At 36.9% G+C, this 288,358-nt stretch overlaps 1 pseudogene; it reads left to right on the top strand.

The window, feature by feature from the left end:
• Positions 1-51,911: 51,911 nt before the first annotated feature.
• LOC132416053 (eukaryotic translation initiation factor 4 gamma 2 pseudogene) lies at positions 51,912-248,148 on the top strand (annotated as a pseudogene).
• The last annotated feature ends 40,210 nt before the right edge of the window (positions 248,149-288,358 follow it).

Raw genomic sequence — 288,358 nt, 5'->3', positions numbered from 1 at the left:
GTATGCACATAAACACACCACAAACTCTTTACTTCCTCTAAGCAAATATCACTAGCAAGTCTAATAGTTTTCGACTCATCTGTCATAAGTAGGGGAGATTAAGAAACTAAAGTATGAAAGTTGCTTTCCTGAGCTTTTAGAAAGGGCAGCCAGAGGAGAGGGGATAGAGACAGAGCCTCTCTAAGGATCAGCCACCATATTTTAAACCTGAGTGAGGAGGCTCCAAAATGAACAAGTGTCTAGTAATAAAGTGGTGGTAGGCATTGGAGCTTGAAATTATGGGTCACTTTTGATTAAACATTGCTCACAGAAAATAAGCCCTGGCTTTCAGTCATACAGTCCCTGCTATCATATGCAAGAATTTAAATGCCAATGCTTATTAAAACTAGCCTGAGCAATAGCCGAGAACCACCTTGGGGATGATCCATTAAAAAAGAAAGACTTACAATTCTCCTCAAAAATAATTAAAGCTCCATCAATGGATGAGATAGTTGATGGAATTTATTTTAGTATTTTTCTGTGTTTGGGAGGGGCAATACAGTTTAGTGGAAAGATCATCAAATTTAGAATTCAAATATGATCTAAACACATTCATATATTAATTGTGATTTGGCACGAGTGAAACAACATCTCTGGGTCTCCACTTCCTCACTAAATTATGGGCATTAAAACTCAGAGCTCCAAGGATTGCTGTGAGTATTAAATATGGTAATTTATGTAAAAGAATAAGTCTCCTGCTTGCAATGCTATTGATGCTAAGTATAACTTGTTCTTTGTAGTAATCTGAGCTTCCAATATGCAAAGAGTACTCAATAAATGGTAGCTACTAAGGTTACTTTTTTAGTTATTTATGATTATACTTGATTTGTTAATTTTTTCAATATTTCTCTTCTACTTCTTTATTCAGGAAGAGGCAATGGGTTGAGGACTCTTTTATAAATATTATAAAGCCCCAAGAAGGAATTGCTTTTACTCTTGATTCATATTGCTTTTTACATATTTTTATTGATTTTTATATTGAAATTATCCTTTCAATATGTTTTAACCATAATATTTATGGGACCGATGATCCCAGCATCTGGTAATAAATTGCTTATTAAAAGATGACATGGAACTGACCTTCAAGATGGCTGAGGAGTAAGATGTGGAGATCACCTTCTTCCCCACAAATATCAAACATACATCTACATGTGGAACAGCTCCTACAGAACACCTACTGAATGCTGGCAGACCTCAGACCTCCCAAAAGGCAGGAAACTCCCCACGTAGGGCAAAAGAAAAAAGAAAAAACAGAGACAAAAGAATAGGACACGACCTGCACCTCTGGGAGGGAGCGGTGAAGGAGGAAAAGTTTCCACACACTAGGAAGCCCCTTCACTGGCAGAGACTGGGGGTGGGAGGGTGGGAAGCTTAAGAGCCACAGGGGAGAGTGCAGCAAAAGGGCTGCAGAGGGCAAAGCAGAGAGATTCCCACACAGAGGATTGGTGCCGACCAGCACTCACCAGCCTGAGAGGCTTGTCTGCTCACCCGCCATGGCAGGTGGGGGCTGGGAGCTGAGGCTTGGGCTTCAGAGGTCAGATCCCAGGGAGAGGACTGGGGTTGGCTGCGTGAACACAGCCTGAAGGGGGCTAGTGCACCATACCTAGCCGGGGGGGGAGTCTGGGAAAAAGTCTGGACCTCCCTAAGAGACAAGAGACCATTGTTTTGGGGTGCACGAGGAGAGGGGATTCCTTCCCTGTCTTCCCACAGAAGGCAGAACACCACCTAAAGGAGCTCCAGAGATGGGCATGAGCCGCGGCTATCAGCTCGGACCCCAGGGGTGAGCATGAGACACTAACGCTGCTGCTGCAGCCACCAAGAATCCTGTGTGCAAGCACAAGTCACTATCCACACCCCCTGCCCTGCCCCAGAAGCCTGTGCAGCCAGCCACTGCCAGGGCCCCATGATCCAGAGACAAATTCCCTGGAAGAACACACGGCACGCCTCAGGCTGTTGTAACTTCACACCAGCCTCTCCTACCCAGGCTCTCCCTGCATTCCAATTATAACTACCATACCCCACCCTCCCCCCTGGCAAGAGTGAGCCAGAGCACACTAATCAGCCGCTGATTTAACCCCATGCTGTCTGGGCAGGAACAGATGCCTGAGGGTGAACTACATGCAGAGGTGTGGCTAAAACCAAAGCTGAACCAAAGGAGCTATGTGAACAAAGAAGAAAAAGGGAAATTTCTCCCAGCAGCCTCAGGAGCAGCAGATTAAATCCCCACAATCAACCTTATGGACGCGCATCTGTGGAATACCTGCATAGACAACAAGTCAACCCAAAACTGAGGTGGTGGACTTTGGGAGCAAATATAGACTTGAGGTTTGCTGTCTGAGACTGACTTTTTTCTGATTTTTATGTTTATCTTAGTATAGTTTTTAGCACTTGTTATTGTTGGTGGATTTGTTTAGTGGTTTAGTTGCTCTCTTCTTTTAATTATTATTTTAATAATTGTTTTATTTAAATAATTTTATTCTATTTATTCATTTATTTTTATTATTTTTTTAAATCTTTTCTTTTTCCATTTTCTTCTGAGCCACGTGTCTGGCAAGGTCTTGGTGCTCTGGCCAGGTGTCAGGCCAGAGACTCTGAGATGAGAGAACCAAGTCCACCACACTGGACCAACAGAGACCGCGTGGCCCCACATAACATCAATTGGCGAGAGCTCTCCAAGAGATCTCCGTCTCAACACAAAGACCCAGCTGCACCCAACGGCCAGCAAGCTGAAGTGCTAGACACCCAATGCCAAACAACTCGGAAGACAGGAACACAAACCCACGCATTAGCAGAGAGGCTGCCGAAAATCATACTAAGTTCACAGACACCCCAAAACACACCACCAGATGCAGTCCTGCCCACCAGAAAGACAAGATCCAGACTCACCCACCAGAACACAGGCACCAGTCTCCTCCACCAGGAAGCCTACACAAGCCACAGAACCAACCTTAACCACTGGGGGCAGACACCAAAAACAACGGGAACTACGAACCTGCAGCTTGCGAAAAGGAGACCCCAAACACAGTAAGTTAAGCAAAATGAGAAGACAGAGAAATATGCAGCAGATGAAGGAGCAAGGTAAAAACCCACCAGACCAAACAAATGAAGAGGAAATAGGCAGTCTACCTCAAAAAGAATTCAGAGTAATGATAGTAAAGATGGTCCAAAATCTTGGAAATAGAATTAAGAAAATACAGGAAACATTTAACAAGGACCTAGAAGAACTAAAGGCAAACAAACAATGATGAACAACACAATAAATGAAATTAAAAATTCTCTAGAAGGAATCAATAGCAGAATAACTGACGCAGAAGAACAGATAAGTGACCTGAAAGATAAAATAGTGGAAATAACTACCACAGAGCAGAATAAAGAAAAAAGAATGAAAAGAATTGAGAAAAGTCTCAGAGAGCTGGGGCAACATTAAATGCAACAACATTCAAATTATAGGGGTCCTAGAAGAAGAAGAGAAAAAGAAAGGGACTGAGAAAATATTTGAAGAGATTATAGTTGAAAACTTCCCTAACATGGGAAAATAAATAATCAAGTCCAGGAAGCACAAAGAGTCCCATATAGGATAAATACAAGGAGAAACATGCCAAGACACATATTAATCAAACAATCAAAAATTAAATACAAAGAAAAAAATATTAAAAGCAGCAAGGGAAAAGCAACAAATGACACACAAGGGAATCCCCATAAGGTTAACAGCTGATCTATCAGCAGAAACTCTGCAAGCCAGAAGGGAATGGCAGGACATATTTAAAGTGATGAAAGGGAAAAACCTACAACCAAGATTTCTCTACCCAGCAAGGATCCCATTCAAATTCGATGGAGAAATTAAAAGCTTTACTGACAAACAAAAGCTAAGAGAATTCAGCACCACCAAACGAGCTTTACAACAAATGCTAAAGGAACTTCTCTAGGCAGGAAACACAAGAGAAGGAAAAGACCTACAAAAGTAAACCCAAAACAATTACGAAAATGGTAATAGGAACATACATATTGATAATTACCTTAAATGAAAATGGATTAAATGCTCCAACCAAAAGACAAAGACTGGCTGAATGGATACAAAAACAAGACCCGTATATTTGGTGCCTACAAGAGACCCACTTCAGAACTAGGGACACACACAGACTAAAAGTGAGGGGATGGAAAAAGATATTCCATGCAAATAGAACTCAAAAGAAAGCTGGAGTAGGAATTCTCATATCACAGAAAATAGGCTTTAAAATAAAGACTATTACAACAGACAAAGAAGGGGATTGATCAAGGGATCAATTGAAGAAGATATAACAATTGTAAATATTGTAAATATTTATGCACCCAACATAGGAGTACCTCAATACATAAGGCAAATGCTAACAGCCATAAAAGGGGAAACTGACAGTAACACAGTCATAGTAGGGGGCTTTAACACCTCACTTTCACCAATGGAGAGATCATTCAAAATGAAAATAAATAAGGAAACACAAGCTTTAAATGACACATTAAACAAGATGGACTTAATTGTTATGTATAGGACATTCGATCCAAAAAGAAAAGAATACAATTTTTTCTCAAGTGCTCATAGAACATTCGACAGGATAGATCATATTCTGGGTCACAAATCAAGTCTTGGTAAATTTAAGAAAATTGAAATCGTATCAAGTATCTTTCCTGACCACAACGCTATGAGACTAGATATCAATTACAGGAAAAAATCTGTAAAAATGCAAACACATGAAGGCTAAACAATACACCACTAAATAACCAAGAGATAACTGAAGAAGTCAAAGAAGAAATCAATAAATACCTAGAGACAAATGACAATGAAAACTCGACGATCCAAAACCTATGGGATGCAGCAAAAGCAGTTCTAAGAGGGAAGTTTATAGCAATACAATCCTACCTTAAGAAACAAGAAACATCTCAAATAAATAACCTAACCTTACACCTAAAGCAATTAGAGAAAGAAGTACCAAAAAAACCCCAAAGTTAGAAGAAGGAAAGAAATAATAAAGATCAGATCAGAAATAAATGAAAATTAAATAAAGGAAACATAGCAAAGATCAATAAAACTAAAAGCTGGTTCTTTGAGAAGATAAACAGAATTGATAAACCACTAGCCAGACTCATCAAGAAAAAAAGGTAGAAGACTCAAATCAATAGAATTAGAAATGAAAAATGAGAAGTAACAACTGACACTGCAGAAATACAAAGGATCATGAGAGATTACTACAAGCAACTCTATGCCAATGAAATGGACAACCTGGAAGAAATGGACAAATTCTTAGAAAAGCACAACCTTCCGAGACTGAACCAGGAAGAAACAGAAAATATAAACAGACCAATCGCAAGCACTGAAATTGAAACTGTGAGTAAAAATCTTCTAACAAACAAAAGCCCAGGACCAGGTGGCTTCACAGGCAAATTCTACCAAACATTTAGAGAAGACATAAAACCTATCCTTCGCAAACACTTCCAAAATACAGCAGAGGGAGAAACACTCCCAAGCTCATTCTACGAGGCCACCATCACCCTGATACCCAAACCAGAAAAGATGTCACAAAACAAGAAAACTACAGGCCAATGTCACTGATGAACATAGATGCACAAATCCTCAACAAAAACCCAGCAAACAGAATCCAACAGCTCATTAAAAGGATCATACACCATGTTCAAGTGGGGTTTATCCCAGGAATGCAAGACTTCTTCAATATATGCAAACCAATCAACGTGAAACACCATATTAACAGACTGAAGAAAAAAAAAACACATGATAATCTCAATAGATGCAGAAAAAGCTCTCGACAAAATTCAACACTCATTTATGATTAAAAAACTCTCCAGAAAGTAGGCATAGAACGAACTTACCTCAACATAATAAAGGCCATATATGACAAAGCCACAGCCTACATCATTTTCAATGGTGAAAAACTGAAACCATTTCCACTAAAATCAGGAAGAAGACAAAGTTGCCCAATCTCACCACTATTATTCAACATAGTTTCGGAAGTTTTAGCCACAGCAATCAGAGAAGAAAAAGAAATAAAAGGAATCCAAATCAGAAAAGAAGAATTAAAGCTGTCGCTATTTGCAGATGACATGATATTATACACAGGGAATCCTAAAGATGCTACCAGAAAACTACTAGAGCTAATCAGTGAATTTGTTAAAGTAGCAGGATCCAAGATTAATGAACAGAAATCTCTTGCATTCCTATACACTAATGATGGAAAATTGGAAAGAGAAATTAAGGAAACACTCCTATTTACCACTGCAATAAAAAGAATAAAATACCTAGGAATAAACCTACCTAAGGAGACAAAAGACCTGTATGCAGAAAGACACTGATGAAAGAAATTAAAGATGATACAAACAGTTGGAGAGATATACCATGTTCTAGGATTTGAAGAATCAACATTGTGAAAACTACTATACTACCCAAAGCAATCAAGAGATTCAATGCAATCCCTATCAAACTACCAATGGCATTTTTCAAAGAACTGGAACAAAAAATTTCACAATTTGTATGGAAACACAAAAGGCTCTGAATAGCCAAAGCAATCTTGAGAAAGGAAAATGGAGCTGGAGGAATCAGGTTCCCTGACTCCAGACTATACTACACAGCTACAGTAATCAAGATAGTATGGTACAGGCACAAAAACAGAAATATAGATCAATGTAACAGGATAGAAAGCCCAGAGATAAACCCACACACATCTGTTTACCTTATCTTTGCTAAAGGAGGCAAGAATATACAATGGAGGAAAGACAGCCTCTTCAATAAGTGGTGCAGGGAAAACTGGACAGCTACATATAAAAGAATGAAATTAGAACACTTCCTAACATCATACACAAAAATAAACTCACAATGGATTAATGACCTAAATGTAAGGCCAGACACGATAAAACTCTCTGAGGAAAACATAGGCAGAACACTCTATGATATAAATCACAGCAAGATCCTTTTTGACCCACCTCCTAGAGAAATGGAAATAAAAATAAATGGGACCTAATGAAACTTAAAAGCTTTTGCACAGCAAAGGAAACCATAAACAAGACGAAAAGACAACCCTCAGAATGGGAGAAAATATTTGCAAACAAAACAACTGACAAAGGATTAACCTCCAAAATATACAAGCAGCTCATGCAGCTCAATATCAAAAAAAACAAGCAACCCAATCCAAAAATAGGCAGAAGATTAAATAGACATTTCTCCAAAGAAGATATACAGATTGCCAACAAAAACATGAAAGGATGCTCAACATCACTAATCATTAGAGACATGTATATCAAAACTACAATGAGATATCACCTCACACCGGTCAGAATGGCCATCATCAGTCTCTTCTTGCACTTTTGGTGGGAATGTAAATTGATACAGCCACTATGGAGAACAGTATGGAGGTTCCTTAGAAAACTAAAATTAGAACTACCATATGACCCAGCAATCCCACTACTGGGTATATACCCTGTGAAAACCATAAATGAAAAGACACATGCACCTCAATGTTCACTGCAGCACTATTTACAATAGCCAGGACAAGGAAGCAACCTAAGTGTCCATCGACAGATGAATGGATAAAGAAGATATGGCACATATATACAATAGAATATTACTCAGCCAGAAAAAAAAGAAATTGAATTATTTATAGTGAGGTGGATGGACCTAGAGTTTGTCACACAGAGTGAAATAAGTCAGAAAGAGAAAAACAAATACCATATGCTAACACATATATATGGAATCTAAAAAAAAAAAAAAAGGTTCTGATGAACCTAGGGAATAGAGATGCAGACATAGAGAATGGACTTAAGGACACTGGGCATGGGAAGGGTAAGATAGGACAAAGTGAGAGAGTGGCATTGACATATATACACTACCAAAGGTAAATTAGATAGCTAGTGGGAAGCAGCTGCATCACACAGGGAGATCACCTCAGTGTTTTGTGACCACCTAGAGGGGTGGGATAGGGAGGGTGTGAGGGAAACGCAAGAGGAAGGGGATATAGGGATATATGTATACATATAGCTGATTCAGTTTGTTATACAGCAGAAACTAACACAACATTGTAAAGCAATTATACTCCAATAAAGATGTTTAAAAAAAGTGAGATGATTTTTATTAGAAAATCAAAATCAATACATCATATTTTTGTCCTTAGCCGAGGTTAAATGAACTACATCTACAGAATCAGGATTTTATCTCATTATGAAGCTTATCTTTTCAGCAGTAAAATGGATTTCTTTTTGAGACTTCAAGTACATTTTAGAAAATTTTATTGATCTAAATCCAGAGCTGACAGGATGCCAAATCAGGATACAGGTAATAGTGACTAGTGCAGCATCTTCTGCAAAGAACTGGCGGCTGCTAGGCACAGGTAGATAGTCCTGCCATGAGATGTCAAATCCATGTTTTAGGGCAGGGCTTCAGACCCTGATATGGGATAGAGAACTGGAGCATCATTATTAGGTGGAGGGGGGCTGTGTTATATTCACCTCCTGTAACACTTGTTAGTTTAATCATTCAGAAAACCAAAAAGTCATTCATTCATAAAATATTTTTTGAGCGTCTGCTCTGTCTCAGACATTATCTTAGGTGTTGCAGATAGAGTTCTTTGGTGCCTTCCCTCATGGAGTTTATAGTTTGCAAGGGAGATATACACATATAAAGAAATTGAATTACAAACTGCAGTAAGACCATTGGAAGGAAAAAGAGAAGGGGCAGGCTCAGCAAGGTCACTGAGGAAGTAGTATGGCACACAGCAGTACAGCAGGTGCTTAATGCATGTCTGTTTTATTCAAGTTCCTGGGAAAATATTTTTTGTGGGTACCCTGTATATGTAAATAATTTGAACCACACATAATTTGGTGGCCCAATTTCATGTAATCCTGTGAAAGAGAAACTGCCCTGACCAGCAGAAGTTATCTGCTCACAGGCTGTCCTTTAGAACTTCAGGTGGTCATGGGGCTCCAAGCCAACTCCACAGATGTAAGTCCTAGATATCTTCTGAGAAACTGGTAAACTCCACTTGGAAGGAGTGGCTAGGGGTTGGTTGGGAAGGTTGGAAAGTGCCCTGAAGGGAAGAAATAAAGCCCACATATGCTACGTTCTTGGCTCAGGACATCCTACCCAGTGGGCACCACTGCTGCAACATCTCCCATAAAGAGTGTAAAAGACACATAGAAAATGTCAAGGAAGCTACTCCAAAGTGTGGGGCCCTGCATTTCACGGTCTGGGACAAGGGTTCAACTGGATCTAAGGGTGATGCTGATAGTAGGGATTGGCTTTGAATGTCCCAAGCTCAGTTCTTACACTGAGTGCATATGATAGGGCACATTTTCAAACAGAAACATTATACTTTTTTTTCAGTGGATCGTAGAATATTACTGATTTTCATGGCAGTAGTGGGAGCAGTAGTAGTAGCAACAGCAGCAGTAGTAGTTGTAGTTGTGTTAGTAATGATTGGATAATAGTTAAAGTGAAAATATTAACCACTTTGGGCACATAATACATGTGCTTTATCTGCATTTATTTAGTATTTTCAAACACTGTGAAGTATTTCGTTAGTGATAACCCAAGGCTCAGGGAGACAAATTAACTTCCCTAAAGCCACACATAATAAGCAGTAAACCTGGAATTCAAACCCAGGAACCAGGGTCTCTAGGAACAAATGCCATTAAACATTACCCTATATGGTACGTTTCAAAAGAAAAGAATCCACTGAAAAGGCCAGGACATCAAAAAACATCCAAATGGTAAAATCAGAGAACAAAAGTAGTAAAAATGTCCAGAAGCTGGCATCATGAATGAGGACACTCTGGGTGACTGCTGATATATGTTCCATAGTATATCCATTTCTCATCCCTCATACCTCCTTTCCTTTCTTTAAAGAAGAGTTTTGTCCTGATACTTTTATCCTCTGAATTCTTCTGTTTTAGAGACAACTACATCTGAAGCACATACCTGCCAGCACTCATATCATTTTCTCTACCTGCTTTAGTCTTGAAATAATATATAAGAATATGTGAGGAGTTTCTTTCCTTTGTTCTTACCAGTCAGATATTTAGAGGAACTGTGTGTTAAGACCCTTTCTTTTGGCTTTGACATTGTGGGAAGCCCACAACACATTATAAGTCTTCACTTCTATGTTGGTCAGGAAATATTAAAGGATGCCAAGCATTTTAACCAATATCCTCTGTTTAATCTCTCTTCATCACCTCAAGAGTAATCTGGATCTCAGGTAATTATGGCCTGATCCTTGGGAATACAAGGAATAAGACCTTATCTTCATCAGCCCTCCTGGGCTTCCACACCTTCCCTCCTACGCTTCCACACCTTCCCTCCTACGGACACCTCTACCGTCCAGGAGAATACACTCAATGAAAAATATCTATTAAGAAGGACTTCTACAGGATAAATTACTTACTTGGTTTTGCCAACTCTGTGTACCACAATCTTGACTATGAAGACAATTTCCAAAAAAGTCACTTTAGATATACATGCTACTCAGCCACATGCCCAATTCTCCTATTTCCAGCCACATGAGAAGATTATATGCCTCTAACGCAGACATGCCATGAGCATGCTCTTACCAATAGAATGTGAGTAGACATGACCTGGGTCTCCTCTAGGTAGAAGTATTTAAGATCTGCTCCAACTTGGAGGGGCGTCAAACAAAATACAGAGCTGAGCCCCCCACCCAGATGTGACAGCATGGATAAAAACTAAACGTTTCTGGCTTTAAGTCACTGATGTTCTAGTGTTTGATACCATTGCATGGCTTAGTCTAAACTGATTAAATACAGAGGCATTTCAAGAAGATCTTGAAGACTTGGGAGACATTAGAATATGTTTTCTCAGTGATGAAAACTTTTAAAAGGACCACCGTCATATGAATAAATCAGTGGCTAGAAATCTGGTTAAAGAAATAAGTGTTTTGTTCTGGCACTGCAGTCACTTTACCTCTCTGGACGTTCAATTTCACATTTGTAAAATGAAGTGATTTAACTTAATAATCTCTAGAGTCCCTCTTCACTCCATAAATCTACAAATTATCTGCATGCTTTGTATTCACAGCACCACACCTCATAACTACACACACTGAATGTATGAACAAGAGAAAAATATCTTTTTAAAAAAGTAAGTTCCTTCATTTAATGATGTAATATTTTAGCAATATGTTGCCCATATTCATATGTTAGCATGAAAAAACATGGATTTGACTATTCTCTGTAACACAAAATTTATGGAACTATTCTTATAGTTTTTACTACTTGTTCTGTGAAAGATAAAGCAATTATTGAGCGAACCCATTGCCTTCCATAAAAGGAAAACCTTTGTTTATCCTGGCATTAGTTAGCATGAAACCTGTTGAGTTCTAGCTCTTCTTGTTACCCTTCTCCCCGTCTCCCATCTACACACATCTAACCCGTAACTAAGTCCTGACAGTTCTACTATTCGAGAATTTCTGGCATCCATTAACCTTTCCCCATCCCTACTGGCAATGCCTTAATCCAAGAAAACTTGTTTGCTGCAACTCTCTCCTTACTGGTCTTCTTGATGGCACTTTTGCTCCTTTGATATATTTTCTTTCAAGCCTGAGTCTTCCCCCTTATACTTTATCATGTCAGGACCAATCTCCCTTCCCTCCTCTCATTCATTTTCAAATTTTGTATTTACTTTAGGAGATTTTTATCTCTGCATAGCACTCTTTGATTAAGGGCAGATCCCCTTGACATGAACTCTGGAATAATTTTATTTTCATTTTCATGACATTAGAACAGTGAACTACATTATGATTTCTTATAAGGATTACTGCAACTGGTGGTCTGACAATTATTTATACTTCTCCTATGTACTCTTCATACTTCTCATGATATCTTCATATAAGATGAAGTCCAACTAGAGTCTGACAAAAAAGACACGATGATCTTGCCCTTAGCAATTTCTTTCATTGCACCTCTTGCTAAACTACAAGCTCACCTTAGGTTTTAGACTCACTTGACTAAAGGAAATCTGTTTGAATAGAACATTTAGCTCTTGCTTTTTTTTTTTTTTTTTGCGGTATGCGGGCCTCTCACTGTTGTAGTCTCTCCCGTTGCGGAGCAAAGGCTTCGGATGCACAGGCCCAGCGGCCATGGCTCATGGGCCTAGCCGCTCTGCGGCATGTGGGATCTTCCTGGACCGCGGCACGAACCTGTGTCCCCTGCATTGGCAGGCGGACTCTCAACCACTGCGCCACCAGGGAAGTCCTATCTCTTGCTTTAAACACCTGAAGCATTGCTCCCTGAGACTTTAATATCCTTGATCCAAATGTTCCTCTGGCTAACTTCTAATGGTTTCTAAGATCCCAGTAAGCAGGGAATTATCACTATTAGGAAATATTCTCTGAATTCTGTAATAATGGGTTAGATGTTCTTTGTTTATTCTCCACAATACTTTTAGCATTTTATCAACCTTCATCAAACTGAATTTCTATTTTCAGTTTGCTTATCTGGGCTTTCCTCTGGACTTGAAGTTCCCTGAGGGTAAAGCTTATGTTTCATTTGGTTTTGTATGTCTAATGCAAGTCTTTCCCTCTCTAGAACTCTTTTTTCATCTGGGAGATAAACTTAATGCTCTTTGCTCCTGACAGCTTTGGGAGTTATGAAAACCAGTCTAAGACAATGAACATAAAATTGGTATATCAACAATTAAATACTGCACATATGGAGAGGAATATATTCCAATTTCTTGTATATGATAGGCTTTCAATAAATGGCCGTTGTTGATTATGCCAACTGGAACCTCAGCAATCTGTGTTACCTAAGAAAGTTAGTCTCTACTCAGTCATTAGGATTTTACCAAGACCTAGACATAGCAATACCATTAAAGACCATGAATATTCTACTGTACAAATCCATTAGGAATACATAAAGCATTTTTTCTGTTGGCTTATTGAGGCAACAATTATTCAAAATTCAGAAGTTTCTGCTTGGCTTGTTCCTAAACAGTTGAGTGAAGACTTTGGATCCCTAGATTCTTCTTTCTCTCTTTGTACTACACAGCTCACTGTTGCATGCATGCATTCATTTATTCACATTTTGCTGTATAGTAGACAGGAATCTGAGTCCTGAGGAAACACCTAGAGATCTGAAAATGCCCTTCCTATCAAGAGTCCCACTGATCAGTTGAGGAGCTAGGCTGAAAAACAAAATAACAACAAAACTAAAACAAACAAAGAACACATGTAAAAAGGGCTCCAAGGTACATATGCATTGGGTGGAATAGTGGAGACAAAATAGAGAATGGTTCAAAGAGCGTTGTAGCTGGAGGGTAAAAAGAAAGACCTCACAGAGGGAAAACACATTATTTGAGTTTTAAAAATGATTAGGAAGGCATAGGACGATTTTGTTTGAGGAGAGAGGCAGGGATTTCAGATGGACATTTTCCAGTATATGAAGGTAAAAGTAGCAAAAGAGATTGCATGAGGCATTTAGCATTTAGGAAAATATACGTGTTTAGTGAACTCAGGACTTAGCATCTGTAAGAGGTTGTTGTTAAGTGTCCAGACTAAGGAGAGCTTCTCTTGCCCCTGTATGGTGGTCACCTGCATCCTGTGAGCAACGGGGAGACCTAGCAGAGTTCTCAGCAGAAATATTTAAGTGAGCAATTAGATCATTACTTATTGAGAGTAGGGAGGGACAATTGTGGATCTAGAAGCAGATAAAGAGGCTAGTATACCTGGAAGCTTAAAGAACATAACAAGAATCAAGGCTCTGGAAGAACCTTATGTAATGATTTTAGTATAGTATTTTTGTTTGTTTTTAATACAAAATAATTTTCCCATGCATTTATTTTATGAAGGAAAAATTTTATAAGTGACATTATATGTTAGGATTTGTTTCATGCCAACTCTGATCATTTGGGGCTAGGTGTCTGCATCACTGTGTTAAGAAGGATTCTGAGGCTCTATCCAGGCTCCAGGAAAAAGAAAACTTGATTATATGGTGATGTATGTTATGGTCAAAATAAAGGGAATGGTGACTGGGTGAACCACATATTTAATCTCTCTATTTTTATTTATGCAGTTAACATAATGAAACAGAGTTGTTCGTGTGTTAGTCATGAGATGGGCAATCCAGAGTTCTAACAGGTTATTTCTTTGCTCTCTGTCCTACCTTCACCCTACCCAACATGTCCAATTACCTCCTATAACATTTAGATCTCTAAAAAATATACCTTGAAAAACCACTATTATAGTTAAAATGCCCTTATATAGATGGAGGAACTATTTTCTGATGGTTGAACCAAAACAACTATTTACATGAAGAATGTACTCAAAACTAGGGTTAATGGATTGTTTTTAACAGTTTATTTTGCAGTAACAAAGGATACAAGGTGAAGAATTCTCATTTCTGTGGTTTTAAGAACTACACAGCTTTTGACCAACAAAATAGCTTACAATTTCTAATTGGTTTAGATGTCCCAAGTCCATCTTAGGTGAATAATATCATTTAAATATTTTCAGTAATTTCACTTCCTTTAACAGGTTTTTAAACAATGTTTCTGCCTTGCTTCAGGATATCTTTTAATTGCTCTAAATTATCACTGATGTCTGTAGCATTTTCACAGAACATGGATTGATTTCAATTAACTTTCTCATGCTTTTGCATAAAAGCAGTCTTTTTCAATTTGCCAAATTGGATCACACAACCTCTTAGAACTGAGGAATGACAGTTATTAAAAGGTTGGGAAAAGAGGACATGGCCAAGGTTGTTTACTTCCTAATGTCTCCATTTGGAATTTTCAGTTGTGCTTGATCATATAAAACCATTGATGAAGAATGTGGGTTAGAGGGTTGAAATAGACTATCCCCCCAATGGAGTGCTTTGAATTCCCCAGGATTATATTTTAACTGCAAAGGAATAACCAAAGAGAATCTGTTTAAAGCCTGTTCAAACACCCCTACCACAATTAAAACTGTTGTTTTCTCCTTTTTTCATCTGCTTGTGCGTATGGTACAAGTGATGGACTCTCAATATCTGTGACCATGTACACTCTGGGTTGTGGGTAGAAATCTGCTGGCACTTTTACACAAAATGACTCCATCACTATTGTTGAGTATTATGAGATTTGAGGTAAGCAGTCAGTGGAGAGCAACTGTGAAAACACAGTCAGTACAAAAAAACAACAGACCTAGAACCTTGGAAGTCACAGGTATTGAGACAACAGAATTCAAGGTGGGACAAGGCAAATGGTGCAGAATCTAAAGAGTGAATGAAAAATAAATGAAAAAAGTGAGTGGAACAAGGGTGAAAGAAGCTAATTTTTACTGGCATATTTAATAAATCCAAAAGAATCAACTTAAAAATACTAACAAGTTAAGGAAATTAACTCAGATGACTAGTTAAAAAGTTAGTGTGGAAAATAATCAATTTCTTAATTTAGAGACAACATGATTCTATATATAGAAAAACCCTAAAAATTCCACCAAACTATTAGAACCAATAAATGAATTCAGTAATGTTGCAGGGTACAAAATTAATGTACAGAAATCTGTTTCATTTCTATACACTAATAATGGACTATCAGAAAGAGAAATCAAGAAAACAATCCCATTTACAATCAAGTTGAAAATAATAAAATACCTAGGAATAAATTTAACCAAAGAGGTGAAAGAACTGTACTCTGAAAACTACAATACACTGATGAAAGAAATTGAATACAAATAAATGGAAAGATATTCTGTCTTCATGGATTGGAAGAATTAATACAATTAAAATGTCCATACTACCCAAAGCAATCTACAGAGTCAATGCAATGCATGGCATTTTTCACAGAACTAGAACAAATAATCCAAATTTCCTCTTCTTAAAAGGACATCAGTCAGATTGGATTAGGGTCCACCCTAATGGCCTCATTTTAACTTAATTTTTTCTTTAAAGTCCCTGTCTACAAATACAGTAACATTCTGAGGTACTGAGAGTTAGGGCTTTAACATATGAATTTTGGGAGGGCACAATTCAGCCTATAACAGACTGTAAGCAACCTAAATAGCCATCAATAGGCTACTATTTACATAAATCATGGTGCATCTATACAATAAATACTATACGGCCACAACGACACACACACACACACACACACACACACACACACACACACTTATATTCTTAGCTTACCACAGGAAGGATAGATAAAGGACTGATGATGGTATTTACTTGTAGAGAGGACACACCTTGTGGCTTAGGCATGATGGGGAGACTATTTTGTAATGCTCATTATTTTTTAAGGTGTATGCATTTTTTTTTTTTTAAAGAGAGGGAAAAATATTTAAGAGAAGGAATGATTCTAGGACTTGTAGCCTGTGCAAAAATTGATAGTGATGCCCTTAACTAAGAAAATGAATACAGAAATAAAAAAATAAAATAAATGTGTGGAAGTCAGCAGCCATGACACTCAAGCTCTTCTTTTTAAAGACCTTTGCAATGATATTGTTATACTGTCATTCTTCTGGTATTTCAAGTAATTAAATCTTCTTCAGTAAGGTCATGCCCATGTAATACTGAATTCCATAGTAACGTCAGTTCTATTATATTGAGCTGCCAATGTGTTACTCCACTTGTGAGACCATATTCCGCTAGACTACACTACAGACACATTAAAATATGAGTGGAATATTAAATTGACCATCCCTCCATTACAGAATATGTCATCTTTCTCCATTATAATGCAATGTCGCTTTCTTTAGGGGCCTGGAAAACTTTTTGGTATTGTTAGTAAGTTTCTGCTGTCTCTTTGATGTCAGTAGATATTTAATTTAATTATCAGGGTTGAACGAATTTGGTGTAGCTCAGTGATAGCTAACAACTCTGTGGAACTGTAACAGTCCACAAACAAATTAGTTCTCCAGATGTGGAGACATAAATAACCACACCAGTGCTGTCTGTGGGTGTAAAGGGAAGACAGGCATTGTGAGTAATAATTGAATATTTTCTGAAATGGCGGAAAGGGCATTTGGATACAGAGAACAGTTTAATTTTAAGTTTTGCATTTAGAGGAATACTCCTCATTTTTTCCTGTTTTTAACCTAGTGTGTAATCAGTCATTAATTCAGTATTTTCACTTCATTCAATCTCTTAAATATGTCTTGTGCCCATTCTTCAACCCACTGCCAGTGTCCTTGTTCAAATAATTTCTTAACCATCTTCCCTTCTCCAGACTCATCCACTGAAATATTGCCACTAGATAAAAATTTATAATAAATACAATCAATAAGATCATCCCTTTGCTCAAAATTACTCTGTACTCAAAATTACTCTGAGGATTCCTGTTGGCTAAAGGAAGAAAAAAATCTCAACTCCTCTGACAGCTATACCAGCTGCTTCATAATCTAGTTCATATTTCCCCCTTCATTAGCACTCCCCTGCATTTTCTCCTTTATACTTATACTCCAGAAATTCTGACATATTCTCAGTGACTTTCATGTGCCACATATATTTCTAGTCTAGAAAAATCCTAAGGGAATTGTGTTTCAATCCAAGTATCTAACAAACTCCCTCCCATACAGGCTATGTGTTTATTCATTGATTTTTGTCTCTTAATGTTTTGCTGCTAAAATATTAAAATCCCCAACCATAAATAACTTAAATAAGAAAATATTTGTAACATTTTACTAAAAGTATACCTTTCATGGAAGGAATCCTATAAACAAAGCAGGGTAGATCTACTCCGGGTTAGCTTCATTAGCCTGTTTGCAACCTACCTAATGTTACCCTCTTATCATACTACATAGTTGCTGTTGAGGCTGGCACTCAGGCCTTAGAACACAGGAAAACAAAGCGAGGAGACTGATTAATTTGAAGCAGAGTGACTCTGGTAGTTTACTGGTTAGGATCTGATTAACCGTTTCCGCAGATACAGAAAGTTGTTTTGTTTGTTGGTTTTTAAACTGAAAATGGCATTGGCTTCCCATGTACTGACAATCCAAACATAGGATACCATAGTGATTCAGTTACCATCAAGCATGGGTGGAATGGAGGAGTTAACTGTTAGCTGGAGGCAGGAGGGATTTCCTGCATGCAATTAACTGGTTGTTGCCATTGGCTCCATTGTTTGGTATTTCAAGTGGCCATGGTCATGGGAATAAGCAAGAGGATAACATCACTAAAAGTTAAATATATAAAATGCATATATACAATGTTTATATATATATATATATATATATATACACACATACACATAATATTTCTGTTCTCTGAAGTTGCCTGAAGGAGTCCCAACTTCTATTTGGACTGAGAACAAGAGTTTTCCTGGTTACAAGGCTAGGGTATTCATGTCATGAAGACACTTAGAGTGACAGATGTCAAACACATTTGCACAGTCATTTGTGAGACAGAGATTTGAAACAGGACTTTACAGAATACCAGCTGGGCTTCTGAGCTCCTCACTTCTTGATTATCTGTACGTTATTTCACCTGTCTGGAATAGCCACTCCTGTTTGGATCCCTAGCACATTTCTAGTAATTCTTTGAACATCACTTGAATTAGGACTTTCTTTATAAAGCCTCCATTCATTCCCCCACAAAGACATTGTTTTATCCTATACTATGTTCTCACTGCATCAAAAGAGTGATCATCTTAATTGCTCATCTTTATATTTGAAGGGCCCAGCATAGTTTCCTGGCATGTAGTAGCTACTCAATGCATGCATTAAATGAATTCTAGAATTAATCATTAAATACACAAATATATTCATAAATGAATTGATAAAGATGAATGAAAACAATTTCTCCTATTTTAGTGCTTTGAGGAAGAGAAGAGAAGGTAATTAGCATAAATACAGATAAATATTTAGTAAGTGTGTAAGGGGTATTGGAGTAAAGGGATCTCTAATCAATTTTTAATTGTTCAGAAATAAAGACTTGAACACAAAACAAACAAAATAAACGGAAGAGATGCACAGAGAGACTAAACAATGCAATTTCTCACTGTTAGTCTCTGGGTAGTTCTGCACAAAACTTTTCTGAACTTAGCTCAGATTATGTTCTAGGTCATTGACTGGCTATGCACAAGGACAATACATGAGCAAATCACAGAGCACATAGGATTTTTGTGCTGGAGAGGCAGTTGTTAAAGTTTAGGTCTAAAAGGTAAAGGAGAAAAGAAATGAGGTGTGGAGTCAAGGTTCATTCATGTAGGTCTTTCTTGGATGCTGCCACCAGCCAGATAGAGCAGACCCTTGACTTGGAGCCATAAATGGGAGAGAGATGAACATAAACGTCAAGGAAGTGAGAGCTTGCGAAGAAAACTTAGGGCCGAACAATTTATTTCTGGCAGGTAGAGTTTTACTAACTTCTTATTTAACTTAAATTCTTAGTAAGTGCCTCCCTCCTTTCTCTGCAGGATATTCCATAGGAGTTTCTGGGTTTAAAAATAATGAATTTGTTAACCATTTTAGTTTCAAAAGAAAGCAGAGCAGATAGACTCAGTGGCAGAAGAGTTTTAATACTGACTATATCACTGACTGACCATCCTCCTTTGAGGAAGTTAAAACCCATTAACCTCTTCTGGAAAAACAGGGTATGTGTGACTGGATTAGATATAACAATGATTAATGATAGTAATACTACCTAGTATTTATTTGATATTTCCAACATGACAAGGACTGAACTAAGAGTTTTACATTCATTACTTAAAATAATTCTTAGCATAACCCTCTGAGTCAGGTGCTTTTTTAATATGCCCATTTTATAGATGCAGAAATTGAAGTGGTAGTATTGGAATTTTAGCTAAGGAATTTTAACTTTAGAGCCTACATCTTTCTTCAGCATCCATTCTGTGAACACTAACCATATATTCCTGCATTTTAAAAACAACCATGTTCAATTATTATGATTCATTAGGCACATAAATATCAGACTTTTCATTCTTTGTGTCTTGATTTTTAACTTGTTCTTGTTTTAACAACAGCACCTCTGTATGTACCTTTCTATGTGTGTATAAGTAGCTACTGACTTTTCAGAAGCACCACTGGAAAATGTCCATTTGAGAGGACTGATGACAAAGCTGTTACATTCTTTCTTGGTGTGTTCATAAATTTTGCTAACATCTATTTTTTAGTTAGAAAATGAAATTACTGGGCTTCCCTGGTGGCGCAGTGGTTAAGAGTCTGCCTGCCGATGCAGGGGACGCGGGTTCATGCCCCGGTCTGGGAAGATCCCACATGCCGCGGAGCAGCTAGGCCCGTAAGCCATGGCCGCTGAGCCTGTGCATCCAGAGCCTGTGCTCCGCAACGGGAGAGGCCACAAGAGTGAGAGGCCCGCATACCGCAAAAAAAAAAAAGAAAATGAAATTACTGATAAATATACTAATTATATAATCAAATAATAGAAGTAGAAACATTTTAACTCAAGTATATTTGCCAACAGAATGCAAAAATTTTTTCATGGTTTTAAACATTTTCAAGGATTTTACATTATGCAATAGAGAATGATTTGCCATCCTTGGAGGGCAGACAAGGTGTTTTAACACCGAGGCAAACAGGCAGCAGAAACTAGAGTCTTGATCAAAGGTCTTTCAATAGGATGATTCTTATCCAGGACTACTTCTGGTTCAGGAAATTCAAATATAGCTTTCCAGGAATTAATTAAAAAGAAAACCATTTTAATCAGATGAAACTGGTCCATTCTGGATGTCTGAACCAAACTTGGTTGGTATTCAGAGACACGGAACAAGATGGTGAGGGTTCTTAGAAACTAAGCCCTTTGAGGAACTGTCAGAGGAAGTATGCGTTTTTAATCTTCCAGGAGAAGACAGAAGTGTTGAAGTAGACTCTGGAAACCACCAGAGACAGAAAATATCATGGATATTTGTGCACTGAGTGATGATCAGAGCAGGGTGTTTCAAGCTTGGCATCACTGACATTTGGAGTGAGATAATTCTTTACTGTGGGGTGCTGTCCTGCATATTTTAGGATGTTTAGCAGCAACCTTACCTCTACCCACTAGAAGCCAATAGCACCCCCCTCAGTTGTGACAACTCATTGTCAAACTTCCCTAAAAATCTCTTAAAATGCCTGCCAACTTAGAGACTGAGTTTGTGATTCCTCTCTAATTCCAAAGCAGCATGTATCAATATGTCAAACTTGTTATGATGTGCAGGATTTATTTTAAACTAAGAATGGGCTTCCTCTACTATCCTCTCTTCTTTTATTTTTAAAAAATATTCCGTAATAAAAACTGGCATTCATTTTTAATCCATTTATAAAACTAAATCTTGACAACTGCAAAATTATCGACTCAATGTACCATGTGTAATCCTTAACAAAGTAACACTAATATAATTAGCAATAAAAAATAAGGGATGTGGGTAAAAAAAAAGTTTCAGAGTGCTAATTATCTTATTTGCATAAAAGGGATTCAATCCATACTACCTTAAACATGTAGGGAAAATAATGAGTCTAACTTCTTAATGATTTTAATAATGCATTTTAAAAAATTTCTTAGGGGTCTGTTAATAAATTATATACCCTAATATAAAAAAAACACCTTAAGTTTAGCAATTCAGTTAGATTTTCTTCAGGTTCTTTTTTCTCTTAAATTCAAGTAGAATAAATGAAGTGCATTTGCTTAAAATATCAGTAAGAGTAGAAATAGTCTGTTTACAAATGTCTATCTAGTCATCGTCCATCCATGCATCTAGTTTTCTATCTTCCTTTTTGTCCTTCCACTCATCCATCATTTATCTTTCTATCCATCCATCTAATCATCTTTCTATTTGTATGTATGGACAGATAGATGTCTGTTTAGTGACTAATTTATACTACCACCACTGCTATCATCTAATTTGAATACTAGTAACTTCTGGGTTGGTGCTATCCTTTGCTTTCCTCTTTCTGCTTTTTATGTTACTTGAAATGTTAAATGAATATAAATGATTTTAATAATATTAAAATGATAATGCTTTAAATGGGAAAACACATCAGAAAGAAGAAAGAAGAAAGTAGTAGTTGATATAGATTGAGAATCTGGATTGCAAGGATTATCTTTTGTCAAATTTGGGAAAATAATATTTCTTGAAATGAGAGCTACAGGTGTTGTTCCTAAGTAGAATAAAAATATCTAAGGAAAATAGGAATTTTGAGCATTTTGTGGATCTTTCACAATATTCAACACAGGCCTGGATTTTGCATAATGAAAAAATATAAATAAATTTTCTGTGCCCCTAAGTCTCATAGTTCATATCACATCAAAAGCCAGAAACACACCTGGATACCCAAGTCCTCCCTTACAGTTCCCCGTTCCTCATAGTCTTGGCTTTGCAACTTGACACACTCATCTCATTTTGCCCCATTTAGGTTTGGTTTTCTAGATCCACTTTTATTTCCTGTTTTTGAAGAAGTTTAGGGAGCTATAGGTAAAAAATAATCTTAAGACTATTTAAGTATCAGACCATGACATTCCCAGGTCTAGACTTTCAAAGATAACAGGCTGATCCCAGTCCCATGAGGGTGGTCATTTTGCACTATGGAGATACAAATCACTGAGTAAGAGAGTGTAGGAGTACATCAATGCATATATATACTTTATGCATTTGTTATGTGTGTTCTGCCTCACAGCCAAAGTGGTTTGAGGCAGCCTCTGTGTCCAGCTGATAGGCATGGGAGAAAGAAGCATTGATTTTACACACCCCTTCTTTAAGAGATCATCTTTTTTTGGCCGCGCCATGCAGCTTGTGGGATTTTAGTTCCCCAAACAGGGATTAAACCCCGGGCCCTCAGCAATGAGAGCACGGAGTCCTAAGCACTGGACCACCAGGGAATTCTCTAGAGATCATCTTTTCATCTAGCATTGGCTTGTATCAATTAAGCTCTGGATGGGTGGGTAATTATGGAACAGAGTCCTCTAAGAATTGCTTTATTCAATCACTTGGACAAAAGAGGATTTTTTTTTTTTGATAGGAGCTGACGCTGATACTTAACTTACATTCTTTTTTTAGATTGCTCTGTCATCTTAGGCATATTGACAGAGAAACCTCAAGGTGTGTGGCATCAGATAGCTTCATCTCAGTGTGGAACCAAGTTTATCTTTATTTCCACTTTCTTTGGATTTTTCAGTTGGCTTTATTGGGTGGAAGCAGTATATTTCAGCTCTCCTGCTTCCATCTTTTACAAAGCTCATTCAAACTGGGTGCCCATAGATAAATTAGATAAATAAACATGTGGTTTAAGTTTCATAGAAAAAGGAAAGTCAGATCAACATGATGTAAGCAAATCCTTCTTAAAAATGTGTGTCCTATTCAAAGGGAGGATTACTTTCGTCAAAACTTAATTTGTGGGGCTTCCCTGGTGGTGCAGTGGTTAAGAAATCCACCTGCCAATGCAGGGGACACGGGTTCGAGCCCTGGTCCGGGAAGATCCCACATGCCGCGGAGCAACTAAGCCTGTGCAACACCAACTACTGAGCCTGCACTCTAGAGCCCGCGAGCCACAACTATTGAGCCCGTGTGCCACAACTACTGAAGCCCGCGTGCCTAGAGCCCGTGCTCCACAACAAGAGAAGCCACTGCAATGAGAAGCCCGTGCACCGCAATGAAGAGTAGCCCCCGCTCGCCACAACTAGAGAAAGCTGCACACAGCAACAAAAAACCAGAGCAGCAAAAAATAAAATAAGTAATTTTTTAAAAAAAAATTGTATGTTATAGATAGGGAAACATGATATTAAAGTGGCAAATATAGCATTAACGGTCCTTTTTTTAAGGAAACTAACTTGTTAGTTGAAAATGGAGTACTTAGGACATAGGCTAAGGGAAAAAAAAACAGTAAAAAAACAAAAATAAAAGAACAAAAAATCCTGTTAGCGTAAGAAAATGGTGGGATTCAGTGCTTTCTACAGATATGACAGAGAGGAGGAGAGGAATTTGAGAAGAGAAGAAACAAATGACTATTGTAAGTCTGGAGCTAATAGGCAAATATGACGAGTGAAAATATTTCAAGGCAAGGTGGTGTCAAAATATTTGAAACAGATATGTCTAATATTTTGTTTTCTTACATTTTTAGTCTTGTAACCAGATTTTAATGTCCCCAACCTTCAAGAAAAGGTCCCTACACACAAAGAACCCAATGGAAGAAGTATTTGGGGTAATGAATAGAGTTGCTTTCCTGAGAGCCAATGCAATGTTTAAGATGGGATAGCAGGTACAGAAAAAAATGAGAAATTCTTTAATTCAGCTGAAGAAAGAAATTGGAGGCAGGAGTGTGAAGGGAAAATTCAATCAAATCCATAAATGGTTAGAGGGGGTCAGAGACTTGAATCTTCCTCTGCATGTGAGACGGCAACTCAGTCTTGTTTTGGTTGAATAGCAAAGGACTGTTTGACCTAAGTGATATATGAATTAGACATAGAGCATCATTACTGACATTTTCTAAATGTAAATGAAAGGAAAACTGGATCAACATACTGTACCAGCAACACTGAATGAGAGTTAGAAAATATGGATTTTAATGGTACAGATGAACTTACTGGCTAAGTAGAAATAGAGTCACAGATGTAGAGAACAAACTTATGGTTACCAAGGGGGAAGGGGGGATGCCAAATTGGGAGATTGGGATTGACATATATACACTACTATGTATAAAATAGATAACTAATGAGAACCTATTGTTTAACTCTACTCAGTGATCTGTGGTGACGCAAATGGGAAGGAAATCTATAAAAGGGTGGAGGTATGTATAACTGATTGATTTTGCTGCACAGCAGAAACTAACACAACATTGTAAAGCAACTATACTCCAATAAAAATTTAAAAAAATAAATAAAACTTTCAAAATTGTTGAATGCTAAAAAAAAAAAGAAAATATAGATTTTAATTGAGACTCTGGCATCAATTTTCTCAATGACTTTGACAAAGTTATTCATCTTCTGTGATCTCCAGCTATAAAAAGGGGGCATATGACTAGGTGTTCTTTCAAGTGTTTTGAATCTCTAAAGAAGTTCTGAAATGTGTCAACTATAGTTAACTCTTAATTTGACACAATCAACCTGTCATCCACAGATTTGTTCTCCCTCTCAACATTATCTTTGTAAAGATTTTAAAATTTTATTTGTAGCAGTAATATTCATGATAACAGAGCTGTTATGAAACATGCATTGTGAAGAAATACAATAAATCATTTTCTGTTTTTTTTTTCTCTTACAGTAGCAATGGGTCAGGCTACGAGACTGATCTCTAAATGAGTAAATTTGGCCGAAAATCATATAATTCTGTATGCTGCATTACTCCATAGCCATCATGTCTATGTGGAGGGTGAGTGAGTTTCTTGAACTATTGCCAGCCTCTGGGTCTGGGAGCTGAACAGCTTTCCTCTAGTTTAAAGACATCTTCTAACTAGGACACTTGTATGGATGCTACAATTTCCTCCTTTGCAGCTATAACTCTCTAATAACATGGAGTTTTCTCTAGGCTAGCTCAGCAAATTCTGCTCATTTAAAAAATGTCAATCTCCTGGCTGGATTTACCTTTCCTTCAAACATTATAATTTGTTTGTTTTCACTCTGTGAATTGATAGATGGAACATTCGGAAGGGTACTGGGGTTCTGAGTACAAGTGGAAGACCCTAATGGTCCTGTCTGTCTGAAATGAGAAAACTATTAATTAGCTTGCTCTCTTTTCTAACATGGTTTATTTCCCTAAATTGATGAGAAGCTTAAAAATGGTGAACAGATGCAACATCTGTAACTAGGCTAGGTCTGTAGGGTTCCATTGCTTGTTAGAAGGCAGTAGTAGGTGATGGTCAAGGCAAGGAACCAAGAATTTGGTATTAAATAAAAGTAGGTTATGTCTGGTTCTGCTACAAGCTGTATGACCTTGGACAAAACACTTTAAACCCAGTTTCTGGAGCAACAAATCACATACAACTATGGCACCTACTTCACAATGTAGTTTTGAAGATCACATTAGATATGATATGTACAGCATTCAAAAGCAGTGCCTGCCATAGGGTAACCCTCAATTAATACTATTTATCATTATTTTTTTCTGTCTTATGTGGATTGCACCATCCTATACAGGTGAATTATGGGAGGACATCAACACTTTGGGTGTTCAGACACCCTTCAATATCTGCTATTTTCCCTTAGCAACAGACATTTTATTTCCCGTTTCCTAGTCAGCTAGCTGCCCCAAGCTGAGTCAGGAATTTACTGCTTAGATTCAATTACATGGTTGACGTTAAATACCAGGTTGTTTGATTGTCCATCTTGCAGGTCTTACAGAAGCATTTATTCACATGCACAAATTCTAGTACATACCATTTAAATACAAAGTGTAGATCTTTCCAAATATATCTCCTCTGATCTACCCAAATTCAGCTAATATTCAGTGTGCCATTGTCCGAATGTCTGTCCTTAACTAAATAAAATCTTTCACATGCCTAAATACTGTTATTAAAACTGTTTAGTATATTTAAAAAGATACTCTCAGGTACTCTTAGTCCTCTCAGGTACTATCTCTCTATTACATGAATTATTATATTTTTTGTTAATTACATTTATTTCATTTTAAGGCACTATACCTTTCACAAAGTTGTCTAACTTTGATGTTCTTGAAGATCATGAACAATGCTCTACTATCCTGAATCACCACTATGCTAGTGTCTGGCTTACCATAGGTGCTAAATAAATGATAGCTTAATATATGAGAGATGAAATAAACCTAGCTATAAAAATTTTAACTCAAAACCCTCAAGTTTTAGGGTTTTAATCTAATCCACTACTTTCTTCTAGGCCTTTTATGTTTTTTACAGTGTGAATAAAGAAAAGACACTGCAAATATATTTTGTTTGAAGAGGTAATCAACATGACTACGTGTATAATCGGTCATGTCCAAAAAATTCCATGGGTGTGACTCATTGTGGCTGGTAAAGATACTCTTGCCGTAGGAAGTGAGATAAATTTATTGAACTATAGAATACTTGAGCAGAAAGTTACCTTAAACTTTACGTTTTCCAATATTTCTCATGCTAATAGCATCAAGATCAAGTACTACTGGGTCAGAATACATTTGTATGGACTCAAGGATTTGCATTTTTAAACTTTCCCCTACTGATTCCTATGCAAAATAAGTTAGAGAACTATCTATTTACTATGTTCAACATACTCATGAAAGACAAATAAAGACATGAATGAGACCCAGGGAAGAGAAGATGTTTAGGTAAGATTACCTTGCCTAGTCTCTTTATTCCCAGCACTATTTGAATAAAATCTGGCCAGTGGAAATCATGAAACCGTTCCACCTCCTCATGTCAATTGCTTAGTGTGAGCTGATCTTTCAGTTTACATGATCTGTACCCCAGATGTCAGGAAACACTCCTCAGTCATACTGCCCCAGGGTATTAAGCAAATAACAGAATTCAGGATTACAAAATTAACAGTCCCTGCCAAGCCTTAGAATCAATGTCTTTAAGGAAAAAATACACACACACACACACACACACACACACACACACACGCATGCACACTTTAAAGTTTGGGAATAAAACATAAAATTTTGTTGTTGGACTATGTCCTGTCTTTATAAGTCAGAACAATTTGCTCATAAATCTTTGGATAATTGACTCTGCTGTGTCCTAACTCCATGAAACCTGGCGCTCAGCGAAGATGCTTTATACAATGTGACCTCCCTGAGGATATTTCTCTGAGTTTTGCTCTTATATTTTTCTCTAAAACTTTTAGCCTAAAAATAATTATAAGACCTGAGGGCTAGTCAGAAAATGTAGACTTGAACTGTTCCTCATGACATCATTTTGAAAGGGACAGCTCTTTTGATTTTAAGATTTAAACAGCTAACCACAAACTAATGACTTCCAAATATACATTTCAGATTCAGACTCTTCTCAGACCTGTCTCCAGGAAATCTAAACCTGGGAACACAAAGACATTGTCTTCCCTCCAAGACTATTTTGTCAGTAGTCACTTTTCAAAAACAACATGTGTGATTTGCTGTCTTTTTTTCTTTTCCTCTTTCCTCCCTCCCTCCCTCTCTCCTTTCATTTCTTCCTCCCTATAGTCTTCTCTTTCTTCATTTTTCTTTATTCTTTCTTTCTTTCAGAGGTCCCTATAACCTTAAGAATGAAGTTTAAACTTCTCATTTCTATTGAGGGGAAATTCACAAACTATAAAATTAGCCATTTTAAAGCAAATAATTTAGTGGCATTTAGTACATTCTCAGTACTGTGCAAACACCACCTCTATCTAGTTTCAAAATATTTTCACCACCAGCCCCCCCAAAACCCCAAACCCATTAAGCAATTACTTCCCATTTCTCTCTTACCCCAGCCCCTAGCAAACACCAATCTGCTTCCTGATTCTATGGATTTATACTTTTATGGATCTTTAATATAAATAGAATCATACTGTATGTGACCTTTTGTGTCTGGCTTCTTTTACCTGGCATAATATTTTGGGGGTTTATCCATACTGTAGCATGTATCAGTATGTCATTCCTTTTTATGGCTGAATAATAATCCACTGCATGTACAAGCCACAATTAGTTTATCTATTCATCTGCTGATGGACATTTGAATTGTTCCCACCTTTTGGCTACTGTGAATAGCACTGCTATAAACATGTGTATACACCTATTTGTTTGAATACCTGCATTTAATTCTTTTGAGTATACACCTAGGATTGGAATTGCTGGGTTATATGGTCAGTTTATGTTTATATTTTTGAGGAACTACCAAACTGTTTTCCACAGCAGATGAACCATTTTATATTCCTATAAGAAATGTACAAGTATTCTATTGTCTCCACATCCTCTCCAATACTTCTACTTTCTGTATTTTTTTCCTATGATAACTATCCTAGTGTGTGTGAAGTGGTATCTGATTTCACTATTTTTTTTTTTTTTTTTTTTGGCCGTGCCATGTGTGCAGCATGTGGGATTTTAGTTCCCCCACCAGGGATCGAACCCATGCCCCCTGCAGTGGAAGCACAGAGTGCTAACCACTGGACCACCAGGGAAGACCCTCATTTCACTTTTAATTTGCATTTTCTAGATGACTAAAGATGTTGAACATCTTTTCATCAAACTTCTCATTTTTCATCACAAGGTCCTTAGGACCTCCCCCTGCCCGTTTCTCCAACACACCTCTCATCTCTCCCCCACACTCTGTATGTTTTCTATCCCCGTCTAGTTGCAGGTCCCTCAGTAAGCCTTGTTATCTTGCACCTCTCTGTATGTTATTTCCTCTGCGTGGAACATATGTGTCTCTTTTTCCTCCAACAGTTATTCATTCTTTAAGACTCATATCAGATATTAATGCATGTTACATGGCCTCCTTCAGGTTAGTATTGGTTTTCTTTCTATAATTCATGATACCACCATTTACTTAATTATATCATGCTGTTTATGCTGTTTTTGTTATACCTTTCTCTGCTTCTTCTTCTCTCCATTAGATTTCAAATATCTGAAGGGAAGAGTCATCATATTTCCTTTGTGTAACCACACTTTCCAAATTTGATGATGCCAGTCACTGTCATCTCTAACACTCCAAGTGTTTTACACAACCCTTACAGAATGTCCAAAATCTGAAATGGCTTCAAATGACCAGTGTTCTAGCCCCATTGCCTTACTCTTTCTCACGTCAACCCTATTCCTATTTATCTCCCTCCCTCCCTTCTTCCTTCCTTCTTCCCTCCCTTCCTTCCTTCCTCTTCTCTCATACCTTTCATTCTTCTCCTTTCCTCTCCTCTTCATCTCTTATATATCAGCTTCTTATCACTCACTCTTGTTATCTCACTCAATAGTTCTCTCTCTCTCTCTCTCTCTCCCCCCTGTTGCTCTCACTCACTCTCTAGCTCACTCTCCTCAGCACCTGCTCCACGTCTTTCAGTCCCTCCAGTGCCCCTTGCTCCTCTTATTTGTCCCTCACTGCTGTTTCTAAACTAAGCATGCCCTCCTCCCATCCCACCTCCTACACAGTTAACAGTTTAGCATCCTTCATGTTTCATCCTGTGCTACCTCAGGGATGCTTCTTCTAAAACCCTAGACTAAATTAATTCCCTTTTAATATTCTCTCTCATAGTTCTGCACCAATTCAATTTATTTTTAACATCCTCTCTTGAGAAAAATCTCTAAGTTAGGCTGAGCCAAAATGCAAAGAGCTACAGTTTCCTTCCCTGCAAGGCAAATGGGTTGTGGGATCTAGGGCACAACCCTTGACACACTGAAATGAAACAATAATCAAATTATATAAGGCTCCTTGAATGCACTGTGCAAAGATGAGGTGTAATAAAAATGCCAGGTATTACTAACATTATCTCCTAAATCTGTTCATCTGATTACTCTTTGCAAGTGCTTCTCCAATGGTAGTACTGGGGATATACCATTAATTCAATAATAAGGTTAAAATCCTAACTTCTATTCATTTGACCTCTGTTAAACCAATCTGTTTATGGAGGCTTCTACAGAGAAATATGAAGAAACATGTAGTTACTGAAGACAGAGTTAGAAGGTTTATTATATCAGTGATACCATTCAAATAATTTTTGAGAAACACTTAGTTTTGTCTAAGAAGTCATTCATTTAGCTTATGGGATCCTTATGATACACACAATAAGAAGCACTTACAAAAACTAGAAAGAAAACAATAAAAGAGAGCCTTGTACCAAGGGTCTGGGAAGTGATAATCTGAAAAGAGATAAAGAAGACCAAAGGGGAACATTCAGTTCCCCAACCAACCCTCCCTCCCTCTGCATGTGGCCCAAAGTCCACATCAGGATCAATAGGGAATAAAGTCAGAGTTGTGTTTCAAGCAGCTAAGTGCAGCAAGTTGTTCTTCCACAGACCTGGTAGGCTTTGAAAAATCATTTGCTCCTGTACTGGATATTTCTGCCCCAGCTGTCATATGGTACAATAGAAGGTGACAAAAAGCAAAATAAAGCATCATGTGCTTTTGCCCTTTTGGCAGTCGACTCCAGGTTTGCTTATTATTTTTTTAATGATAATCTATTTCCAGTCTATTGGTTTGCCCACAAAACAAATAGTGCTATCCTCTCAGTGACAGTGGCTGTAGAAAATTACAGGAACTCAGGGCCAAGCCCTTCTCCCAGATTATGCTAAGAATGCCTAAAGAAAGAAGCATTATGTATTATTTGCCTGCTGTATGCAGACATCACTCCTAGTGATGTCAATTACAATGTTCCATTCAAACCGCAGAGTAAGCCTGTATGGTAGATGTTACTCCCTCTATTTTCAAGAGTGGTTCAAGTGAAATTCAGAGAGGTACAATAGCACAAGGTTTACACAGCTTCTGTCTGACTCCCAACCCAAGCCTGCTATAATGGAGAGTCCAAATGAAGTCTTGATAAATTTCATTGGTTGAACAAACTCTAAGGTTACTATTCTGACAGGTACTGTGGTTACTTAAAGTGATAGAGGACTTTAAAAATAAAAAAGTGACATGAGTCTTTAGGTATAGATTTCTTTTCTGGTCCGTGCCATATACATCTTCGATATGAAGGAAATCACCAATACTGAGCCAACATATATTCTACTGAAAAAAGACAACTAAAATACACTAAAACCATGAAAGTCACTTTACTAACCAACAACATATTATTTAGGGAGTTCCTCTTAAGTATCTCTCTTTGGAGTAAATTCCAGACAATCTTCACTTTCCTATATCATTGGGAGGCACCTTTGAGAAGAGTGAATGGCTCTTGGATTTAATGTCTAGGAAAATGTTTCTAAAGTTTAATTTTATTTCAGAAAGATAACTTGCCAACAATTCACTAAAAGACTTGAGTCAGTTTCTTTTGTAAGTGGCTAATCAATGCTCATTTGGGGAAAAAAAAAACCCAAAACCAAAAAACTTCATGACAATGTATTTGGATCTGTTATAAAGCAAATAGATGGGAAACCAGGTGACTAAGAATACTTTTTTTTAATTGGATTGAAACAATGCAAACTGCACACTGTGTCTAAATGTTTAATATAAACATTTACACTGAATATATTTGCAGATCAACAGCTGCTCAAACAAAAGCAGCAAATCTAATGGATTTCATAGTCGAAGCCCCCAATCAGAATGGAGTTTACATTCACCACTCATGGCTTATTCAACTGTGCTTGTGTACTGGCCTTTGTTTCAAAATTATTACCTACTTTTAACCTTCTTCCAAGAAACAATCAAAGTTACTTAGTTCATGTTTCTAGACCAAATTAAGTGCAGGGCAATTAATTTTATTCCCCAAACAAAATCCAGTTAGTACTATTGATACGGAATAATGCTTTTCTATCATAATGCAATTATGCTATGTGTGCCCATTTCAACTGAACATATACAAAGACATTCCAAATGCATCTGAATTCTCTATCCCTGTTCGATGTACAATTCAAAGCACTTCAATTAGGGGCACTTGCAAACCCTTGGGGATCGTGGACTGAACACCTCCCTTTGTGAGCAATCAAGAACTCCATGAACTAAATTGATTTATAATTTTGCAGGAGTTTGAATCTTACCGGAGGAGGCTGATGTGTGGGAGTCAGTCACTTAGTATAGGTAGAGATAGCATTATGTATCCCAATTCAACTCTATTATACTTTACTGTTCATTGTGCACATAATAATCTTTGGGAAGTGAACAGAAATGGAGTTTCTTTGTAAAAAATGAGTGCCAACTGTTAATGTTAGTAATAAAATCCAGGAGAAAATAAAGACATCTTCATGAGTAATGGTACTCTAAAAAGAAATAGGAGCACTCCCCCCATACCACCACTACAAGAATTGTAAACTATTGTGGTATTAATTAAGTTGGTTATTCCTAAACATAGTATATTCCTCATAAATGATAAAGTCATAATAAATGTGATTAAATGAAGGTATAATTATTTAGTTTCATATAACATTTCATTTGGAGATGATTTTGGATCTGGCTATTCTTATGGCTTAAAGGAGGAGGAGATTAAGCTAGACTCTAGGAGAAGGTACAATGCATTAACTCTTTTATGTCCTCTGAGTACCTTTTAAGTAGTAAGACAATGTTACAAGTGATGAATCTTATTCACTTAGGTTTCACAAGTGAATACAGGCAATGCTATATTTAGTTATTTAACTGCTAAGTAATTTGTTATTTTATCTCCTTTTTCTTTCTTCATCTGATCTAAAAACAACATACTTTCTTTCTTGAAATAAATACTAATGAAAATATTTTTTCTTAGTGATAAACATATGCAGCTTTATGACACCTTTCTTCTTATCCTGAAAAGTAAGAAATTCCAAAGCCACCCTGATGCTGAAATTCTTTCCTTCATAGCTTTGTGTTGTTTTAACAAAGTATTCTTATAAATACTTCTTTTACTGCTGTATCTTCATGCCAGAGTCCCATGTTCACTTCCAATCTACCTTTTATAATGCTGACAAAATATATTTTCTAGAGTATCACTTTTTATTATGGAATTTCCCAGCTCACAAATTTTAATGGGCCCCTAATGCCAACTCTCAGGGATCCGAACAATTTGTTTTCGCTATTTGCTTTATTTTAAATAAGAATCACTACCTTTAAATTACTTAAACTCAAATGTTATCAAGTCTAAAATGAGGGGAGTGTTGGAAAATATATTATATACCTCCTTGCTCCTTGGAACTGTACAAGACACATCACAGAAATCACTTCACATAATTTTTTCAATAATCCTGGAATGCGGAGGAAGAAAATGAGACATGGGCAACTTACCTGTAGTAAGTGCCAAAATTTGTATTTGAACTAGCCCCTTAGACTCCAATAGTGATATGTGTGTATGAGAGCAACGGAAAAAAATGTTATGGGGATTCACAGATAAGGTGAAGGTTGCTGAGGGTCCAAGACCTGGATGTTTTATTCTCACATTGCTGTACAATGGCATCCTTGTGGATTGCTACTGTTTGAAGACAACTGGTGCAAGACCATGCCTACAGATGCACATGACTTTGAGTATCATTTTCATCCTAAATCAAGCCCAATTCTACCATCTCTTCAAGCATAGGTCTCAGATTGCTGGCTAACTCTCAATTGCTAATATCTAGAAGCTCTTCCCCCAGAGGCTTGGCCTCTGCCCCATAAGCACATGCTGTGAGAGCCGCTAATATTGCTCTAGGGGTCACTGCACATTGGCATTCTAAATAAATATCTGCTGCTGATTTTTCATAGTTTATATGTCTACTCCGATCCTTATCTAGACATGGCAACATGAAAGAAAGCAATGTCACAGTATATATTTATAGATATTCATGATTTCATTCTTTCACAGATACTTGAGTTGACACCACGTGGCAGGAATTTTTCTAGAGCTTGGAGCTCTAAAGGTGAGATACACTACCTGCACTCAAATAATCCATCACCACAATCAGAATCAGTGATTCTGAAGCTACTCTCCTTGGAGTATTAGAGGTTCAACAAAACACCTCAACCTGTACCCACTACTTTTTCATTTACAAATATTTAATAATTTAAATATACACCAAATGGAGATTTAAAAAGATAGATGGAGCCACATCTATGGGATGGAAGATTGTGTAATCATGAGTAATGCTCGCAAAATTTTGGTAACATTCAGATTTTTATGCATTAAGGTAGTATAAAATATAGAATTACATACATATATACATATATGTTATCATATATGGACATATGCATAAAATGAAATTATACATAAGATACATTATATTAAATTATTAAAAATGGTTTTCTTTGACAGATTGTGAATGAATTTTTCATAAAAAATTCATTTTTCATTTTGAATTTTTCTGAAATTTCAAATTCCAAAAATAATTGTATATTTTCTGAAAAAGACAAACACCAATTATAAAAATAAATTGTATTCTGCCATCCTGGTAGTGTATACCACCTCTCACTATTTTTAACAAGCCCCACCACAACACTACATATATTTTTGTCCAGTTTTATTGAGGTATATTGACAAATAAAATTCATATATTTAAGGTATACAACACGACAATTTGATATATGTATACAGTGTGAAATGATTACTGCACTCAAGTTAGGTAACACATCCATCACTTCACATAGTTAACGTTGTGTGTGTGTTGAGAACATTTAAGATCTTCTTTCTTTGCAGATTTCAGGTTTACAATACTGTAACATTAACTAAACTCATGATGCTGTGCATTCGATCCCCAGAACTTATTCATGTCATAAATAAAAGTTTGTACCCTTTGACCCACATCTCCCCATTGCTTCCACCCTCTAGCCCCTGGCAACTATGGCTCTATTCCATTTCCATGAGTTTAACTTTTTTAGATCGCAAATATAAGTGAGATCATACAGTATTTTTCTTTCTCTGTCTTATTTCACTTAGCATAATGCCCTCAAAGACCATCCATGTCATGCAAATTACAGATTTCCTTCTTTCTCATAGCTGAATATTTCATTGTTTACATGTATTTATATATATACCATAGCTTCTTTATCTGTTCATCTATCAGTGGACACTTACATTGTTTCCATGTGTTAGCTACTGTGAATAATGCTGCAATAAACATGGGCATGCAGACATCTCTTTAAGATCCTATTTTCATTTCCTTTGGATATATATCCAGAAGTGGGATGACCGTATCAATATCTAATTCTATTTTTTTTTTGATGAATCTCCCTACTCTTTTCCATATGGCTGTGCCGAATTATATTCCCACCAAAAATGCTCAAGGGTTCTCTTTCTCCTCATCCTCTTCAACACTTGTTATTTGTTGTCTTTTTGATAATAACTATTCTGACAGGCGTGAAGTGATATCTCACTGTGGTTTTGATTTGAATTTCTATGATGATTAGTGATGCTGAGCATCTTTTCATGTATCTGTTGGCCATTTGTATGTCTTCCTTGTGAAAAGGTTTATCCAGGTCCTAAGTCTACATTTAATTGGGTTATTTGTGGGGTTTTTTTGCTATTGAGATATTGGAGTTCCTATATATATATATATAATATTACCCCTTATCAGATATATGGTTTGAAAATATATTCTTTCATTCCATAGGTTACCTTTTCCTTTTGTTGATGGTTTCCTTTGCTGTATAGAAGCCTTTTACTTTGATGTAATTCTACTTGCTTATTTTTGCTTTTGTTGCCTGCACTTTTGGTGTCATATCCAAAAAATCTTTGTCAAGACAAATGTCAAGTTTTCTCCCTATGTTATTTCGAGGAGTTTTATGGTTTCAGGTCTTTCATTTGAGTCTTTAATCCATTTTGAGTTCATTTGAGTGATGTAAGATAAGGTCTGACTTTACTCTTTTGCATGTGAATATACAGTTTTCCTGACACCATTTATTGAAGAGACCATACTTTCCCCATTGTGCATTCTTGATGCCTTGTTGAAGTTTAGTTGACCATATATGAATGAGTTTATTTCTGAGCTCTTTATTCTGTTTCAACGGTTTATGTGCCTGTTTTATGCCAGTACCATATTGTTTCAATTACCTTAGCTTTGTAGTACAGTTTGAAATCAGGAAGTGTGATGCCTCCAAGTTTGTTCTTCTTTCTCAAGATTGCTTTGGCTATTTGGGGTCTTTTGTGGTTCCATACAAACTTTAGGATTTATTTTTCTAGTTTTGTGAGAATTGATATTGGAATTTTGATGGGGTAGCATTAAATCTGTGGATTCTTTTGGGTAGTGTGGGCATTTTCACAATATTAATTCTTCAAATCCATGAACATGAAATATCTTTCCATTTATTTGTTCCTTATTCAATTTCCTTCATAAATGTTTGATACTTTCAGTGTATAGATCTTTTACTTCTTTTGGTTAAATTTATTCCTAAGTATTTCATTGTGCTTGATGCTATTTTGAATGGAATTTTCTTCTTAATTTCTTTTTTAGATTGTTTGTTGTCAGTGTGTAGAAATAAAACTAATTTCTGTACATTGCTTTTCTATCCTGCAACTTTACTGAATTCATTTACTAGTGCTCACTGGCAGGGTGATGCCACTTGGTTGTACTCTGCAACTGAGCGGGTCCACAGTTGGGCTCCATAATTACCCCTGGTCAAGTGGGGCCCCAGGCTGTGCTTCCTGGAAGATGGGTGTTGCTGGCTTGACTCTGCCTTCAGGCACAGCTGCAGGCTGGTCTCTGTAATTGATTATGGCCACAAACTGCGCCCCACAGTTGAGCAGGATCACTGGCGAGGTTCTCTGCTCAGGCAGTGCTGCTGGCTGTGCTCTGCTGTAGGTTTGGGTTGTTACCAGGCTACCAGTTTGGGCAGACTGCAGGTTGTGCCTAGAAGCTGGACAGGGTTGCTGATTAATCTCCCTGGTTGAATGAGGTTGGTGTATGTACCCCAGATTTGGGCGGGGCTGGAGTTTGGGCTCCACAATTGGGTTGGGTCACTGTCTGGGCTCTCCGGTTCCATACAGCTGCCTCTCATTTCATTGGGATCATTGGCTTGGCTTCTTGCCCCCCTGTAGTGGGGCAGGGTCTCTGGTGTGGCTTCCTGCCTGGGTGAGGCCAATAGCTGTGCTCTCCCACTGGGCTGGATTGCTGGTCGGGAAGCCAAGCAGGCAGAACTGCCAACCATGCTCCCTGGCTGGACAGGGACACCAGGTCAGCTCCGTGAGTGAGTGGAGTGGCTGAATGGGCTCACTGGTCAGGTGATGCTACCAGCAGGGATGCAGTGCCACCACGAAAATCCATGTGCTGGTCACTGTGAGCCCTGTTTCTCTTCTTTGTTCCTAGCTGACTCCAGGTGATCTAACCCTGTCACTTCCCCCATGTTCTCCGTGAGACAGAATCTGGCCTCCCGGAAAGTGCCTTGGATTCTGGGGAAGCTGAATATCCACCTTGGACTCTCTTGCTCCACTTGAGAAATTGTAGGCCCAGAGAATCCCTCTCAGTGTGGTGCTGTGTCAGCATGGGGGAGGGCTGTCACAGTCAAAGTGACACAACTCTTCTTACTCTTCTAATGCAGCTTGTCTTTTTTGTCTAGTCCATGGGTGTCCTTTACTCTCACCCCTGGGTTCTGAGATTTTCAAAAAGGCATTTTTGTCTGTGGATAACTGCTAGTTGCTCCTTCTGTGAGGAAATATAGCCAGGGACCTCCTACTCTACAATCTTTCTGATGAACCCAGTCACTATGTATATTTTAATTGGACACATAACCAGGCAGACATTAGCATTATGACAGAAATACAGAAAACGATTTGTGGCCACAACATAGAAAGGGCAGCATTAGCAGTAATAGCATAGATAAGCATTTTTTTTTGTTTTGGAAAGGTTCAAAATTCATGATTTTCAAGCAACGAAGTACCCCTAGAGTAAGAGACAAGCAACATGTAGACCAGTTCTTTAAAAACATGACAGAAACAATGAAGGCATGGCTGAAGCTCATCAACCTGTTAAGAAAGATGGAGGAAGACACTTTCTTCCACTGTAAAGATGGCAGAGCCCATAAACTCAGGACACACTTGACAGCAAACTGAATATAACCAGAGCATGCCAGATTTGCAGAATGCCATTATTCATGCACTGGTTCTACAGCAGTTACTAACAGTAAGTTATTGAGAGTAGTAGGTCGTTCTCATCTTCTCATCATCCCCTAACAGTTTAACGGTGAAAGGAAACATGATTTTAAGGATTTCTTTAAGATGGAGAAAGAACTGACTTCTGTTAAATTATAAAGGAGATGATTAAGGACCAAATGGGAGAATATGCTGAAGCAGACTTAAAGACAACTTACCGTCCTGGCAAAACTGGAGTTCCTCTCCCTTGTAATTTGTAGACAGAGTTCCTGAGACTTGACCAAAGCACCAGCTGCCTTTCATTTCCTCAAGCTCTGCTCTCACTGTATAAACTCGGTGATGGAAAAGGCAGTTTTCCAATGGATCACGAATAGATAGCAGCCATTTGGAAATACTGCAAGGAAAAGAAAGGAGTGTTAGTGACAAAGTATTTATATTTATATTTCTTCAGAGTCTTCTAATTTTAAGACATTGCTTTAGGTAAACTATGCAAACTTATTATTTCCAATTCTTCTTTCCTAATAATTTTAGATGTGGCTGAATGGCCCTAGATTTGAAGAGATGGTCAGTTATAACGTGTACAGTAAATCTTTCTTCCTTCATGTCAAAGGTAAAAGTAATAACATTGATTGAAAACCTAATATGTGTCAGGGTTTTATATGAGTTTACTCTTTTTGGTCTCACTACTATTCTTAGGGTGCACATTATTTTAAAGAGAAATGGCAGCCAGGGAGATGATATGAGTAACAAAAACATGTCACTTGTAGGTCTTGCAGGAGAATTATGAAACCAGTTGTCTCTGACTCTAAGTTGAATAGGCTTTCAACTTTATCATTTAGCCAGAAAAAGGTTGAAATGTGTGCTACAGGAATAGTTAATTCACTTTAAAATAAACTCTCATGTATTAATTATAGGACTTTTCACAATTGAAGCATGCTTTTAAACTGGCATTTTAATATGAACCTTCCAAATTAATCAATTAGTGCCTTACAGACTCAAGCCCTGTAAACCAAACATTGAGCAAATCTTATCTCTCAAGATTAATTTATATGGTTTGTCCAAAGTATTATATACCACAAAATCATATTTAAGAGTGGGTATTCAAAGAAAAGAATGCTATTGCTTTATTTATAGGATAACCCAAATAAAGTAAACCTGATTAGAAGAAATGATTTAGGAGGTATTAGGTTATGATAGTAATGTTCTGAACTTAGAATCAGTAGCACAGGCTTGAAACTTAGCTTTACCATGAATGAGGTATCCTCAGAAAACTCAGTCAAAATTGTTGAACTTCAGTTTCCTCACCTGAAAATTGAAGGTAATAACGACCTACTTGCAACATTGTTATAGATGAAAAAACATATAGTAGAATAAATGTTTCATAGTAGGTACAGGACTGTGTTAATAAAATAATTAGGACAAAGTTCATTAGAAATCTATGAAAATCCTCCTTGATTATACCTTTCTAAGTTTTACTCATTTAACACATTTTTGCTGAGTGTCAACATTTATCAAGTGCATTAGTCTGTAGAGCTGCCATAACAAAATACCACAGACTGGATGGCTTAAACAACAAAAACTTATTTCTCAGAGTTCTGGAGGCTGGAAGTCCAAGATCAAGATGCTGGTTGGTTTGATTTCTCCTGAAGCCTCTTACTTTGGCCTACACGTGGCCCCCTTTCTGCTGTGTCCTCATATACATATAGCTTTTCCTCTGTGTACATATATCTCTGGTGTCTCTTCCTTTTCTTATAAGGACATCAGTTAGATTGAATTTAGGCCCACCCAAATGACTTCATTTAACCTTAATTACCACTTTAAAGTCCCTATCTCCAGATACAGTCACATTCTCAGATACTGAAGGTTAGGACTTTCACATATAAATTTTGTGAGGACATGATTCAGCCCATAACACCAAACATTTTAGGGTAGGGAATTGACTAAAACTACATGCAAAACAAACGTGTTACTTGACCTCAAGGAATCTTAGTCTGGTGGAGGTATAGATGAATTAAAAGGATATTATAACACCATGTGATAAATGACCTTAGGGAAATCATGGGGTGCATGAAAGCAGTGAGTGGAAACATTCTATTCAGATTTGGGGATCAAGGAAAGATAACCAAGGAATTTCTTCTAAATTGCCAACTGACATAGAAATAGAAGTCAGATTTGCAAAGATGAAAGAGGTAAAGGGTACCCCAGGCACAGGAGACAATCTGTGCAAAGTCACAGAACTGAGAATTTGTGTTTAGGGAACTTAAGTGAGCTGAAGTGTGGGAGGAAGAGAAAAGAAGAATATGCAGAGATTTACAAAGCATGGTGCAGTCATAATGCTCCTTTCTAGCTAAATCAGAACTTCTGACCTAATCCTAAGGGCACTGAGAACCTCATAAAATAGTGTTAGATAAGAGGGACACATTAGCAGTTTTGTATTTTAGAAAGATTTGTAATGTAGGAAATGAGCTGATGAGAGACAAAAACGAAATCAAGAGATGAAATTCCTCCAATGCACCAGTTATCATGGTCTGGGACATGGAAATATCAAAAGGGATGAAAAAGTAAATTTGTGAGCGACTTGTGGGGTAGAATTTATACTTAGATTGGTTGAGGAGGGATGAGAGAGAGTATGGAAGAGTCTAAGATGTCTGCCAAGCTTTTGACTTGAGTTCATGAGTGGGGGGGAGTAATATTGCTTGGAAGGAGGGTTAAAGTGAATGGGAGGCTTTAGAGTGGAAGGATACATTGTGTTTAGATGTACTGCTTTTCAGATGGATATCTTATTGGAGATGTCAAAGACAGCAGTTTCTATGGGGTCTGGTTGCTGCTAATTGCATTTTGGTAAACGATCTTCAACCAAATTCAGCTCTATTATTTCTAAGGTAAAATTCACTTATGTCAACTCTTTATTTTTGTAAGACAAAACTAATAACTACTAGTTTTCTTTTACCTACTTTGGAGAAATTATGGATTACAAGAGGTAACTGGATTGGTCTTTTTGACCATTATTTCATGAATCTTTAGACATTAGTTCAGCTTAAAATATGTCTGTGCATGTAGTAAAATATGTTTATCCCATGATGAAAGATGCAAGTAGACAGTCCAAGAAAATTTATGTAGGGAAGTCTCATTTGTTGTTGTTAAGAACAACTTGAATAAAGTCCAAAACCATGCATTTAAGAAAACTAAAACAGAAAAAAAAATTGATTTAAGAACACAAACACAAATTATTCAATAAAAAAGAAACAACCTGATATAAAAATGGGCAAAAAATCTGAATAGACATTTCTCTAAAGAAGAGACACAAATGGACATAATTACATAAAAACTGGCTCAACACCACTAATCATTAGAGAAATGCAAATTAAAACCACAATGAAATAATACTATACACCATTATGATGGTTATTATTAAACACATGCACACACACGCGCACACACACACACACACACACACAAACCCAGAAAATAGCAAGTGTTGACAAGGCCGTGGAGAAATTAAAACCCTTGTACATTGCTGGTAGGAATGCAACATGGGGCAGCAGCTTCAGAAAACAGTATGACAGTGCCTCAAAAAAATTAAACATTGAATTACCATACGTTCCAGCAATTTCATTTCTGGGTATATACCCAAAAGAATTGAAAGCAGGGACTTGAGCAGATGTTTGTACACCCATGTTCATAGCAGCATTGTTCACATTAGTCAAAAGAATGGAAAAAAACAAATATCCACCTATGGATGAATAGATAAACTGTGGAATATGCATAAAATATTTTATATTATTTATTTTTTATTTTGTATTTTATATTATTTAACCATAAAACAAATGCCATTCTGATACATGCTACAAAATACATGAACAGTGTGCAAACTGAAATAAGCCAGTCACAAAAGGACAATTACTGCATGATTCCATTACATTAGGTATCTGGAAGAGTCAAATTCATAAAGACAGAAAGTAGAATGGTGGTTGTCAGAGTCAGAGGAGAGAGGAATGAGGAGTTCTTTTTTAATGGGTACAGAGTTTCAGTTTTACAAGATGAAAAGTACTGGAGATGGACGGTGGTAATGGCTGCATAGCAATGTGAATGTGATTAAAGCCACTGAACTGTACACCTAAAAATCATTAGAATGATAAATTTTTCCAAAATTTCAAAAAACTTTAAAATAATTGTATAGTATTTCCTTTACTTATGGATTAAATTTAAAAGCAAAAATCTCAGTTTGTCATACAGCAAGTATATGGTATCAACACTCCATGATACAATCAGCAATAGTGAATGCTATCAATGCATCAGAAGGTCACATTACCCTGCAAGGTGTTTATGTGATATACATATGTTAAAAACAATATTATGAAATAAATGTTAACTTTTCAGCACAAATGGAGAGTTATAAACCCTGGGATCTTCTCTGTCCCCACTAACAGAAGCACAACAATTATCAACAGATGCTGAGATTAGAATTTACTAAGACTTGGGTGCAAAAAAATAATAATAATAAAATAAAAGTCAATTTATAAACAATATTATTATGTCTGCAATTTATATATTTCAGAGGATATTTAGAAAAAGCCCCATGGTAATGAGTTTCAATACATCAAAGCAGAAACAAACACATATTTTCACAGTGTCTTGGAGAATAATACAAATAAATTATTACAAAATGAGGAAAAAATTGATTGCACTGATACTCCTTGGAGCTGCTGTTTCTTTCTGGTTAATTCCATTTATTACATGAAGTTGCTTGAAACTTCTTAAAAGTCTGTTTAATATTAGCTTGTTAAATATTCATAAATATTTTAGAATTCGGTTATTGCTTTCTTCAGATCCATAACCTTGCTTTAATAGCCCACGTATATTCACATCCACTTTAGCAAATACATTACATTGTGTCATTAAGTTACACAGCGAGTATAATTGCTCTACTTCTACTGATTCTCTCCTAGGTGTAATTCATCAGCTAAGAATCTTCTCTCAGAGTCTCAGAGTCTGGAAAGCCTCCTGGTATCTGAAGGGATCAAGCCAGGTGAAAGTCACCATATCCCTCCCAACATCTTAACTATTTATTACCTTGCTCCAGCAGGAGGTCAGGGTTTTTTCTGAAGACACTGTCAATCTGACTTGAATCAGAAGAAACCTCAGAGCTCACTCTCAGTTAAAGGAGGCCAAATGCCCAATGGCTGAGGAGAGTTCCAAGGAGCTTCACAGACTCATTAGGGTATAAATGGGATTTCCTGATCCAAATTTGCACATAAAAAGTCAACTCACTTAAACAAACAAACAAAACATTTCTTGATTATGTGCTTCAAATCCTTTAGATTCACCTCTTTAGATTTCCTGCTTCTTCCTGCCATCTGACTATGCCATTTTCACAAATTCTTAGTATGTCCTCAAGAGACCAAAAAGAAAGGATAATATGAAACTCAAATGATTGTTTTGTACTTTAGCTGCAGTCAGAAATTAGTGTGAACGGAACTTGAAACTGTTGGCAAAATGATAATTTGGGAGCATCAGTGATTTCAGTTTCCTTGACACCCCCTCATATATACCTTACTATCCCCAAATGTTTTTCCCAAACAGCCAGTGGAATTGAAACACCTGCAGCCTGGTACTTCCTTGGTGGTCCAGTGGTAAAGAATCGGCCTTCCAATGCAGGGGACAGGGGCTCAATCCCTGGTAGAGGAACTAAAATCCCACATGCCACAGGGCAACTAAGCCTTCGCGCCACAACTACCGAGCGCCTCAACTAGAGAGCCTACGTGCTCTGGAACCCTCGTGCCACGACTAGAGAGAATCCCATGAACAGCAACAAAGAGCCCGTGTGCTGCACCGAAAGATTCTGCATACCTCAACAAAGATACTGAGTGCCACAACTAAGACCAGACGCAGCCATAAAAATAAAATAAATAATTAAATTAAATAAATATTAAAAAATAAAAACCTGCATTCACTATTTGTTACTTGTTAAAAGTGGTCTTCTCTTTGAGGTGTATATCCTGTGCATGAGAGACATGAAATGTCCACTTGGGAATCCAGGCAGGGGCTGTGTTAGGGAGATGAAATAAGAATATTAGTGAATCTCTTGGGTATTGTATCAAGTAAAGTAACTAGTTTGATTCTCAGGACGCCTGTGAAGGACTACGTGACTGCAGATAAGCCTTATAAACTCTATTTCATTTTCCTTAACAGTAACATTTAAATCTACAAGCATCCCCCAAATCTCTTCTTCCATTCAGTGCTGTACCCAATGTTTGAATGTGTAAGGCCAAGACAGAGCTATCATCCAGGTGACAGTCTAGACACACAGATCATCAAACTCTAATGTGTATGAATATCCCTGGGGAACTTGCTATATATGAATATTCCTGCAGAACACAGACAAATTCTGATCTAGAGATGTCAGAAATAGCTGATTTCTCCTTCTAAAAAAAACATTGAATTTTTTTATTATTTAAAAACCTTGTTTTGCTCCGTATGTCCTGATCAAGTATGTGCCTGTCAATGATTTTAGGTCATCTCTTTTCTGCATTGCCATGCTGTGACCAAGGCAGTAGAAAAATTTCCCTTAAGCATTCCGTACTGTACCTAAAAATGAAAGGCGCCTCATTTTGTCATAGCCACATGCCTACCATGTATGACAATGGTATATATTGGTGATCACTTTAATCAAAGAGGGTGCTTTTAATTTTTGTTCTTCTGAGGATACTGACTGAAGGTTATGTATATTTTTCACTCCAAATTCTAAATACGATCTTACCATGCCTCTTCTGAAAGTCCCTTAGTTACTACCCAATTATTATACCAATGTTTTTCAAATTTTGGCTAGGGAGGATCCTCAGGGAGTATCGGCCAGAAACGTAGTTGGAGACAGACCTTCAGTTGTGCCAGTCTCCCTTTCCCTCAAACCCCCACCCAACTACGTGCACATACACACACACACACACACAACTAGAAAACTGCAGTTTTAACCTGGTTTTGCTCACTGGATTTCCAAAGAAAATTTTGATTGGGTTTCAGAACTAATCAAAGACAGAATCAAAGCATCAGGTTTACTCTCTCTGACACGAAACACAAGTTCCATTATCAACCATCTCCATATGTCTTGTCAGGTTTGCCTGTCCCCACTTCTCCATGTATCCACCTACACAGAATTACTTGCAGTTCCCTGGATGTGACACACTTTTGAAAATCTGAGCCTGTTTCCTGTTTCTCATGTAGTTCCTTCCTGTGATATACTAGCTAGCTCACTGCTACTCGTCTCCCAGGACATAGAAACATTTTAAGGCTATATTTGGGACCCCTTTTCTGGGATTCCACAGATTTTTGTGAATAATTTTGCCATAACCCAAACTTCAGTATACTATAATCATAGGTTTACCTCTTGATATCTATATCATTCATGGAAAAGAGAGCCCTTTGAGGGCAGATACCATGTCTCCGTGTCTGTTATATGCATTTTAGTTTTAAATTTCCAGTACCTAACACCTTGCTGGATACATGATATGTGCTAGTGCTTGTTTACGAAATAGATAGAAATATAAAACAATTTCTTTTTCATTTACTCTCTTTTAATGTGTTATTAATGCTTCTAGCTTTCTTTTTTATTTCTTAAAGACAAGATACTAGCAAAACCAGTACATTCAGACAAACAAATTCAGAAGATTACTTGGATTTTGTTAGAGATAAAATAAAAGAATTTAGGTCAAATAACATGTAAATCTTTGAAAGGATCTGGCAATACTTTAGGCTTTGCTAAATTAAGGTTTTGTTGTTGTTGTTGTTCTGTTCTGTTTTTACAGCTATTTAGAAATCAGGTGGAGGATGTAGTTTTAGCTTAAGAATGTTCAGCAGTTCCCTACTCACCTCAAGATAAAATCAAACATTCTTCTGCCCTGAAAACTCAGCTCTTTGAAATTGAGATCTTTCCCCATTCAAATACCATGAGATTCTACATCTTTCTACAAACTTAAGATCCAGACATAATTGGTCCTAATTTGGTCAACACCTACTAATACCTCAAGACCCAGTTCAAATGGTTATTAATTATACAGCCTGTCTTGGTAAATATGTTCTGTTAAAGTACTCGCCTGACCTGGTAATTTTAGGTCTCCCCTCTTCCTCATTGACATGAAGCCATCAAGGCAGTTTGAAAATTTCCCTTAAACACATCCATGACTTACCTGAAAATAAAATATGCATCATTTTGTTGTAGTGACTAATACATGACTAATACACCCCACTATATGTGAGGATGTTAAACACTGGCTATCATTTGAACAAAATAGGATACTTCTCTCAGTAATTTTATTATTTAAATTATTGTTGAGTGAAACTGATTTATTTCTTTCATCATTCTATGAATTTTAGCACCTGTATAGAATCATGTATACTACAAATGGGACAAAGAACAGTTCCATCGTTTCCAAAAGACTACTTCAGGTTATCCCTTTACAGTCTCACCTTTCCCCCAACCCTAACCCTTGGCAACTGCTGACCTGTATTCTACCTCTACAGTTTTATTTTTTTGATTCCATATAAATGGAATCATAAAATATATAACCTTTTGAAACAGGTACTTTTTTCAATCAAAATAATCTCTTTGAGATTCATTCAAGTTGTTGCATACATTAATATCCCACTCCTTTTTATTTCATAATTGACGTCCATTGTAGATGTACCAGAGTTTGTTTATCCATTTATTCATTAAAGGATATTTGGATTGTTTCCAGTTTTGGGCAATTACAACTAGAGCTGCTATAAATTTTTATGTATGGGTTGTTGCATGAATATAAGTTTTCATTTTTATAGGATTAATACCCAGGAGTCGATTTCTGGGTCATATGGTAAGTGTATGTTAAAATTTATAAAAACTGTGTAAATGTTTTCCAGAGTGGTTGTACCATTTTGCATTCTCATCAGGAACTTATGAGAGTTCCACCTGCTCCTCACCCTTGTCTATAATTAACACTAGCAGAATTTTTTTAGCCTTTCTAATAGGTGTGCAATGGTATGTCATCATGCTTTTAATTTACATTCTCCTAATGACTAATTAAATTTAAAATCTTTATTATAGGGTTATTTGACATACATAATCCTCTTTAGTGAATTACCTATTCAGGTTGTTTGGTCATTTGTTGCTTTTTTCCTCGCCAATACTGCCTTTGAAAATTTTAAACAGCTTTATTGAGATATAATTGATATACCAAGGACTGCATATATTTAGTGTATATAATTTGATGAGTTTGGACACGTGTATACACCTGTGAAACAATCACGACAATCAAGGTAACAGACATAGCCATCACCTCCAAGGTTCCTTTGTGTCTTGTGATGGTTAATTTTATGTGTCAAATTCATTGCACTAAAGGATGCCCAGATATCTGGTGAAACGTTATTTCTGGGTGTGTCTGTGAGGGTGATTCTGGAAGGGATTAGCATTTTAATCAGTCAACTGAGTAAAGAAGATCCTCCCTTATCAATGTGGGCAGGCATCATTCAATCCATTGAGGGCCTGAATAATACAAAAAAGAAAAGGCAAATTCTTTTTCTCTCTTCTTGAGCTCGAATGCCCATCTTCTCCTGATCCTGGACTTTAGAGGTCCTGATCTTGGGCCTTCAGACAGGGAGTTACACCATAGGCTCTTGTGGTTTTCAGGCCTTTGGACTTAGACTGAATTATACCACTAGCTTTTCTGGTTCTCCAGCTTGCAGATGGCATATCCTGAGCCTCCATAATTTCATGAGCTAATTCCCATAATAAATCTCCTCTTCCATATCTTTATATATCCTATTGGTTCTGTTTCTGTAGAGAACCATGACTAATACAAGCCCCCTCTTTTAAATATTTCTGTGGTACAAATATAACATGAGATCTATCCTCTTAATATTGAAGTGCATAATACAGTGTTGTCAGCTATAGATACAATATTGTACAGCAGATCTCTAGAACTTACTCATTTTGCATAAATGAAACTTTGTACCCATTAAATAACTTCCATTTCCCTTCCCCCAGACCCTGACAATCACAATTCTATTCTCTACTTCTACGATTTTAACTATTTTAAATACCTAATATTGTATAAGTGGAATCATGCAGTATTTGTCCTGTGACTGCCTTATTTCACTTGCAATAATGTCCTTCAGGTTCATCCATGTTGCTGCAAATGACAGGATTTCCTTCTTTTTAAGGCTGAATACTCCTCCACCGTATGCAGAGTATATCACATCTTCTTTATTCATTCATCTGTCAATGAACACTTGGGTTGCTCTGATACCTTGGCTATTGTAAATAATGGTATGATGGCTATGGAAGTACAGATGTTTCCTTGAGACACTGATTCCAATTTTTTTTCATATATGTATCCAGAAATGGGATGGCTGGATCATATGATAGCTTTATTTTTAATTTCTTGAGGAACTTCCACACTGTTTTTCATAGTGGTTGCACCGTATTACATTCCTACCAACAGTGTATAAGAGTTCCAGTTCCTTCACATCCCTGACACACGTTTATCATTTTTCGTTTGTTTTTTATTAATAGCCATCCTAACTGGTGTGAAATGATATGTCATTATGTTTTGATTTGCATTTTCCTGATGATTTGTGACACTGCACACCTATTATTTAATGGTGGCCATTTGTGTGTCTTCGGAGGAATATCTTTTCAAATCTTTTGCCTATTTTTAAATTCGGGTTATTGTTATTATTTTTTATATTGAGTTGTAGGAGTTCCTTATACATTTTTAATATTAACCCCCAGCCCTAAAAAAGAATGAAATTCTGCCGTTTGCAACAACCTGGATGGACCTAGAGGGATTATGCTTAGTGAAATAAGTCAGAGAAAGACAAATACTGTATGTTATCACCTATGTGTGAAATCTAAAAAATCAAACAATCATGAATATAACAAAACAGAAACAGACTCACAGATATAGAGAACAAACTAGTGGTTACCAGTGGGGAGAGTGAAGGTGGGAGGGGCAATATAAGGGTAGGGGATTAAGAGTTTGAAACTACTATGTATAAAATAAATAAGTTACAAGGATATATTGTACAGCACAGGGAATATAGCAAATATTTTATAATAACTTTAAATGGAGTGTAATGTATAAAAATATTGAATCACTATGTTGTACACTTGAAACTAATATAACATTGCAAATCAACTACACTCCAATTTAAAAAATTGAATAAATAAAAATAAGCATAGATTCAGATATGACCAGAAAGCTTTAGAAACAACATGTCACAGTAAGAAGGTCCCTTCCTACTGAGAAATGGATGATCATAAATAAGCCCTTGTGGGTCAGGATATATGGAAAGACATTTGGTTTCACCTGCAAGAGTCTGAGGATGACTCACTGTTTTCAATATTCTGGCTCACAAGGTACCAAAACCTCCTGGCAATCAGGAAGCTGATGCCCTAGACCAGATATAAGCCCTAGCAACTGACCCTTCAGTAGAAACAGCAGATCGGATATGTAGAAAGAATGGCTACCACAGCACCCAGATGGGATGACATATTGCCAAGGATGCTAACTTGCCCTTTATATACAGTGAGTTGGTTAATGTAATTATAGCGTGTCCTTTGTGTTCTAAACAATGCCCAAGGCAACTGCGAATTGAATCTGGGGCCATCCGCCAGAACTCCCAACTTGTAAAGGATTGGCAAATTGATTATATTGGCCCATTCCCTCCAAATGAGGTTTTTAAGTATGTCTTGATTTTTGTGGACACCATGTTTGTCCTAACCCAAGCTTTCCCCTGTTGCCAAGCAAACTAGGCTACCCACATTAGGGCATTACAGAAGCTAAGTACCATGAGTACATTCTCATGGAATAGACAGTGATTAGGGGTCACATTGTAAGCGTCATGGCATGCAAGCCTGGGCAAAAGAACATGAAAGGAAATGGAGTTTCCATCTCTGCTATAACCCATAGGCAGCAGGGTTGATAGAATGGAAGAATGGAATATTAAAGCAGCAGATTAAATTAGTAAAAAGTAAAGCCACTTTGGCCTGCTGGACCAGCATAGGTACCAGGCTTTCGTACATCTGAATAACCAACCAGTAGAGCCTGTTACCTCATATATCAGACTGGGAACCCCTGCCAAGACATTCAACACTGTAAAGGTACAGAAATCATGGGAGACAGCCAGCGACCTGACTCATGTTATGGATCAACCTGTTCTACTGCTGAGAACACCGAGCCCCGTTACACCTGGGAAAGGCGTTTTCTACTGTAATTTGCAGTGGGATGTCTCACAGGGATGGTGCAGCCAGAGAGCCGCCAAACGAGCCGCTTTCATGCAAGTGAAACCCCTGGCTGACCACTCAGGGCACATTCTGGAAGAGGAGTGAAAGAGGAGCTCATATAACAGCTAATTCCGAGGAATAAAGTGTTGGAGAAGGTCATCCAGATGACGTGACCGTTGGCCGACCTGCGAGCTGGAGCTGGGAATTCGGTGTTCCTCACCCCTCCCCTGTCCTGGGAATGTACCTTCTGCCCACCATTCCCACAGCTGGAGCCGTTTCAGTGAAATAGCCTTGAGAGAGTAACTGAGAGGGTGTACGTGACTGAACTCTCTTAAGGCCTCTCTATTAACTGTCAAGATTCTGCGGGCAGGTGCAGATACCTACTTGTCTCGCAGTCTCCCAACACGAGTCTCTTGGGTAAGTTCCCTTGCTTATTTAAAGGGCCACCTACCAATTCGGAGTGGGCTGCCTCTTTCCTCAGTCACTCCTGAAGCTCCATGTCCAGGCTCCAGTTCGTGAACTAACAGGGAAGACAGACTGGACCAGGCCCAGGAGTGGCTGAGAGGCCTTGGCTGTGGTGTGCACTCCTTGGGCTGGCCGGCTAGTCGCGGGCTTGTGCGCGGCAGTGGAGGCCAGTGACAGGGGTCTGCTGTAGCTACAGGTGTAGCTGTGGGCACAGGCGACAGCCCTGGGTCTGGAGCCTGGGATCCGAGCCTCGTCAGCGTCCGCGAGCATCTCGTCAGGTTCTCTTCTGTGCCGCCAGCGCTCGGGCTAGCTGTGAGCATGCGCACAGCGGAGGAGGCGGGTGGCGGGAATCCCACCACATCCGGGAACCCTGCCACATCCGGGAACCTGAGCGGTCGTCGGAGGCTAAAGTGCCTCCTGAAGAGGCAAGATGGCTGCAAGTGCGGGCTCCCAGCGCCGGGCCGTCCATGGTGGCTCTGGCAGCCGGGGAGGAGGAGGACAGAAGCGGGTAGAGACTCAGTCACTGTCATCTGTAAACGCTAGAAAACCTGTGGAGTCCTCAGCGGCAGGAGTGGTCTGGGTCTGTGATGGCTGCTCTAGCCGCTATTTTCCTCAGTGAGGAAAACTGGTGTCTTCTGCAGAGCAGACCGCTGGGTCCACAGTGAGGTCCTCAGTAATGAAAGCTTCAGGGGTCCACTGGCATCTGCAGCAGCTGTTGAGGCCCTCGGAGGCAAAGGGTATTGGAGTCCGTGGCGGAGCAGGTGACCGGGAATTGTGGGCGCGCTGCCGGGGGCTGGTATCCGTGGCCTCTGCTTTCCTCCTTGTTTCGAGCTGTCTAGAGACAGCTCGGCTGTGCCAGTCGCTGGGTGGGATGAAACCAAAGGCCGTCCTCCTGCAGGGCCCTGGCAGGCTGGGAAGCTGGTTGCTCTTCCTGTTCTCCTTTTCCTGGTGAAGGGAATTCTCTGGGGTCTGAGAGTTCCCTGTCAGCGCCAAGCAGTCCCAGCCTGGGGGATGGGGTGATGCAGGCAAACTGAAACTATTCTTCCTTCCCTATTTGTGAGGTTATTATCGGGCTTTTTTGCTCAGCTGTGTTGCTGAAGCTTCTAAGTGGTCTCCTGAGCTCTCCCAGAGCTATGTAAATTTGTGGATAGCTGCTTAATTGCTGTTCTTTATGGAGGCTGCAGTCGGCTACTCCACCATCTTGGTGACATCGCTCTTACCACTCCCCAAAATTTTTTGAATGACCTTCGCTATATCTACAAAAATATACTGCTGTAATTTTGATTTGAATTAAATTAAATCTTTAAAAAAAATGCGAGGAATGACGTCTTTATGAGGTTGAGTCTTCCAATTCATGAACACAATATGTATCTGCATTTTTTTAAAGATCAAATTGGTTTTATTGAGCGGTTCATGAATTGGTTAAATAGAAAGATGCTCCCTATGCATCTCTGTTTTTTAAGATCTTCGATTCTTTCATCAGTGCATTTACGGTTTTCAGAATACGGTTTCTATATATGTTTTACATATTTATACAAGAGTATTTCCTTTTGGGGTTATTTTAAATATTTACATATTGTTTTTGAATTTCATTTTATAATTGTGTATTACATTACTAGACATAGGAATACAATAGATTTTTATGTGTTGACCTTGCATCCTACAGCCTTGATAAATTCATTTATTTAGTTGTGAGAGGTTTTATTCTGTTTTGTTTGTTTTTAGACTCTGGGATTTTCTCCTTAGATGATGAGGTCATCTGCAAGTAAGAACAGTTTTATTTCTTCATTTCAAATTTGTATGACGTTTATTTTATCATCTTGTTATATTTTCCTGGCTGCAGCCTCCTGTTGAATAGGAATGGTGTGTTTAATAGGATTGGTGTGAGTTGATACTCTTATTCGGTCTTTCACTATTAAGGGTGAGGTAGTTGTAGTTTTGTTTTGGTTTTGGTAGATGCTCTTTATCAGGTTGAGTGACTCCTATTTCTGATTTCTGAGAATTTTTATTAGCAGTGGATGTTGAATTTTGTCAGATACTTTCTGGGGCATGAACTTTTCTGATCATGTGGATTTTCTTTAGACTGTAACTATAGCGGGAGATGTTTGTTTTCAAATGTTAAACAAGCCTTGCATTCTCATGATAAATCATAGATGGTTTGGGTTTATTATTCTTTTATATTATGTTGGATCCTATTTGGTAATATTTTGTGGGGATTTTTGAAATTTTATGTATTTCGTGGAAAACCTGCTTTACATGAATGGAGTTTTAAAAACAAGAGTTCATACAAAGGCTCCAACAAGGTAAGTGGTTGGTGTTGGTTTCTAGTTTAATTTCACTGTGATCAAAGAACAAAATTTATATGATTTCTCTTATTTTTAATGTGTTAAGGTTTGTTTTATGATCCAGGATATGATGTATCTGGTGTATGTTCCATGCAGGCTTAAAGGCATATTCTGCTGTTGTTTAGTGGAGTGCTCTATAAATGTCGATTAGATCCAGTTGATTAATGGTGGTGTTCAGTTTTTCGATATCCTTGCTGATTTTGTGAGTATTAACTCATATTGATCCTGATTTTTACTCAGCAAAAGTGTTAAGTTTCTGATGTTTATTGTGGATTTATCTATTTCTCTTTTCATTTCTGTTGGTTTTGCAATGTGTATTCTGTAGCTGTGTAGTAAGGTGTATATATATATTTTCTTAGGGAATTGACCCTTTTATCATTTTGTAATGCCTCTCCTTATCCTTAGTAATTTTCTTTGACTGGAAATTTACTTGTCTGATGTTAGTATTTCCACCCCAGCTTTCTTTTGATTAGCATTCATGTGTTATGTCTTTTTGCTAGGCTTTTAATTTTAGTCTCCTTATATCATATTTGAAGTGAATTTCTTGTAGGCAACACATGTTTATAGATGTATTCCTCTAATCTCTGTCTTTTCATTGGCATATTTAGATACTTCACATTTAATGTAATTATTGGTATGTTTGTATTAAGTCTATAATTTTATTAATTGTTTTCTGTTTTGTCCCTTGGTTTATTTCTACTTTCCTATCTTTTGTGGCATATTTTAACATTTTTAGTACTAATATTTGACTTATCTATTATATAGTTGATTATAATTTTATGGTATTTTTGTGGATTACTCTAGAAATCACAATATAGACTCTTAATATTTCACAGTATAATAGTATCAGCATTTTATCATATCAATTGGGATGTAGAAACATTACCACCATATAGTCCCTTTAGCTTCTTTGCTTTATGTTACAGTTTCTTATCAATTGAAGCTACATATGTTGAAAACCCCATGATACAATATTATGAATTTTTGCTTTCAACGGTAAAACATTTTAAAGCTCTTAGAGAATAGTCTATTATATTTACCTAAGATATTGACCATTTCTGTTGTTTTTACTTTATTCCCAGTATTCCAAGTTTTCTTGTGATATTTCTTTCTGTTGGAAGAATTTCCTTTAGTGATTATTTTAGAGCAAATTGACTGGCAACAGATTCTACTAGTTTTTCTCTGCTCCTAAGGACTTTGCCTATTTTGAATTTACAATCTTAGTCCTAACTTCATCTGCATGCTCAGTGAGGAAGTACCCCACATCTAAACATGATTTTATGTTATGCTGGAAGGCCTCATCCTTAATTCAGGGCAGCTTTTCCTTTTGTGGCTTTTGAGGTTTATGTTTCTGCTGAGTGTTAGAATTTCAAAGGTGAGAGACTATTTATTTACATTATGGCCAACTTGTCTAAGGGAAGTCTGACAGTTGTAATAAGTCTGTTGAGCCTTCAGAGATTTAAAAAGAAAAAAAAAAAGAGACTCTCATTCTGACAGGTTAGCAGTGGGAAACCTGGCCTTGATTTCTGAACTTATTTGTTCTTTGAGTTTTTATGTACCATATGGAAAACCTCCTTTATATGAAAGAAGTTTTAAGAGCAAGAGTTAGTACGAAAGATCCAAGTTAGGCATGTGAAATCAGGAAACATAAGTGGAGTGAAATGTGGTTAAGTTGTTGGTAAAACATTTGCTCCTGTTTAATAGCTTAATGAATGGATCTCCACTCCTAATCCGTCTGACCTCTGGTGTGGGTTCTGAGTGTGAATTCCCTGCAGGGAAACAATATATATTACCTACAATGCAGTAAATTGGGAGGGAAATGGAATCTGATTTTTGTCTTTAACAGCCCTATTTCTTCCTTTTCTTGCACATTCAAGTTCCTGCGTCCCACCCTCTAAGGAGCAGGAAATTTTCCAGAGAGAGAGAAGTTAGAAAGAGAGGGGCCAATTTTCTGCTCATTTGTGTGTGAAGAATCTCTAAACAGAGATATCAATCTAGTGATAAGGTACTCAGAAAGAAGGGGGCCTATGTACTCAAGATCCTGATTTCAGTGCTTTCAGATAAATATCTGAAAGTGGGATTTCTGGATCATATGGTTGTTTTTAGTCTTTTGAGGACCCTCCATACTGTTTTCCATAGTGGCTGCATCATTTTACATTCCTGCCGACAGTGTACAGTGTTTCAATTTCTTCACATCCTCACCAGCCCTATTGTCTTTATTTTTTTTTAATATATAATAGCCATCCTAACAGTTGTGAGGTGATATCTCATTGTGGTTTGATTTGCATTTCCCTGATGATTAGTGATGTTGAGCCTTTTTCCTATACCTGTTGATCATTTATATATTGTCTTTGGATTCCCATGTTCTTTAAAGCATTATTCACAATAGCCAAGAAGTAGAAACAATGTACGTATCCATCTACACATGCCTGGGAAAATGTGGTATATACATACAATGGGATACTATTCAGCCTTAAAACAGAAGGAGCTACTACACATTGTGCAGCAGCATGGATGAATCTTGAGAACATTACGTTAAGTGAAATAAGATGATCACAGAAGGACAAGTACTGTATGATTCCACTTATATGATAATCTTATATGATGATCTGAAATAATCAAATTCATAAAGCAAGGAGTAGAATGGTAATTGCCAGGGGCTATGGGGAAGGGAGACATGGAGAGCTGTTCAGTTTTAGTTATGCAAGATGAATAACAATACTGTAATTTACGCTTAAAACTTTGTTAAGAGGGGAAATCTCATGTTAAATGTTCTTACTACAATAAAAAAAAAAAGGAGACCTAACAGAAAAGACAGCTCCATGCATGTCAGGGTGCACTATTTGAGCATCTTGCAAGTAGGAGTACCTGGAGTATTTTGGGTGTGTGATAGAATAAGAGAGAAGAGGAAATGCAGTTTCACCAAATAAACCTGTGAAATGTAAAGTAAATAAACTTTGATGTACTTTGAGATAATTAATGACATTTGAATCGAAAAACTTCTGATTGCGATTGACCCTTGAACAACTTACGGGTTAGGGACACCAACCCCTGTGCAGTTGAAAACCCTTATTTCACTTTTCAGTTGGCCTGCCATGTTCCATATTTGTGGTTCTACATCTGTGGATCCAGCCAACCTCAGATCATATAGTACTGTACTATGTATTTATTGAAAAAATTCCACGTATTAGTGCAGTTCAAACCTGTATTGTTCAAGGGTCAGCTGTATTTTATTATTTTTACCACAGTTGCATTAAACTGCTGTAGACTAGGACATGTAAATCTATCTGTATGGATTATATCCATTTGGTATCATACCCAAATATCTCCCCTCTGCTCCAGGAATAGACAAATTGATTTCACTCTCATTTCTGTAATTCTACCAATGTAGTTCCTACTAATTCCTTAGGACTTATATTATTATCACTTCCAAGAAGGCATTTTCTCCCTCCACCCCCTCAGGAATAATGTTAACTATTCTGTCTATTGGCATCCATTATTTACTTCTTAATCTTTATCAGATCATTTGTTGTACAATTCCATAATCAATGATTTCTTCTGTTTTGTTCTCTTTCTTGATCCTCAGAGTTTGCACAGGGCCTGGATGGATGAGAGTCCCCCCTCCCCTTGAAATATATTTTAAATGAATAGAGAAATAAATAAACTTACCTAGCTAAGATACTTAAGACAAGTGGTATGGAAGACTACTTATAGTTTAGTATTCATTTTTAAGGAGAAAAGTCTAATCTGGAGGAAATGATACCACTTTGAGAGTTAAAGCAGAAATGATAATGGTACAAGTGAGAAAGTTTTCTGTTCCAATTTCCCACTTACAGTTCCACCCAAACTGAAAAAAGTTCCAAGAGATGTTTGAGAACTGGTCCAGTGGGATAACGTTTAGAAACAAGTTCTGTATATAAGACGTCCTCAAGTATCTAAAGGGACATAAGTGGTAGAGTATCTGATAGGGGTCTGGCCCCTTTATAAGATATTCAAAGCAGAACTGACCATATTTTTTCATACAGTTTGGATGTGGCTTATATCCATCAAGATCTTTCCTTACATTCTTATATATCCTCATTCTTTCTCATGCTATGGATATGTATTTTGCCCTTTACACATTTTCCTTTCTAATCATTTGTCATAGGCATCTTTTTTCCTCTTCCTAATGATATATCCATTGTTAAATAATATATTTTATGTTTTATATTTTTCATTTTTACCTCATGTTTTACCTCAATTATTTCTCATATGCAGCACAAAAGTAACATTTACTATAATAGAACTTCACTGTTGGTTATATAATTCCCTACCCCATTACAATTGCCAATGCACTTAAATAAATTCTATGAAAACTTCCTTTTTTTTCACTGAATATTATTTTTATGGGTTTTTTTAGCATCTTTATTAGAGTATAATTGCTTTACAATGTAGTGTTAGTTTCTGCTGTATAACAAAGTGAATCAGCTATATGTATACATATATCCCCATATCCCCTCCCTCTTGCATCTCCCTCCCACCCTCCCTATCCCACCCCTCTAGGTGGTCACAAAGCACCAAGCTGCTTTTTTTTATTTTTAATTTTTTAAATATTTATTTATTTATTTTTGGCTGCATTGGGTCTTCGTTGCCGCGAGCTTCCTCTAGTTGTGGTGAGTGGGGGCTACTCTTCATTGCGGTGCGCGGGCTTGTCATTGCAGTGGCTTCTCTTATTGCGGAGCACAGGCTCTAGGCGTGTGGGCTTCAGTAGTTGTGGCATGTGGGCTCAGTAGTTGTGGCTCACGGGCTGTAGAGGGCAGGCTCAGTAGTTGTGGCTCACAGGCTTAGTTGCTCCGTGGCATGTGGGATCTTCGCAGACCAGGGTTCGAACCTGCGTCCCCTGCATTGGCAGGCGGATTCTTAACCACTGCGCCGCCAGGGAAGCGCCAAGCTGCTTTTTGACAGTATCAAATTTGACAAAAAATATTTTAAATTTCCTGATTTCAGATAAAATCATATTTTAAATGGTGAAGTATGAAAATAATAAGACCCTGTTTACTTCATAGTTTAAATACAATAGACTGTTTTCTCCTAAATAGAAGAAAAAGAAAGAGAAAAAGAAAGTATACATTCTTATTGGTTCCCACTGGCTGTATTTAGTTGATTTCATGAACTTAATATTTTTTGTCCTTGGTGTTCACTATAATTAGCTGAACAAGATACTTGAAATAATGCATTTTATTAACAATTATATACAAGTGCTTTTAAAAATCAATTGACAGCCTTATATATCAATTCTCAAACTGTGCTATTGGATATGTTATTAAAAACACCCTATGATTTTAAAATAGAAGTTTGGAAAATGCTGGATTACACAAAGTCAAATGGGTGTTCAATAGTGATACTTTTCAGAAAATATTAGTGTACAAGAATCCTAAATAAAGATATACTTGGTACCACTTTTGAAACTATTTTTACCATGTGCACGCTCGCTCTCTTTATTTTGTTTTTAATTTCTAGCATTATATATGTGTGTGTAACAGGTAGAAATTATTAGTTTTTTTTCAAGTTAATTGAAAAGTAAGATCTAATACAAAAGTTGTATGTTTGCATTAAGGGAAGACAAACTAACATCTTGGCATTCTGTAGGAATGAAGATTTCTCTGTGGTTTGAACATAGAAAAATGGCATAAACTTTGACTCATTACATGGTATGCATAGTGGAGTCATGCAGAATTCAAAGGAAACAAAATCTAAAACACTAGGTCACCTACTACACATGACCTCATATTTCACATTAAATTAATTACTTTTCTTTTATAATTCTGTTTGTTTTAAGCTATGATTCTGGCAGTTTAAAAGTTTTAAAGTGAGTATAAGGATATTATACCTACACTAATGTTTACATATATTTACATAAGTTTAGACTGTTTTAAATCAACTCATAGGATGTAGGATTTTTTCCTCTGTAAATAATAGTTTTATTATTCAAGGTTTAGAAACTTTGTCACATGATGGACATCATCTAAAGGTGCATTTGATCAGTAATGTTTAAATTTCATAACTATTGACTTAGAGCTAATAAATCACTTGTCTTATGGAAGCTCATGTAAGGAATAAAAATGAGTTAATAATTATAATCCCCAAATAAAGTATCTCCTCAAAAACTTGAACTCATCAAAAGAAAAACTTCATCTGCAAAATATCATAAAGTTTAGTAAGAATAGAAGTGTGATGTTACCACAAAAAGAGCAGAGATTTTAGTAGTTTCTGGTTGAATGTTACTGATGATTTAACCCATTCCTCTGTGAATTTCCAAATTATAATATCATATACTTAATATATTATTTTAAAATATTGTTACGGATGTTATGGACATATATTTTCAGAGACAAATAACCTGCATGAGAGTGGAAATACATACATTTTGAGAACAAATAGAGTAGAAATACCTGCTCTGCCACTTATTAGTTTTGTGATACTGGGTAGTCAAACACTAAAAATATGAATTTAAAAAAAGTCTTCAAAAGACCTCTGAGAATGCATAAATCTCATTTACTGAATTACTGAATGTTTATTTTTTTCCTCTCACTAAATACTCCCTATACAAACTTAATGGTTAATATAATAAAATAGGCCATTTTGTATAATTATTCTATGGACTTCAGTTTCAAATGTTCTTCATCTGAGAATATTTAATAATATGCCTCAGGGAAGAAATATACAAGTGCTAAGTCTTACTTAAGGTATCTTAAGAGGAAAATGTTTTTTTATGAGTATCTCCAAGTACTTTTATAGCATAAATGTAGTTTTCCTGTCTAAATATCTTTTTGATGAATTTGATATTCAAATAAATATTAACATAATCCACATACAATACCCATTTGAAAGGTTATGGGTGAAAATTCAAGAGAAAACTGTCTTTAAGAATAATGCTCAAGTGAGTTAGTTCATTGCCATAGAATATATTTTTCTTCTCATTTGAATCATAGTTTTTTTCAAAACTAAGAACAATTCTCACTTATGTTTTCTAAAGATTTCTTATTCTGTGGAACATAATGTCTGTAAAAGGTTCAAAGTAGGGATAAAAGTAGTGAGAATTAGCAGCTACATAACCTCATGCATTCTATGTATCTATACCTTTATCTTTTGGTTAGAATTAATTCATGCATTCATCCACTTTTCTCCCCAGTATTTTAGAGATGAAAGAACATTCTTTATAGACTCCTGTATGTACTCACTTCTTTGACAAGTTTGCTTGGCTATTTAAACAAATCAACATATCTTCAGTTGTTTATGATATCATTATCATCCCTGATGTCTTTCTTTTAAGTGAGGGAGGAACAAACAGCATTAAGATGTGCTCTTGGCTGTGTCATTTTATGCATAATATTATTCATCGTTAGGAGAACCCCAGGAGAAAGGTATCACCATGCTCATTTTACAGTTGAGATAACTGAAACTTAGAAAGGTTAAGGGGGAAATCACGAGTTATGCAATAATTAGGTGGGTGGCTCTAGATCTATTTGCTCCCCACAGCCTTGGTCCTTTTAAAAGTCAGGAAGCCGTCTAGTATGACCTTATCACATATGTCATTGCTCAGTTTCTTCTCTGTTTTGAAAATTGAAATTTAAAGCCTCTTTAACCCATTTTACTGAGTGAGATTCATCTTACTTTGTTAAAAAAATCTCTTTTAATTGATGTTAATTATAATCTTCCTTGTTTCTTCCTTTGACTTAGTTTAAAACCTTCCAGTTTCAGGCAAACCTCATAAAACACATGACCGTGTACTTGCTGGTTGATTCCTGTCTGTGGATGATATTCTCAATGATTCAAAAATTTGACCTAAATAAATGTACTCTGTTCAAACCTGCTCCCATAAGGACACTGGTTTCTTTCTGGAGAAAACTCTGGTTTCTGACCTCCTGAGGAGACTTTGACAGAAGTTGGGCTGCACAGGAAGGTAACCTGTAGTGGCACATCTGGAGGCAGAGAGAAAACAGAGACAAAAGCCAGGGGGAATGTAGGTGATGGTTGTAGCAAGGAGAATTTTCAGGCCCACACATAGAAACGTGCAAACTTGCGAGATTTGCCATTCTATTCAGCAAACATGCCTTGAACTTTCAACACATGCCAAGCAATATGTAAGAGAAAGGAAGATTAAAAATCAGGGAATGAAACTAACATTTCTTAAGATGTGACAAACATTGTGGTAGATAGAACCTAAGTTTTACATTCTACTGATGTATTTTTTCTAACGAATACCTATTGTGTTGGTTATTTTTTTTTGGATGGTTAATCTTATATGTCAACTTGGCTAGGTCATGGAGTGCCCAGACATTTGATCAAATATTATTCTCTGTTATCATGAGGGTATTTTTGTATGAGATTAACATTTGAATCAGTAGACTGAGTAAAGCAGATTGTTCTCTCTAATGTGGGTGAGCCTCATCCAATCAGTTGAAGGCCTGAATTGAACAAAAAGTTTCACCTTCCCCTCCTGCCTTACTGTCTTCAAGTTGGGACATTGTTTTGTTCCTGCTTTCAAGTCAAATTGGAAACATCAGCTCTTCCTGGGTCTGGAGCCTGCTGGTCTTTGAAGTGCCACCTAGACCATCAACTCTCCTGGGTCTCCAGCTTGCTGACTGCAGATCTTGGGACTTGTTAGATTTCATAACCACGTGGACCCATTTCAATAAAGGAAGAGAGAGAGAGAGAGAGAGAAGGAAAGAAGGAAGGGAGGAAGAAAGAAAGAAACTCCATTGGTTCTGGTTTTCTGGATAGTACTGAGCAATATACCTATGTTGGTGTGCTATGGACAGGAGATTTCAAGGAGTATGAGATAATCCATTTTCTAATTTATTCTTCCCTGATTTTCTCCATCAACATGGCCCCTGCAGTTTCTAACTGAGATAGAGACCTCAGAACAGGCATCTTTCTCAAGAAATCTGAGACCACATAGATTTTTAGCCCTTACCAATTCTCTCCCTGCTCCCAATCAGTAAGAAATTTATTTCTGGGAGATTGAGCCATTGCTATTGATCAGTTTTCCAAACTGCAGTCGTTTCTTGCTATGTCCATGGTTTTGTCACAACTGTCATCTGCAATATTGACTTGATATTTAAATATACTCACCATTTTTACTTAAGTGCATGTGCTAAAGAGGTTTGAATATACTGGTATTTTACATGGAAAACTAGTATCACTTGCGTTAAAGAGAAGGTAAAAATAAACCTAAGAAAACAAGAGAATACTCTTATATTGTAATACGACCTTATTGCTCACAAGGCTCTGAATTTGAGCCAACTTTCTCTTTGTTTCAAGTGGAAATTAGCAAGCACTAGAAAACTGAAACTTTCTCTTTGATGCAATCAGCATGGATTAAAGATAGTTCAAAAAGGAATTACTTCTTACTGCTTGAATCAGTGTTTAAAAGGTATACTCTTGGGAGTTCCCTGGTGGCCTAGTGCTTAGAATTCTGGGCTTTCACTGCCATGGCCCAGGTTCAATCCCTGGCTGGGGAACTGAGATCCCACAAGCCACATGGTGCGTCCAAAAAACAAGGTATACTTTTTACTACTCTAATTACCTCTGGTAATACTATGATATGTACACTGCATTTTGAGGAATGTTATTATTGAACATTTCCATCTTTAGTGGTAAATTATACCTTCTGACCATGCTATTCCTGGCCTCATGCTTCCCTTCCTCATGCTAAATTTTCTGCAGAAAGGTACTTCCTTGGGAAAACCTTGTTCTGTTGTAAATAACTGTCTTCCTCAGCTCCATAAAGGTAACTAAATTATTGATATATTAGAATCACCTGGAAAACTTTTGCAATGTCACTACTTGAAATTCCCCCCCAGTGGAATGAAGCCATCTCCATAGTTAGAAACTAGAAACCTGTCTTTTTAAAAGCAGCCTTCATCCTCATCAAGTCATGAACCAATCTGGACTGAGGCAAGCAACCTAAATCCAATAACCTAAGATCTGTTGCTCCCAGGGTCCATCAGTGATCAAAAGGTGTTGACCAAATGGAACCAATATTGAGGAGAGAAGTTCAATGAGATCATGAGAATGTGCCATTAAGGAACCACAAAAAGTGTTAAAAGCAGAATGGAAGTCTTGGCAGCTGCAATCAAGAATTTAAAGGGAGGTCAGCCTTCCACTTTGTACTTTCAGAGTGAGACATGATTCTCAGGCAAAGATGGAGGAACATTTCAATACACTGTAAAAAAGTATGGAGGAACATTTCAATAAAATATATAAGCAAATAAAATTTTTTACTCATTAGAGTGGCTCAATAATGTATTATCTCATTTTACCACTTATCAGTTTTCACTATTTCCCAAGGTAGGGAATTGGGATATAAAGTTTCCCTTGAGAAACTTTTAGTCAAGTAGGAATGACCTAATAGTGAACACTCATAGGGATACAACAGTGGCTGAATGACCCCATGATCTGGGGTGACTGAGCCTGCTGTATAGGTGAAAGGTAGGACCTGATGACATCTGGGGCTTCTTTTTCTCTAAAATCCCAAGTACTATTACTGACTTGTTGCAGAGGTATGCTATATAAATGGGGGTGAAGTATATTATACTCACACATCTATACATGTATGTATCCATTTTAAAGACATCACATGCATTCTTCAGATAGCTTTCTTCAAGGCCCATTTATTCCTCCTTTTCTAACAGAGAAAAATGCATTTGGACATGGAAATGGCAATGCTTTTTTCTCCCCCATTCAGTTTTGGTTCCTATTATAACTCTTGGTTACTTTATTTCTAGGAAAAGGAAGTAAGTTAGCTTTGTTTTGGCTCTGGTAATTCTTATTATTTGCTGTGAATGGAGTAATTTCCAGTTAGTGTGTTAGGGATCGATTGCAATTTCAGGGTCCTGTCTCTACCATTCATGTTACCTTAGGTTGAGCGTAAGACAGAATTGTGAAGAAGGTAAAAGTAGTTTTGGTGCCCTCTCCCCTTTTCTTCCTTGATCTCTATAGCCCCATTTCCTGCAGTCAGACACTTCCTCTCTGCTCCCTGGCACGTTTCCAAAGGACTGAGTTTCAATTGTGAAACCTTAATTGTCCCTTTTTAAATGCATATTTATGGATTGTGTATGACCAGCTATACGCTAACCACAGAACACAGAGAAGGGTAGCCTTTGCTCTCTAAAAGTTATTGTTACACAGTAATACACTGGGGAAAAAACAATTGCAAAAAGTTAGGGGGGAAACTACCCTAGGATGCCGAAAGAGGGAGGTGATCTCTAACTGATGGGGACATTTGATTTGGGTTTTGAAGTATTGCTTTGCAAAAGTGATCTCAGATGGAGAGAAAAGGCAAAGCAAAGATATGAACTGAACCGAGGGTGATGTATACAAAGGTTGTGGTTAATGGACCACCTGGTCTGGAATAAATGATGGGGAAAAAGGAACTTGTATTATAGATATGGATGGATACAGAGAAATCACTAGATGCTTCCAAGGTGATCTTTTCCCTTAATATGAAACAGTTAAATAAAAGTAAACCTTTTAAATAAGGATATGGGCATGCTAAGACATGTATAGGTAAATAGAGCATTTTGTGTGTGTGTTAAATACTGAATATCAATTGTCTGACTATAGAAGCAACATAAAATTGTTAATATGTTCTTTTTCTTTCTGTATGTTTATAGTTTCCTGGCTAGAGGTGGCTTCTTTTTTAAAGTGAGAATTCAGTTTGGCATGTTTGTAAGAAAGTAATGAAGATAAGACGAGTGACAATTAGAAACAAAATAAGGAAGGCCCTGAATTCTAAATAGGAACAGAGGACTGTTGGGTAGTCCATGAGGGGCTGGCTGCATCCCGCTGTCTTTATTTATTTTATTCAGTTATTTAAAAACCTTTATTATATTTTTATCATAAAGAAAAATATGGCAACTATAGAAAACTTGGAATCATAGAAAAATATATAAGACAACCTGAAAGTCATCCAAAATCCACTACTCAGAGATAGTAATTATATAATGCATGTTTCCTTCCAGCTAAACATGAATATATAATATATAACCCTCCACACACACACACACACACAATTTTGACATTGACAGAACTAGAATTATACTGCATGTATTTTTTTAACATTTTTATTGGAGTATAATTGCTTTACAATGGTGTGTTAGTTTCTGCTTTATAACAAAGTGAATCAATTATATATATATCCCCATATCTCTTCCCTCTTGCGTCTCGTCTCCCTCCCTACCACCCTCCCTATCCCACCCTTCTAGCAGATCACAAAGCGCCGAGCTGATCTCCCTGTGATATGTGGCTGTTTCCCACTAGGTATCTATTTTACGTTTGGTAGTGTATATATGTCCATATATACACTGCCACTCTCTCACTTTGTCCCAGCTTACCCTTCCCCCTCCCCGTTTCCTCAAGTCCATTCTCTAGTAGGTCTGTGTCTATATTCCCGTCTTGCCCCTAGGTTCTTCATAACCACTTTTTGTTTTTTCTTGGATTCCATATATATGTGTTAGCATACAGTATTTGTTTTTCTCTTTCTGACTTACTTCACTCTGTATGACAGACTCTAGGCCCATACACCTCATTACAAATAACTCAATTTCGTTTCTTTTTATGGCTGAGTAATATTCCATTGTATATATATATGCCACATCTTCTTTACTCATTCATATGTCGATGGACACTTAGGTTGCTACCAAGTCCTTGCTATTGTAAATACAGCTTCAGTGAATATTGTGGTACATGTCTCTTTTTGAATTATGGTTTTCTCAGGGTATATGCCCAGTAGTGGGATTGCTGGGTCATATGGTAGTTCTATTTGTAGTTTTTTAAAGAACCTCCATACTGTTCTCCATAGTGGCTGTATCAATTTACATTCCCACCAACAGTGCAAGAGGGTTCCCTTTACTCCATACTCGCTCCAGCATTTATTGTTTGTAGGTTTTTTGTTGATGGCCATTCTGACTGGTGTGAGATGATATCGTGTTGTAGTTTTGATTTGCATTTCTCTAATGACTGGTGATGTTGTGCATGGTTTCATGTGTTTGTTGGCAATCTGTATATCTTCTTTGGAGAAATGACTGTTTAGGTCTTCTGCCCATTTTTGGATTGGGTTGTTTGTTTTTTTGATGTTGAGCTGCATGAGCTGCTTGTAGATTTTGGAGATTAATCCTTTGTCAGTTGCTTCATTTGCAAATATTTTCTCCCATTCTGAGGGTTATCTTTTCGTCAAAGATAGACATTGATCAAACCTTTCCAGGTTTCCTTGGCTGTGCAAAAGCTTTTAAGTTTCATTAGGTCCGATTTATTTTTACTTCCATTTCTCTAGGAGGTGGGTCAAAAAGGATCTTGCTGTGATTTATGTCATAGAGTGTTCTGCCTATGTTTTCCTCTAAGAGTTTGATAGTGTCGGCCTTACATTTAGGTCTTCAATCCATTTTGAGCTTATTTTTGTGTATGGTGTTAGGGAGTCTTCTAATTTCATTCTTTTACATGTAGCTGTCCAGTTTTCCCAGCACCACTTCTGGAAGAGGCTGTCTTTTCTCCATTGTATGTTCTTGCCTCCATTATCACAGACATGGTAACCATATGTGTGTGTGTTTATCTCTGGGCTTTCTATCCTGTTCCATTGATCTATATTTCTGTTTTTGTGCCAGTTCCATACTGTCTTGATTACTGTAGATTTGTAGTATAGTCTGAAGTCAGGGAGCCTGATTCCTCCAGCTCCATTTTTCTTTCTCAACATTGCTTTGGCTATTTGGGGTCTTTTGTGTTTTCATACAAATTGTGAAATTTTTTGTTCTAGTTCTGTGAAAAATGCCAGTGGTAGTTTGATAGGGATTGCTTTGAATCTGTAGATTGCTTTGAGCAGCAGAGTCATTTTCACAATGTTGATTCTTCCAATCCAAGCACATGGTATATTTCTCCATCTGTTTGTATCATCTTTAATTTCTTTCATCACTGTCTTATAGTTTTCTGCATATAGGTCTTTTGTCTCCTTAGGTAGGTTTATTCCTAGGTATTTTATTCTTTTTGTTGCAATGGTAAATGGGAGTGTTTCCTTAATTTCTCTTTCTGATTTTTCATCATTAGTGTATAGGAATGCAAGAGATCTCTGTGCATTAATTTTGTATCCTGCTACTTTACCAAATTCATTGATTAGCTCTAGTAGTTTTCTGGTAGCATCTTTAGGATTCCCTATGTATAGTATCATGTCATCTGCAAACAGTGACAGCTTTACTTCTTCTTTTCCGATTTGGATTCCTTTTATTTCTTTTTCTTCTCAGATTGCTGTGGCTAAAACTTCCAAAACTATGTTGAATAATAGTGGTGAGTGTGTGAAACCTTCTCTTGTTCCTGAGCTAAGTGGAAATGGTTTCAGTTTTTCACCATTGAGGATGATGTTGGCTGGGCTTTGTCATATATGGCCTTTATTATGTTGAGGTAAGTTCCCTCCATGCCTACTTTCTGGAGGGTTTTTATCATAAATGGGTGTTGAATTTTGTCAAAAGCTTTCCCTGCACCTATTGAGATGATCATATGGTTTTCTCCTTTAATTTGTTAATATGGTGTATCACATTGATTGATTTGCATATATTGAAGAATCCTTGCATTCCTGGGATAAACCCCACTTGATCATGGTGTATGATCCTTTTAATGTGCTGTTAGATTCTGTTTGCTAGTGTTTTGTTGAGGATTTTTAGATCTATGTTCATCAGTGATATTGGCCTGTAGTTTTCTTTTTTTGTGACATCTTTGTCTGGTTTTGGTATCAGGGTGATGGTGACCTCGTAGAATGAGTTTGGGAGTGTTCCTCCCTCTGCTGTATTTTGGAAGTTTTAGAAGGATAGGTGTTAATTCTTCTCTAAATGTTTAATAGAATTTGCCTGTGAAGCCATCTGGTCCTTTGCTTTTGTTTGTTGGAAGATTTTTAATCACAGTTTCAATTTCAGTGCTTGTGATTGGTCTGTTTTTATTTTCTATTTCTTCCTTGTTCTGTCCTGGAAGGTTGTGCATTTCTATCAATTTGTCCATTTCTTCCAGGTTGTCCATTTTATTGGCATATAGTTGCTTGTCGTAATCTCTCATGATCCTTTGTATTTCTGCAGTGTCAGTTGTTACTTCCCATTTTTCATTTCTAATTCTGTTGATTTGAGTCTTCTCCCTTTTTTTCATGATGAGTCTGGTTAATGGTTTATCAATTTTGTTTATCTTCTCAAAGAACCAGCTTTTAGTTTTATTGATCTTTGCTATCGTTTCCTTCATTTCTTTTTCATTTATTTCTGATCTGATCTTTATGATTTCTTTCCTTCTTCGAACTTTGGGGTTTTTTTGTACTTCTTTCTCTAATTGCTTTAGGTGTAAGGTTAGGTTGTTTATTTGAGATGTTTCTTGTTTCTTAAGGTAGGATTGTATTGCTATAAACTTCCTTCTCGGAACTGCTTTTGCTGCATCCCATAGGTTTTGAGTTGTTTTTTTTCATTGTCATTTGTTTCTTGGTATTTTTTTATTTCCTCTTTGATGTCTTCAGTGATCTCTTGGTTATTAAGTAGTGTATTATTTAGCCTTGTTGTGTTTGTATTTTTTACAGATTTTTTCCTGTAATTGATATCTAGTCTCATAGCGTTGTGGTCAGGAAAGATACTTGATATGATTTCAATTTTCTTAAATTTATCAGGGCTTGATTTGTGACCCAGGATATGATCTATCCTGGAGAATGTTCCATAGCACTTGAGAAGAAAGTATATTCTGTTGTTTTTAGGTGGAATGTCTTATAAATGTCAATTAAGTCCATCTTGTTTAATGTATCATTTAAAACTTGTTTTTCCTTATTTATTTTCATTTTGGATGATCTGTCCATTGGTGAAAGTGGGGTGTTAAACTCCCCTACTATGATTGTGTTACTGTCAATTTCCCCTTTTATGTCTGTTAGTATTTGTCTTATGTATTGAGGTGCTCCTATGTTGGGTGCATATATATTCTCAATTCTTATATCTTTTTCTTGGATTGATCCCTTGATCATTATGTAGTGTCCTTCTTTGTCTCTTGCAGTAGTCTTTGTTTTAAAGTGTATTTTGTGTGCTATGAGAATTGCTACTCCAGCTTTCTTTTGATTTCCATTTGCATGGAATATCTTTTTCTGTCCCCTCACTTTCAGTCTGTATGTGTCTCTAGGTCTGAAATGGGTCTCTTATAGACAGCATATATACGGGTCTTGTTTTTGTATCCATTCAGCCAGTCTGTGTCTTTTGGTTGGAGCATTTAATCCTTTTACATTTAAGGTAATTATTGATATGTATGTTCCTATTACCATTTTAGTAATTGTTTTGGGCCTGTTATTGTAGGTATTTTCTTTGTCTTGTGTTTTCTGCCTAGAGAAGTTCCTTTAGCATTTGTTGTAAAGCTGCTTTGGTTGTAGTGAATTCTCTTAGCTTTTGCTTGTCTGTAAAGGTTTTAATTTCTCATTTGAATCTGAATGAGATCCTTGCTGGGTAGAGTAATCTTGGTTGTAGGTTTTTCCCTTTCATCACTTTAAATATGTCCTGCCACTCCCTTCTGGCTTGCAGAGTTTCTGCTGAAAGATCAGCTCTTAACCTTATGGGGATTCCCTTGTATGTTATTTGTTGTTTTTCCCTTGCTGCTTTTAATATTTTTTCTTTGTATTTAATTTTTGACAGTTTGATTAACATGTGCCTTGGCGTGTTTCTCCTTGGAAATTTCCTGTATGGGACTCTCTGTGCTTCCTGCACTGATTAACTATTTCCTTTCCCATATTAGGGAAGTTTTCAAGTATAATCTCTTCAAATATTTTCTCAATCCCTTTCTTTTTCTCTTCTTCTTCTGCGACCCCTATAATTCGAATGTTGGTGTGTTTTATATTGTCCCAGAGGTCTCTGAGACTGTCCTCAATCCTTTTCATTCTTTTCTTTTTATTCTGCTGTGCAGTAGTTATTTCCACTATTTTATCTTACAGGTCATTATCTGTTCTTCTGCCTCAGTTATTCTGCTATTGATCCCTTCTAGAGAATTTTAAGTTTCATTTATTGTGTTGTTCATCACTGTTTTTTTGCTCTTTAGTTCTCCTTGATCCTTGTTAAACGTTTCTTGTATTTTCTCCATTCTATTTCGAAGGTTTTGGATCATCTTTACTATCATTATTCTGAATTCTTTTTCAGGTAGACTGCCTGTTTCCTCTTCATTTGTTAGGTTTGGTGGGTTTTTACCTTGCTTCTTCATCTTCTGTGTTTTTCTTTGTCTTCTCATTTTGCTTAACTTACTGTGTTTGGGGTCTCCTTTTCGCAAGCTGCAGGTTCGTAGTTCCCGTTGTTTTTCGTGTCTGTGCCCAGTGGCTAAGGATGATTCAGTGGGTTGTGTAGCCTTCCTAGTGGACGGGACTAGTGCCTGTGTTCTGGTGGATGAGGCTGGATCTTGTCTTTCTGGTGGGCAGGTCCAAGTCTGGTGGTGTGTCTTGGGGTGTCTGTGACCTTATTATGATTTTAGGCAGCCTCTTTGCTAATGGGTGGGTTTGTGTTCCTATCTTGCTAGCTATTTGACATAGAGTGTACAGCACTGTAGGTCATTGGTTGTTGAGTGGAGCTGGGTCTTGGTGTTGAGGTGGAGATCTCTGGGAGATTTTCACCACTTGATAATATGTGGAGCTGGGAGGTCTCTGGTGGACCAATGTTCTGAACTTGGCTCTCCTACTTCAGAGGTGCAGCCTTGATGCCTGGCTGGAGCACCAAGAGCCTGCCATCCACACAGCTCAGAATAAAAGGGAGTAAAAGAAAGAAGGAAAGAAAGGAAGGAAGAAAGAAGGAAAGGAAGGAAGGAACGAACAAAGGAAGGAAGGAAGGAAAAATTTTTTTAAGTTATTAAAATAAAAAACAAAAAATAAATTATTAAAATAAAATTTGAAAAGTAATTTTTAAAAAAAGAAAGAAAGAAGAGAAAAACCAAACCCAAAAACAAATTCACCAATGATAACAAGTGCTGAAAACTATACTTAAAAAAAAAAACAAAAAAAGAGGACAGACAGAACCTGAGGATGAACGGTAAAAGGAAAGCTATACAGACAAAATCACACACAGAAGTATACGCATACACACTCACAAAAAGAGAAAAAGGGAAAAAACAAAATATATATATCGTTGCTCCCAAAGTCCACCTCCTCAGTTTGGGATTATTCGTTGTCTATTCAGGTATTCCACGGATGCAGGGTACATCAGGTTGACTGTGGAGATTTTATCCGCTGCTCCTGAGGCTGCTGGGAGAGATTTCCCTTTCTCTTCTTTGTTCGCACAGCTCCTGGGATTCAGGTTTGGATTTGGCCATGCCGCTGAGTGTAGGTAGCCTGAGGGCGTCTGTTCTTATCTCAGACAGGAAGGGGTTAAAGGAGCAGCTGCTTCTGGGCCTCTGGCTCACTCAGGGCGGTGGGGAGGGAGGGGTATGGAGTGCGGGGGTGCAGGGGGGGGGGAGCCTGTGGTGGCAGAGGCCGGTGTGACGTTGCACCAGCCTGAGGCGCGCCGTTTGTTCTCCTGGGGAAGTTGTCCCTGGATCTCGGGACCCTGGCAGTGGGGGACTGCATGTATTTTTGTGTACTTTTTTTTTTAACTGACTCATATCTTATTCTATTAACCAGCCTATAAAAACAGAACTTCCTGAACAATGTTAAATTACAAGGCTGATAGCATTTATTCTCTGGTGTTTGGATGATATACTTTTCCATTGTTCTATAATATGTTTCTAAAGAGATATAAAGACAGGCAGATAGATGGATAGATTTAATTTACTTTCATTTCACTTTGGTCTCCTGAATAAATAGTTGGAATTTGCCAGACATCTCATTATATGGAATGCTCATGGAGTTCCACATCTGGAAGTTTGTTGTTGTCAATAGCCATGAGCCCACTTTTCAGTACAGTCCCTCTTTAAATATACTGGAGATCTGTTAGACTGAAGAGAGATAGCCTTACCTCAAATGTCAGGTTTTCAGACAAGCTGGCGTGTGGAATAACTGATAACAGCGATCTCCTGCATGCATGCCTACCATGAGCCTCCTTGCCACCCTGCTATGGACAGCCTGCCCATGTAGCTGCTACTTACTAGCCAGCTGTTTTCTGGATGTTCTAGTCTAGGAGCAGAAGTAGCAATTGAGATTGTTATGTGGATGAAGAAGGAAGAACCCTCAGGCTGTCTCAGTTAAAATTCCCATGCACTGATAGAAGATGATTGCAGAGGTGAGAAACACATCATTTCTGAACAAGATAAGAAACAGCAGTAGTGAGATAAAGGGATTCAGGCACATACCTGACTGATGGATTTCTATGATTTGTTGCATAGCAAATGTGAGTTGCCAATTTCTCAGTCTCCTTCCAATTCTTGTCAGTTTCAGTCCTGAAATTTTCTGGCAATTAAGTAAACCTAGTGTTCAATATAGTTTTGAATTTTTTTTCTGCAAATTTGGATTAGTATCTATGATATATAACCAAGACCCTCTTTAATGGAGCCAATTTTTACATGTGGATATGTTAGGGATTCTTTCTGGTCTGAATCTTTCTATTTTTCTACTGCCCCCTCAACCCTGCCATGAAACATGTCCTGTATTTCAGGGGCCGGCTGAAGGCCGTTTTCTTTGTATCTGGGTTTTCTCTGTTTAAATCAGTTTGACATCGATGTTTTATGGGAGAATCCCTTTGGATTCATGACCTTACCTTCATCCATGCATGCTGTGAGGCCTTTTAGACCTAGGTTGTATCTGTATCTCCTCAGTTTCTAGAACCCTATATCAGAGTTCTTTGGTTGCCTGGGAGAGGAAAGTTGGGGATTTCTATGGGTTTCTAATTATTTCAGTGGGAAATTGAGAGAGGTTGAACCAGCAGCTCTTAGTTGCTCAGATGTCATTTAAACCTGGAAATAATTCCAATGAAGTTTTCTGAGGAGAGAAATGAATGATTGATACTATACTTAAAGATAATAAAAGTTTGGCTGCAATGTATAGAAAGCTTTAAAGGGGAACTGAATTTGAGAAAATCAGTAAAAACAAAACAAAACAAAACAGTGTAAAACCAGAGGTTTTAAGCCAGAGGTAGTGAAGGCCTGAAATAGGGTAGTGTTTGTTACAATAGAAGCACTGGTATTAGTTGGCTCTTGACTCAAAGCCAGACAAATAAAAAATTTAGAAAAAAATCGGTGTTCTTTAGATGACTTGAAAAACACAGTGGTGGGCAGCCTAGTTAAATATACTGAGCTGCAATTTGTGGTTTTCTTTTTCTTTTTTTTTTTAAAAGAAATGAAGATTGAAAAGAATATTACCTACATAAAGAAAATTGTGATATTAAATAATCTATTGGAAAGAATCTGGCACACAGTAGGTATGAGATAAATATTAGTCCTTTTTCTTGTCATTTTTAGAATTATTTATTTATACTCAACTGGTTCTGTTTAGCTATTTGTATGTTTATCTACCCACTGAGTTAAAACAAATCCTTCTGTTGTCTTAATTTTATTAAGCTGGATAAACTGTGTTGCTGTCTTGCTTTGTTACCTTGTCCCTGCATCAGAAATGAATGATGAACATCACTATCTCTGGGACCTTTGGTTATTATCTCTGGTTTTCAGAATTGTGCATTTTCCCCATGTATGTTTTCAAGCTGATATGTCACACCAAGATAACTCAATGTGAGCTGCAGAATTTGTATCATAGTATCACTGAGGCTTCCTATCATTTGCCATGGCTGAAACAACCTGACATGAAATATAACACTGTAACATGTCAGGTGGAAAATTTAAACATTGCTTTTTCCCAAGGAAGAATAGAATCTTTATATTATAAACCACACTGTTTCAACAGGGGGGGAAAAGTTATGATACTGTATTGATTCTTCTAGGGAGCTGAGTTAGCGAAAATCCCTTCTACTCAAGGATTGTTCATTTCCCTCTTTTGACACAAGAACAATTCTAAACAAGCTGTTTCGTAGCTAACTAAAATCCTTTAAAAAATATCCTAGGAAAGCATTTTGATAAGTACCAAACTAGTAAAACTGTTGTTTACGAGGGTCTTGTTAATTTCTTCTCTCATATTTTCTTGGTAAACTCTAAGTAATCAAGATGGATACAGACATACCTTATTTTATTGTGCTTTTTTTTAATAGCACTTCACAGATACTGCATTTTTTCCTTTACAAATTGAAGGTTTGTGGCAACCTTACATCGACCAAGTTTATTGGTGCCAATTTCCTGACAGCATTGGCTCACTTCTTGTCTGTGTGTCACATTTTTGGTAATCCTAGTAATATTTCAGACTTTTTCATTAGCATTATATTTGTTACGGTGATCTGTGATCAGTGATCTTTGATGTTGCAAAAGATCATTGCAAAAAGATTACAACTCACTGATGGCTCAAATGATGGTTAGCATTTTTTAGCAACAAGGTACTTTTTAATTAAGGTATGTATTTTTTTTAGACATAATCCTATTGCACACTTAATCGACTACAGATTAGAGGCAACATAACTTCTATATGCATTGAGAAACCCAAAAATTGTGTGATTGGTTTTATTGCTGTGGTCTGGAACCGAACCTGCAGTATCTCTGGGCTATGCCTGTACAGTCATTTACAATTTATAAGTCTCTCTCCTTCCTATTTGCACCAGAGAAAAGTAGAGTTAAAAGTAGAGTGTTACAAAGCAAATAAGAGCTAATTATGCAAGAAAGCTTAGTTGTAGATGGTGCATTAGTTTCCCTGAAGTGATCAGTCTCCAGTAATTAGCATGAGCTAAAGAGAAAGAGTGTCTAGTAGAAACTACCATCATTTCTCTGCCTTGCTTTCTACTTTTCTCTCTTTATTTTGCTCTCTGCCTCCTTTCACTCTCTTGTTTGCTAGACATTCTTCTTGGCTTAATCAGAAAACAGACTTTGGTTCCTTGTAATAAAAATAATTTATAAATGCACACTTGAGGTTTCTTTCTGCTGTCATTCTGATTTTATATTGATGATTTTTTCTTGATCATAGGAGTACTAGAGGTGAATAAAGTAGCAAATAATCATCATAAAATCATGATGAGGATAATGATGACATTGCTGATACAGATAGTTCACATATGAGTATTTTTTATTCACTGGAAATCATGTTAAATAGTTCCTAAGCCAGGAGTGCTCTGGTGGTGGGAAACATGGCAATTCTATGTGGTAGTTACATTTAACGTTTTCATTTCCTCACAAGGTGATTGAAATTAATACAAATCATATTATTCTTCTGAATTATTGTTTGTTAGTAACAGAACCAAAATACAGACCTTATTTATTCTGACTTGAAATCCTATGTGCCTACCCCTCATGCTGTGCTCTTTGGAAGATGGACTTGCACTGATAACATAGGATTTGGAGTATTAGCCAAATTCTACTTAGTGGGGACAGATCCAGGGTTAGGGTTAGGGTTAGGGTTAGGGTTAGGTTTAGTGGTGTCTAAACATAGACACCACTGCTGCTTAGTGATGCTGCTTTTATAGAGGCATATATGGACTTGTGGGCTCATCCCTATTCTTTGCATTCTTGGGTGTTTAGATTTTAAGGTAGTTATATTCCATAGGCAGAGCCAGCAAAAACAAAACAACATACTTAAGTGGCGTAGGTGGGTTAAAATGCAAACTACTTATACAAGATTATAATGGCATAACAGCAGAACAGATAAGGGTATGAATATTTCAGTTGGATAGTGGTGGATTTTAGAACACAGTTCACACTACATCCTTTGTGTGACTTCGGATTCATTCTGCCTTGGTTTCTCCATCATACACTTTTATACTATTGTTCTTACAGGCCTGTTGTGAGGTTTAAATAAAATAATGCATAGAAAGTGCTCTGCACTATACTTATAAAAAATAAGCATGCCACAAATGCTGTCTGTCTCCTTTCCCATATCTGTGGGGCACTGGTCTTTCCTTGGTCACTCTGGTCAATCCGACAGACATGGGACTATCAACAAGAAGAGGAAGCAGAACAGACACTATTGTTGCTGATAAATCATCCTGGATTTAGAGACTTCTCCCTTTGAAATTTAAGAATATCGAAGGCTTAGCCAAGGTGGCAGAGATTATTATTCTTTCTGTTATCCCTTAAGAGCTTGGAACAAGATCACATTTGAGGGGGCTTCTTGAGGACATGCTTTGCTTTGAAGACTGAAATTTTATGTATGCATGTAATGCCTTGTTTGGGATGGTTAGATTTTTACACCCTAGTGGGAAATTCCAGTAGCACCTTATGTGTTCTAATTATTGCTTTAAATTTGCTCAATCCACTGAAGTTGTAGAGTATAGTTTTGGGTGGTGCCCAACAGTAAGAATTTCTGGAAGAGAGATAGAATTTAAATACAGATTTGTGCTGGTGCTGTTCCTGTATCCTGAAGTGTCTTTTCCTCTTGGAGCACATTATATCCTCCTTCAAGACTCAGTTCAAATGTTATCACCTTCCCAGGTCATTCCCTAACCCCTCTTATCAGGTATAGAAATATGTATTACCTTATGCCTATAACTGGAAATAATACTGAATAAAAAAAGTATTTATTGAACACTCTATAAATCTGCCAGGCATAGTGCTACCTCTTTAATATACTTTATTCCATTAATCCTTATAAGAATCTTTTGCTGAAGACATTATTGCTATGCCTATCTTAATGATGAGGAAATGAAGGCTCAAAGATGTCGTGTAGTTTTCCCAAGGTTACCAAGCTAGTCTTGGGTTTTCCTCAGAGAAGATGGATGTGTTTTGCCCAGTTGATGCATAAACTAGGCTCATTCCAGAATATTAATGGAGTCAATTAATCTTTTTATTATAACCTCCCAAATTCTCTGGAAATATTTGTCAAATACAGAATATTAATAAAAAATTAAAATGCAATATACTGAATAATTAAACCCACAAAGGCCTGATTTATCTTTAATGCTTTTAATGATATTTTTAAAAAGGGAAAGTTTTGATAACATATGCTTGGGGCAGCATATGAAGAGATGAACAAGCTGTTCCTTCTTATTGTTTATTCTTAGAGGCTGTTGGTGGGGAAGCAAAATGCCAAGGGCAGTGATACTGTGGGTATGATTGCTGTGTGCATGCGTCTGGTAGTATATTATATTTTTCTTCCTTAAGTTTTATCTCTGTTCCATATTCAAAAGTCGTTTTCTCAGTTGTGCTTTTTTTTTAGAAAACATTTTTAATTTTGAGGATTTTTTTTTCCTTTTTTGTCTATCTGTTGAGAATTCACTAGATTAATACTTTCAAAGTCCTTCGTCACCAGGTTCAAGGGAATTGAAGTCATGGCACCCTTACCGTATAGCATGAATATCTCCCTAAAGAATTATCAAAGTAAAGAAATGAGCAATCAAGCCATGAAAAGACATGGAGGAAACTTAAAGCCTAAGTTACTAAGTGAAAGAAGTTAATCTGAAAAGTTCACATACTGTGTAACTCCAAATATGTGACATTTTGGAAAAGACAAAACTATGGAAACAGTAAAATGATTGGTGGTTTGGGGCAAGAAAGGATGACTAGGTGGAACATGGGATTTTTAGGGTGGTGAAACTATTCTGTATGATAAGGTAGATACATGTTCGTCAAACCCAAATAATGTACAACACAAGAGAGTGAACCATAATGTAAATTATGGACTTTGGTTGATAATGATGTGTCAATGTTGAGTTACTCATTGTAGCAAGTGTACTAAACTAGTATAGAATGTTGATAGTGGAGGAGGCTGTGTGTGTGTGTGTGTGTGTGTGTGTGTGTGTGTGTGTGTGTAAAGGGGCATACGTGGGAATTATATGTACTTTCCACTCAACTCTGCTGTGAACCTAAACCTGCTTTAAAAAATACAGTTTATTTTAATAAGGAGGGAAAGGAATAAAGCACAGTGGTTCCTTTACTTTTCATATTTATCCTGTCAGACAATCCCAATTTCTATGATCCTGTAGGAAAGTAGTGATAAGAAGTTTAAGGAAACATTTCCAGAAATGGAAAAAATTGCTAAAAATAGGAAAACTACAAGTTCACAATGCTTTCCCTCCTTCAATATCTAACTTTCCCATCTACTTCTCCCTTCTTTTCACAGATAGCACTTTCTTGTGTTACAGAGCACAGCTTAAACATTGCCAATTTAAGAAGCTTTTCCTGACCGTCCCATTGATCACAGACATATGGATGGTGCCTAGCATATTCACCTACTCTAGTTCTCCACATAACACTTACTACTGTTGTTCTTCATATTTATAAATCCCTTTACTTTATCGTATCTGTCTAGATCTCCTTGCCTTACAGTTAGCTTCCTTTGGGGCAGATTAGACATGGGTATCTTCATGTTCTGTCTAGGTCACTGTTTTCACTGTGGAGGACGGCAGTCATAAAAGATACTTTTATGACCCTTAAAAATATAAAAGACTCTCATAAAGGAAATAGGGCCCTTGGACTCTAGGAAATTTGGCTACTCCAGCTGGTCCTTCAGCATTGAGTCCTACATAGCAGTGATTTATGCTTGAGCAGCATTTGTTAAGCCCAGATGTTAAGCCCATTTATTTATTTAAATGAGATTTAATGCTAGGGAAAAAACACTTATTGTGTAGCATACCTACTATGAAACAAACCTTCTATTAGGCACTGGAATGCAAAGATGAATGAAACAGAATCCTGAGTCCTTCAGGTTCAGAAAGAAGCATTGAAGAGGGAGGCATGATTATACTGTTATAATACTACACAGTGGCAGTTATAATGAAGGCTGGTGTCAATATTTGAACAGTAATTCAGATATTTGATAAAGGTCAAGGGAAACTTCACCAAAGTCGTAAATTAGTAACAACATTCAAAATTCTGTAGGAGTTTGAAAGAGAAAGGAGGAGGAAAGAGTTTCACGAGCAGTTACCAAATGATCTAAGGCTGAGGTGTGTAATAGTGCATTGCTTCTGTGGGATGACAAGCCGTTCACAGTACCTACACCTGCACCTCTGGGAGGGAGCTGTGAAGGAGGAAAAGTTTCCACACACTAGGAAGCCCCTTCACTGGTGGAAACGGGGTGGGTGGGGGTGAAGCTTCAGAGCCACGGAGGAGAGGGCAGCAACAGGGGTGCAAAGTGGAGAGATGCCCGCACAGAGGATTGGTGCAGACCAGCACTCACCAGGCTTGTCTGCTCACCTGCCGGGGCGGGTGGAGACTGGGAGCTGTGGCTTGGGCTTCGGAGTTCAGATCCCGAGGAGAAGACTGTGGGTGAATGCTTGAACACAGCCTGAAGGGGGCTAGTGCACCACAGCTAGGTGGGAGAGAGTCTGGAAAAAGTCTGGACCTGCCAAGAGACCATTGTTTCGGAGTGTGTGACGAGGAAGGATTCTTGCTCCATGTGCCCACAGAAGGCAGAGCACCACCTAAGCGAGCTCCAGAGACGGGCGCGAGCCGCAGCTATCAGCTTGGACTCCAGAGATGGGCATGAAATGCTAATGCTGCTGGTGCAACCACCAAGAAGCCTCTGTGCAAGCACAGGTCACTATCCACACACACCCCCGCCCCCGGGAGCCTGTGCAGCATGCCACTGTCACTGTCCCGTGATCCAGAGACAAATAATTTTTTCTTCTTTTTTGCGGTACGTGGGCCTCTCACTGTTGTGGCCTCTCCCGTTGTGGAGCACAGGCTCCAGATGTGCAGGCTCAGCGGCCACAGCACATGGGCCCAGCCGCTCTGCGGCATGTGGGATCCTCCCGGACCGGGGCACGAACCCGCGTCCCCTGCTTCAGCAGGCAGACTCTCAACTACTGCGCCACCGGGGAAGCCCTCTTTTTTTTTTTTTTTTTTTTTCTTCCTTTTCTTCTGAGCTATGCAGCTGACAGGGTCTTGGTGCTCTGGCCTGGTGCCAGGCCTGAGTCTCTGAGGTGGAAGAGCTGAGTCAGGACATAGGACCACCAGAGACCTCCTTGCTCACGTAATATCAATTGGCAAGACCTCTCTCAGAGATCTACATCTCAGTGCTAAGGCCCAGGTCTACCCAATGGCCAGCAAGCTCTAGTGCTGGACGCCCCATGCCAAACAACTAGCAACACAGGAACACAACCCCACTGATTAGCAGAGAGGCTGCCTAAAATCATACTAGGTTCACAGATACCCCAAAATGCACCACCAGATGCAGCCCTGCCCATCAGAAAAACAAGATCCAGCCCCACCCACCAGAACACAGGCACCAGTCTCCTCCACCAGGAAGCCTACACAACCCACTGACCACCCTTACCCAATGGGGGCAGACACCAAAAACAACGGGAACTACGAACCTGCACCCTGCGAAAAGGAGACCCCAGACACAGTAAGTTAAGCAAAATGAGAAGACAGAGAAAAACACAGCAGATGAAGGAGCAAGGTAAAAACCCACCAGACCAAACAAATGAAGAGGAAATAGGCAGTCTACCTGAAAAAGAATTCAGAGTAATGATAGTAAAGATGATCTTGGAAATAGAATGGAGAAAATACAAGAAACGTTTGACAAGAACCTGGAGGAACTAAAGAGCAAACAAACAATGATGAACAACACAATGAAATTAAAAATTCTGTAGAAGGAATCAATAGCAGAATAACTGAGGCAGAAGATCGGATAATGACCTGTAAGATAAAATAGTGGAAATAACTACTGCAGAGAAGAATAAATAAAAAAGAATGAAAGTAATTGAGGACAGTCTCAGAGACTCTGGGACAACATTAAACGCACCAACATTTGAATTATAGGGGTCCCAGAAGAAGAAGAGAAAACAGAAAGGGTCTGAGAAAATATTTGAAGATATTATACTTGAAAACATCCCTAACACGGGAAAGGAAATCGTCAATCAAGTCCAGGAAGTGCAGAGAGTCCCATACAGAATAAATCCAAGGAAAAACATGCCAAGACACATATTAATCAAACTATTAAAAATTAAATACAAAGAAAAAATATTAAGAGCAGTAAGGGAAAAGCAACAAATAACATACAAGGGAATCCCCATAAGGTTAAGAGCTGATCTTCCACAGAAACTCTGCAAGCCAGAAGGGAGTGGCAGGACATATTTAAAGTGATGAAAGGGAAAAACTTAAAACCATGATTACTCTACCCAGCAAGGATCTCATTCAGATTTGAATGAGAAATTAAAACCTTTATAGATAAGCAAAAGTTAAGAGAATTCAGCACCACCAAACCAGTTTTACAACAAATGGTAAAGGAATTTCTCTAGTCAGGAAGCACAAGAGAAGGAAAAGACCTACAATAAAAAGCGCAAAACAATTAAGAAAATGGTAATAGGAACATACATATCAATAATTACCTTAAATGTAAATGGATTACATGCTCCAAGCAAAAGACATAGACTGGCTGAATGAATACAAATATAAGACCTGTATATATGCTGTCTACAAGAAACCCACTTCAGACCTAGAGACACATATAGTCTGAAAGTGAGGGGACAGAAAAAGATATTTCATGCAAACGGAAATCAAAAGAAAGCTGGAGTAGCAATTCTCATATCACACAAAATAGACTTTAAAATATAGACTATTACAAGAGACAAAGAAGGACACTACATAATGATCAAGGGATAAATCAAAGAAGAAGATATAAGAATTGTAAATATTTATGTACCTGACATAGGAGCACCTCAATACATAAGGCAAATGCTAACAGCCATAAAAGTGGAAATCAACAGTAACACAATCATAGTAGGGGACCTTAACACCCCACTTTCACCAATGGACAGATCACCCAAAATGAAAATAAATAAGGAAACACAAGCTTTAGATGACACATTAAACAAGATGGACTTAATTGATATTTATAGGACATTTCATCCCAAAACAACAGAATACACTTTCTTCTCAAGTGCTCATGGAACATTCTCCAGGATAGATCATATCTTGGGTCACAAATAAAGCCTTGGTATATTTAAGAAAATTGAAATCATATTGAGTATCTTTTCTGACCACAACGCTATGAGACTAGATATGAATTACAGGAAAAAAACTGTAAAAAATACAAACACATGGAGGCTAAACAATACACTACTAAATAACCAAGAGATCACAAAGAATTCAAAGAAGAAATCAAAAAATACCTAGCAACAAATGCCAATGAAAACACGATGACCCAAAACCTGTGGGATGCAGCAAAAGCAGTTCTAAGAGGGAAGTTTATAGCAATACAATCCTACCTCAAGAAACAATAAACATCTCAAATAAACAACCTAACCTTACAACTAAAGCAATTAGAGAAAGAAGAACAAAAAAAACCCAAAGATAGTAGAAGGAAAGAAATCATAAATATCATATCAGAAATAAATGAAAAAGAAATGAAGAAAACAATAGCAAAGATCAGTAAAACTAGAAACTGGTTCTTTGAGAAGATAAACAAAATTGATAAACCATTAACCAGACTCATCAAGAAAAAAAGGGAGAAGACTCAGAGTTAGATATGAAAAAGGAGAAGTAACACCTGACCCTGCAGACATACAAAGAATTATAAGGGATTACTACAAGTAACTATATGCCAATAAAATGGACAACCTGGAAGAAATGGACAAATTTATAGAAAAGCACAAACTTCCGAGACTGAACCAGGAAAAAATAGAAAATATGAACAGACCAATCACAAGCACTGAATTTCAAATTGTGATTAAAAATCTTCCAGCAAACAAAAGCCCAGGACCAGATGGCCTCACAGGCAAATTCTATCAAACATTTAGAGAAGAGCTAACACCCATCCTTCTCAAAATCTTCTCAAATATAGCAGAGGGAGGAACACTCCCAAATTCATTCTACAAGGCCACCATCACCCTGATACCAAAACCGGACAAAGATGTCACCAAAAAAGAAAACCTAGGCCAATATCACTTTTGAGCATAGATGCAAAAATCCTCAACAAAATACTAGCAAACAGAATCCAACAGCACATTAAAAGGATCATACGCCATGATCAAGTGGGGTTTATCCCAGGAATGCAAGATTTCTTCAATATACACAAATCAGTTAATGTGATAAACCATATTAACAAATTGAAGGAGAAAAACCATATGATCATCTCAGTAGATGCAGAAAAAGCTTTTGAAAAAATTCAACACCGATTTTTGATAAAAACCCTCCAGAAAGTGGGCATAGAGGGAACTTACCTCAACATAATAAAGGCCATACGTGACAAACCCACAGCTAACATCGTTCCCAGTGGTGAAAAACTGAAACCATTCCCTCTAAGATCAGGAACAAGACAAGGTTGCCCACTCTCGCCACTATGATTCAACATAGTTTTGGAAGGTTTAGCCTCAGCAATCAGAGAAGTAAATGAAGTAATAGGAATCCAAATTGGAAAAGAAGAAGTAAAACTGTCACTGTTTGCCGATGATGTGATACTATACATAGAGAATCCTAAAGATGCTACCAGAAAACTTCTAGAGCTAATCAATGAATTTGGTAAAGTAGCAGCATACAGAATTAATGCACAGAAATCTCTTGCATTCCTATACACCTATGATGAAAAATCGGAAAGAGAAATTAGGGAAACACTTCCATTTACCACTGCAACAAAAAGAGTAAAATACTTAGGAATAAACCTACCTAAGGAGACAAAAGACCTATATGCAGAAAACTATAAGACAGTGATGAAAGAAATTAAAGATGATTCAACAGATGGAGAGATATACCATGTGCTTGGATTGGAAGAATCAACATTGTGATAGTGACTATCCACCCAAAACAACCTACAGATTCAGTGCAATCCCTGTGAAACTACCAATGGCATTTTTCACAGAAGTAGAACAAAAAACTTCACAATTTGTGTGGAAACACAAAATACCCTGAATAGCCAAAGCAATCTTGAGAAAGAGAAAGTGAGCTGGAGGAGGCAGCATGCCTGACTTCAGACTATACTACAAAGCTACAGTAATCAAGACAGTATGGTACTGGCACAAAAACAGAAATATAGATCAGTGGAACAGGATAGAAAGCCCAGAGGTAAACCTACACACATATGGTCAGCTTATCTTTGATAATGCAGGCATGAACATACAATGGAGAAAAGACTGCCTCTTCAATAAGTGATGTGGGGAAACTGGACAGCTACATGTAAAAGAACGAAATTAGAACACTCCCTAACACCATACACAAAAATAAACTCAAAATGGATTAAAGTCCTAAATGTAAGGCCAGACACTATAAAAGTCTTAGAGGAAAACATAGGCAGAACACTCTATGACATAAATCACATGAAGATCCTTTTTGACCCACCTCCTAGAGAAATGGAAATAAAAAGAAAAATAAACAAAGGCGACCTCATGAAAGTTAAAAGCTTTTGCCCAGCAAAAGAACCTATAAAGAATATGAAAAGACAACCCTCAGAATAGGAGAAAATATTTGCAAACAAAGCAACTGACAAAATATTAATCTGCAAAATATACAAGCAACTCAAGCAGCTCAATATCAAAAAAACAAACAATCCAATCCAAAAATAGGCAGAAGACCTAAATAGACATTTCTCCAGAGAAGATATACAGATTGCCAGCAAACACATGAAAGGATGCTCAACATCAGTAATCATTGGAGAAATGCAAATCAAAACTACAACGAGATATCACCTCACACTGGTCAGAATGGCCATCATCAAAAAATCTACAAACAGTAAATGCTGGAGAGGGTGTAGAGAAAATGGAATCCTCTTGCACTGTTGGTGGGAATGTAAATTTATACAACCACTGTGGAGAACAGTATGGAGGTTCCTTAAAAAACTAAAAGTAGAACTACCATATGACCCTGTAATTCCACTACTGGGTATACACCCTGAGAAAATCATAATTCAATAAGAGTCATGTACGACAACATTCATTGCAGCACTATTTACAATAGCCAGGACATGGAAGCAACCTAAGTGTCCATCGATAAATGAATGGATAAAGAAGATGTGGCACATATATGCAATGGAATATTACTCCGCCATAAAAGGAAACGAAATTGAGTTATTTGTAGTGAGGTGGATGGACCTAGAGTCTGTCATACAGAGTGAAGTAAGTCAGAAAGGGAAAAACAAATACCGTACGTTAACACATATATATGGAATCTAAAAAAAAAAAAAAAGGTTCTAATGAACCCAGGGGCAAGACAGGAATAAAGACAGAGACATAGAGAATGGACTTTAGGACGTTGGGTGGGGTAAGGGTTAGCTGGTACGAGGTGAGGGAGTGGCATTGACAAATATACACTACCAAATATAAAATAGATAGCTAGTGGGAAGCAGCTGCATAGCACAGGGAGATCGGCTTGGTGCTTTGTGACCTCCTAGAGCGGTGGGATAGGGAGTTTGGGAGGGAGACGCCAGAGGGAGGGGATATGGGGATATATGTATACATATAGCTGAGTCATTTTGTTATACAGCAGAAACTAACACACCATTGTAAAGCAATTGTACTCCAATAAATATTTTAAAAAATATAAAACTATAATATACTTTTACCATGCAATCCATAATTATAATCCTTGGCATTTACCCAAAGGAACGGAAAACTTATGTCCGCACAAATACCTGCACAAGAATGTTTATAGCAGCTGTATTCATAATTGCCAACACTTAGAAGCAACCAAGATGTCCTTCAGTAAGTGAATGAATAAATAAGCTTCAGTACATCTGGATAATTAACTATTATTCAGTGCTAGAAAGAAATGAGCTCTCAAGACATGGAACGACATAGAGGACAATTAAATATGTATTACTGAATAAAAGAAGCCAGTCTAACAGGGCTGTATAATGTATGATTCCAACTATATGACACTCTGGAAAAGGGAAAATTTGGGAGAGAGTAAAAAGATCAATGGGTGCCATGGAGTGTGGAGTGGGGAGGGATGAATAGGTGGAGCACAGAGGATTTTTAGGGCAGTGAAACTACTCTGTATAGTATAATGACGAATGTATATCATTACACATTTGTCCAAACCCATAGGATGTAGAACACAATGAATGAACTCTAATGTAAGCTATGAACTTTGGGTGTTTATGATGTGTCAGTGTAAGTTCCTTCATTGTAACAAATATATTATTTTGGTGGGGGATGTTGATAATGGGGGAGGATATGCATGAGTAGGGGTGGAAAATATATGGAAAATCTCTGTACCTCTCTCTCAATTTTTGCTGTGAACGTAAAACTGCTCTTAAAAAATAGTCTTTAAAAAAAGTGTATGGTCACCTTAGTGACAAGGCCAAGGAGGGAGATAGGATCAGGACTGTGGGGATGTGGTATATTATGGTTGGAAGGTTGGGCCTTTTTCCTGTGAGGACCCAGATAAGTAAACTGTGAAGGATAATGACCATTTAGGATTTTTATATTTTATTTATTTACATGATATTTTAAAATGCAAGTCACTCAAATAGCAACACGAATAGTGAAATATACAGGAAATGAGGATCCTCAAATAATCTAATAAGAAAACTATTAATATTGAAAATAATTGAGGAGTAGTACAGTGTGGACTAGAGCTAAGGCATGGTGAAGATAGGGAGAAAAATAAAGCATTTAGAGATTTCTGTGAAAGAATCAATTGGGCATGGACAGAGGGTGATGACTCCATGTTTGTAATGTGACTTATAGCCTGGAAATACAAAAATTTGGAAGGAGATGACATGCTCGGATGTGGGAGATGATAAGATGACGTCCTGTGGGGCAGGTATGGGAACACAGATCGAGGAAGGAATTGGTCAACAGTGATGATTATTTCAGACAAGTGAAGTATGGGTAAGGCAGTCTTCTGGAATTTCCACAGGCATTAATGATTATAATAACTGAGCAGAATAAGGATGATGTGAGGTCTAGGAATCTAATGTCAATCAGAATTTGGAGGTTTGCTAAGATAATATTTGATGAACACCTCAGTGGAACAGGCATTGTGCTATTATTTTGTACCCATGTAAAATCACAGCAGCAGAAATAGAGTTGTCATTCTTTCCCCCAACAAATGTTTATTTAATGTATCTTGTGTTTCAGATAGTGTAATCATCATTGGATAACTGTCTTTTACTTTCAAATGTGAAAACTTATGCTCAGAGAGAGGAAGATATTTATTGGAATAACAAGCTAATAACTGGCAGGGGGTGGGGAGGGAATGAACCTGGTTATGTTTATTTCCCCAGTCAATGAACCTTCTTCTGCACAACCTTGCTATCAAGGTATCCGACCTAAGAACAAATCTGATTGTAAAGTGGTTAATTGCATTTGGGTGGAGGTAGATTGTTTAGGATGGGACTTGCAGTCTAACTGGAGTCTTCTGTATAGAGAAGAACACCAGTGTCAGGATTTTAAAGTATTCTAATCAGGCACATACACACAAAACAAGATATCTAGGTGGTACAGTGATAGACACAGGAAAATGTTCATCCATAGAAATCTGCTGTCATCTGAAGCTTAACATAGTGGTAAAGGTGGTTCCTGGTGGGTAGAGAAAATAATTGGAATACCTCAGGGCAGGAGCTACTAGAAATGCAGGCTAGTTCTTGACATCAATGATATTTTTAGGAGGGAGAAGGATTCAGCCCGTCTCTGTCATAATGCCCGGGACTTCTCCTTGTTTACGTAGTGCTTGTGTGTCAGTGGTGGGGAGAGAGGTGGTTGGAGGTAATTCAAGGTTCTTGTCATCCTCACTCCTTTCCTCTCTCCCTTCATTTCTCCCTACTTCTCTTTTCTCATTTCTTCCTTTCTTCCTTCTTCCTTTTACAAACACTAGACTTTTATTTACTATGTGTGATGCACTGGGAATGTAATAAAAAGCAGGGTATGACATCGCCAGTATGGAGCTCACATTTTTATGCAGAAAGCTAAAAATAAATAAAATAATCTAATTAGTGCAAAATAACTCAAAAACATGGGACTGAGCTAGATCTACTTTACATAGAGACTTCAAGGCAACATTTTTTGAGGGTTGATAGTAAAACCAGGTCTTAAAGGATGAGAATGAGAAACTTTGCACATGTGAAAGCTTTCTTTTCTTTCTTTCTTTTTTTTTCTGGCCGCGCCATGTGGCATGTAAGATCCTAGTTCCCCGACCAGGAATCGAACCAGCGCAGAGTCTTAACCACTGGACCACCAGGGAAGTCTCGAAAGGTTTCTTAATAAGAGGAACCTACAACCACCTAGTTGCTCAAACCTGAAATGACGGCTCTTCTGTTCTTCACCCCTTTCATGAAAACCATCACCGACTCACTATCACTCTGGGTTACAAACAAGAAAATAAAAACACTTATGAGTACTTAGGAAAAAGGAAATTTAACCAGGAATTAGTTACATTGGTGGTAGATAAGCAGAAAGCCACCTACATTAGTAACCTACTGTGCTTAGGCTGGTGGAAGATAATTGGTATTCTCCAATAGGGGCTGAAGCCATGAAAGATACACAGATGCCTCTGAGGATGGAGCTGGGAGGCAGAGAGGGATCATGTGAAACACCATTTCCTCCCTGTTTTTTTTTTCTTTCAAATGTCTTAACCTGTGCCACTCATTGGTTGAGCATCTAGATGACAAGGGGGGCTTCAGAAGTAACACCCACTGGGATAGTCATAGCTCAATCTTTATGAAAAGCAAAGCATGGCTGGTTTGAGGAATGGATCTGAAGATAATCAAGTCCTGGTTTCTCGCATAGTATTGTCTCAAAATGTTCTGTGAAACCAGTCCACTTCTCTCCATTTTTAGACCTTGGTCTGAGTCATCATCCTCCCCCACACAATAGCCTCCTAACTTCCTCCCTAGATTTAGTCTGATGCCCTGACAAGTCTCCACAAAGCAGTATGAATGAATGAATGAATGAGTGATATTGTTTAAATAATAATGGGTGGATAAAAGGGAGGGGGTATGAGTTTCAATATTCTATATGAACTCCTGACTTAGGAATTTACCTCTAATGAAGTAACAATTTTTTCTGAACCTCTATTCCTTATTGGTAAAATACTCATAGCAACTCTCTCACAGGAATGATAGAAGTAAAAACAATATTAGGTACGTAAAAGTGCTTAGAAAACTGAAAGTACAGTGTGCTGCTGTGAAAAATCAAAACCATTGGCCCAGTGGGCATCTGTATGTTTGAATCCTCACTCTGATATTTACTATTCACTGTTGCTTAACCTTTCTGAGCCTCAGCTTTCTCTTGTTTACCATGTATCTTTCCCTATTTTTTTTGAATCTGGCCTGCCCTCAGGACTTGCTTTGATTGATAGAAAGTGGTGGAAGAGAAATGATGCTGCTCCTGAGGCCAAGCCTTCCATTTGTGCCCTCTTGGGACACTGCCTTGAGACTGCCATGGGAAGCTGAGCTAGTGGACTGGGTTGTGCGAGGCCACATGGAGGAGAATGGAGGGGCCTCAGCAGCAGCACCAACTACCAGTCACACAGTTGAGGATCTAGAACCTTCTAGAATAGCCAGCCTCCTGATAAATGCAATGCAAGAGTGAATACAAGTAAAATCAGAGGAGAATCTCCTAACCACCCCACATAATCAAGATAAATAGTAAATTGCTATTTGTAGCCATTAAGTTTTGGGGTGATTTGTTGTAACAGTAGTTAACTAATACAGTGTATATTATCAAATGGCATGACTTATTAAGAGAACATTATTATTAACTATTGATAAATTGTGATTGGTGCTACTATTGACATAATAATAGCATTGTCATATTTTAAGCTCTTCAAAATAACTAAAGGTAGCATTATGTCCAGAGCTTTTTCAATAGCGTATGGACCATATTATGACTTTAACATTATATTGAGGACAGGGTTCATTTGCAATTTACAGGTCTTAGCTTCCTTTCCCCTCCACTTTTTAGCATGTTATCTCATTCATAGTAGATATACATACACATTATTTAGCTTAAGGGACTATAAAAAATGTACAATTTTCAGAAATTGAAATACTTATTTTTCCCAACATTGACAAACACTTTATAGACTCTCCTTTGATTTTTAAGCTAACTAAAGAAGAGGGCGGGTGGCGTATGCCCTTTTGCTGATTTTTGGAACAAAGACCAGGACGGGCAATTGAATGCTAGTTTGAAAGATGAAGTTTGACCCCACTTGCCCTGTGACCATCTCTTCTTTTTCTATGGAAGAAAGCTCTCAAAAGTCTTCTGTAAAGCCAAACTTAGAGCACTCTTATCTGAAAGGAACTGCTCGTCTCCATCTATGACTCAGATTATTTCTTTGCATATTAAATTAGAAGAGACAGTTCCAGCTGGATCCATCAATGTATTTATAACTCAGTCACACAATTTTCCTCCAGGCAGAAAACTTGGCAAACATTCTTGCAGCCTCGCTGTGACTTTCAAAGATGAGAACAGGAAAATAATTGTGGCAGTTTTTATATCAAACTTCTTGTCTAACTTCTGAATATAATAGAAGTTCAGTCCCCCAGCACATCACAAGTCACCATTTCCACCAAAGGAGGGAGTCAGTAGGACAGCTGAGGAATTTACCAAAAAAAATCATAATTTCTTCTGCCTCTCTTGGATCTTATTCCCAATGAATGATCTTTGGTAACAACAGTGAGAATGTCCCTTGAATTCTATGAAAGAAAGGAGTATTTTCATTCATTAATGACCTGGCACAGTATCTAGCACATAATCAAGACCACTGTGCTGGGTGCTTTAGACACACAATGTCATTAATCAATAAGACAGATTTGATTTTCCTCAAACTTAGGTTGTGACAAGTTAGTTAGCATATTCAGGGCACAGAGTCATCTCCTATAATTTATTTATAGCTTTGTTTCCAAGGGAAACTATATAAGTAATTATATATACACATAGGACTTAAAGTGCTCTTATCTGAAAGAAGTCAGTCGTGTGTGTCCATCTATCAGTCATAGATATCTGTATTTTTACTTAGTTTGTGACAGAAAATCAAATTCAAAGTGTTCTAAGTAAACAGGCAATTTGTTTAGTCACATAACTAAACATTCAGAGGTAAGTCTCTATCAGGTACAGCTGTAACATGGAAATATCACTAGGAATCTCATCGTGTGTCCCTATCTCTGAAGTTGAAACATTTCTACTCTATTAGTTTCAAGATTAACCGATCCTATATTTAAAAATTCTAGTACAAAAGAATCTTCTATTTCCCAATAAATTTAATTAAAATACCTGATTCGAATCTCATTGGCCTGTTACAAAGCATTCAGCCATCCCTAGAGTAATCCCTGTAGCCAAGAGGAGGAATTAGGCTGAGAAGTTCAACGTGGATCATGTGTCCTCTGGCAAAATTCTAGCAAGATCTATACATTAGTTAATATTATTATATCAATGTTAACTTTCTGATTTTGAGAATTATACTATGACTATGTAAGATGTTTATATTAGGGGAAGCTGGATAAAGGTTATGTGGGAATGCTACAGTTTTTGAAACACTTCCATTAGTCTAAAGTTATTTCAAAAACATTTAGAAAAGTATACATTGAACCTAATGAAATATATGATAGTAAAACTTTAGAGGGTAAATATTTGTGAAAGGCTTCACCTAGCAATTTTCTTTCATCAAATGAGTTAGAACCTTTGGGTTGCATGGTTGACCATTCCAGTTTTCTCTTGCTTCTTCTTCTTCCTTGCTTTCTTCATAGACCACTTCCTTTTTATATAGATACTTTTTTTTTTTTTTTTTTCCGGTTCGCGGGCCTCTCACTGTTGTGGCTTCTCCCGTTGCGGAGCACAAGCTCTGGACGCGTAGGCTCAACGGCCATGGCTCACAGGCCCAGCCGCTCCGCGGCATGTGGGATCCTCCCGGACCAGGGCACGAACCCGTGTCCCCTGCATCGGCAGGCAGACTCTCAACCACTGCGCCACCAGGGAAGCCCATATAGATACTTTTGATTACAAAAGCATGTGTTATTATTTATCTGTTCACATATTTATCTCCTCATCTAAGCTGTGTGTATCTAGAGTGTCAGGTCTGTAGGTTATTCGTCTTTAAAATCTCAGAGCCAAGCTGAAAGTCAAGTATAGACCAGAAGCTCATTAAATGTTACTAGAATACATGAACAGGAGCATGCTAATTTATTAATTCATATCAACAGCTGGGATAACAGACTACTATTTTAACTAGCTAATGGTTTGGCTTTTAAATAAATATTTAAATAGAATTTTAGTTTATAATGTTCATTTAATTTTTTCCTTTCATAGACATCATTGTCCAATACCATATTATAGCTAGGGAAAACAAATCCTGAGTCTGTTTCTCAGAAAAATAAATGGAAAAATGCTAATAGCATTGCTGTTTCTAACTGCTTTTTGTATGTGGGTTGTAGGGAGTAGGGGGAAAGGCATTGAGAGTTTATTTATTCTTCATTTATTCTATCAATATTTATTGTGTCTCAATGCTGTTTTAGGATGTGGTCTATACTACCCAATCGTAAGAGATTAGTGAATTCATTTGAAGAAGCAGGCAATTCAGTGAGGGAGAAAATCACCTTAAAGTGTAGCATATTAAAACTAAACTCACAGTTCCTCCACCCCACCCCCTGCCATTATCCCCTGCTGTCTTTGGAATGAGCCAGGTTTCAGTCAGCTCTAGTGTTGTCATATGATATACATCCATCAGCAAACATGCACTCAACTCCTGCTGGGGGCAAGTGTCATGGGATAAAATGATCTTGGAAATGCTTGCCTATCTGAATATGCCTGAGTGCTAATATTTTATATACTCTATATTTGGTTATTTTTTTAACTAATTAAAATTATTAGGATGGATTAGATGTAAATATGTATTAGGCAATACAAATGTAACTGATAGCAAACAATATCAACTCAATTCTATTTCAGAGAAATGTGTCCACATGTCTTGTTATGGTAAATATAATAAAAGTGCGGAGGTCTTGTATCTGGTGACATTCAGGAAGCAGGAATCAGGTATCCATTTGTCTAGGGCTGATGCAATGTTGTAGGCTTGGGTCCAGTGTACTGACAGTTCTCTGTTCATCAACATGAAGAAAGTCAGATTTTCTGAATACATGTGATAACATTATGGGAATTAAGTTCCCTGGAGTTTCTAATAATAAATTAACTATCCAGAGATTACTGTTATGTAATCTACTGAAATGGGAACTGACCTAATTCCTACTTGCAATGGACTGAATTGTCTCCCAAAATTCACATGTTCTAGTCCTAGCTCCCACTGTGAAGGTATTTGAATATGAGGCCTTGGGGAAATATTTACGTTTAGGTAAGGTCATGAAGTGGAGCCCCCATGATGGGATTAGTGCCTTTCCTAAAAAGACTCCTGAGAGCTTGCTCCCCCTCTTTCTCCCTCCCATGTGAGAACACAGCAAGACGGTGGCTATCTACCACTAGAAAGAGAGCTCTCATCAGAAACCAACAATGCTGGCACCTTGATCTTGGACTTCTAACAACTGTGAGAAAACACATTTCTATTGTTTAAGCCACTGAGTCTATGGTATTTTGTTATGGCTGAGTTGATTAATTAAGACTCTACCTTTTCTTCTCCCCATGTTAGTTAGCAGAGCTGTAACACATATTCAAGTGTATTGACAAATATTTTTATACTGGATGCCTCTTAACTCTGAAGGACTAGAGGTTTGACTTGATGGGGAGCTTCAGTAAGATATTAGGGGAAGCAGAAGTGATCAAGAGTACTTAAGAGAAAGCTTCTGCTAGTACTGATAATATTTTATAATTGAGGAAACACATACTCCAAGGATAGTGTCAACTGTGGGAAATATCCTGATCTGTGACTGAAACATGGTAAAAGAAATGGGATACTACACCTTATTTTCTTGTTTGATCACTAAAGTCCAAACATAAATGGTTTTTGCTTAAGTTTCTGTATGTCAAAAGTACTTTATTTAAATGGTCCATGTGGTTGGTTTAAGATGATTAGAATGAGAAGTTTCTATTTGTAGGGTATTTATTCCCTCATATAGGATCTCTGAAGAACTGTGTTGAAACCACTGTTAGATGCTTCGGGAAGCACTGTGCCTTGACTAAGCCTGACCAAGACCTAAAACTTAGGATCATTGGGAAAGCTCATAATTCTCAAAGATTATGATTTTTAGTGTATGAAGTTTAGTAACTGATAATGCATTGTACAGAGAGTTTTAAGTGTCTCGTTTACCTTACCATAATATCTTAGTGATGTATACTTTCTTAATTTTCACGTCTTTTAGGACAGGGACTTCTTCTTTTAACATCTTTATTGGAGTATAATTGCTTTACAATGGCGTGTTAGTTTCTGCTTTATAACAAAGTGAATCAGTTATACATATACATATGTTCCCATACCTTGCGTCTCCCTCCCTCCCACCCCTCTAGGTGGTCACAAAGCACTGAGGACAGGGACTTCTTCAACATCCCTGTCTTTAGCTATCTTGCTCATTTCCAAACAGAAAAACATGAGACTACATACTGTGGCTAATAGAAAATGAAATATATGACCCTGTATTTCAAACAACTTATATTTAATGGGGACAAAATAATATGAAAATAAAATTAAATAAGCAATTCGGAGGAATAACCAATGACTATTTGCTGTTATTCCTGGAGGGATAGGAATTAAGTTGGACCATGGCATCATAGGGACTGAAATGAGAATGAAGAATATATCAAGTGGTTGAGAGCTAAGATCCATGGATCCGCAGCAAATACAATATTTTAGGGAGAGGAAGGCAGCTATTTCAAGCAAAGTTCCCCCACCCCCGCCACAAGAGAATAATGAAGGTTGGTTGGGGCCAGATTGGAAGTAGTGTATCATAACTACAAGAATATAAACAGCATCCACTGATCCAAGAAATAGAATAAAATTTGTTTTGGGAATACTGAACCAGCAGCAATTTATAGAGTGGGAGTGGTGGGTAAAAAGAGTTGGAGGCACAGAAGCAAATAATGGAGGAAGATCTGGATGGTCTTAAGAAACAACTCTCTTCTTCTGCCAAGGTTCTATTGCTTAAGGGATTCACAACAGGAACTAGTAGCCTAACAGGAATTAAAGTGCCATTTTTATAATTCTAGATTACAAAAGGCAAGGCAGACTCCTTGCTTCAAACTTGACCTCTGTGATGCTCAATTTTATAGATGCAGTTTTGGTTCTCTTTCATTGACCCTTTAGATTCTGAAACAGACCATACTCCTTCCAGCAACTGTGCCTTTGCATATTTGCACATCTATCTCCTCTCCTTGGAGCACTTTCTTTTTGCTGTTGTGAATTCATACTCAGTGTTCAGATTTCTGCTCAAATATAACTTCTTCAAGGTGTCTTCCCTACCATCCTCATATTTAGACAGGCATATTCACTGCTTTCATAGCTTATGTTCTTTTTATTCATTAACTTATCTCATCTCAATACCTATACACTTGTTTGTGACCATGATGATTAATGTTTATCTATTCCCACTGAAATGTTAAGTCCTAAAATAACCAGTCCATAGCTAGAAAGTGGCAATCTGGACCTAAAAGTAGGTATCTTTGAAGAGGTGAAAAAACCTAAAATATATCTCAAACAGACTGAGAATATGGAGGAGTCTTGCCAAAGCAAACACAAACCAACCAACCACAGGATTAAACCTACTTTGATTTCACTGAGATAAAATACCCAGTACCAAGATTTGAAATGCTTTACCCTTAAACAAGACACACCAAAAAGTAATATTTTACTCCCAATTCAGACTATGTCAACTTTCTGACATAGGAATTTGCAGTAGAGATGCACAGAGACACCATGGAAATGCTTGGAAGCCCTCAAGTGCTGAGAATTTTGGGGGCAGACTTCTCTCCGCACAGATGAACACCATGAGCTTGCTGGAAGGGGTTCAAAGAACAGCCCACAGCACCACTCAAGTTTGCTTAAGTGACTGACGTTGGCTTCAGCCTAGAATCCAAAGGTGACAACTGACAAGGAAGAAAAGAAGGGAAAGCAGAGGCGAGGTTTGAACATTTGCAAAAGCCTAAGGCAGCAGAAGGCAAACGCATTCTGGGGTTATCACAGTGTTCGTAACGAGTTGCACCAGAAATCTGTCTAACAGAGTGACAGCTGGTGATTGGAGCAGCCAACCCTAAAGAATTACCCTGTCCGCCTCCTTTGTAGGGTCTGAAACAATAGGGATGACAAGAATGGGTTGTGTGTCTTTTCATGTCTCATTTATTCATCTCTGAAGGGAGGATTATAATAAAATAGTAGACATTATATAGTGCTTACTATATGTCAGACATTGTTCTGTGTTGCTTATGTTAACTACTTTAATAAGCCCAACACACCTGACATAGGTACTATTATCAATCCCTCTTTTCAGATGAGAAATGGAGGCACAACATTAAAATAATTTGTCCAAAGTCACACAGCTATTATTAACAGTCTGGCTGCTAAGAGCATGTGCTTAATGCTGGCACTACACTGCCCCTGTATTATAGTATGATGGTTAATATTTATTGAATGTTTATCGTGAGTGTTTTTTATGCCAAACAGATACATGTGAAATCCTTTGTTCAGGCTTGGGAAGAATGTTTTCCACTGTGACTCTATAGATGAAAGTATTTAGGCAGAGAGAGCTGTCATGTTGAGAAGCAGTTATTGAGCAATTCCAATGTATATGGTAAGATGCTATGTGATGACCACACATATAAAGATGAATGCCTCACCCACAAGGAGTTGATAGTTTAAGAGACTAGAGGTAGGGGAGTAATGGTAAGAGACAAAGCTAAACATTGACTTGATCATCTACTGTGTTCCAGGTACTAGGCCAGGCATTTTGCATATACTATTCCACGTAATGCTTACATCATCCCTATGATGAGAAAGGTCTCATTCTAACTCAGTCTTCTATCACTGTGTAGTTTTTATTATATACATATTTATAAACATCAGAAAGGAGCTGGAGAGAGTACCTTAGCAGAGGTGTTCAGTTGAGAAAGCTGTACATCTCTTATAGCCCAGGTTCTCACTGTCAAGTCCATGCCACTTGGCTGAAGCTTCCCTAGGTCTCAGACTGTAGCCCAATTCATATCTTTAATTCTTGTCTTTCGACAGTAAGCATGTATGAGGGACTTAGTACTGATAAACAATATAACTTCAAAACCTTCAGAGAACAATCCATTCTAAGTGTTTTTCATGGAAAATATCCAAAGTACTCAATAATTGATACAAATGATCAGGTGCTTATTCCAATTTTTTTAATTAAAAAAATGTTTTGCAGAGTATTCTTTTTTTTAAAATTAATTTAATTTTGGCTGCGTTGGGTCTTGTTGCTGCACGCAGGCTTTCTCTAGTTGTGGCAAGCGGGGGCTACTGTTCGTTGTGTTATGCGGGCTTCTCATTGCAGTGGCTTCTCTTGCTGTGGAGCATGGGCTCTAGGTGCGCAGGCTTCAGCATTTGAGGCACGTGGGCTCAGTAGTTGTGGCTCACGGGCTTCCTTGCTCTGTGGCATATGGGATCTTCCTGGACCAGGACTCGAACCCATGTCCCCTGCATTGGCAGGTGGATTCTTAACCACTGCGCCACCAGGGAAGCCCTGCAGAATATTGTTAAAAAAGGATAGATGGGAACAGATTGAGAGAAGAAAGGAAAATGTATTTGCATATAATACCAAAAAAGCCCACAGACTTTTGCACTGTTTCAGATGCTTTTGTAGGCATAGTTCTTTTTGAGGATGATTATGCATGTTGTAGCAACGTGTGGTATGGATTTTCCCTTGGCAATAAAATCAGTAACTTGTATGGTACTGAGTACATCCCACCGCCTCTCTTGACCACAGTCACTTCAACTTCCAGTTTTGTGTAGAGGCCACTATAGCAAGATTCAAAAGAAACACCTCTGACCAGAGCTCCAAGAAGATAATGACCAGGGCTTCAGTGACTCCACATGGCCTGCACAGTAAGACCCAAACTCTGCAGCTTGAATTCCAACGCTCTGAGTGTGCCCCCACTCTCTATTTACCTGGCTCCCTTCATGTCTTACTACCACCATACAGCCCTAACTCCAAACATTATGAACTTGTGCTTTTTTCATTTTAGAAAATGTCATGTTTATTCAGGATTCAGTCCCTTTTCAGATGCTGTTTCCTCTTCTTGGTATGTATTTTCATACCTTTATCTCTTAACAGATATCTACTCATCCTTTAAGCCCCAAAATTCCTACTCTGAGAGCAGTGGCTTCAAAAAAGTACAGTTGAAGTATTATCTTTAAAATATATGTATTTGCCAATGTGCTAGGTGAAAATATCTTATTTTGAAATTCCCTAATTTCTAATAAAGTTCAACTTTTTGTTATTTGGAAATTGTTATTTTTCAAGCTAAATATCTTTTCATAAGTGGAACATAGTGTGCCTTTGTGTATGTGTTGCACAGTTGTTTGTTCCCTATTTGAGTTAAGGTCTGTTTCTCCCTTTTATGCTTCACTTGTAAACATCTGGGTCTTTAGAATGTACTTTTCAGATGTTGAGTTATAGGATATCTTGTATAGACCTCCTAGGCAAAGTCAGGTGAGGCTCTGATGGGATTCAGCAAGAATCTGTTCTGGTCCTTCTAATTGGTGATGTGTGGGTAGCCATGTCCATGTGTATCTATTGATATCTCTGCCTGATAGAAGTTATAAATGAATGGAGGGAATTATTTTTTTCTTTATAGTTGAAAATTTTTCATGATTCTTCTCTACCTAAATGAACATATGAGAAGATACAATTACTACATCTCCTCCATTACCTGTTTCTTTTTTTCCTCTCTTTTTTTAATTTAACATCTTTTTTTTTTTAATGACATCTACTGTTTATTAAACTTCTACTGTGTGCCAAGACCTTCTGCATCATCTCACTGGACCGTCAATAACTGCATGAGATGGGTACTTTTATTATCCCCATTTAATGGATGAAGAAAGTGGGTTCCAGAGGTAGAAGTAACTTACCAGGAGTCACATAGCTAGGGAGTGGCAGAGCCAGGCAGGGTGCCCATAGATCTGACTCCCCCACTCCACACCAGTGTGCCATACAACCTCGGGATGATGCCTCCATTAAAGCAAAGGAAACACAAGCAAGTTCCTGAAAGACATTCTTCTAAAACACAACAACTATGACAGAATGTTAAACCAAATTCAAAACCATGCAAAGAAAATAAAGCCCTGGTTCTTTCCCCTTACATTTTCTCATCAGAATTCACAATCCCATTATGTGTATTGCTCCCTTTGTTCCAGTTTCTTCTTACAAAGAAGTTTTTTTTTTAACATCTTTATTGGAGTATAATTGCTTTACAATGGTGTGTTAGTTTCTGATTTATAACAAAGTGAATCAGCTATACATATACATATATCCCCATATCTCCTCCCTTCTGCGTCTCCCTCCCACCCCTCTAGGTGGTCATAAAGCACAGAGCTGATCTCCCTGTACTATGTGGCTGCTTCCCACTCGCTATCTATTTTACATTTACCTGTGTATATGTGTCCATGCCACTCTCTCACTTTGTCCCAGCTTACCCTTCCCCCTCCCCGTGTCCTCAAGTCCATTCTCTATGTCTGTGTCTATTCCTGTCCTGCCCCTAGGCTCCTCAGAACCTTTTTTTTTAGATTCCATATGTATATGTTAGCATATGGTATTTGTTTTTCTCTTTCTGACTGACTTCACTCTGTATGACAGACTCTAGGTCCATCTACCTCACTACAAATAACTCAATTTTGTTTCTTTTTATGGCTGAGTAATATTCCATTGTATATATGTGCCGCATCTTCTTTATCCATTCATCTGTTGATGGACACTTAGGTTGCCGCCACATCCTGGCTATTGTAAATAGAGCTGCAGTGAACATTGTGGTACATGACTCTTTTTGAATTATGGTTTTCTCAGGGTGTATGCCCAGTAGTGGGATTGCTGGGTTGTATGGTAGTTCTATTTATAGTTTTCTAAGGAACCTCCATACTGTTCTCCATAGTGGCTGTATCAATTTACATTCCCACCAACAGTGCAAGAGGGTTCCCTTTTCTCCATGCCCTCTCCAGCATTTATTGTTTGTAGAGATTAATCTCCAAAATTTACAAGCTGCTCATGCAGCTCAATATCAAAAAAAACAAACAACCCAATCCCAAAATGGGCAGAAGATCTAAATAGACATTCTCCAAAGAAGATATACAGATTGGCAACAAACACATGAAAGGATGCTCAACATCACTAATCATTAGAGAAATGCAAATCAAAACTACAATGAGGTATCATCTCATACCGGTCAGAATGACCATCATCAAAAAGTCTACCGGTTTCTTTCTATTTGCAAAATCTATCTGACTTCATATTTCAGAATGTAGCACCCAACCTTCACTCCCAGAACTTAGCTCAGTAATTTACATAATGAAACAAAGGAAAGGAGCAGAGCATGTGTTTTGGCTGGATAGAAGGAAGTAGTTTTTTGATGGACGTTCTGGGTGGTAGGCCATAAATCTCTTCAACTTTTTAATTTTTTTTTTATTTTTGGTTGTGTTAGGTCTTCATTGCTGCTTGTGGGCTTTCTCTAGTTGTGGTGAGCAGGGGCTACTCTTCGTTGCGGTGTGTGGGCTTCTCATTGCAGTGGCTTCTCTTGCTGCGGAGCATGGGCTCTAGGCATGCAAGCTTCAGTAGTTGTGGCACGGGGGCTCAGTGGCTATGGCTCGCAGGCTCTAGAGTGCAGGCTCAGTAGTTGTGGCACACGGGCTTAGTTGCTCTGTAGCATGTGGGATCTTCCCAGATCAGGGCTTGGACCCGTATCGCCAGCCTTGGCAGGCAGATTCTTAACCAGTGTGCCACCAGGGAAGTCCCTCTTCAACTTCTGATTTCTTCTCAATTGAGTCTCTCCACACTGTAACTCATGGCAATTATGTCAAAGAAATTTGAACAATTTGCATGCCTTTCAGTATTGTGGTAAATTTGAAACAGTCGCTCTTCTTTTCATGGGAATTTTATTGGAAAACTCTTAGGCAATGGAAGGGAATCAGCCTTAGTTAACTGATCAGTGAGTCGTATGAGTCATATCCTAGCACTTAATTCTTTTATTTTATTGACACCTACCTGTGAGCCCCCGAGTCTAACATTTTAGCTGGTATATAATAGGTGCTCAATAAAATGTTAATCAATTAGTTGATTATTCCAGTGTGCACTTGGGTAATATGGAATATGCTAAATTAAGTGCTTTCCTACTTCACCCAGCTACAAGTTTAAATGTAATTCTGTCCCCATGCCAATTTCTCAAAAAAGAAAGGCCATTAACTCTACTGACATGTGTAATCTCCAACCTGACTTAGTACCCCAACCTCGCATTTCTCAGATGGGTTTAGTTGATTAAATGAAACTATGTGGGACTATTTGTCTCTCTGTCTAGTAGAATTCATGACTGAGTAGCCTCCTCATATTTCAGTTCAGGCTTCAGTGGGTTTCTGAGGAAAATTGCTCTTTTTTTGAGGAAAGAGGCTTAAATATTTTATTTCAAGAAAGTATGCAGATGATTAAAAGTACAACTTAATTGGAATAGTTTGTGTTCACTGAATATTTGAATTTCATTCATTACTATAGCTTTCATTCATTCCTTCATACTTACTAACCCCTGGAGAAAATATCTACCCCAAGAATGATCTCAAAAATTGTGTCAGAGTATAATGAATGCTACAATCTTTTTGTTTCTTTTCTTATTAATTTTCAGTTTCTCAACATAGAACAATTTAATTTCTTTTTTTTTAAGACATTTTATTCCATCAATACTTTAAAATATATAGGAAGGTCCTCTGGCAGAAGCACACAGTTTAGAGCAGATGAAGTTGATTTGGAATTCACTGATCACCATCATTATCATGGTCATCATTTTGAGAGAGGAAAAGAAGGAGCACAGTTCTGACCCTTAGGTGGTTAGTGTTTCTACCAGAAGAGCAAGTATCAGTTTTGAGATCTCTGACTGTATTATGTAAGTGGTTCACCAGATCATTATTTGTATTGAAGATACTGAGATGTATCACTTAGATTCCTCTTCAAGAAAAGGCTTACTGTCCATCTGCATGGAGTGTGGTTGTTGACAGACTTCACTTGGTAGCATTTTGAGGGTCTGTTTCAGGAACTCTCTAGCCTAGATCACTCCCTCATGTGGCCTTAATCCAGTTATTAAGCAAAGCACTGGTAAAAAAAAAAAAAGTCTGACCATTTCCACTCAATATGATGGATAACTTATTTTTTTTTTTTTTATGATGGATAATCTTTGAGCCACACTTCCTTATTGGGATTACGAAGCAGACTTTGTCAGATCTGCCTTGCAATCCTACAGCCCCCCTGCCCACTCATGCTTCTTACTATTTTCTTTAAAGGATGACTCCCCAACCAAACCAGTACATTCCTAACTGTCACAGCGTCAGCTTTCCGAAGAATCCAATCTTTGGAAAATGTGTTAGGAAGGTAAATAAGAAGGCAGACCAAATGGATGAAACATCAAGCAGGAGAGCTGGCTTTGCTTTCCCTCCACTCTTATATGCAGATATCCAAGGATGCACTCAGATTTTAAGCAGCCATTTGGTAGAATGATTTGGATGTAAAAGGAAGGAGAACTCCTTTCTTTTCAGGGTTACAGCTGAACCCTCGCCAGCTGCTCACTTTCAAAGAGCATTGTGCTAGAGTTTTGAGAACAAGCCTATCTAATATTGAAATAAAACAGTGCCATACTTTCCCTTTGGTTTCCTCTTTTGTGCTTGCTTGCATCTCCCTTTTCATGGTAAGATGGTGCTGATAGGCCATGATAGAAATGAAGCCTTCCTGGTCCCTTGACCCACTGGCTTTCTTAACAAAAGCAGAAAGTTATTACAATCCTGAGTGCTGTAAATCAAGAATTTCATCGTCCTGCATATGCATATCAATTCCTTAAGATGAATTAATCATCACTTAGGATCCTCCCTACAATCCTTTGATTATGCAAAACATATTCAGCTAAGAACATTGTGGTTCAGGGAGTTAAGATGGCTTGACTTAGGTGTCATTATGATCATTATCATCATTTCTTACTGAATATTTAGTGTGTGGCAGATACTGTGATGGGCATTTTATATTAATTATCTAATTTGCAACACCTCTATGACATTGATATCATGGTATCCAATTTTCACATGTGAAAGCTAAGCCTAGAAAGTCTAGTAACACATCTAAGGTCACACTGTTAAAAATGCCAGTTTTGCTGTGCTTATCAGGTCTGACAAATGGATTCAGTTTGCCTGGATCCAAGACCATTGCTCTTTTTCTTTCATCTAAGAGTTCTATTAATAGGAGCACAAGAGAGACTTTATAATACTTTGGATGGATTATGGCTTTTTTTCTGACATATCTTCCTAGCATGTATGAAGAACACAGATTTCATTGCACAGAATGTATTTTAACTTCTCACATCAATCAGAAATGTTTATTTCCTTTCTTTCTTTTGCTTTTTCTCATTAAGAATGTAGAAGTTATCCTTATTTTCTTTGTCAGGTCCATATCGTTATTCTTCCCAAGCAATAACCATTTTCCCATTTGAGAGGTAATATGTTAATTAAACTGTTATAATGTTGTGGAGTCCCAAGAGCATGATCCGTAAATATAACAGATATGGCTTTGAATAATGGAGCTGATGCTGATGCTCTGGGTATTTGACAATTTATTCATTGTGTGTTTAAGGTTCAGAGGATAACACCTATTTTATAGGAATTCTATGAAGTGAAATTATATCATCCATCCAACTTTTATTTATTTAGCTATAATTTGTTGGTGACTGGAAAGATAGACATAAACAAGTAAATGCAACAAAACAGACCCACAGGTTGTTAGGGCAGCATAAAGGTACATAGTAAAGTACTAGATACAGGCAGGGGATTGGACATGCAGGATTTTCTGGAAGAATTGATACCTGAATTCAGGTTTAAAGTATGAAGAATTAAGCCTGAGTAAAGAATAAAGCAATGGGGAACAGAGAATTTCAGTCAAAGCAGAGGGGACAGTAAAAGCAATTGAAAAAAAAATCATCGAAAAAATATACCGTGGTTGTCAGGAGTACTTACCTGTTGTGAGATGTAAATTTTACAGCAGCGGGCAGATGGACTGATGCTATTTGGATGCTTTTTTGTGTGTATAAATATCCAAAGACTAGAATGATACCTCATACACAGGGCTGAAGAAATTATACTTCTCCTTTTTTCTTTCTCTGAGACTCTTGTTTTTAGGTGTTTCTGCCTTTTTTCACTTCTTAGTCCTTCTATAGGACCTACATAATTCCCTACCAATCATCAGAGTCCCCTCATCTGAACTGTCATCCGTTAGTATGGGTTCCAATCAATTAACCAAAGATAATTACCCATTTCTTTTTTTTTTTTCCTCCCAAGAGATTTTCCACAGAGCCCCCATGTCTTCTAAGTAACATTGGCTTCTTTTTATTTTCTGTTTATCAGGTCTTAGGAAGTCATATTATAGGTATCTTAAAAGGATTATCTGCTTGGAAGAATGTGGCGAGGATGGAAACAGTAGGGAACTTGTTTATTTTAAAATAATGAAAAGCATGGAACAAGAATTCAAATTCTTGAAAATAAAGTAACTAAATAATAGCTTAATATGAACATACAGTAGAAAATAACTTAGGAAATATTTTGGTTCCTTTTCTACATTATTTCTTTTATTGTTGGATTTATTGGGGTGATTGGAAACAGCTGTGGAGAGAATTTTGTAGGAATATTTGGAATAAATTTATCTGTCAAAGTGGAATTCTAAAAAGAGATTTGAGCGCAGAGAATCATGTTTTTACAGTCATCACTCAAATAATTTTATTTATTTATTTATTTAACATCTTTATTTGAGTATAATTGCTTAACAATGTTGTGTTAGTTTCTGCTGTATAACAAAGTGAATCAGCTATATGTATACATATATCCCCATATCTCCTCCCTCTTGCGTCTCCCCCCCACCCTCCCTATCCCACCCCTCTAGGTGGTCACAAAGCACCGAGCTGATCTCCCTGTGCTATGCAGCTGCTTCCCACTGTCTATCTATTTTACATTTGGTAATGTACATATGTCCATGCCACTCTCTCACTTTGTCCCAGCTTACCTTTCCCCCTCCCCGTGTCCTCAAGTCCATTATCTACGTCTGCGTCTTTATTCCTGTCCTGCCCCTAGATTCTTCAGAACCAATTTTTTTTTTAGATTCCATATATATGTATTAGCATATCGTATTTGTTTTTCTCTTTCTGACTTACTTCACTCTGTATGACAGATTCTAGGTCCATCCACCTCACACTCAAGGAATTTGAAAGGGATCTGCTATGTGCAAATGGAAATTACATTTCTCACTAGCCAGATATGCTTACATTACAAAGATAACTTTGAAAAATTTTGTCAGGGAACATTCATTTATTGTTCTGCTCATTATTTATTCAGTCACTCATCTTATAATATAGGTTAATTAAGCAACTACTGTTAGTTGGGTTCTGTGCTAGCTGTTCAGAACAGCTATGAAGAAGAATAAAGGTTATCTTTACCAGAACTTAGTATTTTCAATGGGAAGACAGATGCTATACAAATAATTATAACTCAGTGTGATGTATGTACTTAAGCAGAGGTGCTGATTGGTTGCCTTGGGAGCACACACATATTAGGCACAATCTACAGGGAGAAAATCAGAATTGAAGGATGAATACAAATTTTCTGGGTAGACTACAGAGGAGGAGCTTGACTAATGATAAGAGCCTCAAAAGAGTTAAATGTTATCACAATAGAGTTACCACAATAGAGTTAAATGGCTAAGATTTTGGATTCTGGAGTCAGAGGAATGATTTTAAATTCTTGCTTTTTTCCCATTATCACTCTCTAATATTTCTCCCCCACTGAGTACTTAATATGTATTAGGCATTGGATAAGAAATCTATCAGATCATCTTCTCCAATGTTCATGGCAGCCTTATGAGTCATCAACATTTTACAAATGAGGCAACTGGCATAAATAGTTTATGGCATGCTCCAGGTCATACAAGTATCAGGAAGGATCTGAACACATGTGGTTTGACTCCAAAGTCAAACTTAGCTTCCAGAACATCTAATGTTATCCAATCCCTTTGCTCCATCTAAGCTTTAAATATTAAGGTCTTTGAATAAATGGGGATCATCATTGACTCTGTACCATGAGTCAGTCTCTGTGTTAGGCATTTTAGTAACACAAATAATAACAAAAATAGCAATAACAACAAAATGGCTACCAACTGACCTTGTTTTATAGAAGGCAATGCATTAATCAATACTAAACCTTAGAAATGGTTATGTTTATTCGACAAATGAAGAAGCCTGGGTTTAGCTAGGTCATGTAATTGCCCAGTAACAGAGCTTGATAATGATAAAACATATAAACACACAGAATCCAGGTTTGCTCCTAGAGCGCATACATATCTAACCTTATCACAGTACTTCCTCCTGCTTAGAAGGCACCAGATCCACTGCTTCACTGGTCTGCTGTCTGTGCTTCCAGCACTGCTACAAGACCCAGAATATGCCTATTGCGGCAATGAAGAAATCTTGCAATTATTCAGAGACAAAGCCCTCTGAATAATAACTCAGGGATCTGAAATGTTAACTTAGAAGTGTTTACCAAGACCCTCAGGGGGAGGCAACCATCGGCAGCTGCATCCGACAACACTACCGATGCCCATTGATTTGATTGCTACCATTATTCAGGTAAACCCTCCAGTAAAGCTCTAAGATGCACTGTGACTATGGACATGCTCAGAAAATCCCACACATCTCCTTATGAGCCCACCTGTCACTTCCTTGTGGGGGATTGGTTGCTGCTTTTTCCCTCAAAATACATTTTGAAGAATGGAATAAAGTCTCTGTTCTTCAGCTGCAAAGGCTGATAAACATGATTAGGTCGTCTTTTCCAGCCTCAGTTACTTTATTGGAGGTACAATAAATGCATATTAGGAAGAATTAAGTAATGATAATTGACATATGATAAACTAGGTAAATAATTACTATGGTGGCTAATATTTATTAAGCTTTTACTGTATACCAATATTGTTCTGACTTTGTCTCATTGAATTCCTTCGATAGGCCTGAGGGTAAGTATTATTACTTCCATACTTTACAAATGGGGAAGCTATTATAGTGTTATCTTAGTCTGTTTAAGCAGTTATAACAGAATGCCACAGACTGGGTGGCTTATAGACAACAGACATTTATTTCTTATAGTTCTGGAGGATGGGAAGACAGTGAGGGCTTGCTTCCTGGTTCATAGATGACAGTCTTCTTGCTGTGCCGTCATATGGTAGAAGGAGCAAGGGAACTCTCTAGAGTCCCTTTTATAAGGGCACTAATCCCATTCACGAGGACTCTACCCTCATTACTTAATAGCCTCCCAAAGGCCCTACCTCTGAATATCTTAATGTAGGGGATTATGTTTTAACATATGAATTTTGGGGAACACAAACATTCAGTTTATACAAAGCCTATATACCCTAAGGTGGTCCCCAATGAAACACAACCACATATAATCTTTTCCCTTGAGTTCAGGCAGAAACTGTGACTTGCCAAAGGTGAAGGGAGTTTTCAGGTGTAATTGAGGTCCCAAAGTATTTGATTTTGAGTTACTCATCCTAGGTGGTCTGATCTAATCAAGTGACTCCTATAAAAGAGTACAATCTGTTCAGCAAATGAAGAAGACATTTTATCTTCTTTGTAAGAACTTAGCATTTTAGATGGGAAGGCAGATTCTAAACAAATAATTATAATTCAGTGTGATATGTAGTACTTAGGCAGAAGTAGTGATTGGTCATCTTGGGAGCACAGATATATGAGCCATACCCTACATGGAGAATGTCGGTATGGAAGGATGAATACAAATGTCCCGGGTGGACTATAAGGGAGGAACTTGAATCATGGTGTAGAACCTCAAAAGTGTAGGGCAATATAGTCAAGTGGCTAAGACTGGGTCAGAGAAGTCAGAGAGTCTCCTGCTTGCCCTAAAGAAGTAAGGTGCCATTTCTACAGCACAAGGAAATTAATTCTGCCAAAAACTTAAGGGAGATTTTTTAAAAAGATCTTTTTTCAGTCAAACCTCTGGTCAGAAGGCAGCCTGACCAACACATTAATTGCAGCCTTGTGAGACCTGGGTAGAGGACTCAGCTGAAATATGTGCAGACTCCTCACTCATGGACACTCTGAGAAAATAAGTTTTTTTTTTTTTCTTAAATCATTTTAAGCAGTAATAGAAAACAGCTTCTCTGAGGAAAAACAACAACAGAATGCAGATTAAAATGTCCATGTATAGAAATAGTACTTGAAAGATCAGTTATTTGATCTCAGATCTATCTGCAGTTAGGTACAGGGATCATAAACATGTCCATATTAATTCATATATTCAACAAAATAGAGTGTTGCTGAGTTCCTTATGTAAGTCAGTGGTTCTCAAAGAATCTTCACCAACAGCATCAGTATCACCTGGGAGCTTGTTAGAAATGATTATGACCAAGCCCCACCCAGAGCTTCTAAATCAGAAAGTCTGTGGTTGTGGTCCAGCAACCTGTACGTTAAGAAGTCTCTGGGAGCTTCTGATGAATACTAATGTTTGAGATCCACCACTACCGTCAAACAGTAATCTGGGAATTTAAGTAAAGAAATGATGGAAATGAAGATTCCCTTATTGAATGCACAGTTTACTAGGTGAAACTGATAGATGAACACAGATGTCTAATATAGTGCAATCAGCAGTTAGAGAGAGGGTATAAATTATGCTCTATTAGACTCATAGAAGAATTAAGCCTTCTCTGGAAACATTGGGTTTCTTCACAGAGAAGGTAATGTGCAAAAAGAGACTTAAAGAAGAAGTAAGATTTCTGCAGTTGATGGAAAAGGGAAGCATTTAAGGGGATTTAAATATTGTGTATAAAGTGATGGAAACATGGGCCGTGATGATGCCTTGGAGAGTGTAGGAGGCATATAGGAGAATGTAGGGGTGGATATCAGAAGATGAGACTGAACAAGTGAGCGCTAAAAAGTTTGGGCTTTATCTGTTGCACTTAATGAACCATAAAAGAATATTTAGAAAAAAACAGCATCTACTTGGAATTTCATTTCAGAAGGGATAAATTTGGTGGGAGAAAGATGTAGCTCATGGATAGGAAGACTCTTGTTTAATTTGCTACTTTAATGAACACATCACTAGGCTTCAGTGTTCTCTAAAATAATACATATTAATTCTTTCAAAAAGGCTTTCCTTAAAAATCAGTTATTTGATGACATATGTGTTTTGTTTGTTTTGGTTTTACTTTTTTTTTTGAACAGCAGTAATTATGCTGTAAAACATTGCTATTATGTGCTGCCACTGTTTTAAAATTAAGATTTCTTGTTCTTAAAGTTAGTGAAACTGTCTAAAAATGACTTTGATAAAACAGTACTGAATATTGAAACATTTTCTGGGTGAATCTTGGTGCATTCTAAGGGAAACATTATGGTGGGAGTAAGTATATGTTGAGGTTGCGGGGAAGGAGTGACATGACCCTTTCACATGAACATAGCCAATGTAGGTAGTGCGAGCATTGACAGATTTTACCACAGGGCCACGATTTCAAATTTAAGCTTTTCTATGTTAGGTTTTTCTGGTTGGTTAACACACTCTATGGGGAAACTGGCAAGCTGACTGAGTGTCGGAGAATTCCTGGGTTAGTGTAAAGTGTTCATCCTGCTTCTTGCGTCGGAGGGGGTCCCTGCAATCTCATTTGAAACCCCAGCGCCAAAGTGAAACAGAATACCCTAGTTACTCTGCATAATTCGAGGCAGCCAAGCTGAAAGTTATTTTGAACTTTGTGTTATTTATACGATTTGTTCTTCACTAAACCTGCAATCATTAGAGTCACTCTGGAGTCCATAGCTGAACTGTGGAGCACCACAAGGAATAGAGTGCTACTTCCCGCTTCTCATTTTTAGAAGCACTGTCAAAGCTGTTCTTTATGTGGAAAAAGCACGTGATTTCAATTAGTTTCTAGGGGATAGCAACCTGGAAACTCATTTATTTGATACCTTGAAGTCTCAAATTGTTCTTATGCACCAAACCGTGGAAGGTGAAGAAACCAGCAGCTTTATCACTATCTTTCATGTATTTTCTGAGCTACAGTCAGAAAGAGCTTGGTTATAACACATCCACATAACATAGACATACGCACACACTTACACACAATCTGTTGAAGGAGTGACAGGGTTCCAGGGCATTTTGGTGACCCTGAAAATTTGTATTTAGTTATTCTGAGATCCCTTTCTTGGATAATTATTTTCAAAAATAATTTGAGTTATTTTTGAAAATAGGAATTCAGTGATACTGTTATTTTGGGATGTGGGTAAAGAAAAAGGGGAAAGAAGACATCAATACAAACCTGGGTTACAGGCTTCCATTTCCCATCCCAACCTCATTACTTAGAAGTAAGATAACATTTAAAGAAGTTCTCAGTAAACTAGTAATAAGCAGCGAGCCTTAGGACTTCCATTGGGTCTCACCAGTCTGCCATTATAAGACCACATAATTCAGGACTTCAGGATGCTCATGGGATCACTCCAAAAACAGAGACATGGATGAGGTAGCCAGCATTCTGCCAACCTTGAGTTTCCTTCTGAGCCATTCCTCCTATGTATGGATTCTTCCTTTGGTCCACTGGGTCTTCTTCAGATCACTTTCTCAAACTAGCTCACACATACTATTTGTACTTTGAATGAACTGGTCACCTAGAATCAATTTGTCAGCTTTATGTCATGGATCTACTTACTCCTTTCTGGGGAAAGTTGTTCTGATAATGACTTCTTTCCTGGCCCTTAAAACCCATCTTTGCTGAACTTTTCCAATGGATACGTACTCCATGGCTGAAGCTTAATATCCTAGACGTAAATGCCTCTCCAATTCATTAGAGAGATCCCTATGTTTTGTCATAGATCTTAGAAGGCAAAGCCCTAGACCCACTTTTAATTGTCCACTTATTCCTTTATTTATTTAAAATTCTCCTTTGTGTGATCTTGGGAAAATTAATTTATCTCTGAGTCTTATTGTCTCTTATCTCTAAAGAGCAGGGATTGAAAATGTTGCTATCACAAGCCTCGACATAAAATTACAGTGCTAAGAACGTAAGTATGAAATGAAATGTGATGTGCATTAGTGAGGTGAGGGAATATCAAACCTAGAAATGAAAATACCTTCAAAGGGTCAGTCGGAAGCTGATAAGATTAATTTCCCAATTTCCATAATTAATGATAAAAAATTATCAATTGGAATATACTGCCATGCTTACACTCTTCTCATCTCTGTAGTAATTCCTTACTAGAAAAGCTGAGTGAAGCTCAGTTGCCTATTTGGCCTTTGATGTATAGCTGTGCAGAAGATGTCTCTCCAGCAAGTACATAGTTATGGTCACTAAATATAAAGTTCTTTGGATCAATGAGGTGACACAGATAATTAATTCAGAAAAAGCCTCCTAGGAAACCTATGCATAAGGTAAAAAAAAACCCTCTACGATGTGCTTCAGAGAATTCTCATTGTCAAAGTGAAAAGCAGTAGAATCATAGGAATTTTTAAAAATTGTAATTTGGTAAAGTAGCCTAGTCTGTGTGGCATTCACTAGTCTGTGAATCTGTGCCATTAATAATTAGCATATGTTACAACATGAACAGCCAATAGAAATAAAAATATTAAATATGGTTTATTGGCTCAACTTTCTCTCAGATCACTTACTTTTGAAGCCTTGGTGTCATCCTCACCCTGTCTCCTCCTTCACCATTCCGTCCGATCAGCCTCAAAGCCCTAAACATTTTATCTTACACATTCAAATTATCATGACAGCCTTCCTGCCAGTACTTTCCTTCAGATCTCACCAAATCTTGCTTGAATTATTGAGCAATTATTGCATTTAGTCTCCTTCCCTCCTCTCTCCCTCCCTCCCCCCCTTTCTCTTTCTTTCTCTCTTTCTTTCAACCTCTTTAATCTGCTATATGATGCTAGAAGTATGTTTCTAAAATTACATGTCTGATGTTACCCTTGCCTAAAAATGTCCAGTGGATATTTATGGTCCTTATTAGGGTTTGTTAAACATTTCTTTCTAGCTCCACCTTCTCCCATCTAACCATCCCCATATCACTTGCCCTCCTCTAGCCAAATATCTGAGAAACATACTCTTCATGATGAATATCATGCATTTCCATATCTCTTTCCCTCAATGCATACTGTTTCATTGGTATGTAATGTCCTTTACTTTTACACTTAGTAAATCATCACTTTTTCTTTAAATCTATGTTCTTTTTGTGAAAATATTCTCAGGTCTTCAGGAGCAATTGGGGACCCTTTTAATGTAACACAATAGTAACGTATTGATTTATCTGTTACCATTCATAACACTGACGACTATAACGGACTGAGAGAGGACCCCACCTAATCCAACTTGCAACCACAGGGCCTTACTGTGTCAAGAATATGTCAAGCACTGAATATATGGTGTATGTAGAAGGAGATGGACTAAGAGAGAATATCTGTTAAAACAAGAAGAATCCACGTGGTAGAATTTAATGTAATGAAAGAGTAATGTGCTTGGTTCTGTGTTAACTTTTCTGGAGGATGTTGAAGGTTATGGCCAAAAGTTGCATGTGGCCTATATTTAGGCTCATTGGTGGGTCTGGTTTTTAGAATATTTTTGAAAGAGCTGGCGATTTTCTTGTCTAAAGTCATTCTCAACTTCTCTTTCTTTTCCACCATGGACAAATGTAGCCAAATCATCAACAAAAAAATGAAGAAGGTAGTGGTGGTTTCATCAGAGGAAGCATCTACATGAGCAAACACAAATGCAAATGCAGAGATAGATAGAGAGAATAGAATAGGATAGAGAGAGAGAGAGACAACAGAATCTCACAGCCACAACTAGCATTTTGCAGAGGTCATCGGAAAGAACAAAACCTTTTTGTAGAAGTCAGTTAATTAAAACTCAATACAGTAAGTCCCTTACATACGAACCTTCAAGTTGTGAACTTTCAAGATGCAAACGTGCATTCTATCAACATCAGGTGTGAGGGAAATTGCAGCTTGCCCTCCATCTCCTATTGCTGACAGTCCTTCAGCTCTGCCATCTCCCACCTCCTCTCCCTCCTCTAGTCAGTAACTCTTCTTGCCTGTTCACTCGATGTCAGCCCCCGTATGCCAGTTGTTGTACTGGACTACTGTACTTTTCAAGGTACTGTACTGTAAAATTAAAAATGTGTTCTTTATTTTTTGTGTTTGTTTTTTATGTATTATTTGTGTGAAAAGTATTATAAACCTATTACAGTACAGTACTATATAGCTGATTGTGTTAGTTGGGAACCTAGGCTAACTCTGTTGGACTTACAAACAAATTGGACTTTCGAACGCGCTCTCAGAATGAAACCCGTTCATATACAGGGCACTTACTGTAATTAAAGAGCGTTCTTAAAACAGGGCAATGTATTAGTCAGGATTTTCCAAAGAAACAGAACCAATAGAGAACTAATCTCTTTCTCCCATCTCTCTCTCTCTCTGTCTCTCTGTCTCTCTGTCTCTCTCTTTCTCTCTCTCTCTCTCTCTCTATATACACACACACACACACACACACACACACATATATATATTTATCTATTATAAATAGATAATACTCCATAAAAATTTTTATGCAAAATAAATAAATAATAAATAAATATATTTATATATTTATTATGAGGAATTGGCTCTTGTGATTATGGAGGCTGTGAAGTCCCATGATATGTTGTATGCAATCTAGAGAACCAAGAAAGCCAGTGGTATAGTTCCAGTCTGAGTCCAAAGACCTGAGAACCTGCCAGCAGATGGTGTAGGTTCCCAGTCCCTGGACAGGGAAGACCAATATCCCACCTTGTTTCAGGCAGAGAGAGTAAAATTTTCTTTTCTTTCCCTAATTTTTGTTGTTGTTGGCCGCACCATACGTTATGTGGGATCTTAGTTCCCTAACCAGGGATTGAACCCATGCCCCCTGCATTGGGAGCACGGAATCTTAACCACTGGGCCGCCAGGGAAGTCCCTCTTAGCCTAATTTTTAATCTCTACAGGCCCTCAGTGGATTGGATGATGTCCACCCACATTGGGTAGAGCAGTATGTTTACTAATCTTAATATTCAGAGTGCTTATAGAGATGCAGAGACCTTACGTGAAGAATGATTTTTACAGTTTAATCCAATAAGAATCACCAGGAAGATCTGTTAAAAATGCAAATACCATGGTCAAACCACTAGAGATTCAGATATGTTGGCTGTAGGAGGCAAACATTGGCTGTTTGACCATTTGAGTTGACTCCTCGGCAGCTTGTGGAATCTTAGTTCCCTGACCAGGGATCGAACCTTGGCCCCTGGTAGTGAGACATCGAGTCCTAACCACTGGACCACCATGGAATTCCCCTGATTTGACTCTTGAACAACGCAGGAGTTAGGGGCACTGACCCTCTTTGCAGTTGAAAATCCGAGTATAATATATAGTCAGCCCTCCATATCTGAGGTTCCTCCTTATCTGCAGATTCAACCAACTATGCATTGTGAAATAGTGTAGTAAATAAATTGTAGTAAATTGAAAAAATCCACATATAAGTTGACCCGTGCAATTCAAACTCGTGTTGTTCAAGGGTCAGCTGTATTTAGTTTCCTCTTCTTTCATCAATCCAACCCATGTTTTATTTTGCAGGTCTGCCCTACACTTAACCCTGCAGCTTGTTTGGAATTGACATCACAGTTAGTTTTGCACTGCTGTATGGATGGATGGATACATCCCTAATATGCAACAGTGCTCGCTATTGCTGCTTGAAAATACTTGCTTTTTCACTGGAACTCTCTGTTCCTCAAATGGTGTGGGATTAGTCTGGAACTCTTGGATCCATTGTTGCTCCATGTGAAGAGTTGACCTAAAGATGAACCATGTGCAGGAGCTTCCCATGTGCATTTAGAATGGAAAATATATAGATAGTAGATTATGTTGAATGTTTTAAGAATACATATATTTCACAATGAGACATATACCCATATTCCCTTGATTTATTCTAAAGTGGATCTTACACTTCTAGCATTTGATGTTGAAGTAGAAGGAAAGAAAAAAGTACATATGTGCTGTGACTAAAACCCTCAAAATAGTTTATGTTATGTTAGTACTTGACACCATACTTATGCTTATGTTGAAAAAATATGTGTGTGCCTATCAAATGTGTTTTATTTTTTAACACATTTTCATATATGTCAAAGTAGGATTTTGAACTAATGTTCATTACCAGGAATGAATTCTTGAGTTCAGTTCCACTTTATATCTCGTTCAGAAGAAATTCTAATCTTAAATAAAACTGGATTTAGAGCCAGTCATTCTATTAAAATGAAAAGTACAAAATAATTTCTTTTGCTCATGATCCAATGATATTAAACTGGCATCAGTATAATTGACCCTTTTGTACAATTTTAAAACATTTCCTATTGCTGATAGTCAAATATTGCAATAAAATGAGAGGACCTTGTTCAAACATATTATCAAAATTGTGAAGAAAAGTATATTTTGACCTCAATTCAACCAGTTCTGCTAAATCAACCAGATCTCTTTCATATTTAGTAACTTTAATTATTAACTTTGAGAATGTCTAGATATTCCTTATGAATCTGTTTGCAAATAATTCCATTAGTTAATATCTTCAACTCTGTGCTAAGGACTATAAAGACATTTAAAAGCTAGATTTTTAATTGCACCTCAGGTACACTATACAATGTAGACATCTTCTCTAACACTCGGATGTGCTGTGTTGTGGAGACAAAAGAAAAAGATATGTATACCTACAATGAGCATTACAATTAATAAGAAATATCACTTTTGACAGTCTGTTGCATACAAGGCACTGCTAAGATATATATCTGGCAACCATCTGTAATGATCACTCATTACTTACAGTTTTGTTTGCAAGATACAATTGATTCAGATTTTTTATTTTTTGGCTGCGTTGGGTCTTTGTTGCTGTGTGCGGGCTTTCTCTACTTGCGGCGAACAGGGGCTACTCTTTGTTGCGGTGCACGGCCTTCTCATAGTGGCTTCTCTTGTTGTGGAGCACGGGCTCTAGGCACACGGGCTTGGTAGTTGTGGCTCGCAGGCTCTAGAGTGCAGGCTCAGTAGTTGTGGCACACAGGCTTAGTTGCTTCGCGGCATGTGGGATCTTCCTGGACCAGGGATCGAACCCGTGTCCCCTGCATTGGCAGGCGGATTCTTAACCACTGCACCACCAAGGAAGTCCCTACAATTGATTCAAGTCCCTACAATTGATTCAAGTCCCTACAGTTGATTCAAAGTTTTAAAGGACCAAGTTAAAAACAAAAATTTCTCACAAGATGTATAATTCAAGGACAATTTTACTGGGAAAGATTTGGCATACCAGGGTATTAAGGAAGGCTAAATAATCCATCTCTCATGGTTTTTTTTGTTTGTTTCTTTGACGAAACTCCACAAAATCTTTGCAAAGGTTCAGTGAATCAGAGGTCATTTTCACGGCTCCTAAGACTAGGTCTCACAGCATCAACCTCCTTGCCAAGATTTCCTTGAGATGTTGCTGAATATTCATTCCGTCAAACAAGGACTCCTGATTTCTTTTACCCATGGAAGCCGGGCAATACAGCAAAAAGCTATTCTTCACTGTCACGCACATCACATAGACGAGACTCTGCTGGCAGTTCAAGATAAGTAATATCTGCTGGAAGAGAGTAAAAGATGTAAATCCTTTCTGTGTCTTATGTACTGCAGACTTGTTTAGCACAAGAGTGTCTGGTTGCCGGAGAAGTTGATCTCCTCTAAATGACTTACAAACTTTAAAACCACAATGGTGGTGAGGAAGTAGGGTGGTGAGGGCAGGGGAAGGTGGGAGAAATACAGTTGGTGCAGGAGGGGAGAATAAGATTATCTCCTTTCGTAGGAATAGTGTAAAGTAGTGAATCTGGCAGCAAATGTAGAATCAGAGGTTATCTGTTCTCTTTGATGCTTCTATCTGGATATATGACCTTCGATAAATCACTGAAGTCTCTAGTTCTTGGTGTCCTCATTTGTAAGGTAGGAATTGTTACCTATGATACCTGCTTCAGAGGGTTGGGTGTTCTAAGGGCACAATAATTTTTTAGATGATGTAGTTCACGCTGCAGCTCTGCTCTGGCCACAATTCCTCTCCAAATGGTGCATTTCTCCTTCTCTAATTTGAGAATATACATAGAGGACAACTCTCAGAGGCACCCCTCTTGCAGTATAAAAAGACACAATATAAGAGAAAAGAGTGGTATTGGCATTGTGAAGATTAGTTTTGTTTATCTCTATCCAGGAATTAGGAGCAAGTAACAGCCAGATGGTTAGTGGTGAAATACTCAGACTCTATAATCAGGTAGACGTAGATTTGACGTTGAATAAGTTACCTTGTGAAACCTTATTGGAATTTCTCTGGAGGAGAGTGGGATGATAGCATCTACCTCCTAGTGTTACTGTGAGTATTAAATGAGATTATGTTTGGTCCCATGTCTGGCATACAAATGCTCTCAAAGGTCTGCTGTTGCTGATCTTCTGTTGTTTTTGTTGTTATACTTTTCTGTTATTACCAGAACTATCAATTAGCTTCTACTGAATAAATATGTCTGCGTAGCACTTACCCAGAAGAGCTCTATAAAGTAGCCCATGTGAGAAGCAACTAACAGCATGTCGGCATCAATATTTAGGGATTCCTGTCTTTTGATTTGGGGCTCATATTTGAAAATCCTTTTGTTTTTCTCTGTTCATGGTATTCTAATTCATATGGGCTCTCTCTCCCAATAAAGAGTCACGTGAGCATCTCATGTCTTAGTTTCAGCTATTCTGGAAGATAGTTACATGCTACTTTGAAGTGTCTTATTCACCTAGACCTTATAAAATGAAATTTTATGTATGCCATGTAGTCTATTTTTAAGTCAGGCAATCAACCCCAAATATACCCTTAAAATATGGTGATGTATTATGGACAAAGAGATAGAAACATGCCTTTACTTATTTAGTTCAGGCTTCTGCCCATTAGAGGAAACCCCTTTTATCCTCCATGAATGTGGACAATCCCACTCTAAGGTCTCCAGAGTTCAGATCTCATTGCACTGCCTTGGGAGACGAGGGCCTCTAGAATGAGTCTTACCATTTACTTGGTGATTGCACTCTATTCCTCCTTTTTAAAAAAATCACTACTGCAGGCAAGACCACCCCCAAGACGGCAAGTGTTGATTCTTAGCACCAAAACATCTCAGATGTTAGATCTTACGGCCTTCCATAGGGCCACAGAAGGGTCCTTAGGGGAATAATGAAAAGAAGGTTGAAAAGTACTGCTGTAAGGCTACTGAGGTCTCCAAAATGACTTACCTGTACTATCCTATCTGAACATAATATTTGGAAACAACTGGGAAAAAGGCCAATGGTAATCTGTTACGGACTGAATTGTGTCCCTACAAAGTTTGTATGTTGAAGTCCTAACCTTCAGTATGTTAGAATGTGACTATATTTGGAAATAGGGTCTTTAAAGAGCTATTTAAGATTAAATGAGGTCAGAGGTTTGATCCCTAACCCAATATTACTGGTTTCCTTTTAAGAAGAGGACGAGATACCAGTGGTATGTGCCCAGAGAGAAAAGGCCATGTGAGGGCACAAGAGAAGGTGGTCATCTGAAAACCAGGAGAGAGGCCACAGGAGAAATCAGACCTGCTGATGCCTTGATCTTGGATTTATTGCCTCCAGAACTGTGAGAAAATAAACTTCTGTCATTTAAGCCACCCAGTGTGGTATTTTGTTATGGCAACCATATCAAACTAATTCAGAACCAAAATACCAATTTTATATTGTAAAGCTGGTATATTACATTGTCAGAACGTAGGCTTATTAATATTGAGACTCAAAAGTAGTCAGACTTAACCACTTAGTCACAAGACATGATGTAAAATTCCACACTTCCTCAGGTGAGGTCCTGCATGTAGAAATTTTAGGAGGGCACCGAAGAAAAAATAATATGTTGCATGTGATAAAGGCTGAACTAACTTTCAGGAGCTGTGAGGCAAAAGTGACTAGGTTATGTATGGCCCAATTCTTCCAAATGCATCAATCAGATTAATCAACTTCTCCACTCATGGGAAGTGGTCAGTGAGGAGTGGAAAGAGGTCAGAAATGTGAAATTATTGGCATTTCCTCCACATGGAAGGAAACATCTGGACATTGACCATCTCTATCACCAGCCTAGCAACTATCTCAGAGGTAGAGCTCATTAACATTCTCTACATCGATCTAAAATGATTGGGCCCAAGCACTGGGGTATCAGGAGGCATTAGCCAGGTCTTTGATCTGAGAAGTAAAAAATCATTGGCGTGGTCATGTGTTAGGTACTTGCTATCCATTTCCCTATAGAATTCTGGGGTCCAAGGCTGATTTATGGATATACCTGAATGATTAGGATAACATCACTCACTGTTGTAAAGGATGAAATTTGGCAAGGTCACTACTTCTTATTTGACTCAATTTTCCTCTCCACGAAAAAGATGTCAACAACTTCTAGGATGTTAGTTAAGGGAAAATGAGATGATGGACTTACATGTGTCTTTCCTGGAAGAAATAACAGAAAGCATGTTTTTGAGGAGTAGACAGTAGTATGAAAGGCTACATCATTAATGACTTTGAAGCTGGGCTGGGCCATTTTGAATCCCAACAAAAACAACTGGTCCAGCAGCCACAGGCATTCTAAGTAAGAGTGTCACATATTCTGTGACCTAAGTTTGCATTCTCTCATGACATTGCAATGAGCGGACCAAGGACTTGACCCCCAAGCAGCTCATGATACAGTGATATTTATGCAAAGACATGTGGTTTATGTTGCAGCCATGCCATATCACTTCCAGGTGTTTGCAGAACATCACTGGCAGCATCTTTTGAGAGGCTGTTAAAGAAGAACAGGACTGGTATTTTCCCGATTCTGCTGTTCCTGTAATTTCTTTTGTGGGGAAGGCAGAATGCCAGCCACGCCAAGGGAGATTGTTGCAATGTACGTGTTACATTTGAACTTCAAATCTCCAGTAATTTTCTCAATTGTGTCTTTAATGAGTTCTTATGAGACCAAGAACAAAAAGGCTGAGATTCTCAAAAGGAAGTTGACCTCTTGAAAAACTATGTTCTTAGCCTCAACCTAGCAGCCTCTTCGTACCATCCCCAATAACTCTTGTCTTAATCTATCCAACCAGCACACTTTTCACTTTAATGAAGTGGGGGAGGGTGGAGGGAGAGGGAGCGTGAACAAGAGAGCCTATGCTAGAATTCTAGCAGACCATTACAGCTCATAGACAGATAATGGTCAAATATGGGTGCTCATAAGGAATTCTGAGAGGGGGAGTGTCTGAGTAGCATCTTCTTTCTGAGTTGCTTTTCATCCCCTCAATTAAGTATAAGCTAACATGCAGTGCTGACTATTGGCCATACTTCCATCTATAGAAATGCCCGCCAGACTGGATAGTCCTGGCTTCCCATTCACCCAACCCCTATTCATCGTGAAACTTCTTTTACAATGGTTATTGGATAAATCACTGGACTTTTCTGGTCTCACTGCCTTCACAGGAGATTTTAATTATTGCTACTACTTTGCTGCCACATATCCTCTGCCTTATGCAACTATTTGCATACTATTTTGGTTTATACAGGTCTCTTCTATCACTTTAGGAAGTTCACAGATGTTTTCTGTAAATGTAAATATATGCATATATTTTCTACTTACAGTGGTCACTGATGAGTATCAAACTTTCTCCCCTACCTCAACATGTAGCGTTGTTAATGTCTTCTTGAATTAGTAGCAGAGAATTAAAATATTATTTGTAAGAAGCAATTGAGATTTTCCCCCATAAACCCTCTCCATCTCAGCAATCGACCCAGGAAAAGAGCCCATCTATATTTTCCTGGCTAAGATAAAATTCTTAGACTTTCCCAACATGTGATTTCTTTAAAATAACTTGAGGAGGGAAAAGATTCATATTCAATACCCTGTATAGTCATTCTGTTTTCTCATTTATATGAGTAACTTAGTCCGTTTTTTTTTTTTTTTTTTTTTTTGCGGTACGCGGGCCTCTCACTGTTGTGTCCTCTCCCGTTGCGGAGCATAGGCTCCGGAAACGCAGGCTCAGCGGCCATGGCTCATGGGCCCAGCCGCTCCACGGCATGTGGGATCTTCCCGGACAGGGGCACGAACCCGTGTCCCCTGCATCTGCAGGCGGACTCTCAACCACTGCACCACCAGGGAAGCCCTGTCTGTTTTTTTTTTTTTTTTTTCCTGCCTCTTCTTCAGTTAAGTTTCCTTTGCATGTAATAACCTTTTCTCTCCTCTCCACTCCACCAATCCGTACCAAATACACTCTACTCATAGCTGTTCATTTTCAATGTCCCTTTAAAAGTTTAAATGTCACATTTGCATTTCACTGTGTTTAAAATACAAGAAGCTGAAAATGAAATAAAACCATAGGAGAGGGTGTTTCAGTGAATGGAAAATAGTAATAAATCCAGTGTTCTGACCCCAGTTATGGGTGTTCAACCTTGTAAGGCCCCTTTCATTCATTCTGCTCAAGCTGGATGACACAAGCCCCTTACCAGACTCCACTCTCATCTCCCTCTCTTCCCATCAGAGTGTCCATGTGCCACATGATCAGTGTTGAGACATAGGCTTTCAGTCTGTCTTTGTATTCCCTGAAATGAAACCTTGTAGCAAAACAAAACCTAAATCTTTCTATGACTACACTGGACTTTAAAACTATAGGGATAATAAGGACTTTGGTGGTGGTTTTTGATCCAGGGAGAACCATTTCTATCAGTTTTCAAAAGTAGATACATAGCTGATGGATAGTGCAGCAGCTTTTTTATCCTTTTCATGGAATTAGCAAGATTATCTGTCATTGAAAATAATAAGCCAGCATTCAAAAGACAGCAGGTTGCTCCACACAGGAGATTCTGTAAGGAATGTGTCTCTGGGGCCAGATAAAATGGGGTTCAAATATTGTCTTTATTACTTGTTGGTAGGGTAACTTTGAGACATAGCTTTTCTGAGCCTTAGTTTTCCATCTGTAGAATAGGCACACTAATGTCTGCTTCAAGCTTCGTTGTAAAGATTAAATGATAGGACATATGTAAATTTCCCTTAAACCACATTGGGTAATTGGTAAACATTCAATGTATTATTACTCTTATTATTGTAAGCAGTACTGTTTACTAATATTGGTACGCTAATGCCGTTTGTCTCTGTGGACCTTCTCTCTTGTGAGAGTCACTCAAATGGGTATCTTACTCCTGGAAAACACCAACTTTGCAGGACATCTGTATTCTTAAGTGGACTCTTAGACTCAAAAAAGCTTCAGGGAGTACAGTTAATTCATTACTTCAACAAGTATTGACTGGAGGCCTGGTCTGTGCCTCATATTGTTTTACAAGTTAGGCATTCAGTAATGAACAAGGTGAATGAGTTTCCTAGAGCTTACATTCTAGGGGAGGAAAAGAGAGAAAAATAAACAATGAAATATACAGTCAAACCAGATAATTTTATAGTGTGGTATGTACTCTAAAGAAAGTAAAACAGAAGCATGTGACTGTGGGGGGAGATTAATTTGGACTGTGTGGCCAGGGACAGGAGCAGCCTCACACTAGAGTTGGTTCTGAGTTTATTCCTAAATTCCAAGTAAGATCCAGTCATAGGAAATGCTGGGATGGGAGGAAAGACCATTCTGGATAGACAGGGAAACCTATTAAGCTAAGATTAGAAAGAAGACCAATGAGTCTCAGGGCTACTGACTTGGGCAAAGGGGATAGGGTACTGAGAGGTGAAGAGGAGTAGTGGGCAGAACAATTTTGTAACAAACTTTCTAGGCCACAATAAGGGGTTTGTTTGTATTATATTTGGAGAAGTAGAGAAAGCGTGCCCTCAAAAGACTGGTGAGTTGACTCTAGCTAATGTCCAATTGTGACATAATAATGGCTTGGTCCAGATTATGTCCAGTAGTACAGATGGGGAGTAGTGGATAGATCAGAATAAATTTTGGAACTAGAGTTGATAGGCTTTATTTCATGGATGTGAGGGATGAGGAAAAGAGAAGAATAATTTATTCCTACATTATTTCTAGTCATAGCACTAAATGAGACAGTTGTGAAATCTTCAGAAGAATAATAAATCTCAGGAATTATAAAAGTACATCTGGATATGGAATCAGAACATTGGGAGTTTGAATACCAACTATTCGACTTACTATGTGGCCAGAGGCAAATAATGTAGTGTCTCAACTTCCATCTTCTATAAAATGTGGATAATAAATCTATATTTATGTACCTGAAAAAGGTGTTTTGAGAGCCAAATAAAACAAAATCACTATAATTTTATGGTAATATTTTATCAAGTGTTTAATATATGCAGTGCCTTGTGCTGAATGCTTTCATTTTACTCCTTAAACATGAGGTCAAAGGCATTTGTTGGTAGTCCCATTTTACAAGTGATGAAATTTGGGCACAGAGAGATTAAAAATGTACATGTGGCTGAAAAGCTAGATCACAGGTTTAGTTCCCATGCATTGTAGAATCTAGAGTCTGTGCCATTAACTATTACCTGAAATGTCTCTTAGTAAGTCCCAAAAAGGTTACTGAAATTTATAGTTGCAAATCATCTATAATATTGTTAATAGGAATGATAAAAAGAAAAAAAAAAGTAATAGGAATAATTTAAAAAATAAGAAGATAAACTGTGTATGAGTAAAAGTTTAACTTCTCCTGAAACATGGTTACTTTGTGTTGGGAAAGCAAACTGGAATGAAATTATGTGATAAGTTATCTTAATCCTTTAAATAAAAAAAAAAGAGTCTGACAGCAGTGACAGTATCTGATAGTGCTGTCTCTTACAGCACCTAGCATCTAGTAATAGGTCCCTAAGTAGGTGTTTAATAAACTCCTAGAGAATACGTAAATAGACCTTTTGGGCAATAGTCTGTATATTTCCACAATATAAATTTCTGAAGAGCAAACCCTTGCCTTTTTTTTCTCTTGTCTTATTTTGCCTTCCCTCACAGTGTTTAGAATAGTAGAGGTTCATTAAATTTATTATTTAACAAATAAGCTCTTGCTGCTAGGCACTAATGAGAAGGAGCGTGAACGCAGATGGTACAAAAGTGCCAGTAAGTCAATGACTGTTTTTGTCACTGTCCTGAAGCAAAGCAATCATCACATTGTTGGAGACTGGGGTCCAAATCTGATCTAAGAAAAAGGGTTTATTCTCTTGTTTATCTTGTTAGTTTATTTCATTTCCTAATTGGTTAAGATTTGTTTAATAACTTAAGATCCCAGGGCACATAGAACCTTGAAGATTTCACCATTTACATAATGCATTCTATGTATAGCCTTATTCAGTGTTCTATCATGTTGCTGAGCTTTGAAATGTTATATACCCCAGAGATATCAGGATATTACATTGAACAGTTAGAGAATAAAGTTGACCCACTACCCTCCCTGCCCTCAATCCAGAGGAAGTCCTATTTTCCTGGTATGTGACCTCTTTACATATTTTTTCTCTGCATTAATAGTTCTCACTGTTTCTTTCTTTCTCATTTATTTATTTATTTACTCATTTGCACCTAACATGTGTATCCCTTCTATGCTCTATATATCCCAGGAGTGTAGAACTATGTGTGCTAAACTCTAAATCACTCTTGCCTAGAAAAGCATCTGAGGTAACATATGCTTGCTAAATAAATGAGAGATACATATGCCTCTGGGACTTTACACACCTTTTTCTACCAGAAGAGTCAGATTCTTAAGCAACAATAATGAGAAGTTGTATTTAAGTTGATGTATTAGGGGATGTATCAGCCATCTATTGGATAACAACAAGTTACCCCCAAACTCAGTGGTTTATGGCAATGACAGTAATGTTGCCATCTGTCCCAGTTTTAGGAATTTGGGAAAGGTTAGGCTGGTAGTTCCAACTGGGGGTCACTTATGTGCAGTGAGATGGGGGCTGGTTGGTCATGTTATCTCTGTCTTTCTCATGTATTCTCCGTGTAATATCTCAGCATGAGCTAGTTTGGGCTTCTTCACAGTATAGTGGCCTCAGAGCAGTCAGATTTATTCCATGGTGGCTCACTTCTCTTGTCTGAGTCTTCTAGAATTCAGGCAGAAGCTGCATCACCTTTGTGAGCTACACTTGAAAGTCACTTAATGTCATGTCTGCCATATTCATCTAGATGACTATTTACTAAGGTCAGCTAGAATCAAAGGGAAGGGTTATAGGCTTGGCTTTTGATGGGAAGAGTGTCAAAGTATTTTGTAGACATGTTTTAAAGTTACCACAGTGGGTTATATAAAGTATAAATTTTTCTTTGGGAGGTTTTTCTGAAATCCCCATAACTGTCTTCTTCCCTTTTGTATTTCCCCATTTAACTCTTTATCAGGAGACAGCAGTATGTGTAGTGATGAGGCAAACATACTTCATCAAACAAAATGTATCTATTTTTGTAGTAGGAGAGAGGTCAATTTTTATGGGCTTCTCCATGAAGAGGAGAGGGAATTTGGAAACATGCCTGATGTCTTACCTTGTTTCCACTTCTTTTCCCCACAACCCTTAGGCTGGAGACTCCAACAGGCTGGGTTATTTCAGAGGAGACACAAATGAGCAGAGTTGTATGAGCTGGTTGGTAGAAGGGGAAAGCTTCTCTGGGAGTCCCAATGTGAGTTGGAGAAGACAGATGTGTTAGCAGCTGTTCAGCTGGATAATGAGTCAGCTCACAATGCATGTGGATAATCTATAATACAGCTAATCCATTCACAGATAATCAAGAATTGACCATATGCCACAACTGGACTATGTGTGAAGGCAACACATGAGGAAGGAGGAAAAACAGGAATTTGACTGTTATCTTAAAAAAAAAAAAAACACTCCTAATATTATATGGATAATAATAGTGGGCCATTCACATAAGTAACATTTGTGTTTATCAAAGCATTATCAGATCTTCCTTTAATTTGCTTTCTTATGAAATAGAGAGGCCACTCCACTTTTCTTGATGGAGTGCTTTAAAAGGATGGGAAGGAAAAAGAGAGAGGAGACTAATATTTACCGCTCGCTAACTCTGTGTTAGGCACTAAGACCTGCCCAGAACTATAAAAATAATTGGTGACATGATAGATAGAATGTTGCCTTTTTAGCTAGCAGTCCAATCAATTCTCATTGGAGTGCAATATTAATTATGTATCGCAAATCCAATAAAAAGTGCCTTTTAGCTGTAAATATTTTTCACTCTACGCATTTGTGAATCAGAAAAATATATACTGACCTCATAGAGTCACTGTCTTCACTTTGCCTCGGAATTGAGGTTTATTTTGTGGTTATCTCACAGCATATTTGCATATTAAACTTATAATTTCCTTGGTCATCAAGCCTACTTACGAAAAATTCAGATTCTCAGAACCTCCTCCCTAAAGATTCTGATTCAGTTAGTTGAGAGAGGACCAGAGATCTTGATGTTTAAACAAACACTTTCAGTCTGAGGCTCTGAGAAACATTTTGGGAAACACTATTCTAGAGCATCGTTCTCAACCTGGGGTGATTTTGCCACTATGGGGACATTTGTCGATGTCTGGAGATAGTTTTGGTCATCACACCTGGGGAACAGGTGCAACTGGTATCTAGTGGATAGAGGCCAGGGATGATGGTAAACACCCTGCTATGAATAGGGCAGCTTCCCACGACAAATCTGGCCCCAAGTGTCAGCAATGCTGTAGTTGAGAAACCCTGTTTTAGAGGAACTGTAAAAGCCAGTCACGTGACCACACAAAGGTTTAATTACTACTCCATGATATCTGTCCATATATATATATGTCTGTGATTATTAGTATGTCCATATCTATATCCATATCTATCCATATCTATGTCTATATCTATGTCTATGGCTATGACATGTCCATGTCTATCTATATCTCTATCTGTATCTATATCCATATCCATATCTATATCTATATTTATGTCTATGTCCATGCCTATCTATGTCCATGTCTATATCTATGTCTTTGTCTATGTATATGTATGTCCATGTCCATATCTATCTATATCTCTCTATATATCTGGAAGATTTTATAATATTAAAGATAATTTGCATCTATAAGCTTCAGTAACATTTATAAGACTTACTAAGAGTCATTTTAGGTAATGGTTCATGGCATAGACTCTGTATTCAAGAGTGCATGAAAACTCTGTATATACAGGCACACCGCAGAGATACTTCAGGGTCCTTTCTAGACCACCATAACCAAGTGACTATCACAATAAAATAAATGACATGAATTTTTTTGGTATCCCAGTGCACATAACAGTTACGTTTATGCTATACAGTAGTCCATTAAGCATGAAATAGCATTATTTCTAAAACACAATGTACATATCAATTAAAAATACTTTATTGCTAAAAAATCCTAACAATCATCTGAGCCTTCACAATCACTGATCAGAGATCACCGTAACAAATGTAATAATAATGAAAAAGGTTGAAATATTTCAAGAATTACTAAAATGTGATGCAGAGACACAAAGTGAGCAAATGCTGTTGGAAATAAGGCACCTATAGACTTGCTTGACACAGTTTGCCACAAACCTTCAATTTGTAAAATATGCAGGGGACAGATAAATTAGCAGTTTGGGATTAACATATACACACTACTGTATATAGAATAGATAAACAACAAGGGCCTACTGTATAGCACAAGGAACTATACTCAGTATCTTATAATAACCTATAATGGAAACAAATCTGAAAAACTGAATCCCTTTGCTATACATTGAAATTAACACAGTATTGTAAATTAACTATACTTCAATTTAAAAAACATGCAAAAGCTTTAGACAAAATTCAACACACATTCATGTAAAAACCCTCCAGAAAGTAGGCATAGAGGGAACTTACCTCAACATAATAAAGGCCATATATGACAAACCCACAGCCAACATCATTCTCAACGGTGAAAAACTGAAACCATTTCCTCTAAGATCAGGAACAACATAAGGTTGTCCACTCTCACCACTGTTATTCAACATAGTTTTGAAAGTTTTAACCACAGCAGTTGGAGAAGAAAAAGAAATAAAAGGAATCCAAATCAGAAGAGAAGGAAGTAAAGCTGTCACTATTTGCAGATGACATGATACTATACATAGGGAATCCTAAAGATGCTACCAGAAAACTACTAGAGCTAATCAATGAATTTGGTAAAGTAGCAGGATACAAAATTAATGCACAGAAATCTCTTGCATTCCTGTACACTAATGATGAAAAATCGGAAGGAGAAATTAAGGAAACACTCCCATTTACCATTGCAACAAAAAGACTAAAATACCTAGGAATAAACCTACCTAAGGAGACAAAAGACGTGTATGCAAAAATACCTATAAGACACTGATGAAAGAAATTAAAGATGATACAGGGGTTTCCCTGGTGGTGCAGTTGTTGAGAGTCTGCCTGCCGATGCAGGGGACACGGGTTCATGCCCCAGTCCGGGAAGATCCCACATGCCATGGAGCAGCTAGGCCCGTGAGCCATGGCCTCTGAGCCTGCGCGTCCGGAGCCTGTGCTCCGCAATGGGAGAGGCCACAAGAGTGAGAGGCCCGCATACCGCAAAAAAAAAAAAAAAAAGATGATACAAATAGATGGAGAGATATACCATGTGCTTGGATTGGAAGAATCAACATTGTGAAAATGACTCTGCTACCCAAAGCAATCTAGAGATTCAATGCAATCCCTATCAAACTACCACTGACATTTTTCACAGAACTAGAACAAAAAAATTTCACAATGTGTATGGAAACACAAAAGACCCCAAATAGCCAAAGCAATGTTGAGAAAGAAAAACGGAGCTGGAGGAATCAGGCTCCCTGACTTCAGACTGTATTACAGAGCTACAGTAATCAAGACAGTATGGTACTGGCACAAAAACAGAAATATAGGTCAATGGAACAAGATAGAAAGCCCAGAGATAAACCCACACACATATGGTCAGTTTATCTTTGATAATGGAGGCAAGAACATACAATGGAGAAAAGACAGCCTCTTCAATAAGTGGTGCTGGGAAAACTGGACAGTTACATGTAAAAGAATGAAATTAGAACACTGCCTAACACCATACACAAAAATAAACTCAAAATGGATTAAAGACCTAAATGTAAGGCCGACACTATAAAACTCTTAGAGGAAAATATAGGCAGAATACTCTATGATATAAATAACAATAAGATCCTTTTTGACCCACCTCCTAGAGAAATGGAAATAAAAACAAAATAAACAAATGGGACCTAATGGAACTTAAAAGCTTTTGCACAGCAAAGGAAACATAAACAAGATGAAAAGACAACCCTCAGAATGGGAGTAAATATTTGCAAATGAAGCAACTGACAAAGGATTAATCTCCAAAATTTACAAGCAGCTCATGCAGCTCAATATCAAACAGACAAACAACCCAATCCAAAAATGGGCAGAAGATCTAAATAGTCCTTTCTCCAAAGAAGATATACAGATTGTCAACAAACACATGAAAACATACTCAACATCACTACCAATCCAAAAATGGGCAGAAGACCTAAATAGTCCTTTCTCCAAAGAAGATATACAGATTGTCAACAAACACATGAAAACATACTCAACATCACTAATCATTAGAGAAATGGAAATCAAAATTACAATGAGATATCACCTAATACCAGTCAGAATGGCCATCATCAAAAAATCTACAAACAGTAAATGCTGGAGAGGGTGTGGAGAAAAGGGAATCCTCTTGCACTGTTGGTGGGAATGTAAATTGATACAGCCACTATGGAGGACTGTATGACGGTCCTTAAAAAACTAAAAATAGAGCCACCATACGACCCAGAAATCTCACTACTGGGCATATACCCTGAGAAGCCATAATTCAAAAAGAGTCATGTACCACAATGTTCATTGCAGCAGTATTTACAATAGCCAGAACATGGAAGCAGCCTAAATGTCCATCGACAGATGACTGGATAAAGATGTGGCACATATATACAATAGAATATTACTCAGCCATGAAAAGAAATGAAACAGTTATTTGTAATGAGGTGGATGAACCTAGAGACTGTCATACAGAGTGAAGTAAGTCAGAAAGAGAAATATAAATACCGTATGCTAACACATATATATGGAATCTAAAAAAAAAAAAAATCGTTCTGAAGAACCTGGGGCAGGACAGGACTAAAGACACAGTTACAGAGAAGGGACTAGAGGACACGGGGAGGGAGAAGCATAAGCTGGGACGAAGTGAGAGAGTGGCATGGACTTATATACAGTACCAAATGTAAAATAGATAGCTAGTGGGAAGCAGATGCATAGCACAGGGAGATCAGCTCGGTGCTTTGTGACCACCTGGAGTGGTGGGATAGGGAGGGTGGGAGGGAGATGCAAGAGGGAAGAGATATGGGGATATATGTATATGTATAGCTGATTCGCTTTGTTATAAAGCAAAAACTAACACACCATTATAAAGCAATTATACTCCAATAAAGATGTTAAAAAATAAATAGATAAATAAAAATAAAAAAAACATGCAGTATCTGCGAAATGAAATGAAACAAAGCACAAGAAAATGAGGTGTACCTATATGTGGGAGTGTGTATATGTAATGTTTTTTCCATACTAAGTAATGTGTGCTTAACTTCCTTTCCTCAGTGAAAGTCTGATGATATCTTAAGATTTTTAGTTGCATCTAAAAATGCCTTATTTTGTTGGAGAATTTCAACCACAGCACGGAAAGTTAAAGATATTTCTTATGTTAGAGGTTTTGAATTCCCTGAATAAGATTGGACAACCCACCTCAAATTCCATTCCTCAATCCAGAGACACAAATTGAATACTAAACTCATAAAACGGAGAAGTTGTAAAGTGTGTCTTTAATATGTTAAAGAAACAATCATGTATTTGGAAAAAACAATCTTAAATGTACCCATATGTATGTGACTGATTAGTGCCTTTTTATGTTCTGCTACCTGGGGCTGTACCCTAATATACATAAACTATTCTGAATTTTCCTCATTCTTTCTCATTTGTAGTAGAAAGGTAGAGACTAGCAAGAAGGAAGAACAGGAGATTGTGAAAAATGGGACTTGCTATGAAGTCAATGAGAATATTTATTATTTATAAGAGGGAGATGAAGAGGAGATGCATTATCTCAGGGCTGATTTTTTTCAACTATTACCTATCCTTGCCACCCAGGCTTATTTCTCTTTTCTGGAATACTCACATTCCTTGTATCCACTGGATATCTCCTTTGGATATCTCTCAATAAACAATGGCATTCACCTTCCCCCAACACATGCACCTTATACTTACTTTCTCCAAGCATCAGGCTGATATACATACTTTCCTATTACAAATTATAGATATTCTAGTTATTCTAGCGTTCAAACCCTGTAAGGTTCATACAGATGAATAATTCTTGGGTCACTTCTGAAGTTTATCTTAATAATCCATTTACCCATTCATTCTATACTTATTTATCAAGTGACCAGTATGTGTAGACTTTCTGCTAGATGCTTTCAGTTAAGAATGAGTAACAATAAAGTTCTGACCTTCCTTGGGCTTATTAGTGAGCAAGGAAGGCAATAGACAAATTTTTTAAAATGCTTATATTTTATGAAGGAAAATGTGGCAAGATAATGGGAGAGATGGAAAGAGGTGGCTATTTTGTATAAAACAGTCAAAGGCGGCCCCAACTCAGAAGGTTATTTTTCTGTGGAGAACTAATGTGTCATGATTCTTGATTCTTCTTCTCTTTACTCTTCTAGTGTGACTCTATTTTCATGTTCCACAAGTACCTTAATGACAAATACAGAAGAAATTCCAGAGCCAAGCCTTTAGAACTTCCATAAGAATTTCAGATTACTCAAGAGAAGACGGCCGGTTTAGGGCAGGTGAAACCCTAATGCCACCTTCTAATAAGAATGCTCCTGTATCTGTCTACTTACCTTACAGAGACCAGGCTCTGACTATACTATTCTTTCTTCTATTCTGTCTGAATAAGCAAATAAGTTCATTTGCCTTATATTAGTATCCAGATTATCATGATATCATAATGTAGTGGGATGAGAATTTATAGTAAAAAAGCAAAAACAACTGACGTGAAATCTTGACCATGTCACTATGTAATTTTCGACATGTTACTTACTCTTCCTGAATCCCATATCATTCATTTATCAAATGAAGATAATATTGATGGTGCCCATTCACATCTCTAGTCTCAAGCATCATTTCATATACAGTTGAGTTACCTTCTGTTAAAACTTGCTGTCTTTGCTTTCTATGATGTTGCTCATCCATGGATTTCCTTCCACCCTTCTGCCTGCAAGTTATCAGTCTTCTTTGTTATAAATATTACTTATAAGCTGTTCCTTTTCAAAATTTCACCTCCAGTATGGGTCCCTCATGTCAGCTGCAGACCCATGTGTGACTATATTTGTGTTGGTGTGTAAATATAAAAATGTCTAGTTGGTATCTGCCCTTGGATTTCATACAGTAATGCCAAGCTTAACATATTCAAAGCAGAACATTTAATCCTTACCCCAAATTTGATTTCCTCAAAGCTGTCATCTTTAGTAAAGTGTTCACATATGAGCCAAGTCTTTCTAGGCACTTTAGATCCCCCAGCTAGTCTTTAAACTCCCAAAGCACAAGTTGCCATCATCTGGACTGTGGCAGTAATCTTACCTTCATTGTCATTTTTGCTCCCTTTCAGTCGCATATTGCATACAGAAAATGGAACCATCTTAAAATAAAAACAACATCAGTGAATGCCGTGCCATTGGTTTCAGAACAAAATTCAGGATCTTTCACATGACCTCATTAACCCACATTATCTGGTTTACATTATCTACATTCCCATTTCCTGCTTCTCTTCTTGCTGCCCTTCATTCTTCCAGTGGGCCATCTCACAGGCATTTCACGCCTATTTTCTCTGCCTGGAATATTTTTCTCCTTCCTGTTCATTGTGACACAGCTCATTCTTCTTCAGATTAAATCCTTCTTCCCCAGGGAGGCTTTCTCCTCTACCCTTCTCTAGTTCCTGTTGAGGTTGGGTTCTCATTATAAAACTCTTTTTATTTCTTTCATATAGCTTAACATAGATATAAATATTTCATGATATATGTGATTTTCTGATTAATGTATATTTCTCCCATGAGAATACATGATTGCTAAAGAGAGAGACAGTCTGTTCACTGCTCTATTGCACACTAAACACACTGTCTGGCGTATTACATGGTTCAATAAATATTTTTGATAGAATGAATGCATAATAAGTCATCATGAAATCTAACCATCTCTTATTTTCAGCAACCATGATATCATATATAAAACAAAAATTTTATTTAAAATAGTCTGTTTTTAAAGTAGCTTCACTACATTGCAATGATTTCAAATCATCCTCAGTCTTAGAAATAATTGGTCATATAATTTATTGCTTCTTTCATTCATAAAGCTTATTTTGTGATAAACTTAGTCCTACTAAGTCTCAAGCATTGTATTAGGCCCAAAAGAAATAAGCATTGAAGAACACTGCTATTTCCTTTGCTTTGAAGTCTATTAAATTTATTTGTGGTATTAATATTTATCAATCAAAGACATCAACTAAAATATCCAGTCATAATAAGAAAAGAAGAGATGTTTACAAAAAAGATTGTTCTAGAGGAAATAAAAAGAGTTTATTGTGCAATATTTTAAAATATACAAGGGAAATCTGAGACTTGGAAAAATTGTAGCAGAGAAAGAGAGAGAAAGAGACTGTTATTTTAATTAAAGTGATTCATTTGAGGACAAAGGGACAAATTCTAGGGAAGACAGAGCCCCAGATTTCCACTCATGCTGTCAGTGGTGGATTACACCTCAAAATGAGAAGGGGCAATTCATAGTCTAAGCTAAAAGCAAATAACTTTAATTAAGCCTGGCTCATGGGTCTAAGCTTAGGAGACCTTTTTAATAAGAGAGATCGCATGAATGAGGAAAATTTTATTCACAACCTCACCAGTCTACTTTTCCCCTCTTTTTGAACTGCCTTTGACAGTTTCTTCAACATATTTGAGGATGAGAGTAGATGAAAGAAAAGCAGTTCTGACCTTTGGCTTGAAACTTATGAAATGAGAATTGGTGGTGGTACTATGGTAAGCAGTATGCAAGATTCAGAATAAGGCAATTTAAAAGTCATATGGTATATAATGCTTCTCAATGGGAGAATAATTTTCTAGCCTCCTTTCACATAACATATCAACTCAACAAATAGTTTTGAGTGTTTATTGTGTACCCGATGCTGTCCTGTATTCTGCAGTTGGAACAAAATACAAAACAGGATAAATAATTATGTAGTAGATATTATAATGGATAGAATGGCAAAAATTTTTTTAAATGCCTATATATAATAGTATATTATATTAGAATGTATAGTATATCAGATGTTTTAAAATAAATACAAAGTAAAAACAAATATTTAAAATAATAGGTGAAGGGGAAAATCATGCTGGGTGTGAGTGGATGTTTGAGAGGGGACCACCTGTACTAAATAAAGCACTTCTAGTGAGCCGAACCTCTGGACTTTTTGTGGCAGTTAGAAATCCCTAAATGCTACAAGTTCCTTTTTTTAAAATTAGCTTCATTCTTGGATTGGTCTGTTAGGCTCTCTCTCTGCTCATATTTTTATAAGACATATAATTCTAAGAGGTTTAATGTGGGCTAGAGACAGAGTCTGTTGTTACATCTGGACGGAGTAATGCAAATATGATCAATGTTTGTTTGTTGGAAACATTATTTTCAATAGTTAAGCTGAGAAACAACCGAACCAAGAAGAAAGTCACTCAGAATATATTGGGTCTTTAAATGTATATACTGAGCTATAATGTTCTCTAAATTATTAAAATTCAGAGGCACGTACCTACCTAGCAATGTTATATTTTTATTACTCAAGGTGTTTGTGCATGTGATCCAGAGACACATATGCAGGTTCACTAGAGTTCCAAGGAAACACACACACACACATACACACACCCTGTGCTATAGACTGGATATTTGTGTCCCCCCAAATTCATATGTTGAAACCTAATTCCCAATGCAATGGTATGTAAAGAAAGAGGATTTCTGGGAGGTGATTAGGACATGAGGGTGGAGCCCTCATGAATGGGATTAGTACCCTTATGAAAGAAGCCCCAGAGAGCTTCCTTGCCCACTCTGCCATGTGAGGTTACAGCGAGAAAGTGGCCATCTATAAACCTGAAAGTGGACCTCCACCTGACGCCAATTCTGCCAGCAGCTTGATCTTGGACTTCCCAGGTTCCAGAACTGTGAGAAATGAATCTTTGTTGCTCATAAAATAAACAGACTTAGACACCCCCTTATTATTTTTTTTTCATTTTTTTAAATTGGAGTATAATTACTTTACAATGTTGTGTTAGTTTCTGCTGTACAGTGAAGTGAATCAGCTATATGTATATCTATATCCCCTCCCTCTTGGACCTCCCTTCCACCCCCATCCCCCATCCCATCCATCTAGGTCATCACAGAACACTGAGCTGAGCTTCCTGTGCTTTATAACATGTTCCCACTAGCTATCTATTTTACACATGGTAGTGTACATAGGTCAATCCTACATGATTGTATACAGTGGAAAAGCACTGGACTTGGAGAATCTGGGTTCAAATCCTGAACCTGCTATAGATGAGCTAGTAGCTTTTACAAGCATGGTTTTCTCTTCTGTCAAATGGAAATATTGATATGTGCCTCACATATTTGTGAAAGGACTAAATTACTTTAAAACTTTCTCCCAAACATTAGGCAATGAAATAAATGTAAGTGTAATTGCAGTGTTGCTGATGAATGAAGTTTTAAAAATATCATGGCCAGTTACGTATAAAGTGTTAGGAATTATATCCCTAACTTGACGAGTGGAGGACAATACAGTATCAGGAACAGAAAATATCTGGTTAAACTGTATGCTATGGTACATCTTTTTAATTGAAAAACACAATTGATTTGTTTTCTATTTTGGTAATCATCACCTATGTCAACAATTGATAAAGCATAAATTAAAATTTTCATGTGTCAACATTAAACCTATAAAATCTTGTTAACAGCTGCCATAGTTGTCTCAAAATGTTAGCCTGCTGGATAAATATGTACTTAAGGAGACAGGAGCGCATGGCCTTCCCAGAGCCATGCTTCTAAATGTTACAGCAGTTCTAACATACTTTCAATTAAATAAAAATTAAAGCTCAGGAAATGTCACAAAAGGGTAACCTAATATTTGATCATTAATGTGCTTATGCAAAGGGATATTTACAGCTGTGCATTCAGAAGTGATCAACTAGCCTTTCCAAGTTCCATGAAACCAACGTTTAAGAAAATGTTTAGATAAAATTTAGAGCAGAGTTTCTTGGTAGTCTGAGCCCTGTAGACTGATTTTGATCATAATGAAATATTGAGAAGTGTTTGTGTTGCAGTTTTCTTTTATAGATCAACAACCAAACATCTCATGATTAGAGTTAAGTTATTGTCCAAGATCACAAAAGATCATCTTGTCCAAGATCATCTTGCCCAAGTCATAAAAGACATTAAATGGAGAATTCATTAATATCTTCCAAATAGATTTATCTGAACCACCTGTGTGACCAGATACTGTAAATACAGAGTATTAGAATCACCATTAGACTCTAAATGTTAAAAACTCTCTCTTCCACTTAAAACATAACAGACCAGTCCGTTTTCCTTCCTCTGGTGATTTAAGTGCATTTGGAAGAATAGTGAACAAAGTGATCATCCTCATTTATGTTATAAACCAGTGTGTCCTTATAGATGCTATTCTGCTATTGAGCAACATTCCCTGCTTACAGTTTAATACCCCAAATCCCTTTTGCCTTTTCTCATAGCTCTTATTTGCCAACACTTTAATTATTGTGAATAAGAAACTTGCCACATTTGCCACTTCCAGTGCATCTATTTCCATAGAGCACAGTGTCATCTCCAGGTCTAAAACAAACCTTTTTTTGGAGTCTGTAAGAAAGAAAAAGTGGTATTACCTAGATCTGTAAACATAAAGTTTATTTATAAGTTGGTATTATTTCTTAGAGATCAGTTTGACAGTCAAAAAATGGTATAAGGACCCATCTATTGACTTAAGATATGGGACTATCTCTGGTTTAGTGTTAACTAATGCTTTAGAAAAAAAAAAAATATATATATATATATATATATATTTAATTTTCTGATTCAGAATCAGAGATAATTTCTTACAAAAATCAGATTTTCTAATACTTAAAATCATAGATGAATTTTTCACCTCTTCTTAACTTTAGGTACTTTTTAAAAGATGAAGAGCCTGTGGGAGTCCCAATTAGAGTCAATTATAGTTTGATTGACTTACTTTGCCATTTAAACACCTAGAAGAATAACACCTAGAAGAGGTTATTCCTTCATAAAGAAAAAAATTTCCTGTCCCATGTCTACCAGATTTAGGGTTTTATTCTATGCATGGAAAATAGCCATGGTGCTTAACTGGACATAACAATTAAACTATATAATATACCACTGAATCTAGACATGAGAAATTCTGAATGAAAGTTGAGAGGGATAAAGAGGAAAGAAGGGGGGAGAAGGGAGGGTGAACACCTGGAATAAAGAAAATGACAATTTAATAAAAATATCTATGCCTAATATGTAGCCAGAATACTTACTCTCTCAGTGTAGTTCTTTATTTTCCCCACATTTTATTGCAGTGTCTTTATAGGATAGTCTGATTATCTGATATGCTTGTTCTGTTCATTTTCATAGTTTTCTTTGCTATTTTTGAGTCTTTACTTATCACATAACTTAAGATAAATTTATCCAATTCTCTTTTACCATCTTGATCTTGTTGGAATTTCAATAGGAACTGCATTAAATTCATTTACTTATTTTGGGAGAATTTATATTTTTATCATATTAAGTCTTTCAAGAACCCTTTCCATTTGTTACATAGCTTTTTTCGTATAGGTCTGATGCCTTTCTTCTATTGAGTATATTCCTACATATGTTATTAACATTTTGCTATTGGGAATAGATTTTTAAACTTCAATTCTTCATTTGTTTTGTTTGAGGAAAGAAGAATCTACTGATTATTGTATACTTGTAATCTATTGTTTTACCACATTTCCTTATTAAGCTCTAGTTATACATATAAGAATAATCATCACCAAATAGGGATACTTTGACATCTTCTAATGCATAGAAGATTATACAATTATTTCATTTTATTATTGCAATTGCTGACACTTTCAGAGTAGTGTTAAATACTTAGGGTGATATAGAGTATCCCTGTTTCTGGTTTGAATTGATATGGGTTTTTGTGTTTCACTATTTAGAATAATGGTAATCATCCATTCGGTAATCCATTCAGTAATTTTTTAAAATTGTTGCTAAGGGCTTCCCTGGTGGTGCAGTGGTTGAGAGTCCGCCTGCCGATGCAGGGGACACAGGTTTGTGCCCCGGTCTGGGAGGATCCCACATGCCATGGAGCGGCTGGGCCCGTGAGCCATGGCCGCTGAGGCTGCACATCCGGAGCCTGTGCTCCGCCACGGGAGAGGCCACAACAGTGAGAGGCCCGCGTACTGGGGAAAAAAAAAGAAAAGGTTGCTAAGTTTTTCCAGTTTTATTGAGATATACATGACATATAGCATTGTATTAGTCCAAGATGTACAACATAATGATTTGATATGTGTATATACCACACAATGATTTCCACAAGTTTAGTTCACATCAATCATCTCATCTGATTACAAATTTTTTTGTATGATGAGAAATGTTAAGATCTACTCCCTTAACAACTTGCAACTGTGTAATACAATATTGTTTACTGTAGTCACCATGCTGTACATTATATGTAGTTCTTAAAGATTATTTCTACATTGCAGTGGGATCATCAGGTTTTTTACCTTTCTCAAAAAGGCCATTCTATGGATTTTTCCTCTTTATGTTATTTTGATTTTACATCTTTATGTTATTTGTTTTTCTCATTTTAAAATATATACATGCTGAATGCAGGAACATGAATTAAGACACAGGCGTTTTTTCACAAGAGACTGAAAAACATGATGGAGAAGGTAGAAAGCAAGAACCATTTTAGGAATCAGAAGAGAAAGAAATCATAGATGACATAAACAGATGGAGAAATATACCATGTTCTTGGATTGGAAGAATCAATATTGTGAAAATGACTATACTACCCAGAGCAATCTACAGATTCAGTACAATCCCTATCAAACTCGCAGTGGCATTCTTCACAGAATTAGAACAAAAAATTTTACAATTTGTATGGAAACACAAAAGACCCCAAATAGCCAAAGCAATCTTGAGAAAGAAAAATGGAACTGGAGGAATCAGGCTCCCTGACTTTAAACTATACTACAAAGCTACAGTAATCAAGACAGTATGGTACTGGCATAAAAACAGAAATATCGATCAATGGAAAAGGATAGAAAGCCCAGAGATAAACCACGCACATATAGTCACCTAATTTACAACAAAGGAGGCAAGAACATACAATGGAGAAAAGACAGCTTCTTCAATAAGTGGTGCTAGGAAAACTGGACAGCTTCATGTAAAAGAATGAAATTAGAACATAGCCTAACACCATACACACAAAAAAAAACTCCAAATGGGTTAAAGACCTAAATGTAAGACCAGACACTATAAAACTCTTAGAGGAAAACATAGGAAGAACACTCTTTGAATTAAATCACAGCAAGATCTTTTTTGACCCACCTCCTAGAGTAATGAAAATAAAAACAAAAATAAACAAATGGGACCTAATGAAACTTAAAAGCTTTTGCACAGCAAAAAAAAACATAAACAAGACGAAAAGACAACCCTCAGAAGGGGGGAAAATATTTGCAGTCGAAGCAACTGAAAAAGGATTAATCTCCAAAATATACAAGCAGCTCATGTAGCTCAATATCAAAAAAACAAACAACCCAATCAAAAAATGGGCGGAAGACCTAAATAGACATTTTGCCAAAGAAGACATACAGATGGACAAGAGGCACATGAAAAGATGTTCAACATCACTAATTATTAGAGAAATGCAAATTAAAACTACAATGAGGTATCACCTCATACTAGTCAGAATGACCATTATCAAAAAATCTAGAAACAATAAATGCTGGAAAGGGTGTGGTGAAAAGGGAACCCTCCTGCACTGTTGGTGGGAATGTAAATTGATACAGCCACTATGGAGAACAGTATGAAGGTTTCTTAAAAAACTAAATTAGAACTACCATATGACCCAGCAATCCCACTGCTGGGTATACACACTAAGAAAACCATAATTCAAAAAGAGTCATGTACCACAATGTTCATTGCAGCACTATTTACAATAGCCAAGACATGGAAGCAACCTAAATGTCCATCAACAGATGAATGGATAGAGAAGATGTGGCACATATATACAATGGAATATTACTCAGCCATAAAAAGAAACAAAACTGAGTTATTTATAGTGAGGTGGATGGACCTAGAGTCTGTCATACAGAGTGAAGTAAATTTATCTTAAGTCAGAAAGAGAAGAACAAATACCATATGCTAACGCATATATATGGAATCTAAAAAAGATGGTACTGATGAACCTAGTGGCAGGGCAGGAATAAAGACGCAGACGTAGAGAACGGACTAAAGGACACAGTGGTGTGGGGGAAGGGGAAGCTGGGGAGAAGTGAGAGTAGCATTGACATATATACAGTACCAAATGTAAAATAGATAGCTAGTGGGAAGCAGCTGCATAGCACAGGTAGATCAGCTCAGTGCTTTGTGACCACCTAGAGGGGTGGGACTGGGAGAGTGGGAGGGAGCTTGAGAAGGAGGGGATATGGGGATATATGTATGTATATGGTTGATTCACTTTGTTGTGAAACTAACACAGCATTGTGAAGCAATTATACTCTAATAAAGATGTATAAAAAAAAAAGATGTCTCAAATGGACTGTGACTTATCCTCAAATATTTAAAGGACTGCAGTGTGGAGGAGGATATGGACCTGATCATTTTTCTTTTAGAAAACCGTTACCTCCACCATTCCCAGAACCACCATCATAATCATGTCAACCCAATAGTTAAGACTGATGAATGCTGAGGCAAGAACAAAGTCAAGCCATATTTATGTGCTGGGTCATATGGTTCTATAGCTTTGGACTGGGAGAAGTAGTCCATGATCTCATGTCTATTATATAGCAGTAGTGGCCCTGGTGCCAAGAGTTGTGTCTTAATCATAACATGTTCCCTTTTCACACTAAATGTTTTCTCCTCATCATTTATCTTTGCTTAACATCACACAGTCCTCCTCTCAGTCCTGCACACAGTTTCCATGAGGACAGGGATTTTTCTGCCTTTTTGTCCATCACTATGACTCAGCATATAAAAAAGTGCTGGTTATATAGCAGATGCCCCAAAACATTTCTCAGTTTAATGAATTGTAGCAAATATATTAGCTGTGTGGTATATCCCAGTTAAACACAAAGCATAGTTTAAAAAATTAATTAGGGTCAAATTAAATATAGGATGAAACTACCTCAAGCAGTAGTCCCAATCAGTAGAAGTCTTCTCACAAAGATTATTGACAAAGATTTTGTACTGGATTCAGGAACTAGAATGTGGTACTGATATCGAGGTAGTACCAGGAAAATGGTTGGGGCAGGTGATTTTTTTAAGTCCTTTCTATGCTCATTTTCTATTACTTGCTTACTGTTTTCAAACTTTTATGTTTGCCAGACAATATACATATACACACATTTGTGCATACATGCACATATACATATGCACACACACATTTTTTCCCCATTCCCCACCAATGATTTGTTCTTATTAAAATGGCTCTATGGTTTTGTGGAATTTTCCAGGACTTCTTTTATGCATCACACAAATGTTTGAAACTTGGAGTATGACTGCCTTTGGCTTAATTATTTTAAATCATTCCATAACTTTTATGCAATGTAATAAATGTGAACTTTATTTGCATCTGGGGAAGAAGTTAAATTTTGCATGCATTAATAACTAACCAAAGTACAAAGTAATTAACACTTTTCAATGCTTTCTGATAAGTGCAGCCATAATATAGCAATTAACCTCTCAAAATCCACAAAGAAGATACAGGAAATTATAGTCTTTAAATTCTATATTAAAATTTAGAAATCTGTTTTAGGTTTCTGTAGAGTATGTGTGTGTGTATTAGGTAGAGTGGAGAAGAAAGTTCAATTTAGTTTAAAGTTTTAATTAGAGAACCTACAATCAGGTAGTACTGAATGATTGTTTAAAATGTACAAGTTTGAGCTGAATGGTTTTTAACAGTAAAAATGTTAGTATTCTTAATTAAATATGGAAATAGAGAAGCCTTTAAAATAGTTTAACACATAAACTACCCCCCTCTAGCACCCACCCCACTTCTATTTGTCAATGTATAATTAAGAATTAGGAAATTTTATAAGTGTAAGTATAAATTACATCTAATTGAATGATTACAAATATTTAGTCTTTAAAAAAAGTGGTGTTTAGGGTATTTTAAATTGTGTCATTTTAGTACAATTTGAGGTCACATCTGTCTAAAATGTTATATATGATCTAGTGGAGTTATAATCAACATCATCAACAACAACAATCCTCGACTCTGAATTTGATTGCAATGGGACATGACAGGAGATCTTATAACAAATATTGCTGATTTACACACATATGGATTTCATGTTTACCCACTGATCAAGAGACTAAAGGGCTATAGATCAGATTTCTCTCCATCTCTCCTGTTGCAGATTGTGGTATGCTAGGATTGTATCATATAAAATTATAGCATGATAAAATTATAACAAAATTGTTAACAGTATGCTAAAATTATAATCAGTTGAATATATTTTCCAAGAAAATGAATCAAACCTTTTAGTAGGATTTTAACGGTGATATTATAGTAAATATAAGAATGTTTTTATTTTCTTTTAAAGTTAAGCTATTTCTGATTCCATCTCTTTAGTTACATGGCCTCAAACATTGGATGAATCTCTCTGTGCCTCTGCAAATATTGATGACACCTTGGCTTGTAATGAGAAGAGAATATTTGAATACAAATACATTGCTTAGACTATTGACTAGTGTTTAATGTGTTCTGAGTGAATTTTAACATAATATTATCTTATTCTTTATGGTACCCATTTTAGTAGATTCAAATGGAGTTATTTCTCTAAATCACAAACATGGAAAATAAGGTAATATTATAGTGAGGGCATTATAATTCATCTAGTATAAATGTTGAAGCCCAGCCTCAGTCTGTATTTCATAAGTGAGAATGAGAAGAAACTTTGCCTAATTTGACATTGTGGAGCTTTATCTTTTGAGTGGGTTCTAAACTTAAGGATACAATTGCTAAAGGTGCCAGTATATTTATTTACATTATAAAAAATGTTATGTATATTCAACATTATATACATACATATAATATGTATATATGTATGTGTGTATTTATGTATGGGTATACACACACACACACACACACACACACACACACACAGGCACAGACTTTATGACCTTTTCAGGACTTGTGCCTGTCTGATTGGACAGTTTCTCCTACTCTTCTTCCCAATTAAAGGGAAGAATTTGCCATGTGGGGAAAGCAGGAGAGTTACAAATACGTTTTCTCAAAGGTGGTTTCTAGTAATCCATTTGTATGGAATATTGAAAAGGTCAGTGTAATACAGCATGCTCTCTAATTCTCTGAAAATGTGAGGCATTAAAATTCTGATGCCTCATTCAAGGTTGTAATGAGAACATAACACAAATTGAACCTATTATTTTGACAGTGATAGTAATGAGAAAGACAAAGGAAATAAACTTGATACTGCAAGTGACTTTTTTATTTCAAAATTTCTGAACTTCCTTGCTGTCTGTTTTGCAAAGGGGAAGCATAATATGCATACAAATACTAAATTCTTTAAAATAATAATACCCCATGAAAGAGTGGAACAATAAGATATTTTAAACACTAAAAAAATGTTTATAATTGTGTAAAATCAGACGAAGACCTCTTTTTCTTTAATGGTGATTCTCATCATGGAGAGCAAATTTTCTGAAAGTTTCCAAAATAAAAGCAGCAAAAGTTTATATAGAATTATAGAAATTAGAGCTATAAAAGTAATTAATATGTTAACTCTGGGTAAATCAAGTGAAGAAATAGATTGAAAGAAATCCTTAAAGCCATGGTAACAAAGCAGAGACTAGAATTCAGCTCTCAATGATCCCCGTCTTATGCCTCACTTATCTCCCTTTTCAAAGAATTATCAGCTGCCTGCTATTGCCAGCAACCACCCAGTCTTATTTCCATTCATAAAATAAAATAAAATCCTGCCATTTCTACAAAGAGAAAAGGAATTCTAATATTATTATGAGGGTTTTGCAGCTATGGAAAAACAAAGACAATCCATTCTTCCCTTATAATGTCTTTAAAAACTATTAACTGTTTGGCTGTATCCAGAGCTGAGATGTTGGTTGAGTACAAAGAAGGGTATCTGCTAGTGAATTTGATCAATGCAGACAACAAAATTGTATCTCTTTATGCCCAAAGTGTACTTTGTACTTTGTACCAAGAGAGGTTTAGGCATATGGGCTTCGTTGACCAAAGTTGAGTAGTCTCTGTACACGGCTAAACTGTGATGAATGTCTTCTTTCTCTCTAGGTATGTGTTCTGTGCCTTTATTTTTGTGCTTTTTCGTACCTCCTATCTCAGCTTAAAAGAGAGGCAAATAGGTAAACTGTTTACTCGTGAATCAAGATAGACAGTACTTCCTAGTTGTACAAACCAAATATCCTTTTTATTCTTTTACCCTTATGATATGGAGTCATAATTTTATTCATTATCTCACTCTACAAATACTGTGCATCAAACTACTGTTTGAACTTTGATTCAAAAAGTGAGCAAGCAGCCATGCTTCCTGGCTTCAGGGAGAGTAATGATAAGTGAGGCGATGAGCATTTAAGTATGACACTAATAGTAGTTAAGCTACGTCAGTGATAAGTGATGTACAGGGGAGTTACAAGGAATAATAAAAGTATATTATAGGCAGTTTGTTTACTGCTATAATGCTAGTATTAAGGACAGTGCCTAGTACTAGTGGACCCTCAATGAATTTACGTTGAATGAATTTGATCTGGTCAGGAATGGCCTACCTCACAAATTCCTGCTTCAATTTTGCTCCAGGATGAGGAGAGTTAATTAATTAATGGAGAGGGTGAGGTAGAGAAAAGCCATTGAAAAGGTTCTGTGGGTCAAGAATCATGCTGAGTTTAGAGAGGGCCAGTGTTTCTCAGATCTAAGAGGATTATATATGTAATAACAGAGAGAGAGAAAGCTGGCAAAAGATAAACTGAGTTAGAGAGATACATAGGAAAGATTGTACAAGGCATTGTGGACCATATAAAAGGAGAATATCCCAAAAGTAATGGGTAGCCTTTGAATATTTTAAATGGGCGTAGGAGTGAGTGACCTCATCAGTTTTATCTTCCTATTTTTAAAAATTAATCCATGGGAATAAAATCCAGTATAAACTTCTAGCTCGTTTAAAGGGACCACTGCTCAGTGCTAATCTGAAATAATTCTTCTCCCTGATAGCCCTTGAAAGTGCTGGCAAGTATCTTTGCTCCCATTTTCTGCAGTTCACCATGATACTTTAAGCTTGCCATCTAGTGCACCCTGGGGTAGCCCTATCAACCCACATGTTCAACTTGACACAACTCTGTATTTGTTCTATACATTTGCTGAGATCCCATGATTCTATTTACGGATAAGCTCTGCAGCTCCCTGCAGGATACAGCTCTTTGCTGAAACTTAACTATTTAGCAAATGTTCTGACACCAAGTATAGCCTTCACCTGTCTTCTTCTTTTCCTGGGAATGGACCTTTACTCATAGGCCTAGATGATATAGGTATCATTGGCCTAAAATCACATATCCACCCTTGGATTTTAATACAGCCTTCCATCAGCGCTGCTTGGAGTCCTTTTTGGGCCCCATTCAGCATGTGAGATTTTTTTTTTTTTTTTTTTTTGTATTCACATTAGTCAGAGTGGAATCCCAAGCATCATGTTCTATTAGATAGTGCCTATGACTGTGCTGGCTCTCTCTATGTCCTTCATTCTTAACTCTCCATTTCACTCATGATCCACACTGTGCTTGAATGAGTTTTATGACTGAGCTTTTTAAGGCATTACATGTAAGTGTCCCTACTCTAGACCTTGCCTTTTCTGACTAGCTTGTTAGGCTATTGTGACTCTTTACCATAGAGAGAAAAAATTGCATGCGTGTGTGTGTGTGTATGTGTGTGTGTGTGTGTGTATCTACATCACATCTATACCACGCATACACACACACATACACACAGATTCAGAAGAAATTGTTTTAATTATGTTTCCTGGAGGAAGATTTTTTAAAGCTCTAACACTTTGATTGAATGACATGAGACTCTAAAACAACCCCTTCTCTGGAGGAACCATTAAGCATCTGGGGTTAAATGTTAGACAGGATTGGGTGAGATGACGATTGAGATGCTCTGGAGAGGTGTGTTGTCAGGTTGAAAGTTTATCGCAGGACCAACTGAACCTTCCACTTCTGGATGGACTTGGCATTGACAGAATCAGTCCATGTGCCTCAGTATTTCCCATGTCACTCTGTTGTTGAAAGTACACCTGTCTATAAATAGGAAAAACGTGATTTTTTAGTTTTGCCCCTTGATATTAAAAATAATGATTTTTTAAAAATTAAATTTTTAAAAACTATAAAATAGTCTCCCTAAAACCATAACTGCCTTTGTGGGCCCCTAAGGTCCCAGAGAGGCATAGATTAGAAACCAGTGGATCCAAGTCCAGTTGAGCCAAGTCTCAGTTCCTTACTGGGTATAAAAATCTTATGTTATCTTTCTGTGCATAAGTGCTTTAAAAATTTTATATTTTTAAATGCAAACTATTTTGTGAGAAAGATTTGTTTACTATGTTTTTTTAACCTTCTAGTAAAGTAAAATAATAAGAAAAAGACAGTAAATATTTGTTGAATTTATTTATTTCTCTTTAAAAAGGCAGTCTGACTTAGGTACATCTGGTATTGTTTATACAGCAGGAACTAGAATGACAGCATTTCCACTGCAGCAACCAGGAAGCATCTACATGATTTTCCTAATTACAGTTCTAAATTTTCACAGGTGTGTTTCCAATAGATAGATATTAATGGGGCCTAAATAACACATAGTTTAACTTATCTACTTTTCTTTATACAATGACCTACATTTTTTCACTCTATCAAATCCACATACTGAAATGCCAAAAGAACAATGAGTTTATTTGAAAGCATAGCGTTCATTAAGAGTTTTTTTTTAAATGTGTGGTCACTGAGGATCATGTAATTCTTTTTTGATGTCCATTTCTTTCCAAGTATAAAATTAATGCATTACCCAATCATTATAAGGTAGCTTTCCTAAGTCCTTTCCTAAATCAAATACTTAACAGTAAGGCCTCTTCCTCTGATTATCAGCTATTAAACAATGTCTTCCTGTTCATATTTACCTTGATTTGTGTTCTGAAGCAGGACAGCAATTACAGTAATGATATCTTGCTTTTGAATAGGACTTTAGAGGAAGTAACTGGATAATATTTCCCTATAGAAATTTCTTAAAATGTACTTATTTACTTATAATAAGGAAATCATTTTTTTACATCATTATTGGAGTATAATTGCTTTACAATGGTGTGCTAGTTTCCGCTCTATAACAAAGTGAATCAGCTATACATATACACATGTTCCCATATCTCCTCCCTCTTGTGTCTCCCTCCCTCCCACCCTCCCTATCCCACCCCTCCCAAACAAGATGTGCATTCTAATACTATTTAAGAAAGAAAAAAATCTAAACTCGTATAAAAAGTAAATAAAATTATAAAGTATGTGTGTCCAATGAAATATGAGGAACTATGCAAATAACGGTTTACGAAGTTTATAATAACATATAAAGAATAATACTGATAAAATCCTAACGTGCAGGATTTTGGAAAAAACAGCAGATATTCGTTTGGGAAAAAAGTTAAATTGTAATAATAAGGAAGAAAAGCAGAAATTAATATTCTGCTATTGGTTCTACTATACCAATATTTTAGGAAACTTGGTTTCTTGGTTTTGTTTTAGCTCAGTACACCTAAGTATGAAAATAAAGACTAACTTGTGTCAAGCTTCTTTTGTGATTTACTGGTCATTTATATTGGTCAGTGATCATTTATATTGATTTTTCTCTTTAATCTTATATATTAGCAAGCTAAATTTATAGATGAGAAAAGTAAGGTTAAGAAATCTCATAACTTGTGAAGGCCAACCAGTTAGTAATTAGTGATGGACATAATAATCCAGCTCACTGTCTTACCATGTTCAAACCATTCAATAATTGAAAAATAACATGGGAAAATGCCTTTGAAAATGAAAGCCTGAAGTGTGAGTGTAATTCCAGAAGAGGATGGAAAAGAAAATATTTTCTTATTATCAAATAACTATATGAATTTAGACATATCTCCCTGAGGCAGTGTTTTCTAATCAGCAAAAGGGTAATAATACCACATACTAACTTGCAACTTAGATAGAGATAGAGAGATGATAAGACAGAAATCGTCTAGCAATTATTTGACAATATTTTCAGGCTACAGTGTGCACTACAATGTGCTACCTGTTTGGAATACAATAAGTAAAGTACAGATATTGTCTGAACCCTTAAGAGAGCTTACACACAATAAATAATATCTACGGTTACTCATAGCATCTTTAGTTTACTATTACTCTGGAAGCAGTTACCCCAAATAAGTAATAGAAACAGAGTAAAATCTTGTGCAGAAAATGGATGATTAAAAGGGCAACATTTCTTCTCTAATTGTTACCCTTCCAACTTTTCACATAGATTTCTGTACTGTAAGCCAACTGAAATGATTGCTAATTATTTGCTTTGCTAATTATCACTAGCAAAGTGCTAGCGATAAGGGAAGATTCCCAATTAAAGCTTTACAAGTGTGCAGGAATAAACACAATATGCTGTCTTGACTGCTGTTGCCAGGCGTGTATTGTTTTCATGTTAAATTTCTATTAGAATCCATTGCCTTTCACCTGGGAATATAGTTGCCAAATAACGTAAGCACTCCAACCCCAAGCTTATATTGTAGAATAAGAGCAGCCCTTATTTCTGGCAGACGCAAGTAATTGTGGCAGATTTAGAAAAATGTAAATAAAGGGGGCTTCCCTGGTGGCGCAGTGGTTGAGAGTCCGCCTGCCGATGCAGGGGACACGCGTTCGTGCCCCGGTCCGGGAAGATCCCACATGCCGCAGAGCGGCTGGGCCCGTGAGCCATGGCCGCTGAGCCTGCGCATCCAGAACCTGTGCTCCGCAACGGGAGAGGCCACAACAGAGGCCCACGTAACGCAAAAAAAAAAAAAAAGAAAGAAAAATGTAAATAAAATAAACACCTACAACATACATCTCCCACATCACAACAACAATTAAACACTTTCTTTTAAGTCTGTTCAGTATAGGGCTAGGTTAGAGAGATGCATGGAGGGGGGTTGTTAATTTCTAGATTTGACCAATTTTGTGTTGGACACTTTATGATATTTAATAAGTTCTAGCATCATGGTTAAGACAATATCAATCAAACTTAGGTTGGAATCCTGGTCCTTGACCTAGAGCAATTCAGTTAACCTCTCTGAGCCTCAGTTTTCCCAAGTTTAATTGGGCAATGAAAGTGTCTTTCTCACAACATTGTGATGAATCAAAAAAGACAAAGAAAGATGTACATAAGACATTAAACTTGATGCCTGATACATAATGAGTGATGCATATATTAATTATTACTGGAGCAGGTGTTGTCTGTGTCTATGACAATAACTAGTGATGTGCTTTACTTATAACATAAAGAAGGAACCAAAATCTGATAACAATCCTTTAATGACATCTTGTCTGGATTTCCATTGGCACCCAACATATTTATTTCCAATATGTTTACTATGTGAGGGCATATCTGTTTTGTTGTCTGGTGGTCTGTGAGTTAATAAACAGTATACCTATTTCTAGACAGACATATCAGGTATATGTGTGTATGTAGTATTAAATATATTAATATATAGTAATATACAAAAATCAATGTTGTATTTGCTCAAAAATCATATGATGTGAATGTCCTCGAGTTCTTTCTTCCCACCCATCTTAATTACAAAGTCCTCAGGCTTTTCTCCCCTCTCTGTACGCTAATCAGTCAGACAAGTGTTTTTTGTTAGGTTGGTTTTGTTTTGTTTCCTTTTAAGATTGAGTAGTAAGCAAAATGATGTTCTTGGTCTCAAGGAGCTTATTTTCAAGGAGGAGTGGGGGACACAGACAACACTCACTTGACCAGTAATTTAATAAAGTAAATCCAGAGACTAATGCATTTAAAGGAGGTCATGGGATGAGAGGAAGATGCTTTAGCTTAGCTAGCTTAATAAAACTTTCTTAAGAAATGAGTATGTGATATGAGAAGGATTCTCTGTTTCCTGGTTTTCCATTGGACTTTAGTCATGGGAATTGTGGGGTGGAAACAGAACAGAGACAGTGTGAAATGAGGCACATTGGCCAGGGATTGGAAAGTGCCTATAGAGCGGGCAATCAAATGCAGAGGGAATGGAGAGCAAGATGCCCAAGTAGCTATTGTATGTGAGAACAATGGAAGGGAAACAAGAAAAAAAAAAAAAAGGATGACTTTAGACCTTGTGCCCTTTCATGACCTTTAAGCACTGCAAATAAAATGCATGAACTACTTTGAAGTTATGTGACTTTTCTTTCTTTCCACAATAGTGACATTCATTAAGTTAGAAGTACGGGACTTCGTAAGTTGGCTGACTGTGTTCAGAAAGAGCTAAGATACTTCCTCCTTCTACAGCCTCATTTTTTCTCAGCTGTAAAGTGGGGAAAATAAAGACACGTAACGGCGTTGAATGATTTAATATTTGTGAATTGCTTTAAAAAGTATCTGACACATAATCATTGCTGAATAATTGTTAGCTATTAATTTGTCGTTAGTGTTGAAATATTTTGTGTTGATGAATGCATTTTCTCTATAAAATTAATTACTTTCACCAGACAATGTTTGTGGGAAAAATAGCTTTTTTCCTGATTGGAATTCTCCTAAATATTCTTCCCCAATTTCACAAAGCTGTTGTAAATACCATGCAACACTTTCACCATCAGTCGTATGTAATTTGATCACATAAAAATCAGCATTATTTGGTTTATAAACATAACTACCCAATAGCTAGTTATAAACCTAGAGGGAGAAGGAACTAATTAACAAAATCATAAATGCAAAGGGACATAAGGAGACCAAGGCAAAACAAAGGGTTTGATGATCCGTATTTTAACGGAGATTTTTTTCCCTTTTTAAATAATGGAGATTAAAGAAAAAATTCTTTCATGCTTTGTAAATCCAAATTAGACTTTTTTGAGTGTTATAGATTAAGTTCCTTATATATTTATTTAATACCTACTGTAGTGTCTTTTAGGCTCTCTAAAGAGAAAAGTGATAAATCATGGTCCCTATCCTCTAGAGATCATAGCTTTGTCAGGAACAAAGGAACAACACATGCATAATTAATGACGTTACAATGTGATAAATACATTTTAAAGATATTAATAAAGTGTTCTGAGAACACAGAGATCAGAGCAATTAATATAATTTCTCAGAGGGGGAGGCTTATAAGTTTGGCCTTGAAACTTGTCAGGTGAAATTACCTAGTGGAGAAAGAAGAGTGAAATCATTCAAGATAGAAGGTTGAACATGAGCTAAGGCCTGGAGGCCCACAGAAGTTGGGGGAACTACTGATGTGGGGGAAATGAAAGACATGGCCAAATCATTAAAAGTTTTCTGTATCGTGCTAGGGACATTGAACTTTGTTATTTTCATTTAGGTGAGCCATTCAATGATTTTAAGGAAGGACAGGTTATTAATAGAATCATCTGTAAGAACAATCATCTGGACATTCCTGTCTAGATAGGACATGCCAGGCACCAGGACTTTTCTGGCCAAGAATATGATTTTTCTGGAGAGTTGTGATATCAAGTAAGGTTTATACAGCCCTTTACAGGTACTCCATAAGATGATTTGTGTGATCCTGTGGAAAAAGAACAAAGCAGGAGGCATAACCCTCCCAGACTTCAGACAGTACTACAGAGGTACAGTAATCAAAACATGTTATTGGCAGAAAAACAGACATATGGATCGATGGAACAGAATAGTGAGCCCAGAAATAAAACCACACACCTACAGTCAATTAATCTTCAACAAAGGAGGCAAGGATATATTGGGTTGGCCAAAAAGTGCCTTTGGTTTTTAAGTGAAAATAAAAGACACATTTTTCATTTTCACCAAGAACTTTATTGAACAACATATTCACCCTTTTGTTCCACTACCTTCTCTCATTTTTCAGGCAACTTCATAATTCCATCTTCCCAAAACTTTTTATCTTTTTGAGCAAAGAACTGTTCCAGGTGCCTTTTACAGTCTTCCAGGGAATTGAAATTTTTTTCCACTAAGAGAACTTTGTAAAGACCTAAATAAATGGAAATCCGAAGGTGCAATGTCTGGTGAATACAGCGGATGAATCAGAACTTCCCAGCCAAGCTGTAACAGTTTTTGCCCAGTTATCAAAGAAACATGCAGTCTTGCTTTATCCTGATGGAAGATTATGCGTTTTCTATTGACTAATTCTAGATGCTTTTTGTTGAGTGCTGCTTTCAGTTGGTCTAATTGGGAGCAGTACTTGTTTGAATTATTCATTTGGTTTTCCAGAAGGAGCTCATAATAGAGGACTCCCTTCCAGTCCCACCAAATACACAACATCACCTTCTTTGGATAAAGACTGGCCTTTGGTGTGGTTGATGGTTGTTCATTTATTTTGCCCATGAAATGAACCACCCTTCCATTGTCTTCCATTCCACATTATTGTACAGTATCCACTTTTCATCGCCCATCACAATTTGTTTTAAAAACAGAATGTTTTTGTTACCTTTAGATAGAGAATCACATGCAGAAATATTGTCAAGAAGGTTTTTTTCACTTAATTTACGTGGAACTCAAACATCAAAGCAATGAACATAACCAGGCTGGTGCAAATGATTTTCAGCAATTGATTTGGATATTCTGAGTATGTTGGCTCTCTCCTGTGTGGTATAACACTGATTGTTCTCAATTAATGTCTCGATTTGATCGCTATTGACTTCAACTGGTCTACCCGACCGTGGAGCATCGTCCAGCAAGAAATCTCGAGCCCGAGACTTCGCAAATCATTTTTGACACGTTAAATCAGTCACAGCACCTCTCCATACACTGTACAAATCTTTATTTGCATTTCAGTTGAGTTTTTACCTTTCTTGAAATAATAAAGCATAATATGCCAAAAATGTTGCTTTTTCCTTCCACCTTCAATATTAAAATGGCTACACAAAAATTCACCAGTTTTGATAAGTCTTTTTTTTTAGATGCATGCTGATATGACAGCTGTCACATACGACCTAACAGTTGTTTTGAATGAAGTTAAAGACAACTAAGTGTTACTAGAGCCATCTTACGGAAAAAAAACGAAAGAACCTTTTGGCCAACCCAATGCAATGGAGAAAAGTCTCTTTAGCAGGTGGTGTTGGGAAATCTGGACAGCCACATGTAAATCAATGAAGTCAGAACACACCATACACGACAATAAACTAAAAATGGCTTAAAGAGTTAAATATAAGACATGACACCATAAAACTCCTAGAAGAGAATATAGGCAAAACATTTTCTGGCATAAATCATACCAGTGTTTTCTTAGGTCAGTCTACCAAGGCAATAGAAATAAAAGCCAAAATAAACAAATGGGACCTAATCAAACCTACAAAGAAACTATAAATAAAATGAAAAGACAACCTACAGAATGTGAGAAAATATTTGCAAATGATGTGACCAACAAGCATTTAATTTCCAAAACATACAAACAGCTCATACAACTCAATAACAAAAAAACAAACAACCCAATCAAAAAATGCAACGAAGACCTAAATAGACATTTCTCCAAGGAAGACATACAGATGGCCAACAAACACATGAAAAGATGCTCAACATCAGTAATTATTAGAGAAATGCAAATCAAAACTAAAATGAGGTACCCCCTCACACCAGTCAGAATGGCCATAATTTAAAAATCTACAAATAACAAATGCTGGAGAGGGTGTGGAGAAAAGGGAATCCTCTTACACTGTTGGTGGGAATGTAAATTGTACAGCCACTATGGAGAACAGTATGGAGGTTCCTCAAAAAACTAAAAACAGAGTTGCCATATGATCCAATAATCCCACTGCTGAGCATATATCTGGACAAAACTATAACTCTAAAAGATACACTCACCCCTATGTTCATAACAGCACTATTTACAATAGGCAAAACATGGAAACAACCTAAATGTCCATAGACAGATGAATGGATACAGAAGATGTGGTATACAGATACACACACACATACACACACACAGACAGACATACACATGCATACAATGGAATATATAGAATATATGTGGAATATATATACACACACACACACACACACACACACACACACACACACAATGGAATATTACTCAGCCATAAAAAAGAATGAAATAATGCCATTTGCAGCTACATAGATGGACCTAGAGATTATCATACTAAGTGAAGTAAGTCAGAAATAGAAAAACAAATACCATGTGATATCATTTACATGTGGAATCTAAAATATGACATAAATGAACTTATCTGTGAAAGAGAAACAGACTCACAGACGATAGAGAAAAGACTTGTGGTTGCCAAGGGTGGGGGATGAGGAAGGGTTGGATTGAGAGTTTGGGACTAGCAGATGCAAACTATTATATATGGAATGGATATAACAACAAGGTCCTACTGTATAGCACAGGGAACTATATTCAGTATCCTTTAATAAACCATAATGGAAAACAATGTGAAAAATAATACATATTACATATATATATATAGTATATATATAATATACATGTAACTGAATCACTTTGCTGTACACCAGAAACTAACACAACACTGTAAATCAGTTATACTTCAATAAAACAAGGAAGCTTTGTGTGTTTTCATTTTATCTAACTTTGTAATAAAACTATTAAACAGAGATCATCACTATTTCTACTTAACAGATGAGGAAACTGGAATTCAAAGTTTCAGTATGTACCCCAAGGTCACATGCATGATAAACCTCTATATTGTGGGTCTACAATTTAGATAATGCTCATTTTCAAACAAGGATTCTGAACAACCTGAAAATAGAATGAAGAATACATATGGAGGCCAAAATATCTTTTTGGTTATCATTAAAGATGGGTAAGATCAGAGGATGTGGCATTAGATTAATTAGTCAGATGAACTTGCTACTTCTTTATCCCACAATTTGATGTGGACTCACTCAGTCCCAAATGGGTTTGGACCAGGGCAGCAGGGCTAATCACTTGGAATGGGTCTGCCTAGGTAAGATGACTTGAAGTATCACTGGACACATGTAGGCTTAAGCCCCAAGAGGAAGAAATATGATGCAGAGCTGAACATTGCAATTCTTTCAAATTTATCTTATGATTGTCATTCCAGATTCCCTAAGATAAAGAGTATAAAGGAATGGAGAGTACCCACAAAGGTCACAACAGTGGAGTTCCCTATACCCGAAAGAAAACAAGATGCAAGGGGATGAAGTATTTTCCCCACTCCAGCAGTCTTTGAACCCAGTTAGTCACTCTGGACCCATGATGTTTTCATTATACTGACTGATCTTAACTCTAGGTCATTGATTCTCATTTTCCTCCTCCCTCACTCCCAAACAGCCTTGAGATAAAAAGGAAGCCAAGGGCTTCAGGCTAGAGGACAGCTGAGTTTTGGAAGTAGAGTAGTTTTTTAAGTTTCTGCACTTAGGAGATAAGACTCCTGAAGTGGTGTTCCAGTGTAGGCATTAGGCTAAGCATGCTGCACAGAGAGAAAGGCACTGTGGTTCTTCTGCAAAACTCTTTCTGAGTGAAAGCTGCCAGTGAGCATTAGTGGTATCCAAGAGGGAGAGCTACTCTGCAGCCTGTTGTGCCTTCACAGAGGGAGATTTTGATGATTCCACTTAAAAAAAACACACAAGACTTTCCAACATCATTGACTTTGTATTGTTAAAATTTTAAGTCTGGTGTTATGTTTCTATGTGGACGTCACTATTTTGATGGGCCAGGAGGGTCAAATTATATCATCAATGATGTCTTCATTATATCACCTGGGGAGTTAATCAAATGAAGAACTACTCTTCTTCCTAAATAATTATACCTCTCTGCATATCTCGTGCTGCCTTTGCTGAGAAATGGTGTTCTTTTTTAACTTAGCCGCACAGTGAACCTGGTGAAATGTGCACAATAAAAGAGGTTCCTATTTTGAGCTGCTTTTTAACTAAGAATATTTTATACTACTGCATCTCCATAGTCTTCAACACACTGACATTATGTAAATTAAATATGTTAATCCCCAACTCTATGCAATCTTCTTCCATTTAAACTTTTTTCCCCTTTTGTTACCAGAGAGGAGAAACAAAAAGAAAAAAAAGAGGATGGAAGAAAAGACTCCTGCAGAAAATAATAGCTATGTTCAATGTTTTCCCTGGCTTCTTATTGTTTAAAATGTGCTTTTCCTGCCAAGGTCCCATTAAAGTGCATTACCTCCACATGCTAATAGACTAATTAAAATATGAATAAATTAAAAAACACATTTCCTATAAACTTATTTTTACCTTTTCTGGTGAACTTGGAGTTAGAGATTTTCTGAACTTGGAGTAATCAAAAAGATGTCCTTCACTTTATTGCTTTCTTGCTAAGAAAACTTCAGCTCCTTCCTCTGTCTTCAGTATAAACCTATGAGTGGATAGTGCTCCATGGCAGTAGAAGAAAAATGTTACTTAGGATCAAGAAGCCTACATTGGCAGCTTGGCTGTGTAATCTTGTTCTTGGTGTCTTTTAACTTCTCTGTTCCCATTCTTTTCTTACATATGAAATAGGTATCGATTTACTGCATCTCGAAAGGAGATTATAAAGAAGAGGTGGTGGTTTTGACAAGGCCTTCCTTGCATCTGTCAAGCCCTGGTATACAGAATTACATCTGATTTATCGTTTATCCTAATCATTTAGCCCAGGTAGGGAGCATAATAGGACTTTGGAAAATGTTCATCACATGGATGTAGTTTTGAGGATTATGGCATAGGTTAGATTGTGGAGGTCTGTGAAAGCTGATCTGAACTGTGGCTAGGAAGAGCTTGGTTAAACCATCCGTGTCCCTGATGTCCTAAGTAAATAAGAGAAAGCAAATAGTAACGAAGATGTGAGACAATTTATTGGATTCTAGAAAGCTATCCTTGTTGCCTAAATGTTGCTAATTGAATCTCATAATTTTTGGGTATTTAATAAGTATCCAAGAGTATATTATAGGCTACACTTAAAACTTATGCTTAAGGGGCTTCCCTGGTGGCGCAGTGGTTGAGAGTCCACCTGCCGATGCAGGGACACAGGTTTGTGTCCCGGTCCGGGAGGATCCCACATGCCGCGGAGCGGCTGGTCCCGTGAGCCATGGCCGCTGAGCCTGTGTGTCCAGAGCCTGTGCTCCGCAATGGGAGAAGCCACAGCAGTGAGAGGCCTGCGCACCGCGAAAAACCCCCAAAAAACAAAAAAAAAACCTTATGCTTAAAATGTTGTAACAAATTGGACAGGTTACACACTAACTCATACTTAATGAATCATTATGGGGAGAGGAGACTGCATTTATCAGTTCTTTACAATACAGCCACTGAGATAGACCCTTTCTTGGAGCATTTTGTTTAACCCATGTGACTATCTATGAGGAATAAGTAATATTGCTTCCATTTAACAGATAAGGAAAATGAAGGAACAGTATTTAGAACTCAGTTTGTGTACAAAGATTTTATTCATGAGTTGTGGTGGTTTTTATGTGCCTAAATAAATCAGTGTCATTACTAGGACAAAGAGGTTGATACAGTAATTGATTGAGGCACTATAGTAAACAGTTATATAATGAAGCCAGAGAAGAGTGAACTGAGTGGTGGTCATCACGATTTCCCTTGGGATAAAAGAGATGGGTCCACAAGGTCTGGGGTATCCATTTCATGAAGTTTCGAAGCTCAGGAAGTCTTGGACAAGCATCTAGTGAATAGATTCTCCTGACTATGGCCTAGGGCAGAAAGATCTTTTTTCCTTTGGATCATCTAACACCTCCAACATCTTTTAGAAAGACGGATGATATATATTTTTAAAATACGTATTTATTTATTTGGCTGCATCGGGTCTTAGTTGTGGCACATGGGATCTTCGTTGTAGCAGGCGGGATGTTTTGTTGTGGCGCGGGCTCTTTGTTGCAATGCGCAGGCTTCTCTCTAGTTGTGGTGCATGGACTTCTAGTTGTGGCACGCGGGCTCTAGAGCACATGGGCTCAGTAGTTGCAGCATGCGGTGCTCTCTAGTTGTGATGCATGGGCTCTAGAGAGCACAGGCTTAGTTGCCCTGTGGCATGTGGGAATCTTAGTTCCCCAACCAGAGATGAAAGCCACATCCCCTGCATTGGAAGGTGGATTCTTAACCACTGGACCACCAGGGAAGTCCTGAGATGGATGATATTTTATTCTAAAATGCCTGATCTTTCTCACATGTGGTATTGCTTAGAAATTGAGTTTTGTGTCACTTGATTACAGCTGCATAATTTCACTAAAATGAACAACTCCTCTTCCAGCAACACATATTTCCTATTCATTGATAATGCTTGGTGCTTGGGATCCTTTCCTAGCTTAGAGAGGGATTTATGCCATAATTATAAGAGTAAAACAAATGTCTTTTCCAAGCGTACAGCCTCATGTTTGTGGGTTCCTGGAATAAAATGTAAGAGTTTCTGAGGAGAAGAGAGGAAATCAGAGTGTCAATTTTGGGATTCAGAAGTCAAATTTGGCAGCCACAGTCTCAGGTCAGCTCTTGTTATCAAACTATAAATATCAATCCTTTTTACACCAAACTCCAAACTGGGTTAAGCCTTTTTATGATCCATGTACTTAATATTCACTTGTTCATTCACCAAATATTTGAGTTACTACTCTATTTAGTCACAATGGAAAACAAAGGGAATGTTTTAATAAATTAAATAGGCATGATCCATGATCTCAAGGAGCTTGTAATCTGCTAGAAGAGATAGACACTGATCAAGTAAAGAAATAATTCATTATATGATTCCTCATTGTGTTACATTCTATGGAGGATTCAAAGAAGGTGCAGTGACAGAATAACAAGAGGGACCTACTTATATATGGGATAACATTTAAAACTCTAAGCTCAGGAAGAGAATCAAATTTTTGACAAGGGGAGAAGAGGAGTTTCCAGGCAGAAATAGGAATTTCACATCTTCAAGGAGGAAGAAAACCTTCTTTACGTGGGAAGTTGTTCAGTTTTCCGGTGTTAATCTATGGCTCTCCATTCTTCCTGCTCTATTCCTTCTGGCTATCTTTTTCATTCCTGTCTATCCACTGCTGATACCTACATCTCCACCTTAGATGTCTCCTGTGAGATTCAGATTTTAGAGCCAGTTTGTCCATTGAACACCTCAAACTATGCATCTCAAAGGTACCTCAAAGTGACTGTGACCAAAATGAAAGCCTTTACTTTCTCTTTCAGTCCTTCACAATGTCCTATAATCTCTGACACCTTTCTGCTTCATCCTCATGTCTAATTAGTAACCAAAGTTCATCAGTTCATCTTTATATTTTTTCTTATATATATTTCCCACCTCCCTGTCCGATTGTCTCTTCATATCTGCTGCTTCCTCTCTACTTTAGGTTTTTTTTTTATATTCCTTTTTACAGCCTCAGAATGATTTTTATGAATTCCAAATCTATCATGTCACATCCCTGCATAAACCTCTAGTGATTTCTCATGTTCACAAGAGAAAGTGCAGGTTCCTATTGACATAGAAAACCTTTATCTATCTGGTACCAACATATTTTTCTTGACCTTTCCCCTAACCATCCTCTATTTTTAAATATATCATTGTATTATTTTGTTGATTATATTTATTTTATATTAAATATCTTCTAGGTATTTCAATCAAGAAGAATAAAGGATACTTCTCTGCCTTTACACATGATGTGCATTCAGCCTAGACTGCAACCTGCTTCTTTGTGTGCCAGTCATTCTTCTTGTCATACTTCAGGTCCCATATTATATATTAGATTCAGCACTCGGGGGCCACATCTATCAGATCAGTCAGCACAGTGGATTCTAATGATAGCTGTTTTTCTTTCATGGCCATGATTCTTTTGAGTCCAGTAATTTCCTCTTCATTATTGCATTATTATATCTTCTAACCCCCTACACACATTAGCAGGGCATTTGGTACAGAGTGAGTTCTCGAATGAATGAGGGCATGAGTTGTCAGTGGACAAAAGTGTCTTTCAGGAACCACTTTCTTTCATGATTCTGAAAACTTTAAAATGAACGACACATATGTCTGTACAACAGAGAAATTACAACCTCACTTAAACATCAAATCCTCATTTGAGAGAACAAGTTAAATTGAGAAGAATGTATCCAAAATCAACGAGCAGAATGTCCTTGTGCTTAAAAGGCTGTTTCTTTCCAGTCAGTGTGATGAGAACAAGGATTGACATTCTCAGCCTATCTGAAAAACAGGCCTTGAAGTATCAGACTTCATTGATCATTCAGTAAGCTGTTACAACAACAGAGCCACAACCAGAAAGTTCTGGAGGGGAACAGAAGGAAAGAAAGCTCTGGGTTCTAACTTAACCTTACCATTTAGTCAGTATCATTCAAAGATTCAAAAGTGTCTTATGTTTGTTGTGCCTATACACATAAATTTCAGCCATCTTTAATCTACCACAATCTGACTTCTGTGAAAAAGAAGGCATGCTTTGACTTGTCCTAGCTGGGAGCATGCTAGTTCCAGGTTGGGTTGTGGGGGAGGAAAAAAAAAAAAAAAAGCAAAGTGAAGAGAAAGAGAAATTCATACATTAAACCCTCTAGAGCAGTGATTCTCAGTCAGGGGTGATTTTACTCAGCGGGATATTTGGTAAAGTCAAGAAACACTTTTATTTATCATGAGGCAGGTACTAGTGGCATCTAGTGGGTAGAGGTCAGAGCTGCTGCTAAACATCATACAGTGTACAGGATAACCCATCCCCCTAAACAAAGAATAATACAGCCCCAAATGTCAGTAGTGCCAAGGTTAAGAAATACAGCTCTGTAGTCAGTGGCATTAATTGATCCTGTGACCTTAACAGTCACTTATAATTTCAGGACCTCATTTAACTCATCTGTGAAAGAAAGAGGCTGGACTAGATGGTTGTTGAATTTTCTTTGATATATGGTGTTATCTAAGTCCTAATCCTAATATGGGATAGAAGCATGAAGACATTATAAAATAGAAAGCAACAATCAGAGTAAGTAAAAACACACGGCAAAGACTTGAGTCATTTGCTTTGAAACATGTAGTTGATATAAGATAGGTTATGCAGAAATTTTTTACAAATATCTGGGATTGATCTTCAGCAACCCTCTGTATTAATCTTTGAGATTCTCCCTTGTAGAGAAAGACTGCAACAGAATTAAAAAGATATACCAAATAGAATCTAAAGTTCTTTAGGGCGTCTCTTTCTGCAGATTCAAAATTACTAGTCTCAGTGAAAGGCTATTTACGTGAGACTCCAGCAGTGTGTGCCACTGATAAAGACGGACTCAGAGACATGGGGATGGTTTGCTGAATGAGTGAAAGGAGGTATTTGTGTGGGCGATTTACTTTCAGTTTCAAATTTTAGTACCTTGCTCCCGCTTATCCTTCCAACTGTATAATAACCGTGACCCCAATTCACAGCTTGAATCTCCTTATACTAACAGAAGGTCATCTTGGAATAAATGGCCTTGCATTGCCAGATCAAAAAGTGCAGTTTGGGAAGGAGATAAGGAAGAGAGGACAGGAAGAAAGACCTGCTGACAGTTCCTTAATTCTTCCAATCTTAGAAGTAAGAAGACATTGATTCTCTGTTCTGGTGTAACAAACTATGCAAACGATCAGTTTATTATAAATAGGTCTTAATATTCTGTGGGTCAGGACACATCAGGGACCGTTTGTCTTTGTTCCATGATGTCTGGGGTCTTGTGGAAGCTGGAATGACCAAAGTACCTTGTGTCATCTCTCTGTCTCTCTGTCTCTTTCTCTCCTCTCCCTCCCCCATACCAACTCTCCATATGGCTAACTTGGGCCTTCTCAGAACATGGCAACCTTAGAGTAATCTTCCACTGTGGCTTAGGGCTCGAGGAGAACAAGACAAAAGCTGCCTGTCTTTTTCAAAGCTAGGCATGGAACTGACAGAACATCGCTTCTGCTGTACACTATCAGTGCAGTCACAGGCCTTCTCAGATTCAAAGGGAGGTGAGATATACCCCATCTGTCAATGGGAGAATTGTCAAAATTTGTATGACCATTTTTAATTTGCCACACTCTAAGTTAATTCTTCTGTAAAAATGTCGAAAGTGTGTTCTAAACACTCTGTTGGGAGCATCGGCATTTCACAGGGCTGGATAAGGAGAGAGGAAAAGATGAAGTGAGATATAAAAAGATAACAGTCAACGTAAAAAGTAGACTGCCTATATGAGACCTAATGTCATCAAAATTTTTTACTCTTTATTTTAAACTCAACATCTGTGATTTGGGTTCCTCTAGTTGACTTTTCTGGCCTCTCATTTCTGCTCCTACAACCTCATTTGTATATGCATTACAACTGCATTTTTTTCTTAGTCTCCCTTTAAATGATCTAGAAACTATGTGTCATTCAGAAGTTTCACTTAGCCACTTATTAATAATCTTAAGAAGTTACATTAATCATCCTGGTTTTCAATTTCCTCATCTGTGTAATGGTGTTAATACCAGTATTTACCTCATTAGGTTGTATAGATGACATAAGTTATACAAAATGACTACTACTGTTGAACACGTAGAAGAAACTCCATGAGAATTTGCTGAATTAATTTGCCAATTCTCAAATTAAGGGCCACATTGGCAATAGCTAAGTGTTTGGTGGGAGAAGGGTGATTAAATATGGGTGAATTAAATAAACCTTTTGGTGGCTTGAATAAATTAGCAGGGAAAGGTGTCTTATGCATCTCTTCTTATTCTATATTTTACCTTGTTGATAGTTGATATTATCTGTCCCCTTGGTATAAATGATTATTTTTATGCTGTGACTGCAAAATCTCTCTTTCTGTTATGACTTAGCTTTTTAACTCCAGAATGGTATGTAATTAATTGTACAAAAGCTCTTCAAACCCTACATGTCCAGTACCCAACTCATATCATGTGAATTTTTTTTGTCCTTTAGTTTGATTATGCAATTCAAGAAATAGAGCAATAAATAGAGCAGAATATAAAAGCTCCTATAGCTTTATTTGAAAAAAAAAAGAAACAAAAACAAACTACTTTAGAAGATTTTGGCATCTATAGTTTTAGATGTATTTCTCTTCGTGTGTAGCTAGGAAAAGAAAGATAGATGGTTAAAAATATAGAGGAGTTGAATTGGTTTATTTGACCAAAAAAAGAGAGAAAATTTAATCATATTACATATGATTTAAAGCTCAAACATAATATACCATGTGCAAGTGACTGGTGCACAGGAAATATTTGCTGTCTTCTATAAAATTATCCATTATAGTATTCTTCATGTTGAATTCCTATCCCTTCATTATGATTCTGCATTTTCTTCACTTCAATGAAAAATATGTCTTTATTTATAGAAAAACATGATTATATATTCAGTTATGTACTATGTATCCTTCACTAGGCACTAGATGTGCAAAAATAAAATATACTTTCTTCTTTTAGGAAATTATGAGGGGAAGAGGCAGGAACAATGAAAAAATCATGCAGTGAATGAGCCACTGGGGTCGCGTGCAAGCCAGAAAGGTAGAATGGAATAAGGTGCTGAATCACTAAATATGTACAGTGTTGATGTATGTTAGGTAGTGTGTTTGCTAGTAACCCCTTATTGTTGAACCTTAGGGTAACCATACAGCATAATCCTCAAGAGCACAGGCTATGAAAGCAGAATTTGTGGGATCCAGTAGTAGTTCTGCCAGTTATTATGACATTAGGCAAATTATATCATCTCTCTAATTCTCAGTTTTATGCATTTGTAAACACATATGTCGTGAGAATTAAATGACATAATACACATGAAGAACATGGAGGAGTGCCATGCATACTGAATACTCAGATGTCAGTCAAAATCAGAAGGGGAAAGAGAAGGGGAAAGGGAGGGGGAGGGATGGTTTTTGAAGTCCTTTTAGACTATGCGTAGAAAATATGAACTTTAACATGCTAAGTGATAGGTGCCATTGAAAGATTTTTAGCACAGACTTTGATATAGGAAAAAAAATCGGAACAGATGAAACTCATGCACAGGCAGAACTCCTCAACCAGGTACTACAGATGTGATTAAGGGAGTTCTAATGGTCTTTGTTTGGTGTGACTAAATGCTTGGCAGAGTTTTTCCTTTCTATTAAATAAAACTTTCCATAGCCATGACTTTTCAAACATTTTGTGTTTCAGAGATTGAAAAGATCTCCCACACTTTGTCATTATCCAGGTGGATATAACAGCCTCAAAGTATGTTTTGGATTTCAAGCTCAGAAAAATTTGGCAACAATTTCTAATCATGAGTGTATTACATCATTTTTTTAAACTCAAAACTTCACACAAGGTCCTGACTATCCCATAGTACAATAATAATTTTTAAAAGGACAGTTTCCGCATAGTACAATAATAATTTTTAAAAAGGACAGTTTCCCTCAATTTTACGGGTAGCCTTCAAGTATTTGTAAGAATGTTTTTAGAAAATAAGAGAAGTTTCTTATGTTATTTCTTATCAATAACATATTGAAGTTATTTTGATGCCATTCAAGTGAGGCTTGAATGTGAACCTCCATATGTGTTCTGATACTTGTCAGATCATAACATGACAGAGTCTATTCGTTGTCAGAGAGTCATTATTGCCAAACTCACAATTTTCCTTGTGAATGATTCCTGAAGGACCATCTCAGATTTTGACCCAAGTGAAGCCAATGCCATCTGTTCGTGGGCAGTGGAGTTCAAGGATTGGGGCAGTCAATATCCAGCTTCTGAAATAAATTTCAGATTTAATGAGACACAAATAAAAACAGATAATTGCGGCTGTGGATCTGAGAGGTAAGGTGTGGAGTCCATGCATGACTGAACAGGAAAAAGTGCTGCTTTCCTGTGGCACGTTACAGGACTGCCAGACAAGTGTGATTAAGGCAATTTACACATGAAATTCGATTATGAATAAAAGGATTCCCCTTCTTTCCATGCATGTTACGTGAGGGAAATTTGTGAGTGGTCTTAATTAAAAATAACTGGTAGCTGATTGGCAGTTGGGCATTAGGTGGAAACTGGCAGTCGCTAACGGGAGAGAAGATGGAGAATTAATGACAAGTGAAAGCTTTGTCAGAAAAAAGAACTAGGTGCTTGCTGTCAGTCATCCATCCTGTGCCTCCACAACCAGCGATTCTCCCGAGGATGCAGGCTGCTGGGCTGGCTTCTGCAACATGGCAGTCAATATCACACTACTCAAACACAGAGTCTAAAGTGATAGGGGACTTCAGCAATGGTATGTAGGTGTAGATAAGGCAAAATTCTGACTTTCCCCATTACCAAACAACTCAATCTTTTCGGCATTTATAATTTCCTTTAGAAGTCACACTGTAAAAATTATTATCACACTCCTCTTACAATGAGGAGGAGGAGGAAGAGGAGGAGGAAAAAGGCAATGGAAATTCCTTGTAACATTTTAAAGGTCATGTAACTCTTTTAATAGAGTTTTTTTTTTTTTTAACTCAGCGTGGAATAAGGGACATAAAAATGAAACAGGATAAATAAGGTGAACAATCTATCATTAGCAATCAACTATTTTAATAATGAGAATAAAATGAAACTACATTAGTATTTTTATTTTAATAATAAAAACCTTTTATCTTATATTGCACACACAGTGTCATCCAAGATAAATGCAATGAGATAGCTGTTATAAGTGCCATTTTATGGATTTAAGGGGAAAAAAAAGCCCTGAGAAGCAGTAGTGTTAAAGAGATTTCTAGTCATAATGAGTGTACAGTCCAGATTACATCTTTCTTTTTTCCTCATTTAAAATTCTCTCTTTCTTTCATCTCTCTCCACACTCAATTACCTCTGCTTTTTCTGCTTCTGCTAACACCTGGCCAAATATGGCTTTCCAAGACCTGGCTTCACATCACCTCAGGTTTAAAATCTGATGTAAAATCTTGTAAATGAATTTTAGAATTAGAGTATGAACTGAGATTTAGATTCTCAATTCAGAAAAAGTCAAATTTTTATATAAATAAGAATTGAAGATTAAATTATTTTCCCTAATACAAGGATCGGAAAAATAAAATGGAAGAAGTTGGTATAAGGTGACATAGTGGATATAGACACAATTAGAGCAAATGTAACAACAGGGCTGCAGATACCTCAGATAGGAACACCAGGCATCAGATCTGAATCCTTACTATGTTATACTAATACATAATCTTTTCCCAGAGGTCTTCATCTCCTAATGTGGCATTGATATTTCCATTGTGGAAAACACATATTCATGTAAGGAATATACAAAATCAAGAGATTCTAGGGAGTTCTGTTACCTAGAGGAAATATAATAAATAGGAGATGAGGGCTTCCCTGGTGGCGCAGTGGTTGAGAGTCCGCCTGCTGATGCAGGGGACACAGGTTCGTGCCCCAGTCCAGCAAGGTCCCACATGCCGCGGAGCGGCTGGGCCTGTGAGCCATGGTCACTGAGCCTACGCGTCCGGAGCCTGTGCTCCGCAACAGGAGAGGCCACAGCAGTGAGAGGCCCGCATACTGCAAATAAATAAATAGATAGATAAAATTGCAAACCAGTTAGTAGGTATTTAACAAAGTGGTTGAATGATTGAATAGCTGAACCCATGCAGTCTCTCTAGAATACATCAATGAATTACATGTTTTCTCTGTTTGAAATAAAACCCAGAGTATCCAAAATATTCAAATAGGGTCAGTGAGACTTGACCAGCCATGAGTGTGAATGATCTATCTATACCATCAAAGGCTAAAAAGAAAATATATGAACAAAATACAATAACTGGTGCATGAATAAAAATCAAACTTAGAAAGAACTATGTGGAAAGAATGATGGTGAGGTTATGAATCATGCCTACTTGTTCAAGTGTATGGATTAAATGTCTTTACATATACACATCACTCTGTAAGTGCATTAGACTAAGTTGGTGCATAACAACTCAAATGGAACTTTTCTCATTTCTTGCTTCCACTTCAGCCTTTTTCCTTGTGCTTTTTTTTTCTTCTCTTTCTTTCTCTTTCTTTTTGCTTCTTTTCCTTCATAATCCTCACCTGAAAGATGGACACTGTTATGTAAGTTTTACAGAAAAGGAAACAATGACTTATTACCATTAAACAACTTGCCCAAAATTTCAGTAAGTGAGAGCTGGAACTTGTACCTAGCTTGGTCTGTGTCCAAACAAATCACACATTCAAAAATATTTCCTCCCCTCTCAAATTCTGGCCCATTAATCCAATTTTGTCACTTTATAGATGGAGATATCAAACTTTGGTTACTGAACTACTGAGGAGTCCAATTTAGTTTTAGTTTGAGAATTGCTGACATATGTGTCTAAATATTTCACAAATCCTACTGCCAATGCATCAAAGCAGCCTTTGATAAAATGGTATCCTATTTTTCTAACATGATTTTTCAGCGATAGAAATTTATGTGAACCAAATCTATAGTTTTGACATCTCTGTGTCTAATGCCATTTCTTTCAGAAATTGCTTGGAATAAGGGACGTAATCCTTACAGAACAGCTTACACAAAATACAAAGGTTTATCATGGGGCCCAAGGGCAGGAAAGTCAGTTAGGCCTCCCTTGAGCCAGTAACCAAGGGGCAAAATGGTATTGTATTGCAGGTAGCTGTGCTCTTCTCAGGCCACCTTAATCTCTTATCTCTAATTCTCTCTCTCTCTCATCTATTTCTACAATCAACTACCTTTGCTTTTTGTGCTTCTGCAAACACGTGTCCAAATAAAGCTTCCTCATACCTGGCTACTCCTCACCTCTAATTTCAAAACAGTGCTTGACTGAACAAGGTGAGACTGGATTCCAAATTCCTACAAGAAAGAACATTATGGGTCCTCTTTGAGAGGGGGGGTTTGCCTCTGGTCCAATCAGCAGTGGACTGGGACAGGGTCATGTGACTCTCCATCATCTTGGCTGAGGTTGTGATGGTGAAGTGAGAAGGCAGTGCAGGCCTCTACAATGAGAGTGAAGGATGGGGGCAGAAATGATTAGCTTTTCTAGGCCAGATATTGTCAGGCATAGAGGTATGGTTAAGATAAGATGCTCAAGAGCTCATAGAATGAAGGGCAGGTTAGCATGAGGCAAAGATGTAAGTAATTGGCATATTTGCTGCTCAAGAAACCTATCAGTCTGTAAATTCTCATTCACGTTTCTCAATAGTTCTTTAAGTGTACTTAAGACAATATGGTCACTGCCTTCACAGTTGCCTTTATTTACCCAGATGAATTTCTGAGGAATGAATGAGAAAGGAGAATAGGGGAATGAAGACAAATGAAGGAAAGAAAGTACAGTCAATCCTCAGTATCCATGGGTTCCGTGTACTATGTTTTACATTTGAGGCTGGTTTAATTCACAGGTAAGGAACTCGCAGATACAGAGGACTATGGAAATTGAACGTCCTCAGATTTTCGTATCCATGGTGGATCATAGAACCAGTCCCTCTTGGATACCAGGGGACGACTGTAGGTTATTTACAGGGTGGGAGAAAAAGGAAAATGCAGCTAAACTGAACTATATAACACAGACCAGGGGATGGGAGAGAGAGGAAGAAATGGACAAACAGAGGGACAATATAAGGGAATGAAAGACCTCAGAGAGTGTATGTGGAAAGAGGAAACATTCAGTATTACTGGATTTTAAGAATTTAATCTTCTTTAATAGTTCTAAACTTCCTAACGAGGGACTGGAGTGTTTGGATGAACTGTGCTGTAAGCGATACCTAACTTTCTGGATTCAGGATTCGTGGAATAAGGATCTGACAAAAGGAAGTTGCTATAGGAATTTTCAAATTTGAAGAAGGAACATCTGTCAGAGGAAAAGTTAAATGCTTTGAGGACTTTGTAGTCTTTGGTTTGAGCCTTGAAGGGGTTTAGGCATGTGGACTCTAGAGGACCTGGCCATGGAAGTGAAGGAAAAAGAAAGAAGTTGGGGTGAGGTAGCACTGATCCCTTCTGCATGAAAGTACTAAGTGTACCTTCTATGCAGATAATTCTTCTCAAGTCCCTCTAAGACCCTTAACTCCATTTATAGTCAAGGAACTGAGGCTGGGTAATGTTATGTCCCACAGCTCAGTAGTGGCCAGGTATTCATTGAAATCCCTCCTAATTCCAGAAGTCATGGTGATCCCAGTTTACCAGCCTTTCTCTCAGATAGGAGATAAACACAAAATTTGTTCATTTGTTGTATCGTTTTTATTTATTTTTAAAATATAACTAGTCAAAAATGTGACCTCTTCCTTATATAGTTGATTTTCTAGCAATGCAGTGAGTCAGGGACTCTGATTTGTATTCACAGGGATTCTATCTGTCTTTTATTATTATTATTTTATTTATTTATTTTTTGCGGTACGCGGGCCTCTCACTGTTGTGGCCTCTCCCATTGTGGAGCACAGGCTCCGGACGCACAGGCTCCGGACGCGCAGGCTCAGCAGCCATAACTCACGGGCCCAGCCGCTCCGTGGCATGTGGGATCCTCCCGGACCGGGGCACGAACCCGTGTCTGCTGCATCAGCAGGCGGACTCTCAACCACTGCGCCACCAGGGAAGCACCTTTTTTATTATTGAAGTATAGTTGACTTACAATATTATATTTGTTTCAAGTGTACAACATAGTGATTTGACATTTTTATAGTTTATACTTCATATAAAGTTATTATAAAATATTGACAATATTCCTGTGCTATATATTACATCTTTGTATCTTAACTATTTTATACCTCGTAGTTTGTACCTCTTAAGCCCCTTCACCCATCTTTTCCTAACCCCCCAGCCCCCTCCCCACTGGTTACCACTCATTTGTTCTCTATATTTGTGAGTCTCTTTCTGTTCTGTTATATCCCTTTGTTTTATTTTTCAGATTCCACATATAAGTATACCTGTCTTGGATTATAAATCAAATCATGATATAGAATAATATGGTGTTCATACCTTCTTAGCTCTTGACGTTTATATTTTAAACAAAAAGGCTCTATGTTAAGTTATATAACTATAGGGACTTCTCTGGTGGCACAGTGGTTAAGAATCCGGCTGCCAATGCAGGGGACACAGGTTCAAGCCCTTGTCCGGGAAGATCCCACATGCCGTGAAGCAACTAAGCCCCTGCGCCACAACTACTGAGCCTGCACTCTAGAGCCCGTGAGCCACAACTACTGAGCCTGCGTGCCACAACTACTGAAGCCTGTGCACCTAGAGCCCGTGCTCCACAACAAAGAGAAGCCACCGCAACGAGAAGCCCGCGCAGTGCAACGAAGAGAAGCCCCCACTCGCTGCAGCTGGAGAAAGCCCGTGCACAGCAACAAAGACCCAAGGCAGACAAAAAATTAATTTAACAAAAAAAAAATATATATATATTTATATATATAAAACTTCCTCTGTACCATGTTTGGGAATTACTTTTATTTGTAAAACTAGAGACCTTGCCATGGTTTCAGAATGGAGAAGTTTGACATATGTTCGGACATTCATGAGTTCTCCTTTCAGAAGTAAAAGCAGCAAATTTAACAATAAGGCTAGTGTCCTTTCTGGGACATTTTAGAGAACTTTCAAGGAAAATGTAAAGAACTGAGCAAAAAACTGTAGAGAGGAATTCACCAAGGAGAACTTTTATAAAAATCACCAAATTCAGAGGAAAGCGGTTAAAATTCTGAGCTCTTGAGTGACTATCTGGTCCCACATCCTGCCTTTACAAAAACTTTCTAGCTGGTAACCTTTGACAAGACAACCTTTCTCAGTTTCTACTTCCTCATCTATAAAATTGGATAATACTATTATTATTGCATAAAGTTGTAGTAAGGTTTAAAAGAGTTAAAATGTGATAAGCACTTACACCAAAGCCTAGCACATAGTAATGGCTCTAAAATTTTATCTGCTCTCATGCTTCTCCTGTATGACTTTTTTCCTCGCCACATATCTATCCTATTTCTTTAAAGAGATTCTCGGGAAACTGGAGACTATGAAGTAGAAATCTAGGGAGGTGGTGGCCTAGTTTTGCAACCAAGCATTGGAGGAAGAAGCTGAGACAAGTATGTAGAGATGCTGGGAGGAGTAATAAGGCCAAATCAGATGCAGCTGGATTCCTCAGGACTGTGGGAAGTAAGGAGGAGGAAAGGATAGAAGGGAGGGAGAGGAGGAGGAAGGGTGATGCATGATCAACATTAGTGAAGAACTATAAATTCCTTGAGGCTGGTGTGAGATGATATCTCATTGTAGTTTTGACTTGCATTTCTCTAATGATTAATGATGTTGAGCATTCTTTCATGTGTTTGTTGTCAATCTGTATATCTTCTTTGGAGAAATGTCTACTTAGGTCTTCTGCCAATTTCTGGATTGCGTTGTTTGTTCTTTTGATATTCAGCTGCATGAGCTACTTGTATATTTTGGAGATTAATCCTTTGTCAGTTGCTTCATTTGCAAATATTTTCTCCCATTCTTAGTGTTGTCTTTTCGTTTCATTTATGGTTTCCTTTGCTGTGCAAAAGCTTTTAAGTTTCTTTAGGTCCCATTTGTTTATTTTTGTTATTATTCCCATTTCTGTAGGAGGTGGGTCAAAAAGGATCTCACTGTGATTTATGTCATAGAGTGTTCTGCCTATGTTTTCCTCTAAGAGTTTTATAGTGTCTGGCCTTACATTTGGGTCTTTATTCCATTTTGAGTTTATTTTTGTGTATGGTTTAGGGTGTGTTCTAATTTCATTCTTTTACACGTAGCTGTCCAGTTTTCCCAGCACCACTTATTGAAGAGGCTGTCTTTTCTCCATTGTATATTCTTGCCTCCTTTATCAAACAAAAGGTGACTATAGGTGCGTAGGTTTATCTCTGGGCTTTCTATCCTGTTCCATTGATCTATATTTCTGTTTTTGTGCCAGTACCATACTGTCTTGATGACTGAAGCTTTGTAGTATAGTCTGAAGTCAGGGACCTGATTCCTCCAGCTCCACTTTTCTCTCTAAAGATTGCTTTGGCTATTCGGGGTCTTTTGTGTTTCCATACAAATTTTAAGATTTTTTGTTCTAGTTCTGTACAAACTGCCATTGGTAATTTGATAGGGATTGCATTGAATCTGTAGGTCGCTTTGGGTAGTAGAGTCATTTTCACAGTATTGATTCTTCCAATCCAAGCACGGTATATCTTTCCATCTATTTGTATCATCTTTAATTTTTTTCATCAGTGTCATAGTTTTCTGCATACAGGTCTTTTGTCTCCTTAGGTAGTTTTATTCCTAGGTATTTTACTCTTTTTGTTGCAATCGTAAATGGGAGTGTTTCCTTAATTTCTCTTTCAGATTTTTCATCATTAGTGTATAAGAATGCAAGAGATTTCTGTGTATTAATTTTGTATCCTGCTACTTTACCAGATTCATTGATTAGCTCTAGTAGTTTTCTGGCAGCATCTTTAGGATTCTCTATGTACAGTATCACGTCATCGGCAAACAGTGAGAGTTTTACTTCTTTTCCGATTTGGATTCCTATTATTACTTCTTTTCCTTCTCTGATTGCTGAGGCTAAAACTTCCAAAACTATGTTGAATCATAGTGGCGAGAGTGGGCAACCTTGTCTTGTTCCTGATCTTAGAGGGAATGGTTTCAGTTTTTCACCACTGAGAACGATGTTAGCCGTGGGTTTGTCATATATGGCCTTTAATATGTTGAGGTAAGTTCCCTCTATGCCTACTTTCTGGAGGGATTTTATCATAAATGGGTGTTGAATTTTGCCAAAAGCTTTTTCTGCATCTATTGAGATTATCATATGTTTTTTCTGCTTCAATTTTTTAATATGGTTTATCACATTGATTTGCATATATTGAAGAATCCTTGCATTCCTGGGATAAACCCTAGTTGATCATGGTGTATGATCCTTTTAATGTGCTGTTGGATTCTGTTTGCTAGTATTTTGTTGAGGATTTTTGCATGTATGTTCATCATGATATTGGCCTTTTTTGGTGACAGCTTTGTCTGTTTTGGTATCAGGGTGATGGTGGCTTCGTAGAATGAGTTTGGGAGTGTTCCTCCCTCTGCTGTATTTTGGAAGAGTTTGAGAAGGATAGGTATTAGCTCTTCTCTAAATGTTTGGTAGAATTCGCCTGTGAAGCCATCTGGTCCTGGGCTTCTGTTTGTTGGAAGATTTTTAATCACAGTTTCAATTTCAGTGCTTGTGATTGGTCTGTTTATATTTTGTATTTCGTCCTGGTTCAGTCTCGGAAGGTTGTGCTTCTCTAAGAATTTCTTCCAGATTGTCCCTTTTATTGGCATATGCTTGCTGGCAGTAACCTCTCATGATCCTTTGTATTTCTGCAGTGTCAGTTGTTACTTCTCCTTTTTCGTTTCTAATTCTTTTGATTTGAGTCTTCTCCCTTTTTTTCTTGATGAGTCTGGCTAATGGTTTATCAATTCTGTTTATCTTCTCAAAGAACCAGCTTTTAGTTTTATTGATCTTTGCTCTCGTTTCCTTAATTTATTTTTACTTCTGATCTTATCTTTATGATTTCTTTCCTTCTGCTAACTTTGGGCTTTTTTTGTTCTTCTTTCTCTAATTGCTTTAGGTGTAAGGTTAGGTTGTTTATTTGAGATGTTTCTTGTTCCTTAAGGTAGGATTGTATAGCTACAAACTTCCCTCTTAGAACTGCTCTTGCTCCATCCATAGGTTTTGGGTTGTCGTGTTTTCATTGTCAATTGTTTCTAGATATTTTTTTATTTCCTCTTTGATTTCTTCAGTGATCTCTTGGTCGTTTAATAGTGTATTGTTCAGCCTCTGTGTCTTTGTATTTTTTACATATTTTTTCCTGTAATTGATATCTAGTCTCATAGTGTTGTGGTCAGGAAAGATAATTGATACGATTTTAAGTTTCTTAAATTTACCAAGGCTTGATTTATGACCCAAGATATGATCTGTCCTGGAGAATGTTCCATGAGCACTTGAGAAGAAAGTGTATTCTGTTGTTTTTGGATGGAGTGTCCTAGACATATCAATTAAGTCCATCTTGTTTAATGTGTCATTTAAAGCCTGTGTTTCCTTATTTATTTTCATTTTGAGTGATCTGTCCATTGGTGAAAGTGGTGTGTTAAAGGCCCCCACTATGATTGTGTTACTGTTGATTTCCCCTTTTATGGCTGATAGCATTTGCCTTATGTACTGAGGTGCTCCTATGTTGGGTGCATAAATATTTACAATTCTTATATCTTCTTCTTGGATTGATACTTTGATCATTATGTAGTGTCCTTCTTTGTCTCTTGTAATAGACTTTATTTTAAAGCCTATTTTGCCTGATATGAGAATTGCTACTCCAGCTCTCTTTTGATTTCCATTTGCATGGAATAACTTTTTCCATCCCCTCACTTTCAGTCTGTATGTATCCCTAGGTCTGAAATGTGTCTATTGTAGGCAGCATATATACGTGTCTTTTTTTTGTATCCATTCAACCAGCCTGGGTCTTTTGGTTGGAGCAGTTAATCCATTCACATTTAAGGTAATATTGGAATGTATGTTCCTATTACCATTTTCTTAGTTGTTTTGCATTTGTTTTTGTAGGTCTTTTCCTTCTCTTGTGTTTCCTGCCTGGAGAAGTTCCTTTAGCATTTGTGGTAAAGCTGGTTTGGTGATGCTGAATTCTGTTAGCTTTTGCTGGTCTGTAAAGGTTTTAATTTCTCTGTCAGATCTGAATGAGATCTTTGCTGGGTAGAGTAATCTTGGTTGTAGGTTTTTCCCTTTCATCACTTTAAATATGTCTTGCCACTCCCTTCTGGCTTGTAGAGTTTCTGTTGAAAGATCAGCTGTTAATGTTATGGGGAGTCCCTTGTGTGTTATTTGTTGCTTTTCCCTTGCTGCTTTTAATATTTTTTCATTGTATTTACTTTTTATAGTTTGACTAATATGTTTCTTGATGTGTTTTTCCTGGATTTATCCTGTATGGAACTCTCTGCGCTTCCCGGACTTGATTGACTATCCTTTCCCATATTAGGAGAAGTTTTCAACCATCATCTTTTCAAATATTTTCTCAGTCCCCTTTCTTTTTCTCTTCTTCTGGGACCCCTATAATTCGAATGTGAGTTCATTTAGTGTTGTCCCTGAGGTCTCTGAGACTGTCCTCAATTCTTTTCATTCTTTTTTCTTTATTCTGCTCTCTGGTAGTTATTTCCACTATTTTATCTTCCAGATCATTATCCGTTTTTCTGCCTCAGTTATTCTGCTATTGATTCCTTCTAGAAAATTTTTAATTTCATTTATTGTGTTCTTCATCATTGCTTGTTTGCTCTTTAGTTCTTCTATGTCCTTGTTAATCGTTTCTTGTATTTTCTCCATTCTATTTCCAAGATTTTGTATCATCTTTACTATCATTACTCTGAATTCTTGTTCAGGTAAATTGCCTATTTCCTCTTCATTTGTTTGGTCTGTTGCATTTTTACTTTGCTCCTTCATCTGCTGCGTATATCTCTGTCTTCTTATTTTGCTTAACTGACTGTGTTCAGGGTGACCTTTTTGCAGGCTGCAGGTTTATAGTTCCCGTTGTTTTTGGTGTCTGCTCCAAGTGGGTAAGGTTGGCTTGGTCCAGTGGGTTGTGTAGGCTTCCTAGTGGAGGGGACTGGTGCCTGTGTTCTGGTGGATGAGGCTGGATCTTTTCTTTCTGGTGGGCCGGATTGCATCTGGTGGTGTGTTTTGGCATGTCTCTGAACTTATTATGATTTTAGGCAGCCTCTCTGCTAATGGGTGCGGTTGTGTTCCTGTCTTGCTAGTTGTTTGTCATGCGGTTTCCAGCACTGGAGCTTGCTGGTCATTGATTGGAGCTGGGTCTTAACATTGAGACGGAGATGTGTGGGAGAGCTCTCACTGATTGATATTACGTGGGGCCAGGCTATCTCTGGTGGTCCAATGTCCTGAACTTGGCTCTCCCACCTCAGAGGCTCAGACCTGACACCTGGCCGGAGCACCAAGACCCTGTCAGCCACACGGCTCAGAAGAAAAGGGAGAAAAAGTAGGAAGAAAGAAAATATAAAATAAAGTTTTTAAAATAAAAAATAAAGAAATATTATTATAATAAAATAATAAAAACCTATTAAAAAAGAGAGCAGCCAAACCAATAAACAAATCCACCAATGATCACAAGTGCTAAAAACTATTCTAAGATAAATATAAAAATCAGAAACAAATCAGTCGCATACAGCAAACTCCCAAGTCTACAGTTGCTCCCAAAGTCCACCGCTGCAATTTTGGGATAATTCGTTGTCTATTCAGGTATTCCACAGATGCAGGGAACATCAAGTTGATTGTGGAGATTTAATCCACTCCTCCTGAGGCTGCACAGAGAAATTTCCCTTTCTCTTCTTTGTTTGCACAGCTCCTGGGGTCCAGCTTTGGATTTGGCCTTGCCTCTGCATGTAGGTCGCCCTCTGGCATCTGTTCTTTGCCCAGATAGGAGTGAGTTAAAGGAGTGGCTGATTAAGGGGCTCTGGCTCACTCAGGCTGGGTGGAAGGAGGGGTAAGGAATGCAGGGCGAGCCTGCAGCGGCAGAAGCCAGTGTGACATTGCAACAGCCTGAGGCGTGCAGTGTGTTCTCCCAGGGAAGTTGTCCCTGGATCACGGGACCGTTGCAGTGGTTGGCTGTACAGGCTCCCGGGTGGGGAGTTGTGGATAGTGACCTGTGCTTGCACACAAGATGTTTAGTGGCTGCAGCAGCAGCCTTAGAGTTCCATGCCCGTCTCTGGTGTCTGCGCTGATAGCCACAGCTGACGCCCATCTCTGAAGCTCATTTAGGCGGTGTTTTGAATCGCCTCTCCTCATGCACTGCGAAACAATGGTCTCTTGATTCTTAGGTAGTTCCAGACTTTTTCTTGGACTCCCTTCCGGTTCGCTGTGGCGTACTGGCCCCCTTCGGGCTGTGTTCACTCAGCCAACCCCAGTTCTCTCCCTGGGATCTGACCTCCGAAGCCCGAGCCTCAGCTCCCAGCCCCCACCCTGGCAGGTGAGCAGACAAGCCTTTCAGGCTGGTGAGTGCTGTTTGGCACCGATCCTCTGTGCGGGAATCTCTTCACTTTGCCCTCTGAACCCCTGTTGCTGTGCTCTCCTCTGTGACTCCAAAGCTTCCCCCCGACCCACCCCCCGTTTCCACCAGTGAAGGGGCTTCCTAGTGTGTGGAAAGTTTTCCTCCTTCAGAACTCCCTCCCAGAGGTGCAGGTCCCGTCCCTATTCTTTTGTCTCTGTTTTTTCTTTTTTCTTTTGCCCTACCCAGGTAGGTGGGGATTATCTTGCCTTTTGGGAAGTCTGAGGTCTTCTGTCAGCATTCAGTATGTCTTCTGTAGGAGTTGTTCTACATGTAGATGTATTTTTGATGTATTTGTTGGGAGGAAGGTGATCTCCACGTCTTACTGCTCCACCATCTTGAAGGTCCTCCCCTATGCCCCATTTTCTAATTCCCTCTAACTCCCTAATCTTCCCCCATTTTTTCCTCCATTCACTCCTATTTAAGACCATTTTTCTTCTCTTCCCCAAGGAAACTCAACTTCTCATAAGTGAGAAAGAAAAAGTCCTGACCATGCTTCCTTCCTTATTCCCATAAGCCCTGCTATCTCCAACTTTGAGAAAATGATAATGTAGGGTTTGCTGTGTCTTCATGCTTTGAAGAGGGTAGAACTGCATGGTGGAAGTAATTCAGAGCCTGCACATCCAGGCAAGGCTCTGCCCATCCATGGCTATTGTCAGGTTCTTCCTGAAATTCTTAGGAAGAGATCATTCTGGACAGAGTGACTTTTCTTGTTCTGAACACAATACACTCTACTTCTAAATGAGGAAAATATGTTCCCACTATTAATGTGATTTTGACCACCCTCACGTTTTGAAAAAAGTAACTCTGGCATTATCGAGTTATTCCTGCTGCACCCCACAACCAATGAAGGAGATTTTGAATAGAACCCTCCCTGCCCCAGCCCAATCAAATGAGAATCTTTGGGAGTGTGGTCTTAGCATTAGAGCTCTTTAAAAAGCTCCCCAGCGGATTCTAATGTGTAGCAGTGGTGGGAAAGCTATGTTTAAAGAACATCAGTCTACCTCCTATTCTGATTTTATTACAAAGTATCAAAAGGAAGGAAGCAGAGAAAAGTCATATAACTCAATAATTCCTGAATACATTCTTTCTGATCCCCGAATTCATTATAGAAGGATGGGGAGGGGCAAATAACCAACATTTTACAGTAAAGTTATTGTGTGGATTATGTATATTAGGGGAGCTAGCACTGATACCTTGCGTATAGTTGGTGCTTAATACATTGTAAATGTTTATGTCCATCTTTTCCTCTAGCTCTTCATAGAAAGAGAAAATAAAATGAATTGGCACTGATGTACTCCTAATGCAGCAACTTGGGAACTGTTTCAGGATTAGGTTCAAATTCTTCCTGTGTACAGCCCTGACAGTCAGTTTTCTGATCTGTAGAATTCTTTACTAAACCTAGTTCATAGGATTAAATGAGTTAACCCACTTGAAAATGTCAGGCTCACAGGAGGAGATCAGTTAATATCAGTGACCCTCTCCTACTGCCCCATTTTTGAACTGAGGTTACCGCTAGGCAGCCTGAAAAAGTCACTGTTGAGACTTCCATTTTCTGTGCATCTAACATCTCCCAGAATACTAACAAGCATCAGCTCCCCCTGGTTATTTGTGGTGGCTTTAATTCTTGTTCATCCAAGCTGCCAGCCAGTGCTTTTAATACTTGCTAATAATCACAACCTCTACATTAACATTAAGGGCTCTGCAATGGCTACTTGTTTCCTCAAAGGTCTGCTGTACAGGTTGGTAAATCAGTCTTCATGGTGTTGAGACCAGGCTTCTGGGAGGGGGTTAATATTTAAAATTTCCAAATGATTTCCTCAAATAACAGTCTTTGTTCCTAGTAAAAATATCTCTCTACTATCAAGCTTTTATTTTCCTTTAGCCAACAACATCTATTTAGTTAAGCAGATCTGCACATCCACCCCAGTGTTCACTCTTGTTTTTATTCTTATTTCCCCGCTGACAATTGACTGTGAATCTTGAATGTTTGCAGCAGTGCTTGGAGTGGCCAGGAGGAAGCCTTATTAGCTAAATGATATTTTAATAGTTTTTAGGTTTTACTTTTCTCGCCTATTAGGTTATTTCTCATACTCTGTCCAAGTGATGTCCACAATCCATTTCAGGACACTTAAGGCCTTGCTGGATTTGTCATCAGCCTACACCTCAAAGCCGTATGCATCCATGCAACCCATGGATCGGAACAGTTCTGTGCTTTCACCTCAGTCTGTTGAAGTCATTGTCATTTGTACCTGAAAGTACTTCTTCTGAGTTCCCAGTGGGATTGTCCCTCCTTTGTCTGATTGTACTCTTATCCCAGGAGCTGTCCTATTCTCTCACTAGCTATAGTTGTTTCAGTGCTAATCTATCTTCTTGGCTACACTAGAAAAAAATCTTAGAGATTATGTTTGTTAGTCGCTATACATCTCAGAAGTTGGTAAATACAACCAAAAAATATGCTTTACAAAGCTTATTGAATTGGATTACTCCAAATTATACCATCTTTTTCCTCAATTACATCATCACCATGTATTTCAAGCTAAATATTGGTTGAGAGCACAGAGCATCTTACCCTCTGTAAACTGATTCTTTTCTGTAATTAGTTCAAGATCCTAATTTCCAGATTTGGTTCAGTTCTCGTCCTAAAAATCTTGCCATCCCTTCTCATGTTCTTTCAGAGACTCCTCTTACTTTTTGTTCTATTAATTTCATATTATGTTCTAGAGTTTTGAATTGTCATTTCTCTTCCTTATTTGCTATTCACTTTCTTTGGTCAGTGTGAATTGCCACCATGATTTTAATTATATAAGCCAATAGCTCCAAAATCTGTATCTCCAACCTACACCTCTTCTCTGAATTCCAGAAATTGTCCCATGGTCTGGAATGGAATAGATGCTCATTGAAGTGTTTTCTGAATGAATGAATGGTATCTTAAGTGTGTACCTAGTCTTAGAGGGCTTCAGAAAGTCAGATGCAGGTCAAACTTGATGCACTGTACAACAGAAATTTAATGCAAACCACATATCTAATTTTAAATGTTCTCATAGCCACATTTAGAAAGCAAAAAAAAAAAGGTAAAATTAATTTTAATAATTTATTTTCCTTAACTCAGTATATCCCATAGATTGTCATTTCAAATTGTGATCTCTGTGAAACATTGTCAGTGTGATATATTCTTTTTCATATTAAGTCTTTGACATTCAGTGTGCATTTTACACCTACATGTCAACTAGAATCAGATGCTAAATTCAGTTCCTTGGTCTTACCAACTACATTTCTAGTGCTTATCAGCCACACATGACTTGTGACTGCTCTATTGGATGGCACAGCCATAGTAAATGGAAGTCATTGCAGGTCCTAGAGCAGGAGACAAATGTAAAACAGTAAGGTTTTGAAGTAAAATAAGAACAAATCCTCTCCTTACTTAAACGTTACCCTTAATCTTTTTTGTTTGTTTAAACAGATGTTTAGTTATATTTTGCAACACAGCAAAAAGACTGTACCAGAAGGAGAAAATGATCATTATTAACCTGAAGACTTAAATATCATTAAAGACTCGCCAGTTTGAGGCTGATATCTGTCATGAACTTAAATATCAAGACTTAGCTCTTCTGCCCCATTTTGCCCATTTGACTCTCATTACTGTCCATTTTCATGTGTAAGATTTAATACATTGAGTCTTTTTCACTAGAGTTGCTGCTTTCACTTCTCATTTTTCTCCTTCCCATAGTCATTGTCTATCACATCCTACAAGAGTTTGGATAGGAAATTGAGAACCAATATGAATTGATCTGACCTGATTGTGGAAAGTCATATTGCAGTCTAAAATAATGAAAGAAAGACCATGTCGTATAAAGGGAGTGTGTTTCCGCCTAGATGTGCTGCCACACAACCTTTATAAAAATAGCATTTTCTCTTGCTAAATAGTATTGGATTCGAGTCAGTGACTCAGAACCATCTGAGAGTCTTCCTGAGGTTTGCAGACGAGTCACGGAGATGCAAAATGCCTCAGGACCTGCAGCTTACCTCTTGGTTTTTGACCTTGGCTTTGTCCTCCATCGCACATGTCAGATCAAGGAAACCAGGCAACAGCTTGAACGAAGCAAGTTGTGTAATATAAATACAATGAAAACTCTGCCCAGATAACTCCTATTGATCCTCTGGGGCTTTGAGCCATACCACATTGGATTTTTTTTTTTTTTTTTTTTTTTGGCGTGCTCTCTGCAAACAGATTTCACTGGATTTATATGACTTTTTCAAGCCACTAGGATACCAATTAACAAAGAGCTAATTCAGTACGAGGCTTGAAATAACTGATGCAGCTCTGTGAAGGCCTAAATCCTGAGGAATATTTTATCCTCTAGAAAAAGCCAGCTGTTTAGAGGCTTTCAGACCACTGACCCTCTCTGCTAGGATAAAATAGGAGGTGCTTTTGGGTTGGCTCCTTATCTTCTCTCCCTGCTGCTCCCTTGGCATCCTTTTGAACGTCAGCCACCTCTTGCCTATATACTCTGCCTCTTTCCAATAAACTCTGGAAAAGGGAAATGGAGTGAAAAATAAGCCCCAAGCCTTGCGGCATCGGTGTGGGTTTTAGAGGAGGCTGGCACAGCTGAGGATGGGGGAGGCATTCTTGTCTTCTGACTTTCTGTCAGTACAAGAGGGAATTCCACAGTTTCTTCAAATTAATCATCATTATGTTAACTTACCCTGTGTCCTTAGTCATAGCTACTACTTCGGTAAGAGGAAAAATAGTATTTTTCATGTCAATATGGAGCTATGAATAGTCTGATCACCATCTCTGAGCAGCGAGTAAAGAGGAAATAAGTAGGAAAATAAGTGATTTGGGGTGAGGGTAACTGTTTATCATCATTTGAAGGACAATGCTAAGGATATTCTTAGATGCCAGACATAACAGTAAAGTGGAAGTTAAAGGATGGCAGATTTTGTCTCAGTGTACAAAAATAAAACGCTGACAATTGAGTGCCTTTGTCTTTATAGCTCTGTCCTGAAGGAAAAAAAAAAAGAATAAACAGGCTTAAAAGAGGGAAATCAATGGAGTCATTCAGGAAGAGACGGGACACCATATTTTGAAAATATTAGAAAGAATTTAAGCCTTATAAGGGTGTCACAATGCAAAAAAAAAAAAAAAAAAGTCTTCTTTCCCCTTTAGTCCAGGAACTATGAGATTCTGTGGTTAGAGAGATCTCTTGTTATCAGAAATCCTAAGCCAGCTTGTTTTGCAGTTGGACAGTTGTTTGAGGATGAAAGCCCCTTGGTGACCCAGTGATAACATGTGTGCAGCAGTCCCCACTTGGAAAAGGTCTGGGGAGGATAGGAGTGTATGACACGGGGCTGAAGACATGAGGTTTATGCCTGTGAAACCTTTGAACCAGTGACGTGTTAAAGAAGAGTTATTAGGTGACTCTCAGAAATTGCCTTGCACTTTTTAGATTCTGTAATATAGGAATAACTATCTGGTCTGAAATGGCATGTTAAAATACAGAAATAGCACTATTGATGAGCCCTGCCTGTAACTTAAACAGAACAAATTAAGGTTGGCAGGAGGACACACTCCTTTTCTAGAGCCATCAGCATCTGCTCAATCAGATGACCTAATAAAAACAACACAATGATGCATTTTATGGCCTGGGGGTGTTTTCTGGGGAATGGATTAGATGTAAGTAATGAAGGCCAGGCAGCCAGCTTAATGCCTAGGCTGGCCCTGTGTGGCACGCTTGGCCAAGAAAAGCTCAATAACTAAATGACAAAGAGAACAGATGAGTCCTGTAATTGGCAAAAGGGAAACGTATTGGGGGCCACAGTAGGGTTGGCGGAGTTGGAGTAATACAAATTTCAGTGTGATCTTTCTCACATACTCTGTGGTGCTGGGATTCAGTGGGGGTGATTCTAGGATGCGTGAAGAAAAATTTCAGACTTAGGGAACATATAGCCCAAATTCTCACTCTTTTGATGAATTAATTTCTATATTTATATTTCAGTAAATATTCTTGACAAATAGTTCAGTTTGTTCTTGACTATGTATACTAATATTCAGTTTTACATTCCACACTGATCATTGAATGTCTATTAATAGTCAGACCTGACTGAGGAATGAGGGACATAATCAAGAATGTTTCCTGCTTTGTATGTAGCTTACAATGATGTAGAAAGACAAAAACAAAACAAACATATAAAAACAATCTCCAGCCAAGTAAACACATATATTAGTGAATAGTTTCAAAGAGATCTAAGTATTGTGAAAGAAAACTATGTCTGAAATAGAAAATAATACATGGTGGGATAAATTATTGAATGGGTGGTCAGAGATGGACAAATGGAAGTGACATTTGACTTCAGATAGAAGGATGATAAGGTGTCAGGGATTCTTTGTGAGGAATCTATTCTAATGATGTAAACTTCTATTTGTGAGATTTTTTTTTTTTCTTCAATATGGAGCTTTTCTCAGTTCAACAAGCACTGAATTTGGTAAGTGCATCAATGGGTCAGACATTGTCCTACATAACAGAGACATCATCCGTTTCTTTTAAGGGCTTGCAATCCTCTTGGAAAGGACATAAAAGCCAACAAATACTGTACATTGTAATATATACAATAGTAGAATTTTGTATCAGATATTAATTTAACACATTTGATGGTGGGGTTCATTTTTCCATTGGAGATTTAATAAAAATAATAATAATAATGGCTAATCTGTGTGCAGCAGAATGGTGAACCATAAAGGTGGAACAACCCAGCATGTGCAAAGATGTGCTTGCATGAGATAACAAAGGATTTCAGAGTAACTGCAAGTGGCGTATAAATTAGGTATAAAATGGGACAGGTGGCAGAGAAATATTTGACTAGAGAGAGAGTCAGAAGTCATATATCAAGGATAGTGTGTAAGGGCTTTGGTACCCAACTTATAGATGATTAGAGTAATCTCAGAAGTTTAAAACAGTAGAGTGAAATAATGGTAATAATAATAATAGTAAGAAGAAGAGGAGGGGAAGGTTGAGGAAGAAGAAATAACATTTATTGAATATTTAATAAATGTCAGGCATTTTCATAAGAACCTTATTTGTAGTAAATCAGTTCTTGTAAAAATCATCTGAAGAAACTAAGGCAGAAAGAGATCTAAAAAAAATGTATTCAAGGTCACACAATTTAGCAGAGCCAGGTAGTCTTGCTCCAGGGTATATGTCCTGCAGGAGGCTACCACTATACATATATGATCCTATTTGTTGTATGTTTAAAGAGTCACCTTAAGAGCTAGGTGTATGTTCAATGTATGTTTAAAAATCACATCAAAGGCTATGTTAAGGATAAGGTCATGGGAACCTTGCAGTAGTCCAGGCATAAGCAATGATAGGGGCCTACCTCTTGTTTCTTCTATGCACTAGTTCTAGTGCACCCAATTAAGTTATACACTGTCCCTTCTGTAGTTTTTAGATATTAGAAAATCACCTGCTTCCTAGGTTTTTTCTAGGGTACCAATCCTCAGTTCTACCAACTGTTTCTCATGTGATGTCTGTGTGTGCACATTCACTGTTCTGATCACTGTTATTTTGAAATGGTCCAGATTGTCAATATCACCCCTCCTGTTTGATACCTAGAGTGTTTCCCAGTGTTCTAAATTATGTTGCTTCCATGCATAATGTGAGTCTCCTCTAGTTGTAATATAGAACATGGGTTCTACATTTAGTCTTCCTTGGGTAATTTGTAAAGCATGAGTAAGTGTGAAATGGCCTGCAGTTCTCTCTTGAATATCACTCAAGGGACTTCCAAGAGAGGTATTCCTCTCAAAAGGGGATTGTCCTGTCCTGTCCAGTTTTAATCTCACAGAGAATGCTTTTGGTCTCATGGAAACATGTGGCAGATGTTCAAGAGATGCACATTATATCAATCTTGTTGCACTTATACAATAGATTTGACACTGTATGTACTAGTCAGGGTTTTCTATCTGTTTCAAGTGTCAGACGTGTAACTCACATTAGCATAACAATGTATATTGGAAATTTCTAGAAGAGCTCACATTTCCACTCTGAATATACTTTTTTTCCTATCAACTTGCCTCAGAGTTTCTTGCATTATGAAGTGTAGTTCCACATTTTATACCACAGTGTCACCAAGCCTCCTTGGTGTTCTGTAAGCTAAAAATGTTATTTAAAGACTGCTTTCAACTTTCTGGATACAAAGTAAAACCTGGACATAATAGGATATCAAGGACTGGAGCTGAGGATTCTGACCCATCTCCATCCATTTCTTTTTCTCCCTTTGTTTATGCTTCTGTTGAGATCATTTTCTTCTGCTGCATAAAGGACCCCTCCATGTGGTTGAGAGGAGGTCTGCCACATCCGTATGTCTATAAGCTTTGGGCTTGCAATCCAAAAGACAACAGTTCTACCTCACTGGAGAAAAAAATAATTTAACTGACCTATGCTGTGTTCTGTACTCTATCCAGTTGTTGGGTGGAGATTACTAAGAGGACCCTGTGAAGAAGAAGAGCTCCTCAAATAATAGGTGGTGCAGTTATAAAACATGGTAATGGGAAATTGTATTCTGTGGAGAAAGAATAAAGGGAGGAAGAAAGAAGGGAAGAAGGCAGAGAAGGAGGAAGGAAGAACAGTTGCCATCACTCACAACCATGTTGGAAGAATTTGGCATGATCTAGTAATACTGAAGAAGTTACGATGATGAGTCATAGGTGACCTGTCACTCCTAAGCATGTCCCTTTGAGAAACCTTTGCACATGTACAACAGGATACATGTACAGGAATACTTTACTGTAAAAGCCAAAATCCAGGACAAAGGTTCATCAGCTGTAGAATGTATGGATAAATTTTTGTATATTCATATAAAATTTTCTATGTTCATATAACACTGGAAGTGACTAAATCTAGCTACCTCTAACAAAAGAATAATCTCATTTACTTTAGATTGGCAAGAGGAAAGAAAGTATATAAAATAAATGTATTAAGATTCTACTTACATTAAGTTCAAAATAGGAAAAGATATACTATATTGTTTAGATCAATATATATTATATTGTTTATAGATAATATAGATCCAAATTATGTTGTTTACTGGTTAAAGAAAAAAATTAAATGGTTATCACGAAAGTCATTACAGGGTTTACTTTTTCAGGAAAGTGATGAGGCTCCTATCAGTTAAGAGTATATAAGGGGTTCCTGTTATGGTAACAATAACTGATTTCTTAACTTAAATGATAGTTACATGGAATTTCTTACTATAATTATTTGTTAAAATGCAGGTATTTTAATTAATTTTTGGTACTTTTTTATTGAAGTATAATTGACATACATTATATTAGTTTCAGGTATATCCATTATGAAATGGTCACCACAATAAGTGTAGTTAACCATTATAATATAGAGTTACAAGGTTATTTTTGTGATGAGAAATTTTAAGAATTAATTCTTAGCAACTTTCAAATTGATATTACAATAGTATTGATTATTATCACCGTGTTTTACAATGCATCACTATGACTGACCTATTTTATAACCGCAGGTTTTTACTTCTTGATCCCGTTCACTCATTTTGTCCACCCCCAACCTCCCTTCCCTCTGGCAACCAGTAATCTGTTTTCTGTATCTATGAGTTTTGTTTTTTTTGTTTTGTTTTGCTTTTTAGATTTCACATATAAGTTAAATCTTATGGTATTTGTCTTTCTCTGTCTGACTTATTTTACTTAGCGTAATACCCTCAAAGTCCATCCATGTTGTCACAAATGGCAAGATTTCATTCTTTTTTAAGGATGAGTAGTCTTCTATTGTATATCTTCCTTATCCACTTATCCATTGTTGGTATCTTTTACATTAAAAATGAAAAAAATAGTTTTTACTCTACCCCCTTCTGACTATGTGTTTGTAAGTGAGAAATGTTCATAATTCTTGTTCCGTGGCATGCTAACTAGGTGACATCGGGCAAATTCTTTCACCTCTTTGCCTGTCATTTTCTTCAGCACATAGTTGAAATACTAAAATAATGATGATTAAAATAGCAATAACAACAATGTTAACATTCACAAAGTTGTGAGATCAAATATGACTGTGCATGTAGAGTCACCTAATAATTTGGTTGGCGTATACTAAATATTAAATGAATATAATTTTTGTACTTTATTTCTGGTAATGATAATAGAAAACTATTCAGTGAGAAGTATATTGTTTCTCTCTGGCTCTCTGCTAGCAATAGGCCCTTATCTTTGAGCTCTTTTAATTAAAATATAAAATTAACCAAACTAATTGTTTATCTGGGCCTGCATAATATTTTAGAAACTGTTTTCATTGCTCGGAGTCAAAAGTAAAAATAAAAAATTCTAGTCTTTAATAAGTCTCCATAGAGACTAGATTGCTCCTTCACTGCCCACATACTTCCAGTGCTAGGATTCATAGGCTATGTATATAATATGATATGATATCTGTGTCAGTATCTTTGTGCAAGATTATCACATGGTCATAGAATTTAGCAAAATTTTCAAAAATGAAAATATTTTGGCCACAACTGATTAAAACCACTTTTCTTTCTATTCTGACTTGCCCTTAACCACACTTTATCTCATGTCAGGTGGCATTAGAGTAGCTGTGGGCTGTGTTGTCATCCAGCTAAGGGGAAATTGAATTGAGAATGTACTTAATTTGTATTTAAATAAAATATAGTTATATGATTTACCTTCATGTCTGAATATCAGTTAGTTAGTTCTGGCCTTCCATTATAGGATGAGTTTCTAAGAATACTACTAAACCAAACTTTGCTGACTCACCTGACATCACAGTGCAAATGTGCAAGGATAGATGTCATATACTAATTTGAATGTATGTTATGAATCCCAGAATGCAAAGTATGTGGACACTGGGGGAGAAAGAAGGTTTGAAATGTGTGGATCCTGAACCTGGTCTGTGAAATATTAAATTATTCGAAACATTATAATACAAAATCGTAAGTTCTGGTCAATACCTGCTTAAATGGAAATTCTCTTTTACGAGAAATATACTAATTATTCTCATATAAAGTAAATATATTGAATGATAGATCGATAGAGAGTAACTGATAGATTGAGTGATTGATTGGTTGATTGAAAATTTGATATAAATTACATGTGGTTCAATTTTTTATTACCCTGAATCTGTAGAGTAAAAACCTCTAGCAGTATTACATACAGCAGAAGCTTTGTGTTTGAAATTTCATGTTTTATGCATCTCAAAAATCAATAAATTTTAAAATAGATGAAAACACTAGAGGAGAGAATTGGTGAAGTCTCTAATACTTTAATAAAATAATATTAAAAATATGTTACCTGAATAGATATATACCCAAATAAGATATACAAGTGGCCAATAAGCATATGAAAATATACTCAACATCATTAGTCATCAGGAAATGTAAATCAAAACCACAATGAGGTACAACTACAATGGTTATAATAAAAAAGATGGATACTCACATGTTTCAAGGATGTGAAGAAATCAGAACATTCATACACTGTGGGAATGTAAAATGATACAGCAACTTCGGGAAATAGTGTGGAAGTTTCTTTAAAAAGTTACACACAGAATTATCATATGTCCCTGCAATTCCATTCCAAGAAAAATTAAAACACATATCTACACATAAACTTGTATATGAATATTAATAGCAGTAGCTCAATAAAAAAGTGATACCAGGAAAAAAATCCCAAATATTTGGAAATTTAACAAATAGAGATTTCACTTGGGAAATTAGACAAGAAGTCAAATCAAATGAAAATAAATATACATGTTATAAAAATGTAGGAGATAGAGCTTAAGCAGTGTTTATTGGGAAATTTATATCTTAAAAAATTTAAAGATTATAGTAGATAAAAAGAATGATAGGAAGTCAAGGACTTGAGTTCTACATACTTACCATATGTTCCAACATTTCTAGGTATTTGCCCAAGAAAAATGAAAATACATGTCCACACAAGCACATACACATGATTGTTCATAATAGCATTAGTTATAATAGCCCAAACTAGAAACAACCCAAATGTCCATAAGCTGGTTCATGGACAAATGCATACAGACAATGGCTTCTCAGCAATAAAAATAAACCAAACACTGATACATGCAACAACATGGACAAATCTCTTTAAACATTGTTCTGAGCAAAAGAATCTATAAAAGACTACTTCTCTATAGTTCCATTCATATGACAGTCTAAAATGCATACATTCAGGGGCAGAAAACAGATCACAATTACTGAGAGCCAAGACTTCAGGGGGTGGGGGGACTGCCTGCAAAGAGACTAAGAAAACTTTTTGAGTCACTGGAAATGTTGTAAATATTGATTATGGTGTTGTTATATTATGCTTGTATTTGCCAAACTCATTGGACTATGCACTTGGAATGTAAGAATTTTATTGCATGAAAATTATACCTCAGTAAAGTTGTTTGAAACCTGTCCTTTGAAAAAAGTAGGGTTTTTGGAGTTCAAATCCTTGAATTCATTTTTATGCAAATACCAGCTATGTGATGTAAGGAGTGTAGCTTACAGTCTATGAAATCAGTACCCTGTTTATAAATTGCAAGTCATCATATTTACCTCCCCATTTTGAGGAAGAAACAATTAAAATCATGTATATGAAAGTGCTCCATGTAAACTGTCCCATCAGTAGTACCATAGCACATTTTCTGCTCTTGAGTTATATGCCTTTTGTAATGTTTGTACCTTTAAAGCCTTTGAAGTAATAATACAGCTACATACCCCATACTGTATTTCCACTCCCCAGTATTTATTTCACATAGACCCAGGACTTGCCTGACATTCCCTCTGTTTTGCCGGCTTTGATATGAATGCCTTCATGAAAGAACTAGTGCAGTTAATTTCAGTTCCCAGAAGTTCACATGCAGGACTGTTTGAACAGTCTTGAATCCACAGTCTCCATTAGCAATGACAGGTGCCACCTCAAGGTGTCTTGCGCAGTTCTTCCGAAAGGTCAGCTATAAACACATTTGTTCTTGTACTTTCTCCTTCCCCCTCCTCCTAGCACCAAGCCCAATTACTTCTGTTTTGTAAGTCAGTATCTTCATCAGTACCACACAGCGGAAGGAACAATATACTTAGGTGACAGTTTTTAGCTGGCGGCAGATCCGATTAATGAGGCAAGGCTGAAATTAACTTTTCCTCATGTCACATACATTTTCCAAGTCATGTAAAATCCCCCATGTTACGCTACCTATTAACATCTTCACTACCAATAACCACATTGAAATATAATCTACTTTTTACTGAAATAAGCATCCATCCATGTCCTATTATCTGTAAATAAAATGTGACATGATTTGATATTAACACAGATAAATTTGTCCACTTAGAGAGCTCTTTAGTCAATACAGTATTTCCTGATTGTATGTCTCATATACATATATACATATAGGCATATTATGTTAAAAATAGTAATAGGTACATCTGGATGGCAAAAATGGAATATAGAATAAGGCAGAAATCTTTGACAGGTAATTATTGTGAATGGCAGTCATGCCATATACATTAAAAATAATCAACCATGTAATCAAAGGCAGAATGCCATTCCCATTCAAAATTAATTTTCCAACGGAATGCTGTTCAGCATTCTGAAATTGTTTTCAGAGTTCAATAATAAAAATGGCGAATGCTCCAACTCTTCTCCTTTGTCTGTCTATACTTAAAATCCATTTGGCTCAGACCCACAGAGCTTAACAGCAAATGTTGCATATTATCATTGTAATTAGAAATAAATAAATTAGAAATCTGCTAATAGAAGATGTGTTTATAAATAGAGTTAGTTGGCCAAAAAATAATTAGAACTTTTTAAAAAGGTTAAAACCATAATTACTAATTTTCTTATTACCAAATGAAACCAATATTATTTTTTAGATAACTAGCTAAAAATTGTCAACATGGATTCAATTTACAACCTGGAATCAATTAGATAAATTTAATGTGGAGGAATCTCTAGATTATTTGATCTGTAGTAATATAGGGACAAAACAGTATCTATTTTATGAGGTTTTATAAATATTGAATGAGCTTTTACACATAAATCACTTAAGATAGCATCTAGTATATTGTTAGTGCTCAATAAGTATTAGCTATTAATTATCACTGTGGTTATTTATGTTCTAGTTCTGTCTTGTGAGGTAATGGTGTCATGCTTTCTAGTCTGTATAACGGAGTGTACAGTTATACAATCTGTTTTTGGTTTTGTCACTGAGTAATGTCTGGCCTTGAGCAAGTTAGCAGGCCTCACTGGATGTATTTTACTTTCCTTTTTTAATAGATAATTTTGGTGTAGATAAAGATCCTTTTCTCTCTTAGAGACTATAATTAAGTCAATGCCTGATGTACATTAAAATGTTCCTGGAACCAAAAACATATTTGTGCTTCCAATAATATCTTTGATGATCTCATACAAAAGGTGAATGATTATTACTTTTATTTCAAATGTTATAAATGGACAATGGCTTTAATATTGGGGGTTCAAGGTGCATTCCCATATCCTCCAAGTCACATCTTGGTGCATCCCTAGTCCAGCAAAGGGACATCTTTCATTATTTGTTCTCTCTGTGTGAAACTACGCCCAATAGATGGTTAGTGAGTGCCAACTGCATGCCAGGCAAATGCTAAGTATTCTGTTTGGAAGATGTGTAAACTGAGGCTTATAAAGATTAAGTGAGTTGCCTGAGGACTAACAGTCTAGGAGTACCAGTATCAATAGCCTTTCTCTTTGTAAATGTAATGTTAACTCTCATTAAAAAAAAATAAGTGTAAACAAAGTTAAAACCTTCACACCCCTACCTTCTCTCTTTAAATGCTACTCTTCCAGTTTTCCATTTTGTTTAAAAACAATAACAAATGTAGATAGGTGAATAGATAAATTTAGATCTAGATCTATATAGGTTATCTCTATCTACCTATCTGTCTTTGTTGTTATTGTTTTCAAATAAGCATAAAGAGAGAAAGAGGGATACAGCAGGCAAAAGACATCTAAAGAGAAAGAAGGAAAGAAAAGGGAAGCGAAGCAAAGTAGTTTTCTCTTAATTTGTTTGATTTTAGGGTCAGTGCAAAGCGGAGAGACAGAAGGCAGGAAAAGCAAATCAAGATGATGAGTTCTGAAGCAAACTCTAAAGTCTAAAAACGCAGTCCCATCTTTATTCTCTGGCATGGTCTCCAGTCTCTGGGCCCTTCCCTTGCCCTGTCCACAGTGGCTCACACATCAGCTGACCTGGTGACCAACTCAGCCCAATATGACCATTCTCTCCTCTGAGCCCAGCAACACTTCCGAAGAGGATCTGACACACAGGAAGGGGATCTTAGGGCCCTGCCATGACCATTGGCTCACAGGGTCTGCACAACTAAGGCCTCTACTTTTTATGGGCTGCAGATGCTCTCGTGAAATTCAATCGGTTGAACTTCATGATGGACACAATCTCTTTTAGCCCTGACATACAAAGATTTCAAAAATTGCCAAGTGTCCTACTGGCCTCCCATTTATAGAGCGTATCTCCAAGTATAAATAATGCTATTTTTTATAATCTTGGTCTCGTTTGTGTTCACAACAGCACTCAGTAGTGTCTATAAGCTCCATAGGGCAGGTGTAGCCTCATGACTAGCACAGTGCCAGCAACAAAGCAAGTCATCAAAGAAGGCTTGTGAAATTATAAGGAGATAGTCCTAATAAAGACTCCCTGTTTGACTCATTTACTGCAGTGGACTAACCCTGAGTAACAAAGTGTTAGACATTATCGAGTTTATCAAAATTTAATTTAATTTATAAAAATGCATCAATTTTACTTTATGATTATATAAGCTATTTAATTTATAATTAAACTTGATTTAATTATAAAATCCACAATTTTGGTCAAACCAAAATTATTAAAGTTCTTTCTTTGACTCCGTTAGCTATAACCCTTGTCTTGACATTGAGACAAAGGCAGACAAAGGCCCTAACTGTAGTCTTTGCCTTGTTATCAGCAAACAGTGTAGCTGGATTCCAATTGGGATCCCAATCCACTGGGATTGACACCCCAATCCATTAAGTGATCAGTTGATTAACCAGTTTTTAAAACAATTGTGGACACTCCCAATAGTATTTTAATTCAACCACTGTTTTACCACCCTTTTCTTAAGTCTGTAATGAGAGACACTGCTCAGAGGAAGGTCTATGTCCTATCAATTATGTAAATACAATTTGGCATAATTCAGGTTGACTCCTAGTGATCAAGGGTGTTGCCAGACGGGATGGAACGAAAGGCACAGGCATCGTATCATACAGATCCGAATTTGGCCCCCATAACTTTGACTTTTCAGTCTAGTTCACTTATTCTCTCAGTCTTTCTTACTTTAAGCATAAAAAGGGACAATAGGATTTACCTTTCCTGCTTTCCTTAAGAATTACAGGTACTTGTCAGCCATAAAAAGGAATGAAATTGGGTCATTTATAGAGATGTGGATGGACCTAGAGAGTGTCATACAGAGTGAAGTAAGTCAGACAGAGGAAAGCAAATATTGTATAATAACACATATATGTGGAATCTAGAAAAATGGTGTAGATGATCTTAGTTGCAAAGCAGATGTAGACACACAGATGTAGAGAACAGGTGTACGGATACCAAGAGGGAAAGGGGTGGGGTGGGAGGAATTGGGAAGCTGGGATTGACACATATACGTTATTGATACTATGTATGAAGTGGACAACTGATGGGAACATGCTGTATAGTACAGGGAACCTCACCTAGTACACTGTGGTAACCTAAATGGGAGGGAAGTCCAAAAGGGAGGGGATATCTGTATGTGTATGGCTGATTCATTTTGTTGTGCAGTGGAGGCTAACACAACATTGTAAAGCAACCATATTCCAATAAAAATTAATTAAAAAAGAAAAAGAATTACAGATATTTGTATTAAAGCACTTGCACACAGTAATATACATAGTAGGTGTTTAATAACTGATAGCTGCTATATTTTATTACTGATATTATTATAGATAAACTTTATTAAATAATACACAGGTTATTATTAGATATTCTATCTGGTATTTAGATTGTAATTGAATTAGGAAGTATGTAGTCTACAGTTTCTTTATTGAGATGTATAGGGGAAAAGTTGGGGGATTGTGAGGTGAAATTACAACTCCTCAGGTACAAATAAAATCCTGATGTAGTTAATGAGTGATCTCACCTGTGATAGTAAGACTCAAACTTCTCTTAGAATTGAGAGAGAAAGACTGGGGGATGGGGTGGGGGAGAAAGTATTGGGGAAGGAACCAGCAGAGAGAAAGATAAAAATATATCAATTGTAGTTTCTGAATAGTTGCATTCAAAGAATGTAGTGCTGGACTTAATTAAATATTTTGTCTCAAGTTATGAAACCTTCAATCCATTTATTTCTCCTCTTTAAGTCCCCTGCTTTTGTGTTCTTTTAAAATTAATAATTGTCAAAAACACTATCACTGCCACCACCTTCTTCTCAAATTAGTGCTGAGCCAATTGTGATAGTCAGTAAACTATAGTGGATAAACATTCATGTGATCTTAAATATCTTAGAGGTGTGCAAAGCCATGGGCCATGTGGGAGCCATCTGTAAACATGAGAAGAAAAAGGCAGAATGGGGAGAGGTACTAATATCTTTTTAGTACTTTCTTCAGACTTTTCATGTTTTGTTTCATTACATTCTCAAAACTACTCAAAGGGTATTTATTACTTCCACATACTACAATGTATAAATTCTAAGAATCAAAGAGGTAGGGAATGGCAGAGCCGTGACAAATACAAGTCTCTGGGTCTCCAGTTTTTTCTGTTGTCTCCAATCTACCAGAGTTGTTGAGTGAGAACATGGATAATATGATGAATAAAACTGAAGAAAATAACGTCTTCTGTGATAAGTTGGGAAAGACTTCCTGAAAAAGAACACTGTGACCTTGGATTTCAGCTTTCTTGAGATGACTACCCTATCTCCAAAGTGAGGCTAAGCATTCTAGTCTCTGCTGATTTTTGTGAAATGAAAATAAACAGATGGAAGTGAATGTGTTTTTAAAACCCTAAAGCATCCTAAAAACATGAGAACATTTTCAGAAAGGAAATAGTTGGGTGAGCTGGAATTGGTGATTGAGTCTCCTATAATACTAATCACCTAGACCAACATTTCCCAAAATTTGTTCCATCATTGATTCCAGGAACCATAGGTGCTTCTAGGGGGGAATGTCCCAAAGTCAGATCACTTTTTGTTGGTAAACAAAAAGTTTTTAATTTTTTTTTCCTTTTTATGATATATTTAGTTCATATTGGCATATTAAAAGCTCTGTGATTTCTGCAATAAAATAGAAAACAGTTTCCATTCAGTATTTTAAATGAATAATAATTTTTTTCAATAGGAATAAAAATTTATTCAATATGAATAAGAATATTGAATGAAAGTCCTGATTCAGATCTTAGCTCTACCACTTACTAGTTATGACTTTAGACAACTCTTTGAGTTGATATTTGCTCATTAAATAATTGGGTGATCCCATTGCAAAATAGTGTCAGTTCAGGGAAATGTTGTAGGTACAGTGTCTAGTACACAGTAAGCGTTCAATAAATATTAGATGTCCTCTCCTTCCCTCTACAGATCCCATGTTTTTTTGTTTTGTTTTGTTTTGTTTTTCACCAGACAGATAATTGCCTTGGAGCAAAAACACTGTCTATTAGACATATTTGCCTTGCGAGAAAAGAGTTTGTGTCAAATCCTAGTTTTAGGAAGGAAAGGATAACTAAGCACTTTCTGTCATATTGGCAGGCACCCATCCCATTCTTGGAAGCTAATAAGATAAAACACTGCAAGTCAATATCTCCATGTCATTTTCTAAAAATTTCCTTTTCATTAAGAAAAAAAAAAAGAGACACAAAATTGCTTCTGTATTTCATCTCTCACACACCAGGAGAAGAGGAAGTTCTGAAATCGGGCTTCCCCATCCCCAGTGGGCCACCCCAGGTATTTCCCTGTCCCTGTACTCCCACATCCTTCCTCTGTCCCTCCATTTATCTGGGGCCTGTATTTGGAACTCATTCATGTTTACTCCATAGCTTGGATTATCTCTTTTACTTATGCTGGAATTCATCAACATGAAAAGGAGTGAGGGATGATCTTTCACTTCTCGTAAACACTTCATTATTTGCCTTTGGTATTTGAAGACAACAAAACAAAACACAGCATATTCTTACAGAGTGCCTCCTCAGTAATTACAGCTGGTGTTGTCAGTTCCAGACTGCCCTCCTGCCAGCATCTGAAATATCTAGCAGAGAAAGACAAAGAAACAGCCATTTTTACTCTTTCCAAAATGATAGCCTAAAATCAACTCTTTTTTTTTTTTTACTCTTTCCAAAATGATAGCGTAAAATCAACTCAGCTGTCCTTGCTCTCTGGCAAGCTCCCAGGCCAAATGTGCCTCTCTTGTTTGGGGTGCTAGTCTTCTTGAAAACACATTTGGACAGGGGGCTGCCAAGGAACTAGCAACAGAACTGAGCCAGTCATTTTGCCAAGACAATACCTGACCTTCAAAATGCTGCTTTTCTTTAATCCTGTATACTTTACAGTTGTCCTCATTGCCTTTGCTTGGCATTTCTTGGAAAGCCTTCGTTTTACATTTACTGCCTTTGCCTCGGTTTGCCATGGCACAACTTAATGAACACTTCTAATTACACAGTTTTTTTACCCCCTCAGATAAATGATATTAGGTGAAGAATAGTTTCTTAGAACTTGCTCTTTGTTGTTGTTTATTACTCAGTTTACATGTACAAAGAAAAAGAGGACATGGAAAAGAAAAAAAATTGCCCTTTAGTAGATAGATCAAGCTTATTACCTCTACTGCCTTTTGCTTATTACTTCATGACCTTGAACAAATAGAATATGTTTTTGTACCTGAGTTTCTGTCACTGTTAATAAGGAAAAGTAATATCCATCTTTATTTTAAGAATAAAAATGGATAGTTTTGGAACTTCCTATTCAGACAGGATGGCATAAACCTGTATCTTTCTGCTCTCTGCTAAACACAATATAAACCCTGGAAATAACACAGGCAACAACAATAGGAGAACTCTGAAAATACGGTAAGAAGGAGCCGAGCTGGTTTGGGACCCCAGGACTGGAAGAACAGGCATTTTAATTTTGCCCCACCCCAACAGAAGAAGCCTACTAAGCCCTGAAATTTTCTGACCCCCAGGCAAGCCATAGAAGGTGTCCCCAGTAAGTTCCTCCCTCTCCTGGATCTAGCAGAGTACTTACGACAATATCAGAAGAACTCAACACAAACATGACCAGCAAGGCAGATCTACAAGGAGCTCTGACAACAGTAAGTGTCCAGAGAAAGCACTCTCCTATACTGCAGGGCCTAAGACTCTACTTTCCCACTGAGAAATACTGAGGCAGGAAGATAGAATAGGCTGAAGGGATCTAGTCAGAAAAGGAAATTCCATTTGGGAGTCTCTTTGTCCACACAGTCCTGAGACTGTCTTTTCTCCCCTCAGTTCAGCCCCTCAACATCATCCAGAGACATTGGAGGTGGGACATAAGCAATGGATGACACAACCACAGCAAGTGGCTAGAAATAGAAAACTTCACTCCTCTTCAGAGGTACTGGAGTGCATACGCAGAATCATCATGAAGGAGCTAGCAGTAGCAAGCTGCCTGTTTTAGAAATGCTTTTTGACTCAGAGGGTCTGAGAGCCCCTGTCCCTTCAGAGGCAACCAGGCAGCTGAGGGAGGGGGAAACTGCTAAGGGCTTCCTACCACATCCCTCCCCCATGAAAAGGTACCCAGCAGCCCAAGATGGGGAAATCCCATTTGTATCTATGGTAGGAGCCCTGCTGATACCTAATAAACTAAGAATAAAACAAAAACAAAAAAACACCCAACCAAACAAGGCTCTGGAAATTAAAGTGCCGTTGGAACCACAGTCCACAAATGCAGGCCAAGACTTGTGTGATAAACCTAAACATGGTGACTACCTGCTAAAATAAAGAGTTAAAGAAAAAAAGAGTTAAATAGGGCAATGAGTTGCTAAATTTAACAGACACAATGTTGAGAATACTATAAAAAATCACCCTTCATACCAAGAACCAAGAAAATCATTTATATGAGAAATGACAGTAAATTAATGCTAATGCCAAAATGAATCCAATATTGGAATTATCCAACAAGGATTTTAAAGCTTCTTTTACAAAAGTGTTATAATAAGCAATTACAAATTTCTTGAAACAAATGAAAAAATAGAAAAAAATTATAGCAAAGAAATAAATGTTATATTAAAAAGATCAAATAAAAGTTACAGAAGTGAAAAATACAATAACAGAAATAACAAAAAAATTAACCAAATGGGCTCAGTAGTAGAGTGGAGATGACATATAAAGGAACCAGCAAACTTGAAAGCAGATCAGTACAATTTACCCAATTTGAAACAAAAGAGAGAAAATATACTGAAAAATAAATTGAACTGAGTCTCAGGAGACTATGGAACAAAAACAAAGCAAAACAAAAACAAAAATCCAATATTCATATTACTAGCGTATCAAAAAGAGAGGAGAAAGAGTGGGGCTGAAATAATATTTGAAGAAATAATGGCTGATAACTTCCAAAATGTGTTGAAGGAACCAACATATAGGTCCAAGAAGCTAAGCAAACCCCAATAAGGTAAGTAAGCACAAAGAAACCTATGCCAACAACAATAAGTAAACTTTTGAAAGCTGAAGACGATGAAAACACCTTGAAGGCAGAAAAAAGAAACAGTATTATCCATAGGAAACCCCATTTCAATGTCTGTGGATTTCTCATTTGAAACCTTGGAGTCCAAAAGAAAGTGGCACAATATTTTTTCAAGTGGCAAAAGAAAAGAACTGTTAACCACAAATTTTATTTCTGATAAAACTACCCTTCAAGAATGAATGAGAGATAAATTCTCAGTTGGAGAAAATGAAAAGAATTTATTGCTAGCAGACCTACCTTTATAGATTGGCTGAGAAAGTTTTTCAAACAGAAAGGAAATAATAAAAGAAAGAATCATGGAACATCAGGTAGGAGGAAAAACCAATGGAAGAACAGAAACATGGGTACATAATGTAGACTGTTCTTTTCCTCATGAGTTTTATAAATCACATTTGATGATTGAAGCAGAAATTATTACATCATCTAATACTCAAGACAAAGATATTTAAAAGTGAGGAAGGTAAAGTGACCTAAGTGAAAGTGAGATTTTTATATTGACTTGAAGAGGTAAAATGTTGATATTCATAGACTGTGATGTTATACATGTATATTGTAACACACAGAGCACCCACTGTGAAAATTACACAGAGAGATGCACTCATGAACACTACAAATAAATCAAGATGGAATCCTATACAATAATCAAGTAACACATGAAAAAGCAAGAAAAAAGAGGGATGAGAACTGGAGGAAACAAAAACTATTAGTAAAATGACAGATATGATTCTAGCATACCAGTAACTATCTTAAATGTAAATAATCTAAATACAGAAATCAAAAGAGAGAATGATAGAGCAGTTAACAAGATATGACCCAATTTTTGCCTGCTTATAAGAAACTAACTTCAAATTAAATGATATATGTAGGTTAAAAGTAAATGGATGGAACAAAAGTTTAACATGCATATAGTATTTTTCAAATGGGAATTATAATAATAATACATAATAAAGTAGAATTCAGAGCAAAGAAAATTACTACATGCAAAGAGGGGCATTGCATAATGACAAAAGGATTATTCACCAGGAAGACATAGCAATTCTAAATGGGTATCATCAACAATAGACACTCAAAATACATGAAGTAGTAATGGAAAGAGCGTAAAGCAGAAATAAGCAAATAAACAATTATGGTTGCAGACTTCAATATATCATCTCTATAATAGGAACTGACAGAAATACTAGACAGAACATCAGTAAGAATATTAAATCTCTAAACAATGCAATTAACCAGTAGGATCTAACTGACATGTATAGAACATGCTGCCCATAGACAGAAGGATCATTCTACCCTATATTAACGCCTACTATACATCTGTAGTAATCAAGACAGTATAGAAGTAGTGGAAGGAAAAAATATAGGCCAGTAGAATAGGGAACCCAGAAATAAAATCACACAAACATGCTTGACTGATTTTTGGCAAAAGTGCAAAAAACAATTTAATGGGGAAAGGATAGTCTTTTCAACAAATGGTGCTGGAACATTTGGATGTATAGAGGCAAAATCAATCAATCTATCTATCTATCTGGCCTAAACTTCTCACCATATACAAAAATCAATTCAAAGTGAATTACACACTTAAATGTAAAATGTAAAACAGTAAAAAATTTAGGAAAAAAATAGGAGAATATCTTTAGAATCTTATCTAGACAAAGAGTGCTTAGGCTTGATACCAAAAGCATGATCCATGAAAGAAACAATTGATATATTGGACTTCCTCAAAATTAAAAAAAAAAATTACTTTGTGAAACCCATGTAAATAAGATGAAAAGAGAACCTACAGACTGAGAGAAAATATTTGCAAAGGAGTAGTATCTAAAATATATTTTTTAAAACTCTCAAACCTTAACAGAAATACTTTTTTTTTGAACAGACATTTCACTGAAAAGAATAGACAGATGGCAAATAATGACATGAAAAGATGTTCAACATCCTTAGCCATCAAAACAATACAAATTTACACCATAATGACATATACTACACATCTATGTATAAAATAATAAATAATGACAACACAAAATGCTGGTGTGGTTGTGAAGAAATTGAATCATTTATACATCACTGGTGGGAATGTAAAATGATTCAGCAACTCTGGAACACATTTTGGTGGTTTCTTATGAAACTAAACATTCAACTGCCATACATTCCACCACTCCTTGGTATTTATCCATCCAAAATGAAAGTTTATCTTCACACACACACCAAAAAACCCTGTGCATGAATGGTCATAGCAGCTTTATTTGTGATAGCCAATACTGGAATCAGAGCTAATGCCCTTCAGTAGATGAATGGTTAAATAAACTGTGGTATATACATACCATGGAATACTACTCACCACTAAAAAGCAATGAACTATTGATAAACACCACACTTTAGATGCATCTGTAAGGAATTATGCTGCATGAAAAAGCCAATCGCAAAAGAGATGCTTTCACTTATATAACATATTTGAAAAGACACAGTTTTAAAAATGGAAAACAGATTAGTGGTTGCCAGGAGGTATGGTCAGTAGTATGGGGATATAGTGTGGAATGAGAATGGTTTACAGAGTTTATACTTAGCTGTGCAAAAGAATCAGCATCATTCCATGCTAAATTTGTATCTTTATTTATGATTGTATGTTCATTGAAATCTCTCTGTCTTCCTCCATTGTTTTTCTTCTTTCAGTAACCATGCATGCATTCATTTATTCATTCAACAAACAAGTTCAGTCAGCATACTTTTATGAGTCCTGCATTTCTTTAGATATGGAATTTAAAGTGAAAGAATCAAAACACTCCTGGGAAAAAAATAAAAATCATAGTAAAATTTCTAATTCTGAAATAAATCTTTAAAGTAGTATTCTGTCCTCATATAACTTTATTACTATGAAAAGTTACTTGTCACTTTCTCATATTGCATTATTCAGATCAGCAGTATGTACCAGAAGTCATATGGAATAGTTATAGGACATTTTACTGTTAGGCTATAGCACTTAAGTCATTATAGGAAACGTATGTTTTACTGACCAATGTAAAAAAGAATCAGGAATTTGTGAAGCAAATCATGTTACACATTTTCTCTACCCAAATTCCAAATAAACTACCCTGCGGAATGTTTACCATGCTCAGACCTATTTTATTTTATTTTTTTTTAGTTTAATACTTTCATTTATATTGGAGTTTTTATTAGTAGTGGCAGTAAATAATGCATTATCCTTTGAAAACGTTGTTAGAATAAGTGTGCCTTATCAGTAATGTACTGTGAGAAATCCATTGTTTTGATTTAAATTCTAAATTCATTTATTATTGACCAGTTTTGGAAAACTATCACATTATCTTTTACTTGAATTGTCAAGTGCTTCACATAATATCAATCCTGGATCTCTGGATAGTCAAATGGCATAATAAATGCTGGATCAGCGGTGCTTATAGGTCTAACACACACACACATACACTCACACTCATACACACACACACACAGAGCATTCAAAAATCTTGAATTTCAAGCATTACAACTTCGGTAATTATCTAACTTCATACATTGTTTTCCTACTTTCCATTTTTGGGGCTAACTAAAATGCTAAGTTTGCACTTAAATCTGTGCTGGTGAAACATAGGCAAACTCCCTATATATTCCAGTTTTATCACATTCCAGTGAAATTATATAAAGCCTACTTGTAAGGAAGGCATTGGTTTACTGCTTTGCTTGACTAAAAGTTCATTGAAAGGGAGTACACATTGTCAATTTAAGAGAGTCATTTGGAATAAGAGTTTAGAATTGGCATTGCTTGTAGACTAACAATATTTATCTGTCATTGGTAGTTCAGTTTAATCCGAAAAAGGTAAGAGAGAAAGACAAGTAGCTTAGTGTTTTTTATATCTTGCGATGTGCATGGGGCATTCCATAAATCCATTCATTGCAATAACACCTATACTTCAATATCCAAACATTTCTTTTCTGGAATGAGACTGCTAAGACCAGAACTAGGATCTTCAATTTATTATCTTTGTCTCTTTGTGAAATTAGTTTATTACTCTATGCCTCAGTTTTCTCATCTGTAACATGCAAATGTAATAGGTAATAGTAGTACCCATGAAAAGGGCTTCAGCGGGCTTCCCTGGTGGTGCAGTGGTTGAGAGTCTGCTTGCCGATGCAGGGGACATGGGTTCGTGCCCTGGTCCGGGAAGATCCCACATGCCGCGGAGCGGCTGGGCCCGTGAGCCATGGCCGCTGAGCCTGCGCGTCCGGAGCCTGTGCTTCGCAACGGGAGAGGCCACAACAGTGAGAGGCCCGCGTACAGGAAAAAAAAAAAAAAAAGGGCTTCAGCAAGTATTAAATGTAATTATATATACATATAAAGCTATTACTCTGGAGGATGGCCCAGGGTCAGCATTCAGTGTATGTTAGCTAATATTATTATCTTTCCTACAAAGAAGTGAGTGTTAGTCTCAAATTTTCAGAGTATTTTAAAGCTCAGAGAGGCTAAATCACTTGTTGCAGCTCAGACTGCAAATAGCAGAGCCAGGACACAAACATGGATGTGTTGGGCTCCGTAGCTTTATCTCTTTCCACTTTGGCCCTGCCTTCTCCAGGATTTGATCAGGTGGAAAAGAAATCTCACTTCACATTCCATGTGTACCAGCTGCTTAGAGTGATGCTGATTCTTTTGCGTAGCTAATTGGCATAAACATTGTGCCTTTTACTTAAAGAATTTCAATGTGCTTTGTGTACTTTTATTATTGCAAATTCTAGATTGAAGAGGAGGTAGTGGGATAACTTGATAATTTGGAAGGATTGCTTTAGAAGTTAGCTTGGAATAGAATATTTTGTAACCACTGGACACTGCAGTTATTGATAGAAAATTTTTTCTATATTCCAGGTAAAAAGATAAGAAATGAAGGGGAAAGGGGTAAGATATCGGTAGAGGATTAAGAGGTACAAACTACTGTGTTTAAAATAAATAAGCTAGAACTTCCCTGGTGGCACAGTGGTTAAGAATCCGTATGCCAATGCAGGGGACACGGGTTCGATCCCTGTTCCAGGAAGATCCCACGTGCCGCGGAGCAACTATACCCATGCACCACAACTACTGAGCCTGTGCTCTAGAGCCCGTGAGCCACAACTACTGAGCCCGTGTGCCACGACTACTGAAGCCAGCGTGCCTAGAGCCCATGCTCTGCAACAAGAGAAGCCACCTCAATGAGAAGCCTGCGCACTGCAACGAAGAGTAAATCCCGCTCCCTGCAACTAGAGAAAGCCCACGTGCAGCACCAAAGACCCAACGCAGCCAAAAAATAAATAAATGTTCCTTTTAAAAAATAAATAAATAAATAAGATATAAGCATATATTGTACAGCACAGGGAATATAGCCAATATTCTATAATAAGTACAGATGGAGTATAAACTTTAAAAATTGTACACCTGAAGCTTATATAATATTGTGCATCAACTATAAGGCAATTAAAAAACAGGTGTAAAAAGATAAGAAATGAATTGATTGTTCTTCATAATTACTTTACCCTTCCAATATCATGAGAGTCAGTCTGGGCTCAGAGCATATTCTAGTGTTTCTTAAAATGAACCTGTATATGAATCATCTGGATACTTGATGATTTGTGTACTGATTCTCTAGTTTTTTTATTGAAGTATAGTTGATTTACAGTATTATATTAGTTTCAGGTGTACAGCCTAGTTATTCAAAATATTTATAGATTGTACTCCATCTAAAGTTATTATAAAGTATTTTCTATATTCCCTGTGCTGTAGAACATATCCTTGTAGCTTATTTATCTTATACATAATAGTTTGTACCTCTTAATCCCCTACCCCTGTCTTGCCCCTCTAGGTTTCGTTACTACTTGTTTGGGTAGAGCTTGGGACTATTCATACTTAGGAGCAATTCCAGGTATCTATATGAGGGTGGTTTGGAAACAAAACGTTGATCTCTAGGTAATGTTTAGTGTAGCAGTGATATGCACATATTTAATACCAGCATCGGGGGTGGTATCCTCAGTCCTTTGGTATTTGTTAACACCTCTCTGGTTTTTGAACCAAGAGTTCGTTTGTTTTTCCCCTAATATTTATTTATTTTATAATAAATTTATTTTATATTATATATAAATATATATAATAAATTATAATTTATTTATAATTTATAACTATACCATATATAATTTATATTCTATAATTATAATTTATAATTACATAATTTATATAAATATATATTATATACTTATATATTATATAAATATAATTATATAAATTATATAATTTATAATTTATAACATAAATTTATTTATAATAAATAAATATTTATTTATTATTTGTTTTTCCCCTAATATTTATTATTTATTTATGTTTTTCCTTTATATTTATTTCATCATTATGATAAAGATTTTACTGGAGAATAATTCCTGTTTTCTTATAAGTAACTAAAATGTTACATCAGATTCTAGCATGTTTCTACTTTTTTTTTTTTTTTTTTTTTGCGATACGTGGACCTCTCACTGTTGTGGCCTCTCCCGTTGTGGAGCACAGGCTCCGGACATGCAGGCTCAGCGGCCATGGCTCACAGGCCCAGCCGCTCCGCGGCACGCAGGATCCTCCCGGACCGGGGCATGAACCGGCGTCCGCTGCATCAGCAGGTGGACTCTAAACCACTGCACCACCAGGGAAGCCCCATGTTTCTACTTTTTATAGAAATATGATTAAAGAATATAATTTTTACACAATCCGTTAATAATTTGTGAAATAGGAACTTTAAGCAACAAATGTCAATTTCTACTTAATTAGAAAATATATATGGATAGCTGTTAATTTAGATTACTCAAATTTCTCTTTTTTTGTTATCTACTTTATACATATTAGTGTATATATGTCAATCCGAATATCCCAGTTCATCCCACCACCACCACTGCCCACCCCACTTTACTGCCTTTGTGTCCATACATTTGTTCTCTACATCTGATTCTGTTTCTGCCTTGTAAACTGGTTCATCTGTACCATTTTTCTACATTCCACATATATGCGTTCATATACGATACTTGTTTTTCTCTTTCTGACTTAGTTCATTCTGTATGACAGTCTCTAGGTCCATCCACGTCTCTACAAATGATCCAATTCTGTTCCTTTTTATGGCGAATATTCCATTGTATATATGTACCACATCTTCTTTACCCATTCATCTATCGATGGGCATTTAGGTTGCTTCCATAACCTGGCTATTTTAAATAGTGAGGCAATGAACATTGGGGTGTGTGTGTCTTTTTGAATTACATTTTTCTCTGGGTATATGCCCAGTAGTGGGATTGCTGGGTCATGTGGTAATTCTAGTTTCAGTTTTTTAAGGAACCTCCATACTGTTCTCCATAGTAGCTGTATCAATTTACCTTCCCACCAACAGTGTACGAGAGTCCCCTTTTCTCCACACCCTCTCCAGCATTTCTTGTTTATAGATTTCTGATGATGCACATTCTGATCGGTGTGAGGTGATACCTCACTGTAGTTTTGATATGCATTTCTCTAATTAGTGATGTTGAGCATCTTTTTATGTGGCTCTTGGCCATCTGTATATCTTCTTTGAAGAAGTATCTATTTAGGTCTTCTGCCCATTTTTTGATTTTTTTTTTTTTAATATTGAGCTGCACGAGCTGTTTATATATTTTAGAGATTGATCCTTTGTCTGCTGATTCGTTGGCAAATATTTACTCCCATTCTGAGAATTGTCTTTCCATCTTATTTATAGTTTCCTTTGCTATGCAAAAACATTTAAGTTCAGTTAGGTACCATTTGTTTATTTTTGTTTTTATTTTCATTACTCTAGGAGGTGGGTCAAAAAAGATATTGTTGTGATTTATGTCAAGGAGTGTTCTTCCTATGTTCTCCTCTAGCAGTGTTATAGTGTCCAGTCTTACATTTAGGTCTTTAATCCATTTTGAGTTTATTTTTGTGTATGGTGTTAGGGAGTGTTCTAATTTCATTCTTTTACATGCAGCTGTCCAGTTTACCCAGCACCACTTATAGAAGAGACTGTCTTTTCTCCATTGTATATCCTTGCCTCCTTTGTCATAGATTAGTTGACCATAGGTGCATGGGTTTATCTCTGAGCTTTCTATCCTGTTCCATTGATCTATATTTCTGTTTTTGTGCCAGCACCATATTGTCCTGATTACTATAGCTTGGTAGTATAGTCTGAAGTCAGGGAGTCTGATTCCTCCAGTGCCGGTTTTTTCCTTCAAGATTGCTGTGGCTATTCGGGCTGTTTTGTGTCTCCATAGAAATTTTAAGAATTTTTGTTCTACTTCTGTAAAAAAAAATGCCATTGGTAATTTGATAGGGGTTTCATTTAATCTGCGGATTGAATCTGTAACACTTAATAATTACTTCTTGTGTAAAAGTTCATGATATAACTACTGCATACTACTTAGTCAGAATGGGAGTTATCCCATCAGGAAGCTTGCACATGCCGCTTAGATAGCCTCATCCATCAGAGAGCAGATAGCAGAAGCAAGAAGGACTACAATCCTGCAGCCAGTAGAAAGAAAACCACATTAACATAAAGCCAGACAAAATGAAAAGGAAGAGGACTATGTACCAGATGAAGGAACAAAATAAAACCTCAGAGAAAACAACTAAAGAAAGTGGAGATAGGCAGTCTTCCAGAAAAAGAATAATGATATTAAAGATGATCCAGGACCTCAGAAAAAGAATGGAGGCAAGATGGAGGAGATGCAAGATGTTTAACAAAGACCTAGAAGAATTAAAGAACAAACACCTAGAAGAATTAATGAGCAAACAAACAGAGATGAACAATACAATAACTGAAATGAAAAATACACTAGAAGGAATCAGTAGCAGAATAACTGAGGCAGTAGAACGGATAAGTGACCTGGAAGACAGAATGGTGGAATTCACTGCCATGGAACAGAATAAAGAAAAAAGAATGGAAAGAAATGAAGACAGACTAAGAGACCTCTGGGGCAATATTAAATGCACCAACATTCACATTATAGGAGTCCCAGAAGGAGAAGAGAGAGAGAAACGACCCGAGAAAATATTTGAAAAGATTATCGTTAAAAACTTCCCTAATATGGGAAAGGAAATAGCCACCCAAGTCCAGAAATGCAGAGCATCCCATACAGGATAAACCCAAGGAGAAACACGCTGAGACACATAGTAATCAAATTGACAGGAATTAAGGACAAAGAAAAAGTATTAAAAGCAACAAGGGAAAAACGACAAATAACATACAAGGGAACTCCCCTAAGGTTAACAGCTGATTTCTCAGCAGAAACTCTACAAGCCAGAAGGGAGTGGCACAATATATTCAAAGTGATGAAAGGGAAGAACCTACAACCAAGATTACTCTACCCAGCAAGGATCTCATTCAAATTTGACGGAGAAATCAAAAGCTTTACATACAAGCAAAAGCTAAGAGAATTCAGCACCACCAAACCAGCTGTACAACAAATGCTAAAGGAACTTCTCTACCTAGGAAACACAAGAGAAGGAAATGATCTACAAAAACAAACCCAAAACAATTAAGAAAATTGTAATAGGAACATACATATTGATAATTACCGTAAATGTGAATGGATTAAATGTTCCAACCAAAAGACACCGGCTCACAGAATGGATACTAAAGCAAGGCCCATATATATGCTGTCTACAAGAGATCCACTTCAAACCTAGGGACACATACAGACTGAAAGTGAGGAGATGGAAAAAGATATTCCATGCAAATGGAAATCAAAAAAAAAATCTGGAGTAGCAGTACTCATATCTGATAAAATAAACTTTAAAATAAAGAATGCTACAGGAGACAAAGAAGGACACTACATAGTGATCAAGAGATCAATCCAAGAAGAAGAAGTAGTAATTATAAATATATATTCACCCAACATAGGTGCATCTCAATACATAAGGCAAATGCTGACAGCTATAAAAGAGGAAATTGAGAGTAACACAGTAATAGTTGGGGACTGTAACACCTCATGTACATCAGTGGACAGATCATCCAGAAAGAAAATTAATGAGGAAACACAAGCTTTAAATGACACAATAGAACAGATAGACTTAATTGATATTTATAGGACTTTCCATCCGAAAAGAGCAGATTACACTTTCATCTCAAGTGCACACGGCACATTCTCCAGGATAGATCATATCTTGGGTCACAAATCAAGCATCAGTTAAGTTAAGAAAATTGAAATCATATCAAGCATCTTTTCCAAACAGAAAGCTATGAGATTAGAAATAAATTACAGGGAAAAAAAACGTTAAAAAAAAAGCACATGGAGGCTAAATAATATGCTACTAAATAACCAAGAGATAACGGAAGAATTCAAAGAGGAAATCAAAAAATACCTAGAGGCAAATGACAACAAAAACACGATGATCCAAAACCTGTGGGGTGCAGCAAAAGCAGTTCTAAGAGGGAAGTTTATAGCAATACAGTCCTACCTCAAGAAACAAGAAAAAGCTGAAAGAAACAATCTAACCTTACACCTAAAGGAACTAGGGAAAGAAGATCAAACAAAACCCAAAGTTAGCAGAAGGAAATAAATCATGAAGATCAGAGCAGAAATAAATGAAATAGAAACAAGAAAACAATAGCAAAGATCAATAAAACTAAAAGCTGGTTCTTTGAGAAGATAAACATAATTGATAAACCTGTAGCCAGACTCATCAAGAAAAAGAGGGAGAGGACTCAAATCAATAAAATCAGAAATGAAAAAGAGAAGTTACAGTGTACACCGCAGAAATACAAAGCATATTAAGAAACTTCTACAAGCAGCTCTGGCCAATAAAGTGGACAACCTGGAAGAAATGGACAATTCTTAGAAAGGTATAATCTTCCAAGACTGAACCAGGAAGAAATAGAAAATGTGAACAGACCAGTCATAAGTAATGAAATTGAAACTGTGGTTAACAATCTTCCAACAAACAAAATCCAGGACCAGATGGCCTCCCAGGAAAATTCTATCAAACATTTAGAGAAGAGCTAACACCCATTCTTCTCAAACTCTTCCAAAGAATTGCAGAGGAATGAACACTCCCAAACTCATTCTACGAGGCCACCATCACCCTGATACCAAAACCAGACAAAGATACTACAAAAAAAGAAAATTACAGACCAATATCACTGTTGAATATAGTTACAGAAATCCTCAACAAAATACTAGCAAACAGAATCCAACAACACATTAAAAAGATCATGCACCACAATCAAGTGGGATTTATCCCAGGGATGCAAGGATTCTTCAATATATGCAAATCAGTCAATGTGATATACCATATTAACAAATTGAAGAATAGAAACTATATGATCATCTCAATAGATGCAGAAAAAGCTTTTGACAAAATTCAACACCCATTTATGACAAATACCCTCCAAAAAGTGGGCATAGAGAGACCCCACCTCAACATAATAAAGACCGTACACCACAAACCCACAGCAAACATCATTCTCAATGGTGAAAAACTGAAAGTGTTTCCTCTAAGGTCAGGAAAAAGACAAGGATGTCCACCTTCGCCACTGTTATTCAACATAGTTTTGGAAGTCCTAGCCACGGCAATCAGAGAAGAAAAAGAAATAAAAGGGATCCAGATTGGAAAAGAAGAATTAAAGCTGTCAGTGTTTGCAGATGACATGATACTATATACATAGGTAATCCTAAAGATGCCACCAGAAAACTACTACAGCTCATCAGTGAATTTGGTAAAGTTGCAGGAATCAAAATTAATATACTGAAATCTCTTGCATTCCTATACACCAACAATGAAAGATCAGAAAGAGAAATTAAAGAAACAATCCCATTTACCACTTCAACAAAAATAATAAAATACCTAGGAATAAACCTACCTAAGGAGGTAAAAGACCTGTACTCAGAAAATTATAACACACTGATGAAAGAAATTAAAGATGACACAAACAGATCGAGAGATATACCATGTTCTTGGATTGTAAGAATTAATATTGTGAAAATGACTATACCACCCAAAGCAATCTACAGATAAAATGCAATCCCTATCAAATTACCAGGGGCAGTTCTTACAGAACTAGAACAAAAAATCTTAAAATTTGTATGGAGACACAAGAGACCCCTAGTAGCCAAAGCAATCTTGAGGGAAAAAAAAATGGAGCTGGATGAATTAGATCCCCGGACTTCAGACTCTAGTACAAAGCTACAGTAATCAAGACAATATTGTACTGGAAGAAAAAGAGAAATATAGATCAGCGGAACAGGATAGAAAGCCCAGAGATAAACCCATGCACATATGGTCAACTAATCTATGGCAAAGGAGGCAAGGATATACAATGGAGAAAAGACAGTCTCTTCAATAAATGGTGCTGGGAAAACTGGTCAGCTACATGTAAAAGAATGAAATTAGAACACTCCCTAACACCATACACACGAATAAACTCAAAATGGGTTAAAGACCTAAATGTAAGACCAGGTACTACCAAACTCTTAGAGGAACACTTAGGAAGGATACTCTTTGACGTAAATCACAGCAAGATCTTTTTTGACCCACCTCCTAGAGTGATGGGAATAAAAACAAAAATAAGCAAATGGGACCTAATGAAACTTTAAAACTTTTGCATAGGAAAGGAAACTGTAAACAAGATGGGAAGACAACCCTCCGAATGGGAGAAAATATTTGCCAACGAATCAACGGACAAAGGATTAATCTCCAAAATATATAAACAGTTCATACAGCTCAGTATTAGAAAAACAAACAACCCAATCAAAAAATGGGCAGAAGACCTGAATAGACATTTCTCCAAAGAAGACATACAGATGGCCAAGCTGACATACAGATGAAAAGCTGCTCAACATCACTAATTATTAGAGAAATGCAAATCAAAACTGCAATAAGGTACCACCTCACACCAGTTAGAATGGGCCTCATCAGAAAATCTACAAACAACAAATGCTGGACAGGGTGTGGAGAAAAGGGAACCCTCTTGCACTGTTGGTGGGAATGTAAATTGATACACTCACTATGGAGAACAGTATGGAGGTTCCCTAAAAAACTAAAAATAGGGAACACTCTTGCACTGCTGGTGGGAATGTGAATTGGTTCAGCCACTATGGAGAACAGTATGGAGGTTCCTTAAAAAACTACAAATAGAACTACCATCTGACCCAGCAATCCCACTACTGGGCATATACCCTGAGAAAACCAAAATTCAAAAAGAGTTATGTACCAAAATGTTCATTGCAGCTCTATTTACAATAGCCCGGAGATGGAAACAACCTAAGTGCCCATCATCAGATGAATGGATAAAGAAGATGTGGCACATATATACAATGGAATATTACTCAGCCATAAAAAGAAACAAAATTGAGCTATTTGTAATGAGGTGGATAGACCTAGAGTCTGTCATACAGAGTGAAATAAGTCAGAAAGAGAAAGACAAATACCGTATGCTAACACATATATATGGAATTTAAGAAAAAAAAATGTGATGAAGAACCTAGGGGTAAGACAGGAATAAAGACACAGACCTACTGGAGAACGGACTTGAGGATATGGGGAGGGGGAAGGGTGAGCTGTGACAGGGCGAGAGAGAGGCATGGACATATATACACTAACAAACTTAAGGTAGATAGCTAGTGGGAAGCAGCCGCATGGCACAGGGATATCGGCTCGGTGCTTTGTGTCCACCTGGAGGGGTGGGTTAAGGAGGGTGGGAGGGAGGGAGATGTAAGAGAGAAGAGATATGGGAACATATGTATATGTATAACTGATTCACTTTGTTATAAAGCAGAAACTAACACACCATTGTAAAACAATTATACCCCAATAAAGATGTTAAAAAAAAAACAAAACTAAAAATAAAATTACCATATAATCCAGCAATCCCACTACTAGGCGTATACCCAGAGAAAACCATAATTCAAAAAGACGCATGCACCCCAATGTTCATTGCAGCACTATTTGCAATAGCCAGGTCACGGAAGCCACTTAAATGCCCAACGACAGACGAATGGATAAAGAAGTTGTGGTACTTGTATACAATGGAATATTACTCAGCCATAAAAAGGAATGAAACTGGGTCATTTGTAGAGACGTGGATGGACCTAGAGACTGTCATACAGAGTGAAGTAAGTCAGAAAGAGAAAAACAAATATCGTATATGAATGCATATATGTGGAATCTAGAAAAATGGTACAGATGAACTGGTTTTCATGGCAGAAAAAGAGACACTGATGTAGAGAACAAAATTATGGAAACAAAGGGGGGAAAGTTGGGTGCGGGTTAGTGGGATGAATTGGAAGGTTAAGATTGACTTATATACACTAATATATATAAAATAGATAACTAATAACAGCCTGCTGTATAAAAAGTATGTAAATAAAATTTTAAAAAATGAATGGTTGTTCGGGATATGTCCATAACTCTTTGAAGTCCTTCATGTGACACATGTTTACATTATATAACCCCAAATCTCTAATCTTTTTTTCTGGACATTAGATTGACTGCATGTCCCTTAGAATGTGTTTCCAGAGCTTGACATAATTGCATCTGTTACCTCAATGAGGATAATGTAGCTGAACTATATATGCACTCCACTGTGTTCTCATAAACTTCAGAAGGCATTTCTTAGTGTTCCTTTCCCAGTTAGTTACCTGAGAGGTTAGTAATGCTCATATTCTCTAAAGATTTTTAAATTTTGTTGTCTACACACCAGAACTTACAATTTTAGTGTAATTAGCAGGTTAAGTGAACATAGTGATGTCATGTATCTATTTGAGTAACTCAAAACAGTCTGTTGATGTAGTTTGCTGAACATCAGTAATTTGTGGTTCAAGGCAGAGCCTTAATTGGGGGTATTGTTTTAAGCCTGTATAGTTTTTTTTTCTGTTTGTTTGTTTGTTTAATGCATTGCAAACCCAGGCTGGAATAACCTTCTAAAGAATGCTTTCTGTGAGAGCAGCTCTACCTTCATTCTAAATACTAGAATATTAACTGCAGTAATTAGGTTCAGCATACCCAGTATCTTAGGTCAGGCCTGGAAGCAGAGCCTGAGACAAGATTTCATGTGAAAGTGATTTTTTTTTAAAGTTCTCTTAGGAGAAATCTATAAGGAATGAGGGGGAAGAGATAAGGACAGGAAAACAACCCAAGAGCTCAGCTTCAACCTCATATCATAGGAAATTCTGGAGGTAAATTGTTTCACAGATGTCCCACTAAAGGCAAGAAGGCAGGACTGCCATGGCTATGGACTGCCTTGGAGGTATGAGGTCTATAACTTTCTAACATTCCAGACACCTCTGTCAAGTTTGCTCCAGTTAGTCAAGGGTAATGCTCTGGAGAAGATGTGTGCAGGTATTGGCAGTCAACACCAACATTAGCTGGGGGATGGAGGTACTCTCCTAATAAAGTGGATCCAATTAGGGAATCAATAGCATCTGTTTCACTCAGCCATATAGCAATAAGAAATAGGAACTAATGTGGTTCTTTATTAGAAGGCTTTATGAATACAAGAAAAATAATTGAGAAGAGATGACTGAAACTATAAAAGAATCTAAATTCAAACTATACTTTCTTATGGAAAACTTAAAATCTCAATTGCAGAAATTTCTCAATATATCATATTACAATGACTTAATGATCACACATTATGTTTGAAGACTTCATTTGTAGTCTGTGCCATGGTGTCCATGCAGAGCTGAAGTTTTAGAATCTGTCCTTTCTATGTAACAGTATAAATACCAACATTATCATTACGACTTTCACATAAAGACACAGTAAACCTCTCTAGATTTAGTATCTGCCTCTCTGAGCAGTATCCATCATTTTCTTAGCCCTGATACTTGTACTATGACACTACAGGAATCTTCTAGTTCTCTCTAGTAATGAGGTGAAAAGGCAACATATTCTAGGTTAAGAATAATGTGTTATAGCAGAGAAGTCATTTGATATATAGCCATGCCCTATTCATATACAAAAAACGGCTTTGTGAGCTGTATCAGTATGGAGTTTCATGGTTTAACATTCTTTGAAGACATTCTCCTTGTCAACTATGATCTCAGTTGTGGTAACACTTCTGTTCATCAATATATGGTTTTCATCTACTTCTGAGTCCCTGGGAGGAGTTGAGTTCCCCACTTCTCAAAGTTTTATGCAAAGCCATATGATTTGCTTTTAAGCAATAGTATATAAGTACAAATTATATGCATCAGTCCAGGTAGAAGTACTTAATTGTTGATGCTCAACTCTTCAAACCGTGTTCCCCTGCAACAATGTTTTTGGAAGTATGCATTTAGGTAGGGGCATCTAGGGATGCTGAGATAACATGTAGAGGATAGCTGGAATGGAGAATCACCTGGACCAGACATTTGTTTTAACATGACACTGACACTTTTTGTTTTACCATCTGTTTTAACATGACACTGACACTTCTGAGGTTACTTGTTAACCCAATGTGACCTAGGGTATCCTAATATAGATATTGAATCACTTTACTCTCTTACAGGCATAAATGGATACCAATATTATGCCAATCTGACAAATTAGTAAGCTGAACTGCTAGTACATTACATGATTTCACTAGCAGCAAAGAGAAAATGGGTGAAAAAAAGAAAAGATTTGAAACCGAATCTGTTCTGAGCCTAGGGCAATTTTCTACTACTTGTAGAAAGAAAACAAAGGGTCTTCTTTACTGCCTACGTATAGTGGATTTAACCATGTGATAATTACATATCAGTGTACTGAAGGCTGCCACTGAAGATACACAACCATTTGATTGTCATATTTCCACAAATACCTATGATTGTTTTTTCCCAAGGAAAATTTTAAAACATTTTAGACCATTTAGGAAGTAACACAATGATCAATGCATTTGCAGTTCTATAGAGCTAAATGTTCTGGACTCCAAATACAATTAAAATCTAAATCATAGAATTTAGAATCAGAATAATAACAAAATAATAACAGAACCACAGTTGCATCTTCTTGACTTGCTTCTACTAATTCTAGTATTATTGTCATCAACATGTATCACCATGTATTAATTCTAGTATTATTGTCATCACCATGTATCAGTTTTTTAACTAGTTACATTTTATGTAATTTAATCTTCATTAAAATATAACCCAGATATTACTGCTCACAATTTTACAGCTGAAGAAACTGAAAATTAGAAAATGTAAATGATCTGCCGATGGTCACAGAGTTTCTATGGGAGAGGATTCAAATACAATTTCATCTGAGTAGGACCTCATGAAAGACCTTAGCTTGTATCTTAGCTTAACGACAACTCACTTACTGGATGATCTCAAACAAGCCCTTTTTCATTACTCAGTTTTTTTCATATGAAATTAAGGATAATAATACATCTCAGAGGTTTGTTGTGAGTATGGAATGAAATGACATATGAAAACATCTGTACATTATAAAAACTCACACAAGACAGTATAGTTTTCTTATTATTTTACAAATAATTGCGGGAATACTCTAAGGGTTATTATGAATCTGTGCCCATACTTGGTTCCATTATATTATATACCATTTCTTGTAATGAACAGTGATTTTTAAGAAGCTGTCTTACATGTAATTATATAGTGGGCAAGTATAAGTGTTTAGTTAACTGTGTTGGTAGTTCTTTTTTGAAGAATATCCCTAGCAAATAGCTGTATAGCTCATTGGAGCAATCAAAATTAAAAATACATATCTGAGGCTTACATACTCAAAAATAGCTCACATTTAAACATCATACTGCTTAAAATTTTAAAAGATGCAATTATCTTTTTTTTGGCAATCTCTGAATATTCTATGGATTGTTGGTGGATATAAAATGGTTTCAAACAGTACCTTTTACAAGATACTATTAATTTGAAATACAGATGGGTATGCTATTTTCCTCTCTTACTATAATCTCTCCTCCAATTTCCTCCTGGAATATACATACTCCCTGAAAAATTGATTAATTCAGTCAATTTCAAAAGTTTGAAATAGTGGTAGGTGATTAGAAATTCAGTCCTTATAAATGTGTAAAGTAAAATAATTTTACTTCATTCCAAATAGTTTTGGAATACCCATCATACACACATACACCTACACACACGCACACACACACACACACACACACCATTGCATTATTTAATGTCATACATGCAAAATTCTCTTAGAATTTGAATCTTATAGGGTATGATAACATTATTATGATAGTGTCAAAACAATTTGGAATATAAAATAATTTTTTTACTGAAAAATATTAGAGGAAGAGATGTAAAAATAAAGGTAAATGGCAATGCTATGATAAACATATGGTGTATTATTTGTATGCCTGTTCATTGGACACATATATATTGGACACCCACTATATGCCAGTCATTGTCCTAGGGGTTGGGATATAGCAGTAAACAAAACAGACAAAGCCCATTTTCTTGCAGAGCTCATATTATAGTGAACAAGACAGATAGTAAACAAACAAATATATAGCCATGCTAAAGGATGATCAGTGCCCTGAAGGGAAATAAAGCACAGTAAATGTGTAAGAGTTGTGGGACTGCTATTTTATATAGGATTGCATATTTAAGGTTCTTGCAGGAACAAGATGACACATTTAAATTGGGATAATTGAGGGTAATTTAATAAAGAGACTGTATGGACTAGATGTTGGGAAATGCTAAAGGATGGTTTCATACTTCCAGGGATAGTAACAGCTGTGTACAGTACCAGGTCTAAAGGGGTCCAGAATAGAATCTGGAGTAGAGAGAGAGTTTATGGATAGAGCCACTTTACAAGGAACTGTGACTTCCATAAAAGAGAGCAGAGGAATAAATACCCCAAACTAACATGCCTTCTTCCATCTAGTCTCCAGATGATGCACTTCAATGGACAAGCCCTACCAGAAATAAAAGGACAAGGCAGTTTGTCTATACAGTAGATACTGGACTGCCTGGTAGGACATAGAGCAGGATAGAGAAGGACAGCAGGATAGAGAAGGACAGAGACTAGTTCTAGAGGGGGAAACAGAAGATAGAGCCACAGGTGTTCAAGGCATCCCTCTCTGGAAGGTGATAGTTGAGGAGAGACCTGAACTAGATAAAGGACAGAGACACTAACGGTAATCTGGAGGAAGCTCTTTCAAGATTGAGGGAACAGAAAATTTTAAGGTCTTGAGCAGCTCCGCACTTTCAGGTGGTGCCTGAATATCATGAAGAACTTTATGTAAAACAGGTCCCAGTGTTCTCTTCTTCTGTCAGTATAGGTGATGTCCTATCTTGTCTTTTGGATTTATATCCCTTTTCCAATTCCCACTATTATCACTGTAATTTAAGTCTTCATGATTCTGGCCAGTATTATGTGTGGTGTTGTCCGTTTTTCCACATCTAACTTGTAGGGGCCCAGGCCTGACCAGGTGAATTATCGCTGCTAATAACGTCTAGGTAATTATTTGTAGAGGGTTAATACATGCCAGACAAACACCATCAGAGTAAGATAACCAGTCTGAAATAGAGCAAGGGTGTTTCAAGATGCAAAATTGTAAAGTTAACGGGATGCTGACAGTGATGGGGCAAAGCAGTTGTTTGCAGGTAAAACACTGGAGCTATTCCTGAGTTTGTGGGCTGGTACCTTTAGTGACTATTTCTTGCTATGTGTGGCCATTAAAGGCATGGGGAGAAAACAAACATCTCTATTACTTTATACATTCATTCAGGAAATGCGATTTGAGTGTCCACCATATTCCAAGTTCAAGTGATGTAAAATAATTGGGGGTTTGGTCTACTTTAAATGGGGTGATCAGAGAAGGGTTTGTGAGATGACATTTTAAACATATACTGTAAATGAGCATGGGGAGAAAAGGGCAAGAGTGCACTGTCATATATAACAGCCTCCTAATCTTTATCTCTTAATTCACCCATTAATAGAGAGTTTGTCTCTAGAGTAAGTGGTGATGATGATGATGATGATTATAGGATTAGGATGAGGAGAATGATATTGAAGATAACAGTGATGCTAAAAGTGATAAGAATTGATATAATAAAATTCCCATGAGGGCAGAGACCATGTGTCTGTTGATTGCTGCTTTATCCTCAGCATCTATCACAGACATAACATTGATATTCAATAAATGTTTGTCGAACGAGCAGAAGCATGAATGAAAGATGATGGTAATGACTAGGAGTGGTTCAACACAATTGAGTTGATGATAGAGTATTATGTACCTCAGAACTAGAGACTGTCAATTTTCATCTGTTTCAATGGCTTTTAAGGAAATGAACCATTCCAGTGATATCGAATCTCAAAGAATTAATTTTCACCTTATTCTGTTGAGCATTATCACCTAGTATTTAGCACATTGTTAATTATCACTTTGTAACCATTTGTAAAGTGTGAAAAACCTGCTGCACATATTCCTTTCACTAATTGTGTTTCTATCCAATCGAGAGCAGTGACAAGCAGAAAATACAGCATTTATAGTAACATATCTAAAATAAACTGATTATAACTTTTCTTCTTAAAAAAGAAAATGCAAGTAATTCCTCTGCATGTACTGATAAAAGATAGAAATATGTTATGTAAAGTATTGAATGTTTCATGGAAAAATCTACAATAAAATCCCAAATCAATTGTGTATATCTATATGTCAATAGAATACTGATATAGAGGAAGGAAAAATAACAGCTCTGGGGTCAATAATACATACATGACTCAAATCTGAACTGTGCAACTGGCTATTGGGAAAATTATATAAATACTCTAATTTTCATTTTCAACGTTTGTTATAATTATGAGGATTAAAATTACACCCAGCATAAAGTAGGTACTCATTGGATACTAGTTGCTGACATCTTTCTACATTCAACACACTGTCTTATCAGAGCAATTGTCAAGCTATGGATGGAACTAAAACTTACAGTTTTAACTGCTCAAGTAAGCTTTATTATCTTTGACACCTACTGTGTGTACGGTTTAGTGACATACATTTCGGAAGATCTATTAATGCATAAATATGGTCCTTGCCATTAGCTTACAGTGTATGAATGGAAATGGTTTTATGCATCAATAATTCTGAATCAGTGTTTATTAAAAAGTAAGTACAAATAAATTCTGAAGAAAGCATTATTTTTATTCTAATGCTGTGTAATCATTTAATACAATTATGAAACTATGCTTAAATAACTTATGTTTATATGATTAAAGCTACTATATAATTGTGTATAGATACAATTTTGTTATATTTCCTAGAGAGTCATCTCTTGCCCCAATGCCTCCTAAAGCCTTTCTCCCTTACCAGTACTAGAAACATGTCATCCACAACTTAATATAGAATTGTTGCTACAGAGAACAGATACAAGCCAAACCTTGTTCCTTGATCTGTGAATATCAAGACATTCTAAGGGCCAGAGATTCTGAGCTTAAAGAACATGAAATATGAAAAAGTTCAAGGATAATCTGAAGTCTACATACATATTATATGATTCCAAATATGTGACCTTCTGGAAAAGGCAAAACTATGGAGACCGTAAAAATCAGTGGTTGCCAGGGGTTAGGGATGACAAAGGGGAAGGATGAATATGCAGAGCACAGAGGACTTTTAGGACATGAAATACTTTATATGATACCATAAAGATGGATACATGTCATTATATATTTGTCCAAACTGATAGAATATACAACACCAAGAGTAAATCATAATGTAAACCATGGACTTTTGGTGACTATGATGTGTCAATGTAGGATCGTCAGTGTTACAAATGTACCACTCTAATGGGGGATGTTGATAATGAGGGAGGCTATACACGTGTGGAGGCAGGGGATACACGGGGGATCTCTGTAGCTTCCTTGCAATTTTGTTGTGAACCTAAAACTGCTCTAAAAAATAAAATCTTAATAATAAAAAAGTCCAGGCATAATGGCTGTCACAAACTGTAAATTTTCAGAAGTACACGAACACTCAGAGTTGATTTCTGTTCCCACAGAGCAGTCAGTATTTCTAACAGTTGGATAGGGAGGGCATCAGAGTGAGGAGATGGGAGACTAGGTGTTAGAATGGGCTTGACAAGAGGCTGTTTCTAGAGCTGGATATGGGAGGGAGAAGAATTTATAGAATCATTAATAGGTTTGGTGATTTGAGGAAGAAGACCTTAAGTTGCTTCCAGTTTGTGCCTTATTGATCTCCTTGTCAATCCTAGTGCATTAGAAATAGGAGAGTAAAAATTGTTATGTAGGATAGCTTCTTTAGACACATCAGAGAATTGAGTTCACAGAGCAAACTGCCACCCCAAAATCTGGGGAGGCAGGTGAATCCAGAGAGTCACAGTTGAAATCTGTTTACTTGGAGTAGAAGTTGCTGAAGTGATAAACTGGTAGAAAGACTTAAATGATAATTTTGATAAATTGCTGGAGGCTGAGTGGGGAGTAGCATAAGAATGAGAAACTCCTGGGTTTTGAGCTGTCTTAGAGTGACTTCCACACTTTTGGGGGTTTTACCTCCAGGAACCACACCAGGTTCTTAAGGTAAAGATCTGAGAAAGATCCCTTCTTGACTCTGATAGGTAGATGGGAAGAATAATTCTGAGATACTCCCAGAGCAGTCTTTACAGCAAAGGCTTACTCTCCAGGAGAAACATCTTTATCAGAACTTTATCTAATGTGGGGGGAAAAGAAAATACACCACTCCAGCCCACTCTAGTCTTCCTGTGTCACCAAAGGGAAACAAAAAGCTGAGAAACACTTGTGAATGTCATAGCCCACAGAGGGCTACTAAAAGATTAGGAGTTAATAAGAAGTATATAGAATGCTTCCCCTCCTCCATGCCTTACTACTGTGCTAATAGAGCTCCAGTATAATAGGAGAGATTACAACTGAAGAAGGTGCAAGACACAAACTCTTTCTGAGGAGAGTTATGTAGGAAAGACCACAATCAAGAGAGGAAACAAAAAGAAAGATGCTAGAGGAATTTGAAGCCGCTGGGAACTACAGCTATGACAAATATTTAAAAAGCCCACTTCTAACCAGATTAAAATAGCTTCTCACACCAAGGACCTACGTACCTTATTTACCATCCTAATACATGTCCATCTTTCAACAAAAAAAATTATGAGGCATGACAAAAGCAAGAAAAAAATAAAAGAAAAACAGTCTGAGTAGACAAAGTAAACCTTAGCTCCAAACTCAGAAATGGCACAGATGTTGGAATTATCAAATAGGGAATTTTAAATATCTGTGATGAATATGTAAAGGGCTGTAATGGAAAAGTAGACAGCATGCAAGAACAGATGGTTAATGAAAGCCAAGGGATGAAAACTCTAAAAAATAATCAGAAGGAAATGCTAGAAATCAAAGACACTTGTAACAGAAATGAAGAATTCCTTTAATGGACTCCTCAGTACACTGGACATGGCCAAGAAAAGAATCAGTGAGTTTGAAGATAGGTCAGTGGAAATTTCCCAACTGAAATACAAAGAGAAAAAAAAAAAAATAAAACAAACAGAACACCTAAGAAGTCTGGGACAATTTTAAAATGTGTAAATATATGTGTATCTGCAATATCAGAATATGAAGAAAAAGAGAATGGAGCAAAAAATATATATGACTCAGAACTTTAAAAATTAATGACACACACTAAATCACATATTCAGGAACCCCAGAAAACACCAAGTAGGATAAATACAAACAAAGCAAAAACAAAGAAATAAACAAACCAAAAAACTACACATATGCCTATCATAGTCAAACAGCAGAAAACCAAAAAAGAAAAAAAATCTTGCTGAAGCCAGAGAGGAGGAAAAACTAACTTACCTATTCATGAACAAGGATAAAAATTACAGTGAACTTCTCAGCAGAAACCAAATAAGAAAAAAGAAAATGGAGTGAAATACATTGATTGAAAAAAAAAAAAAAACACAATCTAAAAGTTGAGAATTATGTTTTATATGGAGCATTACTGAAGACTATAGCCAGGAAGCAGCCTCTCAAATAACTCTGAGGAACTGTTCCAAAGAGATAAGGGTGGAGCCAGATACACAGGAGTTTTTTGCTGGGAAAAAAATACATGTAGTCAAACATCAAAAGATTACAGCTAATCACAAAAAAAAAAAAAAAAAAAAAAACAGACATCTCAAATTAATGATGTTAATGCTTTTCTGTATAGGGGAAGATGCAAGAGTTAGGGCTTGTTGAAATTATTCCTTTGATATGCATCTTAACTGTGTAGGGCCAGTATCCTGTTTTTCTCTATCCTGAATTCCCCTCAGGGTGCATCTTTGCTGGCTGCAGTGGCCGATGGATTGTTGGCAGGCAACATCCTTTGTTTACTGATATGGCAGGCAACATTCTTTGTCCACAAATATTTAAAGTATTGAAAAAACTTACCAAACTAAAATTATAATCCAGTGAATTGTCCTCCAAAAATAAAGGAGCAATTAAACCTTTCTCAGACAAATAAGAACTGAGGGAATTCATGAAAGCATATATGACCTGAAGTTAAATGTTAGAAGTAGTTCTTCAGGGAGAAGGAAAATGATATAGGTCAGAAACTTGAATGTATGTAAAGGAAGGGAAAGCATCAGAGAAGGAATAAGTGAACGTAATTTTTTTCATATTCTTAACTTAGCTAAAACATACCTCTTATAACATTACTGAAAAAATGAAATGATTATAAATCAAAATATGTGCAGGATGTATAGTATGTGGAAAACTACAACACTCAAAAAAATATCAACGATATAAATAAATGGAGAAATAGCCATGTTCATCAATTAGAAGAGTCAATATTGTTAAGATGTCCGTTCCTTTGAACATGATCTATAGATTCAATGTAATCCCAAGCAAACTTCCAGCAAATTATTTTGTACATATCAAAAAAACTTAATCCAAAGTTTATATTGAAAGACAAATGACCTTGAGTAGCCAACATGATGCTTTATGAACAAATTGGAGAACTGGCATTACCTGACTTCAAAACTTAGTATAAAGCTACAATAATCAAGAGAGTATAAACACATAAATCAATGGAATAGAAAAGGAAGCCCAGAGGTGGAGCCACAGAAACATAGTCAACTGATGTTTGACAAAGGAAAAAAGGCAATTCAATGAAGAAATGATATTTTTTCAATAAATGGTGCTGGGGCAATTGGATGTGCATCTGAAAAAGAATGAATATAAACCAGACAAGTACATTTTTTACAAAACTGCCTCAAAATGGGTTATAGATTTTAAATTTAAAACACGCAACAGTAAAATTTCTAGAGGAAAACATGAGATATAGATGACCTTGGGTTTACCCATGGGTTTTTAGATACAACACCAAAAGCATTATCCATGAAAAAAAGATTTATACTTTATTATACTTAGAAACTTCTGCTCTGTGAAAGACATTGTTCATAGACTATAAAAACAAGTCATAAGTTGGAAGTTTAGTATTTGCAAAACACTATCTGGTAACTTTTGTTTGTTTTATATTTTAATCTCAAACATTCAAAGAACTCTTAACACTCAAGTATAAGAAAACAACGCAATTAAAAAATGAGGAAAAGGTCTAAACAGCCATGTTTACAAAGAAGATGTACAAAGGGCAAATACATTTGAAAAGACAAGTAACATGATTTAACATTATAGGACTTCAAAATAAGACAACAGTGAGATACCACTGCCCACATATAGAGTAGCTAAAATGTAAAAAACATAACAAAACAAACAGTACTGTTTGCTGGTGAGTATTGAAAGCAAGAAAAACTGTTAATCACTGCTGGAGGTGATGCCAACTGATAGAGTCACTTTGGAGGACAGGTTGGTAGTTTCTTACAAGTTAGAAACAGTCTTACCGTTCAGTCTAGCAGTTGTGCTCCTAGGTATTTACCCAACTGATTTGAAAACTATGCCTGTACAAAATGGGCAAGTGAATGTTTGTAACAGCTTTAACTGTAAATGCCCCAAACCAGGAGCAACCAAGAAGGTTTCCAACAGGCGAATTGTTAATCTGTGGTACATCTATACAATGGAATATTATTCAGCAATAAAAGGAAATGAACTATCACTCCATGAATAGATACAGATTAAGTTCATAAGCAAATGCTGAGTAAAAGAATTAAGTTTGAAAAGGTACATCCCATTTGCTTCAAAATATATGACATTTTGAGAAAGGCAAAACTATAGAGGTGTTAAAAATATCAGATGTTGCCAGAGAGGAGAGAGACAAAGAGGGCTAAATAAGTGAAGCTAAAAATTCCCTAATTTTTTAGGGTAATGAAACTATTCTATATTGTAATGATAAGTACATGGCACTGTGCATTAGTCAAAAACCATAGAACTTTATAGCATAAAAATTGAAACTTGGTATATACAAATTGAAAATATGCATAAATCATAGTGTCCCAGGACAAAATGTAGAATGGGACAAAGCAGTCTAACTGTATTATATATGTAAGAAACAATTTCACTGAATGAGATGGGAGAAAATACTTTTGCTTTAAATAATTTTGGAGATGACCGGAGTCTAAGACTAAAGGCAAAAGAAACTGTACACAGACACTGTAGTCGAGTTGTTAAAGTTATTTCCTTCAGGCGTAATGGTTAACAATTCTGATACTGTTATATATGTATACCAGAATTGCACAATTAAGCAAATGGACGGCTGATGGTGAAAGCCAGGTTTCTTGCTGCTAGAGTGAAAATTTATAGAAAAACTAAAGTAAGGAGGTAATCTATGTGGTAATGGATTACAGTTAGATTCATCAGTATAAATTCGTGTTTAGCTTAATATAGATAGAATTGGTTACATATAGAAATATTTGTAGATATGTATATACATATAGGTTAATATAAACACATATTTCTTGTTCTTTCAGCTTGAAGGGTCTTGAAACATTAACACCTCAGTAGCTACAAGCACACCTAGTATTTAGATCTTGGCTTCTAATATGATTCTTACAATAAGAGGAACCAGGCCTTCTTGGAGATTTGGCTGAATCTAGGACTAGGGTAGGATATACAGAAAAGAGGCCTTGAGTATCTTGCAGTGCAGAAAATGAAACAGTACTTAAAACAAATAAGCACACACAATAATGGGAATATGTCAAAGGGACACAGGAACCAATTGGAAAAGCTCTCAGTGACCACAGCTGGAACAATTTGAGCAACAAAATAAATAAAATTTTATTGGATTATAACCCAAAGTATAAAATAAGTATCCATGAATTCATTCTGATGTTAATAAGTCATTGAATAAACAAATAGAGAATAGAAAAATCTATCATCCATAATTTCAGATAATTTATGCAGGTGCTTTGCCATCAGGGAGGTGGGCTGTGCCTCAAGGATTGATTTCTTTCCAAAGACTACAATGTGAAAGGGTTCAACAAGAGTAACTTCACAGTGGAGAAAACTGGTAAATGCTACCTCAGCCAGGTGTCAAGGTTAACATCAATAGTGATAAGTCATGTCAGTAGTAAGTACCCTTGATATGATGTGAAGAATAGGGCACTTTATTTCTGGTCTTCCTCACAAAATCACATAATCCCACTATAACCTTGAAAAATAAAAGACAAATCCCAACTGAGGTACAGTTTACAAAATGTCTGACCATTATTTCTTAAAACTGTCAAGGTCATCATAAACAAGGAAAGTCTGTAAAACTCCCACAGTTAAGGGAATCTAAAGATGCATGACTAGTAAATGTAATATGGCAATCTGGATGTAATCCTGGGACAGGAAAAAAAAATAGGTAAAGATTAAAGAAATCTGAATAATACCCCAAATTTAGTTGATGATAATGTATCAGTATTGGTTTATTAATTGTAAAAATGTGCCATGTGAATCATTAATTATAGGGGAAACTGGATGTGAGTCATATGGAAACTCCCTAAACAATCGTCACAGATTTTCTCCAAATCTAAAACTACTCTAAATTAAAAGTTTATAAAAAACATAATCAATAAAATTGTGATATCTATAACTTAATATGCTTGATGATGTACTTTTGCTAAAACTGACCATTTTGTTTAATACTAAAAAAGTTTGTGTAATTTAGTTTTATATTTCACCTGTATTTGTATTTTTCCTCAACAAAACTACTACAGAGATTATTCTTTATTTTCATTAATATGTTATAAAATGGTATTGATGATTTTAATGATTTATTTGCATGGTAGAGAAATCAACCATTATGCTAACTCAAAACAGTACCAGGAAGCAGTCCATTGTATTAGATTTACCTGTTAACTTTCTAAACTTGTTTCCTTGAAGATAATTTTAACGATAAGGTACAACTGAAGTTAGATGGTTATCTAATTAATAAAAATCATCATTTAGTGTGATTTTCCTACTGCATCTAATGCTAAGTATCTTTTCACTGGTATAAAATGAGCAATGTATCTACTTACCACATATGTGTATACACACAGTATATGAACAAATTCATTACTTTAATGCAGATACACACGATTAAGAGTGAAAATAGAGTTATAATACAACGTAAAGTATTTAACCACAGCAATAAGTATGTATGCATGTTTCTGTATGTATAAATAAATAAATAAATATATATACACATATAGAGAGAGAATATATGTGTGTGTGTATGTGTGTGTGTAAATGCACATAGTATAGGAATAAATTCATTAATATGTTGTTAAGCTGTGGTATTACGTGAACGTGGGAACATCATTTACAGATTTTGGGGAAAAATTTCAATTAATACTTGTATTGTCAAGGTACAGCCCTGAGTTAAAGAAGCCCTCCATATGTTGCCATTGGATTGTGTGTAAACTAACACTATCTATTTCAAGTCAATAAGAATAAGAGCTACTATTTTAGAGCATCCAAAATAGCATGAGCTATTGACTATCACTGTATAGTTACTCAGAGATTTGTTTTTATGAAGTGCCAGTATGGTCCAGTTTTACCCACCCCTGATCCCATGCCCAAGTTCCTCTAGAAGAAATGTTTTTCATTTGTATTTTCTCCCAAGGAAAACAAACAAACAAATATTTTCATTTGTCTACCCAGTGTGACGATCAGAAAATTTTGAGCATTGGGAGATTAATACAGCACACATCTCAAAGACAACTCAAATTATCAGTGTGTGCTCTTTAATTTTTTTTTCAGTACAGCCCTTGTATCTGGAAAACATGTAACAGGCACTCGTATTTTAAATAGTAACTTTCTTGTATTTTTTAGTGATAAAAGTCTGGGTCAACATACATTGAAAAGGATTACCAGTTACCAAGTTACCAAGCACCTTTCACTTCTGCCATCTTTCATATCTGCTTTGCATGAGTTCTTACACTTATGTCAGGAAAATACTTTTTGAATCTTATAGCAAATCATACTTCATATGTGAAATATATGATCCCTAGACAGAGAAAAAGAGAGCAAGAGAGAGAGGGAGAGAGAGAAAGCAGAGGTAGTTAAGGGGAAGCTACTATGTCTACTATATGTTGGTTATTTTTATCCATGTCTTTTAATTTCTTCTACACAATTTTTCATGAAGAGGTTAGGTTAGGTAATTATTTTTCTATTTAAACCAGGTTTGTGTCACCAAAGAGATATGCCAATTCTAGTTTATATATTCCTGTATCAGTGAATTACCATGTTAAAAGAAAGCTAGTTTTGACATTTTTCAAGGGTCCTTCCCCAATAATACTCTCCAGTTAGAAAGCATGTTTGAGTTTGAATATTACTTTAAATTTGTAATTATTGTAGTAAGATTACAGAATTAAAGAAAACATAGAGGCAATTGTGTCCAACCTTTTATTCTTCAGCTATGGAGAATTTCCCTTACGGAGATCACATTTCAAACATTACATATCTACTGGCTATCAAAATTGAAACTCTAACCCTGGTCTTCCAGCTGCAAAGTACATTGCCCTGACCACTACAAATATTAATAATGCTTGTGTACCTACTGAGGGCAAGGTGGCATGCAGAATATGAGGGGCAGCCTTAGGCTATGACTAATGAGTCTCTTCACACTAATGGTGCAACTTGAGATCAAGATCTTGGCCCTCAGTTTTGCAAACTGAGAACCACTAATTATTCACATAGAGGCAATGCATCCCTAGACCAACTCTGAAAAACAATCTAACAAACTATGATGTTTCTGTATTAATTTATAATGGGATATAAACTCTGGCAGAATCATCAGCTCTTTTCTTCTGTTTATTTAACTGCATGAATATTGACTACTTTCAGTGTTCAACGTGTAAAGTTGGACATTATGGGTAACAAACTTGAAGACCACTCAGTCAAATCACAGTATAGATTTTAGAGCTACGGGGCAAAATAGGGGAAATAGCTCAAAAGATAGATCAGTCAATGTTGGGGAGTCCTTAAATAGCAGAATGATAAATTACAACTTAATTTCTTTGACAATTAGAAGATGTTGAAAGTTGTGGAGTAGGCAAATTATATGATTAGAGATGTATGTCAGGAAAATTGATTTTGCAAATATGTTATCGTTCCAAATATTGTTCTTTTCCTGCCTAAGATTGTTTTTCTCATATTCTCAGGGAATTGCCCCATTTTTCTTTAGGAAGCCACCCTGTCCCTAGTGATAAAAGTATTTTTACTGGATTAAAGAGAAAAAGAGGTAGTAGTAGCTAGGGTTGTTTTGATATTATTAATATTGTTAAGACAAGGGGGAACAAAATCTGTATGAGGGAGACATTGATGGTTTTGATTCTTAGTAAATTAGTCAAGTGAAGAGCTAGAGGGAAAGAGGGAAATGGAGGATTAAAGTATGTCTCATTTTGATCTTGGAAAATGAGAAAATAGTGATGGTTTTGACATATGTAATGGTGTCTGATGGAAAAGTTCATTTAGAAAACCAGGAGAATAAGATCCTTGCCCCTCCAAGTAGTTATGTGACCTTAAACAAGCCCTCTACCTTCCATATTCTTCGGATGTTTCATGGTAAAATGATGGAGTTGAACAAAGTGATCTCTAATCCAAATCTAAGATCCATATTATAACTGAAATGACCATTTTTATTTTATCATGGAGAATTCAATTCCTTGGATGATTACTCATTATTTGAGATCCTTATGTGAGCATAAAGTTCATTTCATACACTAATACAGAACCAGATTCTAATTAAACATTAGAACTCAGAAACATTTCATTAAGTTCAGTTTATGACAGCAACAACTCAGAATGACTGTTTTATAATTGAGTAATAAATATACTACTGCATTGTTAGTATCTTATGATCTCTTACCCTTGATTTCTCTTCCTGATGGGGCCCCCAGGCCCTTAGTATAGACTAGTGAGGCCTCAATCCTGTGACTCTAGTCTGGGCAAGACCACTGTTTTAAAACTCTGAGGGCTCACTATACAGTAAACAGTCCTGATAATCTGGCCCTAATTGTAGAAACTTATTATCTCTGTTATATTTGAGACAAAGTCTAGCCCGATGAGTGTAGAGATAGGATCTCAGTCAAGTTCTCTGCACATAAATCTGTTTGATTCACCATCATATACACAGCACCAAGCAACGTTCCTAGGACAAGTTAGAAGCTCACAGTTTCATTTATCAGATGAATTAATGCTGTGTCTTTGTGTTGATTACTTGTCCAGGGGGCAGACAATGTTTTAAATGTGACTTCTTTGCTCTAATGGTATTGCTCCTGTTTTAATATTCTCCATTGAATTCTTTAATTTTCACGGGCTCACTTTGTAGTACACTCCACAATGAGTGCTCTCAGCTCCTGTGGCCATGGATATTAATAGCCATATATGCTTCTATCTTGGCTTCTCTCCTTTAACATATTCTGCCCTAACTTATTTGTGGTTTTTGAGGGTTTTTTTGTTGCTGTTTTAATTGTATGTTTTTGTTTGTTTGTTTTGTTTACTTTCTTCCCAGACACCCTTCAAGGCAAAACTCAAATTAATTTGACCTATGCAATTCTTCTCTTTGTTCTGCTTTTTTTTTTTTTTTGTCCAATGTGCCAAGTCCTGGGAATGGAAACTGGATAAGTCCCAGTTCTTACAGAACTAGAAATTCTCAATGCATTCACCTCTCACTCAGGTTGTAAATGAACTCATCAACAGTCTAGTCGAGTATGGTGAAATTGAAGGAGTTCAGAAAAAGAGCCAGTTGACTAGCTTTTGATAACTTTTGAAAGTTTTACTTTTGTTGTGTTTGTATTTTCCCCAGTTGTGAAATTAAGAGACTTGCTTAGATCTCTCTGGATTCCTTTTCACTTCTAATTTAGATACCTAAAATATATTTCTTGTTAAATTTTAAATTTTCAAAGTAATGTTGGAGATACATTTTTACTTTGTTTCATTTTTATTGAGAGGCTAAAAAAATCAGAGGGAAAAGTGCTCTTTCAGCCATTGACTGGGTAGCTATGATGCATATTTATGCCCTTCTAGCACAGATCAGTCCATGACATTTTAATAAGATGGAATTTTAAACTGTGTATAAAAACAACCAACTTACAGGCAAGCAGGACTTGCTTCAAGTCTTTGCTCCAATGTATACTGTATGACCTTGGACCCATGCCTCTACCTTTCTAAGCTTTAGTTTATAAACACATTAATTCACAGTATTACCTAATTCATCATTTATAGTGAGGTTAAATTAGGTGTTAAGTTTAACCCACTGTCAGGCACGTGAAAATGCTTATTAAATCTAAATATAGTTAATTGTATAATTAGTAGACATATTCTTTCTAGTGTGCTTGCAAATTTATTCTGTAAGCGTGAGGATACTCATGACCATCACTGATGCTTTAATACTGAGACTCCTGTAAAAATCTATAGGCCCATTAATTAAGCCTTAGTAAATAGTAGTTTGTTCTTGGAAGACAGGATGTTTTCTCAAATTTATGTCTCTCACTAACCCTAGCACAGGCTCCAGTGCATTATATGTGTCTTGTTTAATATCTGTTTATGATATCATCTTGTCACTCTGCTACGACTAAAGGAATACATCATTTTTCTTTTAAACTCGATTTCCAGTGGCAAGCTTCAACAAGTTCCACAACCCTTTACTTTAAAGTCTGGCGAGAGTAGTATAAATCACTATCCCAGGATGGAGTGTATGTGGCATGCCTGTATCTTGGCCGACTTATTAATAACAGCATTTTTTCCTATAGAGTCTCCACATAGCCTTAAAAGTTTTCAACAGAATGTTCCAGAAGGCCGTTACCAATGCATGAGAGGGATTGAAACCTCTTTCACAATCTTGATCTAATTTTCTTCATTATATTTATGTTGAAAGTGAAACCCAAGGAATTTAAGTGACTTTCCCATGAAAATCAAGATTTCTGGTTCCCTAGGTTTAGAATTATAAAATTGTGAAATTGTGGAGGGTGAGATATTAAAAGAAAGAGAAGTGGTATTTATTGATTACTTATGTTTTGTCAAGTCATGATATGTGTTATGTGAACTCACCTTCACATCACTCTAATTATAAAAGTTTTCTTTTTCATGATGGGGATACATGTAGGAAGCAGTAGTGCTGAGATCTGAGCCTCAAATCGTCAAAACTGTTTTTCCTTTATAATTTTTCTCCTTCAATCATGTAATTAAAACCCCTCAATTGACAAATAAGTGCTTCATTCCCAGAGCCCTAGGTTAAATGGTTTGTTCAAGTTTATAAATGCATCACGTCAGTGGCAGTGCTGGGTGCATTTCTGAGTAAGATACTGTTCATTTGCCAAACACAGTTGAAGTCTTCATCCTGATGTGTTTTTTTTTTTTAAAAAGGGAGACATAATACTTGGCCTCCACTGAAAATATTTACTTAAAATTAGAGGCGGGTTAAGTCAAGTAAGTTCCTGATAGATTGTCAAAAGAGTTTAGACTTGAAATCTCTTTATAGTAAGTTTACAGAGAATACTTCCAGTCACTTAATGCCTTTGGTGCTTCTTTTGATACCTCTGGAAATATGCTACATTAACTATGACATTTTATTCATTTTGTTCATATTCTTGGCTCAATTTGTCCAAAGCAGAATCTTTATTACAGTACATCTTAAAGAGGACAAGTCTTAGCAGACAGACTCCCTTATTAGGCAAACCAAGAGCACCACACAAAATGTACACACCTGTGCACACACGCAGGCACACACACACACACACACACTCCCCAGATAGGTCTGTGTTTCCTTTTGGAAAATGTTGTTTCAGTATAAAATGTATACTTTAAACACAGCTTCCCGTATTTAATTCATCTACCACCAAAGGGACACACTTTAAAGATAATGAATATCAATAGAGACTTCTGCAAAATGTTTACCTAGTGAATGGTAAATCACTCTGAGCTCTGGTAATTCCTCCAGTACACTTCCTATAGGAATCCCAGCACAATTAAGGGCAGATGAGGACTACAGCAGATCAGTTAATGTATTTCTTTGTCATTCTTACAATAATATTGAGTACTAAATGATAATAAGATATATCTAGTAAACCTTTCTGAAACTTTTACCCCTGTCATTTGATATTTTGGTGGGTGATCTCTAGCCAATCCCCCAAACCAGGAGATTTCAAGTTCAACAATGGCATTAGGAGGCAGTTACACCTGGTGGCAAATCATAGAAATTCTGGAGTCTGTCTTTTAACACCAAATTCTACTCTTTCTACTTGTCAGGTTGTCATATAAGGCAAATAAGTGTACCCATCTAGCCTTTATTTCTTCATTCTTGAAGTTGGGATAATAATAATGCTTAAGGAATGTTGCATTTTCCAAATGAAATAAGATAATCTTTTAAAGCATGTGACATAATGCCTTTCAACAATAAAGGTTCAATAAATGATTCCTAATTGTACCACAGGGCACTATCTCTAATGCTCAAAACAACTCCACAAGAGAAATCATTGTCCCCACCTTACAGATTTAAAAAACTGGGCCTCAAGGTGGTACTGTAATTGACAAACTATTAAGTGGTTAAATCAGTTCAGACTCTAAACTCTAGTCTATTCAGTTCCAAAGCTTATGTGTTTTCCACCCCACTAAGCATGACATTACTATAACATTCAAGAAGTGGTCATAGGAGGTAAATGAACCTGTTAGCAAGGCATCATTAGAAAGAACAGCTCAATTTCAACCCTGTCAAAACTCTGACCATTGTGTTTGGCAGACACGCTTCAGCTTCCAGATGGATAATTTTGAGCCAAACCACTAATCAGGTCAGTAGGTCAACCCAGAGGAAGTGTTTGCAGCTAATGTATCCTGGCAGGTCTATCAAAATGTGGTCATGCTCAAAATCTCGTGCTCTACAGGGCATTTCAAGGGCCTTTCAGAGCAGAGGCAAATGATAGAAAATGCCTGTCTTCAAAACCTCCCATACTAAGCCCACTTTCTTCATGCTTTGTGGAACAGAACTGCAGGCATCAGCCATATATTTGCACAAACCTTGAAGAGATAAGGCCCTGCCTCCTAAAGAACATTTTGGAGGATAGGTGTTCTTGCCATTTTGAGGCAAAGTGCACATCGGGATTTTACTCTGTAGAATAATATAAGGCATGCCCGTTATAGAGAGATAGTACAGAGGGAGAAAATAGCATGTATTTAGGACAGGGGCCAATATGGTGCTATTCCTGGCTCTTGTCACTTGTGACCTTGGGCCAGTTGTTTAACTCTCCTGAATTTCATATCATATGTAGCAATGATGGAACAATGCATACAGCATGGAGTTGCTGTGAGTAATCTAGAGAAAAAAAAAAGTTTAAAGCAATCGACACAGTTGGCATCACACAACTTCAGTTCATCTGCTTTCTCTTCACCATCTTGCAATTAAACTGCTGTACTCTGACATCTTAAAGATCTTCATATGATCATATATTGTACACAGTGTACTGCAGCTGATTTACTGAAACTGTGCTGGCAGGGTCTATAGGAGTCAGGAACACAGCAATGTATTGATTTGACTGTAAATTAATGGTTACCAAAACCAAATGGATCCTCAACAATCTAGCAACATTGCTTTGTTTATCTTCCCCTTATCTTACTGCTTTCTCATTCTCCATAACTATATTAAAACTTTTCCACTATCCTCAAAGGTCTAGTGTCTCCTTCTCCATCCCACTCTCCCTTCACCTTAAACATATGACCCAAAAGATGCCCTGAAAAATGTCTCTTAGTATCTGCACTTTTTTGGCAGCAAATATAAATATACTAAGAATTATTTACTGAACACAGTTTTTCTAAAAACAAATTTCAAGGGCGTACCACAGCTTCTGCAATGGAGTAGATGTTCAAGACATATATGCTAAGTGAATGAACAATGGTACATATATACAATGGAATATTACTCAGCCATAAAAAGGAATGAAATGGGGTCATTTATAGAGATGTGGATGGACCTAGAGTCTGTCATACAAAGTGAAGCAAGCCAGAAAGAGGAAAACAAATATCATATATTAACACATATATGTGGAATCTAGAGAAATGGTATAGATGAACCTAATTGTAGGGCAGGAATAGAGATGTAGACGTAGAAAACAGACATGTGGACACAGGAGGGGAAGGGGAGGTGGGACAAATAGGGAGATAAAGTTTTATATAAATGCACTACCATGTGTAAAATAAATAGCTAGTGGGAACCTGCTGTATAGCACAGGGAGCTCAGCTCGGTACTCGGTGATGACCTATATGGGGGGAGAGAGGGGGAGGGAGGTCGAAGAGGGAGGGGATATATAAGTATACATATAGCTGATTCACTTCATTGTACAGCAGAAACTAACACAAAATTGTAAAGCAATTTTACTCCAATTAAAAACAAAAATTTCAGGAGATTGCCTCAAGATGGCAGAGTAGAAGGACGTGCACTCACTCCCTGTTGTGAGAGCACCGGAATCACAGCTAACTGCTGAACAGTATTCAATAGGAAGACACTGGAACTCACCAAAAAATATACCCCACATCCAAAGACAAAGGAGAAGCTTCAATGAGACGGTAACAGGATGCAATCACAATAAAATCAAATCCCACATCTGCTGGGTGGGTGACTCACAAACTGGAGAACACTTATACCACAGAAGTCCACCCACTGGAGTGAAGGTTCTGAGCCCCACATCAGGCTTCCCAACCTGGGGTTCCAGCAACGGGAGGAGGAATTCCTACAGAATCAGACTTTGAAGGCTAGTGGGATTTGTTTACAGGAATTCAACAGTACTGGGGAAAACAGAAACTCCCCTACTGAAGTGCACACAGAAAGTAGTGTGCACATCAGGACACAGGGGGAAGAAGCAGTGAGCCCATAGGAGACTGAACCAGACGTACCTGCTAGTGTTGGAGGGTCTCCTTCAGAGGTGGGGGGTGGCTGGAGTCCCCCCATTAGCCCCACCAAAGAGCCTGTAGGTGCCAGTGCTGGGTCACCTCAAGCCAAACAACCAACAGGGAGGGAACTCAGCCCCACCCATCACCAGACAAGTGGATTAAACTTTTACTGAGCTCTGCCCACCAGAGCAACACCCAGCACTACCCACCACCAGACCCGCCCATCAGGTACCTGGCACAAGCATCTTAGATAGCCTCATCCACCAGAGGGCAGACAGGAGAAGCAAGAAGAACTAAAATCCCACAGCCTGTGGAATGAAAACCACATTCACAGAAAGATAGACAAAATGAAAAGGCAGAGGGCTATGTACCAGATGAAGGAACAAGATAAAACCCCAGAAAAACAACTAAATGAAGTGGAGATAGGCAACCTTCCAGAAAAAGAATAATGATAGTGAAGATGATCCAGGACCAAGGAAAAAGAATGGAGGCAAAGATCAAGAAGATTCAAGAAATGTTTAACAAAGACCTAGAAGAATTAAAGAACAAAGACCTAGAAGAATTAAAGAACAAACAAATAGAGAAGAACAATAAAATAACTGAAATGAAAACTACAATAGAAGGAATCAGTAGTAGAATAACTGAAGCAGAAGAACACATAAGTGACCTGGAAGACAGAATGATGGAATTCACTGCCACAGAACAGAATGAAGAAAAAAGAATGAAAAGAAATGAAGACAGACTAAGAGACCTCTGGGACAACATTAAATGCACCAACATTCGCATTATAGGAGTCCCAGAAGGAGAAGAGAGAGAGAAAGGACCCAAGAAAATATTTGGAAAGATTATAGTTTAAAACTTCCCTAACATGGGAAAAGAAATAGCCACCCATGTCCAGGAAGCTCAGAGAGTCCCAGGCAAGATGAACCCAAGGAGAAACACACTGAGACACATAGTAATCAAACTGACAAAAATTAAGGACAAAGAAAATTTATTAAAAGCAACAAGGGAAAAACGACAAATAACATACAAGGGAACTCCCATAAGGTTAACAGCTGACTTCTCAGCAGAAACTCTACAAGCCAGAAGGAAGTGGCACAATATATTTAAAGTGATGAAAGGGAAGAACCTACAACCAAGATTACTCTACCCGGCAAGGATCTCATTCAGATTCAATGGAGAAATCAAAAGCTTTATGTACAAGCAAAAGCTAAGAGAATTCAGCAGCACCAAATCTGCTCTGCAGCAAATGCTAAAGGAACTTCTCTATGTGGGAAACACAAGAGAAGAAAAGGATCTACAAAAACAAACCGAAAGCAATTAAGAAAATGGTAGTAGGAACATACATGTTGATCATTACCTTAAATGTGAATGGGTTAAATGCTCCAACCAAAAGACGTAGTCTCACTGAATGGATACAAAATCAAGACCCATATATATATGCTGTCTACAAGAGACCCACTTCAGACCTAGGGACACATACAGACTGAAAGTGAGGGGATGGAAAACGATATTCCATGCAAATGCAAATCAAAAAGAAAGCTGGAGTAGCAATACTCATATCAGATAAAATAGCTTTAAAATAAAGAATGTTACAAGAGACAAGGAAGGACACTACATAATGATCAAGGATCAATCCAAGAAGAAGAAATAAAAATTATAAATATATATGCACCCAAAATAGGAGCACCTCAATACATAAGGCAAATGCTAACAGCTATAAAAGAGGAAATTGACAATAACACAATAATATTGGGGGACTTAACACTTCACACACACCAGTGGACAGATCATACAGACAGAAAATTAATGAGGAAACACAAGCTTTAAATGACACAATAGACCAGATAGATTTAATTGATATTTATAGGACATTCCATCCGAAAATAGCACATTACACTTTCTTCTCAAGTGCACACGGCACATTCTTCAGGATAGATCACATCTTGGGTCACAAATCAAGCCTCGGTAAATTTAAGAAAATTGAAATCATACCAAGCATCTCTTCCAACCACATGCTATGAGATTAGAAATAAATTACAGGGAAGAAAATGTAAAAAACAAAAACACATGAAGGCTAAAAAACTACATTACTAAGTAACCAAGAGGTAACTGAAGAAATCAAAGAGGAAATCAAAAAATACCAAAAGACAAATGACAACAAAAACACGATGATCCAAAACCTATGGGATGCAGCAAAAGCGGTTCTGAGAAGGAATTTTATAGCAATACAGTCTACCTCAAGAAACAAGAAATATCTCAAATAAACAATCTAACCTTACACCTAAAGGAACTAGAGAAAGAAGAACAAACAAAACCCAAAGTTAGTAGAAGGAAAGAAATCATAAAGATCAGAGCAGAAATAAATGAAATAGAAACAGAAAAGCAATAGCAAAGATCAATAAAACTAAAAGATGGTTCTTTGAGAAGATAAACAAAATTGATAAACTTTAGCCAGACTCGCAAGAAAGAGAGGGAGAGCACTCAAATAAATAAAATTAGAAATGAAAAAATAGAAGTTACAACAGACACCACAGAAATACAAAGCATCCTAAGAGACTACTACAAGCAACTCTAGCCAATAAAGTGGACAACCTGGAAGAAATGGACAGTGCTTAGAAAGGTATAACCTTCCAAGACTGAACCAGGAAGAAATAGAAAATATGAACAGACCAATCACAAGTAATGAAATTGAAACTGTGGTTAAAAATCTTCCAACAATCAAAAGTCCAGGACCAGATGGCTTCACAGGGAATTCTATGAAACATTTAGAGAAGAACTAACACCCATCCTTCTCAAACTCTTCCAAAAAATTGTAGGAGAAGGAACAGTCTCAAACTCATTCTACAAGGCCACTAGCACCCTGATACCAAAACCAGGCAAACATACTACAGAAAAAGAAAATTACAGACCAATATCACTGATGACTATAGATGCAAGAATCCTCAACAACATACTAGCAAACAGAATCCAGCAACACATTAAAAGGATCATACACCATGGTTAAGTGGGATTTATCCCAGGGATGCAAGGATTCTTCAATATATGCAAACTAATCAATGTGATATAACATATTAACAAATTGAAGGATAAAAACCATATGATAATCTCAATAGATTCAGAAAAAGCTTTTGAGAAAATTCAGCACCCATTTATGATAAAAACTCTCCAGAAAGTGGGCCTAGAGGAAACCTACCACAACCTAATAAAGACTATATACGACAAACCCACAGCAAGCATCATTCTCAACGGTGACAAACTGAAAGCGTTTCCTCTAAGATTAGGAACAAGACAAGGATGTCCACGGCAGTCAGAGAAGAAAAAGAAATAAAGGGAATACAAGTTGGAAAAGAAGAAGTAAAACCGTCACTGTTTGCGGATGACATGATACTATACATAGATAATCCTAAAGATGCCACCAGAAAACTACTAGAGCTTATCAATGAATTTGGTAAAGTTGCAGGATACAAAATTAATATATACTAATGATGAATAATCTGAAAGAGAAATTAAGGAAACACTCCCATTCACCATTGCAACAAAAAGAGTAAAATATCTAGGAATAAACCTACCTAAGGAGGTAAAAGACATATACTCAGAAAACTATAAGACATTGATGAAAGAAATCAAAGATGACACAAACAGATCGAGAGATATACCATGTTCTTGGATTGGATGAATTAATATTGTGAAAATGGCTATACTACCCAAAGCAATCTACAGATTCAATGCAATCCCTATGAAATTATCAGGGGCAGTTCTTACAGAACTAGAACAAAAAATCTTAAAGTTTATATGGAGACACAAGAGACCCCTAGTGGCAAAGCAATCTTGAGGGAAAAAAATGGAGCTGGATGAATTAGATCCCTGGACTTCAGACTCTAGTACAAAGCTACAGTAATCAAGACAATATTGTACTGGAAGAAAAACAGAAATATAGATCAGTGGAACAGGATAGAAAGCCCAGAGATAAACCCATGTACCTATGGTCAACTAATCTATGGCAAAGGAGGCAGGGATATACAATGGAGAAAAGACTGTCTGTCTCTTCAGTAAGTGGTGCTGGGGAAACTGGTCAGCTACATGTAAAAGAATGAAATTAGAACACTCCCTTACACCATACACAAAAATAAACTCAAAATGTATTGAAGACCTAAATGTAAGACCAGACACTACCAAACTCTTCGAGGAAAACATAGAAAGAACACTCTTTGACATAAATCACAGCAATATCTTTTTTATCCACCTCCTAGAGTAATGGAAATAACAACAAAAATAAACAAATGGGATCTAATGAAACTCTAAACCTTTTGCACAGCAAAGGAGACTATAAACAAAGCAAAAAAGACAACCCTCAGAATGGGAGAAAATATTTGCAAACGAATCAACGGACAAAGGATTAATCTCCAAAATATATAAACAGCAAATGCAGCTCAATATTAAAAAAACAAACAAACCAATCAAAAAATGGGCAGAAGACCTAGCTAGGCATTTCTCCAAAGAAGACATACAGATGGCCAAGAGGCACATGAAAAGATGCTCAACAACACTAATTATTAGAGAAATGCAAATGAACACTACAATGAGGTATCACCTCACCCCGGTTAGAATGGGCATCATCAGAAAATCTACAAACCACAAATGCTGGAGAGGGTGTGGAGAAAAGGTAACCCTCCTACACTGTTGGTGGGAATATAAATTGATACAGCTACTCTGGAGAACATTATGGAGGGTTTTTAAAAAACTAAAAATAGAATTGTCATATGACCCAGCAATCCCACGACTGGGCATATACACAGAGAAAACCATAATTCAAAAAGACACATGCACCCCAATGTTCATTGCAGCACTATTTTCAATAACCAGGTCATGGAAGCAACCTAAATGCCCATCAAAAGACAAATGGATAAAGAAGATGTGCTACATATATAAAATGAAATATTACTCAGCCATAAAAGGGACGAAATTGGTCATTTGCAGAGACGTGGATGTACCTAGAGACTGTCCTACAGAGTGAACTAAGTCAGAAAGAGAAAAACACATATCGTATATTAATGCATATATGTGGAATCTAGAAAACTGGTACAGATGATCCAGTTTTCAAGGCAGAAATAGAGACACTGATGTAGAGAACAAAAGTATGGACAGAAATGGGGGAAAGTGGGGTGCGGCTTGGTGGTGGTGGGATGAATGGGGAGATTGGAATTGGCATACATACATTATAATATGTATAAAATAGATAACTAATAAGAGCGTGCTCTATAAAAATATTAATTAAAAAAGTAATTCATGAGCTCCATATTTAAAAAAATAAATATAATAAAATTAGTATTTAAAAGAAGTTTCACATATAATAAGCTAGATGGATTGAAACAACAGGAAGTTTTAAATTTGTTTTGAGAATAACACCTCCTTATAATCTGTCTGTTCTTTACACAATATGGGGTATTTTAGTTCTATGATAATTCCTAAGTATTCTGTGATGTAGGCAGGTCAGAGATTTTGATCTCAGGTAAATGACAGTTCAGAGACCATAGATAACTTTTCAGAGAGAATTAATCAGCTGGGATTAAGGTCTTCCTTTCCCAATTAATTTTTTTTTTCTGTATACTACATGGTATTACATATGCCTATCTTGAAGAACAATGCCTATACTCAGAAAGCCCAGAGCTGTCCAATACTGAATGCTTATGTAATATTTATAGATAGCAAAGGTCTGATCCCTGTATACTGTGTTCTGGGTTTGTTCAGTCTAACAGGTATGCCAGTAGTGCTCACCTTTCATTGTTCAAGGTTCAGTGATTTGGAAATGACTTCTCTTAAAGCAGGTATCATCATACTGTCCTGGATACTCTATCATTTGGGTATACTGCTGTTAGGCCCACAACTAGTAGACTTTAAATGTCTGGGACTGAAGGCCTATTCACGTAGACTTTGGATAATATTTCCTAGATAGTAACTGTTATCTCATTCTCTTCTGTATGGTACTTTCTTTGTTTATAGTTATGGGCTTTCCTAAATTGGAAAGATTCCGTAAAAAGAGTGCTTAGTTTGTTTTCAGTGGTTTTAATGTCAACCACATTCCTCTCTAGTACTTGTGTTTTCGTAACATCAGGGGAAATTAAAATGTGATCTTTTTACACAAGAAAATATTGTTGCATTTGGCAGCAGCAATATTATATGAAAAGGTGAGATTTAGAGAGCCTGCAACTTTTTGCTCTGTGGCCTTAAGATGAGTCTTATAATCTCTGTCTGTGAAGTATGACTAGTAATTACCTATCTCACCTGATTATTGTGGGTGTGTAAGAAGGCAGTGTATATGAAAGTGATGAAGATAGTTATGTTATGCTCATTACTATCTTAAAGTTACTAATTCCTACTGAGTATATTTCTCTATTCTTCTATCTCCAGCTAGTTATTTGTATGCAAAAATGAATGTTTTATTCCTAAGAATAAAAAGATCTTAAAAGTACCTGAAAGTCTAGAAAATTGAGCCAGAAATAATTTAAGAAATGGAGACTTTTTAATCAATACCTTCAACTTTTACAAGACACACACACACACACACACACACACACTCACCATTGCAATTTTGTCACATTCTTCTCTTTAATTTGGTTTGTATTCCTAAGTGTGCAGTGTGAAATCTGAAGAAGGTTTGATCATGCTAACTACAGAATTGTACAAACACAGTGCCATTCAGATGAAAGAAAGAGGGGGACAGAAAAGAGAAATAGCATTATTTAGATCTGTTCTGTGCCATTTAGTAATTCAAAGAAAGCCAAAAGAAATCTGTACCATAGGCATTTCCCTGTTACTTTAGAAGTAGAGACTGTGGAAGCTTATCAAGCTTAAGTAAGCAGACAAAGAGCACGCAGCTATTAAATTGTGGTTTCAGAATTCAAAGTAACTCACATCAGACTGAATTCCAACCTTTTTATTTGCATGATGCATGATAAATCCTACTAACATTTTCTAATTTATTTAGCTTTTACCCACAGGCAGAGGCATTATCGAGTGTTAAATATGAAATGTGCACAGTAATCCTTCTCCAGCTACTCCCCTTTGTTTTATGTCCTCCACAGGTCTCCAATTTCTTGCTTCCCTTTCTTTGAAAGCCCACTTATCTTGGCTTTCTTGATTAAAAGCCATTAACTTTTCTCTTGGTGATAATCTGAGCTGCAATTTGGTGGTACCTCCACTCCTGCCTGTGACCCATAGGATCTCCATATCCCTACTGGCCATTCTGGCCACTTACTGACCATTGGGCCTCAGTAAGGAAAATCAGCCTAATTTCACCATGTAGTCATCTTTTGATTGTAGAAATCAGTGAACATATCAGACTTTTGTCCAGAACAAAGGGTTATTGTGGCAACTAAGTCCTTTATACTGAGTTGTAGATGGCTCCCTCTTGAGGGTTAACATCTGCTTTTTAAAAAAGGCTTTTTAAACAAGGTTCTACTGTATAGCACAGGGAACCATATTTAATATCCTGTAATAAGCCATAATGGAAAAGAATATGAAAAAGAAAATATATATGAATATGTATGTGTGTGTATATATATATATGAATCATATATGTATGTGTGTGTGTTTATGTATATCTGAATCACTTTTCCATATACCAGAAACTAACACAACATTGTAAATCAACTCTACTTAAAGCGTTTTAAATCCTTGCCTGGGACATTGGGTTATCTTTACAACCATTTTATACTATTAGATTTCTATTTCAATGTTGGATGGACTGGATAGTCACTACGGATTCTTATCATTTGCAAGCTAGAGAGGCCTTATAGGTGTAACCCATTATTTCCCAGTCCACATTAGCCTGCAGGAGGCTCGACTGACTTTATTACAACTACACTTCAGATGGAAGGAGTAAAGACAATGAAAGGAAAAGGAAAGTACAATAAGCTGATTAACAGTGTATGTCTCTGCAGAGGGGGCTAAAGAAGAATCAGTTATGGGGACAGATTTTCATGACTGGCCCAAATTTAGGAAATAATCACCAGTCCTACCTCTCATTAGACAAATAAAACTACAGAAACTCAAATGCCTTCTTAAATCACATAACATTGCTGGAAGGGGCGACTCCTTCCTCCCCCTTCCCTCCGCCTTTTTTCTTTTCCGTTCCCCTCCCCCTCTCTTCCCCGTCCCCGATGACCAGATCCTGAGGAGGCAGCTGCAGTGGCAAATGCTGAGTTCTCGGTGAAGGTTTTTCATTTCTCCCATCCCCTTCCCTTCCCACCCCATCCATTAATATTATTCTTTCGAAGATTCTTCATTGTCATGCTGCCAAAGTGAAGAGTGAGATTGCAGAAGGCAGTACTTCTCATTTCAGTGCTTCTTCTGGCGGAGGAGGAAGCCGGGGTGCACCTCAGCACTATCTCAAGACTGCTGGCAACAGTGAGTTCCTGGGGAAATCCCCAGGGCAAAAACACGCAGAAATGGATTCCTGCAGGAAACACTAGGCGAGGTGACAACTCCGTAGCAAACAACTATGCAAATGAAAGAGAACGACATGATGCAATCTTCAGGAAAGTAAGAGGCATACTAAGTAAGCTTACTCCTGAGAAGTTTGACAAGCTTTGCCTTGAGCTCCTCATTGTGGGTGTAGAGTCTAAACTCATCCTTAAAGGGATCATACTGCTGATTGTGGACAAAGCCCAAAGTATAGCTCACTGTATGCTCAGCTATGTCTGCGATTGGCAGAAGATGAACCAAACTTCGATGGCCCAGCAGCAGAGGGTCAACCAGGACAAAAGCAAAGCACAACATTCAGACGCCTCTGAATTTCCAAATTACAAGATGAATTTGAAAACCGAACCAGAAATGTTGATATCTATGATAAGCGTGAAAATCCCCTCCTCCCCGAGGAGGAGGAACAGAGAGCCATTACTAAGATCAAGATGTTGGGGAACATCAGATTCGTTGGAGAACTTGGAAAGCTTGATCTTATTTATGAATCTATCCTTCCAAAACACTTTTGGAAAAAAAGAAGAGACTCCAACTCAAAGATATGGAAGAGGATTTGGAGTGCCTCTGTCAGATAATGAGGACAGTGGGACCTAGATTAGACAAAGAAAGAGCCAAGTCCTTAATGGATCAGTACTTTGCCCAAATGTGCTCCTTGATGTTAAGTAAGGAATTGCTGGTGAGGATTCGTTTCCTGCTGCAGCATACCATAGAGTTGAAAGAACACCATTGGATTCCTCGCAAGGCTTTTCTTGACAATGGACCAAAGATGATCAATCAAATCCATCAAGATGCGGTAAAAGATCTAGGAGTGTTTATTCCTGCTCCTATGGCTCAAGGGATGAGAAGTGACTTCTTTCTGGAGGAACCGTTCATGCCACCCAGGATGACAATGGATAGGGACCCACTTGGAGGACTTGCTGATATGTTTGGACAAATGCCAGGTAGCAGAATTGGTACTGGTCCAGGAGTTATCCAGGATAGATTTTCACCCACTATGGGGCGTCATCGTTCAAATCAACTCTTCAGTGGCCATGGGGGACACATCATACCTCCCACACAATCACAGTTTGGGGAGATGGGAGGCAAGTTTATGAAAAGCCAGGGGCTAAGCCAGCTCTACCATAACCAGAGTCAGAGAGTTTTATCCCAGCTGCAAGGACAGTTGAAGGATATGCCACCTCAGTTTTCTAAGAAAGGACAGCTTAATGCAGATGAGATTAGCCTGAGGCCTGCTCAGTCTTTCCTAATGAATAAAAATCAAGTGCCAAAGCTTCAGCCCCAGATAACTATGATTCCTTCTAGTGCACAACCACCACACACTCAAACACCACCTCTGGGACAGACACCTCAGCTGGTCTCAAAACTAATCCACCACTTATTCAGGAAAAGCCTGCCAAGACCAGTAAAAAGCCACCACCACCAAAGGAAGAACTGCTTAAACTAACCAAAACTGTTGTAACCAAGTATCTGAATAGTGGAAATGCAAACGAAGCTGTCAATGGTGTAAGAGAGATGAGGGCTTCTGAACACTTTCTCCCTGAGATATTAAGCAAAGTAATCATCCTGTCACTAGATAGAAGCGATGAAGATAAAGAAAAAGCAAGTTCTTTGATCAGTTTACTCAAACAGGAAGGGATGGCCACAAGTGACAACTTCATGCAGTCTTTCCTGAGTGCATTGGACCAGTGCCCCAAACTGGAGATTGATATCCCCTTGGTGAAATCATATTTAGCACAGTTTGAAGCCCATGCTATCATTTGGGAGCTGGTGAGCATTTCAGAACTAGCTCAACCACTGGAAAGTGGCACCCATTTTCCTCTCTTCTTAGTTTGTCTTCAGCAATTAGCTAAATTATAAGATTGAGAGTGGTTAACAGAGCTTTTCCAACAAAGCAAGGTTAATATGCAGAAAATGCTCCCAGAAATTGATCAGAATAAGGACCACATGTTGGAGATCTTGGGAGGAAACGGACTGAGTTTCTTATTCCCACTCCTCAAATTGGAGAAAGCACTGTTAAAGCAAATAAAGTTGGATCATCTCCTCAAACCATATATAAGTGGATTAAAGATAACATCTCTCCCAAACTTCATGTAGGTAAAGGATTTGTGAACATCTTAGTGACTAGCTTCTTACAGTACCTTTCTAGTGAAGTAAACCCACCAGTGATGAAAGAGATTCTTCCTCTGCTCCTTCCAAAGAACAGAGCAGGAAAAACAACTGCTTCTTTCCTTCAAGCCAGTAATGCAGAAATTCCTTCATGATCACATTGATCTACAAGTCAGTGCCCTCTGTGCTCTTCAGGTGCACTGCTACAATAGCAACTTCCCAAAAGGCATGTTACTTTGCTTTTTTGTTCACTTCTATGACATGGAAATTATTGAAGAAGGTTTCTTGGCTTGGAAAGAAGATATAACCCAAGAGTTCCCAGGGAAAGGCAAGGCTTTGTTCCAGGTGGATCAGTGACTAACCTGGCTAGAAACTGCTGAAGAAGAAGAATCAGAGGAAGAAGCTGACTAAAAGAATCAACCAAAGCCTTAAATTGTGCAAAACATACCATTACTATGACGGAACTGCATTTGACCTAACCACTGCGAAAGTTCATTCTGCTGTAATGTTTGCACAATATTTAAAGCAGAAGCGTGTCAGTTAGGATTTCCTTCTGCATAAGTTTTTTTGCAGTGTAATGTCTTAATCATAGTCTACCATCAAATATTTTAGGAGTATCTTTAATATTTAGATAGTATATTAGCAACATGCAATAATTACATCATAAGTTCTCAAGCAGAGGCAGTCTATTGCAGGGACCTTCTTTGCTGCCAGTTATCATAGATTGTTTTAAGTTAGAAAACTGAATAGCAACACTGAATACTGTAGAAATGCACTTTGCTTAGTAATACTTGGGTTGTTGCAATATTTACTTATCCATTTGGTTGTTACAGAAAAATTCTTAACTGTAATTGATGATTGCTGCCGTAATAGTATATTGCCAGTATTTCTACCTCTAGTAATGGGTTTTATGTGCTAGATTTTAATATCCTTGAGCCTGAGCAAGTGCACAAGTCTTTTTAAAAGAAACATGGTTTACTTGCACAAAACTGATACATTTTGAGAGATTGTAAGTGCCCTTGAAGTGGTCTTTGTGAGTGTGAAACTAATGGTGAGAATTTGAATTGGTCCCTTGTATTATAGTATTGAAATTAAGTCTACTTAATTTATCAAGTCATGTTCATGCCCTGATTTTATATACTTGTATCTATCAATAAACATTGTGATACTTGAAAAAAAAAAACATTGGTGGAAAGGGAAATACTAAACTCTAGAAGTTATGGTTTACAGATGAGCAATATTACCACCTAGATACATTCACCAAGCAGTCTCATGTGGGCCTTAATTAAAGCTTAATTCTGCATTTCTTCTAGTAATTATATGTGCAGCCTGCTGTTAAATGAAGAATACTCTTTATTTTCCTGGACCTCTTAAGAATATTGCAGTCCAAGGTTGGGACTACAAATTAATACTAAGAGGTTTAATTACTAGAGCATATGCTATGACATTTATATGAAATAATAGACTGAGCATAACAAAATTTTTAAAAGTAGCACTATCATATGCCAGACACCCTCCTCAATCTGTCTGCCTTAATCCTCACAAAATTAGATTTAGTCGTACTGCTATGACTGTTACCAAAAGCCAGACCCTATGTAGAACTTATGATGTATTAGCCATTGTTCTAAGTACACACACACACACACACACACACACAAACATGCATGAATGTATGAAGTTGTTTAATTCTTATAGTCACTCTATGAGATAGGCGTTTTTATCCCTGTTATATAGATGAGGAAATAAAGGGTCAGAGGCACTAAATAATGATTATTCAATAGGTATTAATTAAATGTCTCCTCTTGTTGGATATTATGTAAGCACAAGGGATATAAGGATTAATATGAAAGAAGTGTTCCTGGAGCCTTCAGTCTAGTGAGGAATACAGATTTTAAACTGATAGCACCAAGAGTTATTACTCATTAGCATAGAATTTCTATAATGAAGAATTTTATAAGAGAGTATATGATATAGAGGTAAAATCTGATCTCCAGAAAGGGAAGCTTTTCTCTAAGCCATAATAGCAGATTAGAACAGCTTCCCAGGGAAAGGCGGAGGGAGGAGAGTGAAGACAGCAAGGGTTTGAACTGCACTGTCCAATGAAGGACATGAAAAACGGCTAGTGTAAATTTAGGTGTGCTGTAAGTCCAGTATACACAAAAACTTCTACATGTTATTATAAAAATAAAAGAAAATAAAATACCTTGTTCATACCTCCATTTTTATATAGACTATTTCTCAAATGTTAATGTTTTATATTATATTGGGTTAAATAAAAAATTACTATCAAAATTAACTTTACCTGTCTAATTTACATTTTTAGTGTGGCTACTAGAAAATTTGTAATTACACATCAGACTTGCTTTGTGGTTCATACTATGTATCTATTGGGCAGGATGACATAGGGTTTCAGACCAAAACAAATGCCAGAAGCTTGGAGGACTCATTGGTGAGAAGCAGACCTGTGAGGCTGCAGTAGGTTAACTATGATGTGGCAAAAGCTGAGGCTGGAGATAGAGGCAGGTTAAGGGCACACACCTAGGACTTTGGTGTCAGACACTAGGGTATTCTTGCTTCTTCATTCAACCAACAGCCAGGATTCTCGTCACTCTGAAAGCTCTGGGATACACAGATCCATGTTCCTGGAGTTTACATTCTTCAAATGAGCTGCTCAGAAAGAATGTACCAAAAACTGAAAATGAGAAAAATGATTCATCTCTGCCAATTCCCTGAATGAGCAAGATTTTTGGCCCAGGATGTGGCACTGGGAAAATAATATAGTTTGCTTTCTTACTGGTTACCCTACCCTCTCTCTTCTTTTTACTACCCTTCCTCTGTGGTTAACCATGTTCTCTTTTTTCCTGTTTTTCTTTTTTTTTTTTTCCTAGTGGCAATCTCCCATTAAGAAGATCCCTGGGCGTCCACTCTCATACCTCTTGTGCTAAACCCTACCACTTTCTGAAGGAGCTAATCCTATCTCAGTGCAATGTATATATTGTTCTAGGGCTTATTACATTCTTCTTTGAGTTTTAGTTGTATTCCCCCCGCCCCCGGGATAAAGCAAGGTAATTTACTGAAGCAGAAGTGATACTAAATGACTTTTACAGTTACTGCCATAACTAACTGAATAAATAAAAAGAGAAAAGGAAACACCAAAGAAATACAATCAAAATTTTTTGTAACATGTATAATATTGGTCATCTTGTATTTATAAGCACCAAAATCTATTTTAAAAGAGAGTGTGTGCACATGGCGTGTGCATGCATGTGTGTGTGTCTGTATGAGACTCTCATCATGTGTGTGTCTGTCTGTAAGACCATCATCTAGGCCAGAGTTGAGATGTCAGTGTGGACAGCTGTACTTTTCTCTCTCATTCACAGTAACTAAAGTGTGTTTGTTGTATTTTAAAGAAAATTTCTGTTGGAACCCCCCTCTCTGAGTACATGGTAGCTAAAGTGACCTGTGTCATTTTTATTGGTATGTGTCTACTATTTTAATGGAAGCCTAGTTAAAGATTAACTAGCTAATCTTTATGATGATAGAATTTATTTGCTTTGAATTTTCATGAGATTTATTGCGGGGCTTCCTATTTCTCTCCTACAAGAGATTTGGATGGTCCTTTTACCCACCCTCTCTCTCCTGTTCTCAGTTTTTTGCTTATTAAAAGAATATTTAATGGCTGTAATTCTACCACATACCCTGAACATGGCCCTGAGACTGTAAAATTCAATCTACCCAGGAAGAAAGTATGTAAACGTAAGCTGTAGCTGCCATAGCTATGTTGAAGAAGCATGGATGTGGTTTACAGGTGATAAAAAGCATAATCCATGAAAGAGGTATTGTTTCAGATGATTCTTGACAAAAACTTGCCTTTAAAATGATGGAAAGAAATCCCAGATAGAAAAATCGGAACAGCAAAATTTTAGGATAGTGACAAAAAGTCACATTCCAGAAAGCACAAGTAATTTGGGGTAGCTGGAATGTAGGCTATAAGGACATTAGCATATTGGAAATTAAGTTGGAGAAGTGGGCAGAGGTTCAGTTAATGTCATGTTAAATAATTTAGGCTTTATCCTGTAGACAGAAAGACACTAAAGACATTTTTCAACAAAATGGTATGTAAGTAGCTTTGTGTTTGAGAAAGAACATCCTTGCAGTAATATAGAGGTTACTTCCTATGTGTGCTACCTTGTTCATTTATATTTAAAAATTCTGAAAGAATGAGACCTCCTGTTTCAGTTTCTTTCTTCCCAAGGAACTCAGTATAGTCCTCAGCAAATAATAGGAACTTATGCATCTTTATTGAAAAGAAGTGAATATTATTGGAGCATGTTTCTTTAAGTAGAACATAAGCTTTGGCACAACACAAACCTAAGTTAACAGCCTAATTCTACTTCTTACTAGTTGTGTATCATTATTGAGCCTCAGTTTCTTCATCTGTCAGAATGGGAATGAAAATATCAAGTACAAATATTACTGAGAAATTTGCTTGGTGCATAGACATTCCTCAGTCAGATTTTGTGTTTATACCTTGGTATATACAACGACTGTCGTGTATTCTTAAATTATTCCTCTCCCAGAGTGTATCTTCAAAACAAACTGAATGAAATGATGTTAGATTAGATCGCCATAAAAACAAAACAGCCAACTACTACTGAAAAGAATTTATTTTAAACTTTATTAGTACAATATGTCAGCTACAGAAAAGAAAGAGAAGATTTTAGTGAAACCACTTTAAATTCTAAACAACACATATCAAAAGTTTAGAGCAAGAATCAAAGCCTAGCTACACATTGGGTCTTAAGCACATTCTAACTGACCCTGAACAAAAATCCAAATTCTATTCTGCACAGATGGCAGAAAGCAATATTCCTGTGCTGCCAAAAATATGTGTGGGCTGAGAGAAGCTCTAGATGACTTATTAAAATTGTTCTTGGACTTCCCTGGTGGCGCAGTGGTTGAGAGTCCGCCTGCCAATGCAGGGGACACGGATTCGTGCCCCGGTCCGGGAAGATCCCACGTGCCACGGAGCAGCTGGGCCCGTGAGCCATGGCCGCTGACCCTGCGCGTCCGGAGCCTGTGCTCCGCAACGGGAGAGGCCACAACAGTGAGAGGCCCGCGTACCGCAAAAAAAAAAAAAAAAAAAAAAAAATTGTTCTTTTAGCATCACCTTTGATGAGGGCTTCAAGACATTTCAAAGTAAATGAAAAGCTCAATGACCTATAGAATGCAAAATGAATATAGGATGCTGTTGCTTTGACGGGATGTATTCCCAATGTGGAATAAGATTTCAAATTGGAGTACTATGTAGAGACAAAAACACCAACTGAAACTGCTAACAAAGTTTATAATCTGAGCTGGGGAGATAAAAGGGTGGAAAGTCTTCCAAATAGTTGCATTTAGCATTGGGTGCAGCCCAGTTTTCATTCCAAGTTCTTCCTTGGGAATGTACAGTTACTCCTGGGGAAGTCTCCATCAAAATTTTCTCAACACACATTTAGCTCTGGCTAAATCCAGATTTACTGCCCTCTGGGACCTAGTTCCTCTGGTTTGCCAATCCAAGTGATGCTTTTTCAACCCTTGTATTGGCTGAATTATTTTAAAAGGTTTAAATGATAGTTTGAAGTTCCTTTTTTTTTTTTTTTTTTTTAAATTAGCTCACTGTGCCTGTGGACCAGATGGCAGTGAATGCTGCTGCTGTTAATTTAAATAAATAAAAATAAGAGGTCAGGCAGATTTTCAAATGTTCTGTGTGAAGCAAAGAACAACATGCATCCCCCAACTTCTTTTCTTTCTTGTCTTTTTCTTTAAAATGTTCAACTTCAATGGAAAATTCAATCAGCATATCTCTGATTCCTTTATACTTAACACATCAGAATGTTTTTTAAATGCTAGTTGATATCAAAGATACATTATGAAGATTTGTGTAGGTAGTTTCCAGCCTTTGGTTTTAGAAAGAGAAAAGTTGCATTTATGTTAAATGAATCTAAAAAGGTTGATTTTGGTGCTACGCTTGAACTCCACAAATGATAACCTCCAATCTCAGGAAAATATATTTCTCCATAGACATTGTTATAATATGCAGTTTTATGAGGCATAATATCCTCATGCACACTCTCCTTTGTCATAAAAGTAAAAGGGTAACAAGTGGGTGTTTGAAAAGGGTAAAATTATTGAAACAGTAGAAATGACTCTGGGCATAAAAATAATTGTTGAAAAAATAAGTGTTTAACTTGGATGGTTTTAGCATTTGTAGCAATTAATACTTATGTATATCCATGAATTAAGAATCTATACACATTAAGGATTGGGATGGACAGGAACAAATAGAGACCAGAAAGTTTTGTTTGAAATGCCATTATTAAGGTCAGTTAATCTCCCTGTAACAGTAATATATGTTTAGGTATGCCCAAGTAACAAAGAACCCCTCAAATCTCAGTTATTAGCTTTAGTTGTGGGGATTAAAATAAGGGTCCTATTCATTGTGGCAATTCAGGGATCCAGGCTGAAAGACATTTTATCTAAGTGTACTTCTACATTAACCACAGCGGTACAAAGGCAATCTGATGAATTGTGGCCTCCCTCTTTAAATTTTCATCCAGGAGTGACATATCACTTCATCTCTCATTTCTTAGAAAAAAAAACAAGTCACATTCCCACACCCAATTTCAAAGAGAATAGGAAAATTCAATCCAACATTTGCCTAGACTGCTAAGAGCCTGAAGTATTTGGTCAATTCCACTTAGGTCTACTGCTCTAACCAAAGAAGCCAGGAATGCAAGACCCAGAGAGTGTGTCACCAACGTTCTTAGAAGCCACCTCAAATCAAAATTTAGGAAGCTATTTCACATCAAAAAGAACAGGGTTGAAGCCATTAAAGTGAGAGTAAAATATGAAACAGTTGAAACAAAATGGAAGGAGATTGGTGAATTTTGGTGACTGTCTTACATAGAGAGGGATCTTCTTTAACTCTAAAATAGTCCTAACTCATTGTATTAAGATTAGTCTGTGTATCTTAAAAGTACAAGGTCAAAGCTGGTAACAAATCTGAGAGACTGTGAATCACCAACAAACTCTTCTCACTTAGTATTTGATAGTTGTATTTGTGTCATTCAATGGATTGAATTTAATTCACTATATGACTGTGCTTTAACAACTTTAAAAACAACAACAAAACCTTTTCCTTTCTAACCTATATGGTGTGCAGTTGCTAAAACTTGACTACAGATATGATGAAGTCAAGTCTTTTTCTCCTTGGATTGAGGTATTCCCATAAGAACCTCTGTTTTCCAGATGTATTTTCTCATTTTGAAGATTCTTCTATATCTAAAACCTTCATTCTTCTTTTGGCACATTTGAAGCCCATTTGTGCTCTTCAATAAGCCACAGTGGAAAGATTCTAGGGTTCAGGGTCAAACAACAGGAATTTGAGTGCCAACTATGCAGTTTTAACTATGAGTCACCCTAGCATTGCCTTAGTTTTATCATCTGCACAATGAGGATAATGTTACTTATTTTGCATTGTTTTATAAACATAAAATACTATTTTAAAAAACATGGCTTAAAATTCAAAAGGTAATAGACATGGATTAAATATTTATTTCCTGGACAAACTTTAATGGCAATATTATTTTAAGGGAGGCTGTATACCATAGTATTTAAAAGTAGAAATAAACTACCTTTGTTTAAAATTTGTATGGAAAAACAAAAGACCCTGAATAGCCAAGACAATCTTGAGAAAGAAGAACAGAGCTGGAGGAATAACAGTCCCTGGCTTCAGACTATACTATAAAGCTACAGTAATCAAAACAGTTTGGTACTGGCACAAAAACAGACACATAATTCAGTGGAACAGAATAGAGAGCCCAGAAATATACCCACACACTTATGGTCAATTAATCTATGGACAGATGAGGGAAGAATATACAATAGAGAAAAGACAGTCTCTTCAATAAATGATGCTGGGAAAACGGGATGGCTACATGTAAAAGACTGAAATTAGAACATCCTCTAACACCATATACAAAAATAAACTCAAAATGGATTTAAGATAAAGTAAAGATATAAATGTAAGACCAGATACCATAAAAATCCTAGAGGAAAACAGGTGGAACACTCTTTGACATATTGACATTGCTAAATCATAGCAGTATTTTTTTGGATCCATTTCCTAAAACAAAGGAAATAAAAGCAAAAATAAACAAATGGGACCTAATTAAACGTAAAAACTTTTGCACAGCAAAGGAAACCATTGACAAAATGAAAAGAAAACCTACTAAATTGGAGAAAATATTTGCAAATGATATGACTGATCAGGGGTTAATATCCAACATATATAAACAGATCACACAACTCAAAATCAAAAAACAACAAACAACTCAATTAAAAAATGGGCAGAACTGAATAGACATTTTTCCAAAAAGGAAATGCAGATGGCTAACAGGCATATGAAGAGATGTTCAACATCATCAGGGAAATGCAAATCAGAACCACAATGAGATATCACCTCACACCTGTCATGATGGCTAGCATCAAAAAGAACACAAATAACAAATGTTGGCGAGAATGTGGAGAAAAGGGAATCCTCATACACTGTTGATTAGACTGTAAATTGGTGCAGCCACTGTTAAAAACAGTATGGAGGGTTCTCAAAGAACTAAAAATAGAACTCTTTGATATATATATATGAAAAAAACAGCAATTCCACTCCTTGGTATATATCTGAAAAAAACAAGAACACTAATTTGAAAAGTTCCATGCACCCTGATGTTCATAGCAACATTATTTACAATTCCCAAGATATGGAAGCAACCTAAGTGTCCATCAACAGATGAATAGATAAAGAAGATGTGATTGAGATACATACATACATATATATATATATATATATATATATATATATATATATATATATATATCTCACAATGGAATACCACTCAACTTAAAAAAGATAGAAATTTTGCCATTAGCACCACATGAATGGACTTGCAGGGCATTATGCTAAGTGCAACAAGTCAGAGAAAGACAAATACTGTATGATATCACTGATGTGTGGAATCTTAATAAAATACAACAAACTAGTGAATATAACAGAATAAGGAAACTCACCAATACAGAGAACAAAGTAGTGGTTACCAGTGGGGAGAGGGAAGAGTGAGGAGCAATATGGGGTAGGGTAGGAAGATATAAACTATTAGGTATATAATAAGCTACAGGGATATACTGCACAACACAGGGAATATAGAAAATATTGTATAATATCTATAAATGGAGTATAACCTTTAAAAATTGTGACTCACTATATTGTACACATGTAACATATAATATTGTATATCAACTTGTATATTTAAATTAAAAAATTAAAATAAAAACCAAACCTACATCAACCACTGTGTAACCTTTGGCAAGTCATCTTTGAGATGACTTGAGATACATCTTTCCCATCAGTTAAATTGGAATGATGATAAGAATGCCAACTTCATGGTATTGATGTAAAATTAAAGGCAGTAATCTCCCAAAAATTAGCTTTATGCCTGGCAGACAGTGAGTACTCAAAACACGTTAGGTATTATTACGGAGTTCAACATGTGAAAATGCTTTGTAAGCTATCATATGATGCAAATGTTAGTTAGAACATCATTATTCTTATTAGTGTCATATTTCATTTTCTTGAAAGGAATCATAATAACACTATCATGCTCCATAGATTACTGATAGTTACTCAAATTAATGTGCCCAAATGATAATAACTTTGTCATTGATACACTAACTGTTAGAGAAGGAAAGAAACTGTCAGTGGTTTTCAGTGTATTTTTGGAAGTGGAAATATTTTTGCTTTTCCCCAAATGGACCAAATAGAAAATCTTAAAAAAAAAAATTAAATCTGAAATTGTATGTGGTGGGTTGGTTTTGGAATAATGCCTTAGTCCTTTCTGTTTTGAACAGTTTATTATTTATACTCTATATCATATTCTTTATTCTTACCTTTGTTTTCCTGAATCACTTATATGCTGATTAATATAAACCATGTTTTAACTCAAATGAGTTAATAGAGCTGAGAAATTATACAATATAACTATTTTAATATCAAATTAAAGGCTAACCTTAAAACAGAAATCTTGAAGACATACAGAGCCTGTTCTGTTTCTCTATCTCTTGGTCTGCCTGTTTCTCTCAGTCACTTCCTTACTCACAAATATAGACACATATGCTTTCCCTTTTCACAAAAAAGCTGGTCCTATCAGCAATAATATTAAAAAAGCTTGAACATTCCATACATTTTATCAAATATGAATAATCTATTATTATGTTTGAAGAAGTCACATTTTAATTTTAGATAATTCATACCAATTAAATACACAGCACTTCAGACTGAAAACCAGGGGTAGGCTTGCAGATAAGGATTCTAGCCTGGAAAATCTTACAGTTCGGTAGGAAAGATAGGCAAGAATACAACTAAGTTTAAAAGAAGCCAGTGCAGTACGCATTCCAAATGGGGTTTGAAGCAAATTGCCATGTGTTCAGGGTAGGAAGAGTGATTAATTCAGGATGGAGGCATCAGGAAAGGTTCACAAATGCATTCCATCATCATTTGTGTGGTGTGGGTCGGGGAGCGCAGGATCATTTTAGGTTCTTTATTTTTGACTTCCAACCAGGCTCTAATGAATTTCCAAGGGACTCTCCCCTTGGATCAGCTCTTCCCTCGAAAGAACAACGTCCATCCCCACCTCCCAACCTTTTAATCGTTCATGCATTGATCGCTGAGAAAGCTTTTGTCAAATGATGAGTAATTACTCATTTCCCTACATTTCCTGGGTACTGGGTATTTCAAGTGACATTTTCTGTACATCAGGGATTTAAATCAAGACACAAACCATATTTTTGAAAAGTGGCTATCTTTTGTTTCTTTGTTTTACATTCAAACCATTTCTCTGGGCAGTATTTGTTCCATTGTTTCATTAATGTGTGGACAAAAGTTTTAATGATCTAATCAAATCAATGTGTCATTTATCAGAAAGAAGGAAAATGTGTGTGTGTGTGTGTGTGTGTGTGTGTGTGTGTTTAAGCACAATGTTTTGTACTACCAGGTTTGTAGGGGAGGTAGATATGCAAACAATGAAATAAATAACCTACAGCAAAGCAAAATATGAATTGAGCTCAGATAAAAAAGGGACAGTCTTCAACTATTTGGGGTGAGATTTTTTCTTCTCTCTCCTGCCCCATCCTACCCCAGACATGGAGAACACTTTAAACCTATAGACTATAGAGTTTGTAAACAAGCAATGTTCATTCAAAGCCTATTGTTTAAATAAAAGTTGTCATGTCTGCTCTTATATTTTGCAACTGCTGGGAAGGCATTTGAATTCAGTTAGTCTTCAGAGAATCTAAATTTACATTGTTATAGTTGTAAATATACCAGAGTCCATTGGATGGTATATTTCCCTTTACTCTTCCTAGTCAGCTGCCCCTTCATACGTCTTCTTCCTCTGGACACCCAGAAATGCCTAGGTTCCTTTTCTTCCTCCTCCTCTGGATTTCCTCCCTTTCTCCCTTTAGGGCCTAGCTTTATTGTCCTACTTTGTACATGAGCTAGTAAGTTCCATTTCATGCCACTGCTACTTTGGTTGGAGATAGTGGAGCCTTCACCATGGAGTCTCTAAGACACTCTACTTCACTCCATACACAGCATAAGTTCAACCAATTATTGTGCTTAGATGTTATCTTCCCAACCAAGAGTGAAAATGGAGGGATTCCAAGGGCTGGAGACAGAGAACTTCTATCTATCCTACCAGATTTGCATACATTCTACAAGATATTGGAGATCCATGAAAATTATGTTTTCAGGAATTGTAATACCATGAGAAAAAGCTTATATTATAATATTAAATTTAAATAGCAGGATACAAAAATTGTGTACAAAGTAGAACACAAGAATTATAGAAACATTGGTCAAAGACAAAATAAGAAAGAAAAGAAATGAAAAAAAAGGACAAGTAAAATACAAGATGCTATGAGTATTTGTTTGGTACTATGGCACTATGGTAAAAACTATGGGTGCCTTTTTTTCTGCCTTTTTTTTTCTTTCTGTATCTCTCTCTCTCTCTCTGATATTCATTAATCACAATGCCTATATAAGTAATAGCATTATTGAAGAAACACAATCTGTTAACAATATACATTCTTCATTTTATAAGCAAATGCATACATTAATTAATGATGTATTAAGAATACATAACTCTTTCTGGTTTCATTAGATTGACATGTGATAACACTATTTGTTTAAAATGTTTCTTAGTTTTTTTAACACATGTGAAACATGCACACACTAGAGCTTCCTTCTAAGTGATAATTACAGAAGAAAGTCAACTTGCATTGTATGAATTGTATAAAAATAGATTGCTGAGAAGGTTAAAACATTAACCAGGTATTATCAATACAGTGCTGATTAATTATTTGTACTTTGGGGAGTAAAATCACTATGTCAACCTGTAAAGGAAGGAGAATAACGATTTGAGGAGTGATTTAAAACATGACTCATGTAGTAGAAGGCAAGAATTCCTTCTGTTTTTTTTTCTTAAATTCATCTCCCTCCAGTGCCACAATACTTCTGACTAGAAAGGCTTAAAAATCTTCTTTTTAAAGGTAAGAAGGGGAGAAAAATCCTTCTACAGAATTGTACTTTCCAAGTTTTCATTTGCGCGATGCTTTCCTTCCCCTTGATATTATGTGTTGAGAACAACTGAATTATGACCTTGGCTTCCAGTCAGATCCTGTTGAGTCACAGAAGATAAATTGATGAGCAGTGCTAAAGTTAAGGCTCATAATTCAGTTGTCCAAAGTACATCCCACAAAAGCAGTTTGTATGAGCAATAAAAAATGGGGGAAAACTGCTAGGAATGGTCCCTTTTCCATTTTGTTTTGGTTCTTGGAGAGAGTTTTGCCCAATAAATGTGTTTTGCATTCTTCAAATTTAATGCCTTTTGAGCCAAATCTAGAAAATGACTGGGTTTCCAAATTTGATGGTTTATCATCTATAGAAAAATTCAGGTTTCTTAAAAAAAGTAAAGGATGCTTTCATGCAGTAACACAGCAATATCAGGCCCAGAATTTGTGCAGGGAATTCTGACTTCTCACCTGTATATGTCATTCACCCATAAAATCTTAAATTTATGCAACTCCATGCATTGAATATATTTTATATGCAGGATTAAATGATATGTTTAATGTGTGTTTTATTGGCTAATCTATAAACTTCAACATCTTTAGTGTTCACTTTTGTGTCTCATGTTAAGCAGAGGGCCTAGCACATAGTCTAAGCACATAATCAATATCCAGTAATTTGAGTATTAACTACAATACTCCATAAGTATTATTTATAGAGTTTCTACTATGTATCGGGCACTGTGATTGTCATATAGGAACAATAACAGCAGCAAAAACAAACAATTAGCTTTTATTGAATTGTTAATATGTGCTGAGAATTATGTCAGGTACTTCATACTCGTTTAATTTCCAAAATAAGTTTAAAAGATCGGGGTCATCACTTTTTGTATTTTACAGATAAAGATGTTGAGGGTAAGGCAGGTTAGATAATTTTCCTAAATTGCAGAGCTAAAAGGCAGAATTAGAATCTTACACAACACTGACTTTGCATGCATCACCTTATTCAGTCATTACAATAAGTACACAGGTAGATATTATTACACACTTATTTCTCAGATGATAAAAACTGAAACTAACAGAATCTAAGGAAAATGCTTTTTTTTTTTTTTAAATAGAAGAGGTGAAGAAAAAAATTGAACCCAGTTCTGAATGCCTTTAAGGTTAATGCTCTTCCCCTGAGAAGCAGGTTGTTTGGTGGTTTTAAGTGGATTTTAGAGATTGAACCCTCACTCAAGAAGCTAAGGACTGTGAAGAGGTTAAGAGATATACAGAAATGACACAAAGCAGGAAGTGACAAATGCTATGAAAGAAATGTGGACAGATAACAACATCTTATGGGAGTTTTAAGAAAGGAGGCGGAATCATGAAGAGCTTCACAAAAGAAGTAGCATTCAAATTTTCCTTGAAGCACAGGTGGATCTAGGCATAAAAGGATATAAATGCAATAAGCCATGGATCCAAAACGTTGGGTTGGAGCATATGCTTTGTAAAGGAGAGAGAAGATAGGTACACTATATAGTGCTAAGGATTTCAGTACTACAATCCCTCAGAAAGTTTTTTTTTTTTAAAGAGACTGTTCATACAGATCGTAATATATGATGTACAACAAATCAACTTTCTTCAAGTCCTTTCTGTACGTAATTTTTAAAAGATGAAACAAACTGACATTAATTGAACAGCTACTCTGTGGAGGGTCCTGTAATAGGAATAGGGGTGAGGGGAGAGGGGGAGGTCCACCAAAAACGCTGGCAGAGTGGCTAACCTAGAGGGGACTAATGAGACTGTAATCAGTTGGAGAGCGAACCTTCAGCCAGAACAAAATAAAAAGCTAAGCGGCCCATACAAAAATTGAATTTACAACTGGCCTCATTTAGTGCCCTGTTCTAGCTAATTGGGCCGTATGTTAACACACTGGGCATGCAGCAATGTTGGAAGATAAATGAAAAAGCGCTCCTCTTCCAACTCCACTATCATGGATGTATGGAGTACCAGATGGTGGCACGTTATAACTGGAATGAGTCATTCTGGAGGCACATCTGAAGTACCAATAAATATGGGGTTCACGTAAACAGAAGTTTATCTACAAGCACCTTCTCTAAACAGAGGTGGAGAAAAGAGTCAACAGTGATTTTGGACAGAGCACTGGACTGAGAATCTGGAGACTGAAGGTTTAATACTGCTGACCACATTTGAACCTACTCCTCCCTGTCTTTGGAGTTCACTTCCCCCAGAATTTTGTAAGCCTGACTCCTTCTCAGATTTTATTTATCATCTCGGTTATCTGTCCTCAGACAGCTTTCCCTGACTAAAAGGCTTAAAGTAAATCTTCCTTCATATTCTCGACCTCACCACTGTATTGATTTCCTCCAAATATGTGAAATTTTTAATTTACTTGTTCATTATGTTCCACCTACACTAGAATCTAAGCTCCATGAGGGCAGGGATTTTTTTTCCTGTCTTGTTTATCAGTATATCCCCAATGTCTAAAATAATACCTGGTTCATGTTAAATGCTCAATAAATATTTCTGAGTAATGAAATTGTGGCTTTGCCCTATACTATCTGACTTAAGACAAAACATTTGGTCTGATACAGTGCTGTCATTATTATTAGTGAGTATAAAAAATAGCAACCCTGTATGCTGTTATAAAGATCAAAACTGTCAAATCATGTGAAGGCCCTTCAAAATTTGTATGGGATAATAGAACATGAGTTTGCCATTTTCAGTAAAAGAGAACAGTCATGGAAGGATAAAGCTTAACGGCCAAAAGGAGATACCAAGTGTCTTTTTGAATAAGGTGGTAGGAGATTGTGTGTCCTTATCCAATTCTGTTTTCTATGCTGTTTCAATTTCTGTCATTTGTGAGGTCCCTCGTAACTCTAGAACATGATGAATTACTGATGATACAGCAGATTTTTTTTCTTAACACCTTTATTAGAGTATAATTGCTTTACAATGGTGTGTCAGTTTCTGCTCTATAACAAAGTGAATCAGTTATACATATACATATGTCCCCATATCTCTTCCCTCTTGCATCTCCACTCCTCCCACCCTCCCTATCCCACCCCTCTAGGTGGTCACAAAGCACCAAGCTGATCTCCCTGTGCTCTGTGGCTGCTTCCCACTAGTTATCTATTATACATTTGGTAGTGTATATATGTCCATGCCACTCTCTCATTTTGTCCCAGCTTACCCTTTCCCCTCCCCTTATCCTCAAGTCCATTCTCTAGTAGGTCTGCATCTTTATTGCCATCTTGCCCCTAGGTTATTCTGACCATTTTCTTTTTTTTTAGATTCCATATATATATGTTAGCATATGGTATTTGTTTTTCTCTTTCTGACTTACTTCACTCTGTATGACAGTCTCTAGGTCCATCCACCTCACTACAAATAACTCAGTTTTGTTCCTTTTTATGGCTGAGTAATATTCCATTGTATATATGTGCCACATCTTCTTTATCCATTCATCTTTTAATGGACACTTAGGTTGCTTCCATGCCCTGGCTATTGTAAATAGAACTGCAGTGAACATTTTGGTACATGACTCTTTTTGAATTATGGTTTTCTCAGGGTATATGCCCAGTAGTGGGATTGCTGGGTCGTATGGTAGTTCTATTTTTGTTTTTTTAAGGAGCCTCCGTACTGTTCTCCACAGTGGCTGTATCAATTTACATTCTCACCAACAGTGCAAGAGGGTTCCATTTTCTCCACACCCTCTCCAGCATTTATTGTTTGTAGATTTTTAGGTGATGGCCGTTCTGACTGGTGTGAGATGATCTTTCATTGTAATTTTGATTTGCATTTCTCTAATGATTAATGATGTTGAGCATTCTTTCGTGTGTTTGTTGGCAGTTGGTATATCTTCTTTGGAGAAATGTCTATTTAGGTCTTCCGCCCATTTTTGGATTGGGTTGTTTGTTTTTATTGAGCTGCATGAGCTGCTTGTAAATTTTGGAGATTAACCATTTGTCAGCTGCTTCATTTGCAAATATTTTCTCCCATTCTGAGGGTTGTCTTTCTGTCTTGTTTATGGTTTCTTTTGCTGTGCAAAAGCTTTAAAGTTTCATTAGGTCCCATTTGTTTATTTGTGTTTTTATTTCCATTTCTTTAGGAGGTGGATCAAAAAGGATCTTACTGTGATTTATGTCACAGAGTGTTCTGCCTATGTTTTCCTCTAAGAGTTTGATAGTTTCTGGCCTTACATTTAGGTCTTTAATCCATTTTGAGCTTATTTTTGTGTATGGTGTTAGGGAGTGATCTAATCTCATATTTTTACATGTACCTGTCCAGTTTTCCCAGCACCACTTATTGAAAAGGCTGTCCTTTCTCCGCTGTATATTCCTGCCTCCTTTATCAAAGATAAGGTGACCAAATGTGTGTGGGTTTATCTCTGGGCTTTCTATCCTGTTCCATTGATCTATATTTCTGTTTTGGTGCCAGTACCATACTGTCTTGATTACTGTAGCTTTGTAATATAGACTGAAGTCAGGGAGCCTGATTCCTCTAGCTCCGTTTTCTTTCTCAACATTGCTTTTGCTATTCAGGGTCTTTTGTGTTTCCATACAAATTGTGAAATTTTTTGTTCTAGTTCTGTGAAAAATGCCAGTGGTAGTTTGATAGGGATTGCATTGAATCTGTACATTGCTTTGGGTAGTAGAGTCATTTTCACAATGGTGATTCTTCCAATCCAAGAACATGGTATATCTCTCCATCTATTTGTATCATCTTTAATTTCTTTCATCAGTGTCTTAAAATTTTCTGCATGCAGGTCTTTTGTCTCCTTAGGTAGGTTTATTCCTAGATATTTTATTCTTTTTGTTGCAGTGGTAAATGGGAGTGTTTCCTTAATTTCACTTTCAGATTTTTCATCATTAGTGTATAGGAATGCCAGAAATTTCTGTGCATCATTTTTGTATCCTGCTACTTTACCAAATTCATTGATTAGCTCTAGTAGTTTTCTGGTAGCATCTTTAGGATTCTCTATGTATAGTATCATGTCATCTGTAAACGGTGACAGCTTTACTTCTTCTTTTCCAGTTTGGATTCCTTTTATTTATTTTTCTTCTCTGATTGCTGTGGCTAAAAATTCCAAAACCATGTTGAATAATAGTGGTGAGAGTGGGCAACCTTGTCTTGTTCCTGATCTTAGTGGTAATGGTTTCAGTTTTTCACCACTGAGGACGATGTTGGCTGTGGGTTTCTCATCTATGGCCTTTATTATGTTGAGGAAAGTTCGCTGTATGCCTACTTTCTGGAGGGTTTTTATCATAAATGGGTGTTGAATTTTGTCAAAAGTGGCAGAGGCCAGCAGGATGTTGCACCAGCCCGAGGCCTGCTGTGCGTTCTCCCTGGGAAGTTGTCCCTGGATCACGGGACCCAGGCAGTGGCTGTGGCTGCACAGGCTCCTGGGAGGGGCGGTATGGAGAGCGATCTGTGCTTGCACATAGGCTTCTTGGTGGTGGCAGCAGCAGCCTTAGCATCTCATGCCCGTCTCTGGGATCTGCGCTGATAGCCGAGGCTCGCACCCATCTCTGGAGCTCCTTTAAGCTGCGCTCTTATTCCCCTGTCCTCCTGCACCAGGAAACAAAAAGGGAAGAAAAAGTCTCTTGTCTCTTCAGCAGCTCCAGACGTTTTCCCGGACTGCCTCCCGGCTAGCCTTGGTGCACTAACCCCCTGCAGGCAGTGTTCACGCCGCCAACCCCAGTCCTCTCCCTACGCTCCCACTGAAGCCCGAGCCTCAGCTCCCAGTCCTGCCCACCCCGGCGGGTGAGCAGAGAAACCTCTCAGGCTGGTGAGTGCTGGTTGGCAGCAGTCCTCTGTGCGGGAATCTCTCTGCTTTGCCCTCTGCACCCCTGTTGCTGCGCTCTCCTCTGTGACTCTGAAGCTTCCCCCCCGACCCACCCCCCGTTTCCACCAGTGAAGGGGCTTCCCAGTGTGTGGAAAGTTTTCCTCCTTCAGAACTCCCTCTCAGAGGTGCAGGTCCTGTCCCTATTCTTTTGTCTCTGTTTTTTCTTTTGCCCTACCCATGTAGTTGGGGATTATCTTGCATTTTGGGAAGTCTGAGGTCTTGTACCAGCGTTCAGTAGGTATTCTGTAGGAGTTGTTCCACATGTAGATGTATTTCTGATGTATTTGTGGGGAGGAAGGTGATCTCAGCATCTTACTCTTCCGCCATCTTGAAGCTCCTCCCGATACAGCAGATTTTAACAACCATTTATGGCTGTGTTTAACAGATTGACATTTCCCTATTTCCCATTTCTCAGGTCCTATTTAAGATGCCAACACAGAAAATATGTGTGTGTGTGCGCCTTTATACTCATTTTCATACTCATTGAGAACTGCCACAGTAGTCAATATTAAAAAATAAAGTGGCAAAAACTTACTGTACGGCCAGCACAGGGCCAAGCCTTATGTTTGACAGAATGAATTTGCCATTCCAGGGGCATACAACCTAGATAAGAATGTAAGTTAAGTGTTTGAAAAAACAGTGCATATTGCCTTCCTATAGTAGCTTTATTCTGAAATAATAAAGATTAAATTGTCTAGCATAGAAAAGGAAGGAAATAGCATATAAGCAAAAAAGTTCTTATATTATCTTGTATATAGTTTGCTTGATAATAAGACTAGGAAGACAGAGACCAAAACTAGGGAGCAGGGAATTATCTCAGGCAAAATAACAAGGAAATTGGACAGAGGTTGCCTTTCTAAATAACATATAAGAGACACTAAATTCCAAGCATGGAAAATATGAGAAACATCATTTATAGGAAAGGCAGTGGTGTAAAATTCCAGGAACAAATGGAGGAAAGAAGTAAACTATCATTGTTTGAGCACATATGCTTGGCAAAAAAGAATTTTATGTTATATTTTGTTTATCTTCTGGAAACCTTGCACTGGAGGTATCATTTGTAGTGGTTTACAGAAGAGCAAACTGTGGCTTACGTAGTTTCACTGGTTTGTCCAAAGCCACACTATTACTATGTTAAACAGCCACTTTTGAATCTTAGGGGATATAGGGAGTTTAGAATACTTGTGTAAAAACAGGGTTTACTTACGTTCATATAACTTTTGTAGACTTATAGCCCAGCATCTTTGTGTAAACGCTTGCCTGTCTAAAACTGCACCAAACTGAGTCTGATGTCTGAAATTTTTATGGTACTGCAGTAAATTTGAAGAGTCAACTTCGAAAGGAGATTGCAAAACCTTTACTATGACTAGCCCATATGGTAGCTTGTTTCACAGGAAAAGCTCAAGAAAAACACATTGAAAATCCTACTTTATGCAATGAGTTTCCCAGAGATAAAGTGCTATAGTTGTGGTGTAAGTTTCTTTCTATTTATCTGGGTCTGTATCTTAAAAATCTAATTTGAAAGAAAAGTTTGTGATTAGGCACATTTATTTGGCTCTTTTAATAATAGCAGTTTAACTTTGAAAATTTTATAGAATTGATAATAATAATGATAAAAAAATTAGGTAAAATGACAAACCAGGGTAAAAACTAAGATTGTAAGATTTTTTGTATTTTTATGCCGTACAAGTAATAATGTTTTTGTTTTATAGACTCTCATGCAGCATTGTTTGTTGGTGTTTATTTAATAAATATATACATATTCTGCATGTAGCAGAACTTGTGCTAGATGGCAAGGATTTAAAGATGCATATGGAAGTCTTTGTCCTTATGGGGCTCATAGTCCAGTGAATAAGACAGAAATACATATTAATTTCAATTTAGTATATTAAAAACCGCAGTGATTTTGAACAAAGGCTGACCACTTTTGACTGATGGCTTCAAAGAAGACATACTATGAAATGTTTTCCCTTGGTTGAAGAAAACAAAGAGGTCCCTTTGCCAAAGCAAGGTGGGGTAGACCACTCATGAAAAGAGAGCAGTTCTGTGTGGTTGAAGCTTTACCCATCTGCCTTGGAGTAAAGAAACCAGATTGAGAAGTAGTTCAGCTACCAATACTGAAGGGCCACAGATGCCATGCCACTGAATTTGAACCATTGTCTCATCTGTAATTGGAGCTCACAGTCACTTCCTTTTAGAATTAGCCTGGATAATCTAAAGCCCTGTCACGGATCCAGGGAAAACAAGCTGAAGCAAATGTAATACAGGATTGAATATTTCAGTCAGGAGAAAATAACATGACAGCGTTAAGCAGTGTGTGGTTGAACAGAAAGCATTAGCAATGATTATATATCAGTCTGAATCTTAGGCTTATAAGACAGCAGGTGCAGATAAATCTGATTTTTATCGCCTATGACATTTTCAAACAATGAAGTATGACTTTTTGAAATTTTTAACATCTTTCAGTACTTGCAGTCATGGTGTCAATGGTTTATAGGAAGCTTTTGCATGCCAATGCTCTAGACTGCAGGGAGTCACTCACTGTCTACAGTCTCGGAAAAAACCTTAGGGTTCTAGGGTTTTTGCCTCGATGACTGTATATATAAATTTCCATTAATTGTGCCCAAAATGAGACAGATAAACAGGCAGGCATAAACAACCCTCCATTTCTTCTTTCTTTTTGCTATTCTCCCTTCATTCTTCTTTCCCTCCTTTCTTTCCTTCCTTCAATAAACATTTTTTGAGAACCTACCCAGTGACTAACATGGCTGTCATGAGTGACTAAAACACAGTCTCTGTTCTCAGTGAAGATACATCCTGGGGAAGGTGTGATGGAGTACAAGACCTAGATAATAAATATACAATTAATCAAATGATGATAAATAAGTAGGATGCACTGAAAAGATCTATGTTATGGCCGTTTCCAAATACAGTGACCAACCTGTTCTGGTTTGCCCCAGACTCTCCTACTTTTAGGGACTGAAATTCACACGTCCCAGCAGTGCCCCCGGTCCCAGATAAACTGAGTCAATTGGTCACTACAAGTTCCATGAGCACATTGCCTTGTGAATGTTGAACATCACCTGTGAATAAAGAGGGAGACTTTAAAAGGATATTTTCAGTTTAAGCCTTAACTGTATTTACTCAGGATACAGTTCTGTCTAAGCAACTAGTAGGGAGGGTTTGTCAGGTGTTTTTTCTTTTTTTATGCGAGCCACCAAAAAGTCTCCTGGGAAATAACTTTTCCAGAGGTCAAAAATAATTTAGTCACAACATTACGTTCATGGATAGCAGGGCAGTTATAGATGTAAGAGACGAGAGTGTCTGCTAAGACTGATCTGTAGTCTTATCTCTGTACGTCTCAGAAGGAACATCTCCATGACTCCTTAGGTAAGCATAGGTGAGATCAGCTCTGGAGACAGAAGTATTTGGTAAAGTGGTGGAGAGGAGAGGTGAGGTAAATTTAAGGTATCTAGAGTAATGGGACAAAGGGTCAGGAAAAAATGAATAAATCTTGTTATAATATTTACTGCTATGCTGATATATACAAGAATACATTGATTAGAATAATGTAGTCAGTAATTGTTCAGAATTTACTTATCTAGCAATTTTAATGACCAATAAACAAAATGATTTACTTACTCATTTTTTAAAAAACAGCATTAAAAGAGTTAATTTAGGATACAGAGGTAAAGGATACCTAAATGTGCTAAGAATTTACTAAATGCTGGGTCTTACGCCAGATAATTTGCATAACTTATCTTCTAAATCCTCAACAGATTCAATGTTTTCCCCATTTCACAGATCAAGAGACTGAGTGTTAAGAACATGGGTTGACTTGGCCAAAGATCACACAATTAGTGAATGCCTCTACAGAATTTCAGTAGAAAAACTGGAATAACAATGATGCTATGAAAATTGTGCTAGTAGGTATGAACCAAATACTCTGAAAACACTGGAAAAAGGGTGGCTAATTTTGCATGCAGTCCTCCAGAAAGGCTTCATAATACATCTTCAGAATCCATGTTGGGGAATGCTGCCTTCAGGCACCACTTTATTATAGCTGAGGGTAATCACTGATGAAAATAATAATGATCCTGAGTCAACAAAAATTGATAAGCACTTTTTTATTAGTGTAAAAGCTTTAGGATAATTTTATGTAAAAATTTAATGAAAAACCTAACAAGTTTTAAGCTCATCATGGGCACTAGAGATGCATATCAGTTTGAAAGCTTTCCTTTAACCTGCTGAATTTTTCAGTTTTCAAGGGCAAGCAACCAAAAAAGGAATAAAGAAGAAATCAAAAGGGATAAAGCACTACTTATATTCAACGATCCTTAGGAAAGTCACCATCTGGTTGGTGAAAGGAGATCTGGGGTTTTATTCTGACTTTTTCACCAACTAACTTTGGTCTTTAGGCTATTCCTTTAGCCATTGTGGATTTCAGGATACATATATTAATACCTGTTCTCACTTCATAATTCAGTATTTCTTTTTAAGACCAAATGAGAAAACATATATGTTTGAAAATTAAAGATTACAGCAGATGACAAATAGTTCATGTTACTTAAATAATAAAATACTAATATCTAATAAAATAAAATATATAATGGTTTAATTTTTATATTTTATAACTCCATTAGAATTCAATAAAATATCTTAATTTATTATAATTTAATATTGTTACTGCTTTTTCTCTACTATTAGAAACTGAGATGATCCATGGTCTGCCTGCCTGGAATTAAAATTTAAAACAAACAAATAAACAAAAACTAGACACTGTTGAACCCCTAAAAGATTTCTACTAATTATATATAGTAATTATAACTTAAGTATATATAAATTATGTATGTATAAAGCACCATATGCCAGACACAGGGCTTTGTTCTTTCCAAAACTTATCTCTCCTGATTTTGCATTAGCAATATGACAGATTTAGTATTGGTTCCATTTTATACAAGTAGAAACTAAGACTCAGAGACATACCTGAGATTATATTACATATATAGGCATCCCTCAGAGACATTGTGAGTTTGGTTCCAGAACACTGCAACAAAGCAAATATTGCAATAAAGCGAGTCACAATTTTTTTGGTTTCCCAGTGCATATAAAAGTTGTTTATACTATACTGTACTGTAGTTCATTAAGTGTACAAGAGCATTATGTATAAAAAATGTACATACCTTAATTAAAAAATACTTTATTACTAAAAATGCTAACCATCATCAGAACCTTCTATGATCTATGATCTAAGATCTATGATCTTTGCATAGTAACAAAGATTATTGATCAAAGGTCACTATAACAAATATAATAATAATGAAAAAAATTGAAATATTGTGAGAATCACCAAAATGTGACACAGAGACCCAAAGTGAGCAAATGCTGTTGGAAAAATGGTGCCAATAGACTTGCTCCATGCAGGGTTGTCATAAACCTTCAATTTGTAAAAAAAAATGCAATATCTGTGAAGCAAAATAAAGGAAAGCACAATAAAACGAAGTATGCCTGTATTGAATGGAGCTGAGGTTAAAGTAAGTACATCAGAGGTCCCACAACACCACTTTTCCATCACACAAAAATACCTGCCCAGTTTATTGCTCAGAGCAGGAGTAAGAAGTGAATGAGGAAACATGGGGTACATATTCTTTAGTCTCTAAAGCAGTGCTCTCTACCTTAAATGCCTGCTATGTTAAGTCCTGTGTAGATCAGGCTAGTTTATAAGGCTATAGGGAGAAGACCGTGAGGCTCCTCAGAGAGCCTGCTGCTGTCCCCAGGCTTACTTAGTCTTTTTTATGTCTTTGGTGTGTTTTGGTATGATTCATTATCATCTTCATCTGACACACATGTATGTTCAGTCTGTAGCTGGAATGGGCCAGGACTTCCTGGTTGCTTTTGTGATTTTTGCTTAGAAGTAGTGTAACCTGGACTGTCTTGCATCTGTATTTCCAACTTGATTGAAATATTTTGTACCCAGGAATTTGATTTTACATTTCTTTGCCCCACCCCCTAATACCTAAAATAGTTCTATGTAAAACTAGACTATAAATGTCTGTTGGTTGTTTTTATAACTGCAATGCTAAAAATAAAGGGTAAAAGGGGGAAAAAAAGAAAACCTTTTGAATTCTCTCCCCTTGAAAATGTTCTTGCCTCAAGGATGATCTGAGGAATCAAGAAGCTACCACATGCCCACTGTCACCCCGAATGGAAGTCAAATCTTCAAAGCCTACCCAGTATTTAAACCCTGGCAGAAATAGTAAACCAATTTTCTTTGGAAGCAGGATTGTGCATGTTTATTTTGTGATTTAATAAAAAGCTGACATAGTGGTCATTAGCTTCCCAGAGTGGGCTCCGTTTAATATGCAAAACACACAGAAATTAACATAGTAATTATGTTAGAACTAACAGGATACAAACATTTTAAATGGATTTAACACATTAAATAATTTCATGTCTTATGTGACCCTGGTGTCTTTCACAGATGGTCACAACATTTCCTAATTTGTTCTACAGGTAGTGTAAATTAATGTGATTTTCTTTGACTCATTCTTTTTTAATGTGGCCAAATAGCTTTATTTTTACTTAAAATCATAGCTACTCTGCTTAATGTGTTTTTGGTTCCTTTAGCAAAGAAGATCTATGTTTTTTTTTTCCGAACTGGTGGCTTTCTTTGCATCCAAATTTGGATATTGGGGAAGAAGAAAGGAAGTTAGTAAAAATATGTCCATTTGGTATGTCAGATAGCACAAATGTTAATGTCACTAATACTACTCAACTAGAAATCATTTATTCCTTTGAATAGCAATCATTTTTAAGACACAAACTATTCACAACGTACCCTACTAACTGCTGACAGTAAAGGATGAATAGTATGTATAATGTCTTCAATCTTTAAAGTCTATAGGGATTGCTAAATAAAACTTAAAAAATGAGTATTTTTTTCATCTTCTTAATATTCCAGCAAAGCAATATAAACAATATTCTGTAGGAGTTCAAGGAAATAAACTATCGTTACTACCAGTTAAATAGTAATAGACTTTAATAAAAGGAATAATTGCTTCTTGGAAAATGCCTGATTCTAGATCTAGGAAGGCAATATAAAGGATGATACAAGAGCATCTCTTTATACAAAATATCAAGGACATAGTCAAAGTCTACCACAGTCATATCAAAACTAAAGGATTTAGGAGTCCGACTGAAGACGTCTCATTAGTCAAAGATAAGATATTCTAACCATTGATAGGAATAATAACTGCAGTGGATTAAAATTCATAAGGTATGATTTAATCAGAGTCATTATTATGAAAACCAAACAAAACAAAAATTGTCAGTTCTGATCACCTTTGGAGAATGCTGGAACTTACTCTTTCATAAACTGGTAACAGGAAAAAAATTAAGCATTATCCTGACCTTATTATGCACCCCGTATCTCAGACTAACCAAAGAATCAATGAGGGAAGCTTCCCCTTAATGGAAATATTCCAGCTTAAAAAAAGAGACGAAAAACAAAACCAGAAGGATTAATAGAACTAGAAAGTCACCATTTTGCAACCCTTAATGATTTTGTGGACATGGAAAATGTTCATGGATGGCTGCCATCGTCACTAAAAGAGGGAAATGACAAAAGAACACACCATCTTCTATGAATTTGTTTTTAAAAATAAAAAGGATAAATAAAATAAGAACAGCAAAAGAACAACAAAAACCTTGATACAAATTCATGGTTCTCAACCAGGTGTAATTCTGTCCTTAGGTGACATTTGGCAAAATCTGGAGGCATTTTTTTTTAATTGTTACAGTTGGGGAAGTGCTAAGTGGCGTCTGGAGGACAGAGCCCAGGAATGCTGCTAAACGTCATACAATGCAGAGGAAGTCTCCTGCAACAAAGAATTATCCAAATGACTTAATAAAAAATGTCAACAGTGCTGACGCTGAAAAACCCTGATATACACATATGTTTACAGAAAATACAAAATACAGAGTATTGTGTTAAATAGTACAATATGCATGCACTCAGTAAAATCTGAACTGAGGAAAACTCTGCAGGGATAAAGACATGTCTCTTCAAAAAATAAATTGCAAAGAGATAAAGCAAAGAGAAGAAAAGAAAGAGATGTACATACAGACAGAGAGAAAGACAGAGAACAGAGGTATCTATAGATTAATAAGATTTGAGACTTATCACCCAATCCTAATATATAGCCATAAAACCATACTTAAGAGAATACAATATTAATGGGGTACATTGGGATTTTTGTAACATGACTAGAAATTTGAATTGCTAACAAATTATTATTTAATGTATGATAATGATATTGTGAATGTTTAAAATATTTGTCCTTATATTGTAGAGATGATGCAGAAATTTTTAAAGATAAAATATATCTGGAAATTTCCTCAAAATAATCCAGAAATGGGAGAAACATATTGAGTGGAAACATACATGAAACAAAATGATCTCTGAGTTCATAACTGTTGATGCTGGATGATGGTTACCTAGGGGATCTTTAAACTATGTAGTGTTTGAAATTCCTCAAAGGATATTTTTTAAGAGTTATCAAAATAAAGAGTTTATATCCCACCATTTCTAAAGTAGTACAAATCTCAAAAAGAATTCATCTATTAATTTGTTAACTTATTTATTCATAGATTATTTTGATCTGGTTTACTAGATGAAAATACTGACTTCTGAGTCAAACACCCTTGGATTTTAATTCCAGTTCTGCCAATTAATAACTGTATGACATTGGTGTGCAGTTATCTCATTCCTGTCATCATCATTTTACTCATTTCCAAAATGTAGGATCACAATATCTAATATTAATTACTGTTATATTAGAGATTATAAGTGAAAAGTACCTAGCACTATGCTTGGTATAGAATAGTTATGAAATGAATAGTTGCTGTTATCACTACAAACTTCAAGAAGGAAAACAGTCAATGTACTGCCTTTAAAGAAATGTTTTGTTAAAATGGTTTATCTTCAGAGTATCCTTTACTAAGGAAGTAGATTTTGGATTGGTAAAATTGCCCTGTGAATGAACAATAAAAATTAGAAATATATTTTAGTTTCATGCAGCTATACTTCCTAAGCCTGAATTTCCTTTGTAGTTTTCAGTGATCTGGTTTAACTTGGTTAAGCTGACTGTTTATGACTTATGCTGACCTTAAAATCCCTCAACTGTCTTCAGAGTGACTAATTATTGATTTTGTGTAAGGACTATTTAATTAAATAGATACCAGGAAGAGATAGCATTTCTGTATAGAGAGAAATGACTGAAGGTGATTATTAAATGTTTTCCTTGTGGAATCTTGATAAAGTCGTTGTTAATTTATATTTTCTTCTTTAGGACATGGTCCTAAAGGCTCCTCATTCGCCTCCTTTTCTGACATTGTCACACCATTGGGATGGTGCCTGTTTATTTGAGATGTCTGACATTTCTCAAAAATTTGGCTTGACACGTGTACTAATAAATCTCAATTATTGAAAGATTAATAGTGCATTGGGAAAGGTCATGTATGAGAGAATGATGTATGTTTTGATATTTGAAACTTATTTAGGTGGTTAAAATAAATTAACCTGACCATTATCTGCTGGTATATACTACCATGGTCAACTCAGACAGTAATCAACAGTACAAATACTGTAATACATATATGCTTCGATTACGAGCATTAAGTGTTTTTATTTCATTGGCAAATTTTTATTGAATGTTTACTAAGTTCCAAGCACAGTGCTAGGGTCTAGGGATGTTCTGGTCAATAAAATATGGTGAGTGGCTTCTCTTAAATTGCACAGCCAAGTGGAAAGTTTGATAAGCATACACTTGGAGAGCAGAATATGTAAGTAGTAGGAAGGAAGCAATCTTAGGCAGAGTACTGACCCAAAGAAAGAACATACCATGGTACTGATGCTGTAAGTATAGCATCAGAATTATACCAGAATTAACCCCTAGGCTGGTATCTAAGAATTGACATTTACTAGCCTGGTTAAGAGAAATGAATAGGGGTAGGGATGGGAAGGATGACTCCAGGCATTAGGATTCATGTGTTGAAAGGGAGAGAGTCAAGAGGGAAAATTACACACTATTACTGATGTACTATGTTTGCCCCTCCAATTCATTGCTTGATGAGGCTAAGTGGATTTGTGTTTTTCATGGTCACACCTTATAATGTAAATTAAAAAGAAAATTCAAGTGCTTCCAGATTGTTCAAATTGTCTTCTCTCAACTCATGGATGTAATAGTTCATTCTGGAGGTATGTGATAGCCTTAAAATTAGAAGATGGGAGTTCAAAACATGACTTTACACTCATGACTTTGTAAAAATCTTATCACTAGGAGTTCTAGAACAGTAAACATATTAAATTATCTCCTACTTCATAAGATCTTAATTAAAAATTCATTGGGTCAAATGTGATATTGACTAGCACATTTTTAGAGGTAGACTAAGTATTTTGGGTATTTTTGTGGCAGCTTTAATGAGATATAATTCATGTACCGTGAAATTCACTCAATAAAAGTATACAATTAGTGTGTTTACAAAGCTGTACAATCACGACCACTGTCTGATTCCAGAATATTTCATCACCCCAAAATTAACCCCACGCTTGCCCATTAGCAGTCACTCCTTATACCCCCTTCGTCTTTCCCCTAGCAATCACTTATATATTTTCTGTCTATATGGATTTGCATATTCTGGATATTTTATAAAAATGAAATCATAAAATGTGTGGTCTGTTACATCTGGCTTCCTTTACTTAGCATAATGTTTTTAAGCTTCATCCATAAGCTTCATCCATAAGCTTCATCCATAAATCAGTACTTTATTCCTTTGTATGGCTGAATAATATTATCTTGTATGGATATACCATATTTTGTTTATCTGTTTGTCAACTTATGGACATTTGGATTGTTTTTCTTTTTGGCTGTTGTAAATAATGCTGCCATGAATATTCATGCACAAGTTTTTTGTGTGAACATTTGCATTAGATTTTCATAATTATATAACTAGAAGTGGAATTGCTAGGTCATACAGTAACTCTCTCTTTAACTATGTGAGGAGCTGCCAGACTGTTTTGCAGAGTGTCTGAACTATTTTACAATTCTACCATCAAGGATGTTCCAGTTTTTCCACATCCTTGCAACACTTGCAATTGTCTTTTCATTTTAGCCATCTTGTCAGTGTGTGCTAGCACCTCATTTTGGTCTTGATATACATTTCCCTAATGACTAATGATATTGAGCAACTTTTTATGTACTTATTAGCCAATTGTATACCCTCTTTGAGAACTTAGGTTTTAAAGGCAATTTTGAATTTAAGTACTTATTGGTTAAATTACATCTTCACATATTGAATTAGATTGCCATGATAATATTTTTATAAAAATATAATTTATTAATGAATATTCTTCATCATCTGCCCTATGTTTGTTGTGACCTGACATTTATATAAGAACAATAACATTAGTAATAATGTTAAGATAATGAAGAGTAAGAACAAAAAAATTACTCAACCGAAAGAACAACAGTAAGACATCCTGCTTGTTAAGCACCTACTGTGTGTCAGGCATTCTCTGTATCATATTCTGCACATCTTCTGGTCTTCTGGAACCATGTGTTTTAACATTTCACAACTTTTACATGTTATGGGCAATGTTTCAGATACGGTATAAGGAGAAATTATTACTTGAAGATAGTGAGGAAATTATATTTGCATATAATACAGAATCCAGTGGAATTTACAAATGGAGTTTTCCTTCTTTAACAGTAATGAGAATGTTCATGCTTTAATTATGCTTTATTAAGTTTGGCTGGGATGGCAGTACTGTGTAGTATTGGGAAGGAAAAAAAAAGTTCTTGGCCCTTAAAATTTTTTCCCTTTAATCAAAGTCTAGCACATATGCCCTTAGAGATGTAGGAATTTTAGAAAATAATCAGATAAATATAGGTTCACATTCATCCACTGCTATTGTGCTTAAAAAATATATTTTATTAAACAAACTGTGGCAAATTATAACAATGGAATAACAAAGAATATTAATTTTTATTCACAAAAACTATTATTATGTATTCAGTATGTGCCAAGGATCTGTACTGAGTGCTTGGGATATATCAGTTAAAAATTAAAATAATAATATAGATATGTACATATTTACATGGTAAAATGCATAAAATATCTTGTGAATGAAAGAATATATTGTAATATATGTGTATTATTTTTGATATATAGTTAGATATGAAGCTTATATTGAATGCACCAAGATATAAGTAACAGTGATCCATAATCACTGTTATGATTAACAGTGTTATGGTTTAACAGTGATTATGGATCACTCTTATGGCTGAATTTTATTTTTCTCATCTATATTTTCCATTTTTTTAATTATTGAAAATAGATTGTATAAAATATAAGTACAAAAATAGGTTTAAATTTAGATAGATTTAAATATGAGGATATTAAATGCTTCCTCATCTAACAAAAATAAAGACCATATTATTTGGATGACAGTGATAATGTAAACATTAAATGGCATGTAAATTAAGTAAAATTTATCTAATACACTTTGTGATGGGTAAAGTATTTAAGTGCGTGCTCACATATAATTATTACTATAATTCTGTAAGAAGAGATTATTGTTCCAAATATACAAAAACATATTTTAAAGAGTTCTTAGCCAAAGTTCCCATGTTAGGTCTTTATGCAAACCCTAGCTTTTCTTCTTCAAAGTCTTTTATTAAACTCTCTTTAGAGCACATCAGAAATAAACTCTGGGGTCTAATAATTCTTAGAGCACAAACTGTGAAGCACATATATTGTTGGTTGACCTATAGTTTTATAACTTGTGTTTTCCATAATTTAGTAACACATATTGTTACAAGGTAGGTAGAGCGTCTCAGTAATCAAAACCAGAGGCTTTTCACCTGAGTCCTTTCGTGCCCTTACCTGGTTCTTCCAAGAATAAAGGCTGTCAACTACCTGAGCTCGGATGAGGTATTTTGCCATTTCAAGCAACTGACATATTTTAGACATTATTTCTCTGAAACCTACGATAAGGCTTGAAAGGAGACTCTCCCTCTGCTCTCTTTTAAGTAGAAGGTAAAAGCAAGAGAGGATTTTACTCTCCACAAACAGTGATACAAACTTAGGGAGACAATCATGTCTCAAGTCCCCACTCCCGTTTTTCATCTGTTTTATTTTGTTTTTGTTGTCACAAAGCAAAGTGAGGCATTTCTTTACCAAGGTCTTCAATTGCCATCTTCTGTTAAATTTCTATTGCCTTCCTTATCCTTCTATTTCTGCACTCAGTTTAGAAATAAAGTGTCCTCAGTTTGATTTTTCAACCCATTGAAATGGTTGGAAATTGAAGAGTGTTATACTTTTATCTTCTATCATTCACATGTTTAAAGCCCCACCAGTACTCTGATGTAATTTGTTCCATATGGATATTTCATCATATGATGTACATAATCTGTTTTCACAACTAATTTTTTCCTTTAATAGATTTAGTATTTTCTCCCTGTGTGTGAACGATAAAAGTATTTACTTTGATCACATTGCTACAGTTGGAAGAGCTTCCATAAGGAACCTCTCCAGGAAGCTCATTATTAATAACTTATGAATGTTTCAGCCTGACTCTCAGACTCTCCAATTCCAATGTCTGCTTTTTCACTGATACAATGGTGAAAGCCAGTTACTCCTTACTCTAGATCATTTTTACTTCTTGATGGGAACTACCTACTTCAATCAAAACATAATCATACTTTTACATAAGACTCATTCATTCCCACATACATAACTGCTCAAAATTTCTTTCCTATCGTAGAGTCTTCCCCCAGTCCTCTTGGACCCATTCATCCCCTATACAATTTTCAAAGTTTCTTTTAATTCTTTCTCTGCCAAGTTACTTTTGATCATAGAGATACTGTCCTTCCTGTGATTTATTAGTTTCATGGTTTCTTATATCTGTAATCAGACATAATATTTTCACTATATAGTAACCAGAGTGATCTTTTAAAACTGTAAATCAGATCAGGTAACATTCTTACTTATATCCTTCAATGGCTGCCCACTGCATTGAGAAAAAAAGCTAAGCTTCTCATCACAGCCTAAAGGAGACTTTCAAATCTGCTCATACTGAGGTCTCCATCTTTACCTCATTTCATCTCTGCAACTCTCAGTACATTCCAGCCACAATTACTCTATGAATTATCTCTTCCTGCATAAAATCAATAGCTTAAAATAACAGACATTTATTATTTCAAAGCTTCTGACGGTCAGGACTCAAGGCAAAGCTTAGCTGAGTGCTCTGCTTTGGGATCCCTCATGAGCCTGCAATCAAGGTTAGCTAAAGCTGGGATCTCATGTGAAAGCTCAACTAAGGAGGGATCTGCTTCAAAGATTACATGGCTATTGGCAGGGTTCAGTTCCTTGCAGCCTGTTGGATTAAAGCATTTATTCCCTTGCTGGCTGTTGGCCAGTGACCATCCTCAGTTCCTGTTTGACTGTTTATTGCCCTCTGTTGATTGCCATGTGGGCCTCCCCAATATGACCTCTTGCTTTATCAAAGTCAGCAAGGGTGAGAATCAATAATGAGAATCTGCCAGCAAGACAGAAGTTACAATTTTATAGAATATAATCACTAAAAATATTTACATCCCATTATATTTTCTGTGTTCATTAGAAGCAAACCATAGCTCCCACGGACACTCAGAAAGAAAGGCTTACACAAGGGCATAAATACCACACAGCGACATCTTTGGGGGCTCTTTGTCCACCACACTTATCTTCAATCTCATCCTTGAATAATGCAAATTCAGTTGACTTCAGACTGTTTGCAAGAGTTCTTCCCTCTGTTTCAAATGTCCTTTTACTGGCTCTCTGCATAAGTGGCTCCGTTTTACTTATTTCAAATGCCATCTCTTTCGCTAGGTCTTGGCTTACCATCCTTAGGCATTATTACCGGTGCTTAATACATCGTCTGAATGAATACATGAAAGGCTGCCTCCACTCGGTGTAGCCCTGCATTCAGTAGGAAATGGGCTTTGGATATCCATTTCTGAGTAGCCCTACACAATTTTATTTTCCAACACATTTTATATCTGTTCTCAGATGACAGTGAAAAGTCCCAAGCAGGCAGCAACAATTGCCTTAATTTGTATTTAGAACAGGAAGTCAGGTTGACTCTAACAAGATCTAATGGATAGTGCAGGTCATTTGAATTCCTGCAAGTTGGAGTGTTTGAAACCCAGATTCCTCCATTACTAGATTAACATTTGTCTCCAGGGCTTAATAATGGCATGTGAACATTGTTCAAGAAATATACATTGTATACAAAGAAAGAAAGAAGGAAGAAAGAGAAGATGGAAGTACATTTTCTGAGTCCGTTTCCTCATTTACTAAATGGGTTTAGCCACACACTCAGTGTATAGAAATATCGAGCATAGTAGAATGAGAAATAATAATTATTGTATTATACCAGTTTATAAAAGATAGAGGTAATGTCAATCCTTAGGCAGTAATAGTCCAATATCCTATACTCATATTCAGAGTGTATCATATTTGGGGAACCCAGTGTTAAACAAATTTGAACTGTTTTCCTTACTGGGGAAAATCTTTGATATGCGCATCATTGATTTCCCAGTGAGGTAGGAGTGCCGCTGGGGATTGAAACTGCATTTTATAAGCATCTTTTATCATAACGCTCCTCCATTGAGAATCTCACAGGACATTGAAAAATCCCCATTAAGGCACAGTAATTGATCTCTATTATAGTAACGCTGACCATTAACACACAATTTAGTATTTTCTATGCTTATCATGTTAGTAAGTTTCTGGCCATTTAAAAGCTAAGTATTTTTTATTAGAACTAAACATCAGACTCTGTATTCTGCCCACTGTTACATCAACAGCAACAATGAGTCCCTTTTATAATGCTGGTGTCAGATAAGAAGACCCTCCATTTAGGCCAACATATCTTTCAACAAATGGGATTATATTTCAAGTTGTATGATTTAGCTTTTGGTATATTGGAAACTCTAAGATAAAAACTGTGTCATAATGGGATTCTTTTGTATTAGAGTATTTGTTTTTTGTTTAAAATACCATAAATTATTCTCTGTCCCTCAGCCCCACTTTTTTCATTTCATCGTGTTTCATGTATTAATGTTTTGCTTATTTGCTACTTCAAGCTCACTTCTTCAATTGTTCTGGTCAAATAACTCACTCCCTTTCACATTCCTCTAGGGTTTCTTACACCTCTCACAATGCCACTCCATCACACATACCCTCAAGTAAGTACTTATCTTCGAACAATACATAGCTTCTAATACATGTGGGGTGGGGGAGGATTTCACTCACTTTTAACATAGACGAGTACATTCTTTAATTTTATTTCTCTATTATACATTCATATAAATATCTAGGACTAGGACTAGTCTAGATAGATTGGCTAGTTGAATCATTTTCGCGTTGATTTCAGCCACCAATGGCTAGTTGAATCATTTTCACATTGATTTCAGCCACCAATGGCTAGTTGAATCATTTTCATGTTGCATCTATCTGACTTTTTTTCTCCCTCTTCTTCCACTTTTAAGGGTTCATGCAGTCAGATTGGGACAACCTGCCAAATTCAAGATACTCTCCCTATTTTAAGGTCAGCTGCTTGGTAACCTTAATTGCACGTGCAACCTTAATCCCGTTTTGCCATGTAACATAACATACTCACAGGTTCTGAGAATTGGAATTATGTGCATTATTGGGAGGCCTTTATTCTGCCTATTATTCTGTCCCTACAGTGAGTTCCCATTTCAATTTATATGCAATGCCATGACAGGATTTAATCACATTCTAATTGTCCGTTTCCTTGTCTATACTCCACACTCTACATATCCAGTCTTTGCCTACTCTAGACTGCAAGCTTTTAATAGAATAGATATTAGGTCTTCTGTTTCCCCAGAGAATAGCATAATCCCAGGGGATAGCTGTCCTGCAATATAGTTGCCTTTTAATAAATATTGGTTGCACTTTGACTAATGTGTTTATGTGTGTGTTCGTGTGTGCATGTGTGTGCATGTATTTGAATTTATCCTGAAAGTAATTAAGTTTTGGGTAACTGGAAATTAACCAGTAGAATACTACTGATTTTACAGGAGGTGACAATGACTTCCAAACATATATCTTCTCTGAATTACTGATCATGCATCCATCTTCTTTGTATCTCTATTTGGATCTCAAAATTAGCATGTTAGAAAAAGAACCACCAATTCCTTTCACTCTATAATGTGATCTTTTTCCATCTGTCTCTGAATCAGGCAGTAGTACTACCGTATACCTATAGATCTGTTATAGCCGTTTCTCTTTTCCTTAACGCTATGCTTAATTCATTAGAGGTAGAAAGCTGTGACTTTAAAATAGCTCTTAAATCTCTCTACTTTTCTCCTTTTCTAATTTAATCAACACAAACTACCTTTATAACTTACCAGGGTTACTAGTAAACTTTGCATTAATCTGCTCAGGCTGCAGTAACAGAATACCACAGACTGAGTGACTTAAACAACATAAATTAATTTTCTTTCAACTCTGGAGCATGAAAATCCAAGATCAATAGGCCGGCAGGGTTGGTTTCTGATGAGGCCTCTCTTCCTGGCTTGCAGATGGTTGCCTTCTCACTGTGTCCTCACATGACCTTTCCTCTGTGTGTGCATCTCCGGGTTTCTCTTCCTCTTCTTATAAGGCCACCAGTCCTATTGAAATAGGGCCCTGCCCTGGTGATCCCATTTAACCTTAATTACCTTCTTAAAGACTCTGTCTCGAAATATAGACACATTGGGGGCTATGGCTTCAACATATGGATTTGGGGAGTACAGTCCAATCCATAACAACCTTACACCCCTACAACCCATTTTGCACTTAGTAGAATAGGTGATTTTCTTAAGACTTAGTTTGCATGATAGCATTTCTCTGATTAAACCCTCTAGGCTTTTCACTAACAATTTAAATAAATTTCCAATATCTCATCCTGGTCTGAAAAGTCCCTTTCATCTGACTCCTCTCTAACTCTCTAAACTTAACTTGTACTACTTTGTCCTTTATTTATATCCCTAACTCATCCTTGTGTCAGTGCTTTTGCATTCACTGTTCCCCTTCTCAGAGAGCTCTTTACCTAGACCTTTTGGTTTTTGTCTTAGCTCAGATAATACTGCTGCAGCCTTTTTCACCACTTTCCATAAAGTAGGTACCCTGCAACTAAGTGGAAGCCATTGGAGCTATGTTTCAGGTGGTGCATAATCAAATTTGTCTACAAGCTGAAGACTGGGATCATATGACCCAGAGAGGCACTTTCCAACTTTAGAATCAAATGTTTTCATATTGCCACCAAGAAAACAACTATTTATAAATAGTTGTTTCTATTCTGCTGAAATACATTCAATCTAAGTAACAGAAGGTAATTAGCAAAGAAGCTAATCAGCAGCATTCTTTAGTGCCCATCATTAAAAAGCTTAACTGTTGCACCATTTTTCTTTTCTGCTTTATGAAGAACTCATTTATGTACCATTTCAATGCTATTGTAATTGTGAGTGAGTTTTATGGGGGGATTAAATTACTGGCCTCAATTTTACAACACAAACATTACCTGCAGTCTTCTATAACCCAGCCATGGGAGAAAATAGGGAAAAAAGGAAAGAAAATGGCATAAAAATACTGATGCTGGAACTGAACTTTGATGCTCATTGGTTTGATTGATCTGAGGTACCGCATTAAGATTTCAAGCCATATGTTATAAAATTTCCTTTTTATTTCATGACTTTCTTTTCTTGCAACTGATTCTTAATAGCTATACACTAGGGAGGACAAATGCACCTAGAAAGACTGAATGTTTAAAAGACACAAAATGTCAATTCGTAAATATTTGAGCATTTGGTTGACATCTCATCTCAAGAATAGAGTTGCCAAAACTGCTGTCACTAATAAAAAATTAAAAAACAAAACAAAAGCCTGAAATGATTCATGTAGTTGGAGTCAATTGCAGTTATCTTTGTAGAGAAAGGTCAGTGTCATAAGATGAATAAAATTCATACAGTAAATTATTTATTAGCCATTTTTTCTTGTAACTATATTAAATACATGTGCAAATCATGTATTTTAGGAGTTCTAGGATGAGAAGGTATACTTTTCTTTCAAATACTGCTGATTTAAATCTACAAAAAAAAAAAAAAAGTCTTGCCCTTTTATCCATCAAGTAATATTTAATTTACAAGTTTAACAATTGTGTGTTGTTCTCTTTCTATACAAATAGAATTTTGGTTCTTTGAATTTTTTTCTTTTCCATCTTCTTCTGTCTCTCTCGCTCTCTTAGATTAGATTAAAAAGTAAATGTTGAAGGTAAGATACCTCATTAAGTGTAGGATATTGTTTATTCATTTATAATCCACACTCTATTTTAGATTTTATTCTCAATACAGTCCTCATATTAACCCCTTTGATTAGGAATCACTGTTCCTATCTCTTAGTTGAGGAGGTTAATGCTCAAGAGGTTAAGTGACTCATGCAAGACACACAACTATTAAGTTGTGAAACCAGTATAGAAAAGCCTACCATAGGAACATCCCCAAACAACTTGGGGTGAACATAAAATTCTCAGCTGGGATACAGAGCCACAAAAAACAATCTGCCAACGACTACAGCCCACATGGAATAAAATAGCTGCATGATAATTGCACACATGGAAAGAGAGTAGAGAGAGGACAGCTGAGCCAGAGAGGTGGTCTTGAAGGTGAGAAAAGGCAAGAGTGTGGGTGGTACTTCTTATTGATCAGGAATTTTTAAATATTTATATACAATTTTGAACTTAATTATTTCACTTATTTGTTCACATAAATACAGATTGTTAGTGCCACTTACAATAGTTGGAGAGGACAGAAATGATTTCTGCCTTGTAAACTTTCCATCTCAATGAATGAAACATAAACTGGTTAAATAATTAACTTCTTCATGAACAGAAATCTGTAGTAAACTTTATGTAAGGGTATGACATCTAGGTACCAGAATAAAAGTGTCTGCTTGCCCTGGTGAACCACTACAGACAGTGAGATCCTGGAAATGGTGTCTGGGGACTGATTGGAAAGCCATGCTTAAGAGTTCTGTAAATTCTGCCTCCCAGAGATGTTGTTTTAATAGGTCACAGAGATCCAAAATTGTGCACAGTACTTCAAAAGTTTTACGACAGGGTGAGGCATTTCTCATTACTGAGGAGAGAAAGATTAAAGCAATTTCATAGCACAGAGTGTTACATTACTGAAATGCTAATGAACTTAGACAGTAAGTAATTTAGTATATAGTCTGAAACATAAGATGGCTAATGTTTTGTCCCGCTTAAAAAGATATAGCTTCTTTTGTCTGTGTGTGCCTCCACATCCACACACATGCACATACACACAAATACACAAAAATGCATTCAGTCTTCTATAATCCCGCCACGGGAGAAAATAGGAAAAAAAGGAAAAAATTATCATAAAAGTACTGATGCTGGAACTGAACTTTGATGCTCATTGGTTTGATTGATCTGAGGTACTGCGTTAAGATTTCAAGCCATGTGTTATAAAATTTCCTTTTTATTTCACGACTCTTTTTTTTCTTGCAACCAATTCTTACTGGCACACCTGCCTATTAAAAATGATTTTGTAATTGCATATAAAAATCAATAAATGTGTAAAATAAGTAGATAGAAATTAAATACTGTATTAAGGGCATGAGTAAATTGTAAGCATATTCTGAAGTTAATATTAAATATGAAAATCAGAAGAAAAACAAATGGAGATTTACCTTGTCAATCTGCAAGTAACTACATGTTTAATTATTATTACTATTTTTTTTTTTTTTTTTTTTTTTTTGCGGTATGCGGGCCTCTCACTGTTGTGGTCTCTCCCGTTGCGGAGCACAGGCTCCGGACGCGCAGGCTCAGCGGCTATGGCTTACGGGCCCAGCCGCTCCACGGCATGTGGGATCCTCCTGGACTAGGGCACAAACCCGTGTCCCCTACATCGGCAGGCAGACTCTCAGCCACTGCGCCACCAGGGAAGCCCCTACATGTTTAATTTTTAACATGAGAAAAATATGTTCTCACATAATTTTCATAATGTGAAAGAAAAATGAAAGTCTAATTTATGAGGCTGAGATGTCATTCCAAACCCAACTGTTGCCTGCCTTCTGCTTCCCATTCACAAACCTGTCAAGTACTGAACGGAAGAGGAGATGAAGAAAGAATCTAAACACAAAGGTGGCACGCATTGGAACCAATACGTGCTGATTGCACTGATAATTTCCTTCTTTGCCAATGTGCATGCAACTGGCTGGGAGTGAGCGAGGGAGCTGGGGTTGATGAGGTAGAAAGAGACTGTCATTTAAACTGTGTATTCGAGGCTTGTATAAAATTCTGATAACTTTGGGATTAGACCAGAGGTTAAAGTCAATAATAACTTCCTCATCTTCCAAAAAAATATGGCTAAGGTTAACCTGTGACTGTATCCTCATACACCTGAACATCTACTTCTTGTTTGAGTTGTCTGAATTCATCCATCCATCCATCCATTCATTCCATAATAATCTATTTTGTACTTATTGTATTTTGAAAAACCTGCCAGATACTTTCCTTTAAACATGGCAGTGATTCAGGAAAGCAGATGATCTTCATCTTGATGATGAAGAAACTGAAGTTCAAAGAACTCAATCCTTAAATGTATAGCTGATAAATGCCAGACCCCAAATTTAGTCCCACTCATGTTTGTTAATTTCTTTGTTCATTTGTTCCTCATACACATTGTTGTGAGAACAATCAGCTAGATGTCTGGAGTCAGTGGAGGTTGGGGAAGTTGTAATTCCTAATCTCCTGGAGTTTGTAATCTACTGAGATTATCTGGTGTCAAAATCGGTTGCTCTTCTCTATTACATGTTTTCAGTAGAGAAAAAAAATGCACATACTGAGCACCCACCCTGTGTTTGGCACTAACCATATTTCACTTCATGTAACAACCACAATATTCCCTTCAGTACATCTTTATAATATGCCCTGTTTTATGAATAAGAAAGCAAAGACTTGTTTGCAAACAATACTGTCATAAGCACTACAGCAAGTATG

This window comes from Delphinus delphis, chromosome 20 (genome assembly GCF_949987515.2).
Source record: "Delphinus delphis chromosome 20, mDelDel1.2, whole genome shotgun sequence".
NCBI lineage: Eukaryota > Metazoa > Chordata > Mammalia > Artiodactyla > Delphinidae > Delphinus > Delphinus delphis.
Note: the sequence above shows the minus strand (reverse complement) of the source record. Positions and strands in the feature narration are given on the sequence as shown.